Consider the following 252,577-nt stretch of genomic DNA (forward strand, 5'->3'; position numbering starts at 1 on the left):
CCAAAATAACGACATAAAAGCAGTTTTCTATTCTCTACAACAATTCACAACTTGGACGTGCTGTGAAACTACCAAAGGCGCACATAAAGTCGCCGAAGAAAACGGTATGCCACGTTTTCGGGCAAATAAAAGGCACGTCAATAATCACGATTAAACGATGCTCTTTGGATTTCTGCAAACTGAATGACAAGTATCCGAAGAGGATCCATCAGGATTTTTTTTCCATTCCCGAAAGTTAAAAATTGGACTTGCAGAATTACTTCGGAAGGAAAGCTGAGTCAAATTGGTGGAATGCAAGCAAGGGTGGGAATATCAGTGGATGAGCATAACGTTGTATCCTTCGGAACTCTGTGCTCTCAGTTGCTACCTCCACTGCTGAAGGTGGACGGAGGTCATGTTTTAACCAATGACTGTCTGGCCGTGAGCAGGATATCTCAAAAAGTTATTGACGGATTCGGACGAAACATGGTACGTGAGTTGGGTAGGTGACAAGAACAAGGTGATTCGATTTTGGTTAAGACCCACATCCGGAGGCCTCAGCCTGGCCGCTCATGTCTAAAGACAGAGGTTTAAGGTCATCATTGGTTAAACATAAAATTGTGCCACCTATCTGAATACATTTGCCCTCATCATGAAGGCACCATTTTATATATATTTTTAAAAGGTTAAAAAAAAAAAATCAGAACATTAAAAAAGCTTGAGACGTGTACCTTGGCCCCTTGGCCAAAGCACACAGTTGAACATGACTGTCCTGTTGGCATAAACATGCTCCTCAGCCCAAAGGCTGAAGCACATGGTCAATCAAACACACACATCCTTCACCCCGAAGGGACAGAACGCATGGTCATATGATTGGGCCCCTTCATAGGAGTGAGTCCCCTTGACTTCAACGGCATGCTCTACTGAATTCTGGTTTCGTTATCCCCATTAGGATGGCACACCACATAAATATCTAACCAATGATAACCAGCCATCGTTTAAATGCAATTAGCACCCTCTGGTTTCTCTCCATTTCAGCCAGAGGGTGCCGATTGCACGCACATGCATATATATATATATATATATATATATATATATATATATATATATATATATATATATATATATATATATATATATATATATATATATATATATATATATATATATATATATATATATATATATATATATATATATATATATATATATATATATATATATATATATATATATATATGAGCCTGGAGTTGGCGCAGTGGTTAGGGCAGCAGCTTAGGATCCAAAAGGTCCTGAGTTCAAGCCCCGTTGGGCCACTGAATTAATACACCAGGGGGTTGACTCAGCCTGTCATCCTTCTGAGGTCGGCGAAATGAATACCAGTATACTGGGCCGGTGTATACCCCGGTTGAAATAGGTGTACCATATCCCTGTGTTGTAAGAGGCGACCAGGGTTGCGTCAGGAAGGGCATCCGGCGTAAAACATGTGCCAAATCACTATGCGGATCATATGGATGAACCGCTGTGGCGACCCCAAACGGGAGCAGCCGAAAGAAGAAGAAGAAGAAGAAGAAGACGAAGAAGAAGATATATATATATATATATATATATATATATATATATATATATATATATATATATATATATATATATACATATATATATATATATATATATATATATATATTGTTGCGGTTCTGGAAACTGCATGCCTCCAAGGCAATTGCATCCATCATACAGTTGGCCCCAGACAGTTATTTCATTAATATACATGCAGTTAGACCTTTCCCTCATCAAACGGGACGAAGTGCGTTTTGTGGATCTCATAGTTAAGTCTGATTATATCTCTATCTTTATTCCAACTCTTTTCCTCTTATTCCTGGAATAAATCCAAGCACGCACCGCACCCAGAAGGCCGCTTCTGAAAACCAAAGCAACATCTTCCATGATACGAATGTGTTCTCACGGAGGCCAGAAGATGCATAACCTACACGACAGCTCCGCTGCGAGAATACGGCATCAAGGGCGATAGGAGAATCAAACACTAAACGCCAATGTTGTACAGGACGCAGGAGGCATGTTCTTTTCAACCCATTTCTGCATCTAATATTTATATCCAATCCTTTCCTCCAATCCATGACACAGATCAGGGCCAGCACCACGCACACCACTGCCTGTGAAGATCACCACTGTGAAAGATAACCACATGCACAATGGCGGACCCATGCGCAGCCCCGTGATAATTTATCCTGCTTGGCTGTTTAATTAATACCAGGTGGGATTGACTGCCCGTCATCTTTCCGAGGTCAGCAAAAATGAGTGCCAGCTTGCTGGTGTCCTGTGTCGGAGTGGCCACCCCTCCAGGATTGTGCCCATTAGCCAAGGAGACTGCTGAAGCAGCACCAACGCTCTGCACAGAGTATGGTCCCAATGGATGGATGGATGGATGGATGGCATATGCGTAAACAAAATAAAGCCACAAATGCTGTCATCTCCGGGAATTTATAACAACTGCAATGTATCCAGCGATCCATAAGTTTGTTGATCAGGCATTTGATGATACGAGTGTGGAAAGTGAAAAAAAAAACTTCATCATGAAGAAAACTTTGCGGCCTGTTCCAAGTCAAGGCGTTGTTGAGCAGGCCAAATAAAAAAGGTGATTAATTAAGATCCCAGCGAGGGACAGTGAGGTGACTAAGGATGAGCCTCGATAAAGGATTATTAAATAATGGCGTTAATTATCTTCAAAAGGGTTTTTTTTTTAATTAACCCAAACACCCAATTTTGATTCCTGTACTCCTTTGGCGTTCCCTTAATATGCATGCAAAGTTTCAGACTGTGAGGTTTCATGGTTTTGGAGTTATCGAGGACACACACACACACACTGACCGACACTGACATTTATTATTATAGATGACAAATTTGGTAGAAAAACACATTCATGTATGAATGGCCTCGCACAATATGTGGTGGAGAATCCCTGGCTGGTCCTTGAGAGGTTGTGTATCACCCACCGTTGTTTTCCTTTGGTTGTGTCTGCACTTTTCTGTTATCTCCAGGTACACCATGAATTTCAATTGACACACATGGATCGACAATGGACCCTCTCCGACCTCCCTCAACCTTGGGGAGCTTGGAGCCACTGATAACCTGACAAAACCCACAAAGAAAACACATTATCACAGCACTGCAAATGGATCCCAATATGCAAATAAATCCCAAAATTATGGCCAACACACACACACACACACACACACACACACACACACACACACACACACACACACACACACACACACACACACACACACACACACACACACACACACACACACACACACACACACACACACACACACGTTGAGACCGTACTTCTGTGCTAATTTTATCTGCAACCACTTATCCAATTGACACAAAATTTACATCATCGATGCGACTACTCATGTGGAATGTTTTAATGATAATTATGACGTCATATGTCACGTGGTGTGGCAGCCATGTTGGAAAAAAGATTAAAAAAAAAAAAACTTTGGATCTCTGTAACTCAGAAATCACTTAACGGAAAAAAAAATTGAAACTTGGCACATGCCAAGTGGTTGCCATGGGAAATAAGTTTCATATTTTGATGATGTCATAGCTGGCTTCCCTAACAGCTCAATTATGACATCATAATTGCATATGTGCAACACTTTATCCAATCAGTATGAAAATTTTTGAAGGTCATCTCAGGCTAAATTGAATGGGGGGGGGGGGGGAGGGGAGACGATGACATCATCGGACACGTGGTCGGAATCCATTTTGTTTTGTTTTTTTACATAAAAACCTTCAAAAATCTTCTCCGAAACGGCTGAACAGGAACAAAAAGTTCTCCACCTGTGATGTCGTAGGGCACATGGTTTGGCAGCAATGAGTTTGTGATGTCGCACGTAATGAGGTGTATTTAACCTAAGATGCAGTCTAGGAATGTGGGAAAGGAAACTGAATGTGGGAAAGGAAACTGCGGTGAATTTTTCCAACAATCTCCATTGTAAAGATTAAATTTATAATGAGGTCGGTAAACCTATCTAATATTGCACAGCGTTTGAAAAATTTAAACGTAAAATAAAAATTCTTGACACTGCAGTCTTCAGCTGGAATGGTTCCAGGTGGAGTTCAATGGGTCTGATGACCCTTCCCGTTCAGTTCAAAGCCCCCTTTTGATTTCAGGATAAACCAGGATTTCAAAATTAAAACAAAAAAGTTTTTAAAAATCCAAATACTGTTTAACTGAGTTACTTGTGCTGCTGAACCAGTCGATGTTCAAGTTCATTTATACCCCTATATTGTCTGCAACGTGTCATTGCTATGAAAGACAATTTGAATACCAAGACAGAGATACATTGACCAAGACTAGTGAATTATAGTATCATTGTGGGTTTCATCACAGTAACATTTTGAAGGACACTGTCCACTCGCACAATATCATCAATGGATGTTACGCGTGACAATGGCAGTTATATTCATTCAGTATTTCTGTGCTGCACACCAATGAATATATCACAGGCGGATGCAGTACAAACGTTCTACAGATTGACAGTTGCACACAAATCAATCAGAGCGTTGCAACTTGCTAGCCAACCCAATGCTATCGGGAGAAGTTGCAAGTCCCTTACTTTACCTATGGAGCGAGCCGCTACACACGTACACAATGAGTGCACTCCACTCCCCCTCCACACTGCTCACCACCTCCCCTTTCTTAAATCCTGGAACCACCCTCATTCCATCAGTTGGGAATGCAGAACCTATTGGATACCAGTCCAATGTTCACCCCTACATATCAGCTCCCACCAACCAGAAGTCAGTCCCTATCCAAAACATCCCATAATCAATAGAAACTGTAGTGTGGGGGTACATTTACTTTCAATGTGAGTTTGACTGGGGAGGATTTGGTTTGAGGATCATTTGGCGAAAATGTGCTTGAAGGGTTTCTCAAGAATTCTGGCTTGAGTACGAATCCACAGCCTCCATTCTGTCTGAATCGTCCTTGGTACAACTCCATCTCTTCACCAACCGTCTGCAGGTTTAAGGCCACTGCGGTGACATGAGGAGAAGTCATGACACAGCAAATGTTATCAAGTCACTTAAACTTTGTTGTCCTCGAATGAATATGACATCATCATATTATAGCACAAAGTCAGTGAGGCGTCACCTACCAATCTGGCAACCCACATTCCACATCCCTTGTGGATTGTAGTTGCTTGATAAGACTCGCCCACCAGAAGGATAGGTACGACTCAAGTGTGCAGCATTGTGCTGCACAAAATCAACATCTGCAAAAAAAATTTCAAAAAGGAAAATAGGAGCAGTGAATCAGAACGGTTGAAAATAAGCGCTTTGATATTTTGCTTCGAAATGAAAATTGCGATACAAGATAACGATGTCGTAACTGGGAACATCACGAGATCATGGGATCAAAATGATGCAACACGTGTTGAGCAACACACATCACAGAGGAAATAGGCATCGACAGGACATCCAAAAACAGGACTTGGCAAAATACCGTGATGAATTAACACCGTGACATCAAGGCCTATCACAACGAGACAGTTCATAGAACACATTACCCCACACCATATTCAAACCTATAGTTCAATTCAAATAAAATAATAACGATGGTAAAGATGGTTAGAAAAAGATTCCAGATGTTTAGTGCTATTGAATCATTCTTATACACAACTTCTTCTTTTCCTCCTCTTCCCTTTATAAGGGGTGACATCCGATGGCACCTAGCTTCTGCCTTGCCTTGACCACAATACTCCTCAGCAATCTCCCTCCACTCTCCAACCACCCCGACCTTGCAGATATCCCTTCTCACTCAATCTTCTCATCTCACCCACGGTCTACCTCCTTTCTTCCTACCTTGCTCTCTCAACCTACCCACTCTCTTTGCCATTCTCTCTTCCCCCGTCCGCACCAAGTGTCCAGCTCATCTCCTCCAGCATTTCAACAATCTCCCCATCAAACTCATCTGCACACCAATATCCTCCCTCAGTTCATCCATCCTCCTTATGTCGACCTTCTTCACTCCCGCAACCCTTCCTGACCCAGTCGTTCTCACAAACCTGCAGCCTCTATTGTTGCCTCTCTGTCAGTGCCACCGTCTCCAGACCGTAAAGGTAGGCCAGCCTTACACATGACATCAGAACCTTCCCATCTGCCATTACTCCCTCCACCTTCCTCCACCTGAATCCTCCTTCACACCTCTGCCTCGGACCTTTCCATCCCCGGTCACTGTTCCTCCTCGATACTCAAACCTATTTCCCTGCCTGATCTCCTTCCCCTCTAACCTGATATTCATTTCCTTATTTAACATGTCCCAGAACTGCAACACTGGAGGTTCTTGGAGGTAACAAGAAGGTGTTTTGTGTTCTGCGCTGTTCATGTGTGCAGTTAAATTGAAATAAAATAAAGATTGTAAAAGTCGCATAAATAAATTAATCACTGAAAGTGAAAATAATGTGTGTCCCACTTGGAAAGTTACGGTAAGTAATTGAATAATTGGCAAGATAATGTAAAGAATGATGGAAAATGGTATACTGTAGATTATGTTGAGTACACCAGGTAGGGCTATATTATGAGGTGGCCTATGGTAAAGACATGCCATACCCTTACTTAACCCCTTCTTTCCTTCGCTCGACGAAGCTATGTCACATTAAGGATGAAATCAAGAGCGTTGGTAGAGGTACGCTAACCGAAGCAAGGAATGCCAAAGTTTCGGGTGTTCACCCTTCGTCGGAGCAGACCCTTGATATTTTCATCACTTCCAGGCAGAAGTGGTGATAGATGTCTGGCATGTGGCTGCATCTTCCATCATTAAATGTGTTCCGTACTGCAAGGTTCCTTGCTTACATACAAGGACCCCTCTTACCACTTTACCATTGAGACATTTTGCAGTATGTTTTTGTGGGGAGTTCACCCACCATCGGGCATTCAGGCCAATCAAAGGTGGGGCTGTGGAAGTGACAAAAACATTTACTTATATTTCATTCATATGCAGCACAAGGCTGCAGGACAGCATCATTGGCTGTGGCTGTGGCTGTGGCTGTGGCTGTGGCTGTGGCTGTGCCACTGATGCAATGCCCTCTGCTGGTTAGCACAGGAACTCGAAATTTGCTCAGGGTGCCAGCAATAGCTCAACTACTCTTCACAAAGGACAACATGGGATCTTTAATGTCCACCAACGAATGCTGGCAGACAGGACACCCAGTTTACCATCCATTTGAGAGACAGCAGACATATTGATGAGTCACCCTGCCAGGATGACAGTTTATATAGCTGTGTTGGGATTCAAGTCCAGGCAAGACAGTTTAGAGGCGAGTGTGCATACCTCTAAGAGTCTAAGCCATCCTGTCAGCCCCAAACATTGACTGAGGGAAGATCGTTTACATTGCCTGCTCACATGAAGCTTCATGCGTCCCGCTCTCTTTGCTGCTCATTTTTCTTTTAGCCTCCATGGGGAACTGACGGCTGTTTCCTCAATGCGGGGCGGGGTGAAAATGAGGGATTAGGGCGAAGGGGCCGTACCCCTGTTCCTGAAGTGGTATTTTCATGGCGAGCACAACTTAAGTTAATGGCCTCTGGTCCTTATGTTTGATGAAGAGTTTGGTGGACATCTGGTTGCCGGTTTCTGAAAAGATTTTTAGATCCTCATGGAGGATCTCTAAGTCTTACTGACGTTGTTCTTGTGGACTTTTTTGTTTCACAGCCTACAGTTTTCATCGAAACTTCCTGAAACTTGGCATATATATGTAAAAATTCCCTGCGCAGACAGTAACCATCTCCGATTTTGAAAATTCCTCCTAGAAAAAAAAGTTATGATGTCAAAGCATCTCCACTAATGGAAATCGCCTAAAAAATGATCTCCGAAACTAGGCAAGCTTTTTGAATTTTGTTTGCGGGAATCAATCCGGGTCTGATTATATCGAATCGAACAGGGCATTAGCAGAGATGAATTACCGCACATATGGTACATCACTATGACGTCATATCAATTTTTATGACGTCATTCCTATTTTTTGACATTTTTTTGTTTCACAACCCAGAGTTTTCATCAGATCTTCGTGAAACTTACCATGTATATGCAGAAAGCCCACGCGCAGGCAGTAACCATCTCCGATTTTGGAAATTCTTCAGAGAAAAAAGTTGACGTCATAATATCGCCGCTAATGGAAATCGCCTATACCATTATCTCTGAAACTAGGCAAGCTGTTTGAATTTTGTTTGCGGGAATCAAGCCGGGCATTAGCACAGATAATTTATCGCAAACCTGATACATCACAATGACGTCATATTCGTTTTTATGACGTCATCATTAAGAGGATGAGGATCTTAGCTCATTTAAGCTTGTTGAATAAAGTACCTGAATTTGAGGCAAAATCCCCCTTTTCAGCCTCTTATAGGGGAGCACAATCCCATGAGACCTCACTGTTCTGATGTGTCGCACCAAATTTGTTCCATATCGCTCATGGAGTTTGTGAGGAAAATATGTTTTAGTGAATACGAGGGATTAGGGGAGGGAGGCGGTGGCCCCCTTTCCAGGGGAGATACAGCCACGAGAAGCACAATGGTTAGGGCATTGTCACGATGCCGCATAGCCAGTTTGGCCTGGATCCGGTCATCGGTTTCTGAGAAGATTTATGAATGACATACCAATATTTGGGGCAAACCCCCTTTTCACACCCGATGGATGGGAGGATCTGGATGGGGAGCACAACCCCATGAGATCTTGCTCTCTTAATGCATCATCCCAAATTTGATCCATAATCGGTCAGGTAGTTTGTGAAGATGAGATTTTTTAGTCAAATGTTAACGGACGGCCGGCCACGCGTACGGACGGCCAGCCAGACCCACTCCATGAGCTCATTTTGGAGAAATAACCTAAAAATCGTGTTTGCAAATATATATTTTTTCACATCATAAAGCTTTAGCTAAGCCTTTATGATCTTATAATTATATAGTTAAATAGGACTTAATTTGCGACAAATATGCAACTGTTAATTAGTCCTTAATCCTTTTTTTTCAGAAATTAAATTTACCTTTTAAGAAACAATTCAAAAGACAATTGGGAACGATTATTTTACCACTCTCCCCAGCAAGATGTTTCACTTTGGATTCAGAATACGAGATCATCTCTTCTGGCTTCTGACAGTCTTTAGAATGTTTGAAGCTCTCAAACTTCACGCTCTTCAGGTATGCAATTTCCAGCAGTTCTGGCGCCGTTCTCTATTTCGTGTCCAAAACAATATGTGCAGACAACATCAGGATTCAAAAAACAAACAAACAAACACCTTGTTCAATGTAAAAACAAGTTGCCTTATTTCATCTTGAGATGCAACCATTTGTACTCCCACGGTATTTGTACATTTGTCCAGTATTCAAATCACAAAAATCAATCGGCATCGCAACCTATTCATTCATTAATATCTTCCATTATCTTTTATGGACGCTTTCAACCTATTATTTCAATAGAAATTCCTTTCTTTCAATAGCTTTCAATATTTCAACCTATTTCAACCAACCCAAGCACAGTAACCAGAGAGATGCTGTCATGCAAATTAGTCCACACTTTGTTGAAAAAAAAACAAATATGTGTTTGGTACGAGAAATATAATAAGGATTAATAAAAAGAAAAAATGAAAACAAATCAGAATCAAGCATGGCTGAGTATTTCACCTTCTTTGGCAACTTCGTATCACTTGGTGGTTCATCGTCATCATCATCATCATCATCATTGCTATCAGTCACAGCATCACCCACACTGCTTTCAGTCGGGAGATTAGTTTTGGTCTTTTTTACTTTCAGTAAAAACTTGCCTTTTGCCTCCTGTGAAGAAGAAAGTGTAACTTTTAGAAAATTGCTAAAATGATGATGCAACATGATGTACTGTTTAATAATTTTAAGACGAAACAGATGAAGACTAGTCTTAGCAAAAGATAAAATGTTGAGCTATACAACAGTTAAAATTTCGTTTTTTCATCCTTGTATCCAGACTACAAAAGGAGCCGTGCATGCGTGCGTCCGTCCTTCCGAGTTCCACCCATTGGTTGTGCAACTTACCTGACTTTACCCGCAATTTCTCTACTCTGGCCACCGTTTTGGTGCTTACTCCGATGCGAAGTCAGACATCTTCGAAGCTGTCACATTCACAATGCCATCCCTATAAGTTTTCCCTTCAGTGTAAAATGACAAATGTGACAGTTTAAAGGATTTTGAGCCGATAGGTGTCATGGGTCTTGTGAAGAACGGCCTCAGCAATCGAGGCAGCGTTCTGTTGCTTATACACCACCCAAATAACTATGTGGCATTCTCGAATGCAGTACTTTTACTTTGGAGGTTATGCACGTCCTTGCTATTTTCTCTACCTATTTTCTTTTAAAATTGTGAGTTGGACAGGCGACTGATGGGTTTCTGTGAAGTCGGTGATAGCATGATAGGAGAGCGGAAAGCGTTAAATATTCTGCTGTTGGGAATGCCTATTTGCTTGTATTAGTGGAAGGAGGGTGATGAGGAGGGAAGGGGGAAGAAGAGTGAAGATGGGACAGATTTGGACGAGAGAGGGGGGTTGAGGATTTGTGGTGTGGGGGAGGGGTGGGGAGAGGTTTGATGACTCAGGGTTTGGAGGGGAAGGGGGATGACTTAGGGTTGGGAATGGGGGGGGGGAAGCAAAGATGGGACAGAGGTGGGAGGGGGGGTTGAGACTTTGAGAGAGAAGACTTTCTATATCGGGGGTGGGGGCAGGGTTGGAGGAGTTGTCAGAATTGCATGTGCAAGTTTACTCACAGTAAAAATGGGATTGGTCACAGGTGTGTCTATGTGTGTGTGTGTATGTGTGTGTGTGTGTGTGTGTGTGTGTGTGTGTGTGTGTGTGTGTGTGTGTGTGTGTGTGTGTGTGTGTGTGTGTGTGTGTCAGTGTAAGGGGGGGGGGTGATTAAATCACCCTGCGGGTAATGTGCCAGTATTTTATGAAAGGTGGAGGCTCATGGAAGAGCAGTGTGAATGAGGGTTTAAAGGCAAAAATGGAAGAAAGACCAGAGCAGCAAACTATGGTCTGAAGGGCAAGCTCCATCCTTATGGAGCTAAAGGTTTTTCCCCAATAGCACCCACTCCCCGCTGACCCCCTCCCCACCAGTCTCATAGCGCAAAGCACTCTCCGATTTTTCCCATCGCCGTCGTCCTCGGCATCCTCATTGCTAAGAACGTTAACTTTGCTTCTCGAGGTCTTCATGCCCCGTCAGTGTGCTGGGCAATAGTATACAATGTCGTCAGGAACTTTGCGTCTCAGTCATAATTGGAGGGAATAACCAATCAGCTCTCACCGAATCATTTACCCCAGGTGGCTAGGATTATCAAATAAATTAACTCCCATGCTCTTCCAGTCAATGAAAGCTGCATAAAGCAATCATGAAAAGCTACACAAGGTAAGCCCTTCACCGTTTCAAACCCTACTTGGGTTCTTCTATAGTTGCAGACATTCACATGCAGTACATACATGAGAATCCCAATGCTACACACCCTCTCAACCACCAGACCAGTTTCAGACACTTTGTCCATTCACAGCTTTCGACTTTACCAATCATCTTGATTTGTCCACCTGTAATCTTCTGCTCTATCATCAGGACCATGACCTTTCACCATCTGCTACTCACTGTAGCCATGTTTAAAATTAACCTGTTGTCATAAAATTGGAAACGACTTAAAAACATACTTTAATTTGTCATGAGAAATATGGAAGTTATGACAAATCAAATGGTCGCCTCCGATCGATAATGGAGCAGATTTGACTCGGCTCAAATTTAAATCTACCGCACTCAATTCCCTTTGACCTTCAAGAATTTACTCACACGGGTACTTGCCGAATTGGCAATCAAGAGCAAAAATGAATTGATAGGCAACAGAATACATCGAGGCTATAATTGTCTGGGTGATATCAACGAAAGAGTGATGCCTGCAACCGTAAAGATCACTTGCATAATCAGAAACGATACCAAAACAAATGCACGTATTATAAATCACATTTATTGGTGAAGCACTTTATCAAGTCAAACGCCGTCACTCACTTTTGGTGAAGGGAGGCAAGTAATCTTCTCAGGAGGAATAAGAAGTTTATCTCCCAGAATTTTGCGTATTTGAGTCGCCATGACCTTCTGTTGTTGCATCCCACAGTGATTCTCAATGGATAGGATCACCGGGTAGTCACATTTCTGGAAATCAAGCACAAGAGCATTCACCACTAACACAGGAAGAGAAATTACACACTACCTCCGCATGAACGGTTTACATTCTCTTCGTGACCGGGACAGAATGCAAACTGATGGTCAGAGTACAGACTGTACGTTGCTTGTAATTAGAAGTAATCTCGATGGTATGTGGTTCATAGGAACTGCTGTTGCACTCTTTTGTGGGAAGGGAGTGATAGTTGTGTTTTTGCTCCATTTTTGTGGATGGGAGTGATGTTTCCTGACTTCCATGCCGATGGGAGGTCGCCAAAGGAGGAGAGACCAAATAGGGCAGACGAAGGGGAAGAAACAATGTCAGAGGAGGATTCCAAAACATGGGCACTGGTGCCGTCTGGACCTGGATCTGGACCGAAGTAAGGTCAAGGCCGAACAGAACTTTCTCTACCTTCTCAGGTGAGAAGGATGCAAAGTACAGTCAACAGTGGGTACGAGGGGGTTGGATGGGGGGACAGAACGGGATGGGTTGGATACACGAGATTTGGAGGAAATTCTGAGCAACAACCTTAATTGAGGAAAAAAAAAAACAACATCAAATGGATCGACAATATGAAATGTATGCAGTACAGCATTTTGTTTGTCCAAATAAACTACTTGCAAGTTTTAGTTTGTCGGTGTGATACCCAATGTTCACATCTACAAATGTATGTCATACACAATTAATTGGCCAATCAGAAGTAACGAAAGTTGGACTATGTATGCTTTGACTACCATTATAGGCATTGGCAGAAAATAAAGTTCGGAGCATTTTATTAATTATTCTTGTGTGAATAAAAGTGTTTTCATCGAGTTATAGTCACTTTGGGTATTGTAAAAACAGAGAGAAAAAAAAAATGATTCACCCTGAAAGCCTCCTGCATGATGATTTCCAAAACGGCCTTGAAAGGCACTTCCGAAGTGAACGTGCAGCCATGATAAATCACAGGCTCACCATCCTTGCCATCCTGACAATCGAGCTCCACACAGCGGCAGCCTGCATGGAATGCCCTGTTTGGCAGAGGTGAAAAAGAAGTTCATTTCTCCAAACGTGTGGAAGTTCATGATATCACTGATTTAAAAAAAAAAAAAAACACTTTTGAAGTCAAAATTTATTTCAACAAACCTCTCGAAGAGCATCAACAGGGTCAACAGGGTCATCAATAGACATGAGATTATTTCCCATAACACATAATTTCTGCCGGAAACCTTCAAACTGTTAAGACTGAAAGCAGCATTGCCAAATTGATCCTGTTTGTGCCATTTTGACGCATTCTTACAATTCACTTTCAGCACGAAAATAGCAGACGCCATGATTACCTCCGCCACCGAAGGTCGACGGAGGTTATGTTTTCAGAGCACGATATCTCAAAAAAGCTATGGATGGATTTGGAAGAAATTTGGTGGACAGGTTGGGTGTGTGACAAGGACGAATTGTTTCGATTTTGGTGGCGATCCAGATCCGAATACTGGAATTTTTTTAAAAGTGATTCTTCACCATTGAGCGATAGGGCCAAAAAATGATACATAGCACGATATCTTAAAACGTTACGGACGGATTCAGATGAAACGTGGTGGATGAGTCGGGTGTGTGACAAGGACAAGCCGATTAGATTTTTGGTTCAGATCCGGATGCAGATCCAGCCTATCAGTGGGATAAAAAACGTAAACTGTTCAGCCTTGGTGGAGGTATGTGCTCTACCGAGTGCCATTGTCGTTCTGCATGTGTCTGTTGTTGCAGGCAGCACTCTACTCATATGACAATGCGTCGCAGCAGGTAATAGCTTTTCAGAAAATGATAAGTTTTTTTGTTTATGTTAGTGATTTGGCAGCACCTCATCATAATTCTATGGAAAAGCTCCCTCAACATCAGATTGGAGAATAATATCAGCAAATTCAGATCTGAACTCAAAGAAACTCAATCTCAGAATGTTGTTGCTCAATATGCACAAGTTGCATCAACTTGGTAATTCTGCTCCTCCATCTATACATAGTGTATAATATCCCAATATCAATAAGTGCAAGAAGGGACACAGATTCAGGCCCACGATTGTGAGGTCTGCTTCACGACATGGCATGCAATGTCTTCGTATGTTGTATACTACTGGAGGTGCAACAAATACACTTGGACCATCATAGGATGATGAGTCGAAATTTCCTGGAGACCATGCCCGACATGATGTATTCATTCAAAATAAATGACAGCTCATGGTAAACCAAGAAACTCTGATCAAAGTAAAGTGTCAAAAAGTCTTGTAAAAAGGTGTTTTGTGAGTATTCATTAACATTTCATTTTCTGATCCGGTGCAGGACAACAATCTATATGCAGTAAATAAACACCACTCTGTGTGTCTGTGTATGTATATCCCTCTCTCCCTCTCGCCCTCTCTCTCTCTCTGTTCCTTATGCACGCAACATCTTTTAAGTTACAAACTCCAAACTCAGGGAATAAATACAACTTTGTGTGTGGAGTAACATAGGTGATGTGTTCACACCCTCACGCGGGGGTGTGGAAGGGGTGGAAGGGGGGCAGCCAGGTGGTGGTGGCAGAGGGTATTACAATTTCCTTTTTTACCTGGGCAATGCTGAGCTTAAAGCATTCTTTGCACAGGTAAATTTGTCCTCCTTCCCTTCTCCCTACATCCCCAAAAACTGAGGGGCCTGTCAAGGCCTGTCGTCGTGTGTGAGACATTTCTCGCGGGAAGGGACATCAGGACGAATGGAGGGCAAAGGGAGAGGAGAGAGGGATGTGAGGATGAGGAAGAGGGTGGTGGTGGAGGGATTAAAGCACTCTATGCAAGGGTAAATTGGTCTTGCGCCCTTTCTCCTTCTCACGCAAATTCCAGGGACCTGTCAAAGTGGGAAAAATAATAACCAGAGGGAGCCGGGGATATCGTGTGAGGGAAACATTTCTAGCAGCAAGGGACGTCAGGCCGAGGTGAGGGGGATGGGAGAGGAGGTGGAAGCTACAAACTCCGAACTCAAAGTGAAGATACAACTTTATGAGGGAAGTAACATGAGCGATGTGGTCGTGTCCTCAGAGGCTGTTTTGAGTTCGCAAAGTGATGCTCGTGACCAATATAGCAATTTTTGACAAATAGGACAAATTGGACTGTCAGAGAAGTGACAGGTAGGCTCTGCTAGTTCATTTTATTTCAACATATATATATATATATATATATATATATATATATATATATATATATATATATATATATATATATATCAGTGAAAAGTATTTGATGTGGGGAAGCATTATCCAAGAATACAATTAGTAGTACCAGTAAAACAGCTATTCTGTTTCTGGAGGACAACATGTTGTGTGTGTGTGTGTGTGTGTGTGTGTGTGTGTGTGTGTGTGTGTGTGTGTGTGTGTGTGTGTGTGTGTGTGTGTGTGTGTGTGTGTGTGTGTGTGTGTGTGTGTGTGTGTGTGTGTGTGTGTGTGTGTGTGTGGGGGGGGGTAACATAATCAGGGGCGATGGGTGGATTACTATTTCTTCTTGTCTCGCCCACCGTACAGCTGGAAATAGGGTTTTGCCATCGTGTGTGTGTGTGTGTGTGTGTGTGTGTGTGTGTGTGTGTGTGTGTGTGTGTGTGTGTGTGTGTGTGTGTGTGTGTGTGTGTGTGTGTGCGTGTGCGTGTTGCATCCACTGCAGTTGTTCACTTGTGCCAACAAGAAATGTTAGGAACCAGACACCTCCCATCCACAGATATTTCTCGTAATTCCTATATTTCCGTGAGAGATTTTCATTCAGGACCAGAACAACTCTGGTAAACCATTTTGAAATTGCCACTCTTTCGTCAAAATGCTCAAAATTATGTCAAAAAGACCATTTGAATGAAAGATTTCTCATGAGCAATGGCAGGTTAAAAGTGCCCATCAAGCGGACCTGAGTCACTGAAAACATGGAGTATATGCGCAAACAAAAGGCCTCATTTAGCATTAATACGTCATTTTGAAAGTTGCATATTGACCGACAAAATTCTGCAGAAGTGTCGCAAATGGCAAGTTTATGTTTTATTGAGAGAGAGAGGTCAGTAATCCTCGTACTTCAGAAAGTTTCATATTGAGGTCCATGAAGAATCAAAAAGCATAAATTTGCTGTAAGGGTTTAAAAATATGTAAAAGATTACTCTCAGGTTAAAAATCAAGTTAATTAGTCAGAATTTCCATATCCATCCATCCATTGGGACCATACTCTGTACAGAGCGTTGGTGCTGCCCAAGCAGTCTCCTTGGCTATTGGGCACAATCCTGGACGGGTCACCACTCCGACACAGTGTACCAGCATGCTGGAACTCATTTTGCCGACCTCAGAAAGATGAACAGGTCGAGTTAACCCCACCTGGTATTAATTCAACAGCTGAACAGGATTTGAACTCAGGACCCTCGGATCCCAAGCCCATCACCCTGGCCATTAAGCCAACACCAACCCAAAATTCCTCATCATAAGATATTCAATTATTGAGCCCCGTGTTGAAAACCACCGGTCAACGGTTAGTTTCTACATATACAGCATGACAGAATAGTTAAATAAATGAATGTGAAAATAAATTAATACGATAAATAAATGCAACAAATATGGGGATAGATCATTATAATTGATTAAAACAATCACAAACAGAAATCATTAAATAAATAAATAAATAAATAAATAAATAAATGCAAGAATTATACAAACTTCAAGTAGGCATCGGTGCGACTGCTCCCAATGAGCTGGCCTTCCATCAGGTAAGTGTTATGAGATGAGAAGATGAAGTAGTGATTTAGAGGTTGGCTCATGTCCTGGTAGACATTGGCATGTTCCACGTTGAAGACAGACCCATCGGGAGAGAGGAGGTATCCAATAAATGCATCCCGTGTAAGAATACGGTTTTGCTTTGCTGTCACACATTAAGAGAGTGCAGTCATGATTTATATTTTACACATTCCTGACATTACAGAGTAGTGCAAAATAAGTTATTGTTTTAATCAAGTTTTACTCATTTAAAATGTCAAAAAAAGGGATTCAACTCGAGAGTTTGTAAAACACAGTGTTGAAGTACATACTTCAATTTAAATGAAATAATAATTTTAAAGATCGTTGTTTTAAAAAAAAAAAAAATTCAGGAAGTTTAGCACAAGTGAAGCAGTCTTATAAACCACCCAATTTAACATGTCTAATACTGCTAAACAGAAGGGTTTTGGAAGTAACAAAAAGGTGATTTGTGTTCTACAGTGTACAAGTTTAGATTTCAATTTAAATAAAATAAAGATTGTAAAAGTAGTATGAATAAATTGAGTCCGAAAGTTTGCCGCCGATGATGCAGTGTCGAATACACCATTCCATACAAGAAGTTGCATATGTCCTTTCTGAAGTCGATAAAAACAGAAAGTTTCCTGTTTGGAATGATTAGTCTCTCTCCAAAGGGGATGCAAGACTGTTGCAACATGTGTGTGTGTCCATGTCGATATGTTTTCGCTTTTAAAATGGTTTTCTCTTTAACCGCTTGTCTGATCGATGCAAAGCTTTAAACATAAGAGGATGAATAATATTTTATTGATAACTCTGACTCATATGGCACATGGTATGGCAGTCATATTGGATTGAAGGGAAAAATTTTGACATCTTCCTGAAACCGCTCAAGAAAAAAAAAAATTGAAATTTGGCATTTGTCATCAACTCACCATGGGGGTGTATAGGGTGATCACGATGACATAATCGGTGAAGCGGTATTCCAGCCACAATTTGTTGAATCAAAATCCTTATCCAAAAAACCCTGAAACTTCAAATATCTGACCTATGAGCCGATGTGAGTGAAGAATTAAATTTATGACGGCATCAGTCACGTGGTCTGGTGGCCATATTGAATTGAATATAAAAATGTAAAAAATCTTCTTCTCCAGAACAGCTTACCAGATTGCTGTGAAACTTCATACATATGATCGACTAGCCATGGGAATACATTTTTAATATTTTTTTCATATTCATTTTCATTGAAGCAATTTAGCCTGAAGGTGCACAAAAGTGGTCGTTAAATATCCTCATAAGCAATGAGTAAACAATAAAGCTATGGATAATGGCAATGTAAGTGACATAATAGGGTGCATGGATGATGTGAATACACGTGACATAATATGATGCATGGATGATATGAGTATATGGGTCATTAATAGCAGTGGGCCATAAGAGTAGCATGTTCAGTTAACGTTGGCATTTTTGTTCAGAATGAGCACACAAGGTGAGACTATGCGCTCTACAAGTGCCGTTCTACTTTTCAATTTTGTTTGACTGGTAGACAGATAGACAGAGAAAAAAAAATTATCTCACTCCTCTCTGGACATGCACAACTGGGACAAATTCACAGCCAAAGTACTGCTAAGTCACAGGTTTATTTTCCACCTTATGTTCTGATTTGTGTTCAAAACATAACATTCAATTTCAAACATTCCATTTAAATAAGTTGTTCCTCGATCATATACTGCCACTTACAGACAGACGGATAGACAGACATGGACTAATTTCCTAACCCTACTTTTTGCTTCGTGTGCGCGAAGTAATGAAGTTTCCCCTTCCCCACTCTCGCCGACAGCGCAACCCGTACTTTTCAGGTATTAGTTATTTAACTTGCTTTACGATTGAAAAATGGCACTTGCGCGAATAAAACGTCAGCACAAAGGGAGCTCATGAATATTGGATCACCATCACAGCACAACAGTTTGAAATGGGAAATGCAAACAACCTATATTACAAAAACAATTTCAGTGGAGTGTGAAGAAGTTCAGCAAAGAAACTAGTGTCGAAAAAGAAAAAAAGAAAACGAAAGCAATAGCCAGGAAGACTGTAGCATGATCCTCCATAACATGAAAACAAAGTTTATAACTCATTATAGAGTTTGAATAAAGTCAGAAAGCCTCATCAGAGTTATGAATCTTACATCGCACAGAATAAGACACACAATGTGTCCCAATAATTAGACATGCCAGTTGGGTTTCAGAAAAATGTGGACAAAAGAAATAGTTATGTATCATGCTTGTGCATAAAAGTAAATAATGACAAAAAATAATAAAAAGAAAATGAATTTACAACTTCAAAGAAAACGCTTAAAAGTTAACCTGGTAGGAGCAAAACAACCCACAACAGCCCACACAAACAAAACAACCCACAAATGACCGTCATTATAGCCTCATGTAATAGAAATAGAGTAAGAGATCAATCAAAAGTGAACCTAATAAGCAGACACACTTGTTGACCAAAGGCTGATACAAATTGAGAATGAGCATCACATTCATTTAACCATCACCATTGAAGAGCTTTCCACACACATCATGATGGACCATCACTCAAAAGGGGCAGGTGTAAATTTTGCATGGATTTTGGACTATTTCACATTAACACCTGTGCAAAGGTGTTTAAACCACAAAAACTTCTACTGGTAAAGACAGAAAGAAGCAAAAGTAAAAAGTGTGGAGGTTTAGCAAAAATCTATAAAACACCCACTTGTGATCTTCTATATATTGCGAACTGTGGTGTCTGTCCGTGTGTCGTCTGTCTCCCGTTCATGGAAAGCTCACAAAGCACGTGTGCAAAGCTCAACATTCACTTTTGAAATGACAGGAGAACAGGCATGAATAATGTTGATGCCAAACTTTATTTTGCAAGAAGAATATTCTAAACTCATATGAGACAAACTGAGCCCTCAGTTGTTGCACATATATTGTGCTGTTGTTGTTGTTGTTGTTGTTTTTGTTGTTGTTGCACAACAACAGTGGATGGGAAAAGTAACTCAGAGCTTTGGCTCTGATAGTCCATGAGCCAGTAGGGTTGGTCGGTACCATCTGGGGGGAATAATTCTCAGTGATTTTTGGCAAGGTATACAACCCTAGAGTTGTAAAATATGTGATGGTATTGCATTGGTGGTATCTTTTTGTGTGTTATCACCCTGTTTATGTGCCTTCCCTTAAATAAGCTTTTGTGCAAAATGGCCAGTACAAGGAAAGACATCCTACTTCAACTTAACAACATTTTTTTTATCAGTCAAACATTAACATTGAAATTTGTCTCACCTTTTGCGAGGATCATTTACTTCTCAACAAAAAGTGCTAAACATGCCGAGATTGAAAGGTATGTCATTGGTGACACATATATCGTTGTCTATTTCCTGTGTGATAAATCATACCGCCTTTAGAAAATTATTTGTCTATCATTTCCTGTGGAAAGTAAATAAAAGTTCTGGAACAATATAATTACATGGGTGTTTAGCAAATTTATTAAGAAATCCAAAAATCTAAATTTATTTTTTGTATGTTGTATGTTCAGATCAGTATAGTAAACAATGTTACCCCACCACCCAAATTAAAAAATACCTAATTTGGATGGATTTATATAGTTTGGTCAATGTCATGATATTTTCAACTGTTGTTATTGAGGGATACTTTCCAAGAATCAAACAAAGGTAAATGATAGCATGTTCATGAACAAGATGACTGTTTTTTTCCCTGTAATCTCTCAAACTACACAGAATTTCAGGGATTTAGAGACTCAATAATGCACATGTGAAGGTATCAAACACCCGAATGACACAAGAAAAACCAATAAGACAGGAGCAAGATGGTTAATCATGTGCAATCTGATGAATGAGTCAAAGGTGAAATGAATGAGTCAAACAATCTTCTGTTGTTGGGCATAAAATTACAGAATAGAAACAAAAATGTGGTGTTCCACACTAACAAGGCCATTACCTCGGCCCAATGTGTTGCTGATAAACACATTGTCTTATGAACCAAAGACAGGTCCTTTATAATTTCTAAGACATCTCTGATCATATGCACTTATTGTAAGTGATATAAAATGTTTAAGATGAATTTAAAAATCATTATCATTATCTAGTTCTTCAATATCCTCATCTAAACTTTCCCCATCGTCTGACACATTTTGGTAGAAAAACACACGGTTTCAGAACAGTTTCTTTTGGGATGGGGTTACTAAACGGCTAATAACACACAAAAGGCTATCACCAATGCAATGCTATCACATAGTTTCTGACTATCGAGATGTATTCCCTGCCAAAAACTATGATGAGTATTATTCTCCTTGGATAGTACTGGTGGCTAAAAATTACTGGGTCTAGCTCATGGCCTATGAGTGAAACCAAGAGTGAAACACAATTAAAAAATTTTAAAGTCCATTAAATAATTTAAATTGATAGATTAACATAAACTTTGTGTGTCACTAGGGACAGGTATTTGTGCTTGCAAGTGATAAGACTAATAAAAACGCTTTTAAACCATTCATTTAAGAAACCCCTTCTATATAGAACTGTGGCAGTTACGTTTGTAGATGTGCATCAGTTACATTTGTAGATGTGCATCAGTTACGTTTGTAGATGTGCATCAGTTACGTTTGTAGATGTGCATAAGTTACGTTTGTAGATGTGCATCAGTTACGTTTGTAGATGTGCATCAGTTACGTTTGTAGATGTGCATCAGTTACGTTTGTAGATGTGCATCAGTTACATTTGTAGATGTGCATCAGTTACATTTGTAGATGTGCATCAGTTACATTTGTAGATGTACATCAGTTACATTTGTAGATGTGCATCAGTTACGTTTGATGATGTGCATCAGTTACATTTGTAGATGTGCATCAGTTACATTTGTAGAACTGCGGTCATTGCATTTGTTGAAATATCATCAAAACTGCTTAAATTTGGTGTGGGTGTCAAGAATGTTTAAAGCTGTACCTGTACAGTAATGAATGGGAAGCATGAATGAAGGCATGCAAAGGGAAGCAGATGACTGACCGTATCAGCATTTTTAGTTTTTCTTGATATATTCAGTAAATTAGGAAAGCTTATTGGTGCCCAGTATCCACATAAAGCTCACCGTTCTCAAAGGACTCGTACTTCTCCAACATTCTTGCTACCAAGTCGGTGCCTCCAGATTCCTCTCCCTGCTCCTCGCTCAGGAAACTTGAAAACTCTTCATAGCTCAGATTGCTTTGTTCCACACTGGTCTTTTTAATAAAGCCATCAAACAGCTCTTCTAGGTCTTCTCGCCTTTTCAACTCTTCGAACAGCTGCTTAAACTGTTTTTTCTTGAGCGTCCCCCTTTTTTTCTCATCCAATTTCTCAGGGAAGTGAGGGGAAGGACAGATTTGAAAGTTTGCCGTTAGACAGGAAACATCAACACAATTTCAAGTGACATTTGTTAATGTCACAACAAATGTTACGACAAAACAGAAAGTTTCCAATTACGAAAATTCCTTCAGGTAAAAACAATTATGTGGAACCTCGGGATGAGACCGGTTTCACTGTACAATATTCTCAAAATCGAAACGATACATCTTTTTTGAAGAAGAAAATGCAAAAGTGATTCATCAAATAAGCCTAACCCATCATGATACTCCAAGACAAGAAGAGTCTCACCTGGAATAGATTCCATGTTTGCTCCTTGTCGGCATTCAGAAATGTCAAAGCTTTCTGAACGTCCTCGAAGCTCATTTCCTCTGTATCTCCAATATTTGGAGACATGAATAAAAGGTCAAAGAATACAATGAAATATTAACGCGTCAAACAGAGAGACAAAGCATCCTTTTATACGAGCAACCACGTGACTCTAACTCCACATTTTGTTGCATTGTTTGTAGGCCTAACTTTTTGATGTTGAACTAGAAAGGCACTCGGTAGAGTGCATACTTCCACCAGGCTGAACAGTTTATGTTTTGTATCACAATGATAGTCCGGATCTGGATCCAGACCTTAAATACAATCGAATTGGCTTGTTGTTGTCACTTACCCAACACATCCACCAAGTTTTGTCATAATCTGTCCACAACTTTTTGAAATATCATGCGACATATCGTTTTTGGCCCCATCTCTCAATGGTGAAGACTGCTGCCAATTAGCAGAACCAAGACTCGTCACCTACCCATGCAAAGTATAGTTCAAACTTGCTTTGTCTGAACATTTATTGATGTTAATAATGAAAATGTTTCTGTCCAAATCTATTTTTGCTTGACCCGCACTGCCCGGGTGCTCGGCGATTAATATGATGCCATTTTAAATTTTGTGCAACCCGTGGTTTGGGAGGAGATGCAAAAATTACACACAGACACCGACCGGATCTTATTATACACGACATTATTTTGATGATTTGAATAATGAAAATAAATAACGAGGTTATTTTTTCTGATGATGAAAAATCCCAGTAAATTAAATCGAAATGGACAGACATGGTTCAGAAAACACATGGCAAAATTTATTTTGGTTTTGTACTGAAGAATTATCTCCTTTTGAAAAAGTGATTGAAAAATAACAAGAAAAAGAGCGATCAGAGATTAGAAACCCTTGCCAGGATTTCTTTTGAGTGGTGTATTTTCATAGGTTTTCAGGTATATCCAATATGGCTGCCAAACCATGTGACCTACGATATCAAATATGTGAGTGACTCTTTTGTTCCTCATGGATAGGCGGTCATATGTGTAAAGTTTCACCTCGATCTTTTCAGCCATTTCAGAGAAAAAAATTTTTTGAAGGTTTAAAAAAAACCAACAACAAAAAAACAATATAGCTGCTGAATCATGTGACCGATGACATCATCAAAAAAATTTCTGGACCATTTCATCATCCCAAGATGACCCTCAAATTTTTCACACTGATCGGATGTAGCGTTTTACAAATGCAGTTATGATTTCATAACGAGGGCACCTATGATATCATTAAAAAAAAAACCATCACACTCATTCCCCACGAGGAGTACTTCCCGTTTGCCAAGTTTAAATTTTTTCCTTCGTGCGGTTTCGGAGATACAGAGGTCCAAAGTTTTTCCGTTTTTATGATTGATTTATGAGGAACAGAAATGAACAAACGAGGTGTGTGTGCGTGCGTGCATATGAAATGGATCAAGTTGATTGTGCCCGCCCCCCCCCCCCCATTTCAAATTAATTTATGGACGTGCCTCCATCACGATGAAGTCATTGGGGATAAATAAGCACACCAAATTCTTGGTGACGGCGACGTTAACGTTGACGTTAACATTAGTTTGTGCCCACCAAATTTGCCTCCATTCTCAAGTCTAATTGGTGAAGTTTAACTCTGGCATAACAAGGCCCAGGTCCTTTAGGATCAGACTCAGTCACGTTACAATTATCTTATGGACTCATATAGTACCATACATCCAATACGGCAGCTGACAATGCTAAGAGTTTGTTTGTCTATAATAATTAATTGTATGCACATCTTCACAAATGCTTTTTCAAATTGATTTGACATCACTGGTTTGATATAGCATGACATCATTTCACCAATTTTAAAAACACCTTTCAAATCCACCTTCGACGCATTTCAACATTTTCTAACAGAGGTTAAGGTGTGGATACGATTCTGCCAGAGCAGAATTTTGCTGGATTGTTCCAGAAAGGCAACGCAGGCCGTTTATCCAGTGTTGGGCATTTTCCTTCGAAGGGGCAATCACGCTGAGCGTTTTCTGGTTCCCGCTAAAGATCAATGAAAAAGCCCTGTCATCCAGTGCTGCTTCCTTCCCTTTCCCAGCATCTGTTGTGTTTTTCTCAACAAGCTGGCGCAATGAATCAGTCTGGCACCCATCCTGCACATCAATCAAGTCCTGAATCCTGTCTGATACATCCAAGGAACAGCTCGAGGTTTGAACATGACATTATTCAATGTACCAGAATTCTGAACATAAATGCAAACAATTCCAAAGAACCAATTTGTACCTTTCTTTTAGCAAAAAAAAAAACAACAAAATCCATGCTTTCCCCACCCCCAACAAGAAAACACCGTAATGTATCAGACCCAATGTACTTAAAAATTAGTTTAAAAATTATAAAGTCTACAATGCTAGAACAGCCACCTTGAAACAGTGCAAAATAGTGGCAAGATCAAGAGCAAGACATGCATCACGCAAGATGACACAATCTTCCCAAAATTGTTCAATGCACGAAGTGTTCCAAGAACGAAATTGCATTAACATAAGGGATAAATCCATGCGTCGGTTGCAAAAGGTTAAACCACCGACACCATGCAAATTTCAAAATGACGTAATCCGCCCGGATTTGCTCAGCACACATCCAGAAACCCCTTGTAAAAAAAATAATAGATTGATGCGGTCTGGACATCTTTCATGCCTCCCAGATAAGGATTGAAGAATGAAATGACTAAAAAAAAAAAAAAACTAGAACGGGCACTCAGTAGAGCGCATACCTTCGCCAACGCTACATTTTGCCCTCCCCCACCCCCAGAAACCGTTGATTATGAGGGTATTTAATCCCATACCACATCTGCCATCTCATATGTGTTATGATGGCTTAAAAACATTAAATTTCCTGTGTCATATCGTACATCACAAGATTGGGCATTGAATGCACAACATTTTGGCATTGGTTGCATGCAAATTGGATACAAATCGACCGCACTATGGCAAAATGACGATTTTGACCTTTTCATGACCTCAACCTTGACCTTTGTACTCTTAATTTTGTAATTGGTATTAGAGTGTGGGGAACAGAACAGTCAACATTTTGGTGTTGGTTTCATGAAAATCGGATAAGAATTGACCGTGTTATGACTAAAACCGCACATTTTGCAATGTCGTGACCCCCCCTGACCTTTGACTCCCAACCGCTAATAAGGGTTATTACGTCATTGTGTCATGTCACATATCACAAGATGGGGCATTGAATTCTGAACATTTTGGCATTAGTTGCATGCAAATTCGATACAAATTGACCGTGCTATGGTAAAAAGACAATTTTGACCTTTTCATGACCTTGACCTTTGACCCGATCGCTCCCAAAGTCTAATCAAATGATCCTCGGATAATAACAAATCATCCCACCAAATTTGCTGCGATTCAGTTCAATGCTTTTGGAGTTATGCGAATAACAAACAAACAAACAAACACACATATTCACAAATAAATAAATAAATACACAGCGATCAAAACATAACCTTCGCAACAAAGTTTGCGAAGGTAAAAAACCTTAAAAGAAGCCAAAAGTACTTGTAAGCATGTGAGAAAGGGGTGTGCCTCTGAACAACGGAACAGTTGGAGAACTTTCTGATCAACTCATATAAAAAGGTAATCTGTTGCAGTTCGTATTGCATAAACTCCGAGCGATGTGGGCCCATGAAAGGCTGAAGATAGTGTGTTCTAATCAAACCTTCGTGATTTTTAACACCGATGGGAAGGTCATATCTGGAGCTTGTCGAGGCACAGAGTAAGTTTAAAATTATGATATTTACTGTTAATCATGTTTGGGAGGAGGGGGGGAATGGGTGGGTGGGTGGGAGGAGGGGTGGGGTGGGGGCATGGGGGGGGGAGTGGGAATTGTTTGGCCTGTGAGTGCCATTATAAATATATTGTTACGATTTCAGAATCCGGTCTGATGAATCCATCCACACATCCAGGTCCTCAGACAGCTATTTCCTTTAATGCATGTTCAGATTAGCCCCATCCCCATGTTGAATAGGATCTTAAATGTGATGCGTTGAGAAGGGTAAAGGATAGATCCCCTCTCTTATGGGAAGCTTTTTTCTTTACGACAGACATGTTTACACATTTCTTTCACGAGCTCTCAAGCCCGCCCACATTCTTCCTCTGCAACAATTTTTCGCGAGCTCAGACGCCCGCCTTTTTTGAGAGCGCACGGGTCGTCATGGTAACCGTGCGCAAGTGGGGCGGGGTGAGCTTGGGGCGGACTGCACCCGCGGAGACGGCCCAGAGATATAAAACGAACGAGAGGTACGTTCTGAGGAGAAAAGTGGGAGAGAGAAAAGCGGAGAGGAAAGCGGGGGCGAAAAGAAAGCGGGGCGAAAGAAAGCCAGGGAGGGAGAAGAGAACGAGAAGTAAACTTGAGAAGCGAGCAAGAAGCGGGTGTCTGACCAGTGCCAACAACGAGACAATTCGTCCTTCCCAGTGCTTCGGCAAGCGAGCGTGTGGTGCGCGTGTGGGTGTGAGCAGCACCGCCAACAAGTGAGGCACGGGATGGTCACCAACAACACCAGGGTCTAAACCCGCGACAGACGATCCCGGTGCCCTCCAGACTTCGACCGGTGTTCAAGGCTTCCCCGCGAGAGGGTGCACGACAAAGCTGGGTGCTCGCGACGGACGTTTTCACTTCACTGACGACTTTCTGGTGAGCGAGACGATTCTTCCCCCCCCCTCCCCCTGAATGATCGGTTGGGTACCCATGTCTGTGTTTAGCTGTGAGTAAGTCAACCCCCAATAAGCATCTGCTCTTTGTCTCTTTCCTGGCATTTTGATTGATTTTGCTTTGAAATTTATTCTTTCATTTACCTCAGAAAATAAAAGTTCTTTCCATTTATTTATTTTATTACTAATAAATTATTTGTCGATTTCCAACCTGTCCGTATTTGTCCTTTCCTTCCATTGGTCTAGTATTGTCTGAACCTTGATAGACTGAGAAGTAATTACACAGATTTGAAAAAAAATCGTCGGCACGCAACAGCGGTTAAAACGCTCGGCCGCCTGAATTAAAATCGAATCCAGATAACATTGGTGCTTTGCCGAGGGCGTGCTCCCAGCTCAGGTAACCACGTGACCTCTAGTTAAATGGATTAATTAGACGGTGGACACTGGAACTCGTGGTTGACCGGGTGGCGTTCGTGGTTGTAAAACAACCCACCGTACCACAATGTTAATTGTGAGCGGTGTCCCCAGGTCTGGCTCTACTGAGGCCAACCGGGAATTAATCCCCCTGAGTGACAAGCTGGTGTCTCGGTACCCGTGGCTGCAACAACATATTTTTTGTTTGGTTCTGGGACAACATGAGAAATTGTACTACATTTTTGCATATATTGGTGAAAGAAGAAGCATGTGTGTGTGTGTGTGTGTGTGTGTGTGTGTGTGTGTGTGTGTGTGTGTGTGTGTGTGTGTGTGTGTGTGTGTGTGTGTGTGTGTGTGTGTGTGTGTGTGCATGAGTGTGTTATATCTACTGCCACCGCTAGCAAATTGTATTAACAGGAAATGGTATGAACCCAACTCCTCTCTTCCACGGATCTTTCTCGTATTCCTATATTCTCGGAGTCCGATTTGCATTCAGCAAAGATAAAATTATGGTTAACCATCTTAAAATTGCCAAATTATGTTGAAAAGATGATTTGAATGACACATTTTGCATTAGCAACTGCAGGTTAAAAGTGCTCGCCGAGCAGAACCGAGTCAGAGTAAAGACACACACAGCGCATGCGCAAAAGGCCTCATTCAGCATTCATAAGTCATTTCGAAAGTCGCGTATTTGCAAACGGTTGAAATATCAAACAGCACTGAATGATTGAAAATGGTGATAGAAGGGGTTAATTCAGAGTGAGAAGATCTGACTGAAAATGAATAAGATGAAAATAACAATTACAACTACAACCAATTATGCGGGAAAGCAAGATTCTAGTTCTGCCAACTCATAAAAATAAATTTATGGATTATTTTGAAGATGTGAAGAGATATACCAGAGCAGGATGGGAACCCTCTGGGAAATTTTAAAAAAAGTCATCAAAATTAAATTGCCCTCGTATCTGAAGATTCAAGTTTACGATCAATGCGTAATACCAGCAATGATGCAAAGGAGTGAAACATGGCTTCTTAGAAGGAGATGGATCAGAAATTGGAGAGAAAAAAAATTAATGTCACAGAGACATGAAAAAATGAATTCAAAAAAAGGATAAGAACAGAATAAACAAGAACCCTAACAGTCAAGTGGATCTAAAAGAAAAAAAAAATCTTACCTGAATGCAAGGGTTGACAGGATGGCTGAAAGGTATGCACACTTGCCTCTAAACTGTTTATCCTGGGTTTGAATCCTGACCAAGCTATAAACTGTCATCCTGGTTTTCACAGGCAGGGTCATTCATCAATGTGTGTTCTGTCCCTTGGAAGGACGCTAAACGGGAATCTTGTCTGCTGACATTAGTTGGTGGACACTAAAGACCCCATGGTGTCTTTTGTGAAGAGTAGGTGATCTATTGCTGGCACCGTAGCTAAATTCCAAATTCCTGCTGTAACCAGCAGAGGGCATTGCATCAGCAGCGCAGTCATGCCCTCACCCAATGATGCTATGTACGAATAAAGGAGAACAACCCGAACATACTTTTTTGCAAAAACTTCATTCCCCCCCCCACCCCCCAAGACTGCAACTAACCCTGTAACCTCCTTCCCCCCACCACCCCCTCCCAAGAAGTGAAATTCCATCAATGAGCTCATAATGCTTAAACAGTACAAATCATAGTTGTATGTAATTATGTAGTCAGGAACAATAAGTTCCTTTTATTTGTTTATTGGATGTGGACAGCACTGCTTTGTAAGAAGCAACCCATTTAAGTTGCCCTGGGTGGTTGTGAAATTTGAATGGGAATTTAAGAGCCATGAATTGTGGACTAGTGCCATGTGTAGGCAAGACCGGGTGAGACAAGTAGACTACCTTCTCCCTGAATGCCATTTATGAGCAATCCTTATCTTTTAATTCTGAGTCACCATTGGCAAACTGATAGGCATACGAAATAATACTTACAGGCTGTGAACTCGGGCCCAAATAGCTTTCTGGAGCTGCAGCAAATATTGCAACAATCCTCGGATAAGAATATATTTCGCTCCTTGGTCCATCCATTAAGGCGCACCTTCTCAAAGGTTGCACCATGCAGCAGCATTTTCACATCAGCATTGACATTGTCCATCCCTAAATCATGCAACACAGAGCAAGAAATGTTAAAATTGTTCATTTGTCTCTGATATGTTGAGCATTGTATCTCCTTACCTTGGTTTGAGCCATTTAGCAATTGTGGAAGAAATTAACTCAATTTCCACTCAGGTTCAGCATACAAAGGAGAATGTTTAATTACGTACGTGCGCACATACGGGAGAGAAAAAAAATCCATCACTGAAACTCTCTCTCAAGGAAAAAAAAAACCCTGAACCCAAGTCTTATATATCGAGTGGGGGACCAGTGGGGGAGATGATTGAACAAGCAGGATAAAAGAGAAATAGCTTTTCACCTGCGAAAGAGTAACTATTCCTACAGTTCTAAATCAAAATAACCGCTTTCTGTGACTGGGAAAGGGTTGGAACAGAGTCTAAACAATATTGGTTGCAGTTGGCAAGGCCCAAGTACAGGCAATCAGAAAAGAGCACAACAGCCCCTCAAGGTTTGGAGGGACAGACAGTTACACATATCAAGGGACACGTTCTCAGCGTTGATAAAGAACATTACATTGACTGGCACTGCTCACTGAACCTCGGTGGCTCCACCAATGCGTCTTCACAAAAAGCCATGCATGATATTCATTAAATATGTGAACTAAATAAGAAATATCTAAAGTTATATTTAATAATGTACTGATTGATAAACTTAAGTCTTCCTGGAACTTGTGCAACATTTCCAGATTGTTCGATAGTTCGAATCAAAAATGACAAATCAATATCAACTGAAGGCAGATGTATGTTTTACAGAAAGCAAATGCAACTGAATTGATGGATAATCATGTTTACAATGGAATACTCTCAACTGTAGCATTCTACTGAAGTTCAAATAACATTTTATGAGTGAGGAACAATGTCTTTATTCATTCACACTTTGGGCTGACAACATCAATTACAAATGCACAAAGAGGAAATCTTCGGCACATCTGAAATTGTGACTTGTGTTTGAACTTTGGGCTCTCTTTTATTTGGTATTCCTGGTGATGGTACCATGTTTTGACCTTAACACCCAGATATTATGTTGTCCATATATGTAGATACGTATAGTGAAGCAAATAAAACTATGGACAAATGCCATGAGGAGAGGAGGGAAAGGATGAAGAGGTGGGCAAAGACAAGGAATACATTAAGATAGTTGAGATGGCAGGCTTTAATGAAGGTTAAAGTGAGTGTCCACTCTTCAGATAGCACACCACGTGAAAACTTCATTCAAATCATTAACATTTGTTCCGGGGGAACTTGGCCCCTGATCAGTAACCGCATACACGTCCCAACCTGATAAAAAATTTTTTTGTGATTATTGAAATTTATCAGTTGACTTGGATTATTTAAAAACTTCATTGATAATTATAAATGATCTCATTTGTCTTTTTATTAAAAGGAAAACGTTAAAAAAATTACAGTTTCTTAAAAGACAACAATTGAATCAATACGTTATACGTTTCATTTTAACGTACATAATAAATATACAAGTAAATTATTAAAATCTCCTTTTCCGTTCCACATTTAATGCATTTGTTTGACGCGTAAACGATTTAAAAAATAAGCTGAGGTTTATGACTTGTCTCATATACATATGTTCAAGTACATACACTAGTTATGAGAAGTAAATTTAACATTAATGTATTTTTGCTCGCAACAAAGCAAAAAATGTCCAATGTATGAAGTTTACAAATAAAGAGTTAAAAAGCTTTTCAAAACATACATTGCAAGAAATGAAACCCTGTGTCTTAATTTCTTGATAGCTTGTACTCTAAGGTTTATAAGTAAATGTGGAACTTGATACAAGTTGAATACCAAATTGAAGTCACTTTTAAAGTTAATCCAAGTGCCATCAATCAGGATCATTAATCTCTCAACTTTGTGTATAAATGGCACCATATGTGTGTGTTGTTTTTTTAATTGAGAGCATGAAAGGTTAGATCTGATAAAACTTTCGTCCCAGTCATTAATTTTGTTGTGTGTGTATATATATATATATATATATATATATATATATATATATATATATATATATATATATATATATATATATATATACACACTGATGAGCCAAAACATTTTGACCACTGACAGGTGAAGTGAATAACATTGATTATCTTGTTACAATGGCACCTGTCAAGGGGTGGGTATATTCGGCAGCAAGTGAACATTCAGTTCTTGAAGTTGATGTGTTGGATGCAGGAGAAATGGGCAGGAGTAAAGACCTGAGTGACTTTGACAAGGGCCAAATTGTTATGGCCAGACGACTGGGTCAGAGCATCTCTGAAACGGCAAGGCTTGTGGGGTGCTCCTGGTCAGCAGTGGTGAGTACCTACTGACAGTGGTCCGAGGAGGGACAAACCACAAACCGGCGACAGGGTGTTGGGCGCCCGAGGCTCATCGATGCCAGAGGGTAACGAAGGCTATCCCGTCTGGTCTGAACCGAAAGAAGGTCTACTGTGGCATAAGTCACAGAAAATTTTAATGGTGGTCACGGGAGGAATGTGTCACAATCCACAGTGCATCACACCCTGCTGCATATGGGGCTGCGTAGCCGCAGACCCGTCAGAGTGCCCATGATGACCCCTGTTCACCATCGAAAGCACCTACAATGGGCAAGCGAGCATCGTAACTGGACCTTGGAGCAGTGGAAGAAGGTCGCCTGGTCCGTTAAGTCCCATTTTCTTTTAGATCACGTGGATGGTCGTGTACGTGTGCACCGTTTACCTGGGGAAGTGATGGCACCAGGATGCACTGTGGGAAGACGACAAGCTGGTGGAGGGAGTGTGATGCTCTGGGCAATGTTCTGCTGGGAAACCCTGGGTCCGGCCATTCATGTGGACGTCAATTTGACACGTGTCACCTCCCTAAACATCGTTACAGACAAGGTACACCCCTTCATGGCAATGGTATTCCCTGATGGCAGTGGCCTCTATCAGCAGGATAATGCGCCCTGCCACACTGCACGCATTGTTCTGGAATGGTTTGAGGAACATGATGAAGTGTTCACGGTGTTGCCCTGGCCTCCAAATTCTCCAGATCTCAATGAGCATCTGTGGGATGTGCTGGACTGACAAGTCCGATCCATGGTGGCTCCACCTCGCAACTTACAGAACTTGAAGGATCTGCTGCTTATGTTTTGGTGCCAGATACCACAGGACGCCTTCAGGGGTCTTGTGGAGTCCATGCCTTGGTGGGTCGGCGCTGCTTTGGCGGCACACGGAGGTCCAGCAGCATATTCGGCAGGTAGTCATAATGCTTTGGATCATCAGTGTGTGTATATATATATATATATATATATATATATATATATATATATATATATATATATATATATATATATATATATATATATATATATATATATATATATATATATATATATATATATATATATACACACAGTATATGTAGGGCAAAGGCAACTTGTTAGTAGATATACATCCAACAAAAAAGTATCTCTGACCCGGTATGCGACATGACGCCGATGTCATGTACAAAGATTGTAATCTAATCCAACACATCGCCTCCGAACTAGGATGACCTCCATGTGGTACTCATGTCTTCAAAGACCAAGATTTATGTTCACAAATAAATTCATGCAGAGCCACAGATCTGGGTTTCACCCTTCTTATGGGCTCATCAGGAGGGCATACTGGCAAATCACTTATTTGTGACCATGTTAAGTTGGATAAAGAAAAAAATTGAACCCCCTACCCTCATGACCTGTTAGCAATAAGCATCATCTGCCTTACAAATGCATTGTCTCTGCCTTGCCAGTGTGGAAGAAAAAAATAATAATATTCATGAACTCTCAATTATAATTGTTGCTGGTGCTTTATAAATTTAATATTTATGCTCTAGTCAAATTGGCTGTCAATTCTGTTTCCCTTTTGTCTGGGTGTTGATGGGGGGGGGGGGATGTCTTACTATGAGACAGGGTGGCCTGGTTGATGGCACTGCAACTTTTGCCTTGATTATGTCATTCTCTTTCACCCAGTGGACACGTATTGCAATTTGAGTTCTTTTGCCTCATGATTATCAGACCCATGTACTCACTGCCTTTTATATACACAACTCCTTATATTCATCTCTTTGAAAGACCTATAACCTACGGTCTTATCCTGTACTCCTTTTGGTTGTCTGTTTTTTAGTAATTTGTGTGATTCTCACCAAGGCCAGCTGAAAGTCACCATGCTCTCTCTCCCTTTGAAACTCCCAGCCCTCTCCACTCCCACGAAAGCATATAAATGTCAGAAAATGTAAACTTAGCTTAGTGCAAATCATTGCGATGTTTACATCTTAGCGCTTTGGACTCCGTGGTACCACGAAATAAATGTTCTCTGATCAAATGTACTTTTCGTTGTGGACAGTGAATTAATTGTTTCTTACAAATTGAGGAACAGGATTTACACCAGGTCGGTTAATAGAACAAATCAGAAAATTTCACAACACCAGCCACCAGTTAGGAGGTTTGCAGGCAGGAAGGATAAATTAAACAAAAAGAGCATCTCTGACTCTGAATGTGACTGTCAAGTAATCCCTCATACCTACCTGTAATCTTTCCTTACTCCATTAACGCCACATAATTCAATTGTCTTACTTGCAGGTTACTGCCTTTCCTCTCTTATTTTCCTGTTCATTCATTCCCTTGGTTGTGTCCAACTGTGATCTGTCTGCTCCTTCTTCTTCTTTCATTTGCAGCACCTGGCTGGGAGTCTCACCATTGCCCAAGTGTGCGGCTGAGCCAATGGCGCAGTGCCCTCTGTAGGTCAGGGTAGGAATTTGTAATTTGTTCATGGTGCCCACGATAACTCACCTACTCTTAGACAATGACACCATGGGATTTTAATGTCCACCAAATAATGCCAGCAGAGGGGATGCCCATTTTAACTTCCACCCGAGCCACAGACACACACACATTGATGCCTCGCCCTACCTGCAAGACACCAGGGTGACAGTTTGTAGTTGGGCCGAAATTCAAACCCAGGAAAGACAACTCATAAATGTTTACCCTCTCTGACTTTGCCCTTCCACAAGTATTGATTTTGTATACAAATGTTTTGTGCATCATAAAACAGCAGCATGTTAATACAACACAATATTCAATGTACCGATGGTAATGGATATTCCCATAAATTGATGGTATCTTCCAAATAACGGAATCCTAGACAAAAAGGGGCCTTTTCTAAGCTGAATATTCAATAAGAATCCAATAATGAGCAAAACCTATTAAGCTGAATATGAATATTCAATAAGGTTGATGAGTGTTCCAAATCTGTGTATATTTATGGGAGTCCACTGACGGCGATCTTCACTCTTGAAAAGCGAGGGAAATAAATAAAATGGCCAGAAGAGTTTACACCCGAGTCCAACTGAAGAGCAGTGCAGCAGGTGAAGTTAGGGAGGTTGGACGGAAGAAATAATAAAATGTGAGAGTGGTGTTTGGAAGGAAGGTATGGAGACAGAGAAAACAGGTTATGCAGTTGAAGGGGTGTATTTATGACTACTTCAGACAGACTTGTTTAAATACTTGATAATAATTAATCTTTATATGCAGGTGAAGTTGCCAATGATATACAGAAACCAGTGTGACCGCTCCTCATTTTCATAAATGCCAAGGTGAGCCAATGAGAAAAGCCAATAATTCACAAGGTTTGGGAAAAGCGATGATCAAAGAAAACCTATAGAAAACCAAGACGCCAAGGTGAACAACGAATAGCCAAGTTCTTGTGAAAAAAGCCAAGGAGTGGTCACACTGACAGAAAGTACTATTATAAAGCAATGCAGGATTTATAAGGATCTCTTAAAACAGATTGTGACCGCAAACTATGTGAAAATATTTGACCTGAAGGAATAGTGGAACATATCCCCAAGGTTATTCCATTGCAGACTGACCAATCAGATTACTTTGATGGGACCTTTCACCAGTTTGGTCATTTTCTTGAAGGATATCTGAATTGCAATTTACCTTGATTCTTCCACTTACTCATAATAGAGTGAATTGGTTTTTTTTTATAAGTGTATTTATAAGTTTTGATCTGTGTAAATTCAACACCCTTTGGACAGGTATAATTTACAAAATACATTAATATTGCTAGTACATGGCAATGGACGATTAATTATATTTTGCAATTTGTTTTGCTGGTGATGATGGGAGCTGATGAATAACTATGTTTTGGAGGAATCTCAGATGTTGAAAAAAATCTTAATTTTTTATGATTATTTTTAATTATGGGAGAGAAGAGTGCAAGATTGTACATGTATGCTTTTGGGAATCATTATTTATTTATATCCACTTTACCATCTACCCCAACCAACGCACAACTTTGAAATCTACTGTACTCGTATATGTACAGCACCTAGAGAAAGTGTACACCCCCTTTCAAAATTTTCACCTTTTGTTACCTTATAACCTGAAATTAAATTACATTAAATCAGACTTTTCCCACCTTTCATTTACACTTCGTAACCCACAACTTCCAAGTGTAAAACAAATTCTACAAATTTCAGAAAATAAATTAAAAATACAAAACTAGAATATCTTAGTTGGATAAGTGTCCACACCCCTGAGTTAATACCTGGTGGAAGTATTTTGACAGTCATTGCAGCTGTGAGTCTGTTGGAGTAGGTCTTTACCAACTTTGCACACTTTGATTGGGAAACATTTGCCCATTCTTCTGCATAAAACTGTACAATCTCAGTCAAGTTGTGTGGGGAGCATTGAACAGCAATCTTCAAGTCATGCCACAGGTTTTTGATTGGATTTAGGTCGGGGCTCTGATTGGGCCACTCAAGGACATTTATCTTTTTGTCCCTTAGCCACTCCAGTGTAGCTTTGGCTGTGTGCTTCAGGTCATTGTCATGCTGAAAGGTGAACTTCCATCCAAATGTCATCTTTCTTGCAGAGGGTAGCAGGTTTCCCTGTTAGATTTTACTGCATTTGGCTCCATGTATTTTCCCTTCTATCCTGACAAGTGCCCCAGTCCCTGCTGATGAGAAACATCCCCATAACATTATGCTGACACCACCATGCTTCACAGTGGGGACGGTGTTCTTTGGGTGATGTGCTGTGTTGGGTTTGCACCAAACATAATGTTTTGCATTTAGGCCAAAAAGTTCCATCTTGGTTTCGCCGGACCACAAAACCTTTTTTCACATGGCTTCAGAATCTATGGAGTGGTTTTTTGCATTCCTGAAACGAGACTCATGGGGGCCATTTTTCAGCAATGACTTCCTTCTTGCCACCATACCGTACAGGCCAGACTTGTGGAGTGGTTGGGATATTATTATCAAATGCACAGAGGACCAGTCTTTGCCAGAAAGGCATGTCGCTCTTTCAAAGTTGCCATTGGCCTTTTGGTGGCCTCTCTGATCAGGCTCCTCCTTGCTTGCTCATCCAGTTTGGAGGAACAGCCTGATACCATACGTCTTCCAATTGCTATTATAACAGGGGTGGACACTTATCCAACCAAGATATTCTAGTTTTGTATTTTTAATTAATTTTCTGAAATTTGTAGAATTTGTTTTTCACTTGGAAGTTGTGGGTTACGATGTGTAAATAAAGGTGGAAAAAGTCTGATTTAATGCAATTTAATTCCAGGCTATGAGGCAACAAAAGGTGAAAATTTTGAAAGGGGGTGTACACTTTCTATAGGCACTGTATGGATATGTGTATATATATATATATATATATATATATATATATATATATATCCTCTCTGTCCTAAAGAAAGAGGAGGATTGAAGGCATACAAACCTGGTGAAATACTTTCACCAAGTCACAAACAAATAGAAACAAACAGATCCAAATGCAATACCCTCTCCTCTGGTGATGGTAATTGTCGAAGTTATTTATTCAACTGTATTAACATTTGCAAAGCATGGACATTGGAATTTTTTTTCAGAATAAACGAGGCTTTGAAAATGATATCAGTTAAATGACGCAGAAACACACAGACAGACACACACAAACACACATTCGTGATGTCATCGGTTACCTTTTGGCAGGTAATACATTCCGCTTTTCTTATACTCATACCCCTCACGACCTTCACAAGAAAGTCTGTTGGAATGTCCTGAATTTCAATTGTTGCGTTCTTTTTCATTTCATTGAGTGTGTGGTGGCCTGTTCCTGTCCAGTCTGTCTTTGAAGTACCCACACAGGAAATAATCAAGAGGGCTGAGATGAGGCCAATTTACACCTCCAAATCTGGAGATCCGCTTTCCTGGAAAATGCTCTCGCAACAGTGCCATGCATTGTCTTGAGGTGCGGCATGTAGCCCCGTCTTCTTGTTTCACAGAAGCTTGCCAAATGACTGTTTGTTACCTTTCTTGATGGCAGCCAAGGAGACTGCTTAAACAGCACCAACGCTCTGCACAGAGTATGGTCGGTCTCTCGGTCTCGGTCTCTGTCTCTCATCAGAAACTTGGAAATGTCTTCTTAATTATCTTTGTGCCAAAATTGTAGAATATCTATGGAAGAAATACTGCTCATCCACAAATGCGAGTTGTTCACATGTCCAATATGCCATCCCCAATGATAAATTACCCTCGCCAAAGAGGAGGGTATTGCATTTATGTCCGTTTGTCTGTTTGTCTGTCGGTCTGTTTGTCCACAGAAATTTCGTGTTTTTCTCAGCAATCGCTTGGCGGATTGAGACAAAATTTCATCACAGGAGCGACTACTCATGTAAAATGTTTCAATGATAATTATGACGTCATCGGTCACGTGGTGTAGCAGCCCTATTGGAAAAACGGAAAAACATTGGGCCTCTGTTTCTGAAACCGCACCAAGGAAAAAAAACTTGAAACTTAGCATATGGTAAGTACTCCTCATGGGGAATGAGTTTGATATTTTATGACGTCATAATTGCATATGTAAAATGCCACATCCGATCAATATGAAAATTTTTGAGGGTCGAGGGATAAAATGGTTCAGAGAAAAAAAAAATTCATTACATCATCAGTCACGTGATTCGGCAGCCATATTGTTTAAAAAAAAAAAAAAACCTTCAAAAATCTTCTCTGAAGTGGCTGAACAGATCGAGGTGAAACTTTACACGTACGACCACCTGCCCATGAGGAACAAAAGGTTCACACATGATATCATCGGTCACATGGTTTGGCAGCCATATTGGATTTACCCTAAAACCTATAAAAATACATCACTCAAAAGAAGTCCTGGTGAGGGTCTGCAATCCCTGATTGCTCTTTTTCTGTTTTTTTCATCTCCAGTTTGTCTGATACAACCTGAAAATCAGAAAATGATGACGTTCCATCATTACAGAATTACCCCACCCTGAAAGCTGTCCCACCTTTTTGCCACACCCTGCACACACACACACACACACACACACACACACACACACACACACACACACACGTTATTTATTGATATAAACTTTACCATCACCACTGGTGACATATACCACCTTGAATTATTTATTTATCCCCATACCTTTTACTCTTCTACAACTTTTATTAATTAATTAATTTCGTTACTAAAACCTACATGTTCCATTTTAAGGTGTGGTTGAGGGTTGCGTCCTTGATGAAGACTTGCATTCTTATCTGACAGGGTATAGCTCTGTAAAAAGCGCAGTTACCTTTGATCTATCCATTGTGGGTTTGAATCCCGACCTGACTATAAACTGTCAACTTGGTGCCTTGCAGGTATTGTGTTGCAAGAAAATGTAAGTTTTACTTCTGAGGAGCATTAAACTGAATGTCTCGTGTCATCAAATTCGCTTCTAGATGTTAAATGGTGCTTTTTTTTTGGAGAAGAGGAGGCCATTGTTTGCTGGTACTCTGGCCAAAGTCCAAATTCCTGCCCCAATCTAGTGCAGCATACTACCAACCTGCCCAGGGATGTTCTCACAAGGTGAACGTCCATGATTTCTCTTGGGCACCCTAATATTCCTGAAATGAGTGTCGGACTTCGTTTGATGATGATAATAATTTTAATCATTGTTACTGCATCCTGCAATTAGGTTTATTTGTAACTTCCAAACACAAATGAGATACTAATGATCCGAAAATGCAAACAACAAACACAAATGCACGCATTATGGATGGCATGTCTTTGAAAAGATAATACTGTATAAAGCTAGTAGAGGCACAGATTATAAAGTTATTCAAACATTTCAACTGCTGACTACAGAGACACAACAGTAGTTTTCTTCAATGGGTGTGAAAACACAAGCAACCAATCAGCAATGTAAGAAAACCTGTTTGACAAGTGAATGCTCTGCATGGAAGGGACTTTGGCCAGTGACACCCGCCAAAGACGTGCATTCAAGTTGTATCAAGGATCAATGCAGTCTGATAAACCTGCCTTCAAAAAGTACAATCAAATCTGAAGGGGGAAACGAGACTACTGCAATTCCTGAGATTGTGTCTGTCTATATGTATGTGTCTCGGTGTGTCTGTCCGCATCTACATATTCTCTGTGTCTGTCCATATCTACATAGTTTAACTTTAAAAATGGTTTTCTCTGCAACCGCTTGTCCGATCGATGTGAAACTTTAAAAAATAGGAGGGACTCCCCATGGTGAACATTTTGTTTCTAACTCTGATGTGATAGGTCAAATGGTATGGAAGTCATATTAGATTAAAGGAAAAAAAATTGACATAATTTTCTTCACAACCGCTCAAAAAATTTTTTTTAGAACTTGGTATACGTCATCAACTCCCAATGCGGTATATAGGTTGATAACGATGACATTATTAGAGAAGTGCTGTTCCAACCATAATTAGTTGAATTAAAATGAAATTTCTTATCCGAAAAATCTGAAACTTCATATATCCAATCTATGACCGGATGTGAGTGAAGAATTAAATTTATGACGTTCATAACCCATGCCAAGAAATTGAGACGTAACACGGTGCATGGATTGTATGGTATATGGGCCATAATAGCAGTGGACCATAATGGTAGCATGTTCAGTAAACGATGGTATTTTTGTTCAGAACGAACGCACGAGGCAAGATTATGCGCTCATCGAGTGCCGCTCTCGTTAAGGCCTAAGTCACATTTGCCACGGTGGCCGTGGGGTCTCCAAAATCTACGGCCACTAGCAATTATACGGCGGTCGCAGTATTTCCACGGTCACACAATGTAGCAGTCACATATGTTTTTATTTTTCTGGGAACCGCACGGGGTATTTAGAAATTGTGGAGACTGAAAACGTGGGGGTGCCGTACGGTCTTTGATTTGATGTCGCACAGTGATCTTAGGGCGTTCCTGCGGTGGCCATAGAATTTTCAAGGCAGACGCAAGGTGCCCGCAAGGCGACCGCAGGGGGGCCCTAAGCCGAACGTGCAGCCAGACGGATGGTAACGAATGCGTTAATTAATTAATTTTTTTTTTGCCAGTTCTTTTGTTTCGGCTTGTCGAATTGCTATGGCGAACGTAGAAATGAAAAAAGTTATATCTCTGCGTTATAATTCCATAGCGACCTTACGACCTGTAAAATATAGCCAAACGGCGTTGGGCCACCCTGAGGCCACCGCAGAAACTCTGCGGCCGCCGCATGTTTCTGTCAATTCAGAGGGCGTACGGCCACCGTATCCTCGCCGTAGAGCAAATGTGACTTAGGCCTAACCAAGCAATCATACATTCAAGCAATAAATACAGTTCATGGAAAATATCCATTTCTGAAAAATTTGAAGGAAAACCTGAAATTCTGACTTTCAATTCCTTGGTCCCAGTAGCCTTGTTTTGTTCAACTGGGATGGCTTGCTTGAACAGATTAAATTGCATTTGAAGAGATGGAAAGGTCTATTTTAAACAAGTATCCTTATCAAGGCAGGGTAGTTGTAATAATCAACCTGGTTACCTCTATCCTATGGCATGAAGGTCTTGCTTTGCAACCATCAATTGCAAGAGTAGATCAAATTCAAAAGTGTGTTACTCGCTTTTTTCTCGTCTGGAAAACATTGGCTGTGACCAGAATTGACAATGTTTCGCTATCTGAAGGTAGCCAAGGACTTGTGAATGTTAAGTGCTGTATTACGGCTTTCTGTTTGCAAACCGTCAGGCGTTTCTTGTACGAGCCCCATCCCACCATGTGGGTAAGTATTTCTGTTCTTGCTTTAACTATTTGTGGGAAACCTTGCCTAATAATTGATCTGTTTTTGTAATCAGTTCTTCATATTTACCATATATACAAAATAAAGTGAAATCCTTCAAAGCCTCCTTCTGAGTCACAGTTGCTCTCCAGCCCTTCTGCTTTCCCAAATCTTCAACTATATCCAGTTCTAATGGTTTAGAAACTTCGAAATTTAGCTGTTCTCTTTCCGTTTCTTGCAAAAAAAACCCCCACAACATCATATATTTACAATGTTTGAAAGCAACTTTTCCTTCTTTATTGACCTCTGCACATTGTAAGTGGCAAATTTTTTTTGCCACAATCCCCCCTATTTCCCCAAATTGGATATGCCATGTTGGAACACCTGTACTCAGATGTCTCAGTGATCTACAATGTAGAATCACACACTGGGCATTGCCGGTAAATTCTCTTCTTCAATGTTTTCCCCCAGTTTGGAGCGTAGTGTCTTTTGTGCAGACAGACTGAAAATTTGTCAAATGTTTATGTTGAATGTAAACATCAGCGGCACAGCCGCACCCTCAGCCAGTGATCAATTGCAAGAGTAGATCTTGCAAGATCAATTGCAAGAGTAGACCCCCACAGCCTTGTGCTGCATACGAACAAATACGATATAATGTAAACGTTTAATCCCTTTTTCTTTTGTTGAAAATTTTGTTTGTACACGTTTTCTTAGTGTTTCGTTTCCCAATTTTTATATATTGTTAGGGTTGTGGGGGTAGATGGAGGAATTTCATAGCAAAGTTAGTGTTGAATAGAGCTGCTTGGTCTGTGGACGTGTAGGAGACATCTCGATGTAAATTAAGTGGGGAAACTGTGAGCTGAAGTGTTACTTGTTACTCCACAGGGGGTGGTGCAGTATTAATTACTTAGGGATTACGGCTAATTTTCCCTTGTATGTAATTGCCCCGTGACCTTTTCCCTATGTTTTTGTATTTCAAGACCGGGGATAAAGGGGATCACGTCCTTAAAACAATGCCAACTGAGCTCTGTCGTCCAATGGCAAAACCTAGTAAGTCATCTTTTGTTAATTTAGAGAAAACAAAGGAAAACTGTTTTACCAAAGGCCGAATCCAACTGACTTGCTAGGTTTGACCATTGACATTCAAGCATCTCGGATCCACTTTTACAGATTTTGTTATCGTGAACGTAGTGAGCTTCATACTCAATGCGTGCATATGAGAGAATAGGAAACAACAACAACAACAACACAGTACCCTGGCAATTTAGAATCCGTGTCGTCAGCTATGACCCTTTTGCTTCCGGTTTTTGTCATGGGGAATGATGCATCCCGGGAGATAAAGGCATCGGCGGAGACATGAAAGACCCAAATATCAAACATGGTGTATATTTCCTCCACTGATTTTAATAAAGATATCTCCCGCATCATCAAAAAAAAAAATTTTCATCGTGATTTACATTATTTGATCGCTGATCCCGAATCCAGGCCGAAGTAACCGGAAATTGCAGCATCGTCTGCTATGCACCCGACTGACCTCAGATCTGTCAAAATCATCAGCTGTGCGGCGCTTACATGTACCACGGTATAGTTGGCAAGTATACAGTTGTGAACAAGTTGTATGCACAAATGTCTGAAAAATCACAGCAAAAAGACCGTTTAATTTGATATATTTTAAGATGCGAATGTAAGAAGAATTCTACGTTCGCTTCTCGGCTTTGCCTATTCCATATTAGTATAAACATGTGACAGAACCTAGTAACTCCAAAAATGACAAAATCTCAACTTTGACCAAAAAGTGACTCACTAGGTTTTGCCATTGGAAGGTAGCTGCACGTCCAAGCAGGCAAGAAAGCCCCGCCTCCAGCGGTGACGGCTAGCGAGGCTGTGCCCCCAGAGTGGATGATGAATGGGCGTGTCGTCAGAAAGCCGGTAGAATGAAAGTGAGGTTTGGAGCAAGAGATCAGGGAGGACAGTTGTGAGAAGAACGTGGCTGAGACGGACGATCTCGTTTTTGCTCTCCTCTCGGCACGACGAAATGGCTACACAATTCTCGTGTCGTGCTGTAAATTTGCCCGCGTTCTGGGCAAGACACTGGTCATTGACTGGCTGAGCCATGAAGTGTGTACGTTTCTGAGAAGGGACGAAGAGCGTGTCTCGTGGCCTTATCATAAGGCCTCAGAGATCGTCTCGTCGTATGGTCAAGGAGGAAGGTGGGCGATCATTATGAGCAGACCGCGTGGAAGAGAGGAATATTCGGCATATTTGTTCATGAGAAGAAGCTATATGCCGGTTGGTGAGCCCTGGTGTTGACGACTGCCTCACAAATTACCTCATGCACATTTCCCGCCACAGAGAGTGGCTCAGCGCCATTTTGGGCTCATCTTCCCATGCAGGACGAAGTAAATATTTCATTTATTTTCATTCAATCCCCATGTTTATTTTAAGTTGCTGGTGTCAGTGTATCTGTCGTGAGTTCAAGTATAAACCCCTTGTGCTGTGCTTCTGTCCGCTGCATCTTTGCCACACTTTCCCTCCCGCACGCGCCATAATCTCCGAGGATCACGTGTTCGCCTCGAAGGAAAAAAAAAAACACTCGGCGATCCAGCATGGTCATTGTTCACCGCCCATTCACGACAATAGTGTCGGGGGAATTAACCTAACTGCCGCTGCCACGACAACATGGTCTTAGTGACCCTCCTTACCTCCAAACATCAAGTTTGGTGAACTTTCTTATTTCCCAGGATAACCCAGGCAGGATAACCCATTCTCTTCCTGTAGTAACTCTCTGCAGACAACTGCAGTCAGACCTATTACCAACGACAGTATATGAGAGTACCACTCCAATATACTATCGTTTAAACTGGAGAATTTTTGCCGAGGAAACTTGCAATTTATAACAACAGGAAGTCACATATACAAAATGAAATGAATATACTGAGGTGTCAGTTATGTTGAAGCTCTTTGTTTGAGCCTCTTTAATATACATATAGTTTCAAAAAGGTTGATACAACTTTGACTTCCTGTCTTTTTCTATACCATTTTCCTTTTCAGGGTTTGGTGGTGTTATCATAATACGTGTTCCCTGGGATTGCAAGCTCCGTAGCTCAACTATGCCATTGACAATGAAGCAGAAGACAAAAGTGGTGGCTCTGTGGCACGAGACAAAATCATATGTAGACACCCGCCGGAGGTTCTGCCAGGAATACGACCTCAGAACACGTGATGGACCCACAAATTGTTCCATTCAACGTATTGTGAAACATTTTGAGCACAAGGGTATAGTGCACAACCAGAGCAAGGGCAACAGTGGCAAGCCAGCATCAGTAACCGAGAGCCAAGCCAACATCGACGCTGTGTGGGATTCTGCAGTGGACAGTCCCAAGAAGTCCCACCACTGACGCTCCGAGGAGTTAGGCATCAAACCAACATCAGTCCGGTGTATCCTCACTCAAGAACTGAAGCTTTTCCCATACATCATCTCTATTAGGCATAAACAGAGTCAAGAGGACATGAGAAGGACACTATACATGTGCAATTGGCTCAGTGACAGGATGGAGCGGTACTCAAACTGTATCAACCTGATCAGTTTCAGTGATGAAGCCCATTTCCACTTGAACAGTGCTATCAACAACCACAACAACATTTTCTGGGGGGCAGAACCACCTGAGATCACCGAGAGGTACCAGAAAGGGTGTAAGGTCACATGCGACTAAGCCTTCAATTCCAGATTGGGAATGCTAGGGCCTTACTGGATTCAGAACGACAACAGCAGGACAGTGACGATCAACGGTGAGTGCTGTCGGGCTGTGCTCCAGAAGTTCCATCATGATCTAGCCCAAAAGATCACCCCAAACCATCTCAGCATGACTGGGTTTATGCACGATGGTGCACCCCCCGCACACAACTGGTGACACCATAACTTTCCTGTGGCAGCTCTTCAGAAACCACCTCATTGCCCTGGGTACAGCTCATGACTGAACACCCAATAGCCCAAACTTGAACCCTTTGAGCTACTTGTTCTGGGGGGCTGCCAAGGGCTCTGTCTATGCCAACCACTTTTCCACACTGGATGATCTGAATCAGGAGGTGTCGGACTACCTCCAAGCAATACCACATGAGACCTACAGGAATGTTGGACAGAACTTTTGAGTCAGGATCAATGCAAGTAGAATTTGTAAGTGTACAAGTCGGCTACATACCTACACATGGGCAGGGTATAGCTAAGAGTTGCTGGTTCACACACCTAACAGAAGTAAATCTTATGATAATCATAAATTAATCAGTAAATTTTGTCCGATGATACGGCACAAAAATAATATTAACATTATTATAATAACATTATAAACAAGTGGTGCCAGGCACAATAAATCCTTCCCATTTAAGGCATAAAGTTATTTTGGGGATCAAATTTAAATTTGAAACCACACCAAGGAAAAATTGAAACTTGACACGTGGCAAATACTCCTCATGGGGAATGAGTGTGATCTTTTTTTTCTTTATGACCGCATAGGTGCCTTTGTTATGACATCATAATTGCATATATAAAACGCTACATTCAATCAGTATGAAAATTTTTGAGGGTCATCCAGGGATAAAATGGTCCACAGAAGAAAAAAAAATTGATTACTTCATCGGTCACGTGAATCGGCAGCCATATTGTTGAAAAAAAAAAAACCTTGTTAAAAAAATGCACCAGTACACAAAATAGCACAAACAGCACACAAGACAGGTCATGGCCAGGGTCTGCAATCTCTGTTTGCTCTTTTTCTTGTTTTTGCCATTTTATTCCTTTGCGGGTCTCAATTTTTCAAAAAGTCTGATAAGGATGCTTATTTTGAGAAAATGTCAAAAAAATAATAAAAATGCAGGAAATGGTCGATTTAATGTTGGTGGAGCTATTATGATCTTGAAAATATTGAATACTTTTCTGGAAAAAAAAATTATATTTTGGGAAAATATACTGTTGAAATTACAATTTGATTTTTGCGACAAACAAGTGCATCACAATGCCAAGAAAATGTCAAAATAATTACAGCAAGAAAAAGATTCTGTGTTGGAGTGGTGACCCGTCCAGGATTGTGCCCAATAGCCAAGGAGACTGCTTCGGCAGCACCAACGCTCTGCACAGAGTATGGTCCCAACGGATGGATGGAAGAAAAAGATTGGATTCAATTTGTCAGGGTGCAAGAGAGAGGTTTCGAGCTGCTCACAGAAAAAGGGGATTCATCCGTTGGGCGAGAACAAGGAAATATTCTGCCCATAGGGTGGGTATTTGCTATTACTCGTATTATTATTATTATTATCATTAATAATAACAAAAATAAATAAGTGACTAGATATCTGTCATTGACAAGGGCAAGCCTCCCATGACTAGGAGAGGCTTACCCTTGACAATAGCCTGTGACTTACCCTTGGCCCACAATCCAATAAAGGCCATATTTTTTCTCAGATCACCATATGATGTTGAACTTCAACATTTAGGGATAGAGTGTAAATTAATAAAATGTGTCCGAATGCATCTGCAATCTGTCAATAAAACCCAACATCATGAAAAAAAATCGGAGGAAAACTATTCAAGTTATGATCAAAAAGGTTATGATTTGTTAATTAGGTCACAATCTAAAAAAAAAGTAGGTCAAGGACATGAATCAAATATCAGGTGCACAACTTCAATTCAGGTACACAACTCCAATACAGGTGCACCATTATGATGCAAGAACATCTTGGAAGGCCAAGCGGTCTTTCAGCTACCTCATTAGCAAAATTGAGCAATGACAAAAAAAAATTATTCTTTTAAAAACTGCTATTTCACCTTGACCCAGAGGGGTATGATGTAAATTAAGCTTAAATGCACTTTACTTTGATCTATATAGGGAGGGCAATTTTTGTTCTGATCGATGAAACCTTAGTCGAGTTTTGGGTGAAAAAAGTTAAAATGGCTATAATTGGGTCACGACCATAAAAATTGGGTCAGGATCAGAAAAAATTGTCAACCTCGCATACTTTGCATTCCCATTATCGAGACAAAATTTCATTCTGAAAGTCCTCAGATATTGGCAGAAAAAAAAGCGAGAGAACCTAAATGGTGGTTTAATACCCCTTGACTTTCAAGGAGTGTAAGTGTGTAAGACCTTGACTTTCAACCCATCGGGGTATGACGTAAAATAAGCGTAAATGTGCCTGGCTCTGGGCTATCGAGAGAGGACAATTTCGTTCCGATCGGACAAACTTTCGTCGAGTTATGGTGAAAAATGTTGAAATCTAAAATTATGTCATGACCATAAAATTAGGTCAAGATCAAAAATATGTCAACCGTGCATAACTTCTATTCACATTATTGATGCGAACTTTCTGAAAATCCTTACCAACTCCGAGATACTGCTCGGAAATTTATACAGCTCGGAAATCGGGAGTGTTGGGAGTGCAGGAAGAACAACTATATAAACATTTATATATACATCACTGATCGTGTTTCATCTGAAGACCCAAAATGCAAATGCTCTCGTTTGTTTTCTGTGGGTATGAAAAATACGATACCATGAGATTTCCACCAAGAAAGAATATATTGTGAGATCTGATTGAGTGAAAATGCTTTATTTGCTTATCAAGCAGCTGCAGTGGTTCCGGATTTCCGCTAATCCTTCCCAACTTTTGTACACCAGGAAGAACGGAAACAAAAAGTCGTAAAATAATTCCTGCAAATACCAAATTTTAATTCTCTGGTTCGGTTTTAGATAACATGATCATATTTATATTGTAGATCATCTTTGACAACAGTATTTTAAATAGAAAAAGTAGATTTGCATTTTGAAACTTGTAAAAGCGAGCAGAAAAATAAAGTCAGAAAAATTTCATCGATTGCATGTCACCCTTGTAAGCACTCAATTCCAATCAGTGCTATCATCATGCGATTCCACGGAGTTAAAACAAACAAACAAAAAAGTTTGTCTTTCAACATAATATACCCATTTCAAATCCTGATCTATTGTATAATATCATGACCTCTCCACCATAATTATTGATTGAAGTGCTCTCCAGAAAAGACATATAGTACTCGGGTACACACAACACAGGAGTGACCTTTGCGATAAGACAGTTCCGATTCAAAATCGTTTAATTGATACTTTGAAATAAATTGCAGATTTTGCATCATGGTGACCACACAAACCAGCCTGGTGTTGGCTTAATGATTAAAGTGGCTCGCTTCAGATCTTAAGATCTTGAGTTTGAGCCTCTGTCTGTCTCCATTAAATAACAGCAGGTGGGTTGACTCAGCCTGTCATCCTTCTGAGGTCTGCAAAATGAGTCCCAACTTACTGATAACATGGGTGCACTTCATCAGCAGCACAGCCATGCTCCCAGCAACGATGCAACCAACTTCCACAGGCTGCCTACAAAATGATGATGACCAGGCAAGCACACACACACACACACACACACACACACACACACACACACACACACACACACACACACACACACACACACACACACACACACACACACACACACACACTTCTAGATCATCCGATGTTTTTGTGATAGTTATTGTGGTATGTATAATAGCAAATGTGTGAACTTGACTCACCTGAAATTTGGATGATCCAAAATGGTAACGTTCCCTGCGGCTTGTGCCAGAACACGAGGTTCTAAAGTATCGCAATATGACAGAAACATTGCTCCACAAGAAACCACAAGAGCAGTTCCTATTTTTAGAGCTTTAAAACCTTGATGGAGCTGCTTTCGGAAATAACTGCTGTCCTTTCCTTTGTCTTTCATGCACCACACATATTTTTACCTCTGCCACCAAAGGTGAAAGAGGTCATGTTTTCACCTTTTTCTGTCTGTTTGTCTACCGGATATCTCAAAAAAAGTTGTGCACGGATCCGGATTAAATTTGGTGGACAGGTTCGGTGTGTGACAATGACGAACTAATTCGATTTTGGTGAAGATCCGAATCCGGATCTGGATACGAGACTTATTTAATTTTAAAAGTGATTCTTCACCATTGAGAGATGGGACCAAAAATGATATTTATAGTACTGTGTAGCATGATATTTCAAAAATGTATTGGGCCCGATATGTTCTCGTGGATCAGATATTACGTGGCGGAGGTATGCCCTCCACCGAGTGCTCTTCCAGTTTCAGATGTTTATCGACGATCCTAAAACTAAGAGAAAATGTTGTTTTTGAGAGCAAAAGGATTGATACATTGTGATGGTCAGGAAGATGAGAATGGTATATGGTGGTGAATCAAGTGCATATCTGAGATGGTGGAACTCAGTGTATATCTGACTGGTTTGATTACATTTTGTCTGCAAGTTATATCCTCATCATTTTTGGTGCAGTAATGCCACACGTACAGTGCCCCATGAAACAGGAAAGGAGACTGGTCTCTAAGCTGTCTATCCTGAGTTTGAATCCCAAACCAGCTATAAACTGTCATCCTGGTGTTTCAGAGGCATGGTGGTCCATCAATGTGTGTTCCATCTCTCGGAGTTGAACTGGGCGTCCCCATCTGCTGGCATTGTTTGATGGACGTTAAAGATCGCACGGTGTCCTTCACCAAGAGTAGGTAAGCTACCGTTGGCACCATGGATGAATTCCAATTTCCTTCCTGAACCAGCAGAGGCTGTTGCAACAGAGGTACAGCCATACACTCAGCCAAATGATGCTACCCTTCAGGCTTGTGCTGCATATGAAAGAAGATCTAAAGATAACACAGAATAAACATATAAAAATGTTCCCTCACCAGTTTGGAAGAAAAAAAATCTTTACACAAGGAATGCAAAACTTGCACAAGGTGGACTTGCAGGAATGGAATGAAAATCTCTATGAGAAGGCTTGTTTTGGTATCGACAAACGGGTTAAACCATCTATAACTTACCCAATCAGTAATCTTTGCAACTAGTACATCATTCCTCATGGACCGAGTAATGCCTAACTTTCCATTTAAACCCTCATTTCTTCCTCTGCCCCTCTTGTCAAAGCTCATATCCTCTCTTCCCATTGTTATAGAGCGATCTCAACACCAACGAATCTGGTTTTCAAACAAGCCAACTCGATGGAACTGCAATCTTCACTCTCTCAAAATTATTGTGCCATTATCTCCACAATATCTGATCTTGATTCTGCCGAAGAACATTTCCATTAAAGCCTACTTTGTCTTTTTTGCACCAGTTTATCCCATCCTGTCTGTGGCTATCCTCTCCCTTGTCTTTCTTGCACCAGTTTATCCCATCCTGTCTCTGGCTATCCTCTCCCTTGTCTTTCATGCACCAGTTTATCCCATCCTGTCTGTGGCTATCCTCCCCCTTGTCCTTCATTCACGTTTATCCCATCATGTCTGTGGCTATCCTCTCCCTTGTCTTTCTTGTACCAGTTTATCCCATCATGCCTGTGGCTATCCACTCCCTTGTCTTTCTTGCACCAGTTTATCCCATCCTGTCTCTGGCTATCCTATCCTTTGTCCTTCATTCACCAGTTTATCCCATCCTGTCTGTGGCTATCCTAACCTTTGTCCTTCATTCACCAGTTTATCCCATCCTGTCTGTGGCTATCCTAACCTTTGTCCTTCATTCACCAGTTTATCCCATCCTGTCTGTGGCTATCCTCTCCCTTGTCTTTCATGCACCAGTTTATCCCATCCTGTCTGTGGCTATCCTCCCCCTTGTCTTTCTTGTATCAGTTTATCCCATCATGTCTGTGGCTATCCACTCCCTTGTCTTTCTTGCACCAGTTTATCCCATCCTGTCTCTGGCTATCCTCTCCCTTGTCCTTCATTCACCAGTTTATCCCATCCTGTATGTGGCTATCCTCTCCCTTGTCCTTCATTCACCAGTTTATCCCATCCTGTCTGTGGCTATCCTCTCCCTTGTCCTTCATTCACCAGTTTATCCCATCCTGTATGTGGCTATCCTCTCCCTTGTCCTTCATTCACCAGTTCATCCCATCCTGTCTGTGGCTATCCTCTCCCTTGTCCTTCATTCACCAGTTTATCCCATCCTCTCTGTCGCTATCCTCTCCCTTGTCTTTCTTGCACCAGTTTATCCCATCCTGTCTGTGGCTATCCTCTCCCTTGTCCTTCATTCACCAGTTTATCCCATCCTGACAGGCTATCCTCACTATCCGATCCGCCCTGGTACAGCAATCATGTGGTGAGGTTATTGTGGTGAAGTAGCTTCTCAACGCGAAAGGCTATCTCAACTGTAGGCTCCTGTCACTTTGCTAATCACAAGGCTGGACTGTTCACCCAGTCTCTTTCTCCATCCGAGCAGGATCCCAGACTAATTTCACCATCTGGGATCCTGCCCTGCTTGCCACACTCACTGCCTGCAGCATACAAGGCCAATTTCAAACCTGGCTGACTTCCTCCACTCACACAGCCAAAATGTTTCCATCAATGGAACCCACCCTTCCTCACTCTTCTAATCTCCCAGCGGAGGCCAGGACGCTCCACTGCAGTACCTTCAACCCATTTTTACAAACTACCCATCCAATGCTCGGGAAGTATCTCTGGAAGTATCTCTTTCGCTCAGTCACTTGAATAACAAGGCCTGATCATCAACCACAACCTCTCCAGGTCAGGTAGGTATGTCAGGTTTGGGAGCATGCGCCGGTGCAGCGTGTTGCTGCATCCACTTTCCACCGGTACTCCAGGGGCCGCCGTCTGGCCATCCCCCAGGCAGATGCATGGCCCATTCCCATCTTCTTGAGATGCTGATCAACCTGCTGCAACCACGAGCTATGCGGTCGGCTCATTGGCCTCCTCCACCCATGAGGCTCCTTTGCTGAGAGGATCTGGTGAGCAGGATCAGCAACAGGAAAACGAGCCACATGTCCATACAGCCGCAGCTGACGCTCACGGATGATGCAGGTAACCAATCTCATTCGAGTCTCTCGAAGCAACCGCTCATTGGACACAAAGTCCGACTGGTGGTACCAAGGCTACTACGAAGAGATCTGGTACCAAAGGAATGAAGTCTCCATCTCAGATACCTGGTCAGAGTCCAAGTCTCACATCCATACACCAAGACTGGAAGCACCAAGGACCTGAAGACTCGGACCTTTGGCCTCCCGCACATGTACCGGCAGTGGCACACCCCATGATACAGTGAATCCTGGAATCCTCGGGCCTGACACAGACATCTATTGACCTCTGGCTTACTGCCAGCAGAGACATGAATATCACTGACAATGTAAATGAATCTCTCCGTAACATCCTCAACACAAACAGGAACAGACAAGATAGCAGCATCCAAGATGTCATTGAAAGCCTGCATCTTAGTTTTAACCCAGGAAACCCGTAATCCCAGCGGCTCCGACTCCTAATTCAGCACCTCGAGGACCCGCAAAATGATATCCAGGGTCTCTGCAAAGATGATGGCATTACCTGTGAAATCAAAGTCAGAGATTTTGACATTCCCAAACAATGCACCGCAGCTTGATCGCTCCGATATCCTCCCAAGAATCCAAGCTATACAAGTGCTGAAAAGTGTGGGGCCAATTCACATCTTTGATGAACTCCAGTAACAACTGGAAGTCAGAGATGATGACATCAGATCTCACAGCACTCTCAGCAACAGAGTATATTTCAGACATCAGATTGATCAGTTTTGGTGGCACCCCACGAAGATCAAGAATCCTCCAAAGGACATCCCGATTCATGGAATTGAACGCTTTACAGAGATCAACATAGGCTGCAAGCAGCCCCTGCTGAAACTCTCGTCTGCGTTCGGTGAGGACACGAAGAGCCAGGATACGGTCAATCGTTGACCTCATTGGTGTAAAGCCTGACTGCTCTAGACGCTGGTGCTCAAGCAGATGGTGACGAACCCTATCAAGAATTATCCGAGCAAATACCTTGCCCGGCACTGAGAGCAGCGTCACCCCTCGGTAGTTGTTGCAGTCTTGGCGATCACCCTTCCCTTTCCAGAGAGGGACAACAAGGCCCCTCTTCCAATCAGTTGGGGATGATGCCTGTGTTCCAGGCAGAGCACAGAACTGCATGCAACGACACGAGTACAGCATTTCTACCAGCCTTGAGAAGTTCAGCATGGATGCCACAGATCCCTGGAGCTTTACCCCATTGCAACTGGTTCACCGCAGCCTGTGCTTCCACAAACGAAGGTGGACCACAGTTGATTGGAAGGTCAGCAATTGGGACAGTAACACCCCTGATATCCACCTCACCAGCTGGTGGATCAGCCTGATACAGCCACTCAAAGTAACCGGCCCAGCGGGCCTTCACTTCGGACTGCTCTGTCAAGATCCCACCACCCTTTGTTCTTACTGCAGTACACTGAGGGATGGGCTTGGAGGAACGCAATGCGCAAATTCCCCTGCAAGCAGGGTGAGAATCACTGGACCACAGGTGATGCTCTACCTCTTCACAGATTCCTCGCACTTAGGCCTCCTTGTCCACGTGAAACGCACGTACAGTTTTACACCTCAGCTCCCTGAACAGTTCAACTCTGCCATGGAGCCTGGCCGTGTGACTCTGGCCAATGGTATGCAGTGTCCCTTTCGAGACAAAAGACTTCTTCACCCTCCGGTGAGTTCCAAGACATCCATCGGCAACATCAAGGTTGGAGGTCTTGAAGGCACTCCACAACTCTTCAGGATTCCCCAAAGCACGCAGAACCCCCAAATCTCCACTCAGCCTGTTCACAAACTCCTCAGCTACCCTCTCATCCTTCAGCTTGCCAACAACTAGCCAAGGTTGGGATGGTACCATTCTCCCGAATTTAAGCTGCAACTTCAAAATTACTACAACAACCCTGTGGTTGATATTTAGGAACTGAGCATTCCGGTAGACCCTGCAGTTATGGATCATCCTCCAGTGACCATCAAGGAGCACATGGCCACACCATCAGCATTGGAATACCAAGTCCAGCGATGAGCCTGAGGGCGGTGAAACCATGAAATAGCCACCCTCAGTCCATGACATCTTGCAAAATCAAGGAACTAAGTGCGGTTCTGGTTCACAGTTCCAGTCATGGGGACCAACGCATGTCTCATAACCATCCCGATCAGTTCCAGTCAATGCAGTGAAATCCCGCAAGACTAGAACAGTGTTTTGTCAGGGTCACTGATCAACCACAGACTCGAGTGTGGCGTAGAATGCGTCCTTCACAGTGAGATCACTCGCCTCAGTCGGAGCAGATACAGAGACCAGGGAAAAGACACCCAAGGAGTGATGAATCGTTAGTCTCATAAAACATTCGTTGACCGGTGTTACCTCAATTATCATTGGAGTCAGCTTATTGGACACAACTACAGCAACTCTTTGGGCATGGTAACCATCAGAGCGACCAGACCAATAGTAGGTGAAACCACCTGCCATGATCTCACCACTATCCGCTCTCCAAACCATGTTCAAACGCTTGACCTCAGATGAAAAGAGAGACAGGTGATCACCCTTTCTTTAAGAAAAGGCATTCGAGGCAACCAACCGAAGGGACCGCCTCTGGTGGATAACACCTCAGCACCACTCCACCACACCCCACCGCAATCTGACCCTGGAGGTTTACCCTGTGGTATTTCTCCTATCATCAAGGAATTTGGGTCCCAAAGGCTTTGCCCTAATCCCGTCATCCGGAGAGCTGCCCTGCGAAGGGCAGCAGCACAGGAGGTAATGCCAGGGAGTAGGTTTTCAGATTTCCTTACATTTGTGGGTTTTGCAGAGTGAAGGGTTTTACGATGGCCGGAGTTCAAATCCTGCCACCAACCTCCTAAAAAAAAAAAAAGTAATCCAACTGCAGGAGGATATGCACAGACAGTTGGGCACAATAAATGGACGGCTTTTGGCTCACAAGGTGCTCCTCTGGCCTTTGACAGGTTTTGTATTTAATCCTGCTGGGTGTCCATATCCACACACCCTCTTCACCAGAAAACCTGGTGGGTGAGACGGTTTAGTCGCCGACAAGCCGACCATGGAACACGTTATTACAGGTTGACATGGTACCTGTTGCAAGTTACAGATCTAATCTGGCTTAACCTGACAATCTCGCTTGACCACTCCAGGGCTGACAATATAACAAAGAAAGCCTCTAAACCAGCCATAGACTGGGCATCAGTCATTCTTTGAAAAATCCGAATGACTCAGTCTATAAAGCCTTTGTTTGTAGCTCAATGGAGTACTTCTTACTCCCTGGGTTATGACACCAGCATCAAATATGTCTCTGTCTCTGTCTCTGTCTCTGTCTCTGTCTCTGTCTCTGTCTCTGTCTCTGTCTCTGTCTCTGTCTCTGTCTCTGTCTCTGTCTCTGTCTCTGTCTCTGTCTCTGTCTCTGTCTCTGTCTCTGTCTCTGTCTCTGTCTCTGTCTCTGTCTCCTAAATTTGGTCAAATTTAGAGCTCAACATTATTGGCACCTTCAACGATGAGGCCGAAGCATAAAGCCTGTTGCTTTTGCACTGCAGACATGTCAGTAGCCTCCCTTATTTACTTTTTTTTTTTTTTACTGCCCCGATTCTGGTCCAGCTCCCTCTGTTCTCTCAGCACTATACCCCTCTGAAGCATCTTCCAGTAACCTTTTGTAGTAACCTTGGAAAATCCACAAAAAAAATGCCCATTTCCACTCTTTTTGTAAATCTCTTATTCCGTTTGTAAAACCACCTTCCAGAGACTGTGAAATCAACTCGTCCATTTTCGTTTGTGAATAAGCACTGAAAAACAAGAATAACTAGAAGAGCACTCGGTGGAGCGCATACCTCCGCCACGTAATGCCTGATCCACGAGAACATATCGGGCCCAATACATTTTTGAAATATCATGCTACACAGTACTATATCGTTTTTGGCCCGATCTCTCAATGGTGAAGAATCACTTTAAAAATTAAATAATTCTCGTATCCAGATCCGGATTCGGGTCTTCACCAAAATCGAATCAATTTGGCCTTGCCACACAGCCAATCTGTCCACCAAGTTTCATTCGAATCCGAACACAAGTTTTTGAGATATTGTGCTGTAGATAAGTTTAGCCCGATCTCTCAATGGTGAAGTATCGCTTATAAAATTCTAGTACTCAGATCCGGATCTGGATCCTCACCAAAATCTAATCAGTTCGTCCACGTCACACACCCAACCGGTCCACAAAATTTCATTCGGATCCGACTACAACTTGAGATGTCCTGTACACAAACAGAAAAACAAGAAAAAGACGTTGTGCAGAGCATGATACTTGCAAAATCCATAAAACAAATTTGACCTTAAAAAAAAAAAATTGGTGGTTGAATTCATTGACCAAATATGCAACTCCTCTTCAAATTTCAAGTCAATGGGATGAAAATTGAGGATTTTCAAAATACCACCTCCGTTTTTGACCTCGGGCCAATGTTGACCCTTTGGCCAATTTTGACCTCAAAAATAATCAGCTAAGTGAATTCAGTGACCTGAAATATAGATTCTTTTCAAATTTCAAGTCAATGCAATGAAAATTGAGGATTTTAGAAAATTTGGCTCAATTTGAACTTTTGGCCTGTGATGATATCAAAAATAATTGGTGCTTGAATTAGGTGACCTAATGTGCAAAATAGCCTTCAAATTTCAAGTTCATGCGATGAAAATTGAGGATTTTAGAAAATTTGGCCCAATTTGAACTTTTGGCCTGTGATGATGTAAAAAATAATTGGTGCTTGAATTAGGTGACCTAATGTGCAAAATAGTCTTCAAATTTCAAGTCAATCGGATGAAAATTGAGGATTTTATAAATATCACCTAAGTTGTTGACCTTTGGCCTACGTTGACCTTTTGACCTCAAAACCATGATCATTATTCCTAATGACAAACTCTACCATGTGGTGAGGTTTCGTGAAGATCGGATTGAAATTGTGACCTCGAGGTGACAAACAGACAGAATAACAAAATCGACCGACCAATCAATATACTTGAACAATCTTCGCTTTTGCAAGTAACAAAGAGACAGAGAGAAAGGGGTGAAAACATAACCTCCTTCATTTTCGGGGGTGGAGGTAAATATGCCCAACTTTACCATTAAAGTTGGGACAGAATCGGACGACAGTATCATCCGCCGGACGAGGAACATGGCTTCAGCGACACGTCGTCCCCACGGGTGGCGTTTGTAGTTGTTGCTGGCCAATACTAGCTCATCCACCTTTTGATGGCATTTGCTCAATCAAGGGTTCCACTACACCTCTCAGCTGAGTTGCCAAGAACCGGTCCACCTGAATGGTTGTTTTCTTCGGAGACACTATTTCCTTAAAGGATGGCCGTTGACTCACAAACAGGAGCTCATCTACCCTTTGTCATGTGTTGGTTTTTAGTGCTAGTAGGGTATCACAGTCACCTTCCTCACTGGCAAGCCAGTGCAGGGAGTCGGATTAGTCATCGACGACCCGACCATGCAACAGGTACCACCGGGTTACATGTTTCCAGCAGCAGTTCCTCTCGGCTTCCACACAGGCTGTTCACCAATCTCATTTAATATCACATCTCTACCCATTACCTTTTCTACCCCCATTAACCCTACCTAATCCATCCCTCTTGAACCTCCCAATTTTTACTTTCATATTCTCTCTCCTTCTCCCCCATTTGTTCATTCCCAAGCCTGTTGTGTCCAACCGTGGCATGACTGTCATTGTGTTGCCATTTTGTACGAGTCAAAGAACTGGCTTGACAACGATAAGGGAAAGGGTGGTGTAACGCATTAATGAGAGCATATCCAATGATGGGTGGAAAGAAAAAGAAAAGAAAAGAAAAGCATTTTCAGGTGGAAATGTGAACTATTACTACTACTACTACTACTACAACAAATCTGCATGCCCAGCTAGGGGCGTAGCGACTGCATTAGGGGTTGACCCCTTTTGCATTTCGTTCCCTTGGGACTGGAAGGGGGGAGGGGATCATGAGGTTATGGCAGGAAGTTTGCAATTTCTTGGCTAGTGTGCTGGCGATTGCACGTCCACCCTTCGGGAAAGACACCGTGGGATCTTTAACGTCCATCAACTAACGTCAGCACACGGGTCACCCAGTTTAACGTCCATCCAAGCGACGGCACACACATTTATTAATCACCCTGCCTGTGAAACGACAGTTAATAGCTGGACATGGAAATGTGAAGGGAGAGTAAAATGACTGTTGGGTCCCTGTAAATTACTGTGGTTTTTTATTTTTTTTTTCTTCTTCTCTTTTCAAGTTCAATACAAATGACATAAAACACAACCATTTTAATTGTTACACTCTGCTTGAACCTTATTAAGAATTGATTAAACAGCAACAATATACACTGATGAATCATCTCTCAACAGAATCGTTTCATCTCCTCCACCTGTCAATGCTTGAGGGAGTGCCCTCCCAATGCAGTGTTCTGGGCCCAGGCACATTCTTGATCGTCCTCAATTAGCTCTCTGACTCTCTGGGAAATTTACTGATGACTCCACCCTCTGACGTGACATCCCTCATCCTTCTGACAGGCAGGCTGCAACCTCTTTCCTCTCTTCATCATGACAATCACAATCTGGTCAAACAGTTTAGAATATGTATTTCAATCCTGAATTCTCAAACTCTCAATTTCTCCTTCCGAAAGGACAGTCTCCAAACCACTTCATGTACTTTCTAAACAATCGTTTTGAGGAAGTTCAGTCTTTCAAACTCCTGGGTCTTACCATCAGCCTTGATTTTATTTGGACAAACCACCTTTGAAAGTTGGCCTCCAAAGCCAGCTACCAAATGGGCATCCTCCTTCATACAAAGTAATTCCTTGGCACACCTGTACTCCTATCTACCAACAAGGCCTTCATCCACAGCTTGATAGAGTACTGCTCTCTCCTCTGGGCTGGCTCCCCTTCTTCACACCTTGCTCAGCTTGACGCCGTGGAAACCAAGACCTTTCAGATCATTCACATCTTCCATGATGAAGCCAAGTCAATGGACCTATCACTTTCCCATTGCAGAAAGATCAGTAGTCTCTCTGTCTTGTCCTGCCTGTTTCTGGTCTTGCACCCTATACTCTTTCAGTGCTTTATCCCTCCCCCCCCACCCCCCACCACCACCAGGTTTCTGAAGAGTGAAACTGCCTTTTTCATCAACCCCCTTCTGGTGAAACTACGTAAATCCAGGATCACTGCTCACCTCCACTCATTCATTGCTGTATTTTTCCTGCCAGGGGAACCAACTTCAACATTGTTTGTCCAAGTCTCCCTCTATTTTGTCCTTCAACTCCACTGTTGGTGTCCCTCCTCCCCAACACACCAGACCCCTTCTCTATTGTTCCTTTTGTTCTGCTGCGTCCTATCTCTTCCATGAGCCTCAACTCTGGATACAAAAAAAACCATGAAGCAAAATCTTTGGTTCAGAGTTTCCAAAGGTCTACTCTTATGTTTAGCACCTTATTGTTACAAGTCCCTCTGAAAGCAAACTTGAAATAGAAGGGCATTTAGTGGAGTACATACCTCCGCCAAGCTGATTAGTTTACGTTTTTTATCCCACTGATAGGCCGGATCTGGATTCGCGCCTTAACTAAAAATTAATCAGCTTGTTACTGTCACCTAACCAACTCATCTACCGAGTTTCGGCCGTATATGTTGACAAATTTTTGAGATATCCTGCTGTATGTCATTTTTGGCCGTATCACTCAATGGTGAAGAATCACTTTTTTAAAATTCTCAGATCCAGATCCGGATTCGGAGCTGCACCAAAATCGAACAATTCTGTCCATGTCAAATACCCAAGCTCTCCACAAAATTTCGTCCGAAGTCATCGTCCTCGAACCTTTTGAGATATTTTATTCACAAACAGACAAACAAATAAACAAGACGACGACGTCGGTACCCACGATACTTCTGAAATCCATAAAACAAATTTGACCTCAAATGTAATTGCTGGTTGAATTCAATGACCAAATGTGCAACTCCTCTTCAAATTTCAAGTGAATCGGATGAAAATTGACAATTTTAGAAATCTGTTCTATGTTGACCTCAAAAATAATTGGTGGTTGAATGCAGTGACCTGATATGCAAATCCTCTTCAGATTTCAAGTGAATCGGATGAAAATTGACAATTTTAGAAATCTGTTCTATGTTGACCTCAAAAATAATTGGTGGTTGAATTCAATGACCTGATATGTAAATCCTCTTCAAATTTCAAGTGAATCGGATGAAAATTGACAATTTTAGAAATCTGGTCAATATTGTCCTCAAAAATAATTGGTGGTTGAATTCAATGACCTGATATGTAAATCCTCTTCAAATTTCAAGTGAATCGGATGAAAATTGACAATTTTAGAAATCTGGTCAATATTGACCTCAAAAATAATTGGTGGTTGAATTCAATGACCTGATATGTAAATCCTCTTCAAATTTCAAGTGAATCGGATGAAAATTGACAATTTTAGAAATCTGGTCAATATTGACCTCAAAAATAATTGGTGGTTGAATTCAATGACCTGATATGTAAATCCTCTTCAAATTTCAAGTGAATCGGATGAAAATTGACAATTTTAGAAATCCGGTCAATATTGACCTCAAAAATAATTGGTGGTTGAATTCAATGACCTGATATGTAAATCCTCTTCAAATTTCAAGTGAATCGGATGAAAATTGACAATTTTAGAAATCTGGTCAATATTGACCTCAAAAATAATTGGTGGTTGAATTCAATGACCTGATATGTAAATCCTCTTCAAATTTCAAGTGAATCGGATGAAAATTGACAATTTTAGAAATCTGGTCAATATTGACCTCAAAAATAATTGGTGGTTGAATTCAATGACCTGATATGTAAATCCTCTTCAAATTTCAAGTGAATCGGATGAAAATTGACAATTTTAGAAATCTGGTCAATATTGACCTCAAAAATAATTGGTGGTTGAATTCAATGACCTGATATGTAAATCCTCTTCAAATTTCAAGTGAATCGGATGAAAATTGACAATTTTAGAAATCCGGTCAATATTGACCTCAAAAATAATTGGTGGTTGAATTCAATGACCTGATATGTAAATCCTCTTCAAATTTCAAGTGAATCGGATGAAAATTGACAATTTTAGAAATCTGGTCAATATTGACCTCAAAAATAATTGGTGGTTGAATTCAATGACCTGATATGTAAATCCTCTTCAAATTTCAAGTGAATCGGATGAAAATTGACAATTTTAGAAATCCGGTCAATATTGACCTCAAAAATAATTGGTGGTTGAATTCAATGACCTGATATGTAAATCCTCTTCAAATTTCAAGTGAATCGGATGAAAATTGACAATTTTAGAAATCTGGTCAATATTGACCTCAAAAATAATTGGTGGTTGAATTCAATGACCTGATATGTAAATCCTCTTCAAATTTCAAGTGAATCGGATGAAAATTGACAATTTTAGAAATCTGGTCAATATTGACCTCAAAAATAATTGGTGGTTGAATTCAATGACCTGATATGTAAATCCTCTTCAAATTTCAAGTGAATCGGATGAAAATTGACAATTTTAGAAATCTGGTCAATATTGACCTCAAAAATAATTGGTGGTTGAATTCAATGACCTGATATGTAAATCCTCTTCAAATTTCAAGTGAATCAGATGAAAATTGACAATTTTAGAAATCCGGTCAATATTGACCTCAAAAATAATTGGTGTTGAATTCAATGACCTGATATGTAAATCCTCTTCAAATTTCAAGTAAATCGGATGAAAATTGACAATTTTAGAAATCTGGTCAATATTGACCTCAAAAATAATTGGTGGTTGAATTCAATGACCTGATATGTAAATCCTCTTCAAATTTCAAGTGAATCGGATGAAAATTGACAATTTTAGAAATCCGGTCAATATTGACCTCAAAAATAATTGTTGGTTGAATTCAATGACCTGATATGTAAATCCTCTTCAAATTTCAATCAGATGAAAATTGAGGATTTTAGAAATCTCACCTAAGTTGTTGACCTTTGGCATATGTTGACCTTTGGCCTATGTTGACCTCAAAATAATTTGCTAGTTGAATTCAGTGATCTGCAATATAAATTGTCTTCAAATTTCAAGTCAATTGGATGAAAATTGAGGATTTTAGAGGAGGAAGAGGAGATTGAGACCATGCTCTGTGAAGAGCGTTGGTGCTGCCTAAGCAGTCTCCTTGGCTATTGGGCACAATCCTGGACGGGTCACCACACCGACACAGGATACCAGAAAGCTGGCACTCATTTTGCCGACCTCGGAAGGATGACAGGCCGAGTTAACCCCACCTGGTATTAATTCAACAGCTGAGCGAGATTTGAACTCAGGACCCTAGGATCTAAAGCCTACCACCCCTAACCATTAAGCAAACACCAGGCATAGGATTTTAGAAATCTCACCTAAGTTGTTGACCTTTGGCCTATTTTGACCTCAAAAACAATAGGCTTCTTCCTTATGACAAACTCTACCATGTGGTGATGTTTCCTGAAGATCAGTTTAAAATTGTGACAGATAGGTGACGAAGACAGAATAACAAAATTGACTAACCAATATACTTGAAAAATCGTCGATTTTGCAAGTAACAAACAAACAAACAAGCAGTCATAGACTGGTACTTACGAAATTGTCAACTTTACCTCTGACCTTGTCTAATAAAAGCCGTCTCTTGAGAAGGTAGCGACGCAAACCAGAAGTTTCTACGATGATTCTGTACCAAACCATCAAAAATCGAATGTTTTGGATGTTTGACCTCACTGTGACCTTTGACCGATTTTGACCAAAATCTAATTAGCGCTAGCCACCACCCTCCTGAATCACGTGGTGCTATTTGACATTGGAAGCTTCTTCCGTTCTCGAGTTATCATTTTTTGGATGTTTGACCTTGCTGTGACCTTGACCTTTGACCGATTTTGACCACAATCTAATCAGCACTAGCCATCACCCTCCTGAATCACGTGGTGCAATTTGAAATTTGTAGCTTCTTCCGTTCTCGAGTTATCTCTACCAAACCATCAAAAATCGAATATTTGACCTCACTGTGGCCTTTACCTTTGACCGATTTTGACCAAAATCTAATCAGCACTAGCTATCACCCTCCTGAATCACGTGGTGTAATTTGACATTGGTAGCTTCTTCCGTTCTCGAGCTACCGTGCCTACAAACAAACAAACAAACAAACAGAAACGGAAGTCATCATATCAATATACTTACGAAATCTTTAGATTTCATAAGTAACAAACAGACAGAAAGGGGGTGAAAACAAACCTCCTTCACCTTCGGTGGGCGGAGGTAACAAGTCAGCAAAGAGATTAACCACTCTCCCAACTGAAATATTTTACAGCCCCTCCTCTTTATTGTACTTTTATACCTTTGTATAGAGGGCATGGTAGAACATTCCCACGTCAATCAACCAGACAAAGAGTGGAGCTCAGACAATTTGCCCGTGTGACAATTTCCATGCTGAAGAATAAAATCCACAACTAATAAATTATAAACAGCTAATAATGTTTATCCAAAGCCATTAGGCACATTCCTTTATATACGAGTTACATATCAGCATTAGGAACATTTATAACGACCTCTTCTCTGATCAAGCAAAAACAGATTGTCTGACCTTGTGACATCCTAATTACACAAAGATCAATTTTACTGTGAAGTTTCTCTTGGAACTGCTTCGTTGAGTTGGCGCACACACACACACACACACACACACACACACACACACACACACACACACACACACACACACACACACACACACACAAACACACAATTAAATGAGTCATTTGCCATTGTTTGAAATAGACAATTTTGACAAATGTAGTTATGTGGGGGAGTCAAATGTTTGCCAATGCCAAACTTAAAAAAAAAAAAGAGGGCATCATTCTTCCGAACACGTACAATATGTCAACAGTAACAATACTTCTGTGGGAATGCCTTATATGGGGTAACTTTGCATATTATAGTGATAGTTATTTCCCATACTGCATGTCTGAGAATAAGTGTGAGTTAATTTAATTGTGATCTACAATGTGCGTCGTTTTACTTGTTAAAAACTGCAGTCGACCTTCCCCACATGTGTTTGTTGAAAACCGTTTTCCCTTCATTCCCTTTTTTAATATTCTTACCTTTGTAATCTGTCGTTAAATCGTCTGACAAGCCGTCGGTAAAAGTTTGGGCGGGAGAAGCCACCCCCCACCATCATGGTAAAGAGTCAAGGGTTTGCCCTGCCCACGGACCACCGTGTGATGGACCAAGAGTGGCCGAGCGGGGAGGGGATAAGTGCGTCACAAACTCCAGTGAAAGCCGAGTGTATAAAAGTTGTTTCCGGCTCCACAGGGAGCGAGTTACGGAGGGACCTAGATGTAGAGCCTGTGTACGATTTGTAGTAGGGTTCCCACACAGAGCAAGCAGTTGCTACCGCCACTTACAGCTACGCCCCCACCCAAGCAAGCCGTGCCCCACTCCCCCCCCCTCCTCCTCCATGTCCGGTCCATGACCTGAGAATGTTTGTGCAAAGCCATCTCCCCACTTAGAACTCACTGTGTCCTACCGGATGCAGGCAGCTCCCCGGTATTCAGTCTTGCCTGACTATCTATCTTCTGATTACGGAGGAGTGTCTGAGGCCTTAAAGCTTATATTATTTTAGGTTCCTGTTCGTTTGATGACTCGAAGGCACGTATACATATATACACGTATACATCCAGATGACTCGAAATAACCACAATTGTGGTTGCTGTTTTGCTTCCATTTTGTATTCCCACCCCATGTGCTTTCAATACACTTTATAAAATCACTTGGTCTTTGAGTGAATTTGAGTGTCGTGATGACTCGTGAGTTGTATACATCCATTAAAGGACAGATACCACCAGGACAAGACCGTGCATGGGTCCAGCAATTTCACTCAGTCGCCATTTAAGTAACGGGTGTACTGCACCGATTAGCGTGACGCATCAACTGGCTCGGTGGTTCCATTGGAACACGGTGTCGTGGCGAACAGGCCTGTGATCCGACTCGGAACAATCGTATCAGTTTGCCATTGTAACCGCTTTCACGCTGTTCGTCGGGATTCGGAGCGGGAAATTGGACAAACTCGACGGCTGCAACATTATAATGGGATATAATTTATTCTTTGAATGTGCTCTCATGGCCGAGTACACCAGTTCATCTGATTTAATATCACAAACAGGCTCCTTCACAATCTTTTTGAGATTTCAAAAATGATACAACTCGCTATCTGCCAATGTTCGAGATGGACGTTAGTGCAGCATTTCCGTGTTCTATTGGAATTAATATTCAGTTCAAAACCTCACAGCGAGCCAAACGACGTGTCCAATTATTTACAGTCACTGCAGTGTCGCCGTTCAATCTCCTGATTCCTCCCAGTGCAGAGAAAAAACAATTAATTACCAAATATAGCTCTTACGTGAATGAATCAGGTAATTGTGGTCCGACCATTTAAGGGTATATTGTTGTGGTGGCGGGTTCGGGGGCGGGGAACAACCGCTAGATGGAGCAGTTGGGCCGTCTCCCCCGAACACCCGGAATTGCAGGTCGTCACTCCGGATAACTCCGAAGTCGACGGGTCGCTTAATGGACCGTGGACGCCAATATTTCGACCGCGCGGTTAGGGTCTTTTTGTCTGATTCCAATTTATCTAATTAGCTACGTGGTCTAGCTACCGGGGAAGCCACACCCTCGGCCGGCATTGTCCGAACCGAGTCGCTGTTACCGACTCGGATCCGGCGTAACCGAGCGGGAATTACCAAAGCCGCGCCGGCCCAAATAACAATTTACGGCACAATCGGCCTCCCTAATTCTCAAGCCCGAACAATACTGGGTCAATGGAAGAAAACAAGGACAACGAACTGGGACATTTAATAGTTATTTATTTACAATAGGCAATAGGGAGTGAAACAGAGCAGACTTAATCATGAATATAAATGCAGGAAATTGTACAATGGCAATCACTTAACAGTTTTACTTACAAGACTGGCCACAGATGGACACACACACCAAAAAAGGAATGGCACCAACTGGCCTTTATTCGGATCCTCCAGCCACGGAGGATAGGCAAGCTGGGGGTTAGAGTTTGGTCGGGTACCTGGCCTCCTCGTGCGGTTTTACTCGCACTTGTGGAGCTTGGAGTCCGTGGAAGGGAACGGGGATCCCCAGCTCGAGCGCTCCAACACAATCCACCACGGTGGGACTCGAACCCACGAACCAGAATCCAACGAGCGCAGCCAGGATCCTACGAACGACACAGCCAGCCACGAACGATGACCGACGACCAGGAGAGCCGAGCAGACCAAAAGCAAGGAACGACCTCCAAGGAACCAAGGAACACCCACTCTCGAAGACCCGTCTGAACGACTCACGATTCTTCTTATCCCTCCCCCGTGCGGGGTGGAGGGATCCGCTCTCGGGTAACTCGCCTCCGGATTGGACGGGGCGTTTTCGGGTGTCTTGGTGGCAAGCCACGATTGGAGAAGGGCGTGTTGGCGTCTCGGTGCTCCTCCCCCGAGAGAGGCTCTTTTGCATTCCCCAGTGTCGGCAGGGGAGACATTCTTCTTTGATGGAGCGGAGTTGGAGCTGAAGCGATCTCAACCCCAATTGGACGAGAGGAACATTCCATCTTGCTGGAGCGGAGTCGGCTCTGAAGCGATGGAAACTCCGTCTACGTTTGTGGCCTTGAACACGTGCCTAATGTAGCTGAAGGAGTGGAGGGGATTGATGTAGAAAACTAACTAGAAAGAAACCCGCAGCGCACACATGAAATTAACCCATTAGACATAGGGGAGGGATTCTAACTATCCACATATACTTAACGAGATAACTGAACTATGGGACTGCTCACCGTCTGTGGGCAAAGGGCTTCCAAATTCGTAACAATATTATTATATTTACGCAAGTCATGCAAATGACTGCATTATTAACCTCCAACCTCTTCAAATGTCAAATCGCTTCTCTCTAATCCCATGACTATCCCTACCCAACTTCACTAATTTTTTACTTATCTTCTCATGTTAAAACAAACATGTGAAAATCCCCATGTCCCCCTTTTTGCTGGTGGTTCGTGGTCCTGATTTCAACTACCAACCCCCCAAAACCATCTTCTTCGCATCCACCAAATGTATACACACACCTTGCGATCAAGACATTGGCAGAGTCGCTGAAAGATAAAGTGCTTGCCTTTTGTCTGTCTAATTTGGGTTCGATTCCGAACCCAAAGATAAACTATAACTCTGATGCGTCGTCGCAGACAGCTGGCGTTACCTCGATGGGTGTGTGTGCGTGTGTGCGCACCCTTTGAAGCGGCATTGAGCCGGGTGTTCCATTTACGAGCTGACGCCTTGCGAAGAGTAGGCCATCAAACCATGGCTGTCTGGTCAAATTCCATATTGCTGTCCTGACTTCTGCTGAGAAGCAAAATGGCAAACCACCCAAGTGTACCGTCTACCTCGTGCCAGTGACAGAATGCTGCTTGCAGTGCCCACGGTCGCTGGGAAGAGCATAGCCATGAACAGAGCAGACCTAATTATGAACATCATTTATGATTAGGTGTCAGTTGATTGATCCAAAAAAATAATCACAACCTGTGTCATCAGTCCTATAAGGCAGAAGCCGATACAAAACACACTGGGCAATGCATTTTGGGACAGTTGGAGATTTAAGAGATTTCACCAAACGAGTTTGTGATTCCTTTTCATATCCTAACAACCCCTTGGGGGAATCAAGGGACTGGTTAAAAAAAGAAAAGAAAAAAACATCTTGTTTGTCATGAAGCTCCAAGAAAACCTTGTTCACTGGAATCACCAAAATATAATCTCAAGGATTGAGGTGTTGTCAAAAAGTTGAATCGAAGTTCAGCATTATCATTATCATTATTTCTTGTAACAAAAAGATAGCATCACAAACAACAAACAAAACATTACGATGAAGCATTGCCCTTTTCAGAAGCCAAAGAAAACAGAAATACAGGATCTCCGAGGTGACTCTCTCTCTCTCTCTCCATTGAGTGCAGCCTTCTGGCCGCTGGTTGCATCATTGGTTGGGACGCGGCTATGCCGCTGACGCAGTGTCCCCCTTACCAGTACACTGGTACTCATTTTGCCGACCTTGGAAGGATGACAGGCTGAGTCAACCTCCTGGTGTATTTTAATTCAGCGGCCAACGGGGCTTGAACTCAGGACCCTAGGACCCCAAGCCACCACCCTAACCACTAAGCCAACACCAGGCTACTCCGAGGTGACGAAAACGCTTAAACCGGCCCAGGTAAGCCCCACATCACAGCTCAGTATCCTTGTAACCACCTGGAACATTTTGTTATCATGGTAGAGAATTTCAAATCAGCAAGCCGATGCAAATTGGCCTTTCCGCACCAAAAGAGTATATAATCCATTCCGTTGCTTCTAACAACTGCTTGTAAACAAACTTAAACTGTTTGTAAAGTTTACTCAAGTCTGTTCCTTCATAAACCAGTTTACCAAAAGATTTACCAAAACATGCTCTCATTTGATTACGGGGACATTGCAGACAAAATTGTGCACTCGGTTAGACAAGCAGATATACTCAGGAAGCCGTGTCAGGATAATCATATTTTAAAAGTTGTAAACGTACGTGGAACGCCGGGCAGACGCCGAGCATGTACGTACCCATTTCCTTAAGTTTCTTCAGGCCACATTCCACCCTCCTCTCAGCCTCCTCCTCGGAAACCCTCGGTCCCAACCAGCATGCCATGATCCAGGGATGAACGGACGATCGCACTTTGATCACGACGCCGACTTGCTGACCTCGGAACCCTCCAAACCACACCCATCCAGCGATACCTGTGAGCCGCAGTCTATCGCTCGCAACGCAGGTAACGCTGAACGGGCGTGGTCTGACACCGGAACAATGGCAAGAAACGACGAACGAACAATGAGGAACAATTCCTTTGCAAGGAACTTCGACGCGGAAGGAGGCTGAGGCTCATCAAAGCCGACGCTACTATTGACAACTTGTGATCGTTTCGTCCGTGTTCTATCTGAGCATCAAACAAGGAAGCAGCACGTAGCCGACCATTTTTAAAGTCGTTGGTAAGACTCTTCTAGTGTTCAAACCGCAGATCTCCCAGAACTCAAAGGGGATGCTCGAACCATTACACCACCAAGGCTGGTTGTGGTTCAACCAGACTTTGCGGTGCAAATCTACCACCAATGGAATGGATTATACTCTTTTGGTGTTGCAAGGCTGGAAGGATAGCTCAGAGGTATATACTCGGCTGCTGCTGCTGCTGCTGTTGTCGATGATACTCTTGTCGATGCTGCTCTTGTTGAGGCTCCTCTTAAACTGCAAATATGGAACGGCGAGTGGTTCATGATGACCTCATTTCTTGCAGGATAACGCAGCCCCAGAACCCCATCCTCTGGAGCCGATCCAGGCACATCTTCATCTCCTGTACCCTCAGTGCGAAGAGGGGTTTCTTTGCATCCAGTGCTCACAAGACACGATGTGAAAATAGCAAACAGGTCTGTTCTATCATGAATGGGCTGGAAAGATAGCTCAGAGGTATATACTCGGCTTGAGCTGTCGAGCCTGGGTTTGAATCCAGACTGAGCTATAAACTCTCATGCTGGTGTTTTAAAGGTAGGATGATAAATCGGTGAAATCAGATGACCTGCCCTTCGAGCTATGGTCATTGGTGAACGTTGAAGATGCCATGGTGTCTTTTTGTAAAGAGTGGAGGAGTTATCGCTGGCAGCGTGAACAAACTCCAAATTCCTGCCACATTCTCTGCCAAACAGCAAGTTCGTAAAAACCACCACACAAGGTTGAAATGGGGCCACCAATGAAGTGGTCTGTTGTACAATCCGAATTGAGAATGTCAGAACTTTACGCATTTGGGGAGGAATGGGGGGGCAAGACAGGATCCATGGGGTGAACAAGATAAAAACAGAAACTCTCAGGAGGGGAAAGTGTAAATTTGGAAAGGGGAGTGATTGGGGTGAGGATTGGGGGGGGGTGGGGTTAACAAGGATAGAAAAAGATCATAGATTTGGATTGGAGATTATGTGAGATCATGGTGAACAGCTGTATTGAAGACCTGGAGGGAAGCCTGAGATTGAAGAGAATGTGGCAGTTTGTTCCGCAGGTGAGATAAAAACAAAAGAGGAACAAATGAGCGGAGGTGAGCAGTTAGGTAGTTTAACCAGAAGGGGGTTGATTGTGGACCAAGTGTGACCTGCAGAAACCGGGGGGAAGGAAACGACACATGGACAGAGCAGAGGTTGCAAGACCAGGAACGAGGTGGTAGAAGACAGATAAACCATCAAAATGTTTACGATTGTGAAATGATGGACTCGTAGACTCAGCTTCCTTACAGGAGAGTCCAATATTTCTTGAAGGCCTTGAGTTCCATGGCGTCAAGCTGAGCAAGATGTGGAGAGGGGGAAAGCAGTACTCCATCAAGCTGTGTATGAAAGCCTTGCAGGGGGATAGGAGTTCAGGAGTGCCGAGGAAAGACTTTGTATGACGGAGGATGGCCAGTAGAATGCTTACGTTATGGCCACCCATGCCCAAGATATGGATGAATTCGGATGAAACTTAGTGGACAGGTTGGGTATACACCAAGGACGAACAGATTCGATTTTGGTGAAGACCCGGATCCAGATACGAGTCTTTTTAATTTTTACCTTTGCTACCCAAGGTGGATGTCGGTTATGTTTTCACCACTGTTTGCCTGTCTGGCTGTGCACAGGATATCTCTAAAAGTTTTTTGGGAGGTTGTATACATAGACGGGGCTCGTGGAAGAGCAATGCACTGAACAGATGAGGACGTAACAGACAAAAACAGGACGCAAAACACACATGCATGGGGTGGACAAAATGGATACAGAAGGAAACTCCAAGGAGGGAAAACTGGAAAATTGGAAGGAGGAGGGATCTGGGTGGGGTTAACAAGAGTAGAAAATATCATGGTTTTGAATTGTGGTTGATCTGAAATGGTGGTGAACAGCTGGCTGTCTTGAAGACCTGTGAGGGCAGAATGAAATTGAAAAGGATGTGGAAGTTGATTCCACAGGTGGGAGAAAAAAAAGAGGAACAAATGAGTGGAGGCGAGTGGTGATCCTGGATTTTGATAGTTTCACCAGTAGGGGGTTCATGGTGGACCAATGGCCCATGTATCTCCTGCAGAAACATGGGGGGGGGGTGTGGAGGGGGCAAAGCATGGAAAGAGCAGAGGGTGCAAAACCAGAAAGGAAGCGGGAGAAGACAGAGAGACCACCGACTCGTCTGAAATGGCGAAATGATGGGCCCATCGACTCAGACAGCTTCATTGTGGGAGATAATCTTAAAAGCCTTGGTTTTATATTCCACGACATCAAGCTAAGCAAGATGTGAGGCAGGAGAGCCAGCCCAAAGTGGAGGGCAGTACTCCATAAAGCTGCGGATGAAGGCCCTTTACGTGGATCGGAGTTTAGGTGTGCCAAGGAAGGAATTTGTACGATTGTCTGTCTGTCTGTGTCTCTTCGCTCCCTTGGTTTGCACAAGCCTACATGGTGCCATTGCGGTATATCCCAAGACCAGCTTATCCATACTCATTAATTTGCCTTTTGACCCTCAGGTCTATTCTATTGAGCTATTATTTGCATCTAGGTCAACATCTCCCATATTCTTTAATGGACTATCTAATTAAAAGCAACTTATTCCTGCCTTCTGCCTTCGCGAGCGCTCGCACACAGCCACCAGTTTCGGTATTTGTATTTGAGTGATCCTTGGGGTGAAAGAATTTCATTTAATGAGCCCAGTGCAAATTCAGTAAGGTTGACGATCCTGATGGGTACAAACCCCTGGCACTATGGGTGATGTTTGTCAGACCCGTCAATGCGACAACTGTAGTCAGGAGTATGGGTGCAAGCTCAAATTTAGGATCATTCCCCAAGGGGGGTTGTTAAAAATTAAAACAGAATTTATTTTAAATTTGGGTGTGCGCAGGAACATGGACAAAATGGCAGATGTCCATGAAATGGCAGATTGTGACAAACATGTGATCCGTGGAAAGCTGGGGGCTGGGCTAAGCGACGAGGACAGGGTAGGACCTTCTCCTACTCCTGACGTCACTCTGAGCCCCTCTCCTATGTGTTCTGAATGTTCTCGCCAGGAGGTGGGAAGAATATTCATCCAAGCCATGTCGTAGAAACTGATGGAACAACTTCAACAATGGAATGATCAAATTAATGAAGATCTAGGTGCAAAAAAATGAGTAAAATGAAAGAAAATAATCTAAAAATGGAAACTAAAATTGGGGTATTAGGACAACAAATGAGAGATATTGGGGGGGGGGAGAAGAACAATGAATTTTTTGGGGGTGCCATTGGTAAATGAAATTTAATAGTTATGATGGGAGAATTGAGAGAGAGGTTGGAACCAGGAGCACTGGAGAGAAAAGTGGAAGTGGAGAGAAGAATGAGAATCTTCAGGAGTGTGAAAATGGCCTGGACCGACATCGTGCTCGTGTGGCTGTCACCCTGCCCCAGAGAAAAACAGACCATCCCCGAGACGAGGCAATTAGAGGGTTTAGAGGGGGTGAAGCAGAACGTTCCTGCGGTCTGTGAAGCAACCGCTGCGTTTTGCAGGTCGGTGCTCGTGGATGCGTGATTAGACCCTGCAGGGGTCAGGTCAATGCACCAGGGACACCAGCGCTGAGCCTACGGTCAAACCTTCGCGGATACTGATCGATCTTTGAGGCGTTTTGTCAATCTTCAAAAACAGCAGCACACATACACACGGGATCGCAGAGGATAGCACAAGTGGGCTTAACTGGGGTTATAAACAATGATTTAATGAACAATAAATAAACTAGAGAGTTCATAGAACACGATACCCGGAGCATTGTTATTATTTTGTGTGCAGCTTGTGGCTGCAAGTTGCAATATGGCTAGGAGTGTGGCTGCGTCACTGACGCAATGCCCTCTGCTGGTTAGGGCAGGAATTTGGAATTTGGCCATGGTGCTTGCAACAGGTCACCTACTCTTGTATGGAAGAACACAAACAACAACAACCATACCCATGACGACAGCAGCAAGAACAACTAGAGTTCATAGAACACGATACTCCATGCAGTGTTCAGGTATATACATGAGGGGCTTGCCGTTAGCAGGAGTTATGTTCTTGAAAATCACTGTGAACCACAAATCCGCAAACTTCGGTGGTAATGGGGAAAATAGGCTTATGGAAATGCGGAAGTTTAGCACTACTGAAGAAGTCTTATACACCAACCACCCTTCTATTCATGTCTCTGCTGGCTGTGAGCCAGAGGTCAATAGACATCTGGGTCGGGCCTGGGGAGTCATGGATTCACTGGATCATGGGGTGTGGCGCTGCCGGTACCTGTGCAGGAGGAAGAAAGTCCGAGTCTTCAGGTCCTTGGTACTTCCAGTCTTGCTCTATGGATATGAGACTTGGACTCTGATCAGGGATCTGAGACGGAGACTTAATTCCTTTGGTACCAGGTCTCTTCGGAGAATCCTTGGCCATCGCTGGTCAGACTTTGTGTCCAACGAGCGGTTGCTGAGAGAGACTCAAATGAGATTTGTTTCCTGCATAGTCCGTGAGCGTCGGCTTGTGGATTTAAGGACATGTGGCTCGTTTTCCTGATGCTGATTCTGCTCACCAGATTCTCTCAGCGAGGGAGCCTCGTGAGTGGAGGAGACCAATGGGCTGAACATGTGCTTCGTGGTTGCGAAACCAACACCAAGCCTGCTTGCCAAGTGAAACCAGCATATGGCAAGAGACAGAAGGATGGATATTTTAAAAGTAATATTTATTAATCCCCACTGTCTCCCTTTAAAAGCAATAATACTAATTAAAAGCAACCCTGAAATGACTTAATCCTAAGAATCCCCAAATTAACAAAGTACAAATGTCACAGATGTCAATGGAACTGAGAACTTTTGAGGTGTCAACTTATCTCAAGTAACCAGTTTGTAAAAGAAACACCATCAAGTTATAAATGGGTGAAGGGTCGGTTGTAAGCACATTCAAAAGGATCTTGTCCAGTGGGTGCACTCAGAATGAATCCGATTGGTCAATCACATCCCAAACGTCCTCAGAGGGTGAAGCCTTGCATCACCAAAATATGCAGATGAACCCGAGCCCACAGGTTAAGTTGTGTGAAGGACAATGCGTACTGGAAGCAGGTGAGGAGAGAGTGAAGGACCAAGCAAGCTGTTGTCTCGATGCAGCCAGCAAGGAGATGCCTGCTTTGAAGTTGTTTCCGAGATAACGGCAGGACATCAGATTAGATGAGTCGACCGACCAGTAGATTGAAGCGACCAATGTACAGCGGTGTGAATTTGGTTCCTTTGTCAGGGAATAGAGTCACTGAACCATTTCAGGTTCACATACAGAATTCTCCCGATTCCACCTTTACTGGTTGAGCCAGTTTAAAAAGGAATTTCAACACATGAAAATTAGTGGACAGCAGCTGGTCCTTCTCCTACATTGTTCCCTCTCTCCTGACACAAAGTAACAGTATTTTATGTCTTATTCATGTTTTATCGTTTTGGCATGATTGGTGTCACTCACACACACACACACACACACACACACACACACACACACACACACACACACACACACACACACACACACACACACACACACACACACACACACACACACACACACACACACACAAACACGATCATTGTAGTGATAGTAATAATATAATTCCACTCATACAAGAGGTACAAAGCCGCTGGAATCTCGATACACGATGAACCTACAAAAACAACTTCACCTCTCACTACAACTACGATCTTAATAGAACAGAGGACATGTGGGAACCTGATGGGGAAAAGAATAAAGAAACACCGTGCCCAAACAAGATGGTGGCCTCTTGTCCCCCGTGGGTCCATGCCCGCTTGGTGGGGCTGGTTTAGCAGTCGGGTGATTGTTGTTGCGTCGTACGTACCACAGGTGCTTCGGCTGGTGCGAGGTGCTTCCTTCCGACTCCGAGCTCATCTTCCTTGTCAGTTGTCCGTCCGCCTGCTCCCGCTCTTAACACGAGCAGGGCAGATCAAAGCATGCACGTCTGAACAAACAAAACCTTCCCCCGTCGGTCACTCCGGATGTCCTGAGGACCTGGTGTTTGTCCTGAAGACATCGTGCGTGCGTCACATTATTTTAATGGTCGCCGCAGGTGTGTTCCATTAGCAAGCCGCTTGCTATCGCTTTTTTTAAGCCAGTCGTTCCGTATCAACCGCTCTGCAAGTCACTCTGCGATTGGAGCAAGCGATTCAGAAATGGTGCCCCATTCATTGAACTGTATATACAAGGATGGGCTGGTTGTGAGCGGTGCGAATTTGTTGCCACCATTGCCATCTTGGGAGGCCCACCCACTCAAGGCAGATATATTTCGACTCGCGTGTTGTACTCACCTGGACTTGGATGAATTTTGAGTTGAAAGATAGATTTTAGAATAAAGCATGGCGAACACAGAAGGTGCACACAGACATCAACCACAATCATGGCATCATCATCAACAAAACAACAACAACGTTTTATAAAAGATCCTTTTTTCCCCCATGTTTCACTTCATTTTGCAATCACTTTGAGACTCACAGACAGACAAGCAATATATTTGTGAAGGGAAAATATGTTGTCTTTTGATTAAACCTGTCAGTAAAGCGTTGGGTCTTTCATGCTAGTTCTTTTAAATCGCCGGAAACTGAGGGAAGCGAGTTCGAGTCCGTTTATTTCTGATATGTGAACGCCCCGCAACCCGTGCCTGAAGAAAACGAACCTTTTGGAACGCCGGGCACATTTCCCATCCAATCATCATGTAACTTTGTGTAAAAAGAAAAAAAAAAGACTAAGGGCCCCGGCCGACATTCCACAACATGTTTGTGGACGCCTACTACCAGTTTAATTAAACTAGTGCGTGCCCGTACGTGCGCGGCCGTACGTGCAAAAAATAAAATAAAATAAAAAACTTTCAATCAGCGTGCCAGAAACAACAACCACACAGGCCGTTCCTTCGATCTCGTAAACGACACACACACACACACACACACACACACACACACACACAGACCCCCACCCACACACACACACACACACACACACACACACACACACACACACACACACACACACACTGCTGGAATTATAGATGACACACACACACACACAGATTGCTGGAATTATAGATAGACGACACACACACACACACACACACACACACACACACACACACACACACACACACACACACACACACACACACACACACACACTGCTGGAATTATTATAGATAGACGACACACACACACACACACACACACACACACACACACACACACACACACACACACACACACACACACACTGCTGGAATTATTATAGATAGATGAAATGAGGTCAATGAGATGACAAATTAAGGGGTTGAATGCAGAATGCAGAGCAATGAGTAAGGAAACCCGTCGTTGTGAATCACTTTTACCACCAAATTGAGATGTATTTCGTTGGCAAGCATGTTGAGTAGAGCTGAATTCCTTAACACTTCCAAAGGCCACAGCGTTTTGACAATTGGAAACAAAAAAAAGTTGTGCACTTTTTTGTGATAAATTATTTTCGGAAGGATTTTTCTTCAATAAATAAATAATAATAAAAATTGTCTCCATGTACATTGTACACACCTTTATCTCGTTAGCACCTCTTCATAAACAACATCGCTGAGGTAACGGCGCTTCTTCTTTGTTTCCTCGTCCAGGACCAGGGCAAGAATGCGGAGGCTGCTGGATCTGCCAACATTTTGATAAATTATTCGTTTTAATGGCCAATTATTCAATTAGCGCCGACGTATTTTGCCTTTTCGCAATGTAGTCGCAAGGAAAAACACAAAGAGAAGAGAAGAGAGAGGGAAAAAAAAACGTTCGTGCAAAAAAAAATAAAAAATAAAAATAACTTCCTGATTCGGAGCATACCAGCTCACTCTGATGTTCCCGAAATTTATGCACCGTCTAATATGAAAACGATCATAACTTGGGGCATAGTGTTTATCTATAAATGCGCATAAGAAATCGAGAAATTATTGGAGTACACGAAGTCATCACTATCCGGAAGTCCGTACGTTGTAACCCGTAATAGGGAACGTGGCTGAGTTTCCCTTCCCCCATCGTCCACGCCCACACAGCAACGTGTCATGTCATTGGTTGGTAAATAAATGGCCATAACTTGGGAAGCACTTGTCCGATTAATATCAAACATTCAAAAGGCACATCCTCAGGTCCCCAGCAATATACCTGGCAAGTTTCAATGAGATCGGACCAGTGGTTGTCGAGAAACAGTGGACACACACACACACACACACACACACACACACACACACACACACACACACACACACACACACACACACACACACACACACACACACACACACACACACACACACACACACACACACACATATACATACCGATTGCTGGAATTATAGATAGATAAGAAAAGCGTTAGAATGGGTGACATCTACTCCACATCCGTTAAAAACTGACCCACACATACACATCCTCAAAGTCCATACATAGACAAGACAGTACTTGAATAAGCACAAACACATAAGGGGAGATACCACACCTTCCCATGTATGTTTCACTACACACACACACATTACAGTCAGGAATATGATGGATCTGCTGACATGCTAAGAATAACAAATGGAGAGGCTACTCAGGTTGGAAAGGAAGAAACAGCAGCTCTTTCAGTGCAATGCTTGCCTCATTGTGTCAATCTGTGCTTACAGGAAGCTTCTTGCAGCTCAGTGATGTGAGATGCACTGGATGTCATTCTTAATGGAGTACATTTCTCAAAAGTCTCCCCCAAAGGAGAAATGCGATTTACAAGTAGATATATACGAGCACATTACCTGTAGAGTGATTGCGTCAGCCGAGTGACACAATACACACACACACACACACACACACACACACACACACACACACACACACACACACACACACACGACCCAATTACATTTTTACTGTGAGTAAACTCACACATGCAATTCTGACAACTCCTCAAACAAAAAAGCCTCAGCATCCCCCTCCCAACTCTCTCCCATCTTTGCTCTCTCCCCTCCCTCCACCACCCCTAATCACATGTCCTCACACTTTCCCTTCCAGCCCGAAGGCAAAAATCCCTTCCCCACACTCAAGCTTTCAAACACTACCCACCCCCCCTAAAAGTGCTCAATGCCCCTCCTCCAAAAAAACTACCCCTCAACCTCCAACTTCTAAAGTTGTCCCTTCTTTACCCTCACCCTACTCCCACTCATAAAAGCAAACGGTCATTCTCACGTCAAAACGGCAGAATATTTAACGCTTTCTGCTCTCCTATCATACCATCACTGACTTCACAGAAACCCATCACGGTTGCCTGTTTAACTCACTATTTCAAGCAAAGATAGTTGGAAATAATGGCAAGGACCTGCATACCATCCATGGTAAAAGCGCTGCTTCAGAGAATGCCGCATAATTATTTGGGCGGTGTTTAAACAACAAAACGCTGCCTCGACCGCTGAGGCCTATCTTCACAAAGCCCTCGATACCTGTCAGCTGAAAATCCTTTGAAGTGTCGATTTGGTCATTTTACACTGAACGGAAAACTTATAGGGATGGCATGGCGTGTGTGAATTTGACAGCTTCAAAGATGTCTGTGACTTCACATCGCAGGTACGGTGGGCATGCACCATCATGGCAACCGTAGTATAGAGATTGTGGGTGGATTCGAGCGAACCGTCCAACCAGTGGGTGGAACTCGCATGCTTGGCTCCTTTTATGTATAGATCTTTGCCATGTTCAGCTGGACATTGATCAAGACTCATGTTGGTCATGAAGGGTTCCAATTCTAAACTTCTAAAGGGTAATTCTACTAAAGTGTTCTAAAGGGTAAATTCTTAAGTTCCAAAAGGTTTCAAGGGTAATTCTAAACTAAAAGGTTCTAAAGGGTACATTGTAAAGGGTTCTTAAATTGGCAGTCAAAGTATAGAAATTGTGGGTGGAGTCAGGTGAACTGTCCAACCATAATAGATGGAACTCACATGGACGGACGCAGCACAGCTCCTTTTATCATATAGAAAGATGAAGCGTCAATCAGCTCCCACTGCTCTGGGTCTCAAGCCACTTTGTCATACTCATTCATTCATTCGACACATTCATATATCGGAGTTCAATTATTCAACTACCTTAAATCCACAGAAGCCTCATTTGTGATCGAACTGCAAGAGCCTCGGATTTTCTCTCGAAGCCTCTGATTACCTTTATGTACTATCACAGCAGATTAAAGAGTGGAATGGATTTCAGCCTGATTCAGTGAAATAAAGTCCGAATTTGATTAAAGATGAACCAAACAAAGCAGAATCATCACATACAACAAACAAAACCTGAACGGGTTTATGGCAACTTTATTCAAACACACATTGTGGAATACTTTAAAATGCACACTACTGTAAACCAGAAAAAGCATTACAGGTGCAAGACATACGCGTTGACTTGTAACAACTTCATGCTCGAGGAATATGCATTTTTCTTATTTCATAGCATTTTCTTTAGTGCCTATAGCATAATGTGAATATATGATTTATGATGACAATGAAAACAAACACAGGCATAACACTCAGGAACCTGACAACATTCACATCCATCCCATTATAATAGCAGAAATGACATCGTTACACACAGCATCATCACATGCACATACTGCCACGTCGTCAACATGAAACTATCCCTTTAACAATTACGTAATCTAAAAATTATATGGACAACCTCGGGCATGAATTACGCCTCGTATGAACCACATCCATCGTTAATCCATTTCCATGTTCTAGCACATATCAATTAACCAATGTACATCGTTAGTATAGCAAAGCATGGTTGTATAGGTGTACAAGCATGATATCAAAATATTTATAACAGCCTAGAAAGTTCAAAAGCAAGAACAAATCTTTGTTCAACATGACACAGTTTCACCCTGTTACATCATCACTGATTGCAAGTTTTACGCATCTCCTTCCACACGATCCGACGTGAACATAATTTTCATGAACCACATGGTCATCGCTTCAAAGTATTCTGGACCCCAGATAGAGATAAATTTTTCACCCTTTCAAAACTCTAAAAAAAAACATGGTTTAATAATGACCTCAGAGATGACTGCGACACTATTCTGGCAAGTTTCATCCCTGGTCACCTGGCTGAAGTACCAGATTCATTATCAGATATTGGATACAAAGAGTTACTGCATCCAAGCTCAGAAATGCACAGGTATTTAGTTAACCCTTTGAACCCTAGCGGCCATTTTACTAACCACTAATCAAATCTCCATATATCCCAGCGGCTAGTTTACCATCCGCTATTCAAATCTCCATAAACCCGAGCGGCCGGTTTACCAGCTGCTATTCAAACCTCCATAAACCTGAGTGGCCGGTTTACCATCGTTAATCGAACCTCCATCTACCCAAGTGGCCGGTTTACCATCTGCTATTCAAACCTCCATAAACCCGAGTGGCCGGTTTACCATCGTCAATCGAATCTCCATCTACCCAAGTGGCCGGTTTACCATCTGCTATTAAAACCTCCATAAACCCGAGCGGCCGTTTTACCATCGTTAATCAAACCTCCATCTACCCAAGTGGCCGGTTTACCATCTGCTATTCAAACATCCATCTACCCAAGTGGCCGGTTTACCATCTGCTATTCAAACATCCATCTACCCAAGCGGCCAGTTTTCTAGCCGCTATTCAAACCTCCATATATCCTCGCAGCCAGATTTTTCTCCAGAGAGCCCAGGGTGTGGAGCCGAAAGTCCAAGGAGCTCAGGGTTCAAAGGGTTAATCCAGTTTTTGTCATTTTAAATGGTTAGGTAGTTCCAAGTAATTAACTCCCCAACTCAAGATTTGCTTTATCGTTTCGACAAATGAGAAATCTTAACTCGTGCTCACTCCTGGCTAGTGTACTTCCCTATTAACTTGTGCACAAGTTCTTTGTCCGTATTACAACTCATAATCATCCTATTTAATGCAGCGTGGAATGTGCTCAGATTATTATTGTTTTGTGAAATTGTTGAATTTTCACTGCATTTTGGTTGTCGACTTCATATGACATTTAGCTTCTTTTTTTATTATTAATACTTAAATGTTACAGCATACTTACTCTTTCTGAGGATTAAATTGGAAATTATTTTCATTAATGGTTTGCAGCGAATTCCCAAGAGCGTTCAGTGCAGAGTTGACTGTGTTCCATCGTTTTGATCAATAACCGTCACAGTAGTCAGCAACATCATATTAGATTGCATTGCGCAGTAACCAATGAATGCACCTTGCAGACATAACCAAGCAGTTATGGTTCGGGATAGGGTTAGTTAGGCAAACCAGCTTCGTGGTATAACAAGTGTCACTGTGTTTGTGCGTCATTCAATGCAATGTTGATGTGAGCTGCGCACTGGTTCTTAACCAGAGTCCCAAAAGGACGCCGACGTTTCAGATCATCCAATACTCTTGACTGCTCTGTTCATCAGTTTTTATGAATCAACATTCATACATTGCGATGACACAGGATGCTGTGTTTTAATTTTTTTTATGTAAAACCAGTCAAACAAATTTTGTAATTACTTTCTCTAACTCCTCTCTCTCTCAAATCCTCATCATAACATCCTTTTTAATGCTTCCGGAGCAGGGTTTTAGGTAAACAGCCATGTCTACATTATTTCAGCTTGACATTAATACATTTTAAGTTTCATGGAAGCTCAATATTATTCAAATTTTTAAAATATAAACAACAAATTAGAGCTCCCACACTCCACCGAGCAGCATAGTGCTAATGCAAACTTACAACATAAAATTTGCCAGTGACAAAGGTGTTAAGGAATTAAAAAGGGAAAAATAATAACAATAAAAACATGTTAGCAGTAAATTGGCATAGCATGCAAAAAGATTCATGGTGCCACCAAGATTTATCACCGGAAACCCCGTCCTTTCACGTTCGCCACGTCCCATTCATGGGTGCAACGTCAGTGTGACTTGTAGGAAACGACAACACCCGAATTGATTTCCCACTGAAGGCTTGTGAATAATACAGGAATGAAATGAAAGCCATTCAAACAGAAGATTACATTGCTAGAAAATTTCATCATAGTGCCTCTTTTGCATGTCGGCTTAGCCGCTTTTCTTGAAAGGTGTTCACGTGACTTAAAAGAGTTTAAGAGCTCGAACACAAAACCCATCTGTAATCATTGGGCATCTAATTGAGAAGAGAACGAAAATTTCCATGTGCAAATGGTGGATGCATGAACGGTCTGGCAAAATGCAAGAATTTCAGTGTGAACTTCTTTAATAAAACACGTCGGCTTTGGCTGTCGTCGGCGAACAAGCAAGGATTTCATCGCATGTTTCATGAGCAATTCATGAGGATTTCATCGCATGTTTCATGAGCAATTCATGAGGATTTCATCGCATGTTTCATGAGCAATTCATGAGGTTCCATGAGGATTTCATCGCATGAGCAAGGGTTTCATTCAAAGAATTATTGCTAAATAGGAATAAATCATATTCATTGGCTTCCATTAAGAGGTCAAGAACGATTACTCACAAACTTGCATCTTCTTCTTGTTTTTGCACTATTTGTATCACGGAACAAAAAAGTCGAAAAGTAAATCAGGATTTGCAATCCATATTAATTGATATTTTATGGCCGTCCACATTTTTTGACACAAAGGTTCACTGTTACATTACAAACTTGATCTTACTTTAATTTAATAATATATTCACAAAACAACAACAACAAAAAAATGATTTCAATGAGAAAATGATGTCCAAATAACAAAGACACCATGTGTGTGTGTGTGTGTGTGTGTGTGTGTGTGTGTGTGTGTGTGTGTGTGTGTGTGTGTGTGTGTGTGTGTGTGTGTGTGTGTGTGTGTGTGTGTGTGTGTGTGTGTGTGTGTTATTGTAGTTGGATCTGTGATTGTTCTACAGATAGAGTTATTGGAGGGTTCTTAACATTTATAAGCAATATGTTGTGGGTCTGCATCAATAACAAAAAAAATGTTTCAATGAAGTGGCCATAAATCTACGGTGGTGATGCCAGCATCATTATGAATGATAAATAAAAATGGGGGAAATGAAAAAAAATGTGAAGTTTCCAACAAAAGGATGGAGAGCCCTGCAGCAGGAAACTGCTGCCATGATCTTCTCCAAAGCACATGTGCAGGAAGTAACGTCAGCAGGTGCTGTGTACACTGTATACCTAGGCTTTGTGCACACCGTGACCATGCCAATATGCCTGTGGCCACTCATGCCATCTCCTGACCCTTTCCCACAACTTTCTTAGTGCTTGACACAGGCCTCTGCCTCACAGGCCTTGCTTTGCAAGTGCTGCAGCCACATCATCTGCCAACGTTTCCAGTTTGGGCTCCACCATGTTGATGCTGCCAGTGGATGAAACATTGCTGTGGCGATGATTGGGTGAGGTTTCATCCAGGTTATCTGGAGTTACTGTGATGATCTCTGCGCCGTGGTCTGTTCGTGCCTGAGCTTGATCCCGGAATGTGAGTTTGTGGCTTTCAATCTGCATCACAATGGCAAACATGTCAATGAGAGGGAGAGCTGTCAACATAATTTTCCACACACACAAACATATATATATATATATATATATATATATATATATATATATATATATATATATATATATATATATATATATATATATATATATATATATATGTTTGGTTATTTGCTGGAAAATAGCAAACACTTGAAAATGTATCCGATGGAATAACACCGATTGTGCGGAGTAGTGAAAATGTGTTACACATTAAAACATTGACCTTCAGAGGAGACGCAACGATTCATTGACTCATCGAAAAGGTGTGCAGGAACGGATGAAGGTGAATGACCAAAGAATAATATATAAACAATACTCCATTCATAAGGAATTGTGCTTGCAAGTCGACAAATATTCAGCACATGAGGAATTACAGAAAACTAAAGAGAAAGCCTTATTACAAGGCAAGAATCAACATTGTAATGTGAATCTATTTTGGAACACATTTGCGACATGCTATTGCAAAAGGAAGACGCACCTCTCTGTCACCAACCGTTCGTGAGGCCCACTTGGCTATTCTTGGAATGGATAGCTCACCAAGAGGCACTGCAACAACTACATTGCACAATGGATGGCACAGCAAGTGCTTGCTTTCCTTAAAGAACCCTTCTATCATCCCACGATCTGTGTGCGTACGAGAGTCTAAGGGAATCGAAGCTCTGTTACAAACTGTTCCACAACCTGGGCTTCAATAGCAATCAGCACCAGCCAACAAAACAGAAACCCTAACCATTGAGGTGCATGCCACACATATGTATGATTCTCTTCAAGACTAAAATACTAGGCAGCAACCAGAATGAGAACATAAAATGACAGACACAAAAGAAGGACCAAGCACTTCCCTGGAGAATACAGCTTCGTCTCGGATGCCGTCGGTCTCAATGGCCCACTGAGCCATTATCTGCATGTGGAGATGCTTCCTCTACCAGAAAGACATTGGTAGCCAAAGGTAGTTCACTGTGCACCCTTGTCAATCTCTGTGCCCTGCGGATTGCTCGGTACACACTTCAAGCTTCCACCAGTCTGCTTCGTACACAAGTTGAGTTCTCTCCGGGTTACTCGATACACACCGTCAATCTCCTCTCAACTCATTTCTCAACTCTCTGCAGGACTTCTCCCTGACTTTTTGATGGCTGTTCAGTGTTTAGAGCTGCGCGTCTCTTTTTAGATCTCGCGAAGCATGGCACACGGTGGCGTGGAGTCGGGGTCCAATCATGGCTTGGCACGTCATATGGCACACAGGCGTGGGGGAGATGTAATGTGGAAACACGATGCGGCCATGTGGAGTCGGCACGCCCATGTAGTGGCCAAGTTATCGAACTTCCCCCGCAATATATAAGGATGAACATCAGATATATTAAGTGTCTACACCGGGTCGCTCGATGTGGCAGCAGGGAGTTTACATGGAAATGCTTCCATATAAAATGGTAGCAGTTGTAAAGTTGTACAAATTAATGTGCAATAAACATAATAAACTGAACTCTCCCAATAATTCTCCTGTTTCTACATTGCTCGATTCATACTCTCTAGGATCCCCTCCCCCACTCCCCCCAACTGATCCCCTCTTTCAGGCAGAGCATGCAACCCACACACGTTCAATGTCCTCTTTTCAGTTCTTCTAAAAGGCTACGTCCCAATGGAAATTAACATCGCAGACATAACATGACTCATTTTTCGCAACAAAATGTTGTTCTAAAACCCATATATAGGTTAACATCACAAATTCAAAAATACTTACCGTTTGTTATCATGGAGCTTCAGAAGAAACACTGATCAGACACAGGCCTCCATAATAATTTTAAGTGGGGCAATCCATCAACACAGTGAATATTAAACGTAAGGTTGGAAAAAAAAATTGAGTGGTGAAGAGGTAGGCTGGGGTAGCGTGACAAAGTTTCGTGGTGACCGTATACGTGCCATGTCAGTGTTGCGCACTCACCTTGCTCATCTTGTCTGAGAAGTCTTAGACATCTCGGGAGTGACAACAGGGCCCTTACACACAGAGTCTGGAGTTTGAAAGCTGACGTTGTTGCCACAGAGACTGCACTCAATGCTGATGTTTCACACTCAAGTGTGTTAATCACTGGATACCATGACAAAGCTCCTCTGAGATGTGACCACAGTGATGATTGGGTGGATTTGTCACATGGTTTGGTGAATATCCACATCCAGCATCTCTGAGATCTTGAGCCACCTAATCTGGAAGTCATGTGATATACCATACGAACCATCATCGTAGGAGTTGTTGTCATCTACAATTAGCTTTGACTGTCTTATTTCCAACTTGTTTGAGAACCTTGATCCACTGGTTCAATCTACAAATGCTGAAAATGTAATCCTGCTTGGTTACTTTAATGTTCATCAGAAAGAGTGGATGTGTTGCTGGTTACTCCCAGACCAAGCTGGTGTTTCTTGCCATGACCTCCATCTAGCCGAATGATTGGTGCAGTTGGTCACCAAACCCACTCATGATGAGAATATTCTGGAGTTGGTCATTGTTGATGCACCAGTACATGTCTGATGATCACTGTAAATGCATGCCTGCTCTTGTAAATATGTGTAAAGTTTGAATACAAAACTCATTTGTGTTCTGACTCATCCTGTCTATCCCAATGGTGGCATATGGCAACTGGTGATTGGTTAAAAAAGAGATTGGGCAATAGATAAGAACACAGCACGTGACTTGGTTCTGCTCAGCCAATCAAGTAAGATCTGTCACGTGACTGTCGGCATGATACTCATCCACAACAATAACCTCATTGGTCACAATAACACGGCTTTGGACCTGAAGCCGGCTCGAGGTTAAAGGCACGAAAAGTGATCATGGTCTTTAAAAATTTGCCATCCCTCTAGAGTCACGCACGGCGATTACCGTAACAGGTCAGGTTAAGTATGGGAGCATGTGCCGGAGCAGCATGTCACCGCGTCCACTTTACGCCGGTACTCCAGGTGCCTCCGTCTGGCCATCCTCCAGGCAGATGCCTAGCCCATCCCCATCTCCTTGAGATGCCGATCAACCTGCAACAACCAGGAAGCACGTGGTCAGACCATTGGCCTCCTCTACTCATGAGACTCCCTCGCTGAGAGAATCTGGTGAGCAGCATCAGCGTCAGGAAAACGAGCCACATGTCCAAACAGCCGCAGCTGACGCTCACGGACTACGGAGGTAACAAATCTCATGTGAGTCTCTCTCAGCAACCGCTTGTTGGACACAAATTCCGACTAGATAGCCAAGGATTCTCCGAAGAGACCTGGTACCAAAGGAATTAAGTCTCCTTCTCAGATCTCTAGTCAGAGACCAAGTCTCACATCCATAGTGCAAGACTGGAAGCACCAAGCCCTTAAAGACTCAGACTTTCGTTCTCCTTCATAGATACCAACAGCGCTACACCCCATTATCCAGTGAATCCATGACTCCCAAGGCCTGACCCAGACGTCTATTGACCTCTGCCTCACAGCTGGCAGAGACATGAATATCACTGCTAAGGTAAGGGAATCTCTCCACGACCTCAACATCCTCACCCCTAACAGGCACAGACAGGATTACAGCATCCAAGATGTCATTGAAAGCCTGGATCTTAGTTTTGACCCAGGAAACCCATAATCCCAGCGGCTCCGACTCATCATTCAGCACCCCGAGGGCCCCCGAAAGGATATCTAAAGTCTCCTCAAAGATGACTACATCATCTGCAAAATCAAGGTCAGAGATCTCGACATTCCCAAACGCTGCACCGCAGCTTGAACCTAAATAAGTGACCCAACTGCAGGAGGACGTCCGCAGACACAGTTGGGCACTAGATATGGATGGCCGTTGGCTCACAAGGAGCTCCTCCGCCCTTTGATATGGACATCCAGCAGGATGAAAAACAAAACTTCTCATACACCCTCCTCACAAGGAAACATGGTGGGGGAGACAGTTTCATTGCGGACAACCTGACCATGAAACAGGTTGGTACAGGTTCACATGGTACCTGAAGCAATTCACCGATCTAATCTGGCATGACCGGACCGTAACAATATTTACGATCAACCTAATGTAGCCATCGGCAAAAGTCTCTACATAAATACAATTATTATTTTTTATTTTTTATGGCATTATCATTTGAAAAGTAAGTCTGTGTCGAAGTAATCCCTTTAATTCATTGATTCATCAGCATTTTGAAGGAAGATTGAATGCAGGAACGGAGTGTGAGAAATGCAGAGAAATAATGACCTTGTATTTAAAAACGAATCCATGACGTGTTAGTGGTAGCCGTGCACGACTGTAGCATGAAGCATCTTTTAAAATTACCCATCAAATAATGGAGGAACAGCTCTCATAGTGCTGACTTGGCAGATTATAATGAATGGTAATGAAGCTCTCAGCATTTTAATGCAACATAAAGCGGAAAAAGGAGTAAAAAGAAGAGGAGAATGAAGCATTTCATTGTGTTTCAATTTTTTGAATTCCAGGACACGGCATTCCAGGATTTTTCAGTTGAAAGGAAAGGAAACAGCAGGTTTGAGCACATTGCTGTAGCTGGAATATATATTTTTATTTTTTTAAAGCTGTTTATTTGTATCGAAAGTTCACCTACCTTCACATTTCCTCCACCAGGAGCATGTTCAATATTTGCCAAGGAGCCGATCTTTGATTGTGCTGTGTCCTTGAATGCCACCTTATGGTTCTCAATCTTCACTCTTCCACCTCCTGCCACCAGAAGTTAGATGCAGAAGGTAAAACAACAGAAGACATTGCAATCAATTTAGTATTACCATCTATGTTTTGTTACCCTACATGAGTCTTGATTGGCGAGTGGAGAGGTAGCACACTTATCTTTGAGCTGTCTTATCTGGGTTTGATCGCCAGTCTGACTATAACCTTTCAAAATTGTGCTTTGGAAGCAGGGCATTGAAACACAGAGTGGACTTTCCCTCCGATGGACATTAAGCTCGGACCCATCTGCTGATGTCAGTTGGTGGACGTTCAGGTTCCCACGTGTCATTTGACGAAGAGACAGCAGGTTATTGATCACATTCTGGTTATTAGTTATTGATAGCATAAAAATAAAAATATTAATAATTGAGCCTGAACCCACAGAAGGCACTGCATAAGTGGAATATCCATATTTCCTCGCAATGACACAACCACCAGCAAGATGCTGCATACGAGAAGAAGACGACCCGACCTTATTCGTTTGTATGCAGCACAAGGCTGCAGGGGAGCATAAGTTAGCTGAGAATGCGGCTGTGCCGCTGATGCTGTACCCCTTGCTGGTTATGGAAGGAATTTGTAATTGTTCACGGTGCCTGCGATAGCTTGCCTACTCTTCACAAAGGACGACATTGGATCTTTAACATCCATCAACGAATGCTGGCAGATGGGATTCACGTTTAATGTCCATCCGAGGGTCGACACGCATGTTGATAAATCACCCTAACTGTGAAAAACCGGGATGACAGTTTATAGCTGGGTCAGGATTCAAACCCAGACTAGACAGCTTCGAGGCAAGTATGTGTACCTCCAGGTACACTAGGTACAAGTGTGTGTAGGCTATACTGTCTGTCCAGACCCTACCTGATATCAATGTAGATCTATTAAATACTATCTGAATACCACTTGAAGTTTATCTTTTGCAAAAATCATCATACAACGAGTCACACATAGAATCATGGAACCCCAAAGACGAAATATAGACTAGATATGTCCTGCTTCTTCAGCATGATTTGGCACCCAACTCTCCACAGTATGTCCTTCATAATCCCAACCAACCCCCTAATATGGAAAAATGGTCATTAAATTAGTAGTAGGAGTAATAGTAGTAGAAGTAGTAGTAGTAAACAGCATCCAGGGCCCTCTCCCTACCCACCTGGCACATTTCCTCAGCATTCATAAACAGCATATAACTCTCAATCACATCTCTTTTTATATTCCAAATGAGGTAAGCTTTAGCCAATGAGACATTCTGAGACCAGTCCTTTTCATTATCTACAATCAATTGACATCAACCATATTATGCTCGCATGGACAATACTGTTGGACGTTGCTATTCACGGAGGATACATTCCTAGAAAATGCCTTGAATGTCGAATCCGCGAATGTCGGGGCATTGTTTCAATGGGTAAAGGGAGGTAGGTTCCCAGTGGTTCATGATTCATGAAAGCAAATCAAATCAAAACCACGAATACGCGAAAAAACACAAATACACCCACAAATACGTTAAAAAAAAACCCGCAAATACGCCCGCTAAAAACCGTGAATACACCTGTGAAAAACTGCAAAAACGTGAAAAAAACCACAGGAATACGCCCGCAAAAATGTTAAACCCCCCCGCCAAAAACAACAACACGAATATGCCCGCAAAAAATGTAAAAAAAACAAACAAACAAAAAAACGCGAATACGCCCGCAAAAATGTAAAAAAAAAAAAAAATAACGCGAATACGCCCGCAAAAATGTAAAAAAACAAACAAAAAAAACGCGAATACACATGCAAAAATGTAAAAACAACAAACAAAAAACGCGAATACACCTGCAAAAATGTAAAAAAAAAAAAAACGCAAATACACCTGAAAAAAATGGAAAAAAAACAAACAAAAAACGCGAATACGCCTGCAAAAATGTAAAAAAAAAACAACAAACAAAAAAAACCCCACGAATATGCCTGCAAAAATGTAAAAAAAACAAAAAAAAAAAACGCTAATACGCCTGCAAAAATGTAAAAAAAACAAACAAACAAAAAAAACGCGAATACGCCTGCAAAAATGTAAAAAAAACAAACAAACAAAAAAACGCGAATACGCCTGGAAAAATGTAAAAAAAACAAAAAAAAAAAACGCGAATACACCTGCAAAAATGTAAAAAAACAAACAAACAAAAAAACGCGAATACGCCTGCAAAAATGTAAAAAAACAAACAAACAAAAAAACGCGAATACGCCTGCAAAAATGTAAAAAACAAACAAACAAAAAAACGCGAATACACCTGCAAAAATGTAAAAAAACAAACAAACAAAAAAACGCGAATACGCCTGCAAAAATGTAAAAAACAAACAAACAAAAAAACGCGAATACGCCTGCAAAAATGTAAAAAAAAAAAAAAAAAACGCGAATACGCCCGCAAAAATGTAAAAAAAAAACAAACAAAAAAAACCGCGAATACGCATGCAAAAATGTAAAAACAACAAACAAAAAAACGCGAATACGCCTGCAAAAATGCAAAAAAACAAACAAAAAAACCCCGCGAATACGCCTGCAAAAATGCAAAAAAACAAACAAAAAAACCCCGCGAATACGCCTGCAAAAATGTAAAAAAAAACAAACAAAAAAACGCGAATACGCCCACAAAAATGTAAAAAAAAACAAACAAAAAAACGCGAATACGCCCACAAAAATGTAAAAAAACAAACAAAAAAAACCGCGAATACGCATGCAAAAATGTAAAAACAACAAACAAAAAACCGCGAATACGCCTGCAAAAATGCAAAAAAAACAAACAAAAAAAACCCCGCGAATACGCCCACAAAATATAAAAAAACAAACAAAAAAAACGCGAATACGCCTGCAAAAATGCAAAAAAAAACAAACAAAAAAACCCCCACAAATACGCCTGCAAAAATGTAAAAAAACAAACAAACAAAAAAAAAAACACGGATACGCCCATGTATCCTTCAGCTGCTCCTCATCCCTGAATCTAGTTAGGCCCGGAATCAATCTAGACACCCTGCGCTGAACCCTCTCCATGGCATCTATGTCCTTCTGGAACTGTGGTGACCAAAACTGAACACAATATTCTACATGTGGCCCTCACTAAATTCCTGTACAACGTTAACATCTCCTCTTTCGATTTATAATTGATACCCCTCCGAATACAACCCAAAACCCTATGAGCTCTACCTGTAGCTGCCTGACACTGTGCTGTGCTGCCTGCTTACCTCCCGTATCTATTACCACCTCCAGATCCTTCTCCTGTGTGACACGCTCCAAAATTACCCCTTACATCCTATAATCTCTATTTTCATTGTTCTTTCCCATCCCCAACATCTTACACTTGCTCAGGTTAAATTCCATCTGCCAATCTTTTGCCCAATCTGAGCCAGTATCAATACTTTCCTGAATCTGATTACCACCCCCTCTGCGATCCACCTCACCTCCATTCTTGGAATAAGATTTTTTATTGAGACAATTGCTACATTCTTATTAATCCATTCTTGTACCATGCTTCATCCAGAGTATCAGTTCTGCTGAAGCGGATTTCTTTTGCAATGGGGTTACCACCCTGGACAGATCGCAGCAAGATTCTTGCTTCTGGTAAAATCCCATCTTCTTCCTTGAGAGTAACTAACGTTTCAACTTACAAACTGGACTCCAAAACCAGACGTCAACTGAGACGACTCCTCAGAGCAAGTTATTTTCTTGGCACTTCCCAGCTCTTCATACCTGACAAGGCTTTGATGCATAGTGAAGTAGAATTCGACTCTCGTCATAGGCCGAGGTTCCTTTTTCGAACCTTTGCCTCCTGGAAGCATTGGATGCAAAAGCAATGTGCAGTGTTGACATTTCCAGAAAGACAAGCAATGGACAAGGTGTTCTCAATTTAAACAAAACATGCTGCTGCCTGCCATTGGCCATGTTCTCTCCATGTATGAGTAAAAGTCCCACTCCCAGAGCACTCTTCAATGTCCACTCATTTCCATCCTCAAGAAAAAGAAAAAAAAAACGTATTCCATATCTGTCCACATAAAATCCAAACCTTCTGTTCACTTTAAATCTTTTGGTATTCTGTTCTTTTAATGATCATTGAGATGCCCCTCACCCTGCAATTTTTTCCTCCTCCTCCTTCTGGTCCTTGAAGGCATCAGCTGATCCTCCAGACACCATCCCATGCCATCCCCTAAACTTAATCATGCTCTTTTCCACTCCAATTTGGCTTAGCGGTTCGGTGTCGAACCTGGTGTTGGCTTAGCGGTTCGAGTGGTGGTTTGGGATCCTGGGGTCCTGAGTTCAAGTCCCATTGGCCACTGAATTAACACCAGGGGGTTGACTCAGCCTGTCATCCTTCTGAGTTCGGCGAAATGAGTACCAGTGTAGCAGCTAAACGGCTGCACATGAAGGGAAGGGGTATTGAAAGATTTATTAAATATGGTATTGGTGTGGTGCAGGCATGATGGGCCGAATGGCCTCCTCCTGTGCATAATTCCTTATAAATCCGTGTAATTTACCTTATGTCATTGTTCCCTATTATGTATATCTCTTTTTTTAAATCATCAGGTTGGCAGGATGGTCAAGAGGGATGCACACTCGCCTCGAAGCCGTTGTGACTGGCTTTGAATTTCGGCCCAGCTATATATACACTGTCATCTCAGAGTTTCACAGGCAGAGTGATTCATAAATGTGTGTGCCATCCTTCAGATCCATGTTAAACTGACGTCTGTCTCTGTCTCTGTCTCTGTCTCTGTCTCTGTCTCTGTCTCTGTCTCTGTCTCTGTCTCTGTCTCTGTCTCTGTCTCTGTCTCTGTCTCTGTCTCTGTCTCTGTCTCTGTCTCTGTCTCTGTCTCTGTCTCTCTCTCTCTCTCTCTCTCTCTCTCTCTCTCTCTCTCTCTCTCTCTCTCTCTCTCTCTCTTCCTTCCTTTCTCTCTCTCTCCCTCTCCCTCCCCCTCTCTCCCTCCCTCTCTCTCTCTCTCTCCCTCTCTCCCCCTCTCTCTCCCTCTCTCCCCCTCTCTCCCCCTCTCTCTAAGGGCTGCATGGCAAACTCTCCAATCTGCTGTCTTAACAATCCTCCAGAAGATAAGTCGTTCAAACTCTGAGGTCTCACTCTCAGCCATGATCTTTCTTGGGCAAACCACCTTTCAAAGTTGGCCTACAAAGCCAGCTGTCGACTGGGCATCCACCGTCGTACAAAGTCCTTCCTTGGCACAGCTGAACTCCTACCCACCGACAAGACCTTCATCTTCAGCTCGATGGAGTATGGCTCTCCCCTCTGGAATGGTGCACCTGCTTCATAATTTTTCTCAGTTTGATCCCATGGAAACCAAGGATTTCAAGATCTTTGGAATCTCCCATGAGGAAGCTGAGTCTACAGGCCTATTACTTTGCCAGCACTGACAGGTTAGTGGTCTCTCTGTCTTCTTTCACATCCTTTCTGGCACCCTCCGCCGTTCCCTCTCCATGCTTTGTCCCTCCCACCACCCAATGTATCTGCAGAACACATGTAGTCTACCAGCAACCTCCTTCTAGTGGAATTCCCAAAATCAAGAATCACTGCTCACCTCCACTCATTTGTTCATTATTTTTTTCCTGCCTGTGGAAGCAATTTCCACATGTTCTTCAATCCCTTTCTTCCCTCCAGGACTTCAAGAGATCTGTCCACCACCACCAAGAACCAAAAGTTATTGGAGGGGAGTGGCAGTGCCACTGATGCAGTGCCCCTTGCAGGTGACAACAGGAATTTTGAATTTGTTCATGGTGCCGTGCGTGACAGCTCACCTACTCTTCCCAAAGGAAACCGTGGGATCTTTAACGTCCACTAATAATTCTGGCAGATGGCATACCGAGGGATGGCACACAAGTTGATAAAATCACCCAGTCTGGGAAACACTGGGATGACAGTAGTCTATAGCTGGGTGGAGATTCAAACCTGGGTTAGACAGATCGTTGGCGAGTGTGCGTACCTTGAGGTTATCATGCCAGTCCCATTCCATGAGGTTTATTTGGTTAATACAGAACACCCATTGTGTTGTGAAAATGGAATATAAAGCAATAAACACAGGTAATGGACAAAATAATTCTCAGAATTTTTATCTGCGCCACCGAAGGTGGGCCGAGGTTATGTTTTCACCCCTGTCCGTCTGTCTGTGAACAGGATATCTCAAAAAGTTGTGGACAAATTTGGATGGAATTTGGTGGAGAGTTTGGGTGTATGACAAGGACAACAAATTGAATCGATTTTTGTGAAGATCCAAATCCGAATCAGGATATGAGAATTCATTAATTTTTTAAAAGTGATTCTTCACCATTGAGAGATGGAGCCAAAACCTATATATATATATATATATATATATATATATATATATATATATATATATATATATATATATATATATATATATATATATATATAACATGATATATCAAAAATTTGGAGGAGTTATGACAAAACTCGGTGGATGAGTTTGTTCGGTGACAAGAACAAGCAGATTTGATTTTGGTCAAGATCAGAGCAATGTTCCCTTGTGCCTTAACAAGCAATATGAGGCGTGCGTGCAAACGCAGACTCACCTGGCCTGTGATGGAGGTTTCCTTTGGACCCACATTTCGAATGGATGTGACTTAGGTCCAGCTTCTTGGAAACAATTTGTACCTGAAAGGATCAACAATTACAGGTGAGATTATGCATGCAAACACATTGCACCTTTGAATAATGATGGGTGAAAAACCTGCATCATTCATGATTTCTACGTATGGTACATACAAAACCTGTAAAAAGAAGCATATCGGTGACATCATGTGGCATTTTTTTCTTTTAATATTGGCTTTATTATCTTATTACATGAAAGCAGCACTTTAGTTATTGTATATGGACACAAGGATTAGGAAATGCATTTTGTATTTATGGGGAAGCAACCCTTTTAGTTGAGTGTTGTATAAAAGTCTGAGTCACTTTTGTTTATGAGTCATCCCAGTGTTTACAAACATTCCCATTCCCTTGACTCCATTACGTCATCGTTGAAGTAGCAATATAAAATCGACTTGCAATCTTTCTTTGGTGTAATTTCAGCTTTTATACTGGGTCCCTCGATGGTCCGGTCAGGCCAGATCAAATCTGTGACTTGCTACAGGTACCATGTAAACCTGTACTAACCTGTTTCATGGTCGGGTACTTGGTGACTAAACCGTCTCCCCTACCAGGTTTCCTGGTAAAGGAGGATGTTTGGATATGGACACCGAGCAGGATTAAAAACAAAACCTGTCAAAGGGCGGAGGAGCTCCTTGTGAGCCAACGGTCATCCATATCTGGTGCTCAACTGTCTGTGGACGTCCTCCTGCTGTTGCGTTACCTCTTTCTGGGAAGATGGTCGCAGGCTTTGTATCCCGGCAACCATAAAACACTTTATTCCACAAAATACACAAAAATAACACCAATAAAACTCAGAAAAACCCACTTTGTGGGAGTACCTCCTATGTAATTTCCCTTTGTAGGGGAGCTCACCAGACTGAGGCAAAGCCTTTGGGATCCCGATTCTTTGATGATAGGAGAAAAACCATGGGGAAAACTTGCTGGGTTGGGTTGTGGTGGTGTATGTAGGGGTGGTGCTGAGGTGTCGTCCACCAGAAGGTGGTGTCCTCGGGCTATATTGAAGTGGTCCATTTGGGAGGCTGCCTGAATAATTCCCGAAGAGAGGATGATCACCTGTCTCTGCTGTCATCTGAGCTCCAACGTTTGAGCGTCGGTATTGCAGCGCACTCTGAGGTTCGGAGACCAAATAGTGGTGAGATCATGGCGGGTGGTTACACCGACTATTGGTCTGCTCATTCTGATGGTCACCATGCCCAAGCAGTTGCTGTGGCTGTGTCAAATAAGCTGACTCCAATGATAAATCGAGCTAACTTCTGTCAATGAGCATATTATGAGACGAAGGATTCGTCACTCCTTGGGTGTCGTTTCCCTGGTCTCTCTATAGCTCCGATTGAGGTGAGTGATGAAGGATGCATTCTATGCCACGCTCGAGTCTGTGGTTGATCAGTGCCCCATGCAAGGTACTCTTCTACGATTGGGGGATTTCAATGTATCGACTGGAACTGATAGGGATGGTTATGAGGCATGTGTTGGTCCCCATGGGACTGGAACAGTGAACCAGAATAGCACTAAGTTCCTTGACTTCACAAGATGTCGTGGACTTAGGGTGGCTTGTGTTCATGGTTTTGGTACCCACAGCCTCATCACTGGATTTGATATTCTGGTGTTGCGGCAAAGGCGATTGACCATGTTCTCGAGGATGCTCCAGAACGGCAGGGTCTATCAGAGTGCTGAGTCCCTCAATATTGACCACAAGCATATTGTAGCAACTCTGAAGTTGCAGCTTAAATCTGGAAGAATGGTACCATCCCAGCCTAATCTAGATGTTGGCAAGCTCAAGGATGAGAAGGTAACTGAGGAGTTTGCGAACAGGCTGAGTGGGGATTTGGGAGGGTCTGGGTGTTCAGGGGAATCATGAAAAGTTGTGGAGTGCCTTCAAGACCACCATCCTTGATGTTGCCAGTGGTTGTCTTGGACTTGAGCTGTTCATGAAGCTCAAGTGTAAAACGGTATGTTCGCTGAGAGCGGACAAGGAGGACTATGTGCGAGGAATCTGTGAAAGGTTAGAGCATCGCCTGTGGACAATTCATTCTTGTCCTGCTTAAAGAGGAATATATGCATTGCATTCCTTCAAGTCTATCCCTCGGTGTACTGCAGTTAGAGCAGAGGATGGTGACCTCGTCACAGAGGGGTCTGAAGAGAAGGCCCACTGGACTGGTTACTTTCAGTGGCTGCACCAGGCTAACTCACCTGCTGTTGAGTTGGATGTCAGAGGTGTAACTATCCCAATTGCTTTACGAGCCAATCAACTGTGGTCCACCTTCGTTTGTGGAAACACAGGCTGCATTGAACTGGTTTAAATGGGGTAAATCTCCAGGGATCTTTGGCATCCATGCTGAACTTCTCCAGGCTGGTGGAAATGCTGTACTCGTGTCATTGCATGCAGTTTTCTGCTCTTCCTGGAACACCGGCATCATCCCAACTAACGAGAAGAGGGGCCTTTTTGTTCCTCTCTGGAAAGGGAAGGGTGATCGCCAGGACTGCAAAAACTACCGAGGGGTGATGCTGCTTGCAATGCTGGGCAAGGTCTTTGCTCAGATAATTCTTGATAGGGTTCACCACAACCTGCTTGAACACCAGCGCTCAGAGCAGTCAGGCTTTACACCAAAGAGGTCAATGATTGACCGTATCCTTGCTCTTCGGGTCCTCACCGAACGCAGATGAGAGTTTTGGCAGTGGCTGCTTGCAGCATATGTTGATCTCGGCAAGGTAGTCAATTCAGTGAATCGGGATGCCCTCTGGAGGATTTTCAGTCTTCGTGGGGTGCCACCAAAACTGATCAATTTGATTTCTGAACTATACTCTGGAACTGAGAGTGTGGTGAGGTGTGGTGGTTTCATATCTAAGTTATTTCCAGTTGTTAATGGAGTTTATCAGGGGTGTATTCCGGCCCCCTCACTTTTCAACACTTGTATGGACTGGATTTTGGGGAGAATGTCAGAGAGATCAAGCTGCAGAGCATATTTGGGAATGTTACGATCTCTGACCTTGATGTCATCGATGATTCAGTCATCTTTGCAGAGACTCTGGAGATCCTGATTGGGGTTGTTAATGAGGAGTTGAAGTCAATGGGATAATGGGTTTCCTTGGTCAAAACTAAGATCCAGGCTTTCAATGACATATTTGATGCTGTTATCTTGTCTGTACCTGTTTGTAGTGAGGATGTTGAGGTCACGAAGAGATTCACTTCCCAAGGCAGTGATATTCATGTCTCCACATGTCGATTTCCAGAGGTCGATAGACATCTGCGTCAGGCTTGGGGAGTCATGGATTCACTGGATTATGGGATGTGGTGCTATTGGTACCTGTGCAGGAGGATGAAAGTCCAAGTCTTTAAGTCCTTGGTGCTTCCAGTCTTGCTCTATGGATGTGAGACCTAGACTCTGACCAAGGATCTGAGACAAAGACTTGACTCCTTCAGTACCAGGTCTCTGGAGAATCCTTAGCTATCCCTGGTCAGATGTTGTGTCTGACGAGCATTTGCTGAGAGAGACTGAGATAACATTTGTTTACCTGTATAGTCTGTGAGCATCAGCTGCGGCTGTATGGTTATGGTCACGTGGCTTATTTTCCTGACGCTGATCCTGCTCAATAGATTCGCTCAGCGAGCGCACCTCATGAGCGGAGGTGGCCAAGAGGCCAACCACGTGCCTCCTGGTTGCAGAAGGCTAATCAGCATCTCAGGGAAATGGGGATGGGCCAGGCATATGCCTGGGGGATGGCCCGATGGAAGCCCCTAGAGAACCGGTGGAAAGTGGATGCGATGACGTGCCGTTTCGGCACATGTTCACATTCCTGACCTGGCCTCATCGCTGCACTGATATCCCATGTCGTCTGATCACGTGTCACAGAAGTCGACGTCATTCAATGTCGTTCCCACCAGGGCTTGTTGCTGAACTCTGACCAACAGCAAGGCAAGTAAGCAACATCGGACATTGTTAGGACCAAATATTATTGACTGTGAGGGTTTGACCTATGAGGAGAGGATGAAAGGTTCAGTCAGATAAATTTGTTTCCACATCCCATTGTTTCTTCTCATTATCCTGGAAACTTCTGAGCCCGGCGGTCGCAGTGTCTCGAGCCTTAAGTCTGCAACCCCCACAGCAGGTTCGATTTCGGAGTCGTGTTCAAGAAAACCAAGTGCAAATCCTGCTATTGCATGTTGAGCACTTGTGCTGGTAATGCTTGATACTTCCATGACAACACCAGGGCCACGAACTCTGCTTTCACCTGCCAGAACAATGGCCTTTCTATCCCCAGAATAGTGCTATAGCATTACCCGCAGCCTATTTTGTTGTGATGGGAGCAGCCTTTGGTGTTTTTTTTAATGCAGGGGTCAAGGGGCATTGAAGAACTGAATGATGGATGGTAGCAGGTTAACAAAGCACCATAAGGAGGTAAACAGACAGACAATGAAAAGATGGTCTTGGCCTCGGTCTCGGTCTCTCTCTCACTCTCTCATTGAGAATTGAGAGCAGATTTAGACTGCTTTTTTATCAAATGGATGTAAAGTGCCGACTCAAGCAGGGCATTCCACAAACCAGAAGGCACATGAAGGAATGGAGAGGAGCATATAATTAAGACTTGAGGAGGAAAAGAAGGAATGGGATATTTCATGCAAATGCACCTGTTTAAGGCTTAGGTGCAGGAAAGAGCTGTGAGGGCAAGGAGAGCGAGACCAAAGGAAAGGTGACAAATCTGTACACCATGATCTTGGCATTCCATGGAGGAAATGGCAATGGCAATGATCGTCAGATTCAGTGGCATCTCCAAGTATCAGGTTTTCCCATTAAAAATATGAGATAAAATTTCTTCACTCCAGTAAGCTTTCACGTATGGTCACATTCAGGTTCTTGCCTTTTGATTTACGTGGATTGCCTAGTTCTCATGGGAACCACAATTATTAACTAAACCCCTCATTTTCATCAAGCTGCTGGTTGTTTTCTTTGTATTGTGTATTCGATTTGTCGTCAAGTGCTGTCAGGGGGTTTGAGTGCCAACTGTGAATTAGGATGATGAACATTTTTCTTATCTGGCTTTCATGCTTAATTCCAAGTGGTTGTTGTTGTTGGTGGTGTTGTTGTATATCCCTGGACAGTTCCCTCCAAAAGGCCCGCAGCATGGAGACAGCTGCTCGATCTCCCAGCAGTGACCTAGAGATGCCCCACATACAAGATGGTATACACCTGCCTTTGTAAAGCAAGGGCCACGAGAGAGAGAGAGGGAGAGAGAGGGAGAGAGAGGGAGAGAGAGGGAGAGAGAGAGAGGGAGAGAGAGAGAGGGAGAGAGAGAGAGGGAGAGAGAGAGAGGGAGAGAGAGGCAGAGAGGGAGAGAGAGGGAGAGAGAGGGAGAGAGAGGGAGGGAGAGGGAGGGAGAGGGAGGGAGAGGCAGGGAGAGGCAGAGAGGGAGAGAGGGAGAGAGGGAGAGAGAGGGAGAGAGAGGGAGAGAGAGGGAGAGAGAGGGAGAGAGAGGGAGAGAGAGGGAGAGAGAGGGAGAGAGAGGGAGAGAGAGGGAGAGAGAGGGAGAGAGAGGGAGAGAGAGGGAGAGAGAGGGAGAGAGAGGGAGAGAGAGGGAGAGAGAGGGAGAGAGAGAGAGAGAGAGAGAGAGACGGAGAGACGGAGAGAGACGGAGAGAGAGGGAGAGAGAGCGAGAGAGAGCGAGAGAGAGGGAGAGAGAGGGAGAGAGAGGGAGAGAGAGGGAGAGAGAGGGAGAGAGAGGGAGAGAGAGGGAGAGAGAGGGAGAGAGAGGGAGAGAGAGGGAGAGAGAGGGAGAGAGAGGGAGAGAGAGGGAGAGAGAGGGAGAGAGAGGGAGAGAGAGGGAGAGAGAGGGAGAGAGAGGGAGAGAGAGGGAGAGAGAGGGAGAGAGAGGGAGAGAGAGGGAGAGAGAGGGAGAGAGAGGGAGAGAGAGGGAGAGAGAGGGAGAGAGAGGGAGAGAGAGGGAGAGAGAGGGAGAGAGAGGGAGAGAGAGGGAGAGAGAGGGAGAGAGAGGGAGAGAGAGGGAGAGAGAGGGAGAGAGAGGGAGAGAGAGGGAGAGAGAGGGAGAGAGAGGGAGAGAGAGGGAGAGAGAGGGAGAGAGAGGGAGAGAGAGGAGAGAGAGAGAGAGAGGGAGAGAGAGGGAGAGAGAGGGAGAGAGAGAGAGAGAGAGGGAGAGAGAGAGAGAGAGAGAGAGAGAGAGAGAGAGAGAGAGAGAGAGAGAGAGAGAGAGAGAGAGAGAGAGAGAGAGAGAGAGAGAGAGAGAGAGAGAGAGAGAGAGAGAGAGAGAGAGAGAGAGAGAGAGAGAGAGAGAGAGACAGAGAGAGATGTGGACCGATTGGCACTCTGAGCATGGCCATGCTACCCTGACAAATCTGGGCAACAAGGAAAAGTGGGCATCATTTCGCCTCCAACTTGCATTGGGGGGTATAACCACCACGAAGAGGCATTCCCAATAGTTCCTGCAAAGTGGTTGTAGATTGATGAGTATGGGTTTTGAAGACAGTCGGAGGTAATATTTCTGTGCGTTCACTTTCACATATACGAAGAGTGCGTTGGAGTTTCTTAATGCTCACTTGTTTTCCATGATTTGAACCTTTTATATATGTATGTTTGCATTTGTAAATTTCAAAAATTAAACAGTGTAGTTGTCATGCTGTTTCCCTTCATCTCACCACAAACAAACAGTGTTGCTAAAGTTTGTAAAACAAGTTCAGCTGTCAAGTCCATTACTGCATGGGAATTCCTAATGGATTAGTCGCGTTGAGTTCCGAGGTCTGATTGGACCGGGGCACATGACACAACATCCCAGAGCTGCAAAGTGATGGCAGAGGTTCTATCCATTAACAAGGTACATGATATATTTCAAGTACAGCATACTTTACATTAAATAAAACAATCATATTTCAATGCTGTGGTTCATACGTCCTTCTTGAGGGGTTTGGACAATGCACTGATTTACCAGCACATGACGTACCTGACCACCTGTAGGTATATGTTTCACATTGTCCATGGAGCCACATTTCGCCTTGACAGAACTCAGGTCTAGAGGTTTATCCTCGATCTTCACCTGTTGTAATCACAATAATTGGTAATCACTGATGTCATGCAATCTTCCTCTCGAGTTTGACTTTTTATCTTCATTTATTAAACTCCGTAGCCCAAAGTGAAACCAACATCAAGTAAAACAACTGACAATTAAAGCAAGTGTGTGTGTGTGTGTGTGTGTGTGTGTGTGTGTGTGTGTGTGTGTGTGTGTGTGTGTGTGTGTGTGTGTGTGTGTGTGTGTGTGTGTGTGTGTGTGTGTGTGTGTGTGTGTGTGACAAAAGCAAGAAGTAGCTGCCTCTGGGGGAATTACCAGGACCTTTACTGGAGGTAATTTGCTGTTGAAATTTTGCATTTTACGGTACGAGTTAAAGATGTGAAATTAAATATGTGCCAACATGTGGTTCTCAACAGAATCCTTTCGTCTCTTCTCCCTGGAAAGACTGGAGCGCCCCATGGAAAATCTTCTTTCGCTGATTGCTGATGACTCCACCATCTGCCGTGACATCCCTCATCCTTCGGACGGGCACGCTGCAGCCTCATCCCTCTCTTCAGACATGAACAAAATCACAAGATGGTCAAACACTTGACGCATTACATGTCTTTCAATCCTGACAAATCTCACCCACTCTCAATTTCTCTCTCCAAAAAGACATCATCTTGAGGAAATTCAGCCGTGATCTTTCTTGGGCAAACCACATGTCAAAGTTGGCCTCCAAAGCCAGCTGTCGACTGGGCATCGTCCGTCATACAAAGTCCTTCCTTGGCACACCTGAACTCCTATCCACCTGCAAGGCCTCCAAATGCAGCTTTACGGAGTATGGCTCTTCCCTCTGGGTTGGTTCCCCTACTTCACATCTTGCTCAGCTTGACGCCATGGGAAACCAAGAATTGGAATCTCCTGTGATGAAGCTGAGTCTATGGTCTTATCACTTCATCATCGTAGACAGGTTGAGGTAGGTGGTCTATGCGTCTTCTGACGCCTTCCTTCTGCTTTCTGGTCTTGCACCCTCTGCTGTTTCCGTGCTTTGTCCCCCACCTCCCAGGTTGAGTCAAGACATGCACGGTCCACCATAAACCCCCTTCTGGTGAAACTACCTAAATCCAGGATCACTGCTCACCTTCACTCATTCGTTCCTCTTTTTTCCCCACCGATGGAACCAACTTTCACTTCCTCTTCATTCTCATCCTGCCATCCACGTATTTAAGACAGCTGTTCACCATCATCTCAGATCGTCCCCAATCAAAAATCATGGTGTTTTCCACCCTCGTTAACCCCTACCTAACTCCACACCAAGCCTCCCTCCATCCAAATTTCCACTTTTCCCTCATGAGAGTTCCCTTCTGTATCTTGTCCGCCCTCTCCTGGCACTCATTTCTCACCACGTCCTGATCCATTCAGTGCACATCGGTGTACTTGTGATCATATGGTTGTTTTACATTGTATAAATGTCTGTTGAGCAGGATTTCTGAATTTTTTCCAGGTTGCCGGCTATAAGCTCGCCTACTCTTCAGGATGGACACCGTGGGATCTTTAACTTCCAACCACTAATTCTGGCAGATGGGACGGCACACACATTGATGCCTCACCATGCCTGTGAGACACGGGGATGACAGTTTATAGCGAGGACAGGATTCCAACCCAGGCGAGATGGCTTCTGGACAACTCAGGTGAGTGTGCGTAACTCTGAGCCATCCTGCCAGTCCAACTTCCTCATTGAAGTCATTATCAATATACACCAAATTTTGCCTTGGTTTCAGAGATAATTACATAAAACGTAAATATTTTGTGGAGTAAATACATCGTGGAGTAAATATTTTGTCTAACAATAGAAACTACCTTGCCACCCTTAGGCTGGTGCTTAATGTTCTCCGTAGATCCAATCTTTGGCTTGACATTTTTGAAGTCTACTGCTGGAGTTGTCACGGGTCGGATGAGCTTGGTCGCTCCAGGTGACTTGGGTGGCGTGCGTATCAAAGCTACTCTGTGTTTCTCAGACATAGCAGAGCCCTGGCCACGGCTGTTTGGTGTACCAGGTGTCCCTGGAGTTCCACCACCTTTTGGTGTGCTTGGAGTTGTGGGAGTAGTCCCTCCACTGCGTTTTTCGACTGATGTCCCACGCGATTTCGGCCTTGTTGCTGCCATTCCTGTGAAGAGAGGTACCATTTGAGTAGATGCCCAAACACAAAATAAAGGATTAAAAAAAAATAATAATAAACGTTTTTACTCTCAAGAAAGTTTAGCACCAGAAATGTTCGATTCTCCTTACTTCCCATGGCAGTTATCAGACATCTGATTAACGTTTCCCTCTATCTTGGCTTCTGTTGATTTCATCCATGAAAGACTTGGGTGAAGCACACTCACTGTATGAGGTACTGACCTCAACTCAATGTGTTCAGTTGAGAGAAATAGCATGAGGAGGAGAGAGTGCCACCGAAAGCTATTCTATGGGAATGTAAAAGTCACTGCCCTGCATCATGTCACGTGATGTGAACAGATAGGATAAATTGCTGTCTTTTCACAAAGATCAATGGGCCAGTATAACTGCCACACAAGGTCAGGTCAGGTATGGGAGCATGCGCCAGAGCAGCACGTCGCTGCATCCACTTTCCGCCGGTACTCCAGGGGCCTCCATCTGACCATCCCCCAGGCAGATGCCTGGCCCATCCCCATCTCCTTGAGATGCCGATCAACCTGCTGCAACCAGGAGGCACGTGGTCGGCCCATTGGCCTCCTCCACTTACGAGACTCCCTCGCTGAGAGAATCTGGTGAGCAGGATCAGCGTCAGGAAAACGAGCCACATGTCCATACAGCCACAGCTGATGCTCACGGACTATGCAGGTAACAAATCTCATTTGAGTCTCTCTCAGCAACCGCTCGTTGGACACAAAGTCCGACCAGCGATAGCCAAGGATTCTCCGAAGACACCTGGTACCAAAGCAATTAAGTCTCCGTCTCAGATCCTTGGTCAGAGTCCAAGTCTTGCATCCAGAGAGCAAGATTGGAAGTACCAAGGACATGAACACTCGGACTTTCGTCCTCCCACACAGATACCGGCAGCGCCACACCCCATGATCCAGTGAATCCATGACTCCCCAGGCCCGACCCAGACGTCTATTGACCTCTGACTCACAGCCAGCAGAGACATGAATATCACTGCCGAGGTAAGTGAATCTCTCCACGACCTCAACATCCTCACCACAAACAGGCACAAACAGGCACAGACAGGACAGCGGCATCCAAGATGTCACCGAAAGCCTGGATTTTGGTTTTGACCCAGGAAACCCGTAATCCCAGCGGCTCCGAATCTGCATTCAGCACCTTGAGGGCCCCCAAAAGGAGATCTAAAGTCTCCGCAAAGATGACTGCATCATCTGCAAAATCAAGGTCAGAGATCTTGACATTCCCAAACGATGCACCGCAGCTTGATCTCTCCGACATCCTCCCTAGAATCAGTCCATACAAGTGCTGAAAAGTGTGGGAGCCAGTACACACCCCTGACGAACTCCAGTAACAACTGGAAATAAGTCAGAGATGGTACCACCACACTTCACAGCACTCTCAGTACCAGAGTAGAGTTCAGACATCAGATCGATCAGTTTTGGTGACACCTCACGAAGACCAAGAATCCTCCAGAGGACATCCCGATTCACTGAATCGTACGCTTTACCGAGATCAACATAGGCTGCAAGCAGCCCCTGCCAAAACTCTTGACTACGTTCGGTGAGGACCTGAAGAGCAAGGATACTGTCAATCGTTGACCTCTTTGGTGTAAGGCCTGACTGCTCTGGATGCTGGTATTCAAGCAGATGGTGGTGAACCCCATCAAGAATTATCTGAGCAAAGTCCTTGCCCGGCACTGAGAGCAGCGTCACTCCTCGGTTGTTGTTGCAGTCTTGGCGATCACCCTTCCCTTTCCAGAAAGGGACAACAAGGCCCCTCTTCCAGTCAGTTGGGATGATGCCTGTGTTCCAGGCAGAGCACAGAACTGCATGCAACGACAGAAGTGCAGCATTTCCACCAGCCTTGAGAAGTTCGGCATGGATGCTACAGATCCCTGGAGCTTTAACCCATTTCAACCGGTTCACTGCAGCCTGTGTTTCCACAAGCGAAGGTGGACCACAGTTGATTGGAGCGTCAGCAACAGGGATTGCAACACCCCTGACGTCCAACTGGACAGCTGGTGGATCAGCCTGGTACAACCGCTCAAAGTAACCAGCCGAGTGGGCCTTCACTTCTGACTCCTCTGTCAAGAGCCTACCACCCTCTGCTCTAACTGTAGTACACCGAGGGATGAGCTTGGAGGAACGCAATGCGCGAATTCCCCTGTAAGCAGGATGAGAATCCCTTGACCACAGGTGATGCTCTACCCCCTCACAGATTCCTCGCACATAGGCCTCCTTGTACACCCCGAGTGCACTTACAGTTTTACGCCTCGGCTCCCTGAACAGCTCAGCTCTGCCATTCAGCCTGGCCCTGCGACTCTGGTCAATGGTATCCAGTGTCCCTTGAGAGACAAAATTCTTCTTTGCCCTCCGGTGACTTCCAAGACATCCACCAGCAACATTAAGGATGGTGGTCTTGAAGGCACTCCACAACTCTTCAGGACCTCCCAAAGCACCCAGACTCCTCAAATCTCGACTCAGCCTGTTCGCAAACTCCTCAGCTACCCTCTCATCCTTGAGCTTGCCAACATCCAGCCGAGGCTGGGATGGTGCCATTCTCCAGGATTTGAGGTGTAACTTCAAAGTTGCTACCATAAGCCGGTGGTCAGTATTGAGGAGCTGAGCACTCCAGTAGACCCAGCAGTTCTGGATCATCCTCCAGCGACCATCAACGAGGACATGGTCAGTCTCCTTTGCCACACCAACAGCATTGGAATACCAAGTCCAGCGATGAGCTTGTGGGTGCTGAAACCATGAACCAGCCACCCTCAGTCCATGACTTCTTGCAAAGTCAAGGAACTTAGTGCCATTCTGGTTCATAGTTCCTGACCCATGGGGACCAACACACACCTCATAACCATCCCTATCAGTTCCAGTCGATGCATTGAAATCCCCCAAGACTAGAAGTGTATCTTGTCTGGGGCAATGATCAACCACAGACTCGAGCGAGGCATAGGATGCATCCTTCACGGTGAGATCACTCACCTCAGTCGGAGCATAAACAGAGACCAGGGAAATGACACCTAAGGAGTGACGAATCCTTTGTTTCATAATACACTCGTTGACCAGTGTTACCTCAATTATCATTGGAGTCAACTTATTGGACACAGTGACAGCAACTCCTTGGGTATGGTAACCATCAGCACGACCAGACCAATAGTAGGTGTAACCACCCACCATGATCTCGCGCAATCCGGTCTCCAAAACCTCAGCGAGTGCTGCAATACCAATGTCCAAACGCTTGAGCTCAGATGATAACAGAGACAGGTGATCATCCTCTCTTAGGGATAGGACATTCCAGGCACCCACCCGAAGGGACTGCCTCAGGTTAACCCAAGGAGACCGCCCTCTGGTGGACGACACCTCAGCACCACTCCGACACACTCTCCTGCAATCTGACCCAGGAATGTTACCCCGTGGTTTCCCTCCTATCATCAAAGATTGGGGGTCCCGAAGGCTTTGCCCAATCCCGTCATCCGGTGAGCTGCCCTGTGAAGGGAAGCTGCACAGGAGGTACTCCCACGGAGTGGGTTTTCAGATTTCTTTGCGTTTTTGTGTTTTGCGGAATGAAGGGTTTTACGGTGGCCGGAGTGCAAATCCTGCCACCAACCTCCTAATAAGAAGTAACCAACCCAACTCCAGGAGGACGTCCGCAGACACAGTTGGGCACCAGATATGGATGGCCGTTGGCTCACAAGGAGCTCCTCTGCCCTTTGACAGGTTTTGTTTTTAATCCTGCTGGGTGTGCAAATCCAAACACCCCCCTCACCCAAAATCCTGGTGGGGGAGACGGTTTAGTTGCCGCCAACCCGACCATGGAACGGGTTAGTACAGGTTTACATGATATCTGTAGAAAATCACAGATCTAATCTGGCCTGACCTGACACCAGTCTGACCTGACACCAATCTGGCCACACAAACCCGGTCTTAAATTCATTATACAAGATATGAAATGCGAGTGAGCGGAATGTATCTGTTCGATTAAAAGGCTATGTGGATGAAAATGTGATCAAGACATTATTACCTGTAGAAACAGTTGTCACTGACCCAACCACCCCATGGAATGTCGGCCATGTTGTGGACTGCGGGAGCCTTGTTGGCTGGCCACGCATCGGCAGTACTTTGGAAAATGACTGGCTTTGTCCAAATACACCAAAGTCGTGTTGTTGGCTTACAATTTGATTTTTTTTTTTATCCCGGATCATACTTAATGATGTTAGTGGCTTTAGTTCAACTTTAATATTCACTTCAGTGATATTGCAAAGGAGTAATTCAGATTTTCAACTTCACCTTGGCTGAATACGTTATCCCACTTGGCTGACTGTTCCACTCCAAATGGTGTGGTGGCACACACTATATTACTGTGTCGACGGGGCTGCGAACGAGGACCTGCCGCGCCGAAGCAATGTGCTTCGAGAATGACCGAATTAAAGGGAATCACACTCGAGTGGGTAACGTCGTTTCCCTCGGTTAGAATCCAAATCTCCGCACGGTCTCTTAAAGCGAACCTTAAACTAATTCTGTTTCCCCCAGGGATTAACCAAAGCGGGTTTATGCGCGTGAGATAATGGTGGGTTATCAAGCAACATGTGCACGTAAGTAATAACAGTTTATTGAAAGGAGAAACAGGATGATGAAAAAAAAGAATCCCGAGATGAAAGGCAGACTGAAACAATGAATACAAATAGATAAATGCACACTTAATAATCCGAAATGCATTTCAATAATGAACCTAGGCTGTCACGTGCACTCCTCCACTCACGCACAAAGGGGAGAAACCAGGCAAGGCCTTGAAGGATACGGTTGGGAAGGTATCCAAAACGAAGCATGGGGGAAGGATTGCAGGGTGGCACAAGTCAGCACTCCGACATACGCGAATTCAGGCTTGCTCCACACTGATGCCACCGACCCCATAGAGAGTGCAAGCATCCCCAGCTCAGACCAACTAGATTCACCCCCTTTTCACCCCCAAGGAGAGTCACACAGTTTCCAAGAGAGCGAGAAGAGAGCAGCGAAGTGCAGGAGAAAGGAGCGAGGAGAACGAGTCTGTCTATGGCCTTTATAACACCTCCCTTGTTGCTATGCACTGTGCTTTCACATGTTTGTTCACGCCCCAGCACCGCCCAATGAGATGGCACATGGCTGTCACTGTAGCAACTTCATGTCGACGGAGAACTGCCACCAACGCCACCTGAACCAATGGCAGCATGTCCTCAGGGGGTCCTTGTAATGGCCAGTGCTGCACTGGACACCTTGCACCCACAGCGCGTGGGCCGTGAGGAGGGTTTATCGGCCCAAATGCAAACCAAGACATCCAAACGCACCCCTCTCTTACCTTGTCTGGCTTTACAGAGAGGACACTATTAATTACACTTTCCTATCTAATGCCTACAAGCCTGGTGTTGGCTTATTGGTTAGGGTGGTGGCTTGGGATCCCAGGGTCCTGAGTTCAAGGCCCGTTGGCTGCTGAATTAACACCAGGGGGTTGACTCAGCCTGTCATCCTTCCGTGGTCGGTGAAATGAGTACCAGTGTACTGGTCCCGGTGTATGCCCTGGTTAGAATAGGTGTACCATATCCCTGTGTGTCGTAAGAGGCGACCAGGGTTGGCGTCAGGAAGGGCATCCGGCCATAAAACATTGCCTCAAGAAAAAGCCCAACCCCTGCACAGCAGGGAAAAATGGCTGTAAAAACGGTCATACATATATATATATATATATATATATATATATATATATATATATATATATATATATATATATATATATATATATATATATATATATATATATATATATATATATATCCAATGCCTACGTCAACTACAGTGCTCCCTCCAGGCACACACAAGAACGGGAAAACTTCACTAACAGGTCCCTGCTTACAAAAATAATTCTGACCTACACGAACACACGGACCGCACTGACTTAACATGCTACCTATTCGTAACCCCTCCAACATAACAATGTTTCAATAGTTTTCCTCCTGAACACAGATTCACATGATTCTTTGTACATATTTCTCAAAATGGTTCTTCTTTTCCTGTCTGCACTTCTCTCATTGATCGATTTCTCTATTCACATTTTAAGACAACTTGAAGCAACCACAATGAAAGAGCTATTCGTTTCTTGGGTGCGCATGTGGTGAGTTGCTTTGGATCTTTGCTTGCTCGGCACTTTATTCTAAATATCCAGAAGCATGTTTACAATTTTTTACCTTCATCTACTCTTCGTCTATGCAAATAGATGTGCAAAACGTTTTGGAAGAACAGAAAAACAGCAGCCATAGAGCTTTAAATAATGTAATGAAATGGCTTCCTTAAGTTTTGTTAGGTATCTTTAAAACCAGACTTGGGAAGAACAGACTTTGTGAGAGAGCCCTCTGCTATATTTGAAACAAATTTGATGAATCAAACGGCACTCATTTCATGGCATTAATGCATTCGGTGTCTCAATTCGTTTGGTTCAACCAAATAGAACACAAAACATCCCCAAATTGAAGACAGTGTCTGCAAGACAGTGTGCTCCGAGATGCAGCGCCCCTCTACCTCCACTGCATCAGAACCGTCGCTTTTAGTTATTTTCTAATTTACACAAGAAGTACAGGATGTCTACCAGCTAGCACCAGCAAACGGAACACCTTGCTTACTGTCCATCCGAGGGATGGCATACCTCGTCATTGAATACCTGACCGATGAAGTAGCAACCCAACAATCTGTAATCAGGCCGTGAATAGATCAGGAAGCTCTCGACTTAGAAAGGCTAACCCCCCCACCCCTCCCCCCAATAAGTTTTGGTTTTGAGTTTGTCTCACACTTATTATTGAAAGTCATAGTGGTTGTGATTACCTGCTGAGATGGGTTTTCTCTGCGGAACTGCATCGATTTTTTTGGGCTCAACCAGTTTGGATTCTGCATGTGTCGGACCTGGAGAGTTGCACAGACAGTAGTTAAAAACACCTGTTGGCATTTCCTTGCATGCACGGCCAATAAATTATAAATAAAACAGTTGAGTCGATTTGCAAGTCAAATAAATCACTTGTGACATCAAAAGTGTAAGAAATCTTTCCACCCAATGACGTTAGATGTAGCTTCTGTTTTCCCTAAACATGTTTATGAATTATATACATAACTTTCCCACCACAAGCAAGGGTATACACACCTTGCCAGTGGGAGAGTTGAAACCACATTCATCTGATTTGCACAACTATCAATGCCATAAACAAACCCAGTATAAATAGCCAGGACAGAGTCTTTTTGTTCATTGTGAGAGCATCACATCCCAGATGAAGCAGTTAATGAAGTTCTAACTGGTATGGCACTCGGTCGAGCGCATACCTCCGCCAGACTGATTAGTTTACGTTTTGTATTCCCACAATAGGCCGGATCTGGATTCGCAGATGAACTAAAATTGAATCGGCTTGTTCTTGTCACATTACCAACTCATCTACAAAGTGCCGTCCGAATCCGTTCACAACGTTTTGAGATATATTGCGATGTCATTTTTGGCCCTCTCTCTCAATGGTGAAAAATCACTCAAAAAAATTCTCGGATCCAGATCCAGATCTAGATCGTCACCAAAATCTAATCATTTTGTTCATGTCACACGCCAAATTTCGTCCGAATTTGTCCACAACTTTTTGAAATATTTTGTTCACAAACAAACAAACAAACCGGAAAGATGGCAGGCAGAGCACGGTACCTGCGAAATCCATAAAATAAATGTAACCTTAAAAATAATTGGTGGTTGAATTAAACTTCCAAATATACAAATCCTCTTCAAATTTAAAGTCAATCGGATGAAAATTGACAATTTTAGAAATTCCCCGACTTTTTGGCCGACGTCGACTTTTTGGACAATGTCGACTTTTTGGCCTATGTGACTTCAAAAATACTTGTTCGCTGGATTCAGTGACCTGACATATAAATCCTCTTCAAATTTCAAGTCAATTAGATGAAAATTGATGATTTTAGAAATCTCACCTAAGTCGTTGACCTTTGGCCTATGTTGACCTTTTGGCTGATCTTGAAGTCAAAAGTAATTGGTGGTCGAATTAAATGAACAGATTTGCAACTACTCTTCAACTTTCAAGTCGATCAAATGAAAATTGGCAATTTTTGGAAATTCGACCTATGTTGACCTTTTGGCCAAAGTTGACCTCGAGAATACTTAGTAGTTGAATTCCGTGACCTGATATGCAAATCCTGATCAAATTTCTAGTCAATCGGATGAAAATTGTGGATTTTAGAAATTTGACGAAGTTGTTGACCTTTTGACCTCAAAAACAATAGGCTTCTTGGTTATGAGAAACTCTATCATGTGGTGAATTTTCGTGAATATGCAAACCATGGTTGGAAATTGTGACCTACAGGTGATAAACACACAAACAAACAGACAAACAGACAGAATAACATACAGGACCAACCATTATCTACTGTATCTATAATTCCAGCAATCTCTGTGTGTCTGACTGTCTGTGTGTGTGTGTGTGTGTGTGTCTGCGACCGCTGTTTCTCGACAACCACTGGTCCGATCTAATTGAAACTTGCCAGGTATAGTGCTGGGGACCTGAGGATGTGCCTTTTCAAGGTTTGATATTAATCGGACAAGCGGTTCCCAAGTTATGGCCATTTATTTACCAAACCAATGACAGTACACGGTGCTCTGACGTCACGATTGACGTCACAATTGTTCTTTTTTTTGCACTTACGGCCACGCACGTACGGGCACGCACGTACGGGCCCGCACTAGTACTTTAAAAATCTTCGATTTTCACAAGTTACAAACAGACAGACAGACAAACAGGGGTGAAAACATAACTTCCATCCACCTTCGGTAGTGGAGGTAATGAAGAATGATAATTGTCTTCAAATAGAGGGAGCACATCTACCAAGACAATTTCAACCATGCTTGCAATCCTCTTATCAACAGTGAGAAATATAATCATAAAGAGTGAGGTTCCAGCCAATATCAACCCTGACTATTGATCTTGCAGACTATCAGAAATCAGCTCAAGAGGAAAGAGCCCAGCCGAGGCCTTTATCACATCAAATCTCCAGGGGTTCAGGGTGGGGGAAGAACCCCAATTCTCTCTATATAAATATGTATGGCGTAGCACTGCTCCTGGTGGGAGCAGGTATTAGACGACAGTACAAGTCTGACTAATACACACCAATTCTGGGTGAATAAACCCCTCCGTAGTGACGAGTTCTTCACTCGTACCATAAACTGCTATTCTAGGGCCTTGCAATGTGGAAACAGGTTTTGTGTAGTGACGAGTCCGGGTACACAAGTCTGATACTAAGGGTCTGTGGGATGTGCTGGCACGTACATTTCAGGATCGGCAACAATGACCGCAACATTTGAGAGAACAAGGGGACACACTGCAAGACGTGTGAAAATGCAACGACCGCCCGCGTCCACGATTATTCATACTTCTTGTTCCAGTTGCTAAACATGACGAAAACAGTAAAAAAACAAATTGCCGGTTTTAGGTGATATCCTACATATTAACTCAGGGTGTGGACACTTATCCAACCAAGATATTCCAGTTTTGTATTTTTAATTAATTTTCTGAAATTTGTAGAATTTGTTTTTCACTTGGAAGTTGTTGGTTACGATGTGTAAATAAAGGTGGAAAAAAAAATCTTATTGAATGCAATTTCATTCTAGGCTATAAGGCAACAAAGGGTGAAAAATTTGAAAGGGGGTGTAGACTTTCTATAGGCATGATAAAAGCCACCCAGAAATGTTCCACGTAAATAAATGGCTTGCTGACAAACAAATATTTTTATGGGTATGATTTCTTTCGCCTCGAGCCTTTTTTGCAGTTTGCTGTCTTGCTAGGGTTTGCCACGCTTTGGATGAATGTAATATGTTTTCGTTTTACAACTTATCGAGCCATTAATTGGTGCTGCGTTTATTGCAAGCATTTCATTTTGTGCTATTCTGTACTCTAACCCAAGGCATCAAAGGTACTTGGAGGTTTTGAAGTGTTAGAATCTAAGTTAATTTCTTGATTCAATTTAAATCCTACGAATAATTTCCAATTGGCCAATGGCTTCGACACCAATACATTTGATTACGGACCCCGGGCAACAAAAAGCTGCATATGTCGTCGAACAAACAGTTTCAAATGGAGAACCTCACCGCCATTAGAGCATTAAAATTGCATCAGATGTGGCAATAAATGGGAATTGTTGCTCCCAAATTGCCAGCTCGATAACAGAAGATGCCATTTGCATTTTTGCCACCTCCATCCCTACTCTGTTTAGAATCCCATGCAGGCATGGGCAACTTGCTGCAATACTGAATATGTAAATAAATAATTTAAACACTAAACATGAGATTTCCTGTGACCTTTAATTCATTTAAAATGATTCTCACCATTTTTTTTATTGATCTTTTATGTTTTTGGAATCCTCTCATGGGTCATTTTTCCCCACACCAAAACACATGCACACCCACACTCTTTATCCAAACCATCTGATGATGTGCCCACTCACAGACGCTAATTGTAACTTTTATCATACATGAAGCATCAGTCATTCACCAAGTTTGGCATTCACAGCTCAATATGCAACTTTCTAAATGACACATGCACAGAAACCCCAAGAAACGACGGTGTTTGGGGCAACATAAAATATACTGAGTGTTCGTGTGTGTGTGTGTGTGTGTGTGTGTGTGTGTGTGTGTGTGTGTGTGTGTGTGTGTGTGTGTGTGTGTGTGTGTGTGTGTGTGTGTTAATGTTTGTTTCCTGAAATGGTTCACAAAGCTAACAAAAGAAGCTGAAAATACTTGGAAACATACCCATGAGAAAGGGGTGTGCCTCTGCACAACCAAAGAGTTGTTGAACTTTCTGAACTCGCCCAACAATATGAAAGCTTGCAGCTCTCCCAAACTGCAAACTCACGATGACATGGACTGGTACAAGGCCCGAAGGTTCGTAGACGGGCACGTTCTACACAATCCTTCGCTCATCGCTGCCGGTGAGTCGACTTTGAACCTTGTGGGATTACCTAGTGTAACCATGGCAGCCTTGGTGATTGATTTAATGGACATCTTCAATTGGAAAGCCGATGCAATCATTACCAACATTCAAGCAGACTTCCCAGAGGGAGACATCATATCTGGTTTAGTTGCTTCTCCTCACTGATGGGAAAGTCATATCTTGGGCTTGTGAATGCACATTGTACAGGGTTAGTTTAAAATGATGATGTTTACTCTTAATCATGTTTGGGAGGAGGAGGCAGGTGGGGTTCAGAGTGGGAGTTGTGTAGGCTGTGAGGGCCGTTATAAGTCCCAGGGCCACAGGAGAAATACTACGAGATTTTTGCATCATCAGTAAAAGGAGAAGTGTCTGTGCAACAGATGTGTATGTGTGTTATATATCCCCTGCTGCCACTCAATAACTGTATTAACAGGAAAAGGTAGGAACTCGACACCCCTCATCCACAGATATTTCTCATATTCCCATATTTTTCCATGAATCCGATTTTCATTCAGCAACAGAGCAATTATGTTTAACCATTTAGGGATTTCCACTCTTTCATCTATATGCTGAAAATGATGTGAAAAAGACGATTTCAAGGACATTTCACGTTAGCAATGACAGTGACAGATTAAAAGTTCCCGGAGAGCAAAACCGAGTCACTGAAAACACACACACAGAGCATGTCAGCATTCATACGTCATTTCAAAAGTTGCGTATAGGCCGTTCACTTTTGGGCCAACAGCAACAAAGAGCACGCGCTTTGCAGTAACACTTGCCAAATAAGGATCGACAGGTAAGACAATACTCGGATGCTTACCAGCGGCCATCTTCTCCTTCGGCTGTGTTTGAGTCTGTTCTGTGGATGCCGGAAGATCTGCTTTGGCAGCTGTCTCTCCAAAGGGTCTCATGAGTAAATGAGAAGGGCTTTGGCTCTCAAGTGTCTGAAGCAGTGGGATAAAGATGAAATAAAATGTTGCCGCAGAACGATGTAATAGATAATCCTTCACAGAAGATTTACAGATTTACAAATGACATGTTGCAATTTTATTTCATTATGGAGCATTAACATTAATAAAGTTGATTGGCGCTTCTTTACATGAATAGGTGCTTTTACTATCCAGTTTAGAACCAATCGGATAACTATGTCACTTTGAAATTAGGTCTTCAATAATCCTCAAATAAGAACAATTTTCAAAAGTCTCCAATAACTACAATTGCTTTTCTCACTCTTTCTCATACAACTGCTGTGATCACACTGCACATAATGTTGCGCCAATTACAACGACATCGGGTAGTTTGTAAAATTACTGTTAACCAAACTCCCAACATAATTACAGTCACGAATGTAATTGACGAGTCATTTACCTTTTCTAACAACCCTGGAACTCTAACCTTGACATACCTGTGCCTCTCTGTTTGAAAAGCTGTCTTACCTTGCCTCTCACTTCTCTGTGAGGCCTGGTAGAAGTGCTGTCTCCAGATGTCTCCAACCTTTTGTTTGGGACTGAAACAGCCCGGTGAACTCTGGGTTTTGGCAGTGTGGCTGCAGCAGGTGAAACCCTGCCATTGGGTTTTGAAGGTCCAGCCAAATCATGCAATGGAGAAGGCCTACTAATGGATGTCCTAGCCCCATGTGTTGCTGATGGTATCCTGGAGGCTATCCTAGCTACGGGCGGAGTGCCTCCACACACATTGTGTGAACTGGTGGTTGTTGGTTGTGTCGGTAAATTGCCAAGCTTTGTGCCTGGGTGAGATGGGGGCTTTTGAGAAGTTGTAAGACCCACTTTTTGAATCACTGCCTTTTGTGTCATGGCCGGTGTCTTGAAATAAAGGAAAATGGTGGAAAAAGAAAGCAAAATATCAAATGAAACACGTTCAAAGAAAGAAGCAAAATAATGCTGATTTTGCAAAATGTTTAGCTGAAACAAAAATAAAATTAGCAAAAAAAAAAAAAAGACAATAAAACATTTCTCTTGTCAAAGAACGAGTACATTTTGTGGAACTACATGATGATGGGAATGCAAGCATTGTTGTAGTGCAGTGAAAAAACCTGAGGCTGGTCCGAAAGCAACAATAGCTTTTATCAAAAAGGCAAACTCAATCTTGGAATATATTTCAAATGACTTCGACATAAATCGACAAAATAGACAATTAAGGTAATGGTCTTATACCCACTTTAAAAAAACATTTTTTCTCTTCTTCTTCCATATGCAGCACAAGGTTGCGAGTAGCATCATTGGTCGGGGACAGGGTTGAGCCGCTGATGCAACACCCTCTGTAGGTTATGGTAGGAATTTAGAACTTGGCCAGGGTCCCGGCGATAGCTATCGGCATTGCACATCATATGTTTTGGAGACTCGGTGATGCATGTTTCTGTCTACGCGATTGCTGATGACTCGTGAGAAAGCGATTGAACTGATCTGGTGGCTGAGGTGGGCACGTAGCATTGAGATTTTCATATATGTGCTAATTGTGAATGTCTGCAGCCTGAGAGGAACCCGGGAGTTTGAAATAGCAAAGGGATTACCTTGTGTAGCTTTTCATGGTTGCTTTATGCAGCTTTCTTTGATGAGAAAAGCAGGGGAGTTCATTATAAAGATCTAAGTCATCCAGGGATAATTGGTTGCTGAGAGCTGATTGGTTGTTCCCTCCGATAATGTGTGAGACATGATTAGGTGTTGATATTTATTTTGATGACTCCTCTCTGCATTGCACATGGTATATGTTTGGGAGCCTCGGTGGTGCGTGTTTCTGTGACTCGACAGTGAACAATGAAACCACTCCAGTGGCTGATGGGGGCGTGTTGCATTGGGATTCTCATGTCTATGCTACTTGTAAAACTCTGCAGCTGTAGAGGAACTCGGCAATGGATTGAAACAGCAAAGGGCTGACCTTCTGTAGATTTTTTTCATTGCTTTCTGCAGATTTTTTTTGGCTGGATTAGCATGGGTTTAATTATAATAATCCGAGCCCCCCTGGGGATCATAGATTTGGTGAGAGCTTTTTTTTTTTTTTTTTTTTTTGTATACCTTGGTCGAGGCTCGTATGAGAGCTAACACACAACTCACAGCAAGGAGGCATGAGACAAGAGGGGCGGGAGTGGAAGGGACAAAACATTGGGGAACAGACACAGGTGAACTGTGGAAGGGAGAGGGATGGGGATGGGACGGGGAACATGGCGAGGGGAAGATGGACATTAAAGGGACTTTCAGGAAGGAAAGCAGGAGAATTGAAGGAAGTGGGCTTGGGTGGATTATCGGGTGGTGGTGAACAGCTGTTTTGAAAGCCTGGAGGGAAGAATGGGAAAGAATAGAGTGAGGAAGTTTATTCCAAAGGCGGGAAAAAAGAGGAATGAAAGAGTGAAGATGAGCAGTGATTCGTGATTTTGGTAGTTTTACCAGAAGGGGGTTGTTGGCGGACCTTGAGCGCCCTGTGGAAATGTGGTTGGGACAAATCACAGAGAGAGCAGGGGGGGCAAGGCTGGAGAGGAGTCGGTAGAAGACAGAAAGACCACCGACCAACCTGCGGTGATTGAGTGAGAGGCCCAAAGACTCAGCTTCATTGCGGGAGATGCCAATGATCTTAAAAGCCCTGGTTTCGACAGCGTGAAGTCGAGAAAGGTGGGAGGCAGGAGCACCAGCCCAGAGGGGAGAGCAGTACTCCATCAGGCTACGGACAAAAGCTTTGTAAGTGGTCAGGAGCTCAGGTGGGCCGAGGAAGGACTTTGCACGACGGAGGATTCCCAGTCGGCGACTGGCTTTTGAGGCAAGGTTGGAAATGTGACTTTCCCAGGAAAGGTCATGGCAGATAGTGAGACCCAGAAGCTTGAAAGAAAAGACTTCTTCCAGAGGATTGTTGAGAAAGTGGATGGGGGGGTTTTGTAAACGGTCCTTTCGAAGAGACATAGTGAGAGTGTGAGATTTGTCTGGATTGAAGGACATGTTCCACGTGTTGGATTGAAGGACATGTTCCACGTGTTGGAACAAGAGCTGTTTGGTTTTTGATGTATACATATCATCATGCTGTCTGTCTGTCTGTCTGTCTGTCTGTCTGTCTGTCTCTCTCTCTCTCTCTCTCTCTCTCTTCTCTCTCTCTGTGTTCTATGCATGGCCATACCTTTTAAGTTACAAACTCCACGCTCAGGGTACAAATACAACTTTGTGTGGAGGACATAGGTTATTTGAGCACGGCCTCACATGGGGGTGGGGAGGGTGGGGTGGGGTGGGGGCATAAATTCTCTATGTCACTGTGTAAAGTGTTGTGCCACCTTGTGGTGGTGGCAGAATGTATTACAATTTCCAAATTTCCTTTGGCTACATTATCTCCACACTTTTTTTTTAACGAGGGTGGGAGGGGGTATATTGTAATTGGCTCCGTCCATCCGTCTGTCTGCCACGCTATCTCCTCCAAAACGATTGCGCAGTAATTCACCAAATTTAGTAGTTATGGTCACTACAAGTGAAGAAGGTGTGAGAGCAGTACCAATTTTTGGCCTCATCCCTTGGGGCCCTGGGGGAAGGGTCGAAAGATCAAATCCCCCAAAATGCTAAGTGTGAGCACATTTTGAACAATTTGTAATGAAACTTTGAATATGCAATCAACATTGTAGGATGCATCGAATATGTCATGATTTTCTACATTTGATCCCCCCGATTCATGCCCCAGGAGATCGGGACTTTGGGTCACAGGGGGCAAAATAGAAGCTTCATTGTAAACTCTGACATTGGGTTATTCCTGGTGGAGCTTTTTGCTCTTTTTGAACTGTGTTTTAGGTGGGAAGCATGGTGATTTGCGATGGCACACCATCAAATTCGCTCTGGTTTCATGAATTTCATTCATGATCATGGCCCTAAGTCCCTCGAAGAATGTGGTTTTGATGAATAAACAAGTTTTACACAGCCCCGTAAAATGTAATCCAGTGGGGAGAGGTCAGGAGAATGAAATGCAAAGCAATTGGTCTATGTCTCCCGATCCACTTCTCTGGGAAGACATCATTCAAGAACCATGGAATATTAAAACCAGAGTTTAAACTCAGCTCAGCATTTAAACTATTAAACTCAGCAGGCAGCTGAGTCTTGCTGGTACAAGGTGATATGTGAATGATTTAGTCATCGTAGTTCAGGAACCAAATGTGGTAATTGTGGTAAAATTGGACTTTACCACTGATGGAGAAGTTGCCTCATCAGAAAATATCATCTCATCAAGAAACCCAGTGGAATTGTAGATTCAACAACAATAATAACAACATTAACGTCAACAAAACTTGATGAATTATGCTTTATTTTGCCATTTACATTTTGTTCCTGTCATGTGAACATCAAAAGTTATAAAGTTGAAAGTTGCACAATGACTTTATGGACACTTGTACGGCATACGTACGCACGCATGCACGGTGGGAAGAAGGTGGCTGTGGTGAGAGTAATGAAAAAGCACATTCATGTTTTTACGACATCCTCTCAGAGACATAATAATCACGACAGACGTACACATTCATGAATCATCCATCCATTTCCAAAGCTACCTACCAGTCCTGCCAATGTTAATGTATCCATCTATCCCTATTACTTCTAGAGGCAGGCAACTTGGGACCAGATTTGACAATGATGTGGACATTCCGGACAAAAGCACCAACTTTTTTCTACAAATTGGCAATATCGGTTCATAATTTCTAAGCATTTTCTGTGTTTTATGTCTTTTCAGATAGACTATCAGCATGGATTGGAACGAGTGTTTGATATTCCAAGAAAAGACTGCGGAGCCTATAAAATGTCCACTCAATGTAAAGGGAAGTGGGGACAAGTCAGAACCATACAGCTCCTTTCTGAATAATGTCAGTGCTTTCAGAATACTGGGCACACGACCAGTGGCTCTTCAATTTGGAGAAGACATGACTAGATGTGAACTGGTCCAAAATCAGGCTGCATGGCACAAATCTTGCTATGTGAAGTTCAGCAAAGAGAAGCTAGAGAGAGCTACTAAAAAGCGAGAGAGGGGGATGAAACCACAGCAGACAGTACATCTCGAGAGAAACGACCTCGGCGTCTGTCAATGATCAAAAATGGCCTGTCTGTTTTGTCAACAAGCGGATGGACACCTCCATGAAGTCAGAACTCTTGGAGCTGATGAGAACATAAGACAGATGGCCTCAGAACTACATGACACAGAATTAATGGCTCGGACGGAAGGTGGAGATCTGGTCGCACGTGATGCTAAATATCATCTCGAGTGCTTGACAACACTAAGAAATCGCTACCGATCACTGCTCAGGCAACATGAGGAAGATTCCTCTGGTTCTGCTGAAGAGAAGCTTATGAAAGCAAGAGCACTTGTGGAGCTCTTCACCCATGTAGAAAACTATGTGGAAGATGGAACCTTCCACTTCAAGTTCTCAGTGCTGCATCGGCTGTATGAAAACCGTACACGAGACCTGGGTGTTGAGAAGGAGACGAACAGAACCCGTTTCAAGGAGAAAGTTCTTGCGTACTTCCCACAAGCACAAGAGCAAAGTGATGGCAAAAATGAGATTCTGGTTTTCCAACAAGGAATGCAGCAGATGCTAAAGCAGGCCATGGAATGTGACTATGAAGGTGATGGCACGAGTGCTTGCTAAAGCTGCCAAAATTGTGCACAAAGAGATTGTCAACTCTAGAGGATTCCACTTCGATGGCATATTTCCCTCTGGATGTCAGCATGGGTCAGTGCCCACTAATATCAAAACCATGGTGTCTATGCTGTTGTATGGTGCTGACTTGAAAGATCAAGATTCAACAGACTCGCAGGAAAACCTCACAATCTCACAGACCATTCTCTTCAACTTTAAGAAACATGTGTCGCCTTCTGGCAAGTCTCGTCGTTTCCTGGAAAGGGAACCACCATTGGCTCTGTACATTGGAATGAATATTCACACAGAGACCCGGTCTAAAAAGTAGATTACACAGCTTTATGACTTGGGTCTCAGTGTAAGTTATGACAGAGTTCTTCAACTTGAGAGCCAGCTCGCAACTGCTGTCTGTGAGAACTTTCAGAACAAAGGGGTTGTGGTCCCTGCTCAATTTCGATGTGGGCTGTTCACTGTTAGAGAGGAACTTTTTGCATTCCTCTCTAACAAGATTGCCACCTTAGACTTGCCCTGAAGACAAATAAATCATCATTACATCTATTGCTACAGCCATTCTTCGAGGAGTCGATCGTTCAATGCCGCCATATGACCATGAGGAGCAGACACCAGGCTGCTAATTCATGTGCAGGATGCTATACTGAATGGTTGTACCAACTGTCTGGTGTGCATGGTTGATACGGATGTAGTGGTAATCCTCATTGGCAAGTTCCATAATCTGATCACCTTGGGTCAAGATGTAAGCATTTGGGTTGCCTTTGGTATGGGCAAGAACTTTACATATCATCACATCAATGGTATATATATATGATGTCCTGGGCAAAGATAAATCCCTGGCTCTACCTCTCTTCCACAGCTTCACAGGATGTGACACCACCTCTGCTTTCTTTGGAAAGGGTAAACAGTCAGCATGGGAGGCGTGGAAGTGCCACCCTGATGTGACCCGTGCCTTCACCTCCATGGCGCTCAACCCTTACACCAAAGTAGATGCAGATGTTCCACACTTCCAGCTACTGGAACACTTCACAGTTATCCTGTATGACAAGACCAGTGACCTGGAACATGTTGATGAAGCAAGGAAGGCATTGTACTATCAGAAGGGGAAGACAATGGACACAATTCCACCTACCCAGGATGCATTACTGCAGCACTCAAAGCGAGTTGCCTATTAAGCTGGAATATGGTCCAGCAGTGAACGGAGTGAACAACATGCACCCACTCCAGAGGCGTGGGGCTGGACTCTTGATGAGGGCAGTGAGTCCTGGGTTCCAGTCTGGAACACTATACCTGTGGTCTCCAAAGCCTGCGGTGAACTGGTTACATGTGGTTGCAAGAGTCTGAAGGGATGTGGCACTGGATGTGCATGCAAACAGGCCCGTTGGAAGTGCAATGAACTGTGTAGTTGTCACTGTGAGAAGTAAAGTATGCAAGAGACACACCATGCATGTGCAGAGGTGCATGCTATCAGTAAAGCATCTTCACTGACATATGCCCTCACGTATGCTACTCAATGTATGTTTAGACACCAGGATTGAGAGCCTAAGTGGCTTGGAAGCCGAGATATTGGTACTTCGAGGTTTTTCCAAGATGGCCACCATGCTGTGTACTGAGGAAGTGGTTCCTATTAAAAAGTTGAAAGCTTTGGCAATGCGCAGCACGTGAAAAATGTTTGGTGCTTTTGTCCGGAACGTCCACATTATTTTGCTAAGCTGCCTCACAACTCGGTCCATATCTAATCCCAGTTTAAACCTATCTACTGTTCCTGCTGCCACTTCATTTCCAGGGTGACCATTCCATGTATTGACTACTCTCTGAGTGAAAAACACCTGTCTGATTCCTGTCCTAACTCAAAATCTGTGGTGCTTGGTCCTATCTCTCTCCATTCGGCTGAAAATCTCTACTTCTTCTTGTTCTTCTTCTTCTCTTTTTGTATGCAAAGTCGAGGCTCGTGAAAGAGCTCGTATAAGTACATTGAATGGATCAGGACGCAACAGAACAAAAGGAACAGATGAGACAGAGAGGGGCAAACACCAACAGCAGAGATGAAGGCTAAGGTACTTCGACAAACAATGGGAAGCCTGATGTTGGATTAGTGGTTATCTTATCTTGGGATCTTAAGATGAGAGTGATTGATTGATGAGTGATCTTAACAGCTGGCTTGGGATCTTAAGGTCCTGAGTTATTAGCCCCGTTGGCTGCTGAATTTACACCAAGTGGAGTTGACTCAGCTGTCGTCCTTCCAAGGTTGGTGAAATGAGTACCAATGAGTACTGGTATCGGGGCACAGCGTTAGCGGCATAGTCGTGCGCTAACAAAGTGATAGCTACCAGGCAGCCAAGCTGCCATACGCAAGAAGAAGAAACAATGGGTATGGGGTGGAATGAGGAGCAGAAGAGGACACATAGGTTGGACAAGATGGATACAGAAGGAAACTCTCAGGAGGGAAAACTAGAAATTTGGAAGGTAAACGAGAGACACCAAGCAATGGCTTCCGCACAGGTGTAGAGCATGTATTAATTAAGGAAATAACATCCCATCACGCTTAAAGTCATGTATAAAAATGCTGCACAAGCCTGGTTTCCTATAATTAGGGCTAGTATGGCTGCAAGAGGAGACCCCCCCCCCCCCAATGGCCCCATCCACAGAACACGTGTGGTCACCCAAAGGTTTGATGAGCATGGCACTGCTGTTATCCATACGTCATGGCCCTTCTCAGTCACCAGATACGAACCCATTCAAGCATCTGTGGGATATTCTGGAACGATACCTGATAGTGTTTTCCACCTCCATCATACAGGTGTGAGTTGATTGACTTTGTCGTGAAAGAATGTTGCCCGCATCCCTCCTGCAGAATTCCAGATGCTGATGGACTCTATGCCACGGCGCATACAAGCCGTACTGGTCGCACATGATGGCCAAATGCCCCATTAAGTGACTTTACATTGGTGTTTCCATTTTCTTATCCACTACCTGCAGCTTACCTTCCCTTAACTATAATCTTGAACAAGCTGTACATACCGACAATAACTGGAACGAAACTCGGTAAAGCACATCGGCTCACCTCGCCTCGCATGCTCATTCTGGGCAAACATTGCGAATATGGCTTCCATGACCATAGTTAACGGAACAAGCTACTATTATGGCCCACTGCTATTATGGCATGTATAGCTGCATCATCCATGCACCCTATTAATATGTCACATACATTGCCATTATCCATAGCTTTATTGATTATTGATTGACCATTAGGATATTTAATGACTACTTTTGTGCACATTAAGGCTAAATTGCATCAATGAAGGTAAATATGAAAAAAATATTCAAGCTATATATTCCCCGTTGCTCGTCGATCACATGTATGAAGTTTTGCATCGATCTGTTAAGTGATTCTGGAGAAGAAGATTTTATTTTGCTTTTTAATTTTTAATCCAATATGGCCACCAGACCACATGACTGATGACATGATAAATTTAATTCTTCACTCACATCCGGACGTCGATCAGAAATATGAAGTTTCAGATTTTCAGATAAGGATTTCAATTCAACCAGTTGCGGCTGGAATACCACTTTAAGTGATGACATCATTGTTACCACCATGGGGTGTTGACGTATGCCAAGTTTCAGTTTTTTTCATTGAGCGGTTTCGGAGATGTCCAAATTTTTTCCTTTGATCCAATATGGCTGCTGGAATATGACCCATGACCATGTGACCTATGACATCAGAGTTATCAATAAAGGATTCTCCATTGGGGAGTCCCTCCAACGGTTAAAGTTTCGCATCATTCGGACAAGCAGTTGAAGAGAAAAAATTTATAAGCAAGCGCGCGCGCACGCACGCACGCACGCATGCACGCACGCACGCACGCACGCACGCACGCACGCACACACGCACACACGCACACACGCACACACACACACACACACACACACACACACACACACACACACACCAACAACAACAATCTTGCAACCCCTTTGGGCGAGACTGAAAGAGGGGTGATGGGGGTGGGGGGGGAAAGTTGGATAGAAGTTATAGGCAAAATAATAAATAAATATTTTTGCTCCAATCACATTGCCATCAGCAATGAGTGTTACCTGTTCTTCTGGAATATGTGGTGCTGCTGATAGACCTTTGTTCTCCTTCTGAAGGTGAGAGTCGTTGGCTGTGGAAAACACCGACATTGGAAGCTTATAAGAATGAGCAATCTCCTAGGCTACCGCACATCACACCGAAAGTACAAGCATAATCAAAGTGTCATCCTGTTCTATTTAAGGATGGCAGTTTTCAAGAAATAAACAATCTTCAGAATAGAAGAATGTAATCAATCTTTTTTTGAAGAATAGACAATCTGTGGTTGCATTCTCCACTCTGTCAGTCTTAGGGACCAAACTAAGCACCATAGATGCCCATTGCCCTTCCCTCACTCTCCACAGTTTGACTTGACCCCCCCTCCCCCCCCCCATATGTCACACACACTGGACATCTGTGCTGAACAGAGTCGCTTCATTGACGTTGTGCTTCTTCTACAGCAGAGGTGTTGTCGGACATATGCGTCACAAAAGGGAACCATGTTTTGCTCAACAAATCGTTATTTCTGAGGTTATTGCGTGGTTCAATTGGCAAGGATAGTTCACATTTCATCGATATCCATAAAAAGGTACTCGCAGGTATTATCCAATGAAAGTTAGCAATAACAATATGCTGATGGCATAAACAGTCACATCAAGACAACACATGAGGCCTTTGAAAGCTTTCTGTGAAACCCAGCAAAGGAAAGACCTCCATTTCAGATAAAGTTAAACTTTAAGAAACTTACTTTGAGAGGATGGGCTTGCAATTCTGCGACTTGAACCACAGCTTCAGAAATCAACAACTTTCATACCTGCTCCATATTACCTTTACCACCAATTCTATACTCCTTTACTATGTCTCATTCCGTACAGCTGCCGCAGAAAGGCCACTGAAGAAGCTTTCAGGCATTGACGTTGGTCGAGACGAAAAGTGACAACACAAACATCGGGGCAAGAAGCCAAAGTAAGCTAAAGTAAGCCATAGTAGCTGTGCGAGTAAAACCAGGAATCAAAACACATACCATCAAGGTGGGATCTCTGCAAGAATGTTGTGGGTCGTCGAACCTGCCTCACACTCCTCCTAAGCTTCTGCAGTCACACTAGTTAGACTCGTGTTCTCTGTTTTCAAGACTTTCCTCCTCGAACAACCGTCTCTCAAGAATAGCCTCGTACAGCCTTAGTACTTAGTTGGAGAGGGAGGTGAAACATCAAATGTGCATATACAGCCACAGCCAGCATTGTTGTGTGGTTCGACAGCGTCATAATTACTTCTCCATTTGATATCTCAAGGCTAGAATGCCACCAAAGGTGGGGTAACGCACTTTGCTGAAACATTTCGCAACTGGAAGGGCACTCGGTAGAGCGCATTCCTCCGCCACGTAATGCCTGATCCACGAGAACACATCGGGCCCAACACATTCTTGAAATATCATGCTATAGAGTACTATATAGTTTTTTGGCCCTCTCTCTCAATGGTGAAGAATCAAGTTAAAAATTAAATAACTATCAGATCCGGATTCGGATCTTCACCAAAATCGAATCAATTCGTCCTTGTGACATACCCAACATGTCCACCAAGTTTCATCTGAATCGGTGCACAACTTTTTGAGATACCGTGCTATATATAGTTTTTGGCCATTTCTCTCAATGGTGAAGAATAACTTAAAAATTCCAGTAGTTGGATCTGGATCTGCATCTTCACCGAAATCTAATCAGTTCGTCTTTGTCGCACACCAAACCTGTCCACCAAATTTCATCTGGATCCGTCCATATCTTAGTGAGATATCCTGCACATAAACAAACAAACAAGAACACGACGTCGTGCAGAGCACTAGACTTGCAAAATCTACAAAACAAATTTGACCTCAAAAATAATTGGTGGTTGAATTCAATGACCAAATGCGCAACTCCTCGTCAAATTTCAAGTGAATCGGATGAAAATTGAGGAATTTAGAAATCTTACCTCAGTTGTTGTTGACCTTGGGCCGATGTTGACCTTTTGGTCCTTGATGACTTCAAAAATAATTAGCTGGTTGAATTCAGTGACCTCAAATATAAATCCTCTTCAAATTTAAAGTCATTCGGATGAAAATTGAGGATTTTAGAAATCTCACCTAAGTTGTTGACCTGAGGCCTATGTTGACCTATTGACCTCAAAAACAATAGACTTCTTCCTTATGATAAACTCTACCAGGTGGTGAAGTTTCGTGAAGATCAGTTTAAAATTGTGACCTGTAGGTGACAAACAGTAAAAGACAGACAGACAGACAGACAAACAAAGACAAACAGACAGACAGAAAGGGGTGAAAACATAACCTCCTTCACCTTCGGTGGTGGAGGTAACAACTTATACCACAATTTTAGAAATGACTGTTTTTAGGTGTGTTTGTTTGTTTTAAATTTATTGCACTTCTATGTGACTGGATGGAATGAGTTTGAAACTGGTGGTTGTACTTGGGGTGTCCATGGCAACGTTTTAAGTGGTAACAAAATTCAGTCCTGGGGCAACAGAGTGGGGGGAGGAACCTATATATATATATATATATATATATATATATATATATATACATATATACATACATATATATATATATATATATATATATATATATATATATATACATATATACATATATATACATATATATATATATATATATATATATATATATATATATATATACATATATACATACATATATATATATATATATATATATATATATATATATGTCTCCCCCCCCCCCTCTCTGTAAATGTGTATGCTATAGCACAACTCCCATCAGAGGGGGTATTCCTGAAAGATGCCAATTCTTGGGGAGTCATCTTCTCGGTAATTCTGGGGAAAGATACCGATCCGAAAGGATGGGTTGTCCAATAGTTTCATCAATTGTCATCTGCTGTGATGCGAGCACATTTTTGTATTTCATGGTTGACATTCCTTTATCTACCCTCAAAAAATAGCCTTGAGGTGTGCACACTCACCTCTAAACTGTCTGGCCTGGTAAGAATCTCGACCTCGCAATAAACTGTCATCCTGTTGTTTTGCAGGTAAGGTGATTCATCAATGTGTGGGTGTGTAGTAGTAGTCGTAGTAGTAGTTGGAGTAGTAGTAGTATTAGTAGTCGTAGTTGTAGTAGTCATAGTAGTTTGTTTAGGGGGGGGGCTCATGATTTTTTTTGAAATTGTTCTCTTATGGAAGAGCTTGTATAGGGGTTACAAAAGGGACGAAAACGTTAATAAACATTAATATATGACAAGATGGCTTACAAAAACATAAGCTGAAAGTGCATGTTAAAATAAAATATAGTCCCTGGGATTCTCTTTCATCTGAATCGAGGCAAACAAACCATTCTCAGGTTAGAACTTTCACAAAAAAATTCTGGAAACAGCTTAAAAATGTGAGTCAGTGTTACAAACCAGTGAGGATAAAAAACAAAGTTAACCTCATAGTGTGTTTCAACACCTGTTTGAACCTAAACACAAAATTCAGGAAACAACTTCAAAATGTTTGTCGATGTTAAGGCCCAGTCACACCTTGACGTTTTAGCCAGCTTATGCCGATTTTTTCAAAAATTTGTGTGAAACGCTGGTACACGTCGAATACGTTATGGGTACGTTTTGTATATGTTAAGACCACGCTGAAAAACACTGTCATAAGTGGTAGTACGCTGGCTTTAAACATTGAACTTTTGGGTTTTCCTCAAATTTTTTCATGCTGGAAATTTTAGACGTATGCCGGCGTATGACTCACACGTTCCGCTACGCTGGCCATCAGTTGTAGGCACGTTATGCGATCGATGACACACGTTGAAACACGTTACTTGTAAGTTTCTCATAAGTCGGAACACGTGGAGGTAATGTTTAGCGTACCCGAAACTTATTTCTAACCTATGAGTAACGTTTTGTAAGCACGCTACACGAACGTTGTTCACACTTTGCAACACGTTACTTGAAAGTACTACTACTACTACTACTACCAACATCGACATGACTAAATTCTCTCGAACTACTACTACTACTACTACTACCACCAATACTACTACTACTACTACCATCGACATCACTAAATTCTCTCGAACTACTACTACTACCAGCAACGACATCACTAAATTCTCTCGAATTATTACTACTGCTACTAGTACTACTACTACTACTATTAACATAGATATCACTAAATTCTCTCGAACTACTACTACTACTACTGCTACTACTACTACTAATAACATCGACATCACTAAATTCTCTCGAACTACTACTACTACGACTACTACTACTACTACTACTACTACTACTGCTACTGCCACTGCCAGTGACATTGACATATACTCAACATGGAATCAGGAACACTGACGGTTTCCTCGTGTGAAGCCCATTTGTATATACCAATTCCCCTAAACGCTGCCAATACGCCATTATACGGTAGCTGTAAGTTAGAAACACGTTCAGTAAGTTCTGTGGTCGTCCGCAAGACGTCAATCAAATTCGTCTGCATACGCCAATGTGCATTTGAGATGCGTTCAAAGCACGCTACTCATAGGTTTAAAGCACGCTACTAACATGTTCAAAGCACGTTACCCGTAGGTGAAAAATTAAGTTTCGGGTATGCTAAACATAACCTCGACGTGTTTCGACTTGTGAGTAACTTTCAAGTAACGTTTGGCCGACGCGTGTAAACGATTGCGGAGCGTGCCGAGAACTTACGCCAGCGTATGCGGAACTTGTGAGCCATACGTCGAGTACGTCGTAAAATTTTCAGCATGCTTGAAATTTCACGACGTACTAGACGCACCACGTAATATGCCAGCGTACTTCATTGTTTTTCATTGTGCTGCTAACGTGTACACAACTTACCCATACCGTATTCGACGTGTCCCAGCGTTTTAGACACATTTTTCATTGGTCGGCATACGCTGGCTAAATAGTCAAGGTGTGACTGCGATGTTGACACTTCCAATTTTCAGGTGGTGATGATTTAAATCAGCGAGCGGCAGGTTTTTAACAGAAAACGCCACGAGTTCGTCGGCGATACGTGCAGCGTGCTATGCCTAAGTTAAACTATCGTTGGGCATAGGTTGTGAACGCCGACAACAGGCTAAGCATTTGTTTGTATAAGTTATCTTTAACACAACGAAACGTTCTGTGCCCATTACTAATACGTTATGCATACGACCAACACGTTATGAATACGACCAAAACTTTAAAAAAAACCTCAAAACTTCAGCGTACGCCAACGTTTTACGTGCGTTTTTATACGTTGCCATTCCTGGCTAAAACGTCAAGGTGTGACTGGGCCTTTACAAACCAGTGAGGAATAAAAAACAAAGTTAACCTCATAGTGTGTTTCAACACCTGTTGGAAACTTAACACAAAATTCAGGAAACAGCTTCAAAATGTGAGTCAGTGTTACAAACCAGTGAGGATAAAAAACAAAGTTAACCTCATAGTGTGTTTCAACACCTGTTAGAACCTGAACACAAAATTCAGGAAATAGCTTCAAAATGTGAGTCAGTGTTACAAACCAGTGAGGATAACGAACAAAGTTAACCTCATAGTGTGTTTCAACACCTGTTAGAAAGAACCTTTTCCCAAAATTCAGGAAACAGCTTCAAAATGTTTGTCGATGTTACAAACCAGTGAGGATAAAAAACAAAGTTAACCTCATCGTGTGCTTCAAAACCTGTTTGAACCTAAACACAAAATTCAGGAAACAGCTTCAAAATGTGAGCCAGTGTTACAAACCAGTGAGGATAAAAAACAAAGTTAACCTCATCGTGTGTTTCAAAACCTGTTTGAACCTAAACACAAAATTCAGGAAACAGCTTCAAAATGTGAGCCAGTGTTACAAACCAGTGAGGATAAAGAACAAAGTTAACTTTGCAGCGTGTTTTAACACCTGTCATCGCCAAAATAATAAAATTAATGAATAATTAATTAGCCACATTCTTGAAATGGTTTTATCAATGAATATTACAAACAACCATGCTGATATGTGCACCGATAATATTGTTGTGGAAATGACTTCGAGGGGTTAAAGATGCTTAATATAATGTATTTATTTCTTTAAAGTGAATGTTTCGCATAAGAGTAAAGTAATTAAGTGTGATATTAGAAATGCGCTGCGTATGTAATAGACAGATGATCTGCCAGGTAGACAAATGGGAGATGGGAGGTCCCTCACCCATCAAATAGGTCTTCGGGTCAAGAGTGAGTCGGAGGGGAGTGGTGTGGCTTGTCATCAATGGAGGGTGCACTGTACAGCCAAGACCATAAAAGTAAGTGATGCAATGCTCAATTCCTGCCTGAACCAGCAGATGGCATGCGAGCATGCATGCGCAGAGCTTGCGGGAGAGTCTGCGTACGAGCTGAATCGAGGTTGCTTCCGAGAATGAACCATTTCTGTTGCAGCCTCTATCCACGCCTCTACACAGAAAGCCATGTCATTCTCTCTCCCCTCCCCCCCCACCACCCTTGTCCCAGCAACTGTCAGCATCACAACTGTTTCTTGCCTGCCCGTGACACCCAAGTGGATTTGCTGCATCCTTACGGATGTCCAAATGGACGTCCTACTGGATGCAGAATGTAGTGTTTCAGTCCTGTCAGCCTCTATTGTCTATCTACTGTGGTGTGTCTGATGAGCACTAAGCTAAGGCATAAATAATTAAGCATGTGTGCGCTTATTCTGGTAGCGGGTTAAGGGTTTCATTTTATTGTTTTCTTACTGATTATTATTGCGATTGCTTCCTTCTGTTCCCTCCCTGCGCCATTGTTCCTGATGACATACACTTGGTCTCAGGTGAATTATTGCCGTGTTGGTGGTTTCTAAAGGACTCGTTAACAGGATCAATTGGTTGTGCGGTCCACACTGCGGTAAATTTGCATAACATGACTCAGGCTTGCTCAGCCTAAGATTAAATCAGTCACATGATGCCTATCAGTGTAGCACTTGGGTGGTTTGGTGATCCCACAGACACAGTATCGGGTGTGGAAAGGCCGTGATCCAGTCTAGGACCATAGACTCACCTGACTACCGTGGTGCCTTTGACACAATCTGCCGGATTTGAGCCGGGAAGCCCGTAATGACTGGCGGCTGCAAAAATATCAAAGGACTTCCCTGCTGTGAAGTTTGTTTTTGATTTTGCGCTGTCTCTGACTCTGGTCATTGTTGACCGTACATCAGTCACACAATGATAAAAGTGGAAAGCCTAAAGTCCAATCACAAGGACGTGCTTAGTCAATGCAAATTAAGCACCGAAATTAATACTCATGGTTCTATGCACTTCATTACACCTCGTCATATGAACACTTGAGCACATATCAAGTGAAGATGCAATTTATGTTTTTAAGGACATTTTTTGTTCCAGTGTACAAAGTAAAAGCCTCACAACATATCCGCTCTCTTTGCCATTCTCTGTTCCTCCATCCGCATGAAGTGTCCAGCACACTTCAGCCAACTTATTAATTAATCTCCCCACCAATCTCATCCCTCAGTTCATCCATCGTCCTTACTTCCACCCTCTTCGCTCCCGCAATCCTCTTGACCCAGTTGTTCTCGCAGACCAGCAACCTCCGTTGTCGTCTCTCAATATCATGTCTCCTCATATAAAACGAAGGAATACGGAGTCTAAAAAATTACTTTCTGCGACAACAACACATTCAAAATACACATGGAATGCGCAAGAAAATTTCTATGCAGAAAGCTAACAATTTGTACGCACATCTCAAACGAAGGAGGTTTAAAAATCGCAAAGCTTCTTGCACCTGCCATCAAACAGGGACAGCACAGTCTAACTGGGGTACAATTAATGTGTCAACCTAACTTCAGCAAAGAAGCAATCTGTAAACACACCTTGAGCCAAGTCAACTGGAGAAAAAGTCTGTGTCAGAGGATGCGAATCTCCTGGAGAATGCAGTTCTCCGTCTGAAATGCAAGGCTGATCTTCGGGGCCTGTGTAGGCCACAGCACCGGGACCACCAGTGGCCAAAGCTGCAAATACAGTACATGCTAAAACAGTCAGACGTGTCGGATTGTGTTCAACTGAAAAACGTGCATATTGTTGTCAGGTTATTACGATAATAAAACCAATCCATCACCTATTCCGACAATATTATTATTTTGTATGCAGCCTGCTGGTTGCGCAGCTATGCCAGATGCAGTGCCCCCCGTTACCAGCGAGATGGTACTCATTTTGCTGACCTCAGAAGGATGACAGGCTGAGTCAACCCACATGGTGTTATTTAACTGTACAACAGGGGCTCAAACTCATACCCCTAAGATATTAAGCCAACCACCTTAACCGTTAAGCCAACACCAGGGTTATCTATTTCTACTGAGCATCACAAACACATCAATGGAATTTATAAGGAACAAGAGCTCAAGTGAGCACAATATACGCCCGAACAAGAAGGTATATACAGAATTGTGCTACTACATGGAAAACAGCATCCTGGTTGCCATGGCAACCACTTTAGATGACGAGCGTATGTCGCGACACCGTCTCCACAGTCTGTAACTATGTACCAAATATGAAACGTGAAAGTTGAAAACTTTGGGAGTTAGAGTGCGGACAGGAACGGACGGACGGACGGACGACCGGTATCACATAATACGCCCCGATATATATGAAAGAAACACCGGGCGTAGTGGCGTGCGCCTGTAATCCTGCTACTCGGAGGCTTGGGTTGGAGGATTGCTTGAGGACTGGAGCTCTGCACAGGGCCGTCCTATGAGAGGATGCAGGGCACTCCAGAATCATGGCGAAACCCAATCCTTATCCCTGTGTCGTAAGAGGCGACCAGTCTTGCGTCAGGAAGGGCATCCGGCGTAAAACCTATGCCAAATCAGTATGCGGATCATAACGGATGATCCGCTGTGGCGACCCCTAACGGGAGCAGCCGAAAGATGAGAAAGAAAGAATATATGAAAGAAACAAAAAACAACAACAATCAGCTCGTCAAGTTGGTTGTTATCTCCATTTGCGGGTTTCAGAAGGTGGGAGTAAGTTCTCCCAGAACTCGAAATCTCCACTTTCTTTTTCGGTGAAGGATCATGATTCATGAACCAAACTGTGAAACTTTGTTCGTTTAAACTGGTTTGATCATTAATCTTTCTCCTTCACCGTTGGTCCACCATGCTTCATGCGCAGGAGATTCTTTGTAGTGGAGGATGATTTCCTTCTCATCCAATTTCCAGCTCTGTTCATGTAATTTTCATCGATTATGTCAGTCAACAGTGTCAACAGTGTCAACAGTGTGGACATTTCCATGATTATGAACAACTAGAACAAAAATGGCGATTCAAGAGGCCGATGAACACCACCTGAACAGACATGTACTGTGAATAAACCAGTGTCATTCATCATACAACAAGAGAGGGAGAAACATTACACACCGGTTATCTGCACTTAAAAAAGGTATTGATGATCAGGCCAGAATATTAAGATTTATCCAAAACGTCATTAATGTCTTTTTTATTTTGGAATACCAAGTCGAGGCTCGTGGAAGAGCAAATACACAGAAACATATAACAAGGCAGGAGACAAGAGGGGCAGGAGAGGGAAGCACAAAACAATGGGGAACAGAGATATTTGGAGATCTGTGGAAAAGAGAGGGATGGGGCGGGGAACACGGGGTACAGAGCATGGTACGACAAGGAATTTTGACGAAGGAAAACAGGGAATTTGAAGGAGGTGGGTTTGGGGCAGATTAACGGGAGTAGAAAAGATCATGGTTTTGGATGGGGGAAGATAATAGATGATGGTGAACAGCTATTTTGAAGACCTGGAGGGAAGAGTGGGATTGAAGAGAGTGTGGGAGTTTATCACAAAGGCGGGAAAAAAAAAGATGAATGAAAGCGTGAGGGTGAGCAGTGATTCTTGATTTTGGTAATTTTATCAGAAGGGGATTGATGGCGGACCTTGAGCGCCCTGAGGAAATATGTGACGTATCTCGGGCAGAGCGTTGGGGGGGGAGGGGGGAGGACGGAGAGCAGAGGTTAGAAGACAGAAAGACCACCGACCTGCCTCCAGTGAGAGAGTGAGAGACCCAAAGACTCGGCATCATTGTGAGAGATACCAATGATCCTAAATGCCTTGGTTTACACAGCGTTAAGTCCAGCGAGGTATGAGACAGGAGCATCACCCCAAAGGGCAGAGCAGTACTCCATCAGACTGCAGATGAAAGCTTCGTATGTGGTCAGGAGCTCAGGTGTGCCCAAGTGTGCCAAGGAAGGACTTTGCACGATGGAGGATGCCCAGTTGGCGACTGACTTTGGAGACCAGGTTGGAAATGTGGCTTTCTCAGGAAAGATCATAACAGAGAATGAGACCCAAACGCCAGAATGAAAGGACTCCTTCAGGGGTATTGTTGAAAACTTTGATGGGGGTGGGTTTTCTGGAGTCTTTTCAGAAAGACATAGTGAGGGTGTGAGATTTGTCAGGATTGAAAGACACATTTCAAGTGTTTGACCAGTTTGTGATTTTGGCCAGATCTGCAGAGAGTGAAGAGGCTGCTGCTTGCAAATCTGAGGGATGACAGATGGTACGGCAGTGGGTGGAGTCATCAGCAAAGAGATAAAGAGGATTTAACAGAGAGTCGGAGAGATCATTGATGAAAAGTAGAAAAAGCACAGGGCCCAGAACGCTGCCTTGAGGAACTCCAGCCTGGATGGGAAGAGGAGATGAGAGAATTGCATTAAGAGCCACACGTTGACTGCGACAGGAGAGGAAGTCTGCGGGCCACGAGTGGAGATTGCCTTGGATACCATAAGAAGAGAGTTTGGTGAGCAGTGCAGGGTGCCAGACCATATCGAAAGCTCACGATATGTCTCGGGAGATGGCTCTGATTTCATGTGTGGCGTTAAGTAACTCCATCCATTGTTGGGAAAGCAGAAGTAGCATATCCAGGGTAGAGTGCCCTGGTCTGAAACCAAATTGATGATTGGAAATAAAGCCATTGGAGAAGGATTTGATGTCAGAAGCGATGATGGATTCCATCACATTGCTGATGATTGGGAGAAGGCCAATTGGTCTGTAGTTGTAGGGATCTGGTTTTTGCACCTTTATTATGCACATCGGTCATGTTTTCTGATTTCCAAGAAGATGGCAGATGACCTCGAGAAAATGAGAGGGTGAATAGAACAGAGAGAGTGTGAGCAAGAGCAGCGGAGCAGGTTTTTAGGACACGTGAGCTGATGCCATCTGGAACGGTTGCAGAATCCGAGTCGAGGTTTGACAGCGAGCTCTACACCTTGTGAGCAGAAAAGGACACAGAGTCCAGGGACAGCTGGGTGCGACTGGGTAAGGTGGGTACAGAAAGTGATGGGTTATGGACACAAGATGGAGAAACAAACACAGAGTTTAGGCAGTCAGCCTTTTCATGTGCAGTGTCAGCTGTGCAGCCATTTGAGGTGAAGGAGGGGATGGAGGGGGAACATACACCAGAAACAGACTTAACTAGATGCCACCAGGACTTGGAGAAGCGAGACAGGTTTGAGAGTTTAGACTTGAGATTAGAAAGATGTTGTTTCCTGGCTTTCCTCAGGGCAGATGCACACTTGTTCCAAGATTTGTGGAAGGAACTGAGATTGCCTTCAGCAGGATTTGCCTTCCAAGAGGTGAAGAAAAGTTGATTCAAGACAACAGCCTCGCCACAAGCTTCAGTGTACCATATGCGGGAGGAAGGGTATGGCAACTGAAGACGAGATGGGATACTTAACCTCTTCACCAATTCATGCTTTGCAGATGCATCTTCAATGGGATAGGGTGCAGCGGAACATCGCTGTGTATATGAGGGCACTGACATACATGTGGACAGATTCTCTCATATACATCATAAGGCAATTAATTGCATTTGCACAGCTGTAATAGACACTTTGTAACTTATGTTCAGGTGTGACTACTGTGCAATCATGCTGAACCACTGGGCCAAGTCGTTTCAATTTAGATTAATCCTTCAGGAACTCATGCATCTTGTCCACATAATCATACTTGTTCAAAATAACAAATCCAGTTCCTTTGTTGGGCTTGCAAATAAGTATGGCTGGAATAGCTCGAAGGCTTTGTGCAGCTGCCAGACATTCATGCTTCTTGTGAAAGTCGGAAACATCATTAGGCACTCCACATTACACATGTGCAAGGTCAGCCAATCATACCTTCTATGAAGCCACTTGTTCCTTGGAATCTGGTGTGTAAGGTATCGTGAAAAAGGTGCTCAAGCTCTGCAAACACCTTCTCTCTCTCAATGTTGACATTTGGAATACCAAAATCAAAACCGAACTGCCTCACCACAAGTTTCAGTGTATGAAGGGTAGGGCAACAGAAGATGATCGAGATGTGATAAATCTGTTGCTGTAATGTACAATTTAAAAATATATTACTTGTTAAAGAGGAATCAAGACTCACAGACAAGGTGAATGACAAAGGGTAGAGGGGCAACAGACTGACAGAATGGCAGAGTGGAACAGGTGAACAATAATGTATGTGCCTTCTGCGCTGGTGCTCCTGCCTCACACCGAGCGAGGCTTCATACTGTGGAAACGAAGGCTTTCAGGATCATTGGTATCTCCCACGATGAAGTTAAATCTTTGGGTCTCTGTCTCTGTCTCTGTCTCTGTCTCTGTCTCTGTCTCTGTCTCTGTCTCTGTCTCTGTCTCTGTCTCTGTCTCTGTCTCTGTCTCTCTCTCTCTCTCTCTCCCACCGCAGGCAGGTCGGTCTCCTCTCCGGTCTCTCCGACCATGTCCTTTCTGGCCTTGCCCCCCCCTGCTCTGTCTGTGATCCCCCCTCCCCCACATATTTCTACAGGGCGACCAAGGTCCGCCAAAAACCCCTTTCTGGTAAGACTACCAAAATCAAGAATCACTGCTCACCTTCAGTCTTTCATTCCTCTCTTTTTCCCACCTCTGGAACAAACTCTCACTCTCTCTTCAATCCCACTTCACCCTCCAGGTCTTCAAAACAGCTGTTCACCACCATCTCTTATCTTCTCCCATCCAAAACCTCGCTCTTTTCTACACCCGTTCCTCCATCCCAAACCCACCTCCTTCAAATTCCCTGCTTTTCTTCCTGAAAGTCCCTGTAGTGTCCATCTTGTTTACCCCATGTACCGCGCCCCATCCCTCTCCCTTCCACAGATCTCCTAATGTCTCTTTGCTACTGTTTTGTGCTTCCCATTCCGGCCCCTCTTGTCTCTTGCTCCCTTTGTTATATGTTCTGCGTGTTAGCTCTCATAGAGCCTCGACAATGTATACAAAAAAAACAAAAGAGGAGACAGGGGTCAGTGAACATAGTCGGTGTAGTTATGGGAGAGATCATTAGGTGGTGATAGATGGCAGTCTTTGAAGGACTGGAGGTTAGAATACAATATGTCAGACTCAATGAGAACGTTCCATGGATGAGAGAACAGAGTGTTGAGGAAATGGAGATGGCCATTGTAATGTGTTTAGAGAACAATGCGCTGATATCAGTTCTGGTCAGAAGTATGAACAAGTTGGATGTGCAGACCTCGTGTTTGAGGGGGTTTTGTTGGGTTGCGCTGTTCGCTGTTTGAACATTTAACAAATACAAGTCCTCGCCAAAAGCTCCTGTTTGTTCTCTGATCTTTTGGCTGCTGATAATGACATTTGCCGACGAGGATATACAGAAAATATATTTGATACCACTCATCCTCTTTAGTGTCACGATGACTATACCTATTGGAGAATTGAAGAATTCCATTCAATGAGCAAATCCGACAATATTTCTAGGCAAATGACGTCATTGATGAGGATAAATGACGAGTCATTCGGGTATGCGTGATTGGCATGAAGACATAGTGTAAATCAGGAGTACAAGAAGAATTTTATGAAATCGCAAACTTAAAATACAATAAAACTCACACTTCAGGTTAGGTCAGGTATGGGAGCATGCACCGGAGCAGCGCGTCGCTGCGTCCACTTTCCGCCGGTATTCCAGGGGTCACACTTTGCGCTCATTAAAATAAAAAAAAACAGTCATATTCAAAAAATCTGCATAATAACACATGTTGTTGCAAATAATAAGAATCATAATTAGAAAAGAAAAAGAAAATAATTAATAAGAAAAGAAAAATCGAAATAAGAAATAACAAGAGCTCAAGTGAGCACAATATACGCCCGAACAAGAAGGTATATGCAGAATTGTGCTGCTACATGGAAAACAGCATCCTGGTTGCCATGGCAACCACTTTAGATGACGAACGTATGTCGCGACACACCGTCTCCACAGTCTGTACCTATGTACCAAATATGAAACGTGAAAGTTGAAAACTTTGGGAGTTAGAGTGCGAACAGGAACGGACGGACGGACAGACAGACAGAGACACAGACAGACAGACGGATAGACGGACGGACGACCGGTATCACATAATACGCCCCGATATATGTATCGGGCGTATAAAAATGAGAAAATTCAGGTGCGACTTGGTATGTTGAGCGGCCTTTGCCGGGTATTCTAGTGCATTGCAGGCTGTCCTGCCACACTCCAAGAGAGTTCACACCTACCTCAGGCTCCTGACCCTATGTTAGTGGGACAAGCACGGTACTTTGTGTTGAAGCACTCTGCAATCATCTTTCCACAACCCAAAAAAAACTCGCAACCTCGAAAATCCAGTCTCGAGCATCTCGGCAGACTTTTGCACGTTCGACGTCCTGCTCTACTTCTCGCTGGTTACCCAATGGCTCGCCGCTGCCCTGCTGTCATGAACCCCAAAAATTGCAAATGGAGTGAGCCATTTGATCAGCAAAGGAACAAATTGATCCCAGATTTCGTTTTTACAGCAGCATTCACTGTATTACCATAAGTATTAGTACAGTAAAGAAATATGCGGAGGTTGTAAATTCACAACCACTTATTTGATGATTAAAATGGTGTCCCTCTGACTTTGCACCGAACGTTGGTACATATTGGACATAATGTTGTGTAATTCCGACTTCAGTGCAACTGTCAGTTCAATGATGGATTAGGTTGGTTCACTCTGGCTCTCAGACAGTATTACAAAAAAAATCCCAGAGTGCTTTGATTGGACATAAGTGAGGGCTTTGAGATGGCCATTCCTGATTATATTGGTCATTGTCCTTGAATCATTATCCAACAGAAAGAGCATTGTCATGCCTTTACATCTCATCATGGTATGACGAGGGCTGCCAGGATGGCACAGACGTAAGCACACTCGCCTCTTAGCTGTCTACCCCGGGTTCGAATCTCGACCCACGATAAACTGTCATCCTGCTGTTTTACAGACAGAGTGATGTATCAATGTGTGTGCCGTCCCTCAAATGGACGTTAAACTGGGTGTCCCATCTGCCGGTATTAGTTGGGGGACGGTAAAGATCCCAAGGTGTCCTTCGCAAAGAGTAGGCGAGCGATTGCCAGCAACATGAACAAGTTACATAATCCTACCCTAACCAGCACACAAGCAATGAATCAGTGGCACAGCCACACCCTGAGCCAATGATGCCACTCAACAGCTTGGTGTGACATCGGAAAGAAGAAGATAGTATGACAAGAAAGCTGGTAGCGCAGTGTTCTCTGAAATATCACCGTAAGACAACTTCATGAAGCACAATCTGCTTTCCAGATTTGAAGAGATTATTTCACATTTGGGTGTGTTGTTCCAATACATTTTATAACGTAATGTTGATACCAACAACATCTTTCATCGATAGAAATCCATCTATTTATTACACCGCATAACAATGAAACCAAATTATTTCTGGTTTGCTACATAGTGTGCTGGGCAGAAAACACAGCCCAACAATGTATTTGCTTCTGAAACAAGTGGTGGAAAATATGATCAATGCCGAATTGCACATCCCCTCTCTCCCACAACCCACACACAAAAGTGGTATGTATCGATCGTGGTCTTGTGTGTCTATTAGTGAGAAGTGCCATCAAAGCGCATGGAGTCCTAATGTTCCCTTAATGGAGATGATGCCTGAATCAAACATGCTTAATGGAGATGATGCCTGAATCAGACGAACTTAATAGAGACGACGCCGGAATCAGACTTGCTTAATGGAGATGATGCCTGAATCAGACTTACTTAATGGAGATGACACCGGAATCAGACTTACTTAATGGAGATGACACTGGAATCAGACTTACTCAATGGAGATGACATCGGAATCAGACTTACTTAATGGAGACGACACCGGAATCAGCCTTACTTAATGGAGACGACACCGGAATCAGACTTACTCAATGGAGATGACACTGGAATCAGACTTACTTAATGGAGATGACGCCTGAATCAGACTTACTTAATGGAGATGACGCCTGAATCAGACTTACTTAATGGAGACGCCACCAGAATCAGACTTGCTTAATGGAGATGACACCGGAATCAGACTTACTCAATGGAGATGACACCGGAATCAGACTTACTCAATGGAGACGACACCGGAATCAGACTTACTTAATGGAGACGCCACCAGAATCAGACTTGCTTAATGGAGATGACACCGGAATCAGACTTACTTAATGGAGATGACACTGGAATCAGACTTGCTTTATGGAGACGACACCGAAATCAGACTTACTTAATGGAGATGATGCCTGAATCAGACTTACTTAATGGAGACGACACCGGAATCAGACTTACTTAATGGAGATGACACTGGAATCAGACTTACTTTATGGAGACGACACCGGAATCAGACTTACTCAATGGAGATGACATCGGAATCAGACTTACTTAATGGAGACGACACCGGAATCAGCCTTACTTAATGGAGATGACATCGGAATCAGACTTACTTAATGGAGACGACACCGGAATCAGACTTGCTTAATGGAGATGACACCGGAATCAGACTTACTCAATGGAGACGACACCGGAATCAGACTTACTTAATGGAGACGCCACCAGAATCAGACTTGCTTAATGGAGATGACACCGGAATCAGACTTACTCAATGGAGATGACACCGGAATCAGACTTACTCAATGGAGACGACACCGGAATCAGACTTACTTAATGGAGACGCCACCAGAATCAGACTTGCTTAATGGAGATGACACCGGAATCAGACTTACTTAATGGAGATGACACTGGAATCAGACTTACTTTATGGAGACGACACCGAAATCAGACTTACTCAATGGAGATGACATCGGAATCAGACTTACTTAATGGAGACGACACCGGAATCAGCCTTACTTAATGGAGATGACATCGGAATCAGACTTACTTAATGGAGACGACGCCTGAATCAGACTGACTTAATGGAGATGACGCCTGAATAAGACTTACTTTATGGAGAAGACACTGGAATCAGACTTACTTAATGGAGACGACACTGGAATCAGACTTACTTAATGGAGATGACGCCTGAATCAGACTTACTTAATGGAGATGACACCGGAATCAGACTTACTCAATGGAGACGACACTGGAATCAGACTTACTTAATGGAGATGACGCCTGAATCAGACTTACTTAATGGAGATGACACCGGAATCAGACTTACTCAATGGAGACGACACTGGAATCAGACTTACTCAATGGAGACGACACTGGAATCAGACTTACTTAATGGAGATGACGCCTGAATCAGACTTACTTCATGGAGACGACACCGGAATCAGACTTGCTTAATGGAGATGACACCAGAATCAGACTTACTTAATGGAGATGACACCGGAATCAGACTTACTTAATGGAGATGACACCGGAATCAGACTTACTCAATGGAGATGACATCGGAATCAGACTTACTTAATGGAGACGACACCGGAATCAGACTTACTTCATGGAGACGACACCGGAATCAGACTTGCTTAATGGAGATGACGCCTGAATCAGACTGACTTAATGGAGATGACGCCTGAATCAGACTGACTTAATGGAGATGACGCCTGAATAAGACTTACTTTATGGAGAAGACACTGGAATCAGACTTATTCAATGGAGACGACACTAGAATCAGACTTACTTAATGGAGATGACGCCTGAATCAGACTTACTTCATGGAGACGACACCGGAATCAGACTTGCTTAATGGAGATGACACCGGAATCAGACTTACTTAATGGAGATGACACCGGAATCAGACTTACTTAATGGAGATGACACCGGAATCAGACTTACTTAATGGAGATGACACCGGAATCAGACTTACTTAATGGAGATGACACCGGAATCAGACTTACTTAATGGAGATGACGCCGCAATCAGACATACTTCATGGAGACGACACCGGAATCAGACTTGCTTAATGGAGATGACACCGGAATCAGACTTACTTAATGGAGATGACACTGGAATCAGACTTACTTAATGGAGACGACACCGGAATCAGACTTACTTAATGGAGATGACGCCTGAATCAGACTTACTTAATGGAGATGACACCGGAATCAGACTGACTCAATGGAGACGACACCGGAATCAGACTGACTCAATGGAGACGACACCGGAATCAGACTTACTCAATGGAGATGACACTGGAATCAGACTTACTTAATGGAGATGACGCCTGAATCAGACTTACTTAATGGAGATGACGCCGCAATCAGATTTCCTTAATGGAGACGACGCCTGAATCAGACTTACTTTATGGAGATGATGCCTGAATCAGACTTACTTAATGGAGATGATGCCTGAATCAGACTTACTTAATGGAGATGATGCCTAAATCAGACTTACTTAATGGAGACGCCGCCAGAATCAGACTTGCTTCATGGAGATAACACCGGAATCAGACTTACTTAATGGAGATGACGCCGCAATCAGACTTACTTCATGGAGACGCTGCCAGAATCAGACTTGCTTCATGGAGATGACACCGGAATCAGACTTACTTAATGGAGATGACGCCGCAATCAGACTTACTTCATGGAGACGCTGCCAGAATCAGACTTGCTTAATGGAGATGACACCGGAATCAGACTTACTTCATGGAGACGACACCGGAATCAGACTTGCTTAATGGAGATGACACCGGAATCAGACTTACTTAATGGAGATGACGCCTGAATCAGACTTACTTCATGGAGACGACACCGGAATCAGACTTGCTTAATGGAGATGACACCAGAATCAGACTTACTTAATGGAGATGACACCGGAATCAGACTTACTTAATGGAGATGACACCGGAATCAGACTTACTCAATGGAGATGACATCGGAATCAGACTTACTTAATGGAGACGACACCGGAATCAGACTTACTTCATGGAGACGACACCGGAATCAGACTTGCTTAATGGAGATGACGCCTGAATCAGACTGACTTAATGGAGATGACGCCTGAATCAGACTGACTTAATGGAGATGACGCCTGAATAAGACTTACTTTATGGAGAAGACACTGGAATCAGACTTATTCAATGGAGACGACACTAGAATCAGACTTACTTAATGGAGATGACGCCTGAATCAGACTTACTTCATGGAGACGACACCGGAATCAGACTTGCTTAATGGAGATGACACCGGAATCAGACTTACTTAATGGAGATGACACCGGAATCAGACTTACTTAATGGAGATGACACCGGAATCAGACTTACTTAATGGAGATGACACCGGAATCAGACTTACTTAATGGAGATGACACCGGAATCAGACTTACTTAATGGAGATGACGCCGCAATCAGACATACTTCATGGAGACGACACCGGAATCAGACTTGCTTAATGGAGATGACACCGGAATCAGACTTACTTAATGGAGATGACACTGGAATCAGACTTACTTAATGGAGACGACACCGGAATCAGACTTACTTAATGGAGATGACGCCTGAATCAGACTTACTTAATGGAGATGACACCGGAATCAGACTGACTCAATGGAGACGACACCGGAATCAGACTGACTCAATGGAGACGACACCGGAATCAGACTTACTCAATGGAGATGACACTGGAATCAGACTTACTTAATGGAGATGACGCCTGAATCAGACTTACTTAATGGAGATGACGCCGCAATCAGATTTCCTTAATGGAGACGACGCCTGAATCAGACTTACTTTATGGAGATGATGCCTGAATCAGACTTACTTAATGGAGATGATGCCTGAATCAGACTTACTTAATGGAGATGATGCCTGAATCAGACTTACTTAATGGAGATGATGCCTAAATCAGACTTACTTAATGGAGACGCCGCCAGAATCAGACTTGCTTCATGGAGATGACACCGGAATCAGACTTACTTAATGGAGATGACGCCGCAATCAGACTTACTTCATGGAGACGCTGCCAGAATCAGACTTGCTTAATGGAGATGACACCGGAATCAGACTTACTTCATGGAGACGACACCGGAATCAGACTTGCTTAATGGAGATGACACCGGAATCAGACTTACTTAATGGAGATGACACCGGAATCAGACTTGCTTAATGGAGATGACACCGGAATCAGACTTACTTCATGGAGACGACACCGGAATCAGACTTGCTTAATGGAGATGACACCGGAATCAGACTTACTTAATGGAGATGACACCGGAATCAGACTTGCTTAATGGAGATGACACCGGAATCAGACTTACTTAATGGAGATGACACCGGAATCAGACTTACTTCATGGAGATGACACCGGAATCAGACTTACTTAATGGAGATGACGCCGCAATCAGACTTACTTCATGGAGACGCCGCCAGAATCAGACTTGCTTAATGGAGATGACACCGGAATCAGACTTACTTCATGGAGACGACACCGGAATCAGACTTGCTTAATGGAGATGACACCGGAATCAGACTTACTTAATGGAGATGACGCCGGAATCAGACTTGCCTAATTTGAGATTTGAATCCATAACATGAGTTTCCAGTAGCAAATTATCTCTACAATTTGTTTTCAATCTTGGGCATCCACTTCAGGATTTGTCACCAATGGTCAGATGAACACATAGTGCAGTCAATGATTCTGCACTGTCACAGTCCATAAACATTTTATGTGTCCCTCACAGAAATCTTCGGCAACAATTTTAAAATTGAGAAATAAGTCATGGATTCACAGTTCAGAAATTTCTTAGACATGTGTAGTCAATAATGGCTCTTGGAGAAAGAAAGCTAATCAGGAAATTAAAGGCTGGCAGGATGGCCTGGAGGGAAAAACACTTGCTTTTAAGCTGTCTCACCTGGGTTCAAATCCCGACCCAGCTATAAACTGTCATCCTGGTGTTTCACAGGTAGAGTGATTCATGAATGTGTGTGCCATCCCTCAGTTGGACGTTAAACGGGAATCACATCTGCCAGCATTTGTTGGTGGATATTAAAGATCTCACGGTGTCCTTCACCAAGAGTCGGCGAGCTAGCCCTGGCACCATGAACAAATTCCAAAGTAATGGCAATTGGTGCCATTAAACACCAGATGAATTGGCTTGGGATGATGCAAGTGGGGATGAATAAGAATGCTGTTGCTCTCCAGTAAAATGTTCATCGCAGTGTCATTTACAGAGCACATACAACTTCAACTCGTTCAAGTCGCACAAGGCTTACATCTCCTCAATGAGGATCGTCATCTTATGACCCCGTGAGAAGGAAGCACTTTTCAACAGTATGATCTCTCCACAATTACCTGCAAAGAGCAATAAACCATCAGATTTTGACCAAAATGGTTCAGAACAGGCTTCGTCCAGAAGACCACTTCCCCTTGTCCCTCGAACACAGCACCATTGACAGATGTGCATGAAAATGACAACAACTGGAGGGTGGACCATTGGCATCATGTTCTTGCCAACGATGAGTCTGTATTCGCCTTATACTTCAAATGTGGATGTGCTTGAGTCTGGAGAGGAGGTGGGCGAAAGATTTGCTAATTGTGCCATTAGGGAGTACGATCAATTTGGTGGAAGCACCCTAATAGTTTGGGCTGACATTCAAGTTGCTCGAGGAACTGATCCTGTCATAATTGATCACTGGGGTACAATGATTGGTGTTAAATCCAATAATGAGGTCATTATGCTTGTAGTCATCCTTCTGACCAAGAACGAGGTCCAAAATTGATCTTTATAGGTGAAAAGAGCTGTCCACACCGTGCACATGTTGTCAATGCTGCTCTTAAGGTCCACAGCGTTACCTTGATGAACTGGCGTTCACAATCTCGGGACTCAATTCTGATGGAACATGCTTGGAACATCCTAGGTAGGCAAGGTTATGGTCAATAAGTCTGGAAGTGATCCTTGTCGAAGAATGGTGCAACCCACAGCAATAGCTGGATCGTCTGATTTGGTCCACAACAAGACTTGTACAAGCTTGTATTGGGATCATTGGTGATTACACACATTATTAAAGCCATTTCTGCCAGAGTAAACTTGTCAGTGATCATTTGTAGACTGGCACGGTTGCTAATTAACACCTTCATTTCAGATAGCCACATTGTTTTTGTCCCCCCGCTACTTCGACGTCAGAGATGGTTGTCCCCTACCCCTCCGCCAAAGTTGGAGACAAGGGACATTAAGATGAGTTTCCTCCGACCGAGTGATTATCCGTCCATGACCGATCACCCATCCATGTAACTTTTGTGTCTGTGATATTTCAAAAACCGTTGAACATTTGGCTTTCCATATTGCAGATATCTATTCCTCATGACAATATCTCAACATGATTAGATCACAGTTGCGATTGCCTGAATTATGTTACCATGGCAACCATCTCGGTAACTTGAATTGGGTACGCAATATTTCAAAAACCGTTCAAGATTTAGCTTTCATATTACACCGATTCCACAGATCTATAGCTCATACCACCCAATTGGGGTCATGCTGATCCTATGTAGCAAGTCTGGATGTAATCAGCCCAGAACTGTAAGAGGAGTTGCACAACAAACAAACAAATACACAAACACCTGTCTGTGAATCATCATGAGGATTTAACATCAGCTTTCACTAACGTTAAGACTTTAGTAACATCGTGTTTGTTTAATAGATCATATTTTATTTTTTTTTATTTTTTTATTTTTTGTATACCTTGGTCGAGGCTCGTATGAGAGCGAACACACAACTCACAGCAAAGAGGCATGAGACAAGAGGGGCGGGAGTGGAAGGGACAAAACATTTGGGAACAGACACAGGTGAACTGTGGAAGGGAGAGGGATGGGGATGGGACGGGGAACATGGCGAGGGGAAGATGGACATTAAAGGGACTTTCAGGAAGGAAAGCAGGAGAATTGAAGGAAGTGGGCTTGGGTGGATTATCGGGGGTAGAAAAGATCGAGGATTTGGATGGGGGAAGATAAGAGGTGGTGGTGAACAGCTGTTTTGAAAGCCTGGAGGAAGAATGGGAAAGAATAGAGTGAGGAAGTTTATTCCAAAGGCGGGAAAAAAAGAGGAATGAAAGAGTGAAGATGAGCAGTGATTCGTGATTTTGGTAGTTTTACCAGAAGGGGGTTGTTGGCGGACCTTGAGCGCCCTGTGGAAATGTGGTTGGGACAAATCACAGAGAGAGCAGGGGGCAAGGCTGGAGAAGAGTCGGTAGAAGACAGAAAGACCACCGACCAACCTGCGGTGATTGAGTGAGAGGCCCAAAGACTCAGCTTCATTGCGGGAGATGCCAATGATCTTAAAAGCCCTGGTTTCGACAGCGTGAAGTCGAGAAAGGTGGGAGGCAGGAGCACCAGCCCAGAGGGGAGAGCAGTACTCCATCAGGCTACGGACAAAAGCTTTGTAAGTGGTCAGGAGCTCAAGAGGGCCGAGGAAGGACTTTGCACGACGGAGGATTCCCAGTCGGCGACTGGCTTTGAGGCAAGGTTGGAAATGTGACTTTCCCAGGAAAGGTCATGGCAGATAGTGAGACCCAGAAGCTTGAAAGAAAAGACTTCTTCCAGAGGATTGTTGAGAAAGTGGATGGGGGTTTTGTAAACGGTCCTTTCGAAGAGACATAGTGAGAGTGTGAGATTTGTCTGGATTGAAAGACATGTTCCACGTGTTGGACCAGTTTGTGATTTTATCCAGATCTGCAGTGAGCGAAGAAGCTGCTGCTTGCCGGTCTGAGGGATGACAGATGGTACGGCAGAGGGTGGAGTCATCGGCAAAGAGAAATAGAGGATTTTCCAGAGAGTCCGAGAGATCATTGATGAAAACCAGAAAAAGAACAGGGCCCAGAACGCTACCTTGAGGAACTCCAGCCTGCACAGGAAGAGGGGATGAAAGAACTCCATTTAGAGCCACACGTTGACTGCGACAGGAGAGGAAGTCTGCGAGCCATGAGTGGAGATGGCCTTGAATACCATGGGAAGAGAGTTTGGTGAGTAGGGCAGGGTGCCAGACTGTGTCAAAAGCACGTGATATGTCCAGGGATACGGCTCGGATTTCCTGTCTGGCATTGAGGACCTCCATCCATTGATGGGAGAGCAGTAGCAGCATATCTAGGGTAGAGTGACCTGGTCTGAAACCAAATTGATGATTGGAAATCAAGCCATTGGAGAAGAGGAAGGATTTCATGTCTGAAGCGATGATGGATTCCATAGCCTTGCTGATGATTGGGAGAAGGCTGATTGGTCTATAGTCACAGGGATCTGTTTTTGCACCTTTTTATGCAGGGCAGTGATGTTAGCAGATTTCCAAGCAGATGGCAGATGACCTTGGGAAAATGAGAGGGTGAATAGAACAGAGAGAGGGTGAGCAAGAGCAGAAGAGCAGGCTTTGAGGACACGTGGGCTGATGCCGTCTGGACCGGTTGCAGAATCTGACTCGAGGTTTGAAAGCAAGCTCTCCACCTTGTCAGGAGAAAAGGATACAGAGTCCAGGGACAGTTGGGTGCGACTGGGTAAAGTGGGTAGAGATAGTGATGGGTTTGGGACACAAGATTTAGCTGCAAACACCGAGTTTAGACATTCAGCTTTATCACGTGTGGAATCAGCAGTGCGGCCATTTGAGGTAAGGGAGGGGATGGAGGGGAACATACACCAGAAACAGATTTGATTAAACGCCACCAGGATTTTGAGGAGGGAGAGGTTTGAGAGTTCAGACTTGAGATGAGAAAGATGTTGTTTTCTGGCTCTCCTGAGGGTAGCTACACACTTGTTCCGAGCTTTGTGGAAAGAACTGAGATTGCTCCTCAGTTGGGTTTGCTTTCCATGAGGCAAAGGCAAGTTGTTTCAGGACAACTGCCTCGCCACAAGCTTCAGTAAACCAAGGGCGGGAGGAAGGGTAAGACAACTGAACACGAGAGGGGATAAATCTGTGCATGAGGGAGAGCAAGTTTCTTTGAAAGAATTCCCATGATGAGTTGATGTTTGAGAAAGTAGTGATAGGAGACCAGTCTGTAAGTTTGATGGCTGCTCGGAGACCCTGCCAGTCGGCTTGAGTGAAATGCCAGACTCGACGGCGGTGAGGTGGTTCTCTGATAACAGCCAGAGAGATGTCCACTTTAACAAGGACGTGGTCAGAAGAACCAATTGGAGCGAAGGAAGAGCAGCAGATATTGTCAGGGAAATTTGTCAAAATCAGATCCAGAAGAGATGGAGTACCATTGGTTGAGATCCGGGTCGGGAAGTTGACCGATTGAGTCAGTCCCAATGAGTCACAGAAAGCTTTTGCTGATGTCCCATGGCAGGTGAGAGAGGTACCCACACCTAGCCAACTGGCGTGATGACAATTGAAGTCGCCACATAAGAGGAAGAGAGAGTTTGGATGAGAAGATAGAAGATGGTCCATGTTTTCGGAGAGTGAGGTGTAGATGGAGTCATCACTGTTCGGTGGACGGTACAGTACACATATAAACATGAGGTGGGAGTGGAGGGAAGCCGAAGCCAGAGGTATTCCTGGGGGTGTGGGGGAGTGAGAGCAGTGCAGGGAGAGTGAGGAATAGAGTCTTTGATGAAGAGAGCAACACCTCCACCAGGACGAGGCTCAGGTCTGTCATACCGTAAGAGGGAGTAACCAGGGAGAGATACTTGGGAGTCAGACACGTCTTGGGAGAGGAAAGTTTCTGTTAGGCAGATAATGTCTGGTTTGTCAGTGGCAACCTGTATGGAAAGATCTGAAAGGTTTGAGCGAAGGCCCCGGATATTTGAGGTCCACACTTTTAATGAAGAGGTAGGGGAGGAGGCTTTGGGTGCAGGAGGTGGAGGGGGCGGGGGAGGGTAGGACGAGGGACGAGGGGGAGGTAAGGAGGGTTGCTGAAGGAGTGTGGGGTATTGCAGAATAGCGAGGGGAGGGGGCCGAATGAGGGAGGAGAAAAGGCTCTGTGGTGCTGGGAGAGAGGGGGACAAGAGACAAGGAAGATGGCAGTTGAGTATTTGAGGAGGTGGAGTGAAGAGATGGAGGTGAGAGGGCAGTGGAGGGAGGCAGGTTGGTGGATGAGAGGGGGGGCAACTTAGAGAAGGAAGAGTGAGGGGGATGAAAGGTGGGAGAAAGGTGAGGGGGGAATTTTTGAAAGAGGTGAGAGGGAGGCTTGGAGGGAGAAGAGTGGGATGGTTGCTTTGAGAGTGAGAGTGAGGGGGGAGGGGGTGAGTTGGCACTGAAGTTGGAAAAAAAGAATGGTTGATGGAAAGCGAGCATCCATGGCAAACTGTGGTTTTTAAAAGTTTTAGGTCAGAGATGCGATTTAACACAATTCTTGATGGATGCAATGAAGGCGAATTCAGAGCATGGAGAGAAGAAGCGCTGTAATAGTTGGATTAGTAGGCAAGGAATGAAGGAGAGGTCGAAATGAAAGCAGTCTGTTGAAATAGCAGAAGAGTAGTGCATTGTGAAACAGTAAAGAGTACCACATGTGTGAGAGAGGAAGATGAAGCATCATAAGATCGTTTTTGTTGTTAATATTAATGTATGAGAGAGTTCAACAGATTAGGTCATGGAAATGTAAAAAAAAAAAAGAAATCGAGGAAGACGAGGAGGAAGTTAAGAGGAAGAAGAAGTAGCAGAATCGGGAGAAGGTGAGCGTGTTGTTGTTGTTGTTGTTGTTGGTGTTGGGTATTTTTTTTATTTTTTTTTATTTTTTTTTTGAGATAAGAAAGAGATTAGTTGGGAGAATGGGGGATGTTTGGAAAGTGGGGAGGATGAAAATTGAAGGTAATGGGGAGAAAAAACAAACAAACAAAAAAAAAAAACGATCGAACACCAAGTGGAACCGGTAGGCCTCAAGCCTAGGACTAGGCCTCAAACACCAGGTAAGAACGTCGACATAAATACTCACAAAATAGCACGATTTTTGAAACAAAACCGAACTAGGAACACACATTAACATGTAGGTGAGAAAATTAAACAGTTAAAACGGGACAAATAACAACCGGAACTTAACTTTGAGAATGTCAGCAGGGAGCCCCGAAGGAGACCTCTTGCCGCTCAAAACCGGAACCGGAAGTGATGCACAACATTTTGTTCTTCTTATTCAACCAGAATATGAACACGTTTGAATGTACCCCGACTTTAAAGCATTAGAAAGTTCAAAATATTTGATGCTAAAAAAATTTCTGAGAAAGAAACAATTTCTGGACGTCCACTTACTCTCAGGATTCGTATGAAGTTGTTTTAGTTAATTCCACAATGTGGTTTTTTATATTGTTTACAATTACAAAGGCTCATCAGTTCTTCTTTTGTCGGAATAAAGTTATTGCTGCAAGTAAGTATTAACAGCTCAACCACTCTTTCTGAATTTCCACTGCACTGCAAAGCCATCACGTTAAGTTACACACTTGGTTGGTGACATCCGAGAAGAGTTACTGAAATATTCATGGCACACATCCCAAATTCAAAACCATCAAGTTACAGCGCGTTAAACATCCCACTTGATGCATGGTGTGGTGATAAATCATGGCGCAAAGAAAGATGGGAAAAAACATTTCAACATCAAATGTTCCATTCCCCCATTTTGATGATTTGTAAACGCGTACCAAGAATCATTGCCAATAACAACGGCCTGTTGGCATGTGAAGGTTAACTGAAGAACAAGGAGAAGCATGTTAAGCGTTGTCGATTGGAATAAACTTTGCTGTTTGTATCTCTATTATAACGAAGGAAAAAAAATTTGTTACAACTTTTGGTATATCCCACTCTTTTGAAATGATATTGGTTTACTTCCAAACATAATTTATTACAAAAATGTTGAAACAAGTCGAATTTTTTTAAGTCAAACTTTTTGTTTCCAACTTCGTGATTGTCTCAATAGTCAAAAGAACATTAAAAAACAAAATAATTGTTCCTCCGTATGTTTGTTCTGCTTCTTCGGAAGATGTATCAGGAGAAGAGAAAGAATGTGAATGAGGAAAAAATGAGCATAAGAAGAACAAAAAAAAGGGCTTCACTTTTTAGCTGCTTTCGTTAGTTCTCCAAAATAACAGAACCCCCCCCCCCCCAACCTCCTTCAACCCTCTACATCCCTCACACATGATGTGGGTGTGACTTCGTCTTTAACCATGCTGTCTGTCCGTGTGGTCGTCTGTCTCCAGTTTATGGCAGCCGCTTCTCGTGCTGCATTTGAAAAGCTACTGATTGGTCATTTTTTGAATTTTCATTTCACATTTCATGAGATTTAATACAGATCTTCATGGGAGTCACACACAATTTAAAATAACTCTCTTTTACCCTCTTTTTGGACAAATCCAACCTCCAGCACCCAATGTTGCGCGACCATTTCATGGTGGGCAGTAAAAGTAGCTCAGAGCTTTGGCTCTGAGTGAAACCAAGAGTGTAACACAATTAGTCTCTTTAAAGTCTAATAAATAATTTAAATTTAAAGATCAACTTAAACTCCCACAGTCACTGGGGACGGGTACTTTTGCTAGTTCCCATAACGGTACAGTGTGTGGTAAAGGTGTTGAGGGATTCTTTTTCTTCATGTTCATTGCAATTCAGTCTCAGAATAACTTGGCTCGAGTCACGACTGCGACTCTCGATGCAATCTACAAGCTGGTTTGTGTTTTGTTTGAATATCACATGAAATTCATGAGCCAAAACGATTTTAGAATCGGCTGTTTTGATTATTATGTCCTCCCTGTTTTGATTATCAATTACACGGGCAGGGTTACATCGTAATTCGTATAGCGAGACACAGGTAATTGTAACTCGATGTTACCCCAAGTGATTCACAAAGAGAGGAATGGCAAAGATATTATAAACAACATGGGAGAGCATAATAATCAATAAAGTGACTTCACAAGAGGCATTATATGTTGGAGCACCGAAGATTGGTCTTTTCCACGAGGAAGTCCTAAACTGATTAGGCTTGGGGTTTTTTTTTTTGTATACCTTGTTGAGGCTCGAATGAGAGCTACCACAAAACGCACAGCAAGGGGGGCATGAGACAAGAGGGGTGGGAGTGGGAAGGACGAAAGAGTGGAGAATAGAGGCATTAGGGGATCTGGAGAAGGGAGAGGGATGGGGTGGCGAACATGGGGAATAGAAGATGGAAATCACAAGGACTTTCAGGAAGGAAAGCAGGGAATTTGAACGAGGTGGATTTGGGATGGATTAACGGGGGAAGAAAATATCGAGGATTTGGATGGGGATGATAAGGGGTGTTGGTGAACAGCTGTTTTGAAGGGCTGGATGGAAGAATGGGATTGAATAGAGTGAGAGAATTTATTCCAAAGGCGGGAAAAAAGAGGAATGAAAGAGTGAAGGTGAGCAGTGATTCTTGATTTTGGTAGTTTTACCAGAAGGGGGTTGTTGGCGGACCTTGAGCGCCGTGCGGAAATATGGTGGGGACAAATCGCAGAGAGAGCGGGGGGGGGGGTGCGAGACTAGAGAGGAGACAGTAGAAGACAGAAAGACCACTGACCTGCCTGCGGTGAGAGAGTGAGAGAGTGAGAGGTCAAAGACTCAGCCTCATCACAGGAGATACCAATGATCTGAAATGCCTTTGTTTCCACAGCATGAAGCCGAGAAAGGTGGGAGGCAGGAGTACCAGCCCAGAGGGGAGAGCAGTACTCCATCAGGCTGCAAACAAAAGCTTTGTAGGTGGTCAGGAGCTCAGGTGGGCCAAGGAAGTACTTTGCATGATGGAGGATTCCCAGTCAGCGACTGGCTTTGGAGGCCAGGTTGGAAATGTGGCTTTCCCAGGAAAGGTCATGGCAGACAGTGAGACCCAGAAGTTCGAAAGAAAGGACTTCTTCCAGAGGATTGTTGAGAAAGTAGATGGGGGAGGGAGGAGGGGTTTCCTCACGGTCCTTTCGTAGAGACAAAGTGAGAGTGTGAGTGTGAGACTGTGAGAGACTGTTTGTTGAAGCAATTTTTCAGGTCGACCAGTAAATCAACAAAAATGGAGAATCGTTCAATAATGAGCACAACTCTCCGAACACCACTGGAAGGAATCAAAAACGCAATGGAAACATAATGGGGAGCCTTAAACATGCAACAATGACAAAAACGACGGCCATCTTACACAAAGGTCAGTATCACAATAATGACACCAGCTATCGTTAAAGATAGCTTTAAAGCAATCTGTGCAATTTGGGTAAACTGTAAGTACAGAGTGTGTTTTATTTTAGCAACATTGTAGCACGCACGAGTGTTCTTTCACGAGAATTTGCTTAAATGGACTGTTTACTACGACTCCTTGGAACCTGGGCCGCAACCGGCTCCACGGCTCAGGGTGTGGTTACCTCTGTTTTTGGTGTGGTCACCTGAATGTGTTCTGTAGGTGGTCATCTTACTACACCGCCATCTTACTAAATCCATCTTCCTGATGCCTTCAGCCTGTCGCCAACGGACATCAGATGGTCAGATATATGGGTTATGGTGTTTAACTGCCATTAGCAAACTGATGGGACGGGTTGAATGTTGGAGGCCGAGATGACGCGCACGTCCGTAGAGGCCTAGCCGAGCACTAGATGCGATGCTGTAATGACGTCCCAATGAAAAGACCATGACGGAGGAGGGACGCAGGGACAGAAAAATCCGGATAGTTTAATATATAGATTGCGCCATTGTGTAACTGGGTCCGGTCACATTCCAGATTCCTTCCCAATCTAATAGAGGGCACGATATCAGTAGTCAAGCCATGCCCTCTTTGAATTCACGATTCAACACTCAGGAAATGAGAGTGGCTAACGAAACGGTCCAAAATTAAGCAAGAAGTGATACAAAACCAAAATTTTGTTTCGTACTTAGCTTCACTTGACCTTTCTCCCAAATTCACAAAAAAAATGTTTTCGAAAGTTTCTGTGCAATAGAGTTTTGTAATTGATCTACCCCTTTTGAAAGTTGGCTTGAAAGCAGTAATGCACCGTATGTATATGGTATTTCAAAATATGAGCAAAGAACCCGTCCTTGTATTTGGGTTAATTCCCCAACTCCTTTGATGTCTATTTTTTTTTTTATGACCTGCAATATCCACTCACACTCGGCAGCAGTGCTACATGATAAACATTTAAATAGAAAAAGAAAACTTGCTCCCACACCCATCATTAACCCTGAGAGCAATGGACATTCTCTATCATCTAACAACTTCGCATGCACACCCTGAGTACAACCACCAGTTATCCACTCATTCTGTCCATTGGTTTAGGAATGCAAGAAGATCAAAAACAAACAAACAAACAAACAAACACTTCTCAAAGTATATGGATGGACGAGCCTACTCACATAATGAGGAATATAAGGTTGCCTAGGCAGTTTCATTTGTTCGCAGGAACAATTCAGGATAGGTCACCACTCTGACGCAGAATACTCGACTGGCTCACTTTTACCGGTCAGGTGGTACTTATTGCGCTGACCTTGGAAGGATGACAGCTTGGGTGAATCAACCCACCTGGGTGTTATGTTGGCACGGCTGGGGATTGAACTCAGGAGCAGAAGATTGCAAAGCCAAAGACCTTTACCATAAAGCCACCACCAAGCTTATTTCTCAAATTATATACAATATAATAATCATGGAAATAGTTTTTTTTTTAATGCGAATCCCTTCTTTCATAATGAAGCTTTTGTGCCTTAATAGCAGCGACGACCTCTAAAATAATGATGCATTCAATCAACGAGTATTTTTGATATATTTCCTTGAGTAAATCTGCAGAATGCTAGGCAGTCGAGCTCTAAGTACAAGCAAGCACTTAGCTCTGCCGGTGCTGACCTTGTCAGAACAAAATGTCCATTCAGGGAACCATTGGAGTCATAAGTTGCAATTAATTCCTTCCTATGCCGAAAGTGTTTGAAAGCTTTGAAGTAACAGGTCTGCAAAAGGACAGGATTTTCATAAATCCATGAAAAATGTATCGTGCGTCTACAATCAACATCAATCATTAATATTGTTACGGTTGTGGAAATTCACAGAACACCATACAGGTCCTTTAGATCAGTTATGTCGATAAGTCTGTGTTCAGATAGATTTCCCCACCGAGGTCTAATGGGATTTATTCGTGTAACAGGGCTGTGATCTTTGAGGTTGCCGTTTTTCTTTTACTATCATTATTTTGGACCAACCACAACGCCAACCACCTTCGCCACCACATCTCAACAACCACAGCCACCTTCTCCACAACCGCCTTCACAACAGCCACCTTCACAACAACCATCTCAACCACAACCATGCAACCACACCACCATCCTGACCACCACAAAACGCCAGCCATGCCACCATTACGACAACCGCAACCACCACAACCACCAGCGCTTTTCCACTTTAGCACACGGTTGACAGAAGCCTGGCATTCGTCGAGGGAGAACAGACGACGGCCCCCCCGCCCCCCCCAACAAACAACAGCTCCGCCGGCCAACGCAGGAGACTCCCAACCCTGCGAGTGGATTCTCAACACGTGCAGGAGAAAAACAAGAAGCAATAACGAATGCGGCGCAGCGGCGAGGGAACGGCCCCGATTGAGCAGGAAAACGGCTTCTTCTGGAAGTTTCCCTCGCGCGCTGGGAAAAGGGAGGGGGCGAGGGGGAGGGGCTATAAAAGACGTGCTGAGGAGAATCGCGCTCTCTCTCTCTCTCTGGATCGCGTGCTCTAAAGCTCTCTCTCTGGATCGCGCTCTCTGGGTGGTTGTGAGGAAGCTCTCTCTCTCTCTCTCTCTCTCTCTGGGTCTGTTGTGATGAGGTCCGAGGCGCCGAAACGCCAGCAGAGGTCTGTCGTGACGAGGTCGGGAGTAGGACAGGGCCCCGAGGATTCACCACACGGTCACATTTTCCTTCCGTCTCTTTCTTTTCGGGGTTTTTGTATGAGAGATGTGGTGCCGTGTCCTTAAGTAAACCTGTTTTAGTGACTCTAAATAATATTAGAAAACGGCTGTAGGTCTTTCTCTTGGTCGTGTCTTGTCCCTACCCCTCCCCCCCCCCCCATTTATTGTATACGTGCTGGAAGACCTGATTGCATACATGACTGCATGACTGCATATGTGTCGAGTGTGTAATAAATGTCATTGTGTGAATGTTTACCCATTCGTTGCGTCCTCTTCCCTCAATTGAACTGCCATAAGTTAAGTTCATAATATTAGCTGGCTTATTTTTTAATAGCCGATAATAGAATCGGATCCGGCGGGGCTTGGCGATATACACCGCTCGGCAAATCGCAAACGGAGCGAGCTGCTTAGCGGCTCGTTTCCAAGCAGGTCCCGTCGAGGTGTAAATCCCCGGCATTCTGTCTGCGCGCATAATTAGGTAAATTGACAGTTCGGCGATCGGACCCTGTCGCGCACGGACAGAATAGTTGGCTGATTTTCGGTGTGATTAAAGATACACCCGTAGCTAGATTTCGGCGTTGACCCGAAAGCTGCGACTAGGTTTGCCCGTTCGGTGGGCGAGAGCGGCCGCCATTGGCTAAAAGCGGTTGCTCGCACGCCGACGGGCGGAAAACTACAACGATATGAAAGAAAGCTTAAGGTTAGGGAACCTTTAACTGTGAAGGTAGTACTTCTCAAATAAAATGGATTATATATCAGATATATATTGCAAATAGCAACTTGTATGTAATGCAATGGCCTGATGGGCACAAACAAGAAGGTGCACTCTGATTATAATGCTATGTGAGACATACTACTCAGGAATGTTTAAGGGTAAACAAGATTGGGTATAAACATTCCGTTAAATGTCAATCAGAAAACATTTCCCCAAATGACATTGTTTCACGAATCAAATTGGCTAAAGGTTGGACATTGAAAGCACACCTGAAAATAACCATCTCACACAGTATAGTGTGCTTTCTAGGATAGCCTCATGTATGCATAAAGAAAAGAAAGATGGAGATGAAGCAGAGAAATACAGTACAACCTCAAGAACACATGGAAAGTTTCATAGTATTCAACTACATTGTTTTAAAATATCATTAAAGCGTTGCATAAATAAATAAATAGCCCCATGGGGGACTGAGGGTTATTTCCCCAATGCAGGTGGGGTGAAAATGAGGGATTAGGGGGTGAGGGGCATGCCCCCCCCCCCTTTGTGAAGTGGTACAGTCATGGGGAGCACAACTTAAGTTCACAACATGTTCTTTACATGCCCGGTGTTGGCTTAATGGTTAGGGTGGTGGGCTTAGGATCCTAGGGTCCTGAGCTCAAATCCCACTCAGCTATTGAATTAATACCAGGTGGGATTGATTCAACCTGTCATCCTTTCGAGGTCGGCAAAATGAGTGCCAGCTTGCTGGTATCCTGTGTTGGAGTGGCAACCCATTCAAGATTGTGCCGAATAGCCAAGGAGACTGCTTTGGCAGCACTGATGCTATGCACAGAGTATGGTCCTAATGGATGGATGAATGGTTCATATGTTTCATGAAGAATTTGGTCTACACTTGGCTGTTCCTTTCTGAGATTTTAAAATAAATTATGTGAATTTGAGGTGAAATCCCCCTTTTCAGCTTCTCCTACCTGTAGGAGGTGAATCTGGATGGGGAGCACAACCCCATGAGACCTTGCTGTCCTGATGCATCATACCAAATTTGGTCCATATAGGTTGGGTAATTTGTGAGATGTTTTAGTCACAGGTTAACGGACGGACGGCCAGACACCGGGACCCATTCTATGAGCATATTTTGGAGAAATAACCTAAACAGTGGTCATCTTAAATACTGATGGGGGCAACTGAATATTACCCTCCTACTAGCCAATCACCTTTAAGAAAATATTTGGCAGAAATATACATTGTAGGCTTTATCATTTCAGAGAATGGTGTTGTTTGAGTTGGAACAGCAACTGCTTCTCATTCATTGTGTCCCAAGCCTCAACAGTCTTTTCTTCAGTTGAAAGCAATGTGTATGCCACTCAAAAATGTTCTTGCTTTATCAACTGCATTTGTGACCTCTGTCATACCTGGGTCAATCAGGAAGTATACAGATTGCATGAATCACGTCAGTATACAGGAAACGACGCTAAGCCAACATGTCATTGGACTTTTGATATCTGCCAGGTGGACAGCGGCTATGTTTTTACCACTGTTTATCTGTCATTTTATCTATCTGTCTGTCTGGCTATCTGTGAGCAGGATATCTCAAGAAAGTTATCAAAGGATTCAGCAAAAGTTGGTGGACAGGTTGGGTTATGATAAGGACGAACTGATTCGATTTTGGTGGAGATCCAGATCCAGCCTGTCAGTGGGATAAAAATGTAAACTGTTCATCCTAGTGGAGGTATGCGCTCTACAGAGTGCATACGTTTCCACCACGAACACTGTTTCATGGACTCTGGCAGCTCTGGCATGGAATGTGTGTAATCTTGAAAATACTATGCAATTGAAGAAATAAAATTGGTGAGAGGAGTGCTGTTAAGAATGGATATCATAAAATAATGCTCCCCAGAATAAGAGAACTCAAAATGGAGGAATGCAAGAAGTAAGGCATGATTGGACATAGTGTTCTGCCATACTAACCAGAACGTTTGGAAATACTTGGAAGAGTAGTATACAGTGCACAGAATGGTGTAGCTGTAGCCGATAAACGTTTGCGCACAATCTCCAGCAATGTTACCAACTGAGATAAAACACAGCATCTCAAATGGTGATACATTTGGGAGAGTATACTGTTCCACATGCAGGGACTGTGACAACTTATACATCTATCTATAACAGATCACGGATGCATGTGCGGGGATTGATGGAAATGCTGCATCAATGCATCGCGTTCATTGCAATTTTGCGCAGCACATTGAACTGTGCATTTCTCATGAGGGACAACATATTGAACAACATGTCATGTCATGTCATTTCACATATCATGTGTTGAAATGTAATGTCAATAAACCATTTACAATGTACATTCGACGATGTTTCCAGACTTTATGGCCACACTGATGACTTCCCTTGAAAGGAACTCCAACACTGAAAGAGACCAATGAACCCATCAAGCATGCACAATGGTTGCTAACCTATGACAGTGTTTTGTATACATTGCCAAGGCTCATGGAAGAGATAGAATACTGAATGGATTAACACGTAACAGGAAAAGAGGAACAGCAGAGGGAGGGGGGGGCACCAACAATGGAGTTGAAGGGCATGAGAAAGGAAGACTTGGATTAAACAATGGGGTGTGGAGGAATGGGATGGAAAGGATGGACACAGAAAGAAACATTTCTCCTTCCCCTCCTCCCTATCCAACTCTGCTCTCTCCTCTCCTCTCTCTTTGTCCTTCCCTCCTCTCTCCTCTGCTACTTCTCACCTGCTCCTCCCTTCTCTCCTCTCCCTGCCCCTCTCTCTCCTCTCCCCTCTCCCCCCTCTCCCCTCACCCCAATCCTTCTCCCTCTCCTCTATATGTCCATCCTCCATCCTATTTAAATGCCTTTAATCTTCTTTTCCGTTTTTATTCTTCTCTTTTGTTATTCAGTCCTTACTTTTATTTGATAGTTGATGTACCATACTCTTTACAGAGCGTCGGTGCCGCCGAAGCAGCTTCCTGAGCAAGGGTTACACTGGGTGGTTTGCCATTGCCTTCCCAGCAGTAAGTTTAGGCAGTAATTTGGGATTTGGCCACGGTGCCAATAGCTCGCCCAAGGACACCGTGGGGATATTTAACATCCACCAACTCGTGTCGGTAGACAGGACGCCCAGTTTAACGTCCATCAGAGGGACGACACACACATTGATGATCCACTCAGTGTGTGAAACACTGGGATAACAGTTTATAGCTGAGCCGAGATTCGAACCCGGGCTGGACAGCTTCGAGACGAGAGTGCGTAACTCGAGGCCATCCTGTTAGCTGAGGTCATATTTTAACACACTGTTAAACAAACTGCGATTCCATGTTATAGTTATACGTTTAAAATATATCTCATTTGGGATCATTCATTTCTTCTGGTTGAACGTTGAGCTTTGCTGCGTACAGACTTTTTCAAAAGCAGCACCGGAAGCGGTCGCCGGAAACGGGAGACAGCCAAACGCACGGGCAGACACCATACTTCACATGATATAATAGATATACAGTATATTCCATAGCCCTTGGGAGCTCAGACCCAGGGTTAGGGTTATCGGAATTGGGGCTGGGGACAAAGGTTTGGGGGGTCAGCTCACGGCAGCACCGCATGGGCGGAGAGCAATTTAGGGCATAGGATCGAGCTACTGAGATGGGGTTCTACAGGGCTGAGGAGATGCGCCGCCCCGAAGAAACGACAAAGCCGGACATGGTCTGCCAGATCACTTCTTGCCACCCAAGCTCCATCATTACAGCCCCTTTCTTAAGCTACAGCATCGGCCCCACACAGGTGTTGTGAGAGGAGAAGGTTTTTCTTTTGTGTTCCATAACATTTATCTGTCTAAGTACCTCTTCTTCTTCTTTCGGCTGCTCCCGTTAGGGGTCGCCACAGCGGATCATCCGTATGATCCGCATAGTGATTTGGCACATGTTTTACGCCGGATGCCCTTCCTGACGCAACCCTGGTCGCCTCTTACGACACAGGGATATGGTACACCTATTTTAACCGGGGTATACACCGGCCCAGTATACTGGTACTCATTTCGCCGACCTCGGGAGGATGACAGGCTGAGTCAACCCCCTGGCGTATTAATTCAGTGGCCCAACGGGGCTTGAACTCAGGACCTTTTGGATCCCAAGGTCAGGTAGGTCAGGTATGGGAGCATGTGCCAGAACAGCACGTCGCTGCGTCCACTTTCCACCGGTACTCCAGGGGCCTCCGTCTGGCCATCCCCCAGGCAGATGCCAGGCCCATCCCCATCTCCTTGAGATGATGGTCAACCTGTTGCAACCATGAGGCACGTGGTCGACCCACTGGCCTCCTCCACTCATGAGACTCCCTCGCTGAGAGAATCTGGTGAGCAGCATCAGAGTCAGGAAAACGAGCCACATGTCCATACAGCCGCAACTGACGCTCACAGACTATGCAGGTAACAAATCTCATCCGAGTCTCTCTCAGCAACCGCTCGTTGGACACAAAATCCGACCAGCGATAGCCAAGGATTCTCCGAAGAGACCTGGTACCAAAGGAATTAAGTCTCCATCTCAGATCCTTGGTCAGAGTCCAAGTCTCACACCCATAGAGCAAGACTGGAAGTACCAAGGACCTGAAGACTCGGACTTTCGTCCTCCCGCACAGGTACCGGCAGCGCCACACCCCATGATCCAGTGAATCCATGACTCCCCAGGCCCGACCCAGATGTCTATTGACCTCTGACTCGCAGCCGGCAGAGACATGAATATCACTGCCAAGGTAAGTGAATCTCTCCACGACCTCAACATCCTCACCACAAACAGACACAGACAGGACAGCAGCATCCAAGATGTCACCGAAAGCCTGGATCTTAGTTTTGACCCAAGAAACCCATAATCCCAACGGCTCCGACTCCTCATTCAGCACCTCGAGGGCTCCCAAAAGGATGTCTAAAGTCTCCACAAAGATGACTGCATCATCTGCAAAGTCAAGGTCCGAGATCTTGACATTCCCAAATGACGCACCGCAACTTGATTTCTCCGACATCCTCCCTAGAATCCAGTCCATACAAGTGCTGAAAAGTGTGGGGGCAAGTACTCATCCCTGACGAACTCCAGTAACAACTGGAAATAAGTCAGAGATGGTATCACCACACTTCACAGCACTCTCAGTACCAGAGTAGAGTTCAGACATCAGATCGATCAGTTTTGGTGGCACCCCACGAAGACCAAGAATCCTCCAGAGGACATCCCGATTCACTGAATCGAACGCTTTACAGAGATCAACATAGGCTGCAAGCAGCCCCTGCCGAAACTCTCGTCTGCATTCGGTGAGGACACGAAGTGCAAGGATACGGTCAATCGTTGACCTCTTTGGTGTAAAGCCTGACTGCTCTGGACGCTGGTGCTCAAGCAGATGGTGGCGAACCCTATCGAGAATTATCCGAGCAAAGACCTTGCCCGGCACTGAAAGCAGCGTCACCCCTCGGTAGTTGTTGCAGTCTTGGCGATCACCCTTCCCTTTCCAGAGAGGGACAACAAGGCCCCTCTTCCAGTCAGTTGGGATGATGCCTGTGTTCCAGGCAGAGCACAAAACTGCATGCAACGACACGAGTGCAGCATTTCCACCAGCCTTGAGAAGTTCGGCATGGATGCCACAGATCCCTGGAGCTTTGCCCCGTTTCAACTGGTTCACCGCAGCCCGTGTTTCCACAAGCGAAGGTGGACCACAGTTGATTTGAGGGTCAGCAACAGGGATTGTAACACCCTTGACGTCCAACTCGACAGTTGGGGGATCAGCCTGGTACAACCGCTCAAAGTAACCGGCCCAGCGGGCCTTCACTTCAGACTCCTCTGTCAAGAGCCTACCACTCTCTGCTCGAACTGCAGTGCTCCGAGGGATGGGCTTGGATGAACGTAATGCGCGAATTCCCCTGTAAGCGGGAGGAGAATCACCTGTCCACAGGTGATGCTCTACCCCCTCACAGATTCCTCGCACATAGGCCTCCTTGTCCACCCTCAGTGCACGTACAGTTTTACGCCTCAGCTCCCTGAACAGCTCAGCTCTGCCATTCAGCCTGGCCCTGCGACTCTGGTCAATGGTATCCAGTGTCCCTTGAGAGACAAAATTCTTCTTTGCCCTGCGGTGAGCTCCAAGGCATCCACCGGCAACATCAAGGACGGTGGTCTTGAAGGCGCTCCACAACTCTTCAGGACCCCCCAAAGCACCCAGACCCCCCAAGTGTCCACTCAGCCTGTTCGCAAACTCCTCAGCTACTCTCTCATCCCTGAGCTTGGCAACATCCAGCCTCGGCTGGGATGGTACCATTCTCCAGGATTTAAGGTGCAGCTTTAGAGTTGCTACAACAAGCCTGTGGTCAGTATTGAGGAACTGAGCACTCCGGTAGACCCTGCAGTTCTGGATCATCCTCCAACGATTTCTTTGCCACACCGCCAGCGTTGGAATACCAAGTCCAGCGATGAGCTTGTGGGCGCTGAAACCATGAACCAGCCACCCTCAGTCCATGACTTCTTGCAAAGTTAAGGAACTTAGTGCTATTCTGGTTCATAGTTCCTGACCCATGGGGACCAACACACACCTCATAACCGTCCCTATCAGTTCCAGTCGATGCATTGAAATCCCCCAAGACGACAAGTGTATCTCATCTGGGGCACTGATCAACCACAGACTCGAGCATGGAATAGAATGCGTCCTTCACGGTGAGATCACTCGCCTCAGTCGGAGCATAAACAGAGACCAGGGAAATGACACCGAAGGAGTGACGAATCCTTAATCTCATAATACGCTCGTTGACCGGTGTTACCTCAATTATCATTGGGGTCAGCTTATTGGACACAGCTACAGCAACTCCTTGGGTATGGTAACCATCAGAGCGACCAGACCAATAGTAGGTGTAACCACCCACCATTATCTCGCCGCAATCCGGTCTCCGAACCTCAGAGAGAGCTGCAATCCCGATGTCCAAACGCTTGAGCTCAGATGATAACAGAGACAGGTGATCATCCTCTCTTAGGGATAGGACATTCCAGGCACCCACCCGAAGGGACCGCCTCAGGTTAACCCAAGGAGACCGCCGTCTGGTGGAGGACACCTCAGCACCACTCCGACACACTCTCCCGCAATCTGACCCAGGGATGTTACCCCGTGGTTTCCCTCCTATCAAAGATTGGGGGTCCCGAAGGCTTTGCCCCAATCCCGTCATCCGGTGAGCTGCCCTGCGAAGAGAAGCTGCACAGGAGGTACTCCCATGGAGTGGGTTTTCAGATTTTTTTGCGTTTTTTGCGTTTTGCGGAATGAAGGGTTTTACGGTGGCCGGAGTGCAAATCCTGCCACCAACCTCCTAATAAGAAGTGACCCAACTGCAGGAGGACGTCCGCAGACACAGTTGGGCACTAGATATGGATGGCCGTTGGCTCACAAGGAGCTCCTCCGCTCCGATCCCAAGCCGCTGCCCTAACCACTGCGCCAACACCAGGCTTATCCGTCTAAGTACCTGTCATATGAAAAAGTAAGTTAACACGATAAGCCAAACAAATTATCATGGGCGTGAGGGTTTTTATAATTACGTGGTGACGATCTGCACATTTAATGTGATACATCCATTCATTCATTCATTCTCTCCTTCCTCTCTTCTCTTCTCCTCCCCCAATCCTTTCATTATTTATTAAACTTTTTCTCACCATCGGTATGTTGGTGTGATGTGCGGTTCATTAATATGACACTAAGTCCTGTTTCATCTTGGATAAACCATTCAGGCCATTGTGCTATACTCGTAATAGCTGCTCTATGGAATTCTGCAACATGTTCGTCCATGGCCTCTCTTGTGCACGTGTATGCAGCTACATTGATGTGTTACTCAGATTGTCATTGTTCTGTAAGGCTCGCTTAGCTGTGCCTGGATGGCCTTGAGGGTGGAGGAGTAGCAGCTGAAACCTGAATCCTATCCAGGTTCCTCCTGATGACTCTAATGCAGTATTTGGTCTGATGATTTCAGACCGTCACATGCCTCATTCTTTGAGCGGAGATATTAGGACATGGCTAGTTGTGACACCGTCATTCAGAGGTAGTACACGATGGGTCACTGGTACAGAAACCATCCATCAAATCTGACAGGTACATCCAGTTCCTACCCCTTCCTGAGAAAGGAAACCACTATGGTGAGGTTCCGCCAATCAGACACTGTTGTTGGGTCAGGAGGAGAGACACCGCCAATCACCATCTCGGAAGGTTGTCCGCCGCCACAAGCCCTGGACCAATGGGAAGCCTCAAGGATCGCGAAGGTGGTGAAGGGGAGGGAGGAATAATTGGAGGTAGGCACAGACAGTTGGAGGTCTCTTTGGTCTTTTGTCTTTCAGTTTGAACAGGTATTTTCAAGAGTTCCTCGTCTTTTGTCTTTCATCCTTTGTTCAAAGTGTTTCGCTCTCCACTTTCTCTCTCTGCACCATTTAAACATGGATAACGACACTTCTTCTTCTTGGTCGTCTTCTTTTCAGACTGTTTGCAGTATTTACACATGACATATCTCACCTCCGGAGTGCTGTTCCTGCACCCTGGTTACCAGTAAGCTGCCCAAGTCATGGCCTCCCTTTGCACATCGGCACGAGAAACCGCCACCAAACAGACCATCGCACTGCATGAGAAGGAGCGACCCCATGCGATCAGACGCCGTCGAAGTGGAGGGGATTGATGAGCAGGAGGTGTGTGGAGGAGAAGAGCCAAAACCTCTGAGTCGTGGGGTAATTGCAACCTCGACTGGGGTGCAAAAAGTGTGTAGGGTGCGAAATAAAAGCCCACACTCTCTCATACTCTCAATTTGTGATCCCTCTTCCCAAACTTTCTGTGGCTTTCCTTCGGGTGTCTATGTCCATCTTAATGCACAGGTGATAATTGTCACTGCAATAAAGCATCTGAGGGCGGAAATTATCATATAGGAGACAAGAGGGAATGTATGTGTGCTGTAAGTTATTGAAAATGCTTTGCTTTGCCCCCCTTTGAATTCTCCCGCAATTTTCCTATTTGAATTTCCCAAACCACAATTCCTCCCGTAATTTTCCGCTCAATTGCTCATTGTAATAAAGTACATGGAAGTTTTATTATCGTGTCTTGACTTATCCTGCTCGTGTTTTATCTGGAAGAGTGCTCCCGGGACAATTGGTCCCAAGGAATAACTGTAACGGTAGTCAATAGAGTGCAACACGTAGCGTTAGTTCACTCAGCCAATCAGTAGCTGCGAGGTAGTCACTGGCACGGTTCCCCATTTGCTTTATTCATCTCACAGGTATGGTAAACCGACCCTGGGCATGAAGATCCGGCCGAAAGTGAATGTTGTCGGTGTCTGTGGTCATTTTATCGACTCCTCGGGCTCGGAGTTATCTGACCCACAACCATCACAGTTGTGAGGCGTGGAATTTGGAGCACTCCACCGGTGACTGCAACAATACAATGAATTATCGTCAAAGGAACCAACCTGTCTACTTCCATGGTCAGCCGTTGGCAGAGACTCAATCGCTTGAACTTCTAGGCCTCACAAACAACCAAGACCTCTCCTGGGCTGAGCATAGAGCAAAACTGGCCTCATTCATTCCATTATTCCAAGTCATTCTTCAGCCTATATATCAAAACTATTAACAGCTTACAAAGCCCAGCTTGCCCAGAACTTAAAGGAGTACTACTCTTCCATATGGGCAGGCTCTCTAGCATCGCTTCTTTCTCTCCTGGACTCCCTAGAATCTAAAGCTCTTAGCATTATTAGCATTTCTCGCAGTAAGGCGGAAGCACAGAGCATGTTACTATCATCGAACAGACAGACCAGTGGCATCTGTTTTTTGAGGGGCCCTTCTGCTCCCTCCCTTGCACTCCCCAACCCTCTCCATCTCCTCCAGATCACATTCTTCCAGTAACTATTTCCTGGGTAATCTCCAAAATTCCACACTTGCCACCAACTCCACTCTTTTGCACCTCTTTTGTCCCATTTGTGGAGTGCATTTTACTGAGGCATCTCAAATGAAATCTTCTCTCCAGGACTTCAAGTAAATGGTGTTCCACCATCTCATGTCACCACACCCCACCCCTCCAGCATTTCAAGTCAACCTATAATCTTTTTATCTCTTAAAGACTTAAAACATCCCAAACCCAATCCTCTTACTTACAAATTACTGGTTCCTCCCTCCCTTTTCACTTTTTCTCTTCGTTTATTCCCTTGGTTTTTCTCCAAATGTCTCTCCACTGCACAATTTTTTTTAAAATCGATTTTGCTCGATTTTCAAGTCATAGATATACTGTCACCAGCCTCTATGGCACTACAAAATGTTAAACACGACATTTTACAAACCATCATGAGTTCATTAAGTTATGTATGAGTACATGCATTGATCATGGATATATAGAGCATATTTATAATACCTCATTCAAATTAAACAAAGTGCACACTGACTTGCAAGAAACATGTAATTATCTTATCAGAGATGTTTGGGGGTGAGTTGACTTGGTGGAGACTTAACCTCTTACTCTTAAGACTTAACCTCTTACTCTTACTTAACCTCTTACTTACGCCACAGACTCAGAGAAGTAACCAGAAACAAAACAAGTAGAGGTACATTCAAAGTACACTGCCCCTATGCCAAATGAATAAATAACAAATCCTCCAGCACACAACATTGCTGGAGTGCCAATGGTGCCCGCGATGCCGCCTTGCAGCACATGGAGACAGAATTGGGAGGGAGCGGCGTACAATAATTGATCGATTCATTCATTGCAGAATTAAAATAAATATATTATAATCGTAAAATAATTAATTTCTCAATCAATTGAGAAATTAATCAATCTAATTAATTTCTCAATAGCACACCAAAACCACCAATGTTTCATCCAAATCTGTAACTTTTGGAAAATTAAGTAATTCATCAAAAAAATGAATAATTAATCGATTAATTGATTAATCAATAAATCAAAAACACCCTTTAAAGCCAAATCACTTGTTCACCGTCGTGTCCAAATTTCAGCTTCTTAACTTAAAAGGTGCCTGAGATGTTGCCCAGGTGAGAAACAAAATAAATAAGGAATTAATAAATCGAGAATAATTAAGTAATTAATCAATTAGTTGATTAATCATTTTTTTTTTTTTAAATGACGTTGTTACCAAAGCACATCGTCACTTTTGTCCTCAAATTCCAGCTTCCTAGCTCAAAGGATGGCTGAGATATCACCCGGACAAATAAGAAAGAAAGAAAGGAAATGGAGTAAACACTGAGTACTCCCTTCATTTGGTGCCCGGTGATGACGTCATACATAACCTGGATATAAAATTACATAGAATTGGGAAGGAATGATAATAAATTAAAGTGGTTGTAAGTTTGGACTTTGAGAAGTCATTATAACCTTTTGGGATGAGTTGCTGGATTGCGCATATGTAGCCTGCTGGGCCTAAGGAAGGGCACAGGGTATTAACAAAGTTTTTTAGAGTAAAATACTGATGGAAAGCAGGAATATCTTTGGAAAGGAAAGAGGTAATGGGAGATGATTAACAACATTTATTTTCTAAATATCTACCGAAACAATTGCAACCCTAAAAACAAGAGAAGAAAACGATGGGAGATGTTAAGGGAAAATGATGGATATCATAAGTGATATCATTACTAAACAAACAATCGTAGTGAGTTTGAGCTTGTAGATGGAGAAACATTCTGGATAGCGATGACACATGCATGTGCAATGGGAACGAAACGGGAAAACAGCATGATGTGAGATGTAAAGAAAAACAAACAATGGGACACTTGGACAATTTTCTTGGCTGGGGGTGATGATGGAGTGCAGATGAGAGATTTACCAAAATGAGATTATATGATGAGGAACAGCCGAAAGGGGTTCTTCCAAACCTGGGAATGAGTAGTTGGCTTCCAAATCTTAGCCTCTTTATCCTGATTATGATGTACCAAACTCTGTTGCAGAGCATCAGTGTTGCTGAATCAGTTTATTGGCAAGGATTATACTGGGTGGTTTGCCATTGCATTCCCAGCAGTAGTTTGGGCTGGAATTTGGAATTTGGACATGGTTCCGGCGATAGCTTCCTCAAGGTTATACAAATAAGCTGTAGGATCTTCAACGTCCACCAACTCATGTCGGCAGATGGGACGCCGGGTTTAACGCCCATCCGAAGGACGGCACACACATTGATGAATCACCCTGCCTGTAAAACACCAGGACGAGAGTTTATAGCTGGGTTAAAAAAGCTGCCATAAAAACCCATGTGCAATGGATCCATCCATCAATGGCATCGATGATGATGATAGAATCATAAACATGAAGAGATTCCTCAACAAAGCTGAAGGCAGAATCATAAGAGTCCTTTAAGACTGTACTTTTGCTGCTTGAGCAAGGAAGAGCACGTCTCGTGGTACACTCCTCCATACGTACGCAAACAGTCTCGTTAACTTGACAGCTAAATAAAATAAGATGCTCCAACAAAGCAATAACAGCTCAAAGAAGGATGCACAGTCGGATGAAATATTTTCTATGTTTTTATATGCGTCTGTAATTTCAACACAACTTCCATCTTCAGTGGAGTATTAAAGAACACCGCAATAATAAATACAATCATCATAACATTGCGTGTTCATCCGCAGGCAGAAACATGTATGTCTGGAGGACTGTATCAGTAAAAAAAAAAATCCTCATCCTCTTAATTATGACGTCATAAAAACGAATATGACGTCATTGTGATGTATCAGGTTTACGATAAATTATCTGTACTAATGCCCGGCTTGATTCCCGCAAACAGAATTCAAAAAGCTTGCCTAGTTTGAGATATTTTTTTAGGCGATTTCCATTAGCGGAGATATTTTGACGTCATAACGTTTTTTCGAGGAGGAATTTTCAAAATCGGAGATGGTTACTGTCTGCGCAGGGTATTTTTTACATATATATGCCAAGTTTCAGGAAGTTTCGATGAAAACTGTAGGCTGTGAAACAAAAAAGCCCACATAACAAGAAGAAGCAGAAGAACAACAACGTGATTAAGACTTGGAGATCCTCCACGAGGATCTAAAAACGAAGTCGATGGCACGCCATCGCAAATCTCCACTCTTCCCACCTGAAGTAAAGTTGAAAGATAGCAAAAGGTTCCACCAGGAGTAACCCGATATCAATTTTGTTTGTTTTAAAAGAAATCTCCTATGACCCTATGGGCGAGTCGGTACCCTATGGGGCATGCACCGGGGGACAAATCCAAAAGAATCGTTACATATTTCAAAAACCCCTAATGTTTCTTGCATATGAAAGGTTTGATTAAAAGTTTTTAAAATGTGCACGTAATTGCATTTTAAAAATTTTTTTTGGTATTATAACTTTTTAACCCACCCGAGGGGTCACATGGGATGGGGCCAAAAAAGATACTGCTCTCGCACCTTCTTGCCATGTGGTGATCATAACTACCAAGTTTGGTGAATTTCTACACAACCATTTAGGAGGAGATAGCGTGACGGACAGACAGACGGATGGAGCCGATTACAATATCCCCCTGTTTGTTTGTTATTTAAAGCGTGGGGATAAAAATCCAAAAATGCTCACAAATGTATATTGTAAAATGTAATGCCAATGAGGCCTGACAAGATGGTCTGGAGGTATGCCCACTTGCCTTTGAGCAATCTAGCCTGTGTTTCAATCCCTACCCCGCTATAAACTGTTATCCTGGTGTTTCACAGGCAGGGTGATTCATCAGTGTATGTGCCGTCCCTCAGATGAACATTAAAGGGCCATCTGCCAGCATTTTTCAGTGGACATTAGAGATACCACGGTGTCCTTTGTGAAGAGTATGCGAGCTATCCCTGGCACCCTGACCAAATTCCAAATTCCTGCCCTAACTACTGCTGAGAGAGGGATGGCAAATAACACAGGAGTATGGTACATCCGTGAGTGGCCTTTCCTCCAAGTTATGGACTGGATAGGAAGATTTTCTTTCACAACATCTAGGTTCATGTAAGAGTGAGGTTATCGATAAAGGGTAAAAAGTCAGTGTTCTGACAGTGGAGCAACAGTTCGACAGAACAGCAAGTGAATGAATGAGTCAGAAAAGAGAGGAGGAAACACAGAAAGCTGAAAATAAGAGGGTTGAGCTAGACAGGGTCATTGGGGGTGAAAAAAAGTTGTGGGTAAGGATGGGGGAATGACTTAAGATGGTTCTGCACTAGCAGGAGATGGCAATGCAAATTTAGAGGCATTCCCAATAAAACGGTGTGATGTTGAGTAAAATTAAGCAGTTCATTCCAATTTATGTTGAGAATATATGGATCCCAGTCTGAATGGTCTCGTAAAAATTTCATATGCATAAACACGACACATGGCATATGACGCACATACACAGTATACACACGGCACAGATACACATACACATGGCACGCATGCTTGGCTTTGGCTTGGCTTAATGACTCAGGCATTCAGGCATGAATGGAAACATGTTGCTTGTTCTTCACATATATCACAAGCCGTTAGAAAGTTTGTTACAATAAGAAACATTACTTCAGACATCAGGCCGAGTCAAAGACTTTAAAATAGTATGTGTTGCTTCCTTGCTTGATGCTCAGCATTTAAAGGATAGAGCACAGACAAACATCCATAGGTTGGCATTCATTGGGAGGAGGAAATTCTCCAACTGATTTCAGTGAAATAAGTGACATCATAGAGATGGTATGCCGGTATCAAGAATGCATATTTTCAAACAGCCCGTGCAATTTTAAAAGAGACGAGATGACCCGTGAACCCGTTGGGTTTCCCCGTTGTGACAGCGGTTGATGAAAAAAAAAAGAAAGAAACGAAATTTTAATATTATTTAGTGGTCAAACTTTAACTTGAAGAAAATTTGAGCATTAACCTCAGGAGTCGTCGTTCAACGAAGCACGCGTCCAAACACAATTTTATTTAATGAACACGGAAGTATTAGATCAAAATGGCGATGTTTATTTTATGCTTAAAAATAAATCGTTCTTTGTCTGTACTAAATGTTTGAGATTTTAAAATATATCATTTCAAGAAGAAAAAAAAGGTAGCTCCAGCGAACTATACCGCTGAGGTTGTTTGCATTGATCAAATACTCCTGAAGAGTACTTGACTGAATCGGGAATTGATTTTTTAATAATTTTTTTCATTACCCGATTTTAACGAAACTTGATACTGCACACCACAGGCGAATGGTGAGTAAGGTGGCCCTAAAATTTTTGCGTCATCGTGTACCGTTTTGGCTGTATTTCGGGAACATACATACATACATGATGAGAGTTTTAGTAATATACAGATTATAACATGGGCTTCCCTCGAGTGATATGACTCGAGCTGCGGTTGTCACCTTGTGTGCCTTCACTAAAAGTGCGAGGCGAAGATTACATTTTAAACTTTTGTTAGATTTAACTGAGATAACGGAACACACGTTTATATGTGTACTTCATTTACTTTATCACCTTAACATTGTCAATTTTAAAAAATGACAACCACTGTTAAAATACAGTCAATTCCACTGCTGTCAACTCTATCACTATGGCTTACAAAGATTGTTTGATAAGGAATGGCTGGCTTGACAATTAGTGATGTATACAGAGATTCAAAGGTATGAAACTCTTTCGCACAGAAATCATTTTGACCTTTTCCAAGGCAAGGCATTTTTGATTAGGCCAAAACAAAATGGCGGATTGAGACACCGATCGTTGGAAGTTATTTTTCAAATAACAGATTTGGTAACATCTGTTACCAAATATGATGATCAAAGCTCACTGCCTCACCAAATATATAGATATCCAGGCTGAAACCTGAAAAAAGAATTCAGATTTTTAATCGCTTAATATTGAGAATGTGGGAACTTAGCCTTACTTAAATAAATATGCTTATACACTTAGTTATAAGAGTCTGTAATTTCTTACAATTTTCAGATTTCACTCGAGATTTCAAGTTATTCAGTGCACCAGCTCCAATCCTCAAATCAGATGACAGGTTTTGATTACATACTTTAATTAGTCCATGAGAGGCCATCGTGGAAAATGGCATCATATCATGCATAACGTTGCTCCAAGTTCCTAATTTGAAAACTACAGCACCTCCAAAAGCGATGGATACAGCGATTAGTAGGTATGAAAATCAGGCATTTGATGATGTGAGTGAGTAAAATGAAAAAAAAAATTGAGTGCCTAATCGTGCAGAAACTGTTGTGGCCTTTTCCAAAGCGAGGCATTTTTGAGCAGGCCAAAACAAAGCTTAAGACTCCTGCTTGGGATAGCGGGCTTACCAAGTATAAAGCCTGTTTTTGTTTTAATTTAATAAGGCCATTAATTCTCTTCAAAAGGGGTGTTTTAATTAACCCAAACACCCAATTTTCATTCATGCACTCCCTTGGAGTTCCCTTCATTTGCATGCAAAGTTTCAGGCTGCTAGGTTTCATGGTTTTGGAGTTATGGAGGACACACACACACACACACACACACACACACACACACACACACACACACACACACACACACACACACACAGCCATTCATTATTGTAGATTGTTGTCAATAGCAATGTGCTGTGGGGTCTGTTATGTTGCCAATTTGAAACATGAAGCAACAAGTTTTTTTGACAATTGAAAACAAATATATATATATATATATATATATATATATATATATATATATATATATATATATATATATATATATATATATATATATATATATATATATATATATCTATATCATTTGATTTCTTGAGATTCATAGTGACAATTAACCTGCCATCAACCTACCAGTTGCCCTTATTTGACTGGAATAACATTTTGAGGTTGTTTTTTTTTTACAGCGATACTGTATAATAAGCTTGTAAAGCACCTGGAGGATCTTTTGAACAAATCATTTTTGGGCAAGGACTCTTGGGGACATCAGTAATCTTTGCACAAATTACAAGGACAGAAGTGGACAACAGATTAATAAGAATAGTCAATCATGGGAGTTAAGGCCGGCATCCCATGCAATATCATGAATTCTGTGCTCAGATCAGAACCCAAAACAAGTTAACCTTTATAGTGAGGATGGCCAATTTGCTGGTACTTCATTTATATTCTGCTGATGACAGACTAAGTGATACTCATGTTTCCAGTCGTCGTTGTTTGTGTGTAGCAAATGTGTATCATGCCTATAACAGTGCTATTCAAAGATGTCTGAAGTAATGTTTCTTCTTGTAACAAACTTTCTCATCGCTTGTGATATATATATATATATATATATATATATATATATATATATATATATATATATATATATATATATATATATATATATATATATATATATATATATGTAGAACAAGCAACATGTTTCCATTCACGGCTGAATGCCTGAGTCATTAAGCCAAGCCAAAGCCAAGCATCATGGTATTTTTGGTATTGCTATCCTGTTTGAGCATGCTGTTTTAATGTACCCCATTTCGTTCAATCCTGTACTAATGCCAGCAGATGGGACCACTCCCCTTCCCAACTTCCACTCAAGTCCCACCACCAAATGCAAGTCCAGAACCCTCCCCCTTTCCTCCTCCCCTACTTGCTCCCCCATCCTCCTCGCTTGCACCCCCCTCCTCGAAATGTAACCTTCACCTCGGAGAGTTCCAGTTCCAGAGCAGATACACAGGGTGATAGCCGCAGTTTGAGTCACACCTCTCAAGGGAAGCCCATGTTACAATCTCTTCAAAAATGGTAAGTGCTGTTTGAAAGCGACATGTGGTATTGCTGTCTTGTTTGAATGTGCTGTTTTAATTTACTTCATTTTGTTCAATCCTGTACTAAAATCAGCAGATGGACACTCCCTCCCCCCTCTCCTTTACTTCACTTCAAGTCCCACAACCAAATGCAAGTCGAACCCCCCCCCCCCAACATCCCTTGAAGTCCCACTACAAAACAGAAGTCGAGAACCCCTCCCCACCCCTTTTACCCTCAAGTCCCCCTACCAAACGCAAGTCCAGAACAGTCCCTTCCCCTCCCCACGTTCCCCCTACCCCCTCCTTTCCTCGCTTCCCCATCCTCCTCGCTCCCACCACTGTCATTGCACCCTTCCCTCTCTCCATCCTCCTTCTTGCTCCCCTCCTCCCTCTTTCTCCCCCCTATCTCTACCCCCTTCTAATAATATTCCTGTCAGTCAAGCGACGGGTTGTATTTGCTCGTGCATAATAAAATCCAGAGGGAGCATTCAAACACAACCCTCATGAGAACGGTACCTGGTAGAGCACATACCTCCGCCAGACTGAACATTTCACATTTCGTACCCCACTGATAGGCCGGGTCTGCATCCAGACCTGAACCAAAACCTAATCAGCTTGTTCTTGTCACCAACCCAGCTCATCCACCATGTTTCATCCGAATCCATCCAAACTCTTTGAGATATCGTGCTATACATCGTTTTTGGCACTATCTCCCAACGATGAAGAATCGCTTTATAAAGTCTTGTATCCGGATCCAGATCTTCACCAAAATCGAACCAATTCGTCCTGGTCAAAGAACCAACCATTCCATCAAATATGTCCGAATGCGTCCGTCACTTTTTGAGATACCCTGCTCAGAGACAAGCAAACACACAGACAGACAGGAGTGAAAACATAACCTCCGTACACCTTCGGTGGCAGAGGTAACAACAAGCAGGATTTCACTGTTGATGGGAGACCTGTAACATGTGGTGTGATGTAAAATTTTAAGAAGTAATAGTTCTCAGTTATAATACTAGTTCAAGCTCCCCCCCCCCTGCCCCATGCACTTTTTGCCACAATACATAATTAGCAAATTTCCTGAATAATGGAGGGTCACTAACGCTAGCGGATGGCACAACTGAATGTGAAACTACTGAGTTAATTATGCCATCGCTGCATTAGACTGGGACAACATCCTTCATCGTTTTGCCATTTGTACATCTAGGACAAGCGATCAAATTTTCCACCAGACAGACTCGTTGGCATTATGGGTTCGTTCCCGTTCAGATTCTGAGTCGTTAGCACTTCAATTCTGACTCTGGCCAAGTCAAAGAATTTAGAATAGTGCGTGCTGCTTCCTTGCTTGATGCTCAGCACTTGAAGGATAGAGCATGGACAAACATCAATAGGTTGGCATTCATTGGGAGTTCAAAACTCTCCCACTGATTTTAGAGAAAAGCGACATCGTATAGATGGTATGCCGGTATCGAGGGTGCGTATCATCTCATATATTTATCTGCATGTGTGTGTAATTTGTGTTGTGGCTCCTCCACGAGCCTTAAAATTTGTTAACAACAACAAAAAAAAAGAACGCCACATTAGCCTCAACTCAAAATATATTTTCTTCAAATTAATAACAGAAAAGATCCTACCATAGTCTATAACTTCACCAGATGCCGCTCTAATATATCTGGAAAGTTCTGGGTATAACAACTAGTGATTGCTGGAATCCCCTTACACAATGCCGCAGCATACGTTTTACAATGACATAGTATCGCTGATTGAAGGCACCACATGTCTGAATATGCCTGGTGTTCGCTTAATGGTTCGGGTGGTGGGCTTGGGATCCTAAGATCCTGAGTTCAAATCCCACCTCAGCTGTTGAATTAATACCAGGTGGGGTTGACTCTGCCCATCATCCTGAGGTCGGCAAAATGAGTGCAAGCTTGCTGGTATACTGTGTCGGAGTGGCGACCCATCCAGGATTGTGTCCAATAGCTCATGAGACTGCTTAAGCAGGATCAATGCTCTGTACAGAGGATGGTCCCAATGGATGGATGGATGTCTTAATTAATCACTATATGAGTAATTGTTTTGCTTCATCAATGCCAATTGTAGAATAACACGGTGTTCAAATAGCTACCTACTTTCAGTACTCATAGTCCAGTCAATGTAGCAAATTTGAGGGGGTAACCCACCACTAATTGCAAAAGAATTGTTTCCACTGCAGTGCATTTCAGGAAGACCCCCTAATCACCATACTAAAAGTCCTAAAAAATCCTCGCATGGGAAAGTAGTGTAATTTGCATAATATGAAAATTACATAAGATAAGATCTTCTGCCATAAGAGAAAATCCATATTTTCACTATAACTTTGCATCTAAGTACTGTATCCAATTGAACCGTACCCCTAACCCTAACTTGTATTGTTTCTGCTCTGTTATTTCATGAATTGCAGATAGCTATGGCTGAATGTGTTTTCTGCGAGAAGAGTTTAGAAGATGGTCAGGATACTGCAATCCTTCGAAAAAAGGGGAGCGAGAGTATCAACAGGGCCAGTGAGCAGCAAGGAAGTAGTATAAGAACTCATAAAGGTCAGCGAGTACACACAGAATGCCGACGGGTTTTCACTCATCCACAGACGATTGCAAAGGCACAGGAAAAAGTAACTGAACAAGATCAGCCCTCACCGTGTATCCTTCGTTCAGAAACGACAACGTTCAGTTTGGACAAGCACTGTTTGTTTTGCGGTGAACCAGCTAGCTACAATGAGAAAAAGCGTGATGGCGTGGATGTCTATCCTGTAAGAACCACATCATTCCAAAATATTGTCTTACATTCATGTGCACATAGGAAAAATGAATGGTCTACGTTAGTTTCAGGCAGAATTGCATATGCTCATGACCTAATCGCAGCCAATGCAGTTTACCATCAAAGCTGTAATGTCAACTTCAGGACTGGGAAGCAGGTTCCACAGCAACATTCCTCTGGACTAGGTAGTGTTGCAAAGAAACAAAGGCTTGGCAGACCAAAAGAAGCAGAAAGATATGAAGCATTCCTGTTGGTTGCAAAGTACCTGGAGGAAAATGATGATGAACAAATTACAATAACAGACATGATTGAGAAAATGGAGACAGGTCTTTTGGGTTCAGAGGTTGCAGCTTATGGCTTTACACATCTGAAGAGTAAACTCATGGAACATTTTGGTGACAATATCATAATAACCGAGCTGAATGGGAAGCCAAATGTTGTAACTTTTAGATGAACAGCAGCAAATATTCTCCATGGCTTTTACAAGGAACAGAAGAAAGAGGACCCCAATATTGAGAAAATACGAATGATAAACACAGTTGCAAAGCTTATCAAGAGTGACATAAAGGCAGTTGACTCTTCTAATGATGTATATCCAACCAGAGAACAGATGTCATCAACAGAAACAGTTATGCAGTTCATTCCACAGTCAATACTGATGTTGTTGCAAGGTTTGTTCGTTGGCAAAAACACTGATCTGAAGGTAGCATCAGTTGGACAAGCTATAATGCAAGCAACAAAGCCAAGAGTCATTCTTGCCCCAAAGCAATTTGGAAGAGCAACTGAAATGCATCATCAGTTTTCATCACGGTTCATCGTAGATTCTCTTCATAAACACGGCTACAGTTGTTCCTATTCTGAAGTGCAGAAGTTCGAGGAAAGTGCAGCTCTTACACAAGGGGCAGAGTTGCCTGAGCCTGGATCTGGAGAGTTCATTCAGCATGTTGGTGACAATGTTGATCACAAAATAAAAACTCTTGATGGCTTTGGAACATTCCATGGAATGGGGATTATTTCCACTTTCACACCAGGAAAGCTGCTTAGTAAACCTGAACCTGAAGTATCAGTGACAATGGATGACATCATAAAAGTGGGAAGGATCAACATCAAAACGTTAAAATCTCAGCACACAGAACGTAACCCATTGACATACAAAGAACTACAGGCAATGGAAGTGCACGATCCAACGTATCACATCGATCTTCTGTGGGAAGTGGCATTTGTCCTTCGTCCTAAGAGGCCAGTATGGTCAGGTATGATGCAGACACATCTCCCCGCTGCACCAGAGAAGTTGACCAATATATTCAGGTGTAACTGCAACACCGGATGTAGCACCAGCAGATGCACCTGTAAGCGCATTCCCATTGACTGTACATGGATGTGTGGGGTGTGTAAAGGTGTAAGTTGCGCAAATTCATCTCGGATTGAGATAGATGATAGCAGTGATACTTATTGATATGTTACCAGAAAATTCATGAAGAACACTAACCACATTACTGATTAGCAGTGAAAACCTGCGTTAAATGTATCTCATCATCTTGATTGGGTGTCACCCCTTTAAGTATTTCAAGTATTGCTTGTTGCTGCTTTAGTTAATTTTTCATACTTGCTTTTATATGACTTTATTGTTTGTATCAGGCACATGGATGCAAAGTTATCTGAGATTTTTGTTTTGCTCTAATTGCTAAAAGCAAATATGCATATTTTATGCAAGTTCTATTCATAATATGGGTTTAGATACTTGTTCCTTATGTGGAAAATAATAGTGAAAATTAGAAATTTCTCTAATTCCTGAAACTAATTTGCATAATATGCAAATTATATTCAAAATATTAATTTGCAAATGTGCCTATCATGTTCATTGACCTTCAAAACATGGGTTTGGACACTTGATTTGCTTAAATTGGATACTTAGATGCAAAGTCATAGCGAAAATATGAATTTTTCTCTCATGGCGGAAGCTAATTTTCATATTATGCAAATTGCACTACTTTCCCATGCCAGGATTTTTTTAGGACTTTTAGTATGGTGATTCGAGGGTCTTACTGAAATGCACTGCAGTGGAAATGATTCTTTTGCGATTAGTGGTGGGTGAAGATACTAATTTGACTGGACTAACAATATTTTATTGCAATTAGACGGGTGATGTCATTTGTGTCAGACAGATGAGAAAATGCTATTTTTTTCTACACATCGTCGGGGCTCGTGGAAGAGCTAGCACATTGAATGGATCAGGACATAACAGACAAGAACAGAATGCAAAATACACGTGCATGGGTTGGACAAGATGGATACAGAAGGAAACTCCAAGGAGGGCAAACTGAAAAATTGGAATGAGAGATGTGGGTGGGGTCAACGAGGGAAGAAAGGACCATGGCTTTGGATTGGGGACAATCTGAGATGGTGGTGAACAACTGACTTGAAGATCTGGATGGAAGAAATAGATGAAAGAGGATGTGGAAGTTTATTCCACAGGTGGGAAAAATAGGAAAGAAAGAGTGGAGGTGAGCAGTGATCCTATATTTAGGTCGTTTCACCAAAAGGGGGTTGATGGTGCACCATGTGAGCCCTGCAGAAACCTTGGGGGGGGGGGACAAAGCACAGAGAGAGCAGAGGGTGCAAGCCGAGAAAGGAGGCAAAAGAAGACAAAGAGACCACCGACCTGTCTGTGATAGCGAAGTGATAAGCCCATAGAGTCAGCTTAATGGCTTAATGGTAGGAGATTCAAAAATTTTTTGAAGGCCTTGGTTTCCACAGTGTCAAGCTGAGCAAGATGTGAGGCAGAGAGCTAGCTCAAAGGGGGGGGGGCACTACTCCATCAAGCTGCGGATGAAGGTCTTGTAGGTGGATGGGAGTTCAGGTGTGCCAACAAAGGACTCTGTCTGTTGGAGGATGCCGAGTTGGTGACTTGCTTTGGAGGACAACTTTGAAATGTGGTTTGCCCATGAAAGATCATGGCTGATAGCAAGACCCAATAGTTTGAATGAATGAACTTCCTCAAGAGGATTGTTGGGAAAGTAGATAGGAGGGTTTGCCAGAAGGTCCTTTCAGAGAGAGATCATGAGAGAGTTAGAGTTGTCAGGGTTGAAATATATATTCAAGGTGTTTTGAACATCTTGTGATTTTTTTTTTCAAGGTCAGAAGAGAGGGAAGAGGCTGTAGCCTGCCGATCTAGAGGATGAGGGATGTCATGGCAGAAGGTGGAGTCATCATCAAATGGATAAGGAGGATATTTAAGAGAGTCAAAGAGATCACTGATGAAGATTAGGAATAGGACTGGGCCCAGAACACTGTCCTGGGGCACTCCAGCCTTCACAGGGAGAGGAGATGAAAGGATTCCATTGAGTGCCACACATTGGCTAAGAGAGCAGGGGAAGTCAGCAAGCCATATGTGGAGTTGGTCTTGGATACCAGAGGCAGAGAGTTTGGTGAGTAAGGCAGGATAATAAACTGCATTGAAGGCATGAGATGTGACCAGTTCTGAGATTGAGGTCCTCCATCCATTGTTATACCTGGTGTTGGCAAAATGGTTAGGGTGGTAGGCTTGGGATCCGAGGATCCTGAGTTCAAATCCCACCTTACCGTTGAATTAATACCAGGTGGGGTTGACTCTGCTTGTCATCCTTCCAAGGTTGGCAAAATGAGAGCCAGCTTGCTGGTATCCTGTGTCGAAGTGGCGACCCGTCCAAGATTGTACCCAATAGCCAAGGAGACTGCTTAGGCAGCACCAACGCTCTGCACAGAGTGTGGACCTGATGGATGGATGGATGGATGGATCCATTGTTGGGTAAGTATAAGCATGCAGCATGTCCAAGGTGGAGTGACCTCGTCTGAAACTAAATTGGTGATCTGAGATGAAGTTGTTGGAGAAAAGGAAGGATTTCATATCAACCTCGAGAATGTTTTGTCCATTCTCTGAAATAATTTTCATCAATCTGGCAATACATATAGTCCAGTCAAATTAGTATTTTCACCCACCACTAATTGCAAAAGAATCATTTCCACTGCAGTGCATTTCAGTAAGACCCTCTAATCACCATACTAAAAGTCCTAAAAAATCCTAGCATGGGAAAGTATGCAATTTGCATAATATGAAAATTAGCTTCCGCCATGAGAGAAAATTCATGTTTTCGCTATAACTTTGCATCTAAGTATCCAATTGAAGCAAATAAAGTGTCCAAACCCATGTTTTCAAGGTCAATGAAGATGATAGGCACATTTGCAAATGAATATTTTGAATATAATTTGCATATTATGCAAATTAGTTTCAGGAATTAGAGAAATTTCTAATTTTCACTATTATTTTCCACATAAGGAACAAGTATCCAAACCCATATTATGAATATAACTTGCATAAAATATGCATATTAGCTTTTAGCAATTAGAGAAACTCAAAAATGGCACATAACTTTGCATCCATGTGCCTGATACAAACAATAAAGTCATATAAAAGCAAGTATGAAAAATTAACTAAAGCAGCAACAAGCAACACCTGAAATACTTAAAGTGGTGACACCCAATCAAGATGATGATACATTTAACACAGGTTTTCACTGCTAATCAGTAATGTGGTTAGTGTTCTCAATGAATTTTCAGGTAACATATCAATCAGTATCACTGCTGTCATCTATCTCCACCCGAGATGAATTAGCGCAACTTACACCTTTACACACCCCACACATCCATGTACAGTCAATGGGAATGCGCTTACAGGTGCATCTGCTGGTGCGACACCCGGTCTTGCAGTTACACCTGAATATCTTGGTCAATTTCACTGGTGCAGCGGGGAGATGTGTCTGCATCATACCTGACCATACTGGCCTCTTAGGACGAAGGACAAATGCCACTTCCAACAGAAGATCGATGTGATACGTTGGATCGTGCACTTCCATTGCCTGTAGTTCTTTGTATGTCAATGGATTACGTCCTGTGTGCTGAGATTTGAAAGTTTTGATGTTGATCCTTCCCACTTTTACGATGTCATCCATTGTCACTGATACTCGAGGGACAGGTTTATGAAGCAGCTTTCCTGGTGTGAAAGTGGAAATAAGTCCCATTCCATGGAATGTTCCAAAGCCATCAAGAGTTCTTATATTGTGATCAACATTGTCACCAACATGCTGAATGAATTCTCCAGATCCAGGCTCTGGCAACTCTGCCCCTTGTGTAAGAGCAGCACTTTTCTCGAACTTCTGCACTTCAGAATAGGAACAACTGAAGCCGTGTTTATGAAGAGAATCTACGATGAACCGTGATGAAAACTGATGATGCATTTCAGTTGCTCGTCCAAATTGCAATGGGGCTAGAATGACTCTTGGCTTTGTTGCTTGCATTATAGCTTGTCCAACTGATGTTACCTTCAGATCAGTGTTTTTGCCAACCACAAACCTTGCATCAACATCAGTATTGACTGTGGAATGAACTGCACAACTGTTTCTGTTGATGACATCTGTTCTCTGGTTGGATATACATCATTAGAAGAGTCAACTGCCTTTATGTCACTCTTGATAAGCTTGGCAACTGTGTTTATCATTCGTATTTTCTCAATATTGGGGTCCTCTTTCTTCTGTTCCTTGTAAAAGCCATGGAGAATATTTGCTGCTGTTTGTCTAAAAGTTACAACATTTGGCTTCCCATTCAACTCGGTTATGATGATATTGTCACCAAAATGTTCCATGAGTTTATTCTTCCGATGTGTAAAGCCATAAGCTGCAACCTCTGAACCCAAAAGACCTGTCTCCATTTTCTCAATCATGTCTGTTATTGTAATCTGTTCATCATCATTTTCCTCCAGGTACTTTGCAACCAACAGGAATGCTTCATATCTTTCTGCTTCTTTGGGTCTCCCAAGCCTTTGTTTCTTTGCAACACTACCTAGTCCAGAGGAATGTTGCTGTGGAACCTGCTTCCCAGTCGTGAAGTTGACATTACAGCTTTGATGGTAAACTGCATCGGCTGCGATTAGGTCATGAGCAAATGCAATTCTGCCTGAAACTAACATAGACCATTAATCTTTCCTTTGTGCACATGAATGTAAGACAATATTTTGGAATGATGTGGTTCTTACAGGATAAACATCCACGCCATCACGCTTTTTCTCATTGTAAGTAGCTGGTTCACCGCAAAACAAACAATGCTTGTCCAAACTGAACATTGGCGTTTCTGAACGAAGGATACACGGTGAGGGCTGATCTTGTTCAGTTACTTTTTTCCTGCGCCTTTGCAATCGTCTGTGGATGAGTGAAAACCCGTCGGCATTCTGTGTGTACTCGCTGACCTTTATGAGTTCTTATACTACTTCCTTGCTGCTCTCCATTCCTGTTGATACTCTCGCTCCCCTTTTCTTGTAGGATTGCAGTATCCTGACCATCTTCTAAACTCTTCTCGCAGAAGACACACTCAGCCATAGCTATCTGCAATTCATGAAATAACAGAGCAGAAACAATACAAGTTAGGGTTAGGGTTACAGTTCAATCGGATATAGTACTTAGATGCAAAGTTGTAGTGAAAATATGGATTTTCTCTTGTGGCAGAAGCTAATTTGCATAATATGCAAATTATATTCAAAAATATTAATTTGCAAATGTGCCTATCATGTTCACTGACCTTCAAAACATGGGTTTGGTCACTTGATTTGCTTCAATTGGGTACTTAGATGCAAAGTTATAGTGAAAATATGAATTTTCTGTTGTGGTGGAAGCTAATTTTCATATTATGCAAATTACACTACTTTCCCATGCTAGGATTTTTTAGGACTTTTAGTATGGTGATTAGGGGGTCTTACTGAAATGAACTGCAGTGGAAACAATTCTTTTGCAATTAGTGATGGGTTACCCCCTCAAATTTGCTACAACGACTGGACTAATAGACTCACAGCTCTTTCCATTCCGCTATATATAGTGTGAAGCTTGGTGCTATCTGAAGTCCTTGTTAAATCATGTTTAATTGATCTGTATTTACAAATTTAGCACTATTGAGGTCAGCGACAGCATCGTTTCGCTGATCCACAGAAAATAAATTAATCCTTCCTGATTCTACTCCAAATCTGCTAAACAAACCTCAGGACCCTCAAGGAGGTGAACCATAGCCAGGAAACAATCTTACAGCGAATTTGAAAACGACGGATAAAAATATGCTTTGCATCAAGCTCTGTGACATCAATGCAATCTTCTTCTGCCTCTTCTTCTTCTTGCTCTTCCTTTGTATGTAGCACGAGCCTACGGAGTAGCCTCACTGGCTGAAGACGTGGTTGTGCCGCTGATGCAACGCCCCCTGTCTGTTAGGGCAGGAATTTGAAATTTGTTCAGTGTCAGCGATGGCTCACCTACATTTTACCAAGAACACCGTGGGATCTTTTAACGTCCACCAACCAATGCCAGCAGATGCGACGTGCTCGTTTAACATCCATCCGAGGGATGCATCACCCTGCCTGTGAAAACCAGGATGGTAGTTTATAGGTAGGCTGAGATTTTAACCCGTGCTATGCAGCCGAGAGGGGGTGTGCGCGTACCTCTCAGGAGACAACCTCTCATGAACAGTAATGAGGTAAGATTTTATTTTTCTCACACTTGCCAAATGGCAGCCTTGCAGCCATAAGAATCAAGTGAAGATGGCTTTATAATGAAGCAGATGGACAATTGGACACCAAGACAATGGCGGGTAAATCTCACCAAGACAATGGTCATTGCCAGTTGGATTCGGCCCATTGAGGAAATAAATACATTCAGTCAAATTGTCTAAAAAAAACATCAGGTATGAAACCTTCAGAAATGTTGTTTTAATCCACAACGACAGGATAAGTCAAATACACACTCTCTTTGCACTAAGCGGCTCTTTTGCTTGCAAGTTGAGGACATGGTTTCTCTGAATGCCCATTATTATCAAGCGGTTTACTATCCATCGGGTCGCATGTTTGCAGGGTCCAAACAATGACCAAAGGCCTATTCCCTTGTCTCCAGGAAAACCTGCATGTTTACAAATCGATCGATGTCATCATTGACGGCGGTACGCCCACATCCCCAATCTGCTTGTTTCAATGTTTCCTCGATGTCGATGAGAAGGATATTTGCCCTGTTGAGCTAATCCTTTTGCCAAATGCAAGGCAACAGAAATCAAAATTGTTTCAATAATTTTTAAAAAGCAATTTCTCCATGACAATCATATCTGCCTCAAGTATCCCCATCTTGCTCATTGCTCGTGTACTTTTTGCCAAGCTCATCTTTTTTTCTGCACCGAGGATCAAATGGAAGAGTGTGCGGAAGAAAACAGGGCATCCAACAATGTACATCAATTTGAATCCAGCATATGATCATTCGGACAGAAATGGACAATCTCAAAATTCCTTCACATGTACCCGCTGCCCCCTACTCCCCCCCTCGTGCGACACAATGCCACGAACAAATGTGATGCCATAATGATCAGCTTACCTCCTGAAGCTTTAAATGCAGACTGTGGTGCTGCTAGAGGCGATGGAGGTGGAGATGGTGGCAGATGGCTGGCAGCCACCACTGTGACACAGAAACAAAGGAATAAAAAAATATGTGAGGAAAGGCAACGGGTTCTTTGTCAGCGGCCAAGCATAGACACAGAGAGCCTCATCACAGAGTCCAGATCCTTCCGCAGCTCCCACCACCCTCCTGCACCTCCCCACCCCTTTCCCCCATTTCTTAACACAGTGCCTACGGTGTGTTCTCAACCTACACAACTGCAACCATATTTGGCAAATTAACCAACATATATATATATATATATATATATATATATATATATATATATATATATATATATATATATATATATATATATATATATATATATATATATATATATAACAAACGAGCTCCTTTCTCTTTTCTGAAAAATCAAAATCATTACAATTCACAATGTATTGATTGCAAAAGTGTTGCTGGTATTAACTGAATTCAATCCAGAGTAATCAGATGCACATCATATGATTGAAAGAGGGGAAAAAAAAAACAATACTTATCATTCTGGACATTTGTTAACAAAATGAATGAGGTTCAGAGCGAGGTGGGTAAAGATGCCTACGGCCCCCACCAGCGCCCCCACCCCCTCCGTATCAATATCCTCAGTCCTGGTTGTATGTTCCTGTATCTTCAGTCTCGTTAATATCTTCATCAGAAGGCTCTCTGGGTCATGGCGGCTATTGGAAAATGTTCATTGCACTGAACAAAAGGACCGATGAAGATGTATGTACAGTACATATAGAGGTTGGGGATCAGGCAGGGCCATCTTGCCCCACCTTACTCTAAAATAAACCTTTATTACTCATAATACACCTCCCATTGTTCCGAAATTGAATTAAACAGCACAATCACCACCTACAATCACAGCAGAAAATTCAACGGACTTCAACCACTGCAAGAGGTGTACAGAATAATACATTACAGTGGCTTTACTTTCAAGGAACTCCAACACACGAGGAGGCCATTGGGCCAATCAAGTCTGCACTATGATGCTGAGCATCAAGCAAGGGAGCAGCATGTACTCGAGAGTTTTTAAGTCTTTGATATGACTCAGGGAGGGTGTTAACTACCGACCTCCGAGACTCGGAACATACTCAACCATTGCACCACCAAGTCTGTTTTGTTAATTAGAAGATGTGTAGCATAACCCTCAATCCACTGTGCTCATCAGCACACAGGTATGTACAGGATTTAAGCTCCCTTTGACCATCATCGAAAAGCTCGTGGTGGTTTTCTTTCATTTTTTTTCTTCGTGAGAGTGAGGCTCATGGAAGAGAAAGGTAGAACTGACGGACAAACATTAAAGGAATGAACAACCAGAAAAAAGAGGAGAGGGATGAAGGGCAGAAACACTGTAATGATCAAATAAAATTGTTGGGTTCAGAAAGGTGGCAACAATACGAAGCCGATGGATGAAACGGAACAGAGCAGAGCTGAACCTTCTGCCATCTCTTCTTGGAGAAATTGGCGATGTTGGAACAATCTGAGAAAAGAAGATGCACTTTCAAACCAAACAGCTATTTTGGATGAAGTTAGCTCTCGTTGAATCACTAGACGCCGCCATTTTTGTCTGTATTTCGCTGTTACTCCACCTTGAGAATGCATGGCAAATTACATTGGTCGAGATGGCGCAGCATTTTGCCCGAGTACTCCTAAATCATTGGCTCTTAATCTGGGGGGGGGGGGGGGCGTGAGTAATTTCCAGAGGGGCATGAGCCCGGAGAAAAAAGTAGGAATTTCTCTAATTATTTTTGGAATTTTCTTAACAAGTGTTTGCATAATATCCTGATGAACATAAAAAAACAAAAGTACCACCCTTAATCATTTTCATTTTCTATTCGCTACTAGGCCTACCATTTTCTGTATTAAAATTAATTTTAAAATTCAACATTTATTTAAATTTAATATTAAAATTGATATTTTATTTTAATTTTAAATATTTAAAAATAAAATTTTCACAGATTTGCAGTACCCATTTCAAACTAAATCATTCGCAATGAGTGCAAAAAAGCAGAAGTGTCTTGGCGAATATATTCGATTTGGATTTGTTTCCCTCCAAAAGGGTGACAAACAGGTACCCCAATGCATAATATGCTACAAGATTGAGCAATGATGGCATGCGGCCCACACGCTTGGAACGCCGCTTGAAGACAATGCATCCTGCTCGAGCTGCCAAACCCAAGGCATTCTGCGAATCAAAAAGGCAGTCCTTGAAGCAAGCTAAGATAGACAGCAGTGGAGCATTTCGGCAACAGACATCAAAAGTTGTTGAGGCTTCCTATGAGATCGCCATGTTGATTGCAAAGAGCAAAAAGAGACAGAACATCGGAGAGACTCTCATAAAACCAAGTGTACTGTGTGCAGCAGAGCTCGTTCTAGGGAAGGATAGTGCAAACAAGCTTTCACAAATCTCTCTATCAAACGATACCGTCAAGGGAAGGATCAATTAAATGTTTCAAGACATCAAAGATCAAGTTCTCAACCAAGTAAGGGCTTCTCCTGTATTTGCCATCCAGTTGGGCGAAATGACTGATGTTGCTCAGTGTTCTCAGCTACTGATGTATGCTTGTTTCGTGTCAGGCAATAGTGTAAACGAGGAAATGCTCTTCTGCTATCCCATGGAAAGTTATACAACAGCAACAGATATTTTTCAAGTGGTATCAAACTTCTTCCAGGAAAATCAACTTTCGTGGGACTCGCTGGTATGGGTGTGTACTGATTGAGCTCCGGCCATGCTTGGTTTGCAATCTGGTTTCATAGCAAGAGTGAAAGAAAAAAGTCCATCTGCTATAGGTATGCACTGCATCCTTCATCGTGAAGCCTTAGCATCCAGAACTCTACCTGCTGAAATGAGGGATGTCATGAACCTGGCTGTCAAGGAAGTCAACTTCATCAAAGCTGGAGCCTTAAACAGTCGGCTCTTCAAACAGCTGTGTGTGGATGTGGATTCTGAACATCAAGCCTTGCTTTTCCACACAAACGTGCAATGGCTTTCGAAGGGAAACATGCTTTGACGGCTTTATGAACTACGGAAAGAAGTGGCAACATTTCTGGATTTGCAGCAGAAAGCAGATCTCCAAGACAAGTTCCAGTCTGAAGGATTTTGCTACCTCGAGCTTACCTGGTGGACATCTTTGAAGCCATCAACCTCAAATTCCAAGGGAAAAACATCAACATCATCATGCACCATGACGTCATTCGAGCTTTCATGGCCAAACTCTACCTCTGGAAATGTCGAATTCAGGATGGAAATACAGCCAGTTTTGCTAATTTAGATTCTGCTCTCATTCACAATTACCTTGATTCTGAGTTAAAGAAACAAATAATTACTCATCTGACTGAATTGAAAGCAGAATTCATCAGATACTTTCCGGATATAGATGAGAAGCGCAAAGCCTGGAAATTCATTAGGAACCCATTTCAATGTGAAGTAGCTGATATATTTCAGACGAAGTGCAAGAGGAGTTTCTTGAGTTAAAGTTCAACTCCTCGACTGAAGAAGAGTTCAAAAAACTGGATCGAGAAACGTTCTGGGTCACGTACCTTCCTGTTTACCCTTTGATCTCACATCAAGCTCTTCAGATTCTGACAATGTTTGGATAAACGTATCTTTGTGAAACTGCATTTTCCACGCTCGTTGCTGTCAAGACCAAGTACAGAAACAAGATGAACGTTGAAGGGGACTTGCGTTGTGTTCTCTCTGGCATTCGACCACGCATTCAAGATCTGGTAGCTAAGAAGCAATATCAAGTATTTCATTAAATATGCTGTGTGTATGAGTGTTGCTTAGACAGAATTCTTTGTTCAATAAAAAGACTAATACCATGCATTTTTTTTTCAGTTTTTCCTATTAATTCAGGAGGGATTTTTAATCATTTGGTCGAAGATATGGGGGGAGGTGTGGAGGCAAGGACCACCTACTAGAGGGGGGTGTGGTGGTAAAAAGGTTAAGAACCACTATACTAAATCAAACAGAAGACCGACAAGGAACCCGAGGAAGTAAAGAGCGATGATGGAGTCATCAGGAGGAGCCTGGATAGGATTCGGGTTTCAGCCGCTACCCCACTACCCTCAAACCCATCCAGATGCAGCCAAATGAACCTTAGAGAAAAAATTCTGCAATAATTCACTTCTCCTTCGAGAGATAGATAACGACTCCTTTTTTCTTGCTGTATGGTAGAGACCCCAGAGGGCCCTTGCACCTCCTGTTTGAACGTTGGGTAGAATCCCCACCATCCACAGAACGTTCCATACCGGACCACATCCACGAGACTGGCTCGAGGATACACGATGCCTTAAAAGCGGCCGGTATCAGCCTGATGGATCAAGCAGTAGAGCGAAAGCTCCGTTACGACAAGAAGGCGAAGGTGGTGACTTTCAAAGCTGGCGATCCGGTTTTGGTCCATCTGCCACATGCCGGAAGGCCCATGGTAACCTCTTATGAGGGGCCTTAACTCATCCGTGAGAAAGTCAGGAGCCATACTTACGTGGTGGACATGCCAGACTAGCGGATAAAAAAACGGATCACCCATGTCAACGCGTTGAAGCCGTGGGCGGGGCGACCGCATACGGTCGCTCTACTAGGTGCCGCTGAGCACAGCAGCGACCGCCTAGGTGACGGAGGCAATGCAGGATGCCTCCCGGAGTATTTCACTCCAACTCCCCTTGAGGTGTCCTTTGACCCAACCCAATATTGGGTGGATCAAAGACCCACGAAAGATCAGTTGCCGCAGTTGGAGCCTTTGACTCAACCACAGAAGAGGGATATGCAGGTGCTGTTTCAGGGCGATCCTAGTCTGTTCTCCGGCGGGATTGGAACCATGAGAGGTGTTCTCCATAACATCGACACCGGTGATCACCCGTCCATACACCAATCATTCTACCATGTGTCCCTGGAGAAAACTGACGTCATGAGACAAGAAGTCTCCAAGATGTTGGATTTGGGTGTCTGTCGACCCAGCAACAGCGAGTGGGCCTCTCCACTCATTTTAGTCAAGAAGGCAGACGCCATTTGGCGGCCTTGCGTCGATTACCGTCGCCTCAATAGCGTATCAAACGGGGATTCGTACCCGCCACCCTGTCTTGACGACCTGGTTGATTGTCTAGGGACCACGAGGTTCATCTCTGTCCTTGATGCCATGAAAGGCTACTGGCAGATCCAGCTCACCGATCGGGCGTGTGAGGTCAGTGCCTTCTGTGCGTCTTTTGGCCACTTTGAGTTCACGGTTATGCCGTTTGGAGTCAGGGGCGGCCCGGCCACCTGCCAGCGAGCCATTCACCGGATTCTCGCTGGGCTCGAAGAATTCGCTGTGGCCTACATCGACGACATCGCGGTGTTTTCCCATACGTGGGAAGACCACGTTAAGCACCTCCAGGCCGTCTTTTCATGACTATCGGAGCATAACGTGACTCTCAACGCCGCCAAATGAAATGTGGGGCAAGGCCGAGTGAAGTACCTCGGTTATGAAGTGGGCAGTGGGCAATTGGCTCCGGTCAAAGCCAAAGTGGAAACCCTAGTGGATTTTCCACCGCCCGCCACCAAAAAGGCTCTCAGACGATTCTTGGGAGTTACTGGTTTCTACCGGTGGATCATTCCGCGGTTCTCATAAATCGCTGCTCCCTTGACCAACCTTCTCCGTGGCAGTAAGAGAGGATCCATATCTCTTCTGTGGACCCCAGAGTGTGATGCGGCATTCGATGCGCTGAAAGGAAGCCTTGCCAGCCGACCGGTTCTAAGGGCCCCTGATTTCTCCTTGCCATTCCAAATTTTCACCGATGCATCCGATCTCGGGATCTCAGCCGTGTTCACACAAAACGAGAATGATGTTGCGAAACCCCTTATCTACTACTCTCGCAAGCTGTTGCCCAGGGAGCCGAACTTCAGTACCGTGGAGAAGGAGCTCCTCGCTATCATGGCGGCAATCCAGGTATTCACTGTCTACATTGGCCATGGACCCATCACCATCTACAGCGACCACCACCGCTCGGTTGGCTCAGCCAAGCCAAAACCTCCAACCAGTGTATTCTGCGCTGGGCGCTTCTCCTCTCAGAATACGACCTCACAGTCAAACACGTGAAAGGAGTGGAGAACAGACTAGCTGACCTCCTTAGTCGCCATCAATAGACAAGGAGCACCAAAGTTAAGTTAAGCCCACAGGTGGAGAGGGGATACCGGTTTTGGGCCCCTTTGTTCCTCCCGAAGGAGCCTTGCTCCTCGGTCCGTTTTTCCTCCTGTAAACGCTCTCCCCAACTTAAGTTTGTTACCTTTGTCTCTCTATTGTGGTGCGGGCGATGGGTAAATAAGGTGGGGTAGATATTAACGTGGTGTAAAGTGTTTAATATTGTGTTGTGGATGAACATTGTTAATTGTACAAGAATGTTAACGATCACCGCCATCATATTGCCCTGTGATTTGCAACTAGTACAATAACTGGTTTCAAAATGCCGTCTATCCGACAGGTTTTTACTTTAGGTGGGGAGGACTGTGAGAAAAACCATGTTCTCACCAAATTTAGTGTCCCGCCCACAACGTCACGTGACCTTTTTCAGGCTCCCAGGGATTGGTTGGCGGGTCGGCACGTGGTGGGTGGGCCAGAGAGAGCTGGGGCTCCATTGTTGGCGACAGACGTGGCTCTAAGATCGCGAGTGGAAAAATATATCGAGCGCTCCGACGCGCATGTTTTAATGTGATTTCAAGTGATTTTAAAGACTCTCGACAGCACCGTCGCGCTGATCGTTGATAGCTCTAACGGAATGAGGTAAATCCGGAAGGGTGTGATCGTTATTGCTGGATATGGTTCGAGTGGAGCTGTGAGTTGTACGACCTGTTTCTGGAACTCTATTGTTGCCAAGAGTTCTGGCAGGTTGTTGTGCTGAGTATTCAATTCTGTTACCAGCCATTTTTGAGATCGAGCCAATAAAATATCATGCCTAACCGTAGAGGCCGATTTGAAACACAGTGGTGTGTTTTGTTGTTCTCTTTGCCCACACGTGGACTGCTTGAAGCTCGGACATTAACGTCAGTATTCCGTGCTGGAAGATATTAAAGAGCGGGATCACGACAATATTCCCACAGTGAGCCACTGGAAAAGGTTCAGTCGACTGAACTTAAAGATCTCACCATCAGCCGTGTTATCTGAGATAAGCAAATGGCAAAGATGGCCTCCAAAACCAGCCACAGACTGGATATCCTTCATCATTCCATGAAAATTCAGAATGACTGACAGCCTACAAGGCCTCGATCCATAACTCAATGGAGGAATGACGTCAACTTTGGGCTGGTACCCCCAGAATCACATTTGTCATTTCTGGATTTTGAGTAACGTAAAGCTCTCAAGATGATTGGCATATCCTGTGATGAGGCCAACGCACAAGTCCTGTTGCTTTCACATCTCAGACAATTTTGTATCCTTTCATTAGTTCCTCTCCTTCGCTCCCATTGCTCTTTCAGTCGTCCGACTCTCCCCTGCCCCTTCAGAATTCCCACATTTTCCTCTAAACTCCTCCTTGGATAAACTCCCCAAATCCAGACTTAATTCCCATCTCCATTTATTTGTTTATATAGTCTTCCATTTCTGGAACTAGCTTCCTTATGGTTTTCAATCCCACTCTTCCCCCCAGGGCTTCAATTTGGTGGTACTCTGCCATCATATGTCAACCCCCATCCCTGTCCATGATCTTTTCTACCCACATTTACTCTACCTAATCCAACCCTCTTACTTGCAGGTATGCTGCAGCCCTCTCTCCTCACTCACTTAATTACTTCTTGTATTGAACTGCGACCCCACTGTCAGTGTGTTCCTTTTTTGCCTGAACTGTCTCCTTACTCTTCCATGAGCATACAGTTTGTATCCAATAAAACCCATAACCTGCCCATTTTTACAACGTTTTGAAAGATTGTCACTTGAAAGTACCCCAAAGAGATTTAAATAAACAGGAACTTGGTTGGTAATTGTAATGCTGGAGCAAGACGTCACTCGATGTCAAATGAGTGCAGCTATTAGTGCATCGATTCACAGGATACCATGGATACCATCGATTCACAGGGTCATAAGAAGGATGTGCGCACTATATCAGTCCTGCCGTGCTCTTTCCAGAAGAAGTGGAGGAAGTAAGGCAAGGTCAACTACCCCAGAGAAGGATCACCATCTGGTGATCAATCTCTCTGGAAGGAAAACAGGAAAGTTGGAAAGAGGTGGACTTGGGGAAACTTAATGGGGGTAGAATTTCTTTTTTTAATGACTGATGGGACAAGTTTACATCTGGTTCAGCCCTGAAATTGGGCATTCCAGAATGCCACGGGGACCTTAGTGTCCATACAGACTGCAAGAAACAGAACCCATTCATTGTTGCAAGTCACTAGTACATATTGCCAAGACTACATGGTGAGGTTAAATTTTCATGTCCTTATCCACGATACCCTTCAATGCTCATCCTTTTTAAAAATAAGCTAAGATTTTGTGAAGACTTTCATGAGGGCCAAAGACATACAATGAGATTTTCGTGTTGTTGTGGAAATGACTGCTTAGAAGATGGGATGGTCATTTTGTGTGTGTGAGATGGGTGTCGAGGGGAGGGGGAGAGTGCAGGGGGTAGGTCGGGGGTATCTTCATATATATATATATATATATATATATATATATATATATATATATATATATATATATATATATATATATATATATATATATATATATATATATATATATATATATATATATATATATATTTATATATATATATATATATATATATATATATATATATATATATGAGCCTGGTGTTGGGGCAGTGGTTAGGGCAGCGGCTTGGGATCCAAAAGGTCCTGAGTTCAAGCCCCGTTGGGCCACTGAATCAATACACCAGGGGGGTTGACTCAGCCTGGTCATCCTTCTGAGGTCGGCGAAGTGAGTGCCAGTGTACTGGGCCGGTGTATAACCCGGTTAAAATAGGTGTACCATATCCCTGTGTGTCGTAAGAGGCGACCAGGGTTGCGTCAGGAAGGGCATCTGGCGTAAAACGTGCCAAATCACTATGCGGATCATACGGATGATCCGTTGTGGCGACCCCTAACGGGAGCAGCCGAAAGAAGAAGAAGAAGATATATATATATATATATATATATATATATATATATATATATATATATATATATATATATATATATATCCACAAATATGTCTGTCTGTCTGTATCTCACTCTCACACGCTCTTACACGCTCCAACACTGTCTCTGTCTCTGTCTGTCTGTCTGTCTGTCTGTCTGTCTGTCTGTCTCTCTCTCTCTCTGTCTCTCTCTGTCTCTCTCTGTCTCTCTCTGTCTCTCTCTGTCTCTCTCTGTCTCTCTCTGTCTCTCTCTGTCTCTCTCTGTCTCTCTCTGTCTCTCTCTGTCTCTCTCTGTCTCTCTCTGTATCTCTCTGTCTCTCTCTGTCTCTCTCTGTCTCTCTCTGTCTCCATCTCCCTCCCTCTCCCTCTCCCTCCCTTTCCCTCCCTCTCACTCTCTCTCCCTCTCTATCCTTTTCTCTCCCTCTCTCTCCCTCTCCCTCCCCCCCCTCTCCCTCCATATCCCTCCCTCCCTTGGTGGATCTGTTTCTTATGCACAGCCACATCTTTAAAGCTACAAACTCCATACTCGGGATACAGATACCCCCTTGTGTGGGGAGTAAAATGGACTATGAGGCTGCAGCCTCAGAGGCCAGTTTGTGGCCGCAAATTGAGGCCAAAGTGACCAATACAACAATTTTTGACAAAAAGGACGACCAATTGGTCTTAAAGTGAAAAGGCCAGAACTTTTGGTAATGTGTGATCAAGAGGGCGATAATTATTTATGTCTTTTTGCTGTGTGAGGACTTCTCACAATCATTCTTTCCATGACCAATTATGTGTTATATCGATTTAAAACTTTGTGGAGCCTTCATTCACTTCTCTGCTCATCTTCTCTCTTCTCTCTTCTTCCCTCTTCTCTCCTCTTCTCTTTCTCTAACTCCCCTTAACTGGAAAAGACTGCTTTCGCTCGAGCGTGCACGCACACTCCATCAACTCGCCGCCTGAAGTTGCACCACCAATTCTCGGTGAGTGGTGTAAGTATCTCAGAGATTTGTCTCTGAGTGAAACAAAGAGTGCAACACAATTAACCTTTTTGAAGTCCATGAAATAATTTAAATTGACAGATTAACTTACATTTTTTTTTACTGGTATACCATCGACACAGACTTCCATTTACTTCAGGGCAATAATTTCACTGGTCAACAAAACAGAGATTGTTTCCCCCCCCCCCTTTACCAATTAAACATGGTGTCGATGAATTGCAATCATTACATCTCAAGGGGCAAAGGTTATTTATCAATTTGTCATGTGGTAGTGTTTTCTATTTTTAGGCATTCATAATTGCTTGCACACACCACTTTTGGCCATGAGAAAGCTGCTCAGTCTGAACTGATTTTTATACCACCAGCTCACAAACTTTCTCGTCAAAACAAATCTACACGTACTCTCCGATGTCAGCCCACTTTTGCATAGCATGGAAATCACAAACAACTGAGCTGCGTGGTTATCCATGCCAATACGCACTCAATGTACGACACTTGTGGCAGACTTTCCGTAAACTCAGCGAGTACATTGGATGATCTGTTCTCATCACTGCGTATGGTTTGGCAGGAAGGAACAACCAATCAACTTCCACAACTTTTCAATAAACCTGATGGCAATTTCCTTGAAAAAGGAAGATTCGGACATTTCTCAGCAGAGGGATCTTCGTTCGACGAAGTACGCCCATTGGGACAGTCAACCTACCTACGTTTCCTTACTGTTCTCTTTCCCGGACTTTCAGTGGACTCCTCATTGACTACCCACTGGCTATTCACGAAACGCGTGGAAATACATTTAGGATACCTTCTTGGAATCGATTCTTTCTTCCGTAGATTTTCTCCTAACGTGAACTCTATCGCGTTTAGCATTTGCACAACCTATTTTTCGTGTGCTTGTACTAATTCTACTGTAGAGTATTTACTCTTGCGCGATGTTTTTGTTCGCCCAAGGTTTTCATCTTTTGGGGACTTACTATCACGTGACGCGTCTTTTCCTGCCGAGGCCTCTGGCACATATCGCGTGGACTTGCCTGCTTCCATGTTGCAGTTTTATTGAGTTTATTTGGAACTTGTGACTTAATGTTGTATTTTGTACAAAAGGAACTTTCATCTTTGTTTTGAATGAGAATGTAGAAGTCAAGGAACTTGTGACTGTTTCACATTACTCCTCCTGAGGTGAACTGACAAGATAATGTTTGGTGGGTTTAGCTAGCAGACCAGCTAGTCAGCTTGTGTCAGTTTTGCTGTTCGCTTCCTTCAGTCATTGCCCAAAGAATGTTAAGTAGGAATTCTGTAGAATCGCAAATGTACTCCAAGTTCCTTGAGGAGACCATTATCCATATGAAATCCCATAAGGGTGAGCAGGACATAATGTAAGTTCCATTGCAACAATAGGACCTGCCTCACTCCCTCTTTGATTACTTACTTCCACCAAATTATCTGATATTCTCCTTGTAACCTAATCTGCATAATGTGGGACATCCATCCTGTAATAATGATAAACCTACATATATATATATATATATATATATATATATATATATATATATATATATATATATATATATATATATATATATATATATATATATATTTCATACATAAAGCTCTTTCTGACCACTGACTCACCGATATTAATGGTTGGTACCTTCCGGGTGACGTAGAAAGCTGAAATTTTGCGTACCGCAGACATCGGAGCCGATACACCAAAAACAAATCACAGAACTGTCGGAAAGTGCCTGTAAATTAAAATATAAATAAATGAATAAAATAAATTCAGGTGAGCGACCCGAGACAATGGGGGAGCATGGTAATTTCACGTACAGACGAGCTTCGAAGCCGACACACCTGAAAAATAAAATCACAGAGCCGTGAGAAAGCATCTGCAAATGGAAATATAAATAAATGAAAATAAATAAATGAAAAAAATTCAGGTGAGCGACCCCAGGCAATGGGGAAGCATGTTACCTTCACATGCCGACGGATAAGCCGATACACTCGAAAAAAAAAATCACAATACCATTGGAAAGTGTTCGTAAATGAAAATATAAATAAATGAAAAAAATAAATCGAGGTGAGCGACCCAAGACAATGGAGAAGCAGAGTTCATTGTTGCGTACAATGAGTAAACATACCCTGCTAATATATATATATATATATATATATATATATATATATATGTATGTATGTATGTATGTATGTATATATATATATGTATATGTATATATATATATATATATATATATATATATATATATATATATATATGTATATGTATATATATATATATATATATATATATGTATGTATTTATATATATGTATATATATATATATATATATATATATATATATATATATATATATATATATACATATATATATACATACATATATATATATATATATATATATATATATATATATATATATATATATATATATATATATATATATATATATATACATACACACACACACACACACACACACACACACACACACACACACACACACACACACACTAGGTATTTCATAATTCCACCCTCTCTAACATCACCTACTTATTTTGCTCTATAGTCTGTCCTTTTGCAGACAGATGGCAATCTTTAACTTTCCTTTCTAATGTACCTACAAGTTAAAAAAAAAAAAACTTAAACAGCATATTTCACTTCACTGCAAGACAAAGGCCTCCTTCAACTCATGGTGAAAGGTCTTTCCTTACTCGTCATGCTTGCCAAGCGTAGGTTGGCAAAACAGAGCAGCCATGGGAATCGAACCCAACATAGCTTTTGAATACAATTGAAGAACATAAAGAACAAGGCCATGAAAGATAACACTTGTAAATGTTGGCAAAGTACGAGTGGCATGGGAGTAATCAATGAACAACGAGAATGGCACTCGGTGGAGCGCAAACCTCTTCCAGATTGAACAATATATGAATTGCATCCCTCTGATAGGCTGGATCTGCTGATCTGAATCTAAATCTGAAAAAAGCTTGTTGTTGTCATCTAAACAACTCATCCACTATGTTCTGTCATAATCCATCCACAACATTTTGTCCAAATCCGTCCACAATTTTTGAGATATCCTGCTCACAGACAGACAAATTAACAAACAAACAGACAGGGGTGAAATCATGACCTCCACCCACCTTTGGTGGTGGAAGTAATACCACGAGGTGGCAGTATAGAAGGCGAGCAATGGAGGATGTGTGATCCAAGGTTCATGGAATCGCTTGTATACGTATAATATAACACTAATGGAGGCCAATACAGAGCTTTGGTGCATTCATGGCAAGAATTTGGAATTTGTTCATGGGACCAGCAATGACTCACTTTCTCTTCGTGGAACGCATAATGGGATCTTTAACATCTAATCCACCAATTACATGATCTAGCAAATGAATCTTCCAGCTGAACGTCCTTCCGACGGTCGATGGACACATTGATGTATTGCCCTGCACGCGAAACACCAGGGTGACGGTTGATGGCCGAGTCGAGATTGGAAACCAGGCCTGACAACTCAAAAGAGGACTGTGCTTATTTCTTAGCTATCCTTGCCAGACAATTCATTATATGCAGAATAATAATATCAAAACACATCTGTGCACGTTTTTTTTGTATACCTTGTCGAGGCTCATGTGAGAGCGAACACAACGCACAACAAGGGGGACATGAGACAAGAGGAGAGGCAGTGGGAGGGACAAAACAGTGGGGAACAGAGACATTCGGAGATCTGTGGAAGGGAGAGGGATGGGGTGGGGAACATGGGGAATAGAAGATGGACATTACAGGGACTTTCAGGAAGGAAAGCAGTGAATTTGAAGGTGGGCTTGGGTGGATTATCGGGGGTACAAAAGATTGAGGATTTGGATGGGGGATGATAAGAGGTGGTGGTGAACAGCTGTTTTGAAAGCCTGGAGGGAAGAATGGAATTGAATAGAGTGAGGGAGTTTATTCCAAAGGCGGGGAAAAAGAGGAATGAAAGAGTGAAGGTGAGCAGCGATTCGTGATTTTGGTAGTTTTACCAGAAGGCGGTTGTTGGTGGACCTTGAGCGTCCTGCGAAAATGTGGTGGGGACAAATCGCAGAGAGAGCAGGGGGGGGCGAGGCTGGAGAGGAGACGGTAGAAGACATAAAGACCAATGACCAGCCTGCGGTGAGAGAGAGTGAGAGGCCCAAAGACTCAGCCTCATTGCGGGAGATGCCAATCATCCGAAATGCCTTGGTTTCCACAGCGTGAAGCCGAGAAAGGTGGGAGGCAGGAGCACCAGCCCAGAGGGGAGAACAGTACTCCATCAGGCTGTGGACGAAAACTTTGTAAGTGGTCAGGAGCTCAGTGGGCCGAGGGAGGACCTTGCACGATGGAGGATTCCCAGTCGGCGAATGGCTTTGGAGGCCAGGTTTGAAATGTGGCTTTCCCAGGAAAGATCACGGCAGATAGTAAGACCCAGAAGCTTCAAAAAAGGACTTCTTCCAGAGGATTGTTGAGAAAGTGGATGGGGGAGTTTTCTAAACGGTCCTTTCGGGGAGACATAGTGAGAGTGTGAGATTTGTCCAGATTGAAAGACATGTTCCACGTGTTGGACCAGTTTGTGATTTTACCCAGATCTGCAGTGAGCGAAGAAACTGCTGATTGCCGGTCTGAGGGCTGACAGATGGTATGGCAGAGAGTGAAGTCATCAGCAAAGAGATAAAGAGGATTTTCCAGAGAGTCGGAGAGATCATTGATGAAAACCAGAAAAAGAACAGGGCCCAGAACGCTACCTTGAGGAACTCCAGCCTGGACAGGAAAAGGGGACAAAAGAACTCCATTTAGGGCCACACCTTGACTGAGACAGGAGAGGAAGTCTGCGAGCCATGAGTGGAGATGGCCTTGGATATCATATGAAGAGAGTTTGGTGAGCAGGGCAGGGTGCCAGACCATGTCAAAGGCACGCAATATATCCGTTGATATGGCTCTGATCTCATGTCTGGCATTGAGGACCTCCATCCATTTTTGGGAGAGCAGAAGCAGCATATCCAGGGTAGTGACCTGGTCTGAAACCAAATTGATGATCGGAAACCAAGCCATTGGAGAAGAGGAAGGATTTAATGTCTGAAGCGATGATGGATTCCATAACCTTGCTGATGATTGGCAGAAGGCTGATTGGTCTGTAGTTGCAGGATCTGTTTTTGCACCTCTTTTATGCAGGGCAATAATGTTTGCTGATTTCCAAGCAGATGGCAGATGACCTTGAGCAAATGAGAGGGTGAGTAGAACAGAGAGGGTAAGCAAGAGCAGAGGAGCAGGTTTATAGGACACGTGGGCTGATTCCGTCTGGACCGGTTGCAGAATCTGAGTCGAGGTTTGACAGCAAGCTCTCCACCTTGTCAGGAGAAAAGGACACAGAGTCCGGGACAGTTGGGTACGACTGGGTACGGTGGGTAGAGAAAGCGATGGGTTTTGGACACAAGATTTCGATGCAAACACCGAGTCGAGGCATTCAGCCTTTTCACGTGCGGTATCAGCAGTGCGGCCATTTAAGGTAAGAGAGGGGATGCAGGGGGAACATACACCAGAAACAGATTTGATTAGACACCACCAGGATTTGGAGGAGGGAGAGAGGTTTGAAAGTTCAGACTTGAGCTTAGAAAGATGTTGTTTTCTGGCTCTCCTGAGGGTAGATACACACTTGTTCTGAGCTTTATGGAAGGAATTGTGATTACCTTCAGTTGGGTTTGCTTTCCATGAGGCAAAGGCAAGTTGTTTCAGGACAATTGCCTCGCCACAATCTTCAGTGAACCAAGGGCGGGAGGAAGGGTAGGACAACTTAAGACGAGAGGGGATAAATCTGTGCATGAGGGAGAGCAAGTTTCTTTGAAAGAATTCCCAGGATGACTTGATGTTGGAGAAAGTAGTGATAGGAGACCAGTCTATAAGTTTTAATGGCTGCCTGGAGTCCCTGCCAGTCGGCTTGAGTGAAATGCCAGACTCGATGGCAGTGAGGTGGTTCTCTGATAATTAAATTGCCAGAGAGATGTCCACTTTGACAAGGACATGGTCAGAAGAACCGATTGGAGTGAAGGAAGAGCAGCAGATATTGTCAGGGAAATTTGTCAAAATCAGATCCAGAAGAGATGGAGTACTATTTGGTTGAGATCCGGGTCAGGAAGTTGACTGATTGAGTCAGTCCCAATGAGTCGCAGAAAGCTTTTACTGAAGTGACATGACATGAGAGGTACCCACACCTAGCCAACTGGCATGATGACAATTAAAGTCACCACATATGAGGAAGAGAGAGTTTGGATGAGAAGATAGAAGTTGGTCCATGTTTTCAGATAGTGACGTGTCAATGGAATCATTTACTGTTTGGTGGATGGTACAGTACACAAATAAACATGAGGTGGGAGTGGAGGGGAAGCCATAGCCAGAGGTATTCCTGGGGGTGTGGGGGAGTGAGGGCAGTGCATGGAGAGTGAGTCATAGAGTCTTTGATGAAGAGAGCAACTCCTCCACCAGGAGGAGGCTCAGGTCTGTCATACCGGAGGAGGGAGTAACCAGGGAGAGATACTTGGGAGTCAGACACGTCTTGGGGGAGGAAAGTTTCTGTTGGGCAGATTATGTCTGGTTTGTCAGTGGCAACCTGTATGGAAAGATCTGAAAGGTTTGAGCGAAGGCCCCGGATATTTGAGGTCCACACTGTTAATGAAGAGGGAAGGGAGGAAGCTTTGGGTGTAGGGGGTGGGAGGGGAGGGGGAGGATAGGACAAGGGATGAGGAGGGGAGGTAAGGAGGGTTGTTGAAAGAGTGTGGGGGATTGCAGAATAGCTAGGAGAGGGGCTGGATGAGAAGGAGAAAAGGCCCTGTGCTGCTGGGGCCGCGGGGGCACAAAAGAGGGGGCAGAAGGCAGTTGAGGATTTGAGGACGTGGAGTGAAGAGATGGAGGTGAGAGGGCAGTGGAAGGAGGCAGCTTTGTGGATGGGAGGTGGGCAACTTTGAGAAGGGTGAGTGAAGGGGGTGAATGGTGAGAGAAGGGTGAGTGGGGAGAGTTGAGGGAGAAAGGTGAGGGGGGAGTTTTTGAGAGAGGTGAGAGGGAGGCTTGGATGGAGAAGAGTGTGATGGTTGCTTTGAGAGTGAGGGGTGAGAGGGGTGAGTAGGCACTGAAATTGGAAAAAAAGAATGGTTGCTGGAAAGCAAACATTCATTGCAAACTGGGGTTTTTAAAAGTTTTAGGTCAGAGTTGCAATTAAACACGTTTTTTGATAGATGCAATAAAGGCGAATTCAGAGAATGGAGAGAAGAAACGCTGTAATGGTTGGATTTTTTAGGCAAGGTATAAAGGAGAGGTCGAATTGAGAGCAGTCTGTTTAAATAGTAGAAGAGTAGTGTATTCTGATACAGTAAAGAGTACCACACGTGTGAAAGAGGAAGATTAAGCATTATAAGAGATCATTTTTATTGTTATTATCATTATTATTATTATTGTGTTAGAGAGTTTTCATCAGATTAGGTCATGAAAGTGTAGAAAAAATCGTGAGGTGAATGGTGAAATTGGATCAGTAAACACAGGGGGTGTAAAAAGATCACGTGGTTACGGGAGAAGCACTTGGCTATGGGAGGTGTATAGTCAAAAGTGAAATTATTTATTTTAAATAAGGATTGCGTAACATTCGGAAAAGGGAAGGTTGAAGTAAAATCGTGGAAGTGTGTGGTGAATTTGGACAGTAAACGCAGTGTGAAGCTGCCTGGTCGATGAAAACTACCAGGAAGTGTAGAGAGAGACATGTGGTTATTGGAGGTGTAGCAATCGAAAGGATACAAGGAAGGTTATTATTTTTTGATGTATTTTTTAAGAACAGGTAAGATTCGGGAATGGAAGGATGTAGATCGGAAGAAATCGTGAAGGTAATGGCGAGAGAGGGTCAGCTCAGTGGAATAAAGATGGTGTGCCGGCAGGAGGAAGTGGAAGAAGAAGGAGAGGAAGAAGAAGAAGAGGAAGGAGAGGAAGGAGAGGAAGAAGAAGGATCGAGACTCGTGAGTGTGCAAGGAGAAAGGTAGTTTTTTTGTTTTTTGGGGGGATTTAAGCCAAGAAATAGAGTGTTTACTTGGGAGGGATGGGAGACGTTGGGAAAGTGGGGAAGATAGAAATTGAAGGTAATGGGGAGAAAATACAAATGAACACGATCGTACAATGAGGGGAAGGATTGGTTGGCCTCAAGCACCCGGTAAGATAATATCGACGAAAACTCACAAAATAGCACGATTTTTGAAACAAAACTGAACTGGGAACACACCGTAACATGTAGGTGAGAAAATAAACAGTTAAAACGGGACAGATAACGAACAGAAACTTAACTGTGAGATTATCAGCAGAGAGCCTGGAAAGAGGCCTGCCGACGCTCAAAACCCAGAACCAGAAGTGATTGTTTGAGAGATTGTTTGTTTGAGAGACTTTGTCACAAATTCGGATGAAAAGGACAAATCAACACAGGAAATTGGATTTAGGCCTCAGGTCCTCTCATAAACTAGCAGAGCAGTATCCATGTCCAGGTGGAAATATCAAACAGATGGGTATTTACTAATTTTAGGGATGAAACTTTGCCTTTTTGTATGTTTTCTGTAACTTTGCTGCGTTTCCTCTGACCATTCATGAACTCCTCCTCGAGGTATAGTGCTGTAAAACACGACTACTATAATTTTGCAATGTTTACCGGTTAAAGGATGATAGAGCAATTGAATGAGAGTATGCATTTCAGGCAGTTCAATGATATATAAATCCACTTACTTTATTAAGACCTGACCTCCTCATGATATTAAGCCCTCCTCATGATCACAATGATTTTCAGGAAGATACATCGATAGCATTCATCTCCGGAGTCTCAGCTTCCTTGACGTCTTAAACTCTAAAAGGGTCATCTACATTTTCGTGAAGAAATGTGCAATCCTACTATATCCAAACTTAGTTGTTAGGGTGGTGGCCTTAGGACCTAAGGTTCCTGAGCTTGAGGCCCTGTTAGCCTTTGAATTAACACGAGGTGGGGTTGACTCAGCCTGTCATCCTTCTGAGGTTGGCAAAATGAGTACCAGTGGCCTAGGGTAATAACCATTCAAGGTAACCTGCGTCAGAGTGGCCACCCATCTAGGACTGTACTCTTTTTTTTTTTTTTTTTTTTTGTATACCTTGGTCGAGGCTCGTATGAGAGCTAACACACAACTCACAGCAAGGAGGCATGAGACAAGAGGGGTGGGAGTGGATGGGACAAAACATTGGGGAACAGACACAGGTGAACTGTGGAAGGGAGAGGGATGGGGATGGGACGGGGAACATGGCGAGGAGAAGATGGACATTACAGGGACTTTCAGGAAGGAAAGCAGGAGAATTGAAGGAAGTGGGCTTGGGTGGATTATCGGGGGTAGAAAAGATCGAGGATTTGGATGGGGGAAGATAAGAGGTGGTGGTGAACAGCTGTTTTGAAAGCCTGGAGGGAAGAATGGGAAAGAATAGAGTGAGGAAGTTTATTCCAAAGGCGGGAAAAAAGAGGAATGAAAGAGTGAAGATGAGCAGTGATTCGTGATTTTGGTAGTTTTACCAGAAGGGGGTTGTTGGCGGACCTTGAGCGCCCTGTGGAAATGTGGTTGGGACAAATCGCAGAGAGAGCAGGGGGGCAAGGCTGGAGAGGAGTCGGTAGAAGACAGAAAGACCACCGACCAACCTGCGGTGATTGAGTGAGAGGCCCAAAGACTCAGCTTCATTGCGGGAGATGCCAATGATCTTAAAAGCCCTGGTTTCGACAGCGTGAAGTCGAGAAAGGTGGGAGGCAGGAGCACCAGCCCAGAGGGGAGAGCAGTACTCCATCAGGCTACGGACAAAAGCTTTGTAAGTAGTCAGGAGCTCAAGAGGGCCGAGGAAGGACTTTGCACGACGGAGGATTCCCAGTCGGCGACTGGCTTTTGAGGCAAGGTTGGAAATGTGACTTTCCCAGGAAAGGTCATGGCAGATAGTGAGACCCAGAAGCTTGAAAGAAAAGACTTCTTCCAGAGGATTGTTGAGAAAGTGGATGGGGGGGTTTTGTAAACGGTCCTTTCGAAGAGACATAGTGAGAGTGTGAGATTTGTGTGGATTGAAAGACATGTTCCACGTGTTGGACCAGTTTGTGATTTTATCCAGATCTGCAGTGAGCGAAGAAGCTGCTGCTTGTCGGTCTGAGGGATGACAGATGGTACGGCAGAGGGTGGAGTCGTCGGCAAAGAGAAATAGAGGATTTTCCAGAGAGTCCGAGAGATCATTGATGAAAACCAGAAAAAGAACAGGGCCCAGAACGCTACCTTGAGGAACTCCAGCCTGCACAGGAAGAGGGGATGAAAGAACTCCGTTTAGGGCCACACGTTGACTGCGACAGGAGAGGAAGTCTGCGAGCCATGACTGGAGATGGCCTTGAATACCATGGGAAGAGAGTTTGGTGAGTAGGGCAGGGTGCCAGACTGTGTCAAAAGCACGTGATATGTCCAGGGATACGGCTCGGATTTCCTGTCTGGCATTGAGGACCTCCATCCATTGATGGGAGAGCAGTAGCAGCATATCCAGGGTAGAGTGACCTGGTCTGAAACCAAATTGATGATTGGAAATCAAGCCATTGGAGAAGAGGAAGGATTTCATGTCTGAAGCAATGATGGATTCCATAACCTTGCTGATGATTGGGAGAAGGCTGATTGGTCTGTAGTTACAGGGATCTGTTTTTGCACCTTTTTTATGCAGGGCAGTGATGTTAGCAGATTTCCAAGCAGATGGCAGATGACCTTGGGAAAATGAGAGGGTGAATAGAACAGAGAGAGGGTGAGCAAGAGCAGAAGAGCAGGCTTTGAGGACACGTGGGCTGATGCCGTCTGGACCGGTTGCAGAATCTGACTCGAGGTTTGAAAGCAAGCTCTCCACCTTGTCAGGAGAAAAGGATACAGAGTCCAGGGACAGTTGGGTGCGACTGGGTAAAGTGGGTAGAGATAGTGATGGGTTTGGGACACAAGATTTAGCTGCAAACACCGAGTTTAGACATTCAGCTTTATCACGTGTGGAATCAGCAGTGCGGCCATTTGAGGTAAGGGAGGGGATGGAGGGGGAACATACACCAGAAACAGATTTGATTAAACGCCACCAGGATTTTGAGGAGGGAGAGAGGTTTGAGAGTTCAGACTTGAGATGAGAAAGATGTTGTTTTCTGGCTCTCCTGAGGGTAGATACACACTTGATACACCTGAGGGTAGATACTCTTTGCCAATGAAACTGCCTCAGCAGCCCTATGCAGCTTTATGGCATGAAAGGAATGGTATTATATTAATATTATTACTAGATCCAAAAGGAAACTAGAGAGTTCAAACACATTACCGCACGCTGTCTTGAGAAACAAGGACATGGGTGTGGTCTACAAGCGGAAAATTTGATTGGTCTTGATGACGTAAAATGCTGTAATATTTTTTCCAGGAACTGCGAAACGGAAGGGTTTTGAACGAGACAAAAAGGCAACTTACATTCTACGGTGCTCAAGTATACAGTATCATTCAATTGAAATAAAATAGGGATTGCAACGGTGGTATTAAAAATTTAAAAATCCGCAAATTTACCGCCGTTGATGCAGTGTCTTTTTTACCGCATAATTTAACACGTATCATTAGTTATTCATGCCTGTTGTTTGTGTCCTTTATGACATCGTTAAGAACAGAGAGTTCCCTGTTTGGAATGATTTTAAATTCAGTTTAACTGCCAAGCACGAGACAATAAAAATATTGCGCATGTGCGATCGGGCCAAATTCAGAGCCGAAGGTTTGTTTTCCGATTAGTGTTGAAAATATAACATTCAATTGAAATTAGGTTGTTCCTCGATAATAAACCGACGTTTGTAGACAGAACGACAGGAGGACAGACATACAGAAGTGCACCAATTGTTTAACCCAGCTTTATGCTTGGCATGCGTGCGGTAATTACAGTTCGATGCAAACTCAACAATATTTGCGCAAAATGGATAAGTATACACATGCAATAGATGAGTCGTATATTTCCTGTTCTGTTTCTTATTGATATCCATTGTTAAAATCTTTGCATAAAGTACGAATAAATTTCATTCCTTTTTTTATGTAAAGTAAGTGCGTGAAACTCAATGTGTGTATCTACTGGCAGGCACCCTTTAAAAGGACTCCCACCTCCACCCCCATCGACAAGCAACCTCGCATATATCATGTTGTCATGGCTACCAATGCCAAAAGGGATAATGGTTTTGGCGAAGGCCTTTTAGAATGCATCAGCCCTGGGACCATCAAACGATCATGTAATTGTGGGATTGCAAAACGAAAGCTAAAACCTGATTCAGGTAAACTATGAAAGCACAGTGAAAGATTAATTCGGTAATTAAAGTATATTACTCCATAAACCTCACAGGGTCACAATTTGTAAAACATTTAGGAAATTTTGCACCGGATCATCCTTTGGAAGATAAACAGCCAACAACAAAGCCCAAGACCTGAAAATATACAACCATTTGATGTCCTTTGCAAGGGAAGGCCATTGTGCCAGGAGCAAGATTATCAGCTGCCTCTCCTCGTGATTCCTAATGAGAGCTCTCTCCTCATCAACAAAGACATCCGATCATCCAGTGGCCCAATAGTAATGACTAATTTGGTGCATAGTGGGAGGGCTGAACAAGGTCATGTTGAATCGAAGCCCGAATGCATTAAATGGCACCAAGCATCTATGAATGACCTGCAGCACCTGTCAGCCATGCTGTCTTCTGTGATTTCCCTCCCCCCCTAACTTTCCTCTTTTCTGGTCTTGCACCCTCTCTGCTCTTTCCCTGTATTGGCCACACCCCACAGGTTCTTGCAGAATGCACACAATCCACTCTCAACCCTCTTCTGGTGAAACTCCCAAAATCCAGAATCACTGCTCACCTCTACTCATTTGTTCCTCTTTTCTCCCACCTTTCGTTCCTGATCACCTGCCATCCAAAACCAAGATCTTTTCTACACCTGTTAACCCCCCCCACCCCCAATTCTGCTTCTGTATCCACATCCATATTGTCCACCACCTGCATTCTCCGCTCCTCCTCATCGTTACCTGCATCCCTTGTTTGTTTGTCTCTGTCTCTGATATATACTGTTGGTGTTCTCTTTTTCTGTGTGTGTGTGTGTGTGTGTGTGTGTGTGTGTGTGTGTGTGTGTGTGTGTGTGTGTGTGTGTGTGTGTGTGTGTGTGTGTGTGTGTGTGTGTGTGTGTGTGTGTGTGTGTGTGCACGTGATATATTCAGTTTATAGACATTCATTTGTATAGAAAGGATATGGACGTGGGAAACACTTTGTTGCAGTTCATTTAACGGTGGACCAACTGACAGTTAGCCAAGGCATTTCCCCCAGTGGCCGGTCCAAACGGTAACCATCAATGTCCAAACTGCTTTGCAAAAAACATAAGAAAGAAAGAAGCTCTCTGCCGTTAAGTGCCTTGCCATTCATCGTAACACTACCCCCACCTTGCCTTCCTGCAAGGTTACCGCTTCTGTCCTATTTCTGCTCGACCTGGAACTGGCAATACGGGAGTGTTTGGCACAGCCAGTGCTCTGCAGTTGTCATCCTGAGTTGCAGAAATATGGCAACAGCATTATCCAGCTGGGATAGTATGCCTTTGTGCCCCCCTTTGTGGAGCAAACAGCTGGTTTTTAGCTAGATGGAAAAGCTTTTTCTCGACAAAAACAACCAAGTGGGGGTGATCTCGCAGTATGTATCGCATGGTAGGAGATTAAAAAAAATTTGATTATTCAGTTTATATCATAGTTTGGTGGCGTGATGGTTGGAGTAGCTATCCGAGTCTGGGAGGTCGGTTGGTGGTTCAAACAAACCCTGGGTTGATCACACCAAAGATTTTTTTAAAACGGTACGTGCTGCTTTCTTTCTCGACTCTCAGCATTTATAAGGACAGAGCATGGGCAAACAATACTGGGAAGGCAATGGCAAACCACCCAGTATAACCCTTGCCAAGAATCTGCTTCGGCAGCACCAATGCTCCACAAAGAGTATGGTACATCAAAAAACATGGAGTTCAGTGTGGAGGATGATTATGAGAGACAGTCTCCATACAGCATTCCGTACACAAGACTGCGAAGGGTGTTTCACATCGGTCACCACCATTTCCTCCTTTTTATGTCCATACTACTTGAATATTATCCTTTCATATTACTCCCTTTCCTTCCCCCTTTCTCCTCTGTTCTCGGAAATCTAATTTCTCTTTTCTCCCCCGCTCGTCCCGACCGTCTCTTTGGGCCTATCTGCTTCTTACTTCAGCAAATATGGCAGAATTTTGACAACCACCAACCCCAACTTTACACCAACCACTCCAACCCATTTCCCACGTGCATACGTAATAGATAGATGAACCCCTCCTCTATTTTGACTTTTTTGAAATCATTTTGTTTTAACCACGCCCCTAAACGGTTTAACCACGCCCACAAACCACGCCCCCAGACGGTTTTAACCACGCCCCTAAACTTCGCATTATGTCGACACGAAAAGACAATCGAATTATGTTTTGTTTCAAATCGAAAGGCTGTGCCGAGTTTAATAACACTTGTTAAACTTTTGTAATTAAAAAGAATGTGCCAATTGCAAATTGGTGTCAAACGCTGGGGATTTCACACGACACCCAAGTAATAAAAATGGACAGCAGGTTGTTTAGACCAATTGTCTTTGCTGCACCCACGATGAGAGACGTCATACTGCAATGGGAGCCTGAAAACCGAGTTCTGAAGAGAAATGGCACTCATGAATAATGATTCAGACACGCATAATTACATCACTCCAACTATCCCAAATCCCAAGCACAACCTGCCAAGTCTTTTGACATGGCAAAAGGATAAAACCGAGAACCACCCACCGGAGGCACGACCATGGTCGGGACCGTGCGCCGCAGCCTCCAGGCTTTCGGACACCAAGCCGTTCTGATCCACGTCTTGCCGAGGATGGAACTCCTGGGGGTGCCGATCCCACTCCTGACACCATTTCTGCTCCTGCTCTTCGATCCCCGTCTCTGGCATTGGGGACTTGGGATCCGGCGGTCCCAGAGCGTCTGCCCCGCGGTCCAGTGGGGATCCGCCCTTAACTGCTTGCCCAACGTGCTCGTGGTCAGCCATCCCTTACGAGCGGTACGAGCAGGTTGCACGCAGTGCGCACAGTACGACGTACAGCCACACAAACTCTGTCACTCCCTCCCTTCTCGGTCAACGTCCTCCCACCACTGCGCTCTGGCCATTATCCATCCCCCAACCCCTCTCCGTTACTTCATTCCCAGTTCTTTCCCTCACTCTCTCCTCCCAGTTCACCACTCATGCCCCCTTTCCTCACAGCACCAGTGAAACCATGGCAACCACCACAAATTTAATCAGCTAAGAACCGTCCGTGGGTTCCTGCCAACGGATCGGCTGGGATGCAGCGACATCAAACAAGGTTTCATTCTCGATGCACAGTCTCTGTATAAAGTCCCTCCATGTCACCCTGAGTGCTGCTTGCTGTAACTTGACTCGAATATTCGCCTTAATTATGGATAACGCCGAGAGTTGTCTTCGCGGAACAGCTGTGTTACCCAAACCGCGTCAATATTTTTCCTTTGATAGTTCTCTCTGTGCCTCACCAAAAGAGAGGTGTGTGTGTGTGTGTGTGTGTGTGTGTGTGTGTGTGTGTGTGTGTGTGTGTGTGTGTGTGTGTGTGTGTGTGTGTGTGTGTGTGTGTGTGTGTGTGTGTGTGTGTGTGTGTGTGTGTGTGTGTGTGTGCTATACAGTTCATAGACATTCATTTGTTTGACGTTACCACGAGCATGAGCTGGCAGAGGGACGCACACTTGCCTCGAAAGATGTCTATCGAAAGGTGTCTATCGAAAGATGTCTATCGAAAGGTGTCTATCGAATCCTGACCCAGCTATAAACTACTATCCTCGTGTTTCGCAAGGAGAGAGATTCATAAATGTGTGTGCCGTCCTTCGCGTGGACGTTAAACTGGGCGTCCTGTAATCCCGCATTAGTTGATGGACGTTAAATAAAACACCTGAAAATTAGAAATAGCAAGAGAATTGCCAAATAACAGGTGATGTGGTACTTGTATGCAGTTAATAAGGAACCCCATATACCAGCATACTCCTCCAATTGCGTTAAATGAACGACCGGAACTCCTCCAAGAGCGTTAAATGAACGAGCGGAACTCCTCCAAGAGCATTAGATGAACAACCGGAACTCCTCCAAGAGCGTTAAATGAACGACCGGAACTCCTCCAAGAGCATTAGATGAACACCCGGAACTCCTCCAAGAGCTTTAAATGAACAACCGGAACTCCTCCAAGAGCTTTAAATGAACGACCGGAACTCCTCCAAGAGCTTTAAATGAACGACCGGAACTCCTCTAAGAGAGTTAAATGAACGAGCGGAACTTCTCTAAGAGAGTTAAATGAACGAGCAGAACTCCTCTAAGAGTGTTAAATGAACGAACGGAACTCCTCCAAGAACGTTAAATGAACAACCGGAACTCCTCCAAGAGCGTTAAATGAACGACCGGAACTCCCCAAGAGTGTTAAATGAACAACCGGAACTCCTCCAAGAGCGTTAAATGAATGACCAGAACTCCTCCAAGAGCGTTAAATGAACGACCGGAACTCCTCCAAGAGCGTTAAATGAACGACCGGAACTCCTCCAAGAGCGTTAAATGAATGACCGGAACTCCTCCAAAAACGTTAAATGAACGACCGGAACTCCTCCAAGAGCGTTAAATGAATGACCGGAACTCCTCCAAGAGTGTTAAATGAACGCCTGGAACTCCTCCAAGAGCGTTCAATGAACGAACGGAACTCCTCCAAAAACGTTAAATGAACGACCGGAACTCCTCCAAGAGCATTAAATGAACGACCGGAACTCCACCAAGAGCGTTAAATGAACGACAGGAACTCTCCCAAGAGCGTTACATGAACGACCGGAACTCCCCCAAGAGCGTTAAATGAACGAACGGAACTCCTCCAAGAGCGTTAAATGAACGACTGGAACTCCCCCAAGAGCGTTACATGAACGACCGGAACTCCCCCAAGGGCATTAAATGAACGAACGGAACTCCTCCAAGAGCGTTACATGAACGACCGGAACTCCCCCAAGAGCATTAAATGAACGACCAGAACTCCCCCAAGAGTGTTAAATGAACGACCGGAACTCCCCCAAGAGCGTTACATGAACGACCGGAACTCCCCCAAGAGCGTTACATGAACGATGGAACTCCCCCAAGAGCGTTAAATGAACGAACGGAACTCCTCCAAGAGCGTTAAATGAACGACTGGAACTCCCCCAAGAGTGTTACATGAACGACCGGAACTCCCCCAAGGGCATTAAATGAACGAACGGAACTCCTCCAAGAGCGTTACATGAACGACCGGAACTCCCCCAAGAGCATTAAATGAACGACCAGAACTCCCCCAAGAGTGTTAAATGAACGACCGGAACTCCCCCAAGAGCGTTACATGAACGATGGAACTCCCCCAAGAGCGTTAAATGAACGAACGGAACTCCTCCAAGAGCGTTAAATGAATGACTGGAACTCCTCCAAGAGCGTTAAATGAACGACCGGAACTCCTCCAAGAGCGTTAAATGAACGACCGGAACTCCTCCAAGAGCGTTAAATGAACGACCGGAACTCCTCCAAGAGCGTTAAATGAACGACCGGAACTCCTCCAAGAACGTTAGATGAACAACCGGAACTCCTCCAAGAACGTTAGATGACCGACCGGAACTCCTCCAAGAACGTTAAATGAACAACCGGAACTCCTCCAAGAGCGTTACATGAACGGCCGGAACTCCTCCAAGAGCGTTAAATGAACGACCGGAACTCCTCCAAGAGCGTTAAATGAACGACCGGAACTCCTCCAAGAACGTTAAATGAACGAACGGAACTCCTCCAAGAACGTTAAATGAACAACCGGAACTCCTCCAAGAGCGTTAAATGAACGACCGGAACTCCTCCAAGAGCGTTAAATGAACGACCGGAACTCCTCCAAGAACGTTAAATGAACGAACGGAACTCCTCCAAGAACGTTAAATGAACAACCGGAACTCCTCCAAGAGCGTTAAATGAACGACCGGAACTCCTCCAAGAGCTTTATCGATCTCCTGTCAAAGAGAAAACGTTCCCGCCTTCGTGACACGCGACCTCCTCATTCATTCAACACCGTATTGGGGTTTCCAAAGTGCAGGTCCGTTCGAACCTGGTAAACCCGGTTCCCTGAACACCGACTCGCGTCACCCTGCATCATTCGTGCTGTGGGAATGAAAGCACACAAATCCACATCGGATTCACGTCCGTTTCTTTTTGACGAGCTCCATCGCACGTCATTGGCGCGAACGTCCTCCCTGAGCGGCCGCGGCTGTGCGAGAGCGGGAAAGGCATCGATTTATCGGATTCCCTGACTCTGCACATGAGCTTCCCTCAGCAACACCATGACAACAAGGCTTCTTCCAAAGAACGTTCGAGAAAAATAGAATTTCGAACACTTCGCGCGCCTCCACCACACGATGGTGGTTTTCGATTTGTTGGCCACGTGATCTCGATAAAGCTGTTAGTGATTTTTTTTTATCCAAACACCAACAATTCGCTCTGACGTCGAATATAAACGTCTGTTCGAAGGTTTTCATTTGTAAACCTTTGGCTGTGATTCCCATCCATACTGGAACACCTCGAGGTGGGGCATCCCACCCACCACCTGGTGTCGCGCCGCTATTTTAAACCGCTCTGTCCGTCCATCGACTCCAACCGATGTTTTCATGCGGTTTCTGCATCCGGTGATACTCCAATTTCCCAAATGGTCGTCTGACATCAGCCATCACATGGCCATTGGCATCGTTTCAATCAGAAACTGGATAGGCGGTGTTGGACACGGCCAGGACAGCATACAGTGCACCGTGAGACGAGCCACGGGGAGCTTTACGATACACCGCTCAAAGCACCCCCCACGCGCACACGCGCGCACACACACACACACACACACACACACACACACACACACACACACACACACACACACACACACACACACACACACAGACACACACACACACACACACACACACACACACACACACACACACACACACACACACACACACACACAGACAGTGTTTCAGGATGTGCCTGAAAACCACAGAATAACAACCCCGTGGACAATATAAAGCGTCATCGGCATCGCATTCGTTTTGCTAAATGTTAGATTTATATCGTGTCTGGTTCCTGTTTCCTTGTGAAAAACTGATTTTGAAAAAAAAAGAAAAAAATTGTCTGATCTGGTTGACCACAGCCACGTGCTGGCTGTCTTTGAAATCCCCATTGTGGAGGTGGTGTGATGTCCTTGTACCTTGTGGAGGTGGTGTGATGTCCTTGCACCTCGTGGAGGTGGTGTGATGTCCTTGCACCTTGTGGAGGTGGTGTGATGTCCTTGCACCTTGTGGAGGTGGTGTGATGTCCTTGCACCTTGTGGAGGTGGTGTGATGTCCTTGCACCTCGTGGAGGTGGTGTGATGTCCTTGCACCTCGTGGAGGTGATGTGATGTCCTTGCACCTTGTGGAGGCGGTGTGATGTGATGTCCTTGCACCTTGTGGAGGCGGTGTGATGTGTTGTCCTTGTACCTTGTGGAGGTGGTGCGATGTCCTTGCACCTCGTGGAGGTGGTGTGATGTCCTTGCACCTCGTGGAGGTGATGTGATGTCCTTGCACCTCGTGGAGGTGGTGTGATGTCCTTGCACCTTGTGGAGGCGGTGTGATGTGATGTCCTTGTACCTTGTGGAGGTGGTGTGATGTCCTTGCACCTCGTGGAGGTGGTGTGATGTCCTTGTACCTTGTGGAGGTGGTGTGATGTCCTTGCACCTCGTGGAGGTGGTGTGATGTCCTTGCACCTTGTGGAGGTGGTGTGATGTCCTTGCACCTTGTGGAGGTGGTGTGATGTCCTTGCACCTTGTGGAGGTGGTGTGATGTCCTTGCATCATGTGGAGGTGGTGTGATGTCCTTGCACCATGTGGAGGTGGTGTGGCAAACTAGCCCTTCACGGGGGGGGGGGGGGCGTCTGTGCCGTGCAGCTAGACTTCAACACAAAAGGTCTAATTAAACAATCAAAACACGAAAACAAAATAAACAAATGAACCAACTCGGTTCAGATAACCAAAACAAAACCAATAAACCTAATAGAACCGGAGTAGTTTGACCATAACGATGACTCGTCGAAACAACTCGAGGAGCAGCGAAAATATGTGGAAACTAATAGTCGTAGTAGTAGTAGTAGTAGTAGTAGTAGTAGTAGTAGTAGTAGTAGTAGTAGTAGTAGTAGTAGTAGTAGTAGTAGTAGTAGTAGTAGTAGTAGTAGTAGTAGTAGTATGTGATGTGTTGAAACGACAGTGTGTCTGAACAGACTCCATCTGTAATTGTTGAAAAACAAACGTGCTATTTTGAGAAGTTAGATTTTATTAGCCTCCTTCCCCTATTTGATTTCAGTTTACTGTGTCTCCTTCACTGGTTCCTACATGGCAGTTTCGTTTTGAACTTCACGATGCGACTTCCAAGCCACAGTCTTCTCCAAATCAACATATCCACAAACAAACAAAAAGTTTAGGGGAATTGAAACCATGTGATGAATCATCAATGAAGTGTGCAGAGAGAGAGAGAGAGAGAGAGAGAGAGAGAGAGAGAGAGAGAGAGATAGAGATAGAGATAGAGATAGAGATAGAGATAGAGATAGAGATAGAGATAGAGATAGAGATAGAGATAGAGATAGAGATAGAGATAGATGTCAGATTTAACTACACCCTCCAGAGGCAATTCCAGGATTTTTGCTTTGAGGAGGATAGGGACAGGGGATTGAGAGTGGGTTTGCTTTCTATCCCTTGAAAGTCCCTCTATATATACTAGAGTCCCTCTACACTAGGAGTGGCGTGAAAACTTGCACTATGACGCCATGTTGTGTCCATTGAGCGCAACATTCCAAATATGTTCCCATTGTACTGTTAGGGTTCGGGGAGTTGAGAAATGGAGGGAGAGTTGAGAATTAGAAAAGACAACAATTGTGAGTGAAAAAAGGAGAGAAAGATCTCACGAGAAGATTTATTGATTGATTGATTGTGTGCTCTGCCCGAATGCAGGTCCATGACTGCTTGGCAAGGGTGATATTGGGTGGTTTGCCATTGCCTTCCCAGTTGTAGTCAGGGAATAAATTTGGAATTTGTGTGAAAGCTCACTTTTTAATTTTTTTGTACGCAGAGTCAAGTCAAGGCTCATGGAAGACCATGGGATCTTTATCATCCACCAACTAATGATAGCAGGTGTGACACCCAGCTTAACGTCCATTTGAGGGATGGCACACGCATTGATGAACCACATTGTTCAAACTTTTGATGCATATCATCGACAATGGTAGCCATTTTGGATTGTCACATAATACATCAATGTAACAGTCATGGGATGTAAATATATACGTTTGTCATTCCCCCAAACATATATTTTACAATTTTGTGTGATATTTTAGCTCCAATACAAGCTAAAATAGACACATTTGGGTTTTAGGTGGCCATCTTGGATGCCATCTTGGATTGCTGGGAAACGAGATGACTCAGTTCAGGCACCTTCCAATCAAATGATTGTGCATGACCCCATACATCATTTGTGCCAAGTCTCATGCTTTAATCCCGCAGGTCACGATTTTCAGGCGTACTGATCTTTCGACAAACGGACTGAAAAATAGTATCGCACTCCTCTCGAGTGCGCATGTGTGATTGGGATGAAATCAGAGACAAAGGACCATACTGTACTGTGCTAGTGAACCACAGGTTTGTTTTCCAATTCTCGTTCAAAATGTAAACATTCAATTGAAATTAAGTTGTTTCTAGATCATAAACTGACGTTTGTGGACAGACAGACAAAGTGAACCAATTGCTAAACCCCGCTTTTAGCTTTATGCGCACGGGGTGAAATTTTTGTATGCCTTTCAATATTGTCCCATATGTCTCATCTTGGCATCGCTCGACTGCTTTCTTGCATCATTTATGGAGGCATTGCTTTGCCATTGCTGGATCGCCACATAATAGATAAGAGCAGGGTTTTATAATCTGGCCAAGGCACCAGTACAAGATGGCCTAATCTTTTAGAAAGATACAATGAAATTTTTACCATCAATGGAAAAATTCTAGTTAGCAGATGGAGCAGCCAGTTGAACATCCCTTCTGAAGGGCAGCATGATCATGAATTGATGATGTTCCACCTTGCCTGCAAAGCACCAGATGATAGTTTATAGTTATGTCTGGAATTAAAATGGAGACAACGCAGCTCAAAAGTGAATATTCATCCTCCGAGCTATCCTGTTTTCCAATGTTGTCATCTGATGTAATTAAATAACTTGGCATCCGAAAACACCACTGAAGCATGAGAGATTGTAAATACAGGTGTAATGAAAGTTTCACACTATAACAGACTGTGCGTGTTCTCAACTGGAGTAACAAACAAAACAGAGTGCTCCAACAACACAGCAATTGAGTGGTTGGCTCGAGCAACACATTCTAGTGGCTAATTAGATCATCTAACATGTGCCATACCTTTCATAATATATCTCATCGTCCTATATAAATGATCTAGTGATGTGCCAAAGCAAAGTGACATTGATCGCCCGCTTACATAGATTCATCGAAACTGCAAGTTTGTTAAGCTAGAGCTGGCAGCTTGCTAAGACTCGTCTCCACTTTGACAAATTGTTGAACTACTCTGAAATCATGACTCCATCGACGACATCGTTTTGAACACCACAAAGCCATGATGGTATCTGAGAGGCTTTTTTTTATGGTGTCACAGCCAATAAAACGCTCTTAGTTGTGTTGCAGGGCCATCTGCCAATTCTTCTAAGACTTTCTTTCATGGATGCCTTTGCTCTGCCCTCGTATATTTACTGCCATCTAGCAGAGCTTCCTTCAATGAATCGCCGCCTTGTTTCACGGCCATTTCGACTCGTCTGTCTTTTCCTTCCTATTGATCATGTTTCCAAATTACGACACTTCGGCGATTCATAATCTTCCTTCTTTTGCTGATTAGCCAAACCGTTTTGTCTTCGGCCTTCCATGATGTGTTATTTGTTATATTTATTTCTCGCATTGCAGTTTTACAAAAAGGGTTTAAAATAATTAATTGATACTTCTTTATATATTTGCAACTTTATTATTTTTGCAGGAAAGAGAAAGAAACCACCATTCCTTTTTTTTTTCCTTCTTCTAAGTAGTTTCTTGTGCCCCAATGTCCTTATTATCTGTGCACGTCAAGCGAAAAACAGGGTTAAGCAATTGGGTCACTTCTTTCTGTCCATCTGTCCACAAACAACAGTTTACGATCGAGGAACAACTACATTTCAATTGAATATTATATTTGGAACACAAATCGTAAAACAAACCTGCCATTTTACCGTACCTCGGCTCTGATTTCATCCTGATCATGCTTGTGCAGAGAAGAGTAAGATAACTTCTTTAAAATAATTTTCCTCTATCTGCCTGTCTGGTAGTCAAACAAAACTGAAAATCATTCCAAACAGGAAACTTACTGTTTTTATAAGGACGTCATAAAGTTGCTGTTTTGGTTCCATGCGTGACATCTTCTATTCTCAGCTGTTTTTGGAATTTTTTTGGCGAGGTGGGTTAGGGTTACCTTTTCTGGTTTGCTGTCTTTGGGCTTGTATACAAATTGGATTCGGTAGTCTGTTTAACTTTTCATGTTCTCAGCCAATCAGACGGGTGTCATTCTATGCATTTGGTTGAGCTTCATCAGGCCGCGACCTCCTTCTCGTCTCGGCAGGTACATTATCGGGATGAGTTGGTTTTTGGAGAAACATTTGTGGATGATGAAGAGTTTTCTCGTTTTGATATCTCGTGTATTGATCTCTGCTTGTGGCCAGTTTACTATTCCGCAGCTGTATTGGAATATTGCTGGTTGGTTTATGCCTTTGATTTTGTTCCTTGGGGAGAGGTAGGTTTTCAGGATCTGCCTCGTTCTACGCAGGTATTCTTTTATAATTGTTTTACACATTTGTTTGAAACATATTTGGTGGCCCTAATTGTGTGTGTGTGTGTGTGTGTGTGTGTGTGTGTGTGTGTGTGTGTGTGTGTGTGTGTGTGTGTGTGTGTGTGTGTGTGTGTGTGTGTGTGTGTGTGTGTGTGTGTGTGTGTGTGAAAAATATGTTTGTCAACTTCGGGAAACAACACTCGACGAGTTTACACAGTTGTTTCACTTTGAATCAGCTTCTGGGCACTAGATAGTACAGTGGGTGTGTGCGTGGGCATATAAACCAGAGTTGGTGTCAAAGCCACCCAATGCTCGCCTGTTTATACATACATTTATCGTTTTTGAAAGACGAGTCTAATAATGAATGTTTTTTATAATTCTCTAACAATTTTTTTTTTTGGGGGGGGGGGTTGGAAATCACTTAAAACATGTAGAAATGCAAAAAAAAGAAATCGAAATTTTGTTAAAAAAAGTTGCAAAATTTTTTTTTCTCTAACAATTTTTTTTTTGGGTGGGGGGGGTTGGAAATCACTTAAAACATGTAGAAATGCAAAAAAAAGAAATCGAAATTTTGTTGAAAAAAGTTGCAAATTTTTTTTTCTCTAACAATTTTTTTTGGGGGGGGGGGGTGGAAATCACTTAAAACATGTAAAAATGCCAAATAAATCGAAATTTTGTTGAAAAAAGTTGCAAATTTTTTTTTCTCTAACAATTTTTTTTGGGGGGGGGTTGGAAATCACTTAAAACATGTAGAAATGCAAAAAAAATAATTCTCTAACAGTTTTTTTTTGGGGGGGGGACCAAGTCCAAAATCTAATGGCATGATCCTTGGACCATACCTACCCCCACCCACAAGTTTCGTCGAAATCCGTCGAGGAGTTTTTCCGTAATACAAAAAATTTAACATTTTCACGCTCACGCTCACGCCGGGGGTATCGCTACAGCTCTCTGTTCTTCGAACAGGCGAGCTAATAAACGGACAAGTTTCTTATTAGTAGACATGACATTCAATTACATTCTGTATTCATGTTGTTTTTTAAAGATTAAAACTAAACTATTTTTGTTTGTAAATCTTTAATTGCTGACCTTAAGTATTGCCCACACCATTAGTGTGCTGCCTTTATTGCCATCTCGTGGATTTTCTTTTTGATGCAAATACCTTCCCACAGTGCTTCATCAAGAGCCAGATTCCAAAAACAAAAAGACTCTTACACCACACCGTGGTTTTAATTGCTTTCCCCTTATTTGTTTGATTTGAGAGCACAATAATGACTTATCCTTGTCGCGTCTTTTAACACAAAAGGCCGCTGAAAGCAATGGTGGATGAAAAATTACCGAGCTGTGCAATTGAAACCGCATATCGCGATCTGTCCGACTCACAGATGGCATTCTATTTTAAATGTGTTGTTGTTGTTGTTGTTGTTGTTGTCTGCCAACCACCTTTCAGACCATGCCATAAACCATTGTGGTAAGGGAAAGCCAGACCCCCGACTCGCTGTCCTCTCCCTCTCCCAACTACAGCTAGTTCGAAAGGAATATGGCCATATAGTGCGAGTGACAATCTCTTCTCCTCTTTGTATTTGAAGAATGTTCATCTTATTAGGTACAAAGTGGAAGTAAAACACAAGCACCTAATGAACCACTGCAATACTTCACGTGGAATTTAAAGAACAGTATACTTTCTTTCACGATTCAGAGTAATCATCTTTCAATTCAGAATTGAGATGTATCCTTGACATGTTTCTCGGCATCACTCATCAAACCCTGAGAGCAATGACAGATTATTTCAGAAAGGACAGACAGGGAGTTTAGAGAGGTTTCTTGCGGGGATGCTAAATTCCCCAACGGATTAAACAGTGTTACATCATTGAGAATGGTACGTTACCTCAACAGAACTTAGCACACCGGTTTCATTGAATTGTGTGCAAATTCAAACCAGGTAGATGCTTTGGTGAACTTTGAACTCGGCATATGAAGGAGCAGCCCCATTGACAAAACACAAAGTGACACCTCGAGAAAATCAACCCTTGGAAGAAATGTTTATTACGAATTGTTTTTGGATGTGGATGTTACAAGTTTTAAAATTTTCGTGAAAAGTAGAATGCTGCTGAGAGATCGTTATATAAATTAATAAATGTAAACTTTATGGGCATTTATTATCAACAGATGTAAACTGCCGTCAATTTGATGATCGGTGTTGGCCACCTCCGCCGTGTTGATTTGCATGATGGCTGATCATGGAATATTGGGGGGATTGGCGAGACTTCACAAAGCGATCGGTCGTGGAGAACGAACATCGTATCCGTGGGTCCATGTGGGACGCAGACCCACTCGGTGTGGATGCGGACCCATGCTATAGCTTTGGTTTTCAGGCTGTCAAAGAAAACGACACAAAACGAGTAGACAAACGTATATGTACATACACAGTGCAGAATTTTGAAAAATTGAAATAAAAATATATGTCAACACATGATCAGTAACTCCATGGCCCATCATAGACAAAAAAAGAATTTAATAATAATGGAGACGATTCATTTTAAAGATGAATAATAGAATTATAAAATTATTATGGAGGAAAATATGTTAGCAGTAAATCATGATGTCAAGCCATACATTTACTGATCACACCTCATACATTGTTTGTTCCATCCATCCATCCATCCATCCATCCATCCATTGGGACCACACTCTGTGCAGAGCGTAAGTGCTGCCTAAGCAGTCTCCTTGGCTATTGGACACAATCCTGGATGGTTTGCCATTCCGACACAGGACACCAGCATTTTTGCACTCATTTTGCCAACCTCGAAAGGTTGACAGGCAGAGTCTACCCCACCTGGTATTAATTCAACAGCCAAGTGGGATTTGAACTCAGGATTGTAGAATCCCAAACCAACCTCCCTAACCATTAAGCCAACACCAGGCATATTGTTTGTTGATGGCAGGAAAAAAAAAAAACTAAATCAAAACACGTGACCACATCCATCTACGAACATAGAAGACTCCATAATGATAACAAGGGAAGTTACATCAATGAGCTTGAACGATCAGAATGAACACAATCAAGCAATGCCGGAGCTCTCGAGGGATTTACAAACAGTAAAAACTTTCTCTTACCATGTTTTCCTTATTCCATAATCTTCTTGATAAATTCTGAGTGTCGCAATAGGGAGACAACGTTTTCAAGATCAGCATTATATGACATTTTTACAATTACCATTGTTTACGAGAATATTGAATGTAAAAAATGGGGGTAAAATTTAAATAAAGGGAATGTATACTTTTAAAAAACTTAAGGAAATCAGAAAAGGAATATTGAACAGAGTTGGGACACACCAAAGAGAAGAATCCTTTCCACACACATGATGTTTATAAGGTCCTGATGGGATGGTGCAGAGGTAGAGTACCTACTTTGAGCTGCCGAGCTTAATGCCCTGTCACACCTTGACGTTTTAGCCAGTGTATGCCGACGTATGAAAAAATTTTCTAAAACGCCAGCACACATCGAATACGTTATGGGTAAATTTTGTATACGTTAAGAGCACGCTGAAGCACGCTGACATACGTCGTAGTACGCCGAGCTCGTCGACTAATTTTAAACATGCTCAAATTTTTCTGACGTGCTCGGCGTATGACTCACACGTTCCGCATACGCTGACCATAAGTTGTAGGCACGTTATGCGATCGTTGACCCACGTCGACACACGTTACTTGTAAGTTACTCATAAGTCGAAACACGTCGAGGTAATGTTTAGCGTACCCGAAACTTATTTCTAACCTATGAGTAACATGCTTTGAACCTATGTGTAACGTATCTCCAATGCATATTGACATATGTAAACATATTTGACATTTTCCGGACGACCACAGAACTTACTGAACGTGTTTCTAACTTACAGCTACCGTATAATGGCGTATTGGCAGCGTTTAGGGGAATTGGTATATAAAAATGGGCTTCACAGGAGGAATCCATCAGTATTCCAGACACCATGTTGAGTAGATGTCCATGTCAGTAGTATCAGTAGTAGTAGTAGGTGAGCGTGTCAGTAGTAGTAGTAGTAGTAGTAGTAGTAGGTCCATGTCAGTAGTAGTAGTAGGTGAGCGTGATGGGGAGGGTGTGGGTGATGACGGATCCTCCTTGCGTCCGCGTCCACGGCCACGGCCAGGAGACTTCTTTGCAGCATACTTCGAAGTTTTCTTTGGCATGACGGTGATGTTGACACTTCGATGTCTCGTGCGATTATGATTTGAATCGTCGAGCGGAAGCCTTTTAATAGGCTACGCCACATGATCGTCGGCGATACGCTGCCGCGCTCTGCATAAGTTAGACTATCGTTGGGCATAAGTTGTGAACGCCGACAACACGCTAAGCATTCGTTGGTATAAGTTATCTATAAGTTATCGAAACATTCTGTGTACGTTACTACTACGTTATGCATACATCCAACTCGTTATGAATACTCCCAAAACTGAAAAAAACATCAATAGTTCAGCGTACGCCAGCGTTTTACATACATTTTGATACGTTGCCATACGCTGGCTAAAACTTCAAGGTGTGACACTGAGATTTGATCACCGACATGACTAGAAACCGTCGGATCCTTCAGATGAACGTTAAGCCGAGGACTCGTCAGCTCACGTTATTTGGTGGATTTCAGAGTTTTTCCATGAATAGTAAGTGGGTCATCATCAGCACCTTGGCCAATGTTCAGAAATTCTTTCCCTAACCTGCAGGGTGCACTGCATCAGCTGCACAGTGACGCACCCTCGTAATAACGCACATAGGCAGCCATTCGCTGCACACCAGAGAAGATGCTCAGAAATGCAGCCACCTGGAATTTTTTCACCAAAAATTAACTCTCACAGGTCTGTTTCGATCCCAAATATGGTACCTGCGGAATGCCGGACTACTAAGTGTTTATTTTCAGATTGTGCTTCTACATTTACCAAAATCTTGCGATTTGTGTGCCCTTCGAAATACGGATAATGTTGGAGGCACCGACTATATATTTACCTTCATATTTGATGAAACCTTCATCATCTTCCAGGCCTTGCAAGAGAAGATCCACATCTTTCTCAGGCATTTTTTCTCCTGCGTTGACATAAAATTGAAGAGCAAGTGAAGAAGAAACCCACCTAGATTATTCAATAATTATGTTATAAAGTATTATAAAAGTGTAATTCCAATGTTGGTGGGTTTAACCACAGATATGAGTAGTTTGGTGACTTTGGTTGGGGCCTGGGGTGTGGGGTTAGGGTGAATGTAAGGAGTAATTTGATGACCTTGGTCGGGGGTGGGGGTGAATGAGGAGTAGTTTGTTGACCTTTGGATGTCCTTCCATCCTAAAACTGTTGAGACATACAGTAGATGGCCAGCACCATAAGGGTGATGCAATAAGCAGATGGTTCTGGAAATTCCAGAAGAGAATTACACTTAAGGAGTTTATAAAACGGAAGTATAATTGTCGAATTAAGGTATGATGTTAGCTTTTTCTTTCCTGAAAAAAATGAGGGAGTGGAGTGGTGGGGGAGGGGTGGGAGGTGGACTTCAAACACAATACTTCTAGATTGTCACTCCTCTCCCAGGTGGGGAAGTTTTGTGAAAAGATTGGAGTAAAAATAAACAGACAGACAGAATGGGGGAATCCAGACTGTATACAATGACCCCCCCCCCCCCACTTTCCTCATCTCCAGAGCCATCTCTATATAATATGGTGCTTTGTTAATGAAATAACTCGCATAGACGAGGTGTCCAGGAATATCTAAAGAGTACTAAAAAAAAAAGATGTGTGATGATGGTATGATGAGCCAAATGGCCATTTATCATTTCATTTCACTTTTTGTCCATCATCAGCAGGTACAGATTTTACAAATGAAGCAGATGGCAAGTATAAATTATGGTGTGGTTATGTCACACAAAAAGGTTTTTGATTTGAAGAACAACTCCAAAGTAATGGATATAACATATTAAATTGAACAATTTTAAAATAAAATATTATAAATGTGGATGCTAAGTTATTAGAAACCTAGATATGGCTACATAGAACTAAGAACAGGTCTGGCCATGTCTTCCGCAAACAAGGTCATGCCGTGCTGGCATTGTGCTGTGTGTGTGTGTGTGTGTGTGTGTGTGTGTGTGTGTGTGTGTGTGTGTGTGTGTGTGTGTGTGTGTGTGTGTGTGTGTGTGTGTGTGTGTCATTTGAGTGGTCTCATCTGACAATCTGCTCATCCCTTGGATGGAAACTAAGCTGGATGTCACGTGGTGACTTTTGTGAAGAGTGGGCAAGCTATCGGTGGCACTCCGAACAAATTAAAAATTCCTGCCAAAATCACCTTCAGTTGAACATCAAGCCTGGTCATCCAGTTCATGAAACACTCGGGCCAAAAACTTTCCTCAGCCGATCCCACAAGTAGATGGGAATAATGGGGACTGATAAAGAAAGTATTAGTAGTTGAGAATGATAACACGAGTAGAATGATCGTGTAATCGGTGACCATCACTCGCACCATTTAGCCATTGTCTCGCCCAAGTGTTCACTTGTTTAAACATGATAGATATGACATCTCAGGGACAATATAAGGTCGAAGTTCGTGACTCACCAAGGGAAATTAGCACATGGCGGAGCTCGGCACCCAGCACTGTGCCATTGTTCTCCTTGTCAAAGACACGCAGGCCTTCCATAAACTCCTCAACGGTCCCCTGGATATCCTTGGTCTTCACTATGTACTGAACCATTGCCAGAAATATCGTAAAATCCATCATCTTGTTTTTCAGTTCTGAAAAGAAAAGTTGTGAACAAAAAATTGAGAAGGGAACAATATGGTGGTGGTGCTGCTCGTGGTGGTTGGTGGTGGTAGTATTAACATTACTATACACTCATTTTTCGATCACAAAGTTAATTAAAAGGTGGGCCTTGCCATTTATATTAGTCACAGAATAGCTAGCTGTATGCTATGTCAGAGTTCACAACGAGGTTGTGGTGATGATTAATCAGTTTATCATTATTTCAAACTTGATCATTAATTAATATTTTTGTTTTGAGAAAATTATGAAAAATGATTAATTTCTCCCAGAATTTCAGATTCATTTCACCATAAATTTTGTGTGGTCTCAGGGAGACATGGGATGAGTTTTGATGCCTGCTCCTCCCACCCCCCAACAAATATATATATATATATATATATATATATATATATATATATATATATATATATATATATATACATATATAATTATATACACACATATATACATATATATATATATATATATATATATATATATATATATATATATATACATACATTCATATACACACACACACACACACACACACACACATATATATGTATATGTATATATATATATATATATATATATATATATATATATATATATATATATATATATATATATATATATATATATATAGCCTGGTGTTGGCGCAGTGGTTGGGGCAGCGGCTTGGGATCCAAAAGGTCCTGAGTTCAAGCCCTGTTGGGCCACTGAATTGATACACCAGGGGGTTGACTCAGCCTGTCATCCTTCAGAGGTCGGCGAAATGAGTACCAGTGCACTGGGCCGGTGTATACCCCGGTTAAAATAGGTGTACCATATCCCTGTGTCGTAAGAGGCGACCAGGGTTGCGTCAGGAAGGGCATCCGGCGTAAAACATGTGCCAAATCACTATGCGGATCATACGGATGATCCGCTGTGGCGACCCTGAACGGGAGCAGCCGAAAGAAGAAGAAGAAGAAGAAGATATATATATATATATATATATATATATATATATATATATATATATATATATATATATATATATATATATATATATATATATATATATATATATACATACATACATCCAGCATGTTCCAAAAAGACCTGGACAACTTTAGTTGTTAATAGATTGAGAACCACAAATTATACAATGATACCCTTTGGTGTGTATGATACAGAAACTCATAAAGTTTTGTGCACACTGACAATCCACTTCAATGTGAGCTCTGTTTGTGGCACGCAGAACATTGAGGTGGTACACGAGTTCTTGCTATCTTCGGCTCATCATGTTTGCGTCCATCAGTGTGCATGCAGCTGTGATCCAAGAACAAAGATCCTGCAGGTTTGCCACCTTGGTGTTGTAGACGACATCTTTGATAAACCCCCACAGAAAAACAAGGACAAATGTGTCCAAGAGCCGCGTCATAAAGGTGTTGTCTTCACCAGAAGAAGAAGAAGAACAAGAAGAAGAACAACAACGCGGAGCTCTCTTAGAGCCAGCCTTCGCAACGCGACACAGCTAAAAACAATCAAGGGGGGTTATTTCTCGTGACCGTGGGGGCCAGGCAGTTAAAAAATTATATCAGGTTTCAGGTCTTCATTCTGTGGGAAGGCGAACCCTTCCGACATGTTCATGTAAGTTGTTAAGGTTACTGTATCCTCCGCAAACAAAAACAGACCCACCAAGCGGTCATGGAGAAAGCCATACAACACATTGACCTTTGGAGTGTCACATATGTGTTCAATGGCCACGTGGGGGTTTTCAGAGCCCAGATTCCTCACATTCTGCTGGTTGACCTTCCTGATGCGTGAAAGCAAGCTTTGTCTGTGAACATGACCTTTTACAGGTAATATTCGTCATCCTTTATGTGACTGACCATTTCCAAGACAAACGCCTTGCATTTGCGACTGTCATTTGGTGTGAGTTCCTGCAGAAGCTGCACCTTTTCAGCATAAAGATTCAGTATTTTCTGCAAATCCTGTGTACAGTGGTGGTTGGTTGTCCTTGTTCTCTTGATGTGTGTCGGATTGATTTTCTGGGACTTTGTTGAAATGATTCATGCACTCGTTGAAGGTCTGCTGCACTTGTGCTTGATCGACCCATAATTTTCTGTTTCTGACCATTTCCAGTCTCCATACATCTCTTGTACCACTCTCTGATACAGGTCCATGATGGCAGATTCCTTGCATGTCTTGTACAGAAATATTTATTTGTAATATATATATATATATATATATATATATATATATATATATATATATATATATATATATATATATATATATATATATATATATATATATATATATATATATATATATATATATATATATATATATATATATATATATATATATATATATATATATATATATATATATATATACCGGGCGTAGTGGCGTGCGCCTGTAATCCGGCTACTCGGAGGCTTGGGTTGGTGGATCGCTTGAGGACGGGGGCTCTGCACTGGGCAGGGTGTAGAGCAGCCCGGAATCATGGCGAAACCCAAATCCTGATCCCTGTGTCGTAAGAGGCGACCAGGGTTGCGTCAGGAAGGGCATCCGGCGTAAAACCTGTGCCAAATCAGTATGCGGATCATAACGGATGATCTGCTGTGGCGACCCCTAACGGGAGCAGCCGAAAGATGAACAACATATATATATATATATATATATATATATATATATATATATATATATATATATATATATATATATATATATATATATATATATATATATATATATATACATACACACAGTGTATCAAAGACCTAATTACATCTCTCACCTGTGAATGGAGGGAATAACGAATTAGCTCTCACCTAATCAATTAACACATGTGGCTAAGATTATGGAAATAAATCGACTCCTTCTATGCTCTTCTAGCCAAAGAAGCGCATAAAACAACCATGAAAAGCCACACAAGGTAAGCCCTTTATTGTTTCAAACCCTTCCCAGAGTTCCTCCACAGCTGTGAAGACATTCACTAATGGTACATTCATGAGAATCCCAATGCTACCCCCCCCCCCCCAGCTACAAGACCGGTTTCATCGCCTATTGGCGAATTGTCAACGACAGAGCAGACAGAAACATGCACCATCGAGGCTTTTTCACGTGAACATATCATCTTTCCTTTTTTATTTTATTACATTTCCTTTCCTGAATGTAAAAGTTTAGAGTAGTGGACCACACCTTCCTCTGAGAGTTTTCCCAAGACGTAGTTGATGGCCTTGTTAGTTGGGTTGAATCCAATAGCACGCATGATATCCCCAGCTTGACCATAATTAACCTTCAAATCTCCAGTCTTGTCGAAAAGGATGAAGGTATCTTTGTACTCTTGGGGTCAACAGTCACATAAATAGAGACGAGAACAGATAGATATAAGATATGTACTCTATAATAATTATGAAAAGTTGAGTAATTGTTTGTTCACGTGAAGGTTGCAGCACTTAAGATGAACTCATTTGTTGTGTAGATACATATAAGAATACTAGCAAAAGTACCCATCGCTTTGCTGATGGGCTTAATTAAAAGAGAACACATTGTACTTCACAAACATTCTGCTCTTTTCACTCTCTAATTTGCCTGAGGTCATCTTCTATCTGCTTGGAAGTCAGCTAACGCCACTTTCATCAACCATCTTTGCCGCTTATACATGGCACGATCAAAAATCACTTCTGCTTTGCTGCAAAGCTCAGTGTTGGATGCTTTGGTTTGAACCTCTGCTTAAAAAGAATGAAATGAAGCATTTTGTAAATTTCGAATGATGCTCACTCATATTTCAACATCACCAGAATGCATATTGTAAAGTTGTTTAAACTTTCTTTAGATAAGAAGAAGATGATTTGTAATCGCCAATTTTTCTCATAATATATATATATATATATATATATATATATATATATATATATATATATATATATATATATATATATATATATATATATATATATATAGTTTAAACAAACAAAAAAAAACGTATCTTCATCAAACTTTCAGAGGTTCATCAGTGAGTGTCCTGGAGTGTTCTAGGCAAAAAAAATGTGAAAATTTTGAAAGAAAAACTTGGATTTTGTTTTAAAATCGCTCTGTAGTGCCTAAGCCTTTGTAGCTATGTAATATGTAATATGAAATGATCCCCGACCCCATTCCTTAGTGGGTGTAGGGAAGTGTTTTAGATCCCCACAAAATATAGAAAATTTGATTTCTTCAAAATACCAACAGGATTAGAACAGCACCGGGCAAGGTTGGGTACCCCTGCGAGATTTAAATAATACTTGCATTTTAGTGAGTCATGACAACAACGTAATACTATTGCCCTGGCTCGAGTGAGTTGAATTTGATAGTTTTGAAGATGTGGACATTCTTTTCAGACATGACCACATCCTGCCCCATGCTCGTCATGAGCACTAAACAGGAGGGCTATTTGGAGCGACCCCCAGAGTCCACACGTTGATCCCTGCACTGGCACCAAATAAAGGTAGAAACGCCCCCATTGCGCTGAATCCCTCTGTTCCTTGAACTGAATCTCTGCAAAAAAGACTTTTTCTCTGCTGGAAAGTTTGAGCTTGCATGCTCCTTAATAACTTCTTTAAATAGCATATTCCAACTGAGCAATTTGAGAAATAAATATAAAATTTGAATGCAATCAAACCAATAACATTTATACTCAAGTACCTTGACATTTCTGGTACTTATTTTACTTTGGAAAGCCTCATTCGAAAATAGTCTCATCTGATATCTGACATCTGCAAAAAGACATTTGAATTAAATGAAACTACAAAAATTTAATTGTAAAACTCTCGGCCTTAACTCTCAAAACAGCAATTGCACCTCTGGCTGTTGAGCACAAGCCATGAGGGGAAAAAAAAATAAAAATAATTATCTTGATGCGAGAGAAAAATCAATGTCATATAAATGCTGGTTTAATAAAATGTTTTTGTATTGTTTAGATATAAATTTTAATCCATCGTAACATTTCTGCTTCAAAAGTGCAGATGATTGATAATGATGTTGAGGAAATACCAAGTATTGGAACATTCATCAACCAACACTGTTTAACAACATGTATACTTACTTACGCATTGTTAACATCACACCATTTATAATATAAAAAGTAAATCCAAATATTCAATCCACTTAAATTCAATTAATCCTTTGAACACTCAAATCGTAGTTTATAAGCGCAGGAATATTTTACTCACCTTCGATTTGTTCATGAGTGAACTCAACCTAGGAAATAAAACATCCATTTAGATAAAGCACACGGACGAGTATTTCTCATTCATATCATGCATGCTTGTGTATGGTTTTCTATTTTTTTTTTTTTTGAATCATATTTGTTGACTTTTCGATTCATTGACAACAAATGCTTCAGATATCAAATTATCAAAATCATTTTAACCATTTTGTTTGGAAATATAGTAGAATCAAATGGTAAATTAGTGCATCTGAATTATATTCAAAGGAATTTGAATTTGTATTTGTTATAGTAGGACTGGCTGGATAGCCTGGAGGTATGCATACTCGCCTTTCTATTGTCTAGCCTGAGTTTGAATCCCAGCTATAAACGGTCATCCCGGTATTTCACAGGCAGGGGGATTCATCAATGTGTGTGCCATCCCTCGGATGGACGTTAAGGGGTGTCTTATCTGCTGGCATTTTTGGGTGGATGTTAAAGATCCCACGGTGTCTTTCGTGAAGAGTAGGTGAGCTATTGCAGGTACCCTGAACAAATTCGAAATTCCTGCTATAACCTACAAAGGGCATTGCATCAGCAGCTCAGCCGTGCAATCAGCCAACGATGTCACCGCGCAGCCTTGTGCTGCATACAAACGAGAAATAAGCGACAGGTTAATATATTATCCGATGATGGAAGTTAGAGTGCAATTAAGATTGCCTTTAAGTTTGTTTGTCAATGCACTCTCTATAGCATTTACGTGTTCGCTTACGACCCTCGTCATGCCTGATGGCATATGGAGCCTCTTGAGGAACTCACGCCACTTTTGTCCGTCTTTGACCCATTGATTGATCGCTGTCCAGGTGAAATTAATTGTGGAATATGTTATTCATTGCAGTGAAATTTAACAGTTTAAGAGTGAAATTTTCCATTTTTGTGGACAAATAATAAATTTCATATTTTATTTATATCCCCCTCAGCTCCTTTTCCACCATACAGCACCAGGTCTTTGTGTGGTCGTCCAACCGTCTCCGACGTCAGGCTTCTCGTGCACCACTGTTTTTGTAAGATTAAAAAAAAAAATTCACAGACACAGTAAATGGCAAATCCATCTCCACCTCCTCATTTTAATTTCCTCCATGATGTTTTTCTTTCCAGTTCTTTTTGCAATAACTCTCAAAAGATTCAGTGGAATGACAATTCACCAGATAATTAATCAACAAAGTTTTTTTGTTGTTGTTGTTAAAATAGTTCTTTTTTGTTATCATTGCTCACTTTCTTTTTGTAAAAATAGTGATATTCTGTGTTTTAATACTTCGCACAAAAGAGATCGAAACCACATTATAACCACTCGTATTACCTCGCACAACATACAATGGTTATCCAATGATCCGACTTATTAATATTGTTCATGGTGGAATAAAGCGGATGATAAATATCCACCAAACCGTCATTGGCTAGTCACACGTAGTCCGAAGGACTTCTGATAGAGTGACACATGCTGGGAGACGAATGAAGAATGCAAACATAAGAGTTCACCTTCATAGTTGATGGATCAAAAGGAACTTCCTTGGGCTTCTCCGGCTCAGGGGGTGGAGGTGGTGCAGCCTTTGGCTCAGCCTTCTTTGCCACTTTTGCAGGCATCACTGCTCGATCTTTTAAGACAACCTTTTGCTGATTCCCACCCTTGAATGGCTGTGTGCGGGCCTCAGTCCGCTCTGAAAGGCCTATTTAACAATGATGACCCTCCCACAACATGACCGTTCCCTCCCACCTCATTCACTTCCATTTGTGTCCATCTCTTGGGATTATATCACATTTCCATTGGTTTTAAGATGGATATTTGTCAAACCAGTGCAAAGTGCACCTTTTGAGGGCAACCCATGAAGACTACATAGCGTGTGTGTGTATGCGTGTGTGCGTGTGTGTGTGTGTGTGTACTTACCTGTGTACTTACCAGCTGACATCTTTCTGCTCATCTCTCTCATGACAGACAGACCTTGCGGGCAGACATCGTAAATCTGGTGACTGTACAGTGTACACAGCTAAGCCTCATTAAGACACCAAAGTCTCATCATCAAAATCTGACGAGGAAAGTTTGAAGACAAGACTGCAATTACATATCATTCTGCTCTGAATGTTTATCAACTCCCTATCCCTATGCACGTCATTCTGATCTGCAACGTTCATGATGATATGAACAAAGATTTATCGTTCTCATTCTACTTTTGTTTTGCAAATTAGCAACTAAACAGAAAAATTCTTATTTATAGAAACAGTTTCCATAAGGCCTGACTCTCAGTGTTATACCCAAGAAAGGTATCTGAAGAACTCCATCGCTTTGCTTCAGCTCAGTATATATAGTAAGCTTTTCCCACTGAGAATATAGGCATGCGGCATTAGAATCAGCCATTTTGGAAGCCGATGCCACCTACTCATGCGATCAGCCTGCACCGCATTTCTTGTGGTCTGCCTTTTTAATTAATTATCCGTTCACTCATATTAACTTTGGTTTCAAGCCGAGATTGGCATACCTTTCAATCTACTCCATTTTAAAAATCAATGTCAACTTTCATGACGCGCCATACTTAGGGACTTCACTATCAATGCTTTTTCATCAATGCAACTTCCCTTTTCATTCTTGTACTAATGTGTTATTTTAGTTGAATGAAGAAGCAGTCTTCCTCGTTAAGACTCGAGTGTCGATCTGCGTCGGCAGACAAGTGCTCATCATTTACAGATAATTGACCTCTCCGAATGACGTTAACGGGTTAACGAATGCATAAAAGATAACGGTTTTGGACTGGGGACGATCTGAAGATGGTGGTGAACAGCTGTCTTGAAGACCTGGAGGGAAGAATGAGATTGAAGAGAATGTGGAAGTTAGTTCCACATGTGCGAAAAGGGAGGAACGAATGAGTGGAGATGAGCAGTGATCCTGGGTTTTGGGAGTTTCACGAGAATGGAGTGGATAGTGGACCATGTGTGCCATGCAGAAACCCTGGAGGGAGTACGGGGACAAAACACAGAAAGAGCAGAGGGTGCAAAGACCAGAAAATAGGTGGAACTAGAGAAAGAGACCACCAACCTATCTCTGATGGCGAAGTGATCGGCCCATAGACTCAGATTTATCGCAGAAGATTCCAATGATCTGGAGGGCCTTGATTTCCACAGCATTAAGCTAAGCAAGGTGTGAGACAGGGGCATCAGCCCAGAGAGGAGAGCAGTACTCCATCAAGCTGCGGATGAAAGCCGTTTAGGTGGATGGGAGTTCAGGTGTGCCAAGGAAGGACTTTGCATGAGGGAGGATGCCCAGTCGGCATCTGGCTTTGAAGGTCAACTTTGAAATGTGGTTTGTCCAAGAAGGATCATGGCTGATAGTGAGACCCAGGAGTTTGAATGACTGAAATTCCTCAAGAGGATTGCTGAGAAAGTAGATGGGAAGACTGTGGTATGGTCTGAGAGAGAGAGAAAGAGAAAAAGAAAGAGAATTAAAAGAAATACTCCAAGTATTTGACTAGCTTGTGATTTTTTTTTTCAAGGTCTGAAGAGAGGGAAGAGGCTGCAGCCTGCTTGTCTGAAGGATGAGGAATGTCATGGCAGAGGGTGGAGTCATGAGCAAATAGATAAAGAGGATTTTCCAGATCATCGGAAAGATCATTGATGAAGATTAGGAAAAGGACTGGGCCCAGAGCCTTGCATTAGGGTACTCCAGACTTGACAGGGAGAGGAGATGAAAGGATTCTGCTGAGAGTCACATATTGGCTATGAGGATGTCAGTAACCCAACAGTGGAGTTGGCCTTGGATTCTATAGGTAGAGAGTTGGGAAACCAAGGCGGGTGTTGTATCAGTGTGTGTGCCATCAGTCACATGAGAAGTTGAGCTGGAGAACCGTCTGATAGTATCAATTGCTCATAGATGCTAGAGATCCCACGTCATATTTGGAAAAGGGTAATTGAGTAGTCCCGGCACCATGTCCAAATTTCAAATTTCCTGCCCTATCTCGACAATGTCCAACCTTCTTGTTGAGGTCTCTCTCTTTCCGGTGTGTTGGATGTGATCACTTCACTGATAACTACAAGGGCACTCGGTAGAGCGCATACCTCCACCCCATAATGCCTGATCCACGAGAACATATTGGGCCCATTACATTGTTGAAACATGTTACATATCATTTTTGGCCCAATCTCTCAATGGGAAGAATCACTTTGAAAATTAAATAATTCTCGTATCCAGATCTGGATTCGGATCTTCACCAAAATTGAAACGGTTCGTCATGGTCACACACTCAACCTGTCCACCAAGTTTCATCCGAATCTGTCTGCAACTTTCTGAGATATCATGATATATATCCGTTTAGCCCAATCTCTCAATGGTGAAGAATAACCTAAAAAAAATATTAGATCCAGATTCGGATCTTCACCAAAATTGAATTGATTCTTCCTTGTCACACACCAAACGTGTCCACCAAGTTTCCGAATCCGTCCACAACTTTTTGAGATATCGTGCTATTTATCGTTTTCGGCGCTATCTCTCAATGGTGAAGAATCGCTTAAAAAATTCTCGTAGCTTGTCCGGATTCGGATCTTCACCAAAATCCAAGCAGTTTGTCCTTGTCACACACCCAACATGCCCATCAGATTTCATCCGAATCCGTCCACAGCTTTTTGAGATATCCTGCACACAGGCAGATAGACAGGGGTGAAAACATAACCTCCTTTCACCTTCTGTGGTGGAGGTAAAAATAGGACCGCCTGTCCTAAAGCTCACCTGGATCAGGAGCAACAGTAACTAAAACCCCTCACCGACCCCTTTAGACCCTGAATTTTTTTAATGCTGTGAACAAACTTTAGTACATCACGGGTGATGAAGGTCGTGGTGAAGTTTCATTGAAATTATATGTGTAGTTCGGAAAAGAGAGCAAATACCTATTTTGGGGGTCGACCCCTCCTGAAACCCCCGTAGACACACTTAATGAGCGCAGATTTTTATGTGGTCTACAAACTTTGGTTCAACACAGCTGATAAATGTTGCGGTCAAGTTTATCGAAATTGTGGGTGTCGTTTTGGAGGAGACAGCAAATACCTATTTTGGGGGGTCAAAACCCCCCACACACCCGTCCCCTGTAGACCCTCTTAATGACCGCAGATTTTGATACGGTTGATATACTTTGGTACATCACAGGTGAAGAACGTTGTGGTTAAGTTTCATTGAAATAGTGTGTGTAGTTTTGGAGAAGAGAGCAAATACCTGTTTGGGTGGGGGGGTCAAACCCCCCTACCCCCCCCATAAACCAGCTTCATGAGCACAGATTTTGATGCGGTCAATACACCTTCATTAGGCATCAAAAAGTTATTGTGATATGAAGTCGTGTGTTTGGTTCAACCGATAATGATTTAAGTATTTACTGATTGACTCACTCACTCACTCACTCACTCACTCACTCACTCACTCACCTATGGACGCTGCTCGATTGCATCAGCTCACCTGAATAAAGTGCAGGTGAGCTAAAAATCAGTCATACCACTTCACTGACAAAAATAAGTAATACCACTTCACTCATTTGTTGTGCACCACTCATGGAGGCAGTGCACTTTGAATGTACCTGTACTTGTACACTGCTCCTTCCCAAATCCATATCTCGGTGATACATATCATTGCCGTAGCCGCTGTCAGGGAGTACTCAGTTTTTACTCCGTTTATTTGTTTGTTTGTGTTTGTTTGTTTGTCCGGGCGATATCTCAGCCATCCTTTGAGCGAGGAAGCTGATATTTTGACATGACAGTGAACAAGTGATTTGGCGATACATTTTGATTTATTGATTAATCAATCAATTGATTAATTATTTATTTTTCGATGAATGACTTAATTTTCAAAAAGTAACAGATTCGGATGAAAGAGTGGTGGTTTTAGTATGCCATTAGCCAATTTATTAAGAAAGTAATTATTTTATGACTATTATTTATTTGTTTTAATTATGCAATTGATTTATCAATGATTGTACACAATGCCGGATTAAGCCTCGGCTGGCCCCAAGGCACATTTTGAAATTTTAGAGAATGGCCTGACAAATTTAAACTAGATCTCGGGCTCATGGAAATGGACCCCAGACAAAAGATGAACTGATTCAAGAACAAAATATTTAATACAAAAAAAGACAAATATTTAATGTGAAAAGAAAATAATTTATTTAATCCCTCTATACAATTTGCAGTGTATGAATATATGCATGACAAAACACGTACAGATTTGGCACTTTGCTTTAGAGTTTATTAGACCTTAGATTGCAACCTTGCACGCTTTTACAACTGCAAACTCTTCAATTACGGAACTGAAGCCCAGTTCTCGGAGCAAATCACTTTCAATGCACAAAAGGGCCAACGCACCAAGACGCTGTTAATGCATGGTAGAACGCTTCACATCTTTGATTCTCTTTAGCTGCGAAAATGAGCGTTCTGCTGAACAATTGGTGGCCATCAGTGCTAAGTATATTCGGAGAGCCACTTCAGTGTTTGGAAAGGCTGCATTAAGGCCTCGGTCACATTTGCCACGGTGGCCGTGGGGTCTCCAAAATCTGCGGCCACTAGCAATTCGACGGTGGCCGCAGTATTTCCACGGTCACACAATGTAGCAGTCACATATGTTTTTATTTTTCGGGGAGCCGCACGGCGTATTTATAAATTGTGGAGACCGAAAACGTGGGGGTGCCGTACGGTCTTTGATTTGATGTCGCACGGTGACCTTAGGGCGTCCCTGAGGCCATAGAATTTTCAAGGCAGACGCAAGGTGACCGCAAGGCGACCGCAGGGGGGCCCTAAGGCGAACGTGCGGCCAGACGGACGGTAACGAGTGGGTATATATACCAGTTCTTTTTTTTACTGAAATAAAAATATACCAGTATCTTCTTCTTCTTCTTTCGGCTGCTCCCGTTCGGCGTCGCCACAGCGGATCATCCGTATGATCCGCATAGTGATTTGGCACGTTTTACGCCGGATGCCCTTCCTGACGCAACCCTGTTCGCCTCTTACGACACAGGGATATGGCACACCTATTTTAACCGGGGTATACACCTGCCCAGTATTCTGGTACTCATTTCGCCGACCTCGGAAGGATGACAGGCTGAGTCAACCCCTGGTGTATTAATTCAGTGGCCCAACGGGGCTTGAACTCAGGACCTCTTGGATCCCAAGCCGCTGCCCTAACCACTGCGCCAACACCAGGCTCAAAAATATACCAGTATATATAACTGAATATACCATAACTATAATATACCATGGTGCCCCCAGAATCCGAACGGCCAAGCCGTTTGAACAAATTGGAATCAGAACAATTTTTTCGAGAAAGTTTGGCCCTAAAAACCCAATACATTTTTAAAAAACCGAACACAACGTAGCGTTCATGTTTGTTCACGTGTCTCCCTCACCTGTCCCACCCGCATATTCGCGCTTTGTTCATTCAGTTCGTCGGTGGAAGTACTCAGTCACATTTGCTCTTCGGCGAGGATAAGGTGGCCGTACGCCCTCTGAATTGACAGAAACGTGCGGCGGCCGCAGAGAAACTGAGGTGGCCTTAGGGAGGCCCTACGCCGTTTGGCTATATTTTACAGGCCGTAAGGGCGACGTAGAATTATAACTGCGGAGTTATAACTTTTTTCATTTCTACGCTTGCCGTAGCAATTCGACAAAGCCAAGCTATGACGTAGATGTGTTCCACGTCGACCGTACGTAGGGCGTACGGTGGGCTTGCGTTTTCCGTGCGGCTGCCGTAAGCTCTTCTTAATGAAAAATGAATTTTCCCAACCCCCAAAAAATTACGGCACCCCCACGTTTTCGGTCTCCACAATTTATAAACACGCCGTGCGGCTCCCCGAAAAATAAAAACATGTGTGACTGCTACATTGTGTGACCGTGGAAATACTGCGGCCGCTTTATAATTGCGAGTGTCCGTACATTTTGTAGACCCTCCGGGCACCGAGCCAAATGTGACTTAGGCCTTACCTCGTGTTTTCACCTTCATTTTTTTTTCAATCATCTTGTGTTTTAATTATTAACAAAAGAAGCAATCCGATCATGTGGTGTGACGGACTGTCGGGCAAGGATTGAATTTCACAGCAAAACCGGTTGTAATTTTTATATCTGTTATTACTTCAGCCCGATGCGTTTGATGAAAGTGATTGTGGTTCTGGGGGCATCATGTTTGATGAGCTGCCCCGGGGGCAGCGCTCTCGCAGAGTGCGCGAGCGATCGAAACCCAGGCCGGAGCTCGAGCCTGTGTGGGTCTTTGGATGTGATGATTGTACCAGTTTACATACAATACACCGCCACCGAAGGTCATTTACTCATCCTATTTTACCTTAAACATGGGGAATTTCAGTTTAAAGTGTCTTGAAAGTGGGTTTTCTTGGGGTCCACGAACGAATTAATTCACTTTCCATTATTTCTTATTGGGAAAATATTTTTTGAATCAGAACTTTTGGCAATCCGAACAGCCTCCTGGAACGAATCAAATTGGGATTCTGGGGGCACCACTGTGTATAGGCAAACACCTATACTCCGATCTCTAGTGGTAGCGCACGGTGGACGCACGTTCGACGTAGACTGCCACGGAGGCTGTAGGTAGGTGCACGGCGGGCGTAGGGGAACCGTGCGTCGACCTTGCATTGCCCACAGGTAGTCACACAGACCGCAAGGCCACCGTACGGCGACCGTGGAAATAGTGTGGCCGCCGTAATTTTTTGGGGGTTGGGAAAATTCATTTTCCATTGAGAAGAGCTTATGGCAGCCGCACGGAAAACGCAAGTCCACCGCATGCCCTACGTACGGTCGACGTGGAACACATCTACGTCATTGCTTGGCTTGTCTAATTGCTATGGCGAGCGTAGAAAAGAAAAAAAGTTATAACTCCGCGATTTCATTCCACGGCGACCCTACGGCCTGTAAAATATAGCCAAACGGTGTAGGGCCATCCTGAGGCCACCTCAGTTTCTCTGCGGCCGCCGCACGTTTCTGTCACTTCAGAGGGCGATTTAGAGGGTGAAGGGTCGCCTTATCCTCGCTGTAGAGCAAATGTGACTGAGGCCTAACTCCAGTGGTGTGCAGCAGCACAAACATATGATTTTCATCCGATTGACTTGAAATTTAAAGAACATTTATATTTCAGGTCACTGAATTTAACCCGCCAATTATTTTTGAGGTCAACTTTGACCAAAAGGTCAACTAAGGTAGTATTTCTAAAATCCTCAATTTTCATCCTATTGACTTGAAATTTGAATAGGATTTGAACATCAAGTCACTGAATTCAACCACCATTTCTTTTTGAGGTCAATCAGCATCGGCCAAAAGGTCAACACAGGCCATATTTCTAAAATTCTCAATTTTCATCCGATTGACTTAAAATTTGAAGAGGAGTTGCATATTTGGGCATTGAGTTCAACCACCAATTATTTTTGAGGTCAAATTTGTTTCATGGATTTTGCAAGTATCGTGCTCTGCATGACTGGTCCACTTGTTTGTTTGTTTGTCCAGGCGATATCTCAGCCATCCTTTGATCTAGGAAGCTCACATTTGGGAACAACAGTGAAGATATACTTTGGCAAAAATACTATTTTTTTATTTTTTGATTAATTAATAAATTGAGTAATTACTTAATTATTATCGATTTATTAATTTCGTAATTATTTTATTTCTCATCTGGGCAATATCTCAGGCAACTTTTGAGTGAGGATGCTCATATTTGGACATGATAGTGACCAATTGATTGGGTGATAAGGAGTATTTTTGATTTATTGATTAATAAATTAATCGATTATTTTCTTTCTTGCTTGTCTGGGCGATATCTCAGTCATCCTTTGAGCTTGGAAGCTGAAATTTGGGGACAATAGTGAAGACGTGCTTTGGCAAAAACATTATTTTTTTTTAATTTTTGGATTGATCGATGAATTCATGAGTTACTTAATTATTATCGATTTATTAACTCTTTTTTTCTCATCCTGGCAATATCTCGGGCATATTTTGAGTGAGGAAGCTGATATTTGGGCATGACAGTGACCAAGTGATGTGCCTATAAATGGTATTTTTGATTTATTAATATTCATTTTTCGATTACTTTATTTTCAAAAAGTTAGATTCAGATGAAACAGTGGTGGTTGAGGAATGCGATTCGGCAAATTATTGAGAAATTAATTATTTTACGATTACTATTAATTTATTTTTAATTCTGCAATGAATCAAGTCATTGTGTACCACTCCCTCATGATTTCGACCCCATGTGCTACAAGGCGGCATCGCCGGACGACGAAGGTGCCCCGGTGATGTGCGCTGGAGGATTGTTATTTACTTATTTGGCATGGGGGCGGTGTACTTTGCATGTATCGTCACGTGTTTGTTTTTCTTGTTTGTCCGGGGGATATCTCAGCCATCCTTTGAGCTAATAAGCTGAAATTTGGTGACAAAAGTGAAGATGTGCTTTGACAAAAACGTTATTTTTTAAATTTTTGATTCATCAATTAATTACTTTGCTGTTGTCCATTTATGAATTACTTATTTATTTTCTTTCTCAGCTGGGAAACATCTTAGATTTGACTTCTAATCTCTTGATATTCTTGTTTAATACTATTTGTACATTGATACACCACACCCTCCCAATTCCGTCTCCATGTGCAGCACGGTGGCATCATCGGGCACTTTATGTGCCCCGGAGGCTATGTTATTTATTTATTTATTTAGCATGGGGGCTGTGTACTTTGAATGTACCTGTATTTGTTCCTCTCCCCCCCCCCCCCCAATATGTAGAACAAACTTCCACATTCTCTTCAAGTAAAATTCCTGAAAGTGTCAAATCCTCTAGGAGTCATAGATGAAACATACAGCATAAACTTTCCTTCCAATATATATATATATATATATATATATATATATATATATATATATATATATATATATATATATATATATATATATATATATATATATATATGATCATATCACGATCCTTCAAAAGTCTACAACTTATCACTTTAACAGATTACGTGTTTACCATGTGACAGCGCGTAAATGCTATTTTTCTCAAATTAAGAAGGAAGATGGGGTTCGTTAACAGCTTGAATGTCTTTCATTCATTTACCATCACAAGTCACAACTTGAATCCGTTCCCATCTCCTGACTGCATCTGATCTGAACATGAAGTACAACATGAGTCTTCTTCTTTTTCTTCTTGCGTATGGCAGCTTGGCTGCTGGGTAACTATCATTCTGTTGGGGCGGAACTATGCTGCTGATGCTGTGCCCCTATACCAGTACACTGGTACTCATTTCGCCGACCTCGGAAGGATGACAGGCTGAGTCAACCCCACCTGGTATTAATTCAGCAGCCAACGGCTCAAACTCAGGACCCTAAAATCCCAAGCCAGCCACCCTAGCCACTAAGCTAACACTAGGCTTACAATATGTGTTCGAGCAGTTTGGGTAACAGTATGGCATCTGACAGTCAGACAAGTGCCTTCCGACCAATCGCAGACATTTCCTCCAAAAACCAAGTGGCAACACTAGAGGGTGCTCGTGTATACAGACAACATCGACATCTAGTGTATCAATATAACATCACATGATACATCCCTCTGGCTTACAAGAAAGCCCAGATGTATGCACATTTGTCTCCGATCCGTCGAGCCTGTGTTCGAATGTCGACCCAGCTATAAACTATCATTCTGGTGCTTCACAGGCAGGGTGTTTCATCAATGTGTGTGCCATCCCTCAGAGTCGGATGGATGTTAAATTTGGCGTCATGCCTGCCTCGTTTGTGGACATTAAATATCCCACTATGTCCTTCACAAAGAGTCGGCGAGTTATCGCTGGCATGCTGAACAAAATACAAATTTCTACCTGGATTGGGGTAGCAAGCGTTCCGATCTTCTTTGAGGTTCCTTGACACCAGGTTCCACTGCTTGTTATCTCTAAAGTAGAGTTGCCATCTGTGCAGCAGTTTCTGCACGAAAAACAAATTGAACAGATGGAGTACTTTACATGTTTCATGTGAACGACCTTCTTTGGATATGAAGAGCAACTAACAAGGGGACATTATTTATTTTACTGTTCGTGACGGACTGAGCAATACAGCATCTGAAAAACATCACTTTGAACCACAAGGGGGCATCAGAGAAGGGCATGTCAGGCTTTTCACCACAACATGGTTTAATATGCCCAAAATCTCCACAAGTAAAATACTTGAGTGTATCAAAAAGCTGGTAAATGATGTTGAGATCTGGTAAATGATGGAAACCATCTGGTTATGATGTAAAAATCTGTTTATGATGTAAAATCTGGTAAATTATGTTCATCAAGATTAGACAAGGTATAAATCAGTAATACTACTTTTTAAGCAGCGTATATACCGTGTGTACATCCACTTGTTTGAAGGACGTTCGATGCTGAGAATTGTCCTACTTAGGCCTAAGTCACAATGGCTCTACGGCGAGGATACGGCGGCCGTACGCCCTCTGAATTGACAGAAACGTGCGGCGGCCGCAGAGTTTCTACGGTGGCCTCAGAGTGGCCCTACGCCGTTTGGCTATATTTTAGAGGCCGTAGGGGTCGCCGTGGAATTATAACGTGGAGTTATAACTTTTTTCATTTCTACGTTCGCCGTAGCAATTCGACAAGCCGAAGCAAAATAACTGGTAAAAAAAAAAGAACCAACTCGTTACAGTCCGTCTGGCCGCACGTTCGCCTTAGGGTCCCCCTGCGGTCCCCCTGCGGTCGCCTTGCGGGTACCTTGCGTCTGCCTTGAAAATTCTATGGCCGCCGCAGGAACGCCCTAAGGTGACCGTGCGACATCAAATCAAAGACCGTGCGGCACCCCCACGTTTTTGGTCTCCACAATTTCTAAATACCCCGTGCGGCTACCCGAAAAATAAAAACATATGTGACTGCTACATTGTGTGACCGTGGAAATACTGCGGCCGCCGTATAATTGCTGGTGGCCGTAGATTTTGTAGATGCCACGGCCGCCGTGGCAAATGTGACTTAGGCCTTAACACATGAAGGAACCATAAACATTTGAGAAATGATAGGACAGTACTGCATCATGCATGGAAAAATAGGAGGGGTCCCGAGTTGATGCTGATGATGATGATGATCATCATCAATCATCATCCATCATCATACACAATCATCATCATCCACAATAATCATCAATCATCATCCACAATTATCATCATCATCATCATCATCCATCATCCACAATCATCATCATCCATCATCCACAATCATCATCATAATCCATCATCCACAATAATCATCAAACATCATCCACAATAATCATCATCATCCATCATCCACAATCATCATCATTCACAATAATCATCAATCATCATCCACAATCATCATAAAAATCATCCACAATAATCATAATCATCATCCACAATCATCATCATCATCCACCATCCATCATCTACAATCATCATCATCATCATCCATCATCCACAATAATCATCAATCATCATCCACAATTATCATCATCATCATCATCATCCATCATCCACAATCATCATCATCCATCATCCACAATCATCATCATAATCCATCATCCACAATAATCATCAAACATCATCCACAATAATCATCATCATCCATCATCCACAATCATCATCATTCACAATAATCATCAATCATCATCCACAATCATCATAAAAATCATCCACAATAATCATAATCATCATCCACAATCATCATCATCATCCACCATCCATCATCTACAATCATCATCATCATCATCCATCATCCACAATAATCATAAATCATCATCCATCATTATCCATCATCATAAATCCTCATCCATGTTTAAGGGGATTTGTCCATGTTTAACGGGATTTGTCCATGTTTAACTGTATTTGTCCATGTTTAACGGGGTTTGTCCATGTTTAACAAAGGGCGGAGGAGCTCCTTGTGAGCCAACGGCCATCCATATCTAGTGCCCAACTGTGTCTGCGGACGTCCTCCTGCAGTTGGGTTACTTCTTATTAGGAGGTTGGTGGCAGGATTTGCACTCCAGCCACCGTAAAACGCTTCATTCCGCAAAACGCAAAAACGCTAAAAAATCTGAAAACCCACTCCGTGGGAGTACCTCCTGTGCAGCTTCCCTTCGCAGGGCAGCTCACCGGATGATGGGATTGGGGCAAAGCCTTCGGGACCCCCAATCTTTGATAGGAGGGAAACCACGGGGTAACATCCCTGGGTCAGATTGCGGGAGAGTGTGTCGGAGTGGTGCTGAGGTGTCGTCCACCAGACGGCGGTCTCCTTGGGTTAACCTGAGGCGGTCCCTTCGGGTGGGTGCCTGGAATGTCCTATCCCTAAGAGAGGATGATCACCTGTCTCTGTTATCATCTGAGCTCAAGCGTTTGGACATCGGGATTGCAGCTCTCTCTGAGGTTCGGAGACCGGATTGCGGCGAGATAATGGTGGGTGGTTACACCTACTATTGGTCTGGTCGCTCTGATGGTTACCATACCCAAGGAGTTGCTGTAGCTGTGTCCAATAAGCTGACCCCAATGATAATTGAGGTAACACCGGTCAACGAGCGTATTATGAGATTAAGGATTCGTCACTCCTTAGGTGTCATTTCCCTGGTCTCTATTTATGCTCCGACTGAGGCGAGTGATCTTACCGTGAAGGATGCATTCTACGCCACACTCGAGTCTGTGGTTGATCAGTGCCCCAGACGAGATACACTTCTAGTCTTGGGGGATTTCAATGCATCGACTGGAACTGATAGGGATGGTTATGAGGTGTGTGTTGGTCCTCATGGGTCAGGAACTATGAACCAGAATAGCACTAAGTTCCTTGACTTTGCAAGAAGTCATGGACTTAGGGTGGCTGGTTCATGGTTTCAGCGCCCGCAAGCTCACCGCTGGACTTGGTATTCCAACGCTGGCGGTGTGGCAAAGGAGATTGACCATGTCCTCATTGACGGTCGTTGGAGGATGATCCAGAACTGCAGGGTCTACCGGAGTGCTCAGTTCCTCAATACTGACCACAGGCTTGTTGTAGCAACTCTAAAGCTGCACCTTAAATCCTGGAGAATGGTACCATCCCAGCCTAGGCTGGATGTTACCAAGCTCAGGGATGAGAGAGTAGCTGAGGAGTTTGCGAACAGGCTGAGTGGACACTTGGGGGGTCTGGGTGCTTTGGGGGGTCCTGAAGAGTTGTGGAGCACCTTCAAGACCACCGTCCTTGATGTTGCCGGTGGATGCCTTGGAGTTCACCGCAGGGCAAAGAAGAATTTTGTCTCTCAAGGGACACTGGATACCATTGACCAGAGTCGCAGGGCCAGGCTGAATGGCAGAGCTGAGCTGTTCAGGGAGCTGAGGCGTAAAACTGTACGTGCACTGAGGGTGGACAAGGAGGCCTATGTGCGAGGAATCTGTGAGGGGGTAGAGCATCACCTGTGGACAGGTGATTCTCGTCCCGCTTACAGGGGAATTCGCGCATTACGTTCATCCAAGCCCATCCCTCGGAGCACTGCAGTTCGAGCAGAGAGTGGTAGGCTCTTGACAGAGGAGTCTGAAGTGAAGGCCCGCTGGGCCGGTTACTTTGAGCGGTTGTACCAGGCTGATCCCCCAACTGTCGAGTTGGACGTCAAGGGTGTTACAATCCCTGTTGCTGACCCTCGAATCAACTGTGGTCCACCATCGCTTGTGGAAACACGGGCTGCGGTGAACCAGTTGAAACGGGGCAAAGCTCCAGGGATCTGTGGCATCCATGCTGAACTTCTCAAGGCTGGTGGAAATGCTGCACTCGCGTCGTTGCATGCAGTTTTGTGCTCTGCCTGGAACACAGGCATCATCCCAACTGACTGGAAGAGGGGCCTTGTTGTCCCTCTCTGGAAAGGGAAGGGTGATCGCCAAGACTGCAACAACTACCGAGGGGTGACGCTGCTCTCAGTGCCGGGCAAGGTCTTTGCTCGGATAATTCTTGATAGGGTTCGCCACCATCTGCTTGAGCACCAGCGTCCAGAGCAGTCAGGCTTTACACCAAAGAGGTCAACGATTGACCGTATCCTTGCTCTTCGTGTCCTCACTGAACGCAGACGAGAGTTTCGGCAGGGGCTGCTTGCAGCCTATGTTGATCTCTGTAAAGCGTTCGATTCAGTGAATCGGGATGTCCTCTGGAGGATTCTTGGTCTTCGTGGGGTGCCACCGAAACTGATCGATCTGATGTCTGAACTCTACTCTGGTACTGAGAGTGCTGTGAAGTGTGGTGGTACCGCCTCTGACTTATTTCCAGTTGTTACTGGAGTTCGTCAGGGATGTGTACTTGCCCCCACACTTTTCAGCACTTGTATGGACTGGATTTTTGGGAGGATGTCGGAGAGATCAAGTTGCGGTGCATCGTTTGGCAATGTCAAGATCTCGGACCTTGATTTTGCAGATGATGCAGTCATCTTTGCGGAGACTTTAGACATCCTCTTGGGGGCCCTCGAGGTGCTGAATGAGGAGTCGGAGCCGTTGGGATTACGGATTTCTTGGGTCAAAACAAAGATCCAGGCTTTCGGTGACATCTTGGATGCTGCTGTCCTGTCTGTGTCTGTTTGTGGTGAGGATGTTGAGGTCGTGGATAGATTCACTTACCTTGGCAGTGATATTCATGTCTCCGCAGGTTGTGAGCCGGAGGTCAATAGACGTCTGGGTCGGGCCTGGGGAGTCATGGATTCACTGGATCATGGGGTGTGGCGCTGCCGGTACCTGTGCGGGAGGACGAAAGTCCGAGTCTTCAGGTCCTTGGTACTTCCAGTCTTGCTCTATGGGTGCGAGACTTGGACTTTGACCAAGGATCTGAGACGGAGACTTAATTCCTTTGGTACCAGGTCTCTTCGGAGAATCCTTGGCTATCGCTGGTCGGATTTTGTGTCCAACGAGCGGTTGCTGAGAGAGACTCGGATGAGATTTGTTACCTGCATAGTCCGTGAGCGTCAGCTGCGGCTGTTTGGACATGTGGCTCGTTTTCCTGACGCTGATCCTGCTCACCAGAT

The 252,577-nt window shown here is 43.2% G+C and overlaps 3 protein-coding genes and 2 pseudogenes across 9 annotated transcripts in view; 2 read left to right on the forward strand and 3 right to left on the reverse strand.

Annotated features, from left to right (window-relative positions):
• LOC147029453 (1-phosphatidylinositol 4,5-bisphosphate phosphodiesterase delta-4-like) overlaps positions 1-77,593 on the reverse strand; it is a 79,561-nt gene extending 1,968 nt beyond the window's left edge. The window contains exons 1-13 of one of the 2 annotated variants that reach the window (XM_085872508.1): positions 77,574-77,593; positions 29,752-29,916; positions 24,584-24,841; positions 22,634-22,734; positions 22,092-22,335; positions 16,909-17,110; positions 13,094-13,238; positions 12,075-12,218; positions 9,691-9,840; positions 9,099-9,240; positions 5,172-5,288; positions 4,877-5,049; positions 2,994-3,129 (exon numbers count right to left, since the gene is read on the reverse strand). In XM_085872508.1, the coding sequence (XP_085728634.1) occupies positions 2,994-3,129; positions 4,877-5,049; positions 5,172-5,288; positions 9,099-9,240; positions 9,691-9,840; positions 12,075-12,218; positions 13,094-13,238; positions 16,909-17,110; positions 22,092-22,335; positions 22,634-22,734; positions 24,584-24,841; positions 29,752-29,914 (1,975 nt within the window). In that variant the 5' untranslated portion in view covers positions 29,915-29,916; positions 77,574-77,593. Of the gene's footprint in view, positions 1-2,993; positions 3,130-4,876; positions 5,050-5,171; positions 5,289-9,098; positions 9,241-9,690; positions 9,841-12,074; positions 12,219-13,093; positions 13,239-16,908; positions 17,111-22,091; positions 22,336-22,633; positions 22,735-24,583; positions 24,842-29,751; positions 29,917-69,545; positions 69,798-77,573 lie in introns of those variants that run through there. The other variant, XM_085872507.1, reaches the window with a different exon arrangement.
• Positions 77,594-80,320: 2,727 nt separating this feature from the next.
• On the reverse strand, positions 80,321-215,017 carry LOC147029454 (uncharacterized). Of its 5 annotated transcripts, none has more exons than XR_015055915.1 (13): positions 214,431-215,016; positions 189,397-189,477; positions 134,581-134,718; positions 126,756-126,823; positions 117,478-117,864; positions 116,862-116,985; positions 111,900-111,977; positions 104,727-105,034; positions 102,819-102,911; positions 95,792-95,873; positions 89,114-89,226; positions 81,509-84,497; positions 80,321-81,295 (listed from the first exon to the last, which is right to left on the reverse strand). XR_015055915.1 is itself a non-coding variant. In XM_085872509.1 (12 exons), exons 1-12 carry the CDS (start codon positions 214,684-214,686, stop codon positions 84,282-84,284), a joined length of 1,944 nt encoding a protein of 647 aa, XP_085728635.1. In that variant the 5' UTR covers positions 214,687-215,016; the 3' UTR covers positions 80,321-84,281. The 5 variants fall into 5 exon arrangements, 3 of the variants coding, with proteins under 3 accessions (XP_085728635.1, XP_085728637.1, XP_085728638.1); XR_015055914.1 differs by having other exon boundaries at positions 81,339-84,497; XM_085872509.1 differs by having other exon boundaries at positions 80,321-84,497.
• On the forward strand, positions 121,758-124,322 carry LOC147029455 (uncharacterized; annotated as a pseudogene).
• On the forward strand, positions 180,591-182,426 carry LOC147029456 (uncharacterized; annotated as a pseudogene).
• Positions 215,018-225,614: 10,597 nt separating the features above from the next.
• On the reverse strand, positions 225,615-237,274 carry LOC147029457 (myosin light chain 3-like). 2 transcript variants are annotated; one of them, XR_015055916.1, is made up of 7 exons: positions 237,095-237,274; positions 235,581-235,608; positions 233,569-233,712; positions 230,186-230,366; positions 228,604-228,678; positions 226,707-226,742; positions 225,615-225,965 (listed from the first exon to the last, which is right to left on the reverse strand). XR_015055916.1 is itself a non-coding variant. In XM_085872513.1 (7 exons), the coding sequence occupies exons 1-6, from the start codon at positions 237,197-237,199 to the stop codon at positions 226,717-226,719; spliced, it is 558 nt and encodes a 185-aa protein (XP_085728639.1). In that variant the 5' UTR covers positions 237,200-237,274; the 3' UTR covers positions 225,615-225,965; positions 226,707-226,716. The 2 variants fall into 2 exon arrangements, 1 of the variants encoding a protein (XP_085728639.1); XM_085872513.1 differs by having other exon boundaries at positions 228,604-228,681; positions 230,190-230,366.
• Between the last annotated feature and the right edge of the window lie 15,303 nt (positions 237,275-252,577).

This window comes from Eptatretus burgeri, chromosome 3 (assembly GCF_056783735.1).
Source record: "Eptatretus burgeri isolate ZD-2024b chromosome 3, Ebu_testis_v1, whole genome shotgun sequence".
NCBI classification, from domain to species: Eukaryota; Metazoa; Chordata; class Myxini; order Myxiniformes; family Myxinidae; genus Eptatretus; species Eptatretus burgeri.

Coding starts and splice junctions, on each gene's coding strand:
- LOC147029454 (XM_085872509.1), bottom strand. CDS start 214,686: ATGGCTGACCACGAGCACGTTGGGCAAGCAGTTAAGGGCGGATCCCCA. Junction 134,719..189,396: donor TGCATTTAAAGCTTCAGGAG/GTAAGCTGATCA, acceptor CTGTATTTGCAG/CTTTGGCCACTGGTGGTCCC. Junction 105,035..111,899: donor GAGAAAACCCATCTCAGCAG/GTAATCACAACC, acceptor CTCTCTTCACAG/GAATGGCAGCAACAAGGCCG.
- LOC147029457 (XM_085872513.1), bottom strand. CDS start 237,199: ATGCCTGCAAAAGTGGCAAAGAAGGCTGAGCCAAAGGCTGCACCACCT. Junction 230,367..233,568: donor GGGAAAACTCTCAGAGGAAG/GTGTGGTCCACT, acceptor TTTTCTTTTCAG/AACTGAAAAACAAGATGATG. Junction 226,743..228,603: donor AGGTTTCATCAAATATGAAG/GTAAATATATAG, acceptor TGCGACACTCAG/AATTTATCAAGAAGATTATG.